The 256,992-nt window shown below is 48.5% G+C and overlaps 1 protein-coding gene and 1 long non-coding RNA gene across 17 annotated transcripts; one reads left to right on the plus strand and one right to left on the minus strand.

Moving 5' to 3' along the window:
* Positions 1-47,361: 47,361 nt before the first annotated feature.
* On the minus strand, positions 47,362-49,026 carry LOC146430023 (uncharacterized). Its single transcript, XR_014855420.1, has 3 exons — positions 48,903-49,026; positions 48,244-48,419; positions 47,362-47,549 (listed from the first exon to the last, which is right to left on the minus strand). It is a non-coding gene; the product is annotated as an uncharacterized LOC146430023 (long non-coding RNA).
* Positions 49,027-81,398: 32,372 nt separating this feature from the next.
* ZNF618 (zinc finger protein 618) lies at positions 81,399-241,829 on the plus strand. 16 transcript variants are annotated; one of them, XM_085076462.1, is made up of 19 exons: positions 81,402-81,840; positions 149,618-149,661; positions 165,791-166,047; positions 170,117-170,212; positions 173,268-173,345; positions 180,082-180,120; positions 190,565-190,648; positions 192,163-192,216; positions 195,585-195,674; positions 197,032-197,067; positions 197,815-197,892; positions 199,324-199,413; positions 206,651-206,866; positions 210,267-210,350; positions 211,459-211,515; positions 226,061-226,138; positions 231,450-231,551; positions 231,686-231,799; positions 232,973-241,829. In XM_085076462.1, the coding sequence occupies exons 1-19, from the start codon at positions 81,793-81,795 to the stop codon at positions 234,484-234,486; spliced, it is 3,159 nt and encodes a 1,052-aa protein (XP_084932588.1). In that variant the 5' UTR covers positions 81,402-81,792; the 3' UTR covers positions 234,487-241,829. The 16 variants fall into 16 exon arrangements, with proteins under 16 accessions (XP_084932594.1, XP_084932600.1, XP_084932598.1 ...); XM_085076463.1 differs by lacking the exon at positions 192,163-192,216 and adding an exon at positions 218,877-218,921; XM_085076466.1 differs by lacking the exon at positions 231,686-231,799 and adding an exon at positions 218,877-218,921 and having other exon boundaries at positions 81,406-81,840.
* The last annotated feature ends 15,163 nt before the right edge of the window (positions 241,830-256,992 follow it).

Genomic DNA, 256,992 nt, shown 5'->3' on the forward strand with positions numbered 1-256,992 from the left:
ACAGGTATTTGTGGAGTTAGAAGTAGGTCAGTTATTTTTGTCACTCATTATTACTTGTGAAAAATGTGTGTAGCAAACGTACCAACATTCTGTAGCAGCTGAATTTGGGACGCTGGCATTGCTTTCCCACGTTTTTAGGGTATAAATGACACGATTTCCTCGTTGCAGTGTAAAAGGCAGTGATTTCCAGAGTTCAGCCCTGCAGAACCCCACTCTTCTGGCATGGAAGTGCCTCTGACAGTCCCTGGGTCAATCTGCTGCTCTGGGGGCTCAGGGGGAGCTGAGGGCAACTTTCTGGAGCTCGGGGAGGTTTGGGTCTCACCTGAGCCACAGGATTGGGGTTTTTGCTGTTATTTGTTTTTCCACACAGAGCACACAGGGCTCAATGGCTCCTGGAAGGGCAGGGAGTGTCCTGGTTGGAGAGATCTCCTTGTGCTTCAGGGGAACTCTGGCTGCCTCTGGAGTCAGCAGAGAGACTTGACAGGATCATGGAATATCCTGAAGGGAAATCCTTGGAAGAGAACCACAGGGATCATTCAGCCCAGCTCCTGGCCCTGCACAGACACCCCAACAATGCCACCCTGGGCATCCCTGGCAGCATTGTCCAAACACTCCTGGAGCTCTGGCAGCCTCAGGCTGTGCCCATTCCCTGGGGAGCCTGGGCAGTGCCCAGCACCCTCTGGGGGAAGAACCTTTCCTGATCTCCAGCCTGAGACATCCTCTCCTGGCCACCCTCTAACCTTTCCCTGGTTCCTGTCCCTGTCACAGAGAGAAAAATTTGGTTCTTGTCCCTCCACTGCCTCTCAGGAGGAGCTGCCACCCCTGGTGAGGTCTCCCCTCAGTCAGCTCCAGCTGAACAATCCCAGTGCCCTCAGCTGCTCCTTGTGTGGTCCCTACAGACCCTTCATCATCTCTGTGTCCCTCCTTTGGATGTTCTCCAACAGTTTAATATCTTTCTAATATTGTGGTGCCCAAACTGCCCCCATGGCTCGAGGTGAGGCTGCCCCAGCCCAGAGCAGAGCAGGACAATCCCTCCCTGGCCTGGCTGGCCATGCTGACCCTGATGTCCCCAGGACAGGGATAGACACCTTCAAAAGGGATGCACCTTGCCTGGAGAGGGGGATGAAGCTGTTCCAGGCAGTGTTTTCCATCTCTGCACTCCAAGTGGACATGGACATTTCCCTGCTCAGGAGAGGAAGGTGGACACACCACCAACACCATCAGGCTGTTCTCACCACCTCAGGGGTGCCCTTGGTGCAGGCAGAGCTTTTCTTACACCAAGGACAAGCTCAAGCAGCAATGTCCAGGAGTAATTCCTGAATGCCCACCCACTGCAGGTTTGGCTGGAAAATTCCTGCCACATTCCTTTAAAGTGGGGCTCAGGAGAGAGTGGGAACAGCTATTGGAAGTGGTGCTGCTCCCTGAACCTCCACAGAGCAGATGGGGACAGAGGTTGGCAGGGCTGTCCCCAAGGTGGCACACGGAATTCCAGGTTGGGTGCTGTGGTGTGAGGAGCCTGCATAGGGTGGAATTAAAACAGCAGCTGGACAGGGTTCAGAATAAAGGAACTCTTTAGGGAAAGTTGCTCTTTGTTCCTACTTTTTTCCAAGTGCTGGGTCATCTTCCAGCATCCCTTTCCTGGAAGGGAAACTACTTCTCTGTGTTCACACAGGAAAAGAGAATTTTTTTCTCAGGAAAGAAAATGTTTCTCAGGAAAGAATATTTTTTTCTCCCTTTTTTACTTTAAAACACAACAGATGCCAACTCTGAGTGTGTCCTGGGTCAGGAATATCCTGACTGAGGTCTCCCTCTTGCTCTGCACGGCATTTGCTTCCAGCACTGGTGGATAAATGGAATATTCCAGCAAGAAGAGAGGTGGTTTTGGGTGCAGAATATGCACAGAACTCTTGGCAATGCCTATGGGAGGCCCAGAGCATCAGTGAGATTTCCCTCAGGCTCTTTGGGGTGTGCAGGGATGAGGAGGGAAGGCTGTCCTGCATCCAAGAACTGCTTTGTCAGCAGCAAAGGATGTTCTGTCACTGTTTCTGTGCTGACAACTTCCACACTGTTCAAAAGAAAATTTTAGCAATTTTTTCAGGTAAATTGAGGAATTTTTCCTCAGTTTCTAATTTTGAAAAATTTCATGGGACTTGGCTTCTTCCTCGGAGAAAAAGACAAAAAGAAAAAAGCCCAAAATAAAAGCGTTTTCTGCATCTTGCACTGCAGCCTGTGAAAATCCTGGCCTCGAGGCTAAATTGTGACGTGAGTCCCTCTGAGTGATCATTTACTGCATTTTCTTCCGGGAGTTTTAAATTTCATGTCATTCAACTTCAGAAAATATTCTTTCACTGTTCCAAATATGAAAATAATGAATCAGAAAATTATTTCTTTCCTCCAGACCGTTCATTATTTCCCATTCCCTTCCCTGGTCCCCACTTCTTTTTCTCTCTCCTTCAAAACTTAATACCCCCCATCTTTGAAGTCTCTTCACAAGAGCCCCTTCTCTCCCTGTAATACCTGTTTTCAGATGGAGTTCTGCTATTCAGAGGTGCCTAAGGCTGATCCTCAAAGAGGTTTAAACATCGAAATTCCTCCGAAATTGAGGCGAATGAGCTTTCTAAATGCTTTTGAAAAGCCGGGGCTTGTGCTGCTCCATTAGGTGCATTTGAAAGCCCAGAACTGAATGCAGCCGCAGGGATGACACGCATTCAATCTGGGCAATGGTTTTAGGATGTCCTTTGGATTTATTTTATTTTTTTCCCCCCACTTTTCCAAAAAAAAAAAATCAGTCAAAAGGCATTTAGAGAAAATCGTGGAGTCCATTTGGACATGCTCTCAAAGTGAATCTGTAATTTCTCTCCAACAACTGCGTGTGAAAAATTCTTTGAAATATTCCCTCACTTAAAAAGCAGAAAAGTTGTCCAAAACCCAAGAAATTGCACTCAAAACGAGAGATTTTTCTCACCAGGCAAATGCAGCGTTTGCTGTTGAGCAAGGGAGAGCTTGTGAGCTCAGTTACTTTATCAACCCAGTTATCCCTCTGAAATCCCCCATTCCTGAATGTTTTCCATCTCCCCAATTTCCCCTTTCCTGTTAAGACCATTCCACTCATCTGATTTGATATTAACATCTGAGAAGGAGAAGTTTAACTTATTTTTATGACTTGGGCTCTGTCAAGGTCAGTGGTTGTGCAAGGCCAGCAAGAACTAAATTTGGCTGATTAAAAAAGGGAAATTTTTATTTATTTCCAAACTCAAGGAGAATCCTGGGTTTCCCAGTCAATGGTACCCAAACCCCAATTAAACACACGCAGTCAGAAAGTGAGCAAAAACAAAAGGAGATTTACAGTGCTGCGGTAAGAAAATATTCCAACAAAGGCAGAGTGCAGGATTGAGGAGGGAACATCACCTGCATGAGAAAGGAAACCTGGAGTTCCTTTATCTGAGCAGGGAAAGCAGCACTCCTCTTAATTATGTAGGAATTGTAGGAATCCTGCGTCCCATGTGACTTGGTCCTAGGAAACCTTTACAAAAGGGGCAACCCTCCAAAGGCTTTGGCAAATCCCTGCTTCCACAGGCTTAAAGCTGGAAATTGCAGCTTGGAAAAAGAACAAAAAAGGAGGGTGAGGAGGTGCAGGGGAATTGGGGAAAACTTTCTGGACTAAAACCTTCTTTTTGGTTTTTTTTTTTTTTTTCCCCTTTTCTTTTAATTTTTGGTTTTTGCTTTGCTGGCAAGTGACAAAATCTCTCCCCAGTACGGGCAGCAGTTCTGGGCATGTGGGATAAGTTGGGGGCTGAGAAGGGAAGAAAATTCATCCCATCTCCCTGCCCAGGCAGGGCTGCTGCTCAGCCCCTTCCCAGGGGAGGAGGAGAGGGACTGGTGGCCCTTTTGTGTGTCACACACCCCGGGGAGGGCATGGGGAGCAAGGGGACAATGCAGGGGAGGATTATTTGTGGACGTTGGTGCCAAGAGAATGAACTCAGCAGCCATGCAGAGAGCTGGGCACACTCGGAATTTGGGGTGGATTATTACCCCGATTTCCTGTCTCCAGCCCTGCATGGGTTGGAACATGTCATGTCCTTCTGCTGGGCTTGCAGGGAGGCAAAACCTGACTGGAATCTGTATTTCTGCTGTGGGTTTTAAAAATAAAACCAGAGCAGGCTAATTCCAGCCATCAGGCCTCATTTTCAGGCTGGGCTTTCCTTTGCTGCAGCTCCACAAACCATTTTTAATAACCGAGCTGAGACATCAGACTGTGACCTATCACATCATATTGCATCAGTCAAATTGTGTTACATCCAATAATAAACTCCTGCCACTGATGTTACCCAACATGACAAGCCAAATATAAACCTAGAGCCGCAGAATTCAAAGAAAAGTGCAGTTTTGATAAGCCAAGATCTTAAAAATATCTGAGCTGCTTTTGATGGGGATTCTTAGATTTACTCTGAAGTCTAAAACCCTTGGAGAAATCGGACTGGCTGTGAGCAGGAATATTTTTCTAGACAGTTTGGAGGATATGTGTCCTATAATTGCTTTTAAAATAATCTTCAGCTACTGTTTCTACAAAAACAGCAATTCCTGGCATGAAGTGCTTTGTGGGAAAACAAGAAAAGCAGGACCTAAAACTCCCTCTTGAGATTTAGGCTGACATAATCTGAATTAATAATCAACTAATAATTAATCCAAATATCTGGTTTCAGGGTGCTCCAGAGTAGCAGCAAATTCTGTCAAAGAAGCATGAGTGAAAATGGATGGAAAAATCAGAGAATTTCTGATTTTTCATTGTCATGTGGTTTGGTGACAAAATCCCTTCAATGGGAGTTTTTTACTAAATGGAAGAAAAATCTCATCAATCAAACCAAACCAGCTCATTTTGGGTGAAACATTTTGGTAGTTTTGCATTTGCAGAACTTCCTTTGGTTAGGACCCAGAAAATGTATTTTAGGTAGAGTCAGCTTTCAAAGGAGTGTAATGGAAATATCAAATCCTTCAACTTGGAGCTGAACGTAAAAACTCAGATATTTGCAAAGTCATGATTCTTTCACAAGGACTGACATAAATTTATTTAGACTCATAGAGTGGTTGGGGTTGGAAGAGACCTGAAAGATCATCTCATTCCATCTCCTGCCATGGGCAGGGACACCTTCCACTGTCCCAGGCTGCTCCAAGCCCTGTCCAGCCTGGCCTTGGACACTTCCAGGGATCCAGGGGCAGCCACAGCTTCTCTGGGCACCCTGTGCCAGGGCCTGCCCACCCTCACAGGGAAGAATTTTTTCCACATATTTAACCTAAATTTCCCCCCTTTCAGTCTGAACCCTAATTCCTTGTCCTGTCACTGTTTTCTCCATCCCCTGTATTTCCCGGGTGTGCACATGAGGATGAGTTTCAGGGTCACAGCTGTGTGTGCTGAGCAGAGTCACTCTCAAAATGGGAATGGCTGGGCTTAAATAGTTACAAAATGTGGTAGAATGCTGTGGATTCAAATAATCCCATATATTGTAGGTATCAGGAATTAAATTTAAAAAATACCTACATTTATAAGCTACCTTGAAAGCTGTTTGTGCATTCAAGTTGCCTATATTTACTCTGAAATCCCTGTTAAAAGCTCCTGTCTAAGAGAATAAATCTCTCTAGCCACACTCTCTGGTCATTCTGACCAGGAGGTCCATTCAGATCACAAATCCATCAATATTTTAAACAGGAAAAAATTCCTGTTACCAGTTATTTTGGGAAGTGCTGTTTGGGGTCGAAACCACAAGGCAGCAGCTGCTTCCCTGGAGATTCAGCCAGAGCTCTCTTCCTGCTGTTCTGAGGTCCATATTCCCCACACCAGGGTGTCAAACAGAACTGCTTTGAGACTGGGGGATGAAGCCACAAGGATTTTATATCACAAGTCCTGAGTCATCCAAAGGAAAAATCATATTTAAGCTTCAAGTGTTTTACTGCAAAAATAAAACAAAAATTGAAAACACCCAAAGTTTGAAATTTTTGTTTGCTGGATGCTTTGGCATCTACTCTAACACACAATATTTCTGTGTTAATGAGGGGGGAAAATCACACATAGTGCATCCATTGTTTCGTACTCCTTTTCCTTTATTTCACATGAAAAAGAGAAAAGAGATTGATTGAGCTGAAATTTGAAGCCAATCTCAGGGGATTAGTTTCATATTCACTTAGTTTCCTGTAAAGCTTCTGCATTTATAGTTATTTTTAAAGAAAAACTAAACTGAAGGTTGAAAGCCATTAGCAATAACTCACTTGGATTTTAACTCATTCTGATGTTTACTTATTTTGATTTTAATGCACTCTGATATTCTTATGCCATTTGCTGGCACATTTCCATGTATTCAAGGAGCTGAATTGTTCTGATTTGCCAGTCTGGGAGCAAGAAGGAAATCAGAGCACCAGACCCACTGAGGAACCAAGTTCCTTAAGATTTAATTGAATTTAATTTCTATTGATAAAAGTTTGGTTTAACCCCTTCAGGAGTATTGCCTTCATCCAGCCAGACACAAATGCCTCCAGATTTATCCAAGAGTGTCTGGATGGCCATAAAATCTCAGAACCACCATGAGCAGGGATATTTTTCAGTCTGGTGCAAGCATGGGGGTGCAGAACAGGTTCCACCCCACAAGTGTGATGCCCTGGATGATGAGGGCTGTGTGACCATCTTGGGTTCTCCTGTGCCCAAGGGTTGCTTTCCAGAGCCTGCACAGCAATTTGGGGAGCGAAGTGGGAGTTGTGAGGTGCTGTCTGGAGCAGGATGCTCAGCACAAGGGAAGAGCCTGTCCTAAATAAGGGTAATTTGGGGATAATTCAGGCTGTGGGAGCTCAGCAGCTCCAGCAGGAGCAGCAGAGGGAGGTTTGTCCAGCACACAACTCCAGGGCACAGGGAGCCAGAGAGATTCCTGGGAATGCAAACCCTGAGCACTGGGAAGCTATGGGGCTGAGGGAACAGCTCTTCCCTGCCTTGCACCAAACACACCAGAACTCCTGGAGGATACTGGGCAGGGCTGACAGACACCCTGGCTCAGCATTCCCTGGCTCCATTTGCAGCCAGCAGGGTCAGTGCTAAGGCAGAAGATCCCCAGCCAAGTCCCCCCTGTGTCCCTGGGAGCTGGGAATGGCTCCTTGGGCTCCAGACACTGCAATCACACTGTGGTTTTGGATCTCCAGGAGGCTGAGGCTTTCCCAGCCTCCTGCTGTGCCCAGGGCTGGTGCCACAGCTCTGCAGAGGAGGGACTGAGGGGCTGCTCCTCAGTGCAGGAGGCTTTAGCAGGAACTGGTAAAACAACAGTTCTCCTCCACTGCAACACCCTGAGTGGTTCTTCTGCAGAGACCCTGCCCTCCCTCACCTTACACCAGTCTTAGGGCCTGGATGGCTCCAAGTTTTATTTCATCTTTGGGGATTTCAGTCAGTGCTATCAGTCCCTGTGATAAAAATGAAATGCAGTCAAGGGAGGGGATTGTCCTGCTCTGCTCTGGGCTGAGGCAGCCTCACCTCGAGTGCTGGGAGAAGTTTTGGATGACACAATATAAGAAAGATCTAAAGCTGTTGGAGAGTGTCCAAAGGAGGGACATGGGGATGGGGAAGGGTCTGGAGAGGCCCATGAGGAGCAGCTGAGGGCACTGAGATTGTTCAGCTGGAGCAGACTGAGGGCAGAGCTGCCCAGGGGCTGCAGCTCCTCCCGAGGGGCAGCTCTGATCTCTGCTCTGGGACAGGGACAGAAGCCAGGGAATGGCTGGGTCAGGGCAGGTCAGGCTGGAGATCAGGAAAGGTTCTTCCCCCAGAGGGTGCTGGGCACTGCCCAGGCTCCCCAGGGAATGGGCACAGCCTGAGGCTGCCAGAGCTCCAGGAGTGTTTGGACAATGCTGCCAGGGATGCCCAGGGTGGGATTGTTAGGGTGTCTGTGCAGGGCCAGGAGCTGGACTGATGATCCTGGTGAGTCCCTTCCAGCTGTGGATATTCTGTGATTCTCCACATCTCCCTGTCCCAGCACTGCCCCTGCTGCCCGGGAGAGGTGAGGGACATGCATTTGGCCCAAGTTTGCTGTGGATGCCACTCCCAGACAACTCTGTGAGACACAGAACAGGGAAATATTTTCCCAGCACACCCATTTGCACAAGCACACTCGTGTGAGCACACACATACACACCCCCAGCACATTCCCACTCACTGATTTATTGCCAGCCCAAAGCCCCTGGTTACCCTGACAGGGAGCAAACTCAAGCCTTACAGGCGGCCAGGCTTCCCTGGGCAGATCCTCATTTTCTCCCTGCAATATCCTTTAATCTTCATGCCTGTGGAAGTTACCCTTTTCCTTCGACCAAAAAAAAAGCTCTCACCAAAAGGTGTGAGTGCACTTCTGGCAGGGAAGACCTTACTCAAGACTGCCTGTCATGGGCTTCCTCTTCTAGGGATGGCATTCCCAGCAGCTTTCACCAGGACAAGAGGCAGGTTTGACCCTCATCACCATTTCTCTCATAATTCATTTGGGGTGTTCTTGTGACATCCCCTCTGTGCACGAGGCTGGGACAGGTTGTGAGCATCTCATGAGTCACAGGTCGTGAGAGGGAGGAGGAGGAGTGTCAGCATCTGAGAGAATCCAGAAAAGAACAGCAAAAATGATGAGAGATTGCAGATCCTGAAATCTGAAGAGATGTTACAGGAATTGGGTTCCTCTAGTCTAAAAAAGCTGTTGTTTCTCATGGCTGCATTGGAGTGTTTGGTAGGAAAAGCCATTGTGGTGTCTTTAGGATATCAGGATGTTTGGGGTTGGACTGGATCATCTAGAGGAGTTGTAGAACCTCTTTTACTGCAATATCAGGGCATGGGGGAGCAGTGCCCAGCACTTCTCAGAGCACAGCAGGGCATCCTCATCAGAACTTCCTGCCTGAGCTGATTGTGCCTTTGCCCTTCTTTTGCTGCTGTTGGTTTGCAGTTTCCTTGGTGTTCTCCCTCCCTCCTCAGCACACAGGTACCACTCCTGTGTCCCACCCTGAGCAGCCTGGGCTGCTGGAAGGTGTCCCTGCCCATGGTAAGGGGTGCAAAAGGATGAGCTTTAAGGTTCCTCCCAACCCAAACCAGTCTTGGATTCTGTGATTTTGTGATTTTTGCCTTGAGCTCCCAGAGGAATCAAATCTGAACAGAGATCTCTGCTCTCTTAGGGCTCTTTGTCCAAGCTACCCTGGACTGCTGATCTTCAAACCTTCTTACACAGTAGAGGCAGCAGAATACTTTCTCCTTGGTGACTGATGTTCTTGTAAATACTTCATTGACTTTATGTGGGAAAAGACTTCAAAAATATTTATTGCAGGCAGCCATTCTCATTTTTAAATGTCCCATCAACAGTAAATGACTACCACAGTAACAAGTATTTTTAAAGTAGCACTGCTGGAAAATGAAGGCGTGTGTGGCTGTCTCCAGGCACTGTGGATGCAATTGGCCTCTTCTTTTTGGGATGTCCAGATTACTAACGAATCCTTTGCAGAGAATGCAAAGATGTACCTTAAATCGATCCCCCAGCCTCCTGCAATGGCAGAACAGAACAATATCACCCCCAAAACCCCTGTGTGGGGTTATTGTCCTCAGCACTGATTGCCGGAGCAGAGGAGACCAGAACTCAACATCCAACACCAATCAGGAATAAACAGCAGGGCTGTTAAAACACAAATCATGCCACTCTAACCTGATGGCTTTTATTTTGCTGTGTGGCTGAATTGTTCCAAATCTGCGGCTTTTTTCTGGGAAAATGAATATTTTTCAAGCTTTTTATAGTCAGAAGGCCAGAACACAAAATGCTCAGGATAAGGCTTCTCTGTACTGGAATAACTTGATAAACTGAGGAAGAGCAAAACACCCCAACTTTGGGGGGGATTTGCTCTTGGAGAAGGATTTGAAAGCACTAATTGCAACGAAATATTTTAATGAATGCAGCAGAGCCATGGTGCAGATTCTGTCCTCAGTGTGTGACTCCAAGCACTAGCAGTGAAATAAGTTGCACAATCAGAGTTTTGTAGCTCTGCATCATCAGCCTCCCACAGACAGGAGAGAATGGGATTGAGAACTGCTCTTCTAAAATATTGGTGAAATGATCTGCTGCAAAATTCTGCGCTCAGGCTTTGGCAGCAGAGCAGGACGTGGATGTGGCATTGGTGACAACACCATGGGACGGGGGGAATTCCCAGCTGGGGAAGTCAGTGTGGGTCTATGGGGTGCAAGATGCACAGGAGACACCAGAAAATTCAGGCAGGAAATGTTCTAAACAGTGAATTTCTGACTCCTTTCTGCCCCTTGCAGAGTCAGGATGTCACAGCTGCTGTCACACCTACTGCTGCTGCTGCTGGTTTTGCAAAGCTGCCTTCAAGTGCTGTGTTGGACTGTGCTGACTGAAAACAAAGCCACAAACCTTCACCTAACCTGCAGATTTCCCAGCCCTGCTCTATTGAATTGGGTCTGTTCCTGTCTGAAAAGGGATTTCAGCTGTCCTTCTCTAGGCAGCAGCAGCTCAGGACAAGTAGGAACCCTCTGGAGTTCCCTGGGTATCTCCCAGTGTTTTGGTCTGAGATCATTTGTGCAATTAGAGGCTCCAGAGGCTCCAGGTGAGACTTGAAATCTTTGCACTTTTGCATGGACATCATCCTCAATTTCACCTTGCTCTGTCCCTTTGGTATGAGGAACAGATGTTCAGATTATTGTCAGAGAGGCTGAAGCTCATTTGAGAGTCTGTACAAATTGCATCAACTGAACTAAAACCATAAAAATGGTGCATTTCGTGGCAGGGTCAAGTCAGGATACACCAAACCCCACTGCTAACAGAGTTAACCTGTGCTGGGCACACATGAGGTGTTTTATATCAGAGATGGGAGCTTCATTCGCCTGGAACAACACCAGGTGTGCTCTGCTGCAGCTTCCTGCTGGGACAGAGGGCAAGCCCTGCTTGGTTCTGTCTCATTCTGCTCCTGTTCTAAACAAAAAATACCTGACATTGCCACTTCACGGGAGAAATCAGAGCAATCTGGAATTGTTGCAATTCAGAACATGAATATCCAATTTCATACCAACTGGGAATTCTGGCCAGCTGGGAGGGGAAGCTCCTGTGGGTTCAGTCTGGCCTGTGAGCAGAACCATGGAGGTGGTGCCAAGGAAAAGACACCATTAGTGAGTGCATTTTCATCTCTTGGGGACACTGAGGGTGTCCCACCTGCCATCAAACAGCCCAGCTGTGGTGGCAGTGTTGGTCTGCAAGGCTGAAATTCCTGCCCTGCCCCATGAACAGCTCTGGGCTTCACTTTTTCATTCAAGGCAGTTCTGTCCTTCAGAGCCTGTGTGGAGACCCTGAACTGCCAGTTCCAAACTTAACAAATCCAAAGAGCTAAATCCAACCTAGTTTCAACCTTCCCTTCCCCATCTGTCCTCTGATCCAGAGCAATGGGAAGGAGCAGTAAGGAATTTACTGCTCCTGGGAGCTCCTGGTGTTCTTTTAAAATACATGGAAAATGTCAGTGATGGATGATTAGGAACTTGTTCAAATGCAGTGTTGGTACCATGGATTTGTGTCAATACCTTAAACAACTGCACCTGTGCATGGCACCTGATGAGCTGTGAGCTTCAGGGGGGTATTTTGGATGTATCTTGGTCTAATCCATTTGTGTTTGGAATTATCCAACCTCACCTTTTCCTTGCTGCCATCCCATTGTTCTGCCTGTGATGGGCACCCAGTCCATAGGATTCCTCTAGGGCTGCTGCAATGAGGAATCATATTTTGCTATTTCTATCTAAAAATTCTCTTGTAGAGATGATCATTACAATTGCAGCAGGGCCAATGCAAAGCAAAATAAAAGGGAGTTGGAAGCACCTCTGGTGCCTCTGAGCTGCATGTGCTCTGTAAAGCAAGGTGACAGTGGCTTTCAGGTGGAGCAGAAGCACCAGAAGGGCTTTTTTGAGCATCTCCAGTCTATGTGAACAATTCCTGTGTTTTGAGCCCAGCACATCTCAGGACTCTGCCCTGGCTGATCTCCTTCAGGAGGAGTTGGACAACCTCGAGATGCTAAATGCTCCACCTTCCCACCAAAATGTTCAGTAGCAGCTCCTGCAGAGCACTGGGCTGGCTCAGGACACAGGGAAGGCTCAGGTTTCTCGGAGCTTTGCTGGGAGCTTTGCCCAGCAGGATCCCTGCTGGCAGAGAGGCAGCGCTAATGCCCTGTCACAGGGTCTAGCTAATCCAGCAGGAATGTGGGCACTGCCCAGCCCTGATCCCGAGCCAGTGGTGAGCTGGGACAGCACAGATGGCACTGCACACACAGCCCAGGGAATGCTGCCCATCTTGAAACTCCGTGAGAGCAAAGCTCTTGTTTTACTGCAAGAGCAACATTAGGGAAAAACCCCAAATATTTCATTAGCCCTCCCGGGCACTGACAGAGAATGACCATAAATTCTCTGCAGCTGCATCCCATGACCTTCAACCCTCCCTCACCCTGGGCCATGCTCCTCACCCAGCACTGGCAGTGGAAGGTTTGGGCACTTCATGGGCACCGTGGCTCACTCTTATCAGTGTCACAACCCCCTCCTTATCACCAATCCTGTGTGAGGAGATCCCTGCCCTGCTCCCTGCACTCCCCTAAGTGCCACACAGACAAATCTGTTCCCAACCCAAAGGATGGTGTGTGCAGAATCAACTGCAAGCTGCAAAGCCAGGCAGAGCAGTTGTAGCTGAAAGGATGGTTGAGTGCTTTGCTTCTCCTGTGAAGTGCTGTCAGCTCAAATCAAGGCTGGAATCTCAAATAAAATGAACTAGTTTTTCCTGTCTGGAAACTTCCCAGGACTTCCAAGTAATCTGGTGTCACGTTGCCAGCAGAATTGGGCAAATTATTTATTCTACAATTTTTGTCTCTTTTTTTTCCCTCTTGCACCATCTGTGAGTAGTTGAGGATATTGCTTGATCAGATTTCTTCAATGAGATGATGGCAGAGCTTTTTTCCCCTTTGTGATTGTTATGCCAGGAAAATCAGACTTTTCCTTACTGGGAGCTGTGGTGCAGTTTCTTGTCACCCTTCCAGGCTGCATGAGGAGCCTCCAGAAATTACCCCAGGCACAGCTGTGCAACCCAAGATGTGCAGAACTCCAGGTGCTCAAAGCAAAAGGGCAAAAGGAGAAGTTGCTTGGCTGAGCCAATTCCGTCCCATTTTTCCTGTAGGATGCATGGATGCTGTGGTGTCTCTAACCCAAAGGAGGAGCCTGCAGCAGGAGGGTCTGTCCCTCTCTCAGGAGCTGAACCCACAGCTCCAGCTGCCCCAAGAGCCAAGCCCAGTGGGAAAAACCAGGCCTGAAATGTCCTTGGGCACCAGACTTGCAGAGTGCTACTGAAATACCTCAGAATCCCAGAAAGATCCATGCCTTGGCTTGGGAGGGACCTTAAAGATCATCCAGATCCTTACAGATCATCCAGGTCACCTTCCAAAAGAAGGTTTGAGGCACTGAGATTGGCTTGATGGCCTTGGCCCAACCACCCATTCCAGACTCCTTGAAGTGACCACAACTCCAGAAAAGCTGATGTATGAAATCAAAAGATCCCTGAGGACTTTCAGTGCACATGAGCATCAAATTCACCTACAAGGAGGGAGAAAACTGGAGCAGCTGGAGTCTTGCTCAGGAAGGCTCAGGCTTTAGAACAAACCAGACAGAAAGAAATATTAAAGGTGTGGTGAAAAACGGGATTCTGTGCAATAAGGAAATTGCCTTACAAATAATTCAATCTGCTCTTTAAATGCTCAGTGTATCAGGCAGCAAGGTGCAGCAGAATGTTTTAGAAATAGATTTCATTGAAGAAAAAATCCTATCGTGCTGATAAGTGGCAGTCAGCTCAAGAAAATTCACTAAACAAAGTCAGGAGAGTGGGCCAGCAATAAATGTGATCCAGGTGAGCAGGCTGGAGGGAGAAAGCAACAATAACTGCAGGCAGCGATGCCTAAATGTGCTGACAGTTCCCATTATGGGACTCAGTTTTCACTTTTTGATAACTTTGCTACTTTAATTCACTTGGGCTGCAGCACTCCCAGCCCAGGTCTGCTCCAGACTGGGTTTGAAAAATTGCTGCTGTGGATCAGTGCTGGGGTAAGATCTCTGTGAATTTATTAGACAAGAATGACTCCACACTCTTTTCCTCCAAAATGCTTTAAAAATCAGGAAATGCATCCAACCATTACAATAAAAGGGAAGTGAGGCTCTGCAGGGAAGCACCAAAGGATGTGGAAGTGGCAGCAGGGAGGTTGCCCTGCTCTGTTGGTGCTTTGGCTGGAGACCCCCAGCATTCCTGCCAGGCAGAGCCCTCCTGTGGTGTCACTGCCAGGAGTGGAGATGTTAGAATACCACATAACACCAGATTTTCTATTTTAGCTTGGGAGACTAAAGATCTGTAAAAATGTGTCTCTCCTATTACAGCTCCATTTGCAATATTTATTGCTGCTTGTGCACAGCCTCAGCACTGGGGACAATCTCCTGTTTCAGGTTTGTTATGGCTGCTTCAGCAAAGGCCAGCAGTTGCAGCCACAAATGGGTTTTGGTGCCTAAATATCTCTTCAGTTGTTTAAATGCCATTCCTGTCATTCCTTAATGCTCTATTTCGAGACATCTTCTCTTGGAGGGACCTAGACCTTCACCTTTATGGGCTGAGCCACCCCAGGTCATGGCACTACAGGCCTCTTGCTCTCTCTGCTCCCAGCCCTGACTGGGGTTTGCTTCTGCCCTCAACCTGAGTTAAACTCTCTGCTCCAGAGGTTCTGAGCTTTTCCAGCTCTGCCAAGAGATGACCAGGAGGTCGTGGGCCCAACAGGAGAGATAAACAGAGTTTTCTGTGCCTGGAAAGTGCTCTGCTGCGGACAGGACAATGTAGACTGGACAAGATACTCATTTGGCAGCAAGAAAAAAGAAAAGAGCCTGAGATGTTTTTGCTACAGCTCCATGGCTTTGGCCTTTGCCAGGGATCAGGGACAGCCCAGGCAGGATGTGGAGTCTCCATTCCTGCTCTGAAAGGACTGGGGTATCTGCAGGCTGCTCCTTTCAGCTTCACAGATTGAGGCACCTCACAGTTCTCTCACTCTTTTTCTCTGCAGACCTCTTGTTCTCTGCCCGCCAGCCAGGAGTGAATGATGAGGTTCTGTATTTTACACAGACTCCATGAATCCTCAACATTTGACTTTCTGTGAAAAGCATGTGCTGGTGTGAGATGATAGGATTCTGTGACAACATGAGCCAAATTTGATTTGGGATGAGTTCTTGGAGCAGAGCTCTGTGATGCTCAGCAAGCTTTAAATGCCAGGCTGACCTTGCTGGGATTTTCATCTTCTCCTTTTCACACACAGTCCCACAGTGCAGGGGGAGTGGGGGAAATAGGGCACACTTTTATTTCCCTCAGTTCATCCTATATTTAGGCATTGTTTGTGGCAGGATGGGACCCTTTCTAACCACATTAAGCTGCCTGTCCGTGCTGTCAGCTGCAGAAAAGCTCCAGCCCTGCTGGTCCATGGATATCACCTTTACCTGCTGTGTGTCCTTAGGTGAAGTTTCAGTGCACATCCCACTTATTCTCAAACATGTTTAATTTGTTTATCTGAAGGCTGCTGACCTCCAAGTGCAGCTGAATGTGCAGCACATTCCCAGGCAGTGATGTCCATTGGAAAAGTACAAACTGGTCCTTGGAGCTCCAGGTGGCTCCAAAGCAGCCCCCCAGTAACACCAGCAGTGCTGAGTTCTCCCTCCAAGGGATGCCTGCTGCTCTCAGCACCACAAACTCAGAAGGAAACTCAGCACTGCTCTGCAAATTCCCCAGGAATTCAGGGATCCATGTGGATGTAAGCACACAGCTTTAGTCTGCTTGCAGAGGGAAATCAGCATCTTAATTCTAGCAGGGCAATTATCCTCCTACAGGCACTACTCCTCACATGAGCACTTGTTTGCAGCACAGTTTCTGTTTTATCTCCCATTGCATTCCTGGAAAAGCAGGGACACTAAAAAGCATCTGTAGGCAGGGATGTGAGTGGGAGCTGTACTGGTAAAATTATAACGGTGGTATAATTATCCTGATCAATTTTCCATATAAAAGAGACTTCAGAAGAACTCATTTGTTTAACTATGTAAGCCTCAGCCTTTACTCCAGTGGCATCTCTGTTCACCAATCAACATAATGAACATAGGCAATTAAGGTGCACCAGAAACCTGGTTACATTTCCTAAAGGCATTTCCCAATGTCCAAATGCTTGATTTGCAAAATTAATGAGCTGCTGAAGTCCCTTGGTATAAATCAGCACATCTCGACTGACTTCAGATGAGATCCCCTCACCCAGCTGAAGGTTGGGTCCTTTGTTAGCCATGGGCTGCTCTGGGAAGCAGAATGATGGTTATTTTCAATATTTGCAGTTTGATCCTGGAAGTTAATTTGGACAGTGGACCCAGTGATTGAATTAAACAGCAGCCTGGGCACAAGCACAAGCACTCACAAAAAGGGGAAAAAAGGCTTTTTCTTGTGGGCTGAGATGTGCCTCGTGAGGTGCCATTCACTGCCCCACCGGGATGGGCAGGCTTGCAGCCCCTCATTTTCATCCAGGCAAATTTCTTCCCAGAAAACTGGGTACAAACTGCAGCACGTGGCCCCCCAGCCCTCGGGGAGCAGCGCTGCCCCTCGGCAGCAGTGGGACAGAAGGGTGGCTGTGGCACATTTGCCATTTGCTGGGTGAATCCCATGGAAATGGAGCGAAGATTCTGCTCCTGGATTGCTCAGCAGCACAAAGCAAAGGGATGTCAAGTCCTTTGCTCACAACTGTGTTGGCTGATGCTGCCCTCAGGGGGTGAGACTCCTTCTAAAACCTCTAAAGTGTTTCTGGCTGATTTGAGTGAAAGTGATTTGGTCTAAAGCCTCCCTGTATGTAGTGGGTTTGGCATTAAAGGATTGGTTCTGCTCCAACAAAGGACCTGATTTCCATTCTCTCACCAGCATTTGGGTCCACAGAAGTGTCAGGAGCAGAAGGAGGGAAGGAGCAGTGTCAGGGACACCCTTAGTCCCCACAGCTCCATCACCCTCCCTCAGGGACCCATCCTTACCCCTGTGCTCAGATCTGGGAGCAGCAGGAATTTGTTGGGAAAGGGAAGAGTTTGGAATCCAAATCTGCTCCACAGCTGCTGGCTGCATCCTTCCCCAGGGCTGTGGCATCCCTCAGACTCATGCTGAGGCCAGGGGAGGTTTATGTTGGCTATTAGGAAATATTGTTTCATTGAAAGGATGGTCAGGCTGCTCAGGGAAGGGTGGAGTCCTCATCCCCGGAGGGATATAAAAGAGGTGGATGTGGCACTTGGGGACATGTGGCACTTGGGGACATGCTCAGCCTTGGCAGTGCTGGGGGAATGGTTGGATCTTAGAGGCCTTTTCCATTCTAAATGATTCCATAACTCTGTGATAACTGGGCTGCCTTCCCTGCTCTTTCCTTGCTCGCTTATCCCTATGGACCAGGCTCCAGGTTCCCCTGTACTGATCAAACATCAAAAGCAGGGCTTGTGCATCCTGAGGCAAACTCCCTGAATTTCTGAGCCAAGATTTTGGCCAATTAAAGCAGCTGTACAGAAATCCTAAAATGTCTAATCTTAAATGGATGAGGAATTGTGTCCCTGCCATGACCCTGACTCTGGGTCACTGCTGAGTTGTTGGTGTTGTGCCTTATCAGAAAGGGGATCCCAGCTCTGCACCTGAGCTGCTGCTGTGGAACAACAGAATGGAATGGAATGGAATGGAATGGAATGGATTAGAATAGAATAGAATAGATAGAATAGAATAGAATAGAATAGAATAGAATAGAACTGAACAGAATTTGGAAGGATCTACAATCCAGGATCACCCAGTCCAAGTGCCTGGCCACCTCAAGGCTGACCCAAAGTTCAAGCCTGGTCTTCAGGGCTTTGTCCAAATGCCTCCTGAGCACTGCCAGGCCAAGAATCCCTCACTCCCCTGGGGAGCCTGTTCCAGGGTTTGCCATGGGGTCCAGGGAGGCAGCTGGGGCATTCCCAAACACTGTTTAGGGATGAACATCCCACGAAAAGCCAGTAGAGCACTGCTGTTTGCCAGCTCTCAAAATAACCTGAAAATTAGGGTGCAGGTGAAGGATGAATTCTCCTGTGCAGCCCAATGCCCCAAAGTACCACTGAGGCCATGGGAATGGCAGGCTTCCCAGGAATTCCCTTCTAAAAGGATTAGAATCTACTCCAAACATTATAAAGACCAGCAGTGAGTCTCAGAGGAGTAAATATTTCTGTTTCTGGGATATTAAATCCCATTTAGGGGCTCATCTCCTTTTACCAAGGTGCCTCCTTTCATCTGACCTCAGGCCTGGTGGAATGTTGGCAAATGAGACTCACCCTGTTCATGCTGGGATTTATTTTCTATCTGAGATACCATTAATTAATGGCCTTATCCAAAAGTGAGGGGTTGGATCAAAATATTGTCCTCAGTTAGGAATTCTGAATGTTTTCCTGAAATAATAGCACAACACAGAGAGAAGCCAGACCATATAAATATAAATATAAATATAAAAGAAACACTCAGTGGCAGAAGTTTGGTTCACTTGTGACAGCAGCTATTCAATAGCTGCTCTGGAGGCTGGGCTGGAGCTGCGAATGACTCCTTAGAGGAGATGGGAGGCTGTGGAGGACAGATGAGAGTGCTAGGGAACAGAAAGAGATTTTCTTTAGTCAGGAGGAAGATCAAGGAAAGGTTTGATCCTCTCTTTGAGCAGAGGAAGAACTATCAAAGAGCTATCAATAGGTGACATGAAGGTGACCAAACATTTAACACCTCTTTGGCATTCACTGAAAACTTCACAAGCAGTCAGACAGAGTCCAAAATTAAACCTGGGGTTAAAAGGAAAGTCCTTAGTCTCGAATATTTGCAAGGACTTGGAAGAGGACACATTTGTGCTCAACAAGAGCAATATCTGTGCTATTTATTTCATGCCATTCTAAAACTGGGAAAGGAGTTCTGTGGACAAACCAGGAATTGTGGATGTGTATTTTAAGGACATGAATGTCAAGGTGTGAGTGAAGCCAGGGCAGGTGGGCACACACCTGACTGCTGAGGCTGCACTGCCAGGGGCTCCCCAGGCTCTGCCCCACAATGATGGAACAGGGATTAAAATAGGTTAAAATGGTGAAAGATGGGGCTAAATTTCAAAATTTCTTGAGAAACAGTCCAGAAAAAAATCCCCAAATCCCACAAACAGAGTAATTCCCAGCAGTGCTTTGGCATCAGTGGTTCTGGGTGGCACAGCTGGCTGGAGAGCAGGATTTAGGAGGAGATGAAGGATAAGCAGGTACACTCTGCTGCTACAAAACCACCAAAGCTGCATGCAGGAGCCTGTTAATTGTGTTTCATCTGATGGATATTGTCCAACAATCCTGAAGTTCTTCTTAGTGCTGGAGAGGCCAGAGCTGGATGCTTGGGCTCTGCGCTTCAGCAAAAGCAGGGGACAGCTGGCACAGAGTGATGGAGGTGAGTCCAAGTCCAGAGACCTGTGGATTGTTTGAGCTACAGTAGGGAAGGAGGTGCTGAGAGCATCTCCAGAGAGGTCTTGTGCAGCCTCTGGGGCAGGCAGGAGGAGAAGTGGGGCTGGATTTGCCTCAGGGATGATTTGGAATGGGTGCTGGGAATGCCTCCCTGAGCATCACCAAGCAGCTTGTGTTTGAGGGTGTTCAGCATGTTTGTCTTACAAAAAGAAAAACATCTGAGACTCACACAGACCTGGTCTGACAAGAGATGGACCAGGCAGGTCCAGTGACCTTCTGGCTGGAACTGGGAAGCTCTTGGTTGTTTGGCACAGCACTTTGACAGGAATTCTGTGTCCCCTCTCTGTGCACAGTCCCAGTCACAGACCCATTTTCATGTCCTGACAAGATGAGAGTAAATGGCCCTGAGTTGTGCCAGGGAGGTTAAGATGGGATTTCAGGAAAAATTTCTTCCTGGAAAGAATTGCAAAGCTTTGGAACAGATTTCCAGGGCAGCGGAGGAGTCACTGCCCCTGCAAGTGACCAAAGGACATGTGGATATGACACTTGGGGACGTGGTTTAGTGACGAACTTAGTGGTGCTGATGGTTAGACTCAATGATCCTGAAGGTCTTTTCCAACCTGAATGATTCTGTGTGGTTAAAGTTCTGCTCTGTGTGGTCTCCCCTAGCAGAAAAGTCTGGGAGATCAGCTCAAAGCTCTGTCCAGCAGCAGAATATTAACTGAAAGCCCAGAAAATGGGCAGCACTTTCCCAGCAGGGACTGTGAAGAAGGGCAGGGATGGTGCAAGGAGTGAGGGCAGAGCTGTTGTCCCATGGTGAAAATGCATCCCAGTGGCTCTGGGAGACACTGAGCCACAACCCAGCAGAAGGACAGAGATTTTTGTAGAATTCTACACATTTCCAGAGAAAGTCGTGTTTCTTGCAGTGCACATCCTTCACAGCACAAGGACACCGGAGCATTTCAGATGCAGAATCTGAAGCATTTTTGATGACCCATTCTTTACTCACATTCATTATTCAGGTGTGTTTCAGAAACCTGACGATTTCTCCTTATTCTTAAAGACAGATGCTGATGCTGAGCTGGAAGTTTTTCATCTGCTCTTTACACTGAGTTGACCTCTGTCTCTCCTCCTAACATGAGCTCTGAAATACAGGAAGACAAATCCAGAGCCCTTGTTCTGTTCTGAGGGCTGCAGAGGCAAAAGGGTTTCCTGTCACTGAGAAATTCAACAAGAAGTCACGTCTTTATCTCACTGGACATCTGAATAAGGCTTATCTTTGTGTCAGCAGTGCCTCTGAGCACAGCCAGTGGAACAGGGAGCTGCTGGAATGACCCATCTCAGGCACTGCATAACCCAAAACCAGAGCTGGTGCTGCTCTGCTGGGAGGGATCACCTCTCATCTCAGGGTTCCAGCTGGTGCTGTCCCTGTGTCCCCATCCTGGGCAGAGCAGGCTGGAAACAGCTCAGAGAGGTTCCTCCCTCTGCCCCCACCCTGCTCTCTCTCTCCAGAGCCAACACCATCCTCTCTCCTCAAACTGCATCATCAAATGTCCCGAGTATGAAATCCCACTGCGCCTGACATCGCACATTCCTCACATTCCTGGCTTCTCCTTGCTTGAATTTCCCTTTGTATCTTTGTAGCTTTGGTGCCCATATAAAACACACTGGAACTGATGCTGGTTCTAATTCACTTTTAAATACTTCCAACCCATCTGATCCATCTGTGTCCCTGAATCCTTGAATCCCTGAATCCCACTTGCACTGTTTGCCCTGGGCTGCCAAAATGCCCTTTTGTAGCTCAAAGGCAGAGAGAAAAGAAGGACATTGGATTTTGGGGCCACTTCCCTGCTAGTTCCAGCAAGTCAGAATAAAACAGAGGAGCAGAGCAGCCACTGAAGACAAAAGCCTTTGATCTGATTTTATCAGAAATACTTGTGCCAATGAGGAGAGAAAGGGGGCAGAAACTTCAAGGTGAGAGTCAGGATCAGCAGGGTCTGAATTTCCTTTGAGGCCTTTCCATTTGCCACATGAAAGCTTCTCCCTCTCCTTGTCTTCCTTCCTGGGCTCCCTGGAACATTTCAGTCTGGCTGCAGGTGATGGTCTCAGAGCAAAGTTTCACTTTCTGGAGAGGCTCTTGTTGAATTCTGCTTCACTCACTCCTCTTCCCACTCTGTGCCTTTCAATTTGGCTTCAAAAGTAATTTCCCTCCCCAGCTTTTTTCTTCATATTTATAAATATCTACCCAAAAGTTAAAAATCGATGTACTGTGACTCAGGAGCTGTGCCTGGCACTGAGGGCTCTCTGGACAAAGACACTGTAATGAGGACCTAATTAAGTGAAAGCTGCCAAAGGAAATCAAGGTGGACAGGAATTTTCTGCTGGATGTCAAACTCCAGCAGCTCAGAGTGAATTGGGCAGGCGGGCAGAACTCGAGGAAGAGGTGGCACTCCAGAAACAAAGGAATTTTTGATCACCCATAAGCAGAAATTCTAAGAAACCTGCAGAGCAGGGGGATGTTGAAGAGGACTCTCCTCCTGGTAGGAGACAAACACAACCAAGAAGTCCTAAAGCTGGAGCCACAGGAACCCTCAGCAAACCTGGCCCAGGCTTGCACAGCTTTGCCCAGACTTGGCTGTTTCTTTGTGTGACACTTTGTGCTTGGACTCCACATCTGCTCCTTCTCTGGGAGTGGGGATCTCTGGAGAGCAGGAGATTGTTGGACTTCACCAAATGAGGTCCCAGAGAGGAGCTGTCTGGCCCAGCCCAGGTTCCTGTGGTGTTGATGTGGATGTGAAGGTGACTCCACTGCAGCTCACACACAGCCCAGGGACATTGTCCTGCCATTCCCACACCTTCCATTTTCCAAAGTCTAAAGGGAATCCAGGAGAGCTGGAGAGAGACTTTGGTGAAGTGCCTAGAGGGACAGGACAAGGGGGAATAGATTCACACAGCCAGAGGGCAGGGATAGATGGGATATTGGGGAGGAATTTCTCCCTGTGAGGGTGGGCAGGCCCTGGCACAGTGTGCCCAGAGAAGCTGTGGCTGCCCCTGGATCCCTGGCAGTGTCCAAGGCCAGGCTGGACAGGGCTTGGAGCAGCCTGGGACAGTGGAAGGTGTCCCTGCCCATGGCAGGGTGTGGGACTGGGTAGGCTTTAAGGTCCTTTCCAGCCCAAACCAGTCTGGGATTCTATAACTGAAAAAGAGCTGAGTGCAATGATTTGTTTATCATTTGAAGACAGTTTAGTGTGCAAAGTCTGTCTTCTATTTTTCACTTTATTTTTGGTGTATTTCTTCAGGAGAAATCATTACATATTTTGTTTTTTCCCTTAGCATTTCAGACTGGAGAGCCTGCAATGGTTTTGTCTGAAACAGCTTCAGCCAAGTTTGACTCAGATTTGAAGCTCAGCCCTCAAGTCCTTCCCCCCAGGGCTGTGGTCACAGGGTCTCAGGTCTGTGGGTTTGTTGGGGGAATCAAACAAAACTAAGAAGTGGGAGCAGAGGCTATGTCTCATTCTGATCTTTACTTCAGTCTCTTTTAAAGACAGTGGTTCCTCAGCAAATCTGTTATCAGGGAGGTTCTGGGGTCCTTGATGTTGTAATTTGTGATTTGTGGAGCACACAGAGGAGCCACCTGGCCATGGGTGCCTCTTACCTGCACAGAGCTCCCCTGTGCTCCCAGCCCAGCACTTTCCCCTCTCCAGCTCAAACTGTCTCCCTTTTCCAGGAATGGATGAATGTTTCTCCACCTTTTAATCTTGAAGGACGATCTAGATTTAGAAAAAAGACAATAAATTATCCATGGAGAATATTCTGCAGCATCTCCATGTGATTTTCGTTTTCAACCAAACCAAACCAAACCAAACCAAACCAAACCAAACCAAACCAAACCAATGTGCAATGTTTAATGTTCACTCCCAGTTTTTATTTTCTTGTAGGATTTTTTCCTCCACTTACCAGCTCTGGAATTCACACAGGTTTTCCCTACACCCCCTTCACAAGGACTTTGCAGAATATTGTCCAAAAATACACAAAGTATTTTCAAAATTTTCAAAAATTTTCAAAGCCTGATAGAAATGGTATTGACCACTTGCAGCCACATAAAAAGAATTATTTAGTGACAGAGAGATGAGCTGGGGGGAAATGAAATGCTGATTTTTTTTCTTTTTACCAAAATAATGTTTCTTGTTCCATGTGAAGATTCAATGCCCAGTTAAGTTTATTTGTACACACAGAGAAAAACATTTCCAGCATTGTTTTCTCTTCGTGAGCACTCCACTTCAATTCCCCAGGCTGTCTCACCTATTGAGCAGTTTCCAAATGCCCCAGAGGATATTTGTGGTTACACAGGGCTTGACTTTTTAATATAAAATTGAAATAGAGGCAGTAGAAGAAGCAAAACTAAAGCACTACAAAAAAAAGAAAATTCACAGATTTATTCCCCTTTGCTGCTTTGAATGGCCAAGGAGGTGTTGTGTGAATGCCACCCTACAGGATATATCCCTATTTCCCATTGGGATTTTCAGGAACACAACCACAGGAATACCCCTGGAGCTAGATTGTGCCTCAGAAACAGGAATATTATTTTTTTAAAATATTTCCTCCTGACTGGGTAACAGCAATTCTGAACATTTTGAATTGAAGCGAGGCAGAGCCTGTCAGCTTCCCAAAAGGAACACGAGTATTTCTAAAGGAGCACAAGAGCTTCTAAAGGAGGTTGCAGGATGTTAATTGCCTATGGATACTGTAAAATGAGAACTAAAATACCAAAGGTTGCCAGGTCCCCTTCAGTCATTTTTTCCCCAGAATTCAGGCTGCAGCTCAGACTTGTTCTAAAGGTAAAAGGCTTTTTCTTCTGTACCTGCAGATGCAGGATGAGACTTGTCCCTGTCTTTCCCTCGCAGACAGGTCAGCAAACACCATCTCCATCTCCAGAATCTGGGCAAGATTGACATTCTCCCGTGCTCATTTCTGACGTGCAACCTTTACAGGCTTTACCAGGGCAAGAAATTAGAATGAACACATTAAAACCTGTAAAATAAGAAGCATAAGCTGAACCAGAGGAAATCTCAGTGTCCCCCTTTATCGTCCTATTCCATCCAGCATTTGAGAGACCAAGTCCTACCCCACTTAAACCATTACAACCCCCTGGAAGCAGAGCTGCAGGGTTCACCCCTGCCTGTTGAGTTTTGCTGCAGGAAATGTGGAGGTTACTGGTGATTATTTGCTTTCAGAGCTGGGATGGTCACAGTAACCATGGCAGAGTGATGTCCCCCCTTTATCCCTCACCAGGAACGGCTTTGGAGACTCCACATCAGCACCCTTTGGTGTTCCCAACTTGTGCAGACACACCCATTCCTGCAGGAGCAAACTGAGCTCTCCCAGCACCTCTGCCCGTTTTGGATTTGGCTCCTCCAGAGCTTTGGTCTGCCCTGAGTTCCTCCAAGAGCCACGTGTGACCCTTGGGGTCTCCCTGAGGAGGAGCACAGCGTTATCCAGAGCTGATCTTGCTTTATGTTGGGTGTTCAGTGGGGTCTAAGGCTCCACAGGACAGCAGCAGAGCAGACTCTGAGGGGTGGACTGAGATGAGCTCAAAGGTCCTTCCCAGTCCACAGCAGTCTGGAGCTCTGGGAACCCCCAAAGCAGGGGCTGTCACCCCATGGCCACCTTCCCTCCGCTGCTGGCACAGCTGAAGTTTCCCAAACCAGCCCAGATTTTGGGATTAATTGTTGCCCCACAGTAATCAGCCATGGTTTGCCTGTCCTGCAAACCCCAAATGCTGCTTGCCCTCCCTTTGCCTCTTTCCCATCTGAGTGTTCAGCAGCTGTTGCTGCTTAATTCTTACCACTTTTAGAAAATAGATTAATACACAAAATAACATCACGAGCAGCAGGGATCTGATAAACTCAATTGGCTCAATGACTGCTGGCAGTGTTTTCCCTAAATCAGAAACCATTCTGTGAGGGACAGGATGAAAAGAAGAGTGAGGCTCAGTGTGTGAGGTCTGTGTGTGTGCAAATGTGTGTGTGTGCATAAGCACTTGCGGGTGTTTTTTTAAATCAGCTCAGCATGCAAATATATATTTCTGCTGAAATGATGTTCAAACAGTCAAAGTAGAAACAGATGTATTGAAAATATAAATACAGGGCTTAATAAATATTTTATCATCAAATATTTCAAAAATGTCATCTTTAAAAACATGAAAATTCAGCCTCAGGAGGACCAAAATATTTAATCACTCTCAAGAAATTCTTAAAAGGAAATCTCTTTCCATCAGATTCCTTCTAAAGAGAAGAATGAATTTCCAGGTGCTGTGAGCTATATTTATTTTAATCAAAATCACTCACTGAGTTAAAGGAGATAAAATAATCAGTGAGGTCATTATTAAGTGAGATAACAACTTCTGAATGAATGCTCTCATTAATCTAATTATAAAATGGAATGGTATCTTGCTAATCAGGCTGTTAACTGAAGCCCTGGAAGTGTGAGGCTGTAATCACAGTTGTGTGAGCCAGGACAGGCTCTTGGCACTGGGGCTGTGGGGATTGAGGGGGAATCACATCCCTGCCCCTGCTGGCACTGGTGAGGCAAGGACCTCAGGAATGTGACCTGCAGGGAATGTGACCTGCAGCTCATCCCCATGGGGCTGAGGACAGTAAAAATTCTCTGAAAGGGTCCCTTTGCTTCCCCTCTGCTGTTCCCCTGGCCTTGGACATGAAGCAAGACTCCCTGAGCATTTCCAGACACCTCCAGTGAGGCTCATTCTGCTCTGCACAGGGGGTTTGGGGCTGGGGGGTGGTGGGAAGAGCACCCTGTTTTGGGGGAAGGATGTTCAGCTGGGCTCAGGGCTGAGCAGGGCTCTGGATACTCTCTTGGGCTGCCTCTTTGCAAAAGCTGCTGTGGGATTGACAGCCAGGGCTCCTGCCAGCCCAGCTGAACCTGGACACACCTTGATGGTCAGAAATACCTGGGCTGACATGAGGAATTCACAGACACTGAGGCCAGAGGAGGCCAGAGGTGCTGTGAAGGCTGAGCCCCCTCTGCTCTGGAGCCAGGCTGGGAGAGCTGGGGGTGTTCATCTGGAGGAGAGAAAATGTCAGGGGGAACTTAGAGCTCTTTCCAGGGCCTAAAGGGGATCCAGGAGAGCTGGAGAGAGACTTGGGACAAGGGACTGGAGGGACAGGACACAGGGAATGGCTTCCCACTGCCTGAGGCCAGGGATGGATGGGATATTGGGAAGGAATTGTTCCCTGTGAGGGTGGGCAGGCCCTGGCACAGGGTGCCCAGAGAAGCCCTGGATCCCTGGCAGTGTCCAAGGCCAGGCTGGACAGGGCTTGGAGCAGCCTGGGATGGTGGAAGGTGTCCCTGCCCGTGGCAGGGGTGGAACTTTAAGGACTCTTCCAATTCAAACCATTCTGGGATTCTGTGATCATCCTGGGCCTGTTCAGATCCTCCAGCACCACCCCAGCACCCCTTGATGTCATTTCATGGTATCTCTCCACTTTCTGTGCATGTTCTGCATCTGATTTATCTCTGTGGGATTTTCCATTATCGGGTGGTCTGTCCCCTTGACCTGCCCTCACCAGGGGCATCCAAACCCAGCCTCCCCTGTCTGAGCAAGACCCTCCCTGCCTGTCACTGTGAGAAGACAGCCTGAGGGCTCTGGCCATGGAGGCTGTGGCAGCTCTGAGCTGTGTCCTGCAGGTCTCACCCCTTTTCCTGCACCATTTCCCCCTCAGCTGGTGGCTCCTGGTGATTTGCCAGTGTCAGAGTTCGTGGCCCATGGAACACCAGGTGACGATGGGTCCTGAACTGTGGTGCCTCTCTCAGATTGCTCTGAGGGAGAGGAGAGAATTCTCCCTCTCTAAGTGATGCCAGGTGAATGAGGAGTGCTTGCCTGGTTGAAAATGTGTACTAACAAATCCATGCATGGCAGCTTGATGAAAAGCTAAAATGACACATCCCTGAGTGAGCTTTCCAAACAGCGTCACGGGATTTTAAATATTTGAGAAGAAAGACAACGTTGTACAAATTGTATAAAATGTGGCTGTACCACTGCACCAGTTCTTCCAGGGGAGCAAAGGTTTATTTCGTGCCCAGGTGTTTTTATAAATCCCACCCTGACCTTCCTGCATTTTTAGTTCCTAAATTCCTCTGCATTCTGACATAATAATTTATTTTCTTGGAAGTGGGGGTGAAAAAAAGAGAGAAAATATTTTTCTGCTACTTATTAACGCCTGGTAAGAATTTTCACAGCTATTAATAAATCCAGAGTACTTTATTTCACTTGAGCAGATCCAGGAACCAAGTGATGTCCTACCAGACATGTTTTGAAATTTCCAGTAAACACACTAAAAATATTTTGCCACAAATAATATGGAAAGTGCCGTTCATTGCAACACTCAATTTCCTGTTGTCTGTGTAAATGTTCTACAGCCAGGAGCATTCAGATTTCGAAACATGGAATAAATTTAAGTCTAAATGAACTAAGAAAGGTTACTGTTGCAGAAAAAGCCTTCCTCCCCCAAAAATTTCAGGTCAGCTCCCCTGGATTATGGAAATAAGGTGAAGTGTACTTTAGCGTTTATTTTAAGGCAAACTTCTCTAAAGGGTGGTTCAATGAAGGATGAATTTGCTAAGTGACTTGAAGAATTTTCCTGAGCAGCTGGGGAGTCCCATAGCTGAGTTAACAGAGCAAGGAGCCACTGTCACCCTCGGTGGGACTGCACTGGTGCACACCCCTCTGTGACATTGGAGTCACTGTCACCCAGGCAGTGTCAGACACATCAAAGCTGCAGTTCAGGAACACTGGCTGTACTTTGGGAACATGGAAATTCAAGATGTGACACTCTGGAATGGGAGCACTGGCCAAAGTATAAACCTGATTGCCCAAATCAGTGTTGATATAGACAGAATGCTAAGTGCAGTTTGTCTCACCAAAATGCACCCCAGACCTTGCTGAATGCTTGAATATTTCCATGAAGGCATCCAAAGGCAGAGTCCAAAATCCAGTCTGATTTCAGCTGGCCTCTTGACGAAATGGACGTGCAGGTGGTGGCAGATTCCTGTTTGGGATATCTGGGTATTGTTTTGCTCTCATTGCAGTCACCTGCTCCTGGGGAACAGGGCCTGTTTGTGGGTTAGTGCAGAACACAATATCCAAGGGTGGAAATGTCCTCTCCTTTAATGACCTGGGACATCTGTCTCAAAGCAACCTGACACAAATCGTCACCAATCATCACACAACCCACCTGATGATGGTGAGGCTGAACAGGTCACACACAAGTCTGGGGTGCCTCAGAAGGGGATGCTCAGGCTTGGTGGGCTCCTCATCACCCTTCAGCCAGGGCTTATGTGACTGCTGGAGTGAACCAAGAGCATCTGCAGTGTCACAGCTTCCTCTCCCTGGCACAAACAGGATGGTTTTAGTATATTTGTCATCACATCCTGTGAGTTCCTTCGCATTGCAGCAGTCATGTTTGAAGGAAACCATGGATTTGGGATAAAGCAGTCTCCTTCACGAGCTAACATGGCCTCCCCAGATGTTTCATTAAGGTCTAAACTGAGGAAGGCAAAATCCGAAGCCTTTTCAGTGGTGAGGGGAGAGCATCCTGTGGAGGAGCACCCTCTGTGGAGGAGCACCCAGCACAAGGCCTCCCTGCACCATTTCAGCTCCTCTCCGTGAGCAGAGGAGCAGCAGGAATGTGAACACCTGTGCACCGAGGTACAAGCTCTGCTCACCTGTGACACCTCAGTAAAGTGCCACTCCCCTGTGCAAGGTGGAGGCAGCAGCTGGTGTCTATGTCACAGACCCTGAGCTAGGTTGCTCCAGGGGCAGCGAGTGTCCCCAGCAGCATCAGCCCCTTCTGGCCGATGGCTCTGGCCCCAGTGCAGAGCTCCATCCTCCACCTGGGCTTATCCCCCTTCACCACATCCCTGTCCTGCCCCAAATCACCTCCTCTGATGGATGCCAACCCTCTCAGTGCTCCCAGACTTCCCTGTCCCCTCACATCCAGTGCAGCCCCCTTGCCCCAGATCCTCATGGACATGTCCCCTTTCTGTCCTGCCCACTCAGACAGCACTTGCAGCAGTCCCTGGGATCTGGATCATCCTCATCCCATCCCAGCTCTGCCTCCTGCACTGTGGAGAGAATTGGGCTGCACTGCAGGGACTGGGGAACAGTGGGATGGGGCTGGGAGCAGGGATGCTCCATCTGCAATGGGCAGGCACTGGAACACCCTCCGTGGAAGGAATTCTGCACTGGAAAGGCCCTGAGGGTAAATCCTGGGGGTGTTTGCTGTCCTCAGCTCGGCTGCCTCGCTGCACTGGGGGTGTGTCTGCGACATGAAGGGGGAAGCACTGAAGATAAAGAAGCAAATCCTCCATTATTAAACATTCCCTTCCACCCTTTACCAAATCACATAATCCTGATACTCCCCCTATTTCGCCTCGGGAAAGGCACGGTGGGTTAAAATTAACAGCAATTCCTTATTCATTGCAAGCTCCTAATTAACCAGGCTGGGCCATGCTGCTCCAGCCAGATAATTCCCCAATATTTAGCCATTAGTTCTCTCCAATTTGGCCTGCTGCTGCTGCTGCTGCTGGCAAGTTGTGTCTCATAAACAATTACGCTGAATGCCAGCTGTCCCCGCAGACCGCCTGCTCTCGCCGCTGCCTCGTCAGCCCTGCTCTGCCCGAGCTGCAGAGACAGTTTGACATTTGACATCCGAGTGTGGATGGAGGGGAGGGTCAGCCACAATCCCGGAGAGGAGTTTTAATTGCAGAGCCTCGTGGGCTGAGCACACACACAGCCCCAGCACGGCTTTGCCCTGACAAGCCAGGCTCACACTACCTGCTCCAGGGAGACCCAACCAGCCTCTCCCTGTCTTCTGCTTCAACTGGAGTTGGATTTACATGGGAGGAGCCTTTGGAGGTTGTGGCTTGGATAGGGACAGGACATAGGATCAGTATAAAGCTGATATTTTAGTCTGTGGAGAAAAAAATCAAATGAAAATGCCGTAAGCAGAGGCCTGGGCGGCCTTTCCAGCGAGAGCCCTTGGGGAGCTGCAGGTGCTTTTCCTGCAGACCCCAGCAGGAGCATCAGGGGGACATCTCATGGTCCTGCTCTGCTCTTCTCTGCTCTGGCACCTCGTGGGCAGCATTTCCACCCCCAGGGTGGGATGGGCCCAGCCCAGCTCCATGTGCAGTGGGGCTGAAAGCACAGCCTTGAGCCCCTGTGTGGGACCCTCGAGTGAGGCAGGACAGCGATGGAGGATCCCTTTGCAATTCCACAGCAGCACCGCAGACAGGAGGATTTTGCTGAGTCTGGGACTCATCCCATGGCCAGCTCAGCCCAGAGTGGGGATGCAAAGAGGTGCTGGGGTGGGTGGGATCCTCCCCTGTACCCTCCCTCCTTTGGGCTGCTCCTGGCATTGGGAATCTCTATCACCTCAGGATGCTGTGCTGCTCCCTGGACCTGCCTTGGTGTGCAGGTTCTGGAGCTGGTGGGCCAAGGAACTACTTTACTGTTTATTTTAAGGCATACTTCACTCAAGGGTTGTGCATTACAAGAAGAAACTTTTGTAGTTGAAAAGGTTTGATTCACATTAATGCGGAAGAAAGCAGTTGCCAGCTGAAATTCCCTGGAAGAGAGTCTCATGGGATTCAGAAAAGAAGCAAAGAAATGTGCATATTAATATAATATTCTTTCAGATTCCCACATAAAGCGTTGCATGTTTTTATGCTCGGTGTGGCAGCTTACTTTTATTTTAAAATAAACAAGTGCAGGTTTAATGGAAGGGCACTTGTTGACAGACATATTAATTTCTCACCAGAGAAACAGAGGAAAAGCACAGGTAAATTCCTGAGACAAGTGGATTTCCAGATAAAAGGCTCTGTATTCCGCAGTTGCTGGCATAAGGATCTAAGAGTTGGGGTGGGACAGTTCCAGGTGGCTCTAGGGTGAGCAGTGAGGTGGCACCAATGGTTTCCAGCTGTGGGGACACACAGGGGGCACATGGGAAAAACAAACTCTGCCGGATGGGGTTTGGCTGGGGCAATTTGCTGTTATTTTTGAGCAAGTTGAGAAACAGAGGACCTTTTCTGCTGAAATTCTCCCCTGTCCCAGGTCATTCTCCCAGCAAACAGAAGTCAGGAATGCTTGCCCCTAATCATGAGCATCTCACAATTTAGGCCCTATTCTCACCCTTTGCTTTTTGCAGGAGAACAGTGACACCCTTGAGATGGCATGAAAGGCACTTGGGATGGGAATTAGGAGCAGCTTTTCCAGGGGACTTTCCTCTACCTCTTAAATCAGAATTCCATTTCTTGCTCCATCCCTGGAAATATCCAAGGCCAGGCTGGGTGGGGCCCTGAGCAGCCTGACCCAGGGAGTGGCAGGGGGTGGAACGAGATGGGCTTTGAGGTTCCTTCCAGCCCAGGCCTCTCTGTGATTCTGTGATCAGGTTCTTCTTGGGAATCACCAAAAGGAAATGACATTTCTTGACACTGGAGTTCCGTACCAAGAGAAGGTTGGGCACCTTCCATCAGTGCTTGGGGGATACTCAGTTCCCAGCAGGCTGCTTCAGGCTGGACCAGCCCAGGTGTTCCTCCCTTGACAGGCAGCACAGCTTCTCCCTGACTCAGAGCAGCAGGGAGTGAGACAGCATCACATCTGGATTGACTGGCTGAGCCAAGCACTAATCAATCACTTTATTTTGCATTATTTTAGTTCAGACAAATGAAGAGGTTGCTTTATTATCTGCAAATCACGCTCTGGGTTTCAAAGGGCAGAGGATCATAAGCCAGATGAACAAAGATGATTTTCCTGAGCAGTTCAGGGACACAAGTGAGGTAGCTGTGGGAATGCATGGAAATCAAATACGCAAAAATATCTGGCTTGGGCTTCCAAATTCCTGGAGGATTGGGCTCCATGTTTAACCCAATTAATAACTCCATCCCAAAGTCCCTTGGGAATAGACAGAGAGGCTGCAAGGACAGTAAGAAAGAGCTGAGCAGCAAATAAAGCTGCATCCTGTATCTCAGAAAGTGTAGGAAAAAAGTGAGAATTGGTAAAAGTCAAGCTGAGCTAAAACTGAATTGAAGCAAATTGTAAAGGACTCATTCGTGTAATGAATAAAAGGAGAAGAAAAGCAGGGATTTGCTGGCCAGGAAGAGGGAAGATTAAAGATCTTCTGGATATAACCCTAAAGCTACACAGGTTTTTTGTGTCAGTCCTTGCTAAGGAAGGAAATGCTGAATGCAGACCCAGCAGAGGGAATGAGGGGATGAAAACACAGCTGATCCATGGAAAAGCAACTTTTGAACAACTCAGTGCTCTGGAGCTGGGGTGGTAGGCAATAATCCCAACCTCAGGCATCTAAAATGAACCAGGACATCACATTGCAGGTCCAGTAATGATGATTTCAAATAAAGCTATGGAGTTGAGGGTGACCCTGGAGGAACAAAGAGCAGGCAGGGGATTCCCAGGGCAAAGGAAAGGAGTGAGCTGGCACATCTCTGCTGCCTGGTTTGATCCCTGTGGAATCAGAGCTGCTGGAGCCAATTTGGGCAGAGAAGAATTAAAGATGTGGGATAAATGAAAAGAGGTTAGAGCTCAACGTGGGTTTATTATGATAGATAGGGAAAGACTAACCTGATAACATTGAATAAAAAAGGGGTTTTCTCAGTTAGGAACTGTCATGGCTCCAACCACCCACACTGGGGGAAAGCTCCTGAGCCTGCATTCATGTAGGAAAAGATGAACTAATCTACAGCATGGGACAGCCAGGACCAGCCTGACCCAGGAGACAGGTTAAGGTAAAACTGCAAGGGCTGGAGGGAAGCCATGGGGGAAAATATTCCCAATTCTAATGAATTTAATATCTTTGTTCATGATCAGGACAAGAACCAGGATGTGATGTGACCATGGAAAAGGCAAATATGAGGCTGGGATGGTTTCAAGAGAAGTCAGGAATTACAGGTGTGACATAACCAGACACCTGCAGGGCTGGGCTGGGACTGTCCCAGAGCCACAGGGGTGACCAGAAGCCTGCAGAGATGACAGAAATGTGGTACCATGAAGAAACCTAATAAAGGGGGGGTTATTTTCTCTAAAGACAATGGCAAAAAGCAATCAAGTAGAAGAGTGAGTTTGGGAGAAGAGGAACAGCAGCATGGGATCAGATGGGTGTCAGTGAGGGAAATCCTTCTCAGCTGGCTGTTGGAAATTGGTTTGTCCTGCAAGAACTGAGATCCAAGCCAGTCCTGGGAGAGTGGGGACTCAGCAGGGTCTGATGGCCATAGCACAGGAGGATGGTCCTTGGTGGTCCCTGCCCTGTCCTTCCAGAACTCTCCCAACATCTCACATTTTCTTATCACAGTTTCATCATGATTTAGCTGGGAACTGCTGGGCTGTCCACATGACTTATTTGTGCTAATTCGACAAATGCCACTCTTTGCAGGTTTTGCCAGAAATTCCTATGGTTTCTTTGTCCTTGCCTGAGTTTTGTGTTCCCCCTGGACTATTTCACATCTGGTCATCTCCAACTTTGCTGCAGAGTCACCTGTGGCTGCCACACACCTCATCCCAAACCCTCACCTTGGATTAACTCAGCTGGTTCATCTTATCAGTTCACTGGAGAATCATTTTCCTCCTGGCACTAAAACTGCTTTTCTGGGCTTTCTCATTTAAAAAAAAAAAAAAAAAAAAGCTTTGGCCATGACCACCAGCACTTCCCCTGCCCTTCCCTGTTCAGCTGAAGGGTCATGGTAGGACCTCTCCAAAAACCTCCAAAGCCTTTCCTCACATGTCCTTCCTGCACAGTTTTCCTCACCCTTGTTTTGAGGCCCCCTTGATAGGTTCATCACAGCAGCTGAGCTTTGTGAGTCTCCTTTTGTGATGCTGATGTTTAGGAAGCCAAAAGCAGCATTTATTAACAGTTCCACCAGGAAAAGTTGATCAAATTATTTATTGTAGGTCTCCATGTGAAAAATCCCATTGGTGCAGAAGTTGCCTCTGTGCTGAGGGGTCACCTGGATGGAAAATAAAACCCCAAACAATTCTATTTCCAAATCTGCCACGTTCAACCTCTGGGTATCAGTGTTACAAATATTCTAAATATCTGCCTGGATATCTGGGCTGGCTGCAGTGCAGCTCCACAACTTTGACAAAACCCAGGGCTTTGGGGTTTTCAAGCTGAGCAGAATCTCCCCAGGGTTCATTGATCCTCACTTGGTGCCACAGCCCTGAGGTCATGGCAGTGCCTGTTGTTGGAATTCCTGAGGAATCAGGAATTCCTCTCCAGTTCACCCAAAATGCTGCTGCTGGAGCATTAATTTCTGCAAAGGAGTGAGTTAATAGAACCCCTGGACAACCTTGTGCCCAACACTTCAACATTTTCACTAGGAGCCCTGAGAGCTCGCAGGTTTTTGAAAAACAATCAGAACACCACCCCCCCCCCCCACCCTCCCCAATGTTGTTTTTTTACCCTGGATTGTTTTCTCCCTAACTTTCTGTCAGTGCTGGCTCTCTGACACCCCTTCCCCAGTTCTCACAGCTGTTTCTTCATGCAGCAGGAGGATCACGGACAGGGAACCTGGAGAAAAGCTCTGGATTCCAGGGCAGCCCCTGGCCACAAGGATCAGCACTGCAGTGGAGAACCAGCCACAGCATCTCTCTGTGCCCCTGTTTGTCTCTGTGAATATTATCTCCTCATTAAAAGAAGGGAAAATAATTAATTAACCAATTAATTAAACTTTCCTTGCTTTTTATTCCAGTTCAGCTTGCAATTTAAAACTGGCCTAGTAGTTAAGATAACAGTAATTAGGAAGGCAGCCAGGTATACGCTGGGATTTCGAGATGAACTTTGTGACTCAGAGAGGGAAAACATTAAACCAGAGACCCTGGTTGGCTGTATCTGAGCCATTTCTGTTTCCTCAGGGCTCAAGCAGCACTGAAGTCCCTGGATCACTGCAGGGGACTGAATAGAGAGGGGACAACATCTGCTGCCTGCAGGGACTCAGCAGAGCAGGAGAACTCACCACAACAATCCTCATGTTCCAGGTGTGTCCCTCAATCCCCAGTGAGGGAATCCCCCAGAAATTTGTGCATCATCTGCACCCTCTTAGCCAGGACTGAGGCTCCCCTTAGTCTCAGCTCTGTGAGGGTGAATTGGACCCTGAAAACTTTTCTTCTACATCTTGGCATGGGTTTGTAGCTGGGAAAATGAAGGATTGCTCTCCACTCTCCCTCCCTGCCCCTGATAGTTCTGTGGTAGGTGAGAGCTCTGGCCGTGTCTGGTGATAATGATCCTGTGTCTGTCACAGCTCCGCTGTGCTCAGAGCCTCCTCACTGATTAATGTCAAAATAACAATTTCTGGGCTTTTTGCATGCTTGGAAACTTTTCAGCATCATGCTACCATCAGGAGATATTTTTTTACCCTTATATTTATGCACCATATTACAGTGACTTTAAAATTTAAATGAAGATGGAGTTTAGGACATCGGACATTGTACAATATATTCACTCATCTGCATCTTGCAATTCAGAAAGCAACAAATGATCATTTATTTTTATTACAGGGGGAGTTGACAGAACTGCTTTACGCTTCAGGCTCCTGACAGCTCCGTTTTAAAACATTGCTCTGAATCACTTAAAACCTTGCCAAGTCTTCAGCATTTTGTCAGAAACTTTCCAAGCCAAGTTCCTGCTTCAGGTGGATGCTTTTATATCCACTTTTTGGGAAACTGACTCTCAAATAGGTCTATAATTTCTTTGGATGCAATTAAGGGAAATATATTGCTAAGCTAATGCTGAAAAGCTCTTAAAGTTGTTTTTGTTGAGTAGCTCTGATACCTTCCCAGCTGGGAGCAGTGTTGGAAAGTTGGGAGGGATGGAAGTGTGTGAGGGATATTGTTCCTGTGGACAGCAGCCAAATTTAAATGTCCTATGGAGCACAGGAAAGACCAATTCTGATTTATTTTGTAAGTTCATGAAGATGCAGCTGAGCTGTGTGAGAGCCCAGCTGTGCTGCAGGTGCTGTCACAGGGCTGGGGTGGGGTCTTGTCCCCGAGATAAACGCTGTCCCCAAGGGCAGGGAATGGTGTGGGGGTGAGCATGGGCAGCGTTCCCCCCATCCCCTGAGAGGGTGGGAGCAGCAGGACCAGGGGCAGCAGGGACACAGCTGGGCTGGGATTTCCCAGGGAGGATGAGTGTGGCCTCTGCTGTGCAGACTCAGTGTTCCCAGGACACCCAGAAGTTTCCACTTCTGCTGCTTCAAAACACCTTTTCCCAAGGATTTTGGAAAAGGCCACCATTCCCCAGTCCCTGGTATTGCCAGGGCTTTGATCCAGGCAGAAGGTAGAGGCTGAAAATGGCACTGCTCACTGCAGGAGAGTTGGACCAGATGCCCTTTAAGGTCCCTTCCAACCCAAACTCTCCCATGATTCCATGATTTCTGCTGGTTCTGCTGCTAAAGCTCCACCCCATTCTCTTCTTGCTCTCATGAAGGCAATACCTGAGTGTTCCCTGGTGGCACTGGAGTTGAGCCAGGCCATCACAGCTCCTCCTCCAGCTTTGGGAATAACGAAGAGAAGCAAACCCAAGCTGGAGGATTCATCTGATGGCTTGTCACCCTTTGCTGTCCTGCTGTCACTTTGCAAGATGGGCTGGACACCCCCAGACCTCCTGACCTCAAAAGGAAAATCTTCCTTAGCAACACCAAGGCGATGGAAGCAGCAAAGTCTACCTCAGAGTGAGGAGACCCAAGAGGGGATGGCTTGGCTGGACAGTGAGGGCTGTGGGAGGTGTGGGAATCACTGGGATCACTGCTAAAAGATGTGGTTTCCTCCTGCCAGGATCTCAGGGTACTCAGGGAGCTGCTGGCCAGGCAGGGATGGGGACAGTGCTGGGATGGTGACAGTGCTGGGCTGGTGACACACAGACTGTGCCTGCACGGCTCTGCTGGGCATGCAAGGCAGCTCTTGGGTGTTTCCTGCAGCCACGTACCTTTTTATTTAAAAATGACAAAACCACTAATTAGAATTTTCCCTCTGCATTTGGCTCTGGAAAAAAAATTAAAAATGTATAAGGCCCTGTGTAGTGCGTATGTATATTTTATTGCTGCATAATTGGGATCTTCATTAGTTCCCTGGGTGGTGGAGTGACAGGCTTTTCATGTGCTGCAGACACTAATGCAGGGTGATGCAGCTCTCTTTCCCTTTTTATTCCGAGCTGCTCCCTCCTGAACCCACTCCAGGCTCCCTCCAAAGGACTCGTGTGCCTTTTTGGGGAACACTCTGGGCTGCAGCGTCACCGAGAGCTGAGGCTCTGATTGCAGCAGGAGTGAGGGGGGGAGGGGACGTTTGGAGATTGAGAAAGTATTAATTATGTTAATCCCAAACCCCAGGGTATAATTGCTGCTGCTCTCAAACAAAATGTTACTTTTATCTAAATGACTAAAGAGGGAAAAGCACAATCCGGTTTAATTTAGCGCCAGAGCAGCTGTGTGGAGCTGGGCAGGGCTGGGCACAGGCTCTGCTCCCCTCGCTCAGGGAACAGGGATTTTCCCCATCCCAGCTCCATCAGAGGGAGAGAGGAGGATGGAGTAAACTTCCATTTGCACTCCTAGCTCTTTTTCCCTTTTCTGCCACAATGATGCCAGTTCCCTGAGGAACCTGCAGGTTTTCCCTGCAAGCTGCTGAAAGCAGCTCTCAGCTGGGCAGGTTTCTTATTGCTCCTGGTCTCTCTTGTCTTTCACAGGTTGGCCACTGATGATTTCCCTGTTCTGAGACAAAGAAAAATTCTATCTTTGTGGCCCAGAAGTGCAGAGGGTGGTGAAAAATTCACATCATCCCCATAGGGATGTTGAATCACAGAATCATAAAATGGTTTGTGTGGGAAGGGATCTTAAAGATTATCTTGTTCCACCTCCTGCCATGGGCAGGGACATCTTCCACTATCCCAGATTCCTCCAGTTTGGTGGGTTCTGTGTCCTAACACATCATATTTTTGAATTCTTTGTGATAAATTCTTTAAAGATACAATGTGCTTATGCAAGAAGAAGTGTTCTCCTGCCCAGCTCTGACTGCTCCAGGGTCAAACAGCCTGGCAGGAGGATCTTCTGATTCAACAAACAGTGTGAGGAATGAAGGGCAAAGCTAAGAGACTGCAGACACTGTCAGGGGCTGCTCCTGTGCTCAGAGCATGTGGCAGTGGTGGTTGATCAGTGACTCATGATCAGCTCATCAGAACATGGAGTTACTGGGAGAAATCCCTTCCACCCCATGGAAGTCGTTCATGTCGCTGCTGAATCAGAGGTGGCACCAGCATGCATTTTAAAATGCTAAAAATTGTTGACAAATACGTGTCCCAGTTTTTTAAAAGGCTGATCATATTTTTAGTTCTCTGAACAGAATAAGGATCAGCTTTTTCCTGTGCTGTCAGAAATCCTAATCCACCACTGTCCACTACTGCAACTGAAGTTTCTGTGAGAACACCCCGCTGAGAATCCCTGCACTGGGAGTCACCAAACTCCCACCAGGATGTGATAAGAATGGAAGAAAGAACCTCCTGAGCCAGCTTCATCCCTCTCATCACCTGTCCCTGCCCATGCTCACCGTGGGATGCCCAGAAGAAACAGGAACACCAAGGAGTGGCTTTTCCCTGGGGAGTCTCCCAGCTTCCAGCAGTCTGGCTCCAGGAGATTGTGCTGAACACTCCTCTACATCACTGTGTTTCACACAACATCCTTCTCTTCCTTGCATTGCTTTCCCTGCTTTTGGGAGTTGTTTGTCCATTTGGACTCCCTGGCCTGCTCAGCCCCTATGTTCTGAAGGGTAATTGTGCATTCTCAGGGATCTTCCCTCTGCTGGCTTTAAACTCCTTGCCTGATGATTTGAGGTGCTGATTGCAGTGGTTTGTGTTTGGGAAAATAGGGAATAACTGCTCTCTACTCACTCCTCCTCTGTCACTCATGATTTTGTAGGTCTTTGCCCACCACAGTCTTTCTCTTCCCTGGGCAACAGTCCAAGCTGAGATGCAAAAGTTATTCCAAAGTTGCTCTAAATCTTCGGTTATGCTTCTTGCCCATTTCTAAAGCTCTTCTAATTTGCAGAAACATTTTTTTGGTGGCAGTTTCAATAGGAATATATGTCAGGAATATGCATAATATCCAAAATGTGTTCACTCCATGGAGTTATAGGTACAGCAAGTTGTCGCCTGTTTGCTGCTATTGTTTCCTTTGTTTCCTACTCTTTCCTTCTGAGCACTTCCAGGGCTTGCACTGATGTTCCCAAGAACTCTCCAGAATGAGGAAATTTTTCTACATCTTCATATTATCCCTTTATGTATCTCTGTATCACACTTGGAGGGCATAATTCCATGTATTGGATGAACTCTTCCCACCCCTCCAGAAAGGCTGGACAAACCCACAGCGACCAGCAGGAACCTCCCTGGGCTGCTCTGGCTGTGGGGAATCCATCACTGTGGTGGGAGCTGGCTGGGAAAAGCCAAACTAGGAAAAGAGCAAGCCAGGATAATGTTGGAATTCCTGACTTCCCCTGCCCAGAGAGGTTCCCTGGCACTGTTCAACTGGCTGTTCAAATTCCCCTGGCTCCAGCATTACTCTCTTCAGACATAAAGGCTTTACTCCCAAAAATGTCCATCTCATGGAAACGACCATTACACCATACAAGGTCCTTTCTTGTTATCTCATGACTGGGGAAACTTCATTTGAAAGCGTTTTTTGAAATCTAAATACTGAAGGCTACATCTGTTCTTCCTTCCAGGATGTAGAATTTCTCTATTGGTCAATTTTGGATCAGATAACAGCTTGTTCTGCCCTAGTCCTGCTGATTTTGTTCTTTACTATGGTGTGTTCCAGCTTCCCTTGTAAAAAACCAGGGCTCCCATTTCACAGCTTTCTATATTTCGCCTTCAACTCTTTTTAATAAATTGGCGAGAATTTCTCAACCTTCTAATTTCTCATGCATAGGTGAAGTGACAGATTTCCCAGTACAGTTAATAGACTGGAATTTCATTTTTTCATTCCTATGCAGCTCTTTGGAAAATACCATCTGGTCTTGATGAATTTTTATTATTCAATTTTTAATTTCAAGCCTAAAATATAAAACAGTTCCTCATACTTATCCCTGGTAATGAAAATTCCCCATGTGGGAACATGACTAAATTCCTCTGTTTATTTAAATTTCCTGCCATGCCCTTTCACAGTTCTCCCACTGAATCCTGATCTTCCATGAGCTGTATTATGGCCCCGAGTTACCTTCTAGTGCTCAAAAAAAAAAAAAAGTTATCATTACTTTTAATGTCTTTAGCAAGTTCTTTCTCAAGCACAATTTTGGCCCTTGTTAATACGGGTTTACATTAACGTGCCAGAGTTATCCTTTGAGTTCCAGTTGCTTCTTTTATGCTGCTTTATAACCATGGCCAGAATGACTTTTGCCCATTTAAACTTTTCTAATAATGTTCCACAGCTTCTAATACAGTTTATTTCAAAAGTATCCCAACCACTTTCAATCATTTTACCCTTCTAGCCATTCCCTTTCAATTCCCTTTTAACTGGTCTCCTCTTTTTTTTTTCTTTTTTTTTTTTTTTTTTAGATTTCCTTTAAACTTTATCAGAGTGGTTTCTGCTTTTTTTCCCCTCTCCTGTCGAGTATTGAACTTCAGTCTATGAGGGTCACTCTTCTGTGGGGATGGTTTTGATGGTTCCCCCTTGAACCAGAGCTCCTGGACTGCTCCAGTCTAAATCAAAGGTTGCTTCTCCTCTTCCCTGCACTCGGAAGCAGCAGCGCTTTTGCTGCCTGGAAATGGAGTCTCAGCCCCTCAGCCCTTTGTAGCACTCACCAATCACCATGGGGGGAATTGCAGTCTACTTTTATTTGTGTGTTTTCAGCCCTGAGGGACCAACTAACACTGCTCAGGCCTTGCTGACTCTGTCACCATCATGCAGTTGTCCCTACTCGTGGAGTAGCACAGCTGCCAGGCCTTTTCTTCCCATATATCCATGAAATTTCCATCCTCAGGAATTGCTGCTTATTGACATAGTGAACTTCTTCACCTCGTTGACCTTTAAGATATCCTGAGTGTCTCACCTCAGCTGTTGGCATTACTCTGCTAGTACTACTTGAATTCCATCCTGGTGTATGCTGAGAGAGCCTCAGGAGGGGACCCAGCTGAGAGGGGACCTCATCCCTGGGTGTCCCTGGGTGTCCCTGGCTGCAGGGAGGGGTCAGGGATGGACCAGGCTCTGCTCCGGGGGCAGCAATGGCAGAAGAGGAACGGCAGGGAATGAGGCCAGGGAGTTCCACCTGAACATGAGGCAGAGCTTCTTCCCTGGCCAGGGTCAGAGCTGGAACAGAAACCTGAGAGGGGCTGAATTCTCCTTCCTGGGGATATTCCAGAGCCCTCTGGACACAATCTGTGCCTTGTGCTCTGGGATGGCCCTGCCTGAGGGGGAAGGTGGCACCAGTGACCCTCTGTGGGCCTCTGCAACCCAAACCATCCTGTGACTCTGTGATTCTGTGTGTCTTGGTTTGAAAGACAGGTGTCTGCTAAGAGAGGTTGAACCCTCCCTTAGAACAGAGAATGTGATCTCCCTTCCTTCCGAATTATTTTAATTTTGAAACCAAAGGCTTTCAGGCGGAGGTATGGGAAAAGGAATAACAGTTCTTTACTAGTATCTATAGCAGAGTAAACAAGCAATAGCAAGAATAACAACAACAAATAGAACCAGAAAACTAGTAGCAGATGTCTTTTTGAGCTGCCGAGCACTTTCCCGTGTGGTGTAATCATGGTCACAAGCAGCAGGGGCGCTGTTGAGCTCCTGGCCAGGCAGGGCAGGTGCGATGACTGCCGAGCGGCTGCAGGTGGCGCTGTGGCGCAGGGTCAGGTCAGCCTCACACAGCTGGTAATGGTGGGCAGGCTGAAGAGCAGCCAGGCGGCTCAGAGCGGCAAAAAGCAGGGCAGCAGGGGTAGGAGCTGGCTCTCCCAGGCTAGCCAGCGAGGTAGCAGGGACTCTGCAGTCATGGCAGACGCTGCGGTCTCATGCGGTGAAAGCGGGGCAGGCGGCAGGGACAGCCGGACTCCCCTGCAGCTGCAGCAAAACACAGCCGGGAAAGGTGTGCGTTCTGAGCGGGGAAAAAGGTTGGATCCCACTTTTTCCCAGCCAAAAGCTCATCCAGCCAGAAGGAGAAGGCAGAGCACAGCTGGATCTCCCGCAGTCACAGCCAGAAGCAAAGAGCAGTCCCTTTCCTCCTGGTGTCCCATGGACGAGTGCCAATCCCAACGGCTGGCTGCCTCATCCCCTTGCCCCACCCAGCACACCCTTTTGTCTCTTACAAAAGAATTGATGGCTCTAATCATGCAGATATATGTTGCTTAGTAACAGGGATGAAGAAAAAATTCCAATGCCCCCAACCTCCGACACTGTAATTCTGTGATTCTGTGACTCTGTGACTCTGTGATTCTGTGATTTTGTGACTCTGTTATTCTGTGACTCTGTGACTCTGTGACTCTGTGACTCTGTGACTCTGATTCTGTGATTCTGTGACTCTGTGACTCTGTGATTTTGTGACTGTGATTCTGTGGCTCTGTGATTCTGTGACTCTATGATTCTGTGACTGTGATTCTGTGGTTCTGTAATCTGTGATTCTGTGACTGTGATTCTGTGACTCTGTGATTCTGTGATTCTGTGATTCTGTGACTCTGACTCTGTGACTCGGTGGTTCTGTGATTCTGTGATTTTGTGATTCTGTGACTCTGTGATTCTCTCTGCATGTCCCACTGATTCCTGTCTCTCTGCCAGCTACCTACAAGACCAATTCAGTCAATACTTTCTGTTAGAGTTGAATCTCCAGTTCAACTCTCCTAATTTTTAAAATTATAAATTCTCATAACTACATGAGGTATTTGGTGTTGGTTCAGCTATTTGTTGGGTTTTTTTCATTATAATCTTAAATGCTAAGGTCTGTTTTGGCCAAGCAAGGACTTCCCTCTCATCAGCATATTTCATCACTTCCAAATATTTGTCCCATTCAGGTCCAGATTCTGATCCCACACACAGTTTTCTCAGATATGTGCCCGGAGACTTCTACCTCATCTACATCATTTTGGAAGTTGTACTGTTGAGATATTACTACATCCCACCCTCATTAGCAAATGAAATTGTGTGTAAAACTATGGGTAGAACTCCTCTCCTGTTCCTCCTTGGGCCCTTGGTGCTCACTCAGACCATCACCACCTCCTGAGTGTGAGAACAGAACAGAAATCCAAATCTTACTGGAAAATCAGAAATTATTCTGTTTGGGTTGGATTCGATAAAAACTCTTAGGAAAGAATGTGATGAATCAGAATTAATTCCCCCAAATAACTGGTGCAGCTTTCTCAAAAGATTGCTTGAAAATTCAGGTGACTTAGAATTTTTCTTTTTTCCCAGCAAAATAAAATTTAGAAATTGAGCCAAACCACCGTAAAACACCGTAAGAAATTCTGCATTGAACTATTTCTAACACTTTTGTGAAGATCAGTACCCTAACCAGCTTCACCAGGGAGAACACTCTTCTAGCACCTCTGCTTTTATATTTTTAATATTAGGAAATGAAGTTTTGTCTTACCTGTATCAAATTCCCAAGGAGTAGAAGAGATTAACGCTGGAGACCAAGTACCAGACATGAGTCTGTTCACAGGTGATCTACTCCTGATACTGGAACCACAGGAGAATCAGATGCAACAGAAAGGGTGGAGAAACAGGATTCCCAGGAAAGAGGAGAATCAGGAAATAATGCCCTGGAAGTGATAAAATACTAGGATTTAAATGGAATATTTTTATCAGTGAAGAGATATACAATTAAAAAAAAATGTTTTAAACTGCCAGAGGGCAGGGTTAGGTGGCATATTGGGGAGAAATTGTTCCCTGTGAGGGTGCTGAGGCCCTGGCACAGTGTACCCAGAGAAGCTTTGGCTGCCCCTGGATCCCTGGAAGTGTCCAAGGCCAGGCTGGACAGGGCTTGGAGCAACCTGGGACAGTGGAAGATGTCCCTGCCCATGGCAGAGGTGGGACTGGATGGGATGGGATGGGATGGGATGGGATGGGATGGGATGGGATGGGATGGGATTTAATGTCCCTTCCAACCCAAACCATTCCATGGTTCTGTGATTCCATGAACATTCCTGCCTGCAGATGCTGTCAGGAATGGAAATGGTCACAGCCTTGAGCAGCTGGGATGTTGCCTCTCAGAAAATCTGTCCTGGCTAAAACAATCTATTAAAATCTGGGTGCTGCCCTGACCCCTGAGCTTCCCCCCATTGCCATTGCCCAGCCTGGAGGTCAAACACCACCACTGTTACAGCCCTGGATTTCTGCAGGAATGGACAGGGTTTTGTCAGTTCCCAAAGCAGCTGGAGTGTCACATGATCAGCCATCTCCTCCATTAGTGCTGGAATTCCTTTTTTCTCCCAGAAATTAACTTTGTTTTGTACAAATGTTCCCTGTCATTACAAACATACTGATCATGGGAGCAGATTTCTATCCACTGATGGCTCCTGAACTACTCACACTGGGATTTTTCTCCCACTACTCATTTATGGGGAATAAGCCACCCCAGAACTCACCTGCTTGCTTTGGCTCCATGGCTGGGTGGCTGACATGGGCATAGATGGCTGTGGGGATAGCAAGGTGTTTCCAAGCTGGCCAAGCAGCCACATGCAGAATCAATTCCATTGCAGCAAAGGGTATCATGGAAATATCACTGCTTGTTGCTAAAGGACTTGGAAATCCACTGAAAATCTCACAGCACAACAACGAAGATGACATCCTGCATACAGTTTGGGCAACAAAAGCTTTTTCTGCTCTTTTTAATAGCAGATGATTTTGACATCAACCAGTGTGGAATTAAAAGGGGTCACCAAGAGAAAACATGAACAGGATTGAAGCTGAGTCTGCAGTTGGTGTGAACAGGCACAGAGCAGTCCATGCTCACATCCCAGGGGCTGCTATTCACACCTAGGACTGGGACTTGGGACATGTTTGTTCATCTTCTTGTGGAGTTCAGGGAGAGATTCCCCATCAGAGAACCACCAAACACTGCTGAGTGGGAGAGCAGGAACCTCCCTCACTCCCTGTGAGCCCTGACAGCAACATCTGCCAGTGCAGGGAGAAGGTCTGAGGTGGAGAAGGGTGAGAAATGAGGTCCTGATGGTGTGGGAGAGCCCTTGTGCTCAGTGAGGCTGAAGTGCATTACTCCAGCTGAGAGCCTGGGCTGGCAGCTCCTCAGCCACTCCAGAAGCCATGAGGGCCCAAATGTGATCATAAAATATCTTTTATTAGAAAAGGTCCTTTGACCCTTGGTACATCCAAATGGGAAAGCAATTCTCCAGGGCAGTTTACATCCAGGAGGACTCATCACTTTGTTGAGACCCACTCCTCACCCCGAGAATTGCTTTAAGCCTGCAAAAAGGCAGATCCTGGATGTTTGGGTAGAGTGTGTCCTCCAAAATAGGAACCTGGCCTGGACAGAAGCTCTCAGGAGACAGAGGACACTCACTTCCCTCAGGACTTAGTGCTATGGTTTAATCACCTCCATTGTTAAAATCTCGGGGGTTATCTCGTCTGAATTTCTCCAGCTTGAGCTCCCAGCCATTAGTTCTTATTATGTCTTATTATGATGTCTTTCTCCATTACATCAAAGAGCCCTTTAGTCCCTGGTATTTTCTCCCTGTGCACGTACTTACAGGCTACTCAAACCACCTCTCACTCTTCCTTTCCACAATCTAAGCAGATTGTGCTTTTCAAAATCATTCACTTTAGGGCAATTTCTCCTGAACTCAGATTATTTTTGCAGCTCTTTTCTGAACCTGCTCCTGTTCCTGTTCCCTTTTACAAGCACAAACATCAAGCTGGCACCTCCTAACCCAGGCTTGATGTGAGCATTTCCCTTCGGAGGGACGAAATCTTCCCCTGCCCATCCCTGTGTTAACAGAGCGTTAACTCTTGGTGCACTGGCAGCCCACATTTGTTCAGTCGTCAACAGTGGTCTTTAATCCCTTTGAGGAGCCACAGTTTTCCAGAAGGCCCTTTTTATCTTTGGATGGATGAGTTTCACTTGGCTTCACATCCATACCTGTGATCCCAGTCTCAATTTGCTGCCTGGCCAGGGGCATTGCAAGCATCTGCTGCTCCCCAAACCCAGTGCCAGTTCCAGCACAAAGGGAAATCACAATTGTTTGACAGCATCTGATTGCTCTGAAACCGCATGGAGCAGCATTTGTTGATTTTCTAGGTGTTCAGGGTGTGGTGGAACTATTACTTTGCACAGGACTGTGCCAGGCTCACTCAGAAATAACTGATGTAGCCCAGCTTGAATATCAACAAGGATTAAAAGTTCACATCAGAGGATAAGAAATCTCCTCAGCCCTTATTTTAGGATGCTGAAATACAATGTTAAAATGTTTGGATCTAATAGATGTTGCTTAGTATTACCCTGCCATACTAAGGGACAGGAAATATCCATCTGCAGGCCTTGACAAGCACAGGCACTGAGGAACTCAGTGCCCACTCATGCTCTCCAAATGCCATTTTGCCATTCAAATGCACATTTGGGTTGGGTGTCTGCAAAGGAGAGAAGTCAACTGGAGACTTTCTGTGTGTATTTTATCAATTCCTTATTTATAAACCATGGCTGACACAGCTGAGTGTGTGACAGAGTGAGGGTCAGACAGGCTCATGTGCAGGTGGTGGAGCTGAAACTATGAAATGTTTTGCTGGTTTTATTCAATGTTGTAGCAAATAGACCAGGTTGGATGGGGCTTGAAGCAACCTGGGCTGGTGGAAGTTGTCCCTGCCATGGCATGGGGAGGGACTGGATGAGCTTTAAGGTCAGTTCTAACCCAAACCAGTCTGGAAATCCTGATTCTCAGCCCCTGGAGCAGAAGGTTTTCATGCAGTGCTGCCAACTCAGAGTCTCTTCAGGCTTCTCTCTCTCTCTCTTAAAAAAAGAAGTGTCGGTATGAAAAGCATTTGTAATTATCATACAGTGCAGAGCATTAGCACAGCTACAGCTACAGTTGTGTCACTTTGTAGTGCTAATGGTGCATTGTTGGGCTTGTGTTTCCCTACAATGACAGCACTAAGGAGCTCTAATACCTGGCAGCCCAGGTGCCAAGATCCAGAATTATTTTACTACAATTATGGGGTAAATGTAACAGATTTATGGCATGTAAAGGTACACTGGTGGATTGGAGCACAACAGTCCTTCCTCCTCATGCCAGGAGTTGGGCTGTGGAAGGAAATGGTGATTCCACATAGGACAGATCCAAATTACTGCAGAATAACACTGCAGAATGAGGGGTGTCTTGACCATGCACCCAGGTTATAAAATAAATGTGAGTTATACAACAACACTGACATGAAACACCCATGGAGGTGGCTGAAGAGAAGAAAGAGGGTCAGGAGGACAGTTGGATTGGAAAAGGAAAATAAACCCAGACTGACAAAATCAGCCCCAGGCGCCAAGCAATCCCACCAGCTCTGAACTCCTCCTAGGTCAGGAGGGTGTGAGGACATTCCAATTCCTCTTTTCCTCTGGCTCTGCCCTCCCTCCACTTCTTCTCTGTCTTTGTGCTCCCACAGTTGCTGTGTTGGGTCATCAGTCAGATGACAGAGAGAACCCCAGTGCTCACCTGGGTACTTCCCCAAGGCTGACCCTGAAACATTCCTCAGAGATCTTCCATGGCAGCCAGTCTGGGATGCCAAGTTCCCATCCCAGTGCTGGAAATCTTCTCTCAAACAGAGTGAGATCTTCCCAGGATGGTGATAGCACCCTCTGCCTTCACTCCTGCTCTCACTGACACAGACTCTGGGTAAAGCTGCAGCAACACAGCCTTTCCAGGTTAGCTGCTGTGCCCAGGGATTTGTCCAGCAGTTAGTGCTGGGATTCCTCTCCCCGTGTGCACCTGGCCCCCTCAGCACTGACAGTCATGGTCTGCAGGAGGACATTCAAAGGTTGCCCCAGCTGCACCCTTGGCCACTGGCAAACTGGAGCTGCTGTGACTGGGCAAGCTGGGGTGACCCAGCAGCTCCAGCTGGTCACAATCCCAGTCTGGGCAAGGTCCAGTGACCCCCTGGAGCAGCTCAGGAGGCAGAAACCCCATGTGAACAGCCTGCATTTTCTGAGACTTCCTTTGCTTCTTTTAGCAACAAGGTAAAATCCTGCCAGTTCTGAGGGAGCTCCTCACACCCAGCTCTATCCAGGCTGTGGCTGCTCTACCCCATCCACCCACCCTGCCAAGAACTGAGAAACACCAACCATGTGTTTTTACTACAGACTGTAGAGACTTACAGAGAGTTCAGCTGGATCTGACACAAATTTTCTACAACTTACAGACCTTCAGGCCTGCATTCAGCTTTTTGCCTCTTTAAGCCCATTTCTCCACTTCCAGCAGTAGGCAGGTCCACCAGGACCTGTGGGATGAACAGGGAGTCACTATTTTCTCCTGACAACTGATGCCACCTGCCCTGTTTTTGTGATATTCTCTGAGGAAACCCACCTGGAAGCAGAGACAGAGCCCAGGAAATATCAATCCTAAAGATTTCCAGCCATGTCCAAGTACAAGGCCAGAAAACATGTGGCTGGGAAGGCAAGGGATTGGGAACCTGATTGCACTTATGGGTGATCCTACTTTCTCTGTACTTTATGGACTCCAGTATCAATATTTTGCTAATTTAGGGTGACAAAAAAAGCCACAATGGGTCTAAAAACAGCAGAGAGAGGAAGAAAGCAGACAGCTGCTCTGGTCTGCTTTGCACTCAGTCCTTGATATCTCTAAGGAAAGCCTCCCAAAAGCACCACTGATGGCTCCTGACTCTCCCCTTGGCACATTTCCCTTCCCTCCATCTCCCCAGCAACTCCATGGGCCATTGGCTGTGGCAAAGGAAGGGAGCACAAGACATTTTAAAATGATTTGGTTTTTTGATATGAGGTGGTTCTTCCCTCTCGTGCCCTCTGAGCCGAGGTCATCTCCCTGCACCTCACCAGCCAGGGCACCCTGAGCTCCTCTGAACTGATGCTTCATGGGAGTTTCCCTTGCTTGAGGAGCACGGGAAGATGTTGGTTGAAGATCCAGGTAGGAAGAGGTGGCCTGGCAGCCTCCCCACTCTGCTGTAAAGGTTGTATTTTTCAGTAGCAAATTAAGGAGACTGATTGATGTAATTCTCGTGGCATTTTCCAGCTGCTTTGTCACACAAGGTCACTTCTTTGGCACCCTCATGCTAAGCATTTCTGAGACACTGCTGCCAGGATATTCATTATTTAATGAGGGGGTTTCAAAGCAAGGGCCAGGGTTCCCTGTGCCATGGCCTGTGGAGGGTTTTCCAGCCAGCTGGTGACATTTTCCTCCTGCAGCTCCTGAGAAGAGCTGCAAAGGGAAGAACACCAGGCAGCTCTGCTGGGGTGGGCTGCCCAAACTGCCACAGCCTGCTCTGGGCTCCCAGATCCAGGGAGGACTGAAGAACTGGAGGAGCCCCACGGCAGCCTTGCAGACACCCATTCTCCTTGGAGCTCTCAGCTGGAGCCTGCTGACCTCTGCATTTGTTGAACACTAAACAAAGAAGGCACAAATGTACCTTCTGAGGGGTCTAGAGAGGCTTGAGCTCACTCCAGGTAGCAGGGCAGGAGGAGGAGCTGTGACACAACAAACACAATGTCCACTGTTGGAGTGGGCACATTGTCACAGCTGAGAGGTGTCCCAGGCCACCAATGTCCCCCCCTATGATGCAGTATTTCAGGGTGCAATGGCCCAGGGTGCACCCATGGACTCATTTATCACAAGGTGACACCAGCACGTCGTGTGTGAGCTACAGGGGTGGCCAAGCTCCCTGGGACACCCTGACCCCAGCCTGGTTGTGTCCCAGCAGGTTTCCCAAGCTTGCTGACCTCCATGCTCCATGACTCCCACATCTTTTCCAGGGCACAAGGCAGCTGTGGCCATCGTCCCCCTCTCCCTTCTCCCTGAGCAGCCATAGCATCACAGCTCTGAGGGGCTGAGAAGGCCTTGTCCCAGTTGAACATCTGGATCACAGGGGCAGCTGTTTGGTGCTGCCAGCCAGGTTTTCCTGGTAGTTTTTCCAGAGAGATGAGGCTGTTGGAGCTGAGCTGTTCCAGGCAGCTTTCCTTGGCCCTGCACTGCTGTCTGGGTGTCACTGGACCAACACAGTGTCTGATTATTGTGTCTTTGTGGGGTGCTCAATGGGGGGCACAGCCTCCTGAGGTCAGACCCTCCCCCCCAAGGTCCCTCATGGAATTTGGGAGACAGAACTCTGAAATTTGTGGAATGCAGACACAGATCTCCTGGGCTTCAGCACAGGACATACTCTTTGCTGCTCTGTTCTCCTCTCCATGGAGTAGGAGGAGAATTCCCCCTTTGGGGTTTCTCTGTGCTTGGGTTTGTGTCCATTGAAGGTGACACAGTGATGTGACTCCCTTCAGCCTGAGAAAGGTGCAGAATATTCTCTTTTTTCCCTGTCAGCCAGGCCTCTTTCAGGTTGCCTGAGATAAGGGGGAAGAAGCCTAAGCCCATTTGAAAAAGGCAACCACACTAAAAACACCTTTGCATTGGTTGAATTAATTCAACAGAACCAGTTCAGCTCCCCGTGGTGTGACACACTGAAATCCTCCTAAGTGAGAATTTCTATTTCTACAAATCCCAGAATCCCAGACTGGTTTGGGTTGGAAGGGACCTCACAGCCCATCTAATTCCACCCCCTCCCATGGGCATGGGCATCTTCCACAATCCCTGGTTGCTCCAAGCCCCATCCAACCTGGCCTTGGACACTTCCATGGGAAGTCCAACGTTCCAGAGCAGAGGAAGATAGGGAAAGGGACACCCTCAGTGACCTTGAGGCAGCTGAGTACCCTGTGAGTGCTCTGCAATCGAAGACACTTTACACTGAGCCACGGAATGATGGTGTCACATGTTGTGCTCTGTAATTACAGTGTTTCTATTGCAGACTCAATTTTTAGGGGTTTATAACTTTTCTTAAGAGAGTGAGCAGCAAGGACCTGTTTCTGCATTCGAAGCAGGTTTTAAGGTCATTATGTGAGTGTTAACTTTCTGCTACAGTGTATTGTAATGGAATGAGTCTTTCAGAGGAAAAGCATTTCACAGGATTGGCAAAAATGAGCATATTCATCTTAATTTTTGCATCTACTTAATTTCAGGAGCTTTTATAATTAAATGTTTGGTTGCACTGGCAAATAGAAGAAGCAAATCCTTGCCATCATGAAAACAATCCCATTCCATCTGTGTACTGCGCTGTGGAGGAATGAAAATAGCTTTGCATGGAAATTCTGCTTAAAATGCCAAAGGATGATTTTTCCATGCTGGAAGAGCAGATGGGTGTTATTTTCCCCATGTTCTTTCTCACAGGCACTGGCTCTCCAGCTGGTCCCCAGGGATCACCTGCTTGGGAACGTGCACTTCCCAAGGGAATTGCACATTTTCCTGCACTGCTGGATTGAGTCCTGCTGCAGCATCAGGAGTGGGAATTGCCCCCCTGGAGTTCCAGCAGAGCTGTGGGAGGTGTGGCTGAGGAGCAGAAAGGTGGCCATGGGGACAAAGCAATGCCCTGCTCTCCCCAGGGACACACAAAATCGCCTGCTTCCCACAGATGACAGACATGAGCCTCCTCATGTGTGACCCTTCCTCAGGCAACAGCACTACCCAGGAGGCCACAAAATGCACTGAGAAGAGTCTGGTTCACAGTCATTGCCTTTTTCCTAGAAGGAGATCATCACATTCTGTAGGATTCCCGCTGGGATCACTGCTCAGTGCTTGGCTGCAGAGCAAACCAGGGCAGTGCTAAACTGAGCTTCTCTCACATGTGGGATTCCACCTTGACTCATAGCCAGAATTCCTTTTCATTTAGGAAACCACCACTCTGGAGTGGGAAAAGTGGATTGTTCCCAAGGTGGGGAAAGTGGATTGTTCACAGAATTACGGATTTTGCAACATGGTCACCTGCCTGCAACTGGTGACCCCACAACTGGAAATCATTTCCTATTGGGAATGGAATTATTTCCTCTATCAAAAAGGAGTTGGACAGGTGGGAGAGAACAAGAATCATTCAAAGGGTGGAAAACAGCATGATAATCCAAAATAGCCACTCAAGCTTTTTTATTAGTCCAAAAGATGTAACTCATAGATTTCAAGTTTTTCCATGAGCAAAGGAGCTGGAATGGTGGATGAGTCTTGGACAGAGCAGGAAAAGGCAGAGTGAGAGCCAACAGCCAGAACCCAAAGGTAAATGTGCACTTTTAAACAGTGAGGTCTTGGAGAGAGAGAGTTCACGGAAACAGCCTCGGGACACAGGGGATTTCTCATCTCTTGGAGCCCTTAAATCAAACCTTGCCATCTTTTCAGAGGCAGTAAATAGAAGTTATGAATGTGAACAGTAAATTAGGGGTGAGAATCTTTGGCCTCTGTTAAGCAGAAGGTCCAGCCAGCAGCTGCAACGGTCCTTTGTGGTCTGAAGTCCATCAGTCCCTGCCTTTCAGCAGCTTTTTCAGTGCAGTGATAAGAATATTCACATCTTTCAAAATGTGCATCTGAGAGAAGCCAAACTTCCTAAACGCTGTCCTGAATTGCTCTGTTCATGATCAAATTTGGAAGCAGCTGAGCTCTACAGACACAGACCCACTCCAGGAGAGCAGGGCAGCGTGGGCTGCTCCAGAAACATCCTGAATGTGCTCCAGCAGCTCCAGGCTCCATCTGCAAACCAGGAAACACCAACACTGCTGCTGCCTGGGCTGCGATGGCACAGGAGCTGCCCCCATCCTCCTGCTGTAGTGGGGCAAATGCTCAGACCAGTGGAGATTGCCTAAAAATCAGGAATAGGGAAGGAGGAACAGCAGAGAAAATGATGGAACAAAGGTCTGGAACAGTGTCAGATCTGGCTGTGGGGCTGCAGTTTGTTGAACGGGGCTGTGAATTCTCCTTGCTCATGTCCTAGAACATGCACTCAGGGAGCCTTTCTCACAGGAATGAGATAAAAACCTGGGTCTGAGGTGGCAATAAAGTTTATTGTTTGTAAATCTACCTGGGGAACATTAGGGAAGGAGAGGAGCTCCTTGAACTATGAGTCCATGGTGGCACAGAACAGACATGGAGGCTGGAACTGAGAAGGATCCAAGCCCCCAGAGAAGTGGGATTTGAGTGGGACAGGCAGGATAACAAACTGGTTTCCAGATGGGAAGGAAAAGTTTCATGAGCAGGAACACCTTCAGGTTGCTCCAATCTGACCATGAATGTTTCCAGGGATGGAGAGTCCATCGCCTCTCTCATATGCAAGATCCTTCCATTTTATGTTCTCCATTCCTAAATGTCCCCAGCAACAGAGAGAAATCCCCCCTGAAGCAAAGGATTTCCTACTTAAATACAGAGCAATGGCAGAACAGTTTCACCAGCAAAAGGGAAGAAAGAGAGACACAGCTCTGACTCCAAAACCCAAGGGGGCCAGACTGGGGGAAAAAGGAAGAAAAAAGAAGCTGCTGAAAGCAGGTATTTCAACACTTCTGCCAAAACAACTCACCAAGTATGCACCAACAAAGCCAGGTCACAGAGGAACCTGTGCTGGCAGGGCTGTCACCAACCCTCCCTCCCAGGACAGCCACCCTGCAGTGGTTGTCCCCTTGTGCTCTGAGCTGGGACCTGGAGCTGCTGCTGCTTTGTTTGATGTCACCTGACAGTTCTCTGTTTCCCACACACACCTACTTGGGCACAGGGGAAACTTTGCAAGGGACGTTGTGACAGGGTTTGGACATTGTGACATCTTCAGAGTAAAGGTGACTTTAATTTTTACCAAGAAAAGTTGAGAAGATTGTGATGTGCCTCCAAGATAGAGCACTTCCTGAGAAAATGAAGAAGTTTATTGACAGAGATCAGCTGGAAGCAGGCAGGGAAATGCTGGTTTTCCAGTGCATAAGGAAAAATTTTCAGGCTGGGATGGAAATCAGTGGACAAATCTTTTCATGTCCAGTCGGTTCTGCAGCCCCTGTGTTTCTGTGCACAGTGCACCGAGGTCACGGTGAGGATTTGCAGGATGAGGGTTAGAGAGTGATGAGAATTAGGATTTTTTCCATGGAAAGTGAGAGAAAAGCTATTTCTGAGTTCTCCAACACCCTGCCTCCCAGGCTTCATCCCTTGAGCATTTCTGCTGATAGCAGTGGTACCTCTGGGTGTTACTGACCCAGGTGAGAAGTGATCTCCCCCTGAGAAAGGGATCTCCTCCTTCTTTGGGCAAACAGGGAGGGGAGCAAAGAACAGACTAAGGTGGCAGCAACTGTCTGAGGTTGTCCTGCCTGGTTTTGTAGAAGCTCCCTGGCTGCAGGGCAGAGCACAGCCTCTCTTCAGACCTTTATCAGAGTTCACACAGTTAACTGAAATATTCCTGCTCCTACAGCTTTAATTCATTCAGAGTCGTTCAGAAGCTTCTGATAATAATACCTAATTTATAATTAGGCTTTATCAGTAATCAGTTAATTTATAGAACCCTAATTCTCACGAAGGTATTTCAGAGGCTTTGCTTATTACATTGTGGAGTTAATGCCCACAGACAAGCAAATCACAGTGATAGGATGGAAACAAATTTCAGGGTAATCCTGCTCTGTAAGTGCTTGAGTTATTTACTTGGGATTTCGTGCAGTGGAACAGGGGGTAGCATTTCAGCCAGCAGCCAGGGACAAGGGGACTTCCTTCCCTCAGCCTTGTCAGGAGTGGTGTATCAGGTACCAGGAACTTCCCTGTGCACTGAGCCAGCTGGAATCTGCCTGGGATTCCCAGAGCTCTGATCAGTGCTGGGAGATGAGTCCCACACCAGATGCTGATAGGGAGGGATGGAGCCACAGCTGGCTGGTGACACATCACCTCCAAGGCTGAATCCACATAGAGAGCCACAGAGAGCTCCTCATCAGCCTCAGGCCTGATGGTTCCAACGCTGCCAGTCTGGACCAGTAAGAGTTCCCAAAAATTCTCAAATAGCGGGATATTTCTGGTGAACTGAGTCCCTAAATGGATGGTCACTGCACTCTTGTGTCTCTTTGGGATGCAATCCCAAATTGTTCCCACTTCTCCTGTAACCATATCACCCTACCAACCCATCTTCACCTTTCCACCCTCTGTCTCCCTGCTTTCAGGCCATTCCACAGCTCTGACTCCAGGTTTCTCACCCAGGCAGCACTTTGCTCTCCCATCATTCCCTCCAAAGCACAGAGGAAAAATCCAGACAACTCCTCTCTCTCTCTCCTTCTCTTCAGATCCCACTGCTGTCCTGCTTGTTTCTCTTCCAAATGAAGCACAATCCACAAACAGCCTTGCCATGCTTGCTTTCAGAGAATTGGTAACTACTTTAAGCCCGAGGCCAGCCCTGGTGAGCCCAGATTGCTGCCTTGCATTGCAGAGCTCTCCTTGGTGGACTGTCATTCCTCCAGTCCTTGGGCCCTCTGAGAGCTTCCAGTCAACCAGTTTCAATTAAATTTCAATTAACAGATCTGAGCAAAGTGTTCTCTGCTTCAGCAGGGCTGGATTAAAGCATGAGGATGAGCAGCTCACCCCGAGGCCTTTCACTTCTGGGACTGGGTGGCCACATGCAAACCTCCCAAAAATGGGTTTGTCCCTGCTGGTGGCTGGGTCTGTGGCTGGGTCCATGTCTGGCTCGAGGGCAGGGCTGTAGGAATGGGAAGGAATCCCCATCCCAGCAGGGACCCCCTGGCCTGCAGGAGTGCTGGGCCAGCTGTCCATGACACTTTCCATAGGGCACAGCTGCCTCATGGCACAGCCCTGCCCCTGCCCTGGGGGATGCAGGGCCCTGGGCCACATATCCCAATCCATCCCTTCGGCTCTTAACTTCTGTCTAGAGGTGGCTTGTGAGGACTTCATTCCCCATTTGTATTTGTTTTACTGAAACTCTGCAAAGGGAGATCTGTTAAGTCCTTCCAGGCCTCACCTGCAGCAGCTGAGAGTCACCACCCATCCCACCTCCCTTCCTCAGGCACCACCAATGTTCTCCCACCCCATCATGCCAGGGGATGTTTCTATTTTCTCCACGTGCAGCAGCAGCTCAGCTTGTGCTGTTCTCCAGCCCCTGCTTTTCCCCTGGAATTCCACCATTCCTCACTCAGATCCCTCCCATTCCCCAGTCCTCTCCTAGGGCAGGTTTTCTTTGATCCCCAAACCTCTGAGCTGCCTCCTCCTGACACCACATCAGCCAATTCTCCTTCCCTGTGATTGCAGAGGAGCTGCAGCCTGTTGTGCTTTAATTAAAGTGTATTAGCAGTGGTATGTTATTGATTTACTGTACATTTGCATTAGCTGAGCACTTCATGCTCTTATCTGATGGGCAGAGCATTGGTACAGTGCACAGAGCCTCCCTGGATGAAACTTGAGCAGGAGGAGGAGCAAGCCCACCTGGGTGGATCTGCAGAGTTCTGGCTGCTTGGCAGTGGCCCCTGGTATTGCCAGATGCAAATCCAGATGATAAGGCATGAAACCTGAAAACCAGTTTTATTCAGACTGGCAGAACTTCCAAATCAAAACCTTTCACATTTCATGTTTCTGTCTGTACTTCCCATCTCACAGCATGGAAAGTACTGTGGCTTCTGCCCCTTCATGCAGGGTGGGAACCACCCGGCCCAGTAAAACACAATGAAAATGGCAATTTCATGCCATCTGAGCTGGCTCATGGTGTGGGAGGTCAGACCTCATGGCTCTGTGACCAGGAATACACCCTCGAGGTGTGCAGGGAAACCTGGCTTTGTCCCCACCAAGACAAAAGGCAGCTCCTGTGCCCCAGTGGGTCCCTCCAGCAGTCCAGTGGAGCCAATCTGGGTGCCACACCATGGAACAGAGCTCACCATTCCCTCCTTCCACCCTGGAGCTTTTGCAGAGCTGGGGAATTCTCAGGCAGTGTCTCTTCTTGCCTGGTGAAGGTTTCCTTCTTGTCCATCATGTGCCATGCTCAGCAGCCAGGTTATGGGGCAAGGGGAGGAAGGGGACAGGGCTGAGGGAGGGAGGGGACAGGGCACAGCTCAGGGAGCTCAGTGAAACACACCCAGCACAGGTGAGATGGGTTTGGCAAGAGAAAGTGAGGAAATAGCTCTTTCTGCTGCACCTTCAGGGCACAGATAGGCAAGGGTGTAGAATCATAGAATCAGAGTCATGGAATCATGGAAGCATGGAGTCATGGAGTCATGGAATCATAGAGTCATAGAGCCATGGAGTCATGGAAGCATGGAGTCATAGAGTCATAGAATTAAGGAATCATAGAGTCATGGAATTGTAAAGTCATAGAATCACGGAATCACTGAATCATGGATTCATGAAATCATAGAATCATGAAATCATAGAATCATAGAGTCATAGAATCACAGTTATTAAGGTTGTAAAAGACCTTCCAGATGGTTGAGCCTGAGCAAACACCTCATGCCCACTAAGCCCATGGGGCACCAGGAGCCTGTGAAGGATCCCAGCTGACCAGAGCCCAGTGCTGCACTTGCCAGCTTTGGCTTGGTGCTGTGGTGTCACATGAAGCCAGGCAGGAAGTCCTGCCCCCATGGGATGTATGTGGGGTGACTGCACAGCTGTGGCAGTGTGTGGTGGCAATGTGGCAGTTTGCCCACCCCTGGGTGTTTGCATTTGCTGGCCCTACAGGGCACTGAGGAACCCTGGCTCCTCCACCCTGTCTGTGGCTCTGCTTTCCAGGGCTGGCTGGGATGGACTTTACTCCACAAAGGTCTGCTCTGGGTTTCCAGTGCCACATGCCCTGCGCAGCTGCAGAAGTGAACCACACTGACCCCACTCTGGAAAGGCACTCCTGCCTCAGCAGGGTCTCCTTGAGAGGCTTTAACACCACGGGATCAGCTCCTGTGGGCCAGATTCTCTGACTGGTACTGCTGCAGCATTTGCACATTGCAGTCTTTGAGTGCTCCATCAGACCTGGTCCATCCCCTGGTGCCTTTGGGCCACCTTGAGGACATATGTGACACCCCCCAGGTGGCCCTGGGGCTCGGGCAGACACAGAGCTGTTGGATATCACTTCACCCCAGCCCTGGGGTGGTGATCCAGCCCAGATTTCAATGCCATTTCACCATGGCAGAGCTGAATAGAATCAGAGCTGGCGATGCCCATTGGAATTTTACCAATGATTTTTTTATTGTTCATCAGAAGGTCAGGGAGAGCATTAGCCCAAAATGCATCCTAGAAAGAGCTGAGCCACCCAAAGGACACAGCCCCACCTCCAGCACGACTTTTTGTCTCACAGGAGGGTTTGTACCTCCCAGCCCAGTGCCAAGGATGAGCTCCAGGAGAAGGACCAGACTTGTGGGCTGCAGTTTTAACATCTCCTGAAGTTCTCCTGGAAGCGGAGCCAAACTCAGCCCATGTCTGCAGGGCTCCACAGCCCAGGACCAGAGCTCAACCCCATGTCAGCTGAATGATGTTCTGTGCTCTGGTCCCAGCTGACCTTGCAAGTGAGGACAATGATCCTCCATGAAGATCCTTGCCCATGGCCATGATCCACGTGCCTCAGCCCAGGGAACTCGAGCTCAGACCCAAGGAGGGCTCCCAAAACCAGCCTGGGAAGAGCCTCAGCTTGTCCAGATTGAAGGCATGGAGGGTTTGTGGCTCTGCAGGGAGAGCCCAGGTAGAGCCCCTTTGTGCACTGCTACAGCCCAAGATTTGGGCCAGCTTGGGCTGAGCTCATCACCCTCCACGGCAGAACTTGAATGTCTGACAGCCTTAAATCTCCAGGGTTTCACATGCACCCTCTGCCCTGGGGGAACAATTTAGCAGCAGAAGTGAACCCCACCCTGCTGGAAAACCCCAACACACGTTGGGAAGTCCCATAAACCACATTTCTGCAACAAACCTGGTGGATCTGCCCATGCAATGGCACTGTGGAGAGGCTGCTCTGCTCTTCAGCCCACAGCTCCTGCCCACACACAGCCAGGGGCACACGGGAGAGGAGCCTTGAGCAGCATGCTGAGCTGCTGACTGCTCCTGGAGACATGGCTGAGGTCCTGGCCAGCTCTGTGTTCCCAGCAGGAAGGAGACGGGAGGTTGTGTCCAGCCAATACTGCTCCACAGGGTGCCTAGAGAAGCTGTGGCTGCCCCTGGATCCCTGGAAGTGTCCAAGGCCAGGTTGGATGGGGCTTGGAGCAGCCTGGGATAGTGGAAGGTGTCCCTGCCCAAGGCACGGGATGGAAAAAGATGAGATTTAAGGTCACTTTAAGGTCCCTTCCAGCCCAAACCATAGCCTCTCCTGCCACACAAACCTTGGGCCTAAATGAGTAGCAATCAGGCACCTTCCTGCCACCCCCAAAGATGCTCTGCTGCCCTCAGGCAGACCTCTGGGACCTGTGATATCTCCTGCTTGCCCAGCCAGAGCTCCCTCACATCCCTCTGACCTCCTCTCAGCTGTCCTGGCTCTCAGTTTTTGGTCTGTCAATCCAATATCCATGTCCAACCTTGTGGAGTTTGCAGACATCACTGAGTGCATTCAAATACTCAGACAGCTGTAAACAAACAGATCTTCAGGGTAATTCAAAAGAAAACTGAAATGAGACAGAGCTGGCCTACATTAATCTCAACCAGTTCTCTGCAAAAACATATGTAAAGAGCACATTTCCATACGGGGGAAGTTTCATCAGCTGACAAAGCTGAGCTCAATAACTCAGTCTGTTCTTCACTATGGACATGGCAGCTCTTTTAAATATTTGGGAGTTCAGAGGTATCTGCTCCTGTACCTTTGTTTAAATTGATTTGCAATGGTTCTTTATTGACCTTGCTGCGGAAAGCTCAAAGAAAATAAAAATCAGACCCTTATTAGAAGATCTGGAACAACATCAGCCAACCCAGGAGCATCATCCAGCCCCGCACCTGGAGAAAACCTGCATCTGCTTCTACCCCAAATGATCACTTTTCCTGTGTTCAGTGTTGTGGGTGTGGAGACATCACACACCACTCCCACGCTGGAGTCCAGACTGCACCACTTGGGCTTGAACAGGAAAAAACACCCAACACACTTGGAACTCTGCTGGGATTCTGGCTCTTCCCCTTCAGCCCACACTCATCTTCTCGCTCGTCACTGTGCTGTGAGATCTCCACCCTGTGCTGCATTATCCAGAGCTGATCTGCCCATGAATCTCCTGCCTCGATTGCCATCCTCCTTCCTCTGGGATTCCATCCATAGATATTCCCTACTCCAATTTTAAACCCTTCCTTTGTGGCCATGTGCCACAAATGTTCCAGCTAAAGTAACTATTTCAGCCTCCACGAGAACACTCTGTCTTCACAAACTTGTACCTTTTCCCAAAATTCTCCTCTTGGAATGAATCTGCTTTATGGAAAGTTGGAGGGAAATCAATCTGGCCACATTTGCATTAGGAGAGAAGAGGAAAATCATAGTATTTTCCTACCTTGGAAAAGCCCCCAAACCCCTACATGAGAGGTTCTTTCCAACCTCAGTGACTCTGGTTCTGTGACTCTGCACCCAATGCAAACAGCTCCTCAATCCTGACACTCTGTATCCCACCCAACCCACTGCAGAGGAGCAGGAAAGGGGCAGGGATGGAGAGGAGGGAGAGCAAATGTGGGTGACAGTGTTGTTGGCCATCAATGTGATTCATCAGGAGAAGAAAAGAAACTGTTGAGCAGAAAAACAAATCTTCACAGGCCCAGGTGGAGCAGGTTCCTTCCAGTTCCATATTCCTGCACTTGTGCCATCAGTGTACACATCCACTTACCCTGGAATATGATTGGTGGTTCTGCCTGGATGCAAGTTAAATATTCTCCCAACAAACCAGATACAAACACAACCCCAAATATCTGAGGGAAGAAGGCAGGGGGGATTCAGAGAAGCTGCCAGTGATGTGCTGTGGTGTGTGGAGGTAGAGAGGCATTCAGAGGAACCCTCAAAGAAACTAAACACCAGCTGTGCTCCCCTCATGGGTGATTTGGGATGGAAACTACCATTGGTGTGCCCACACAGCAGAGCTCATCTCTGAGTCTGTCACTAAAAGGTGCAACTTTGCTTCAGCTAAAACCAGTTTCTAACTGGCTTAAACCAAAGGAAACTTGGTCTCATGTTTAATGAAAGGATCTGTTCACAGACTTTCATCACTCAAAGTGTTTTTGAGCAGCGCAATGGTTTCTGTGACTTGGTTTCATCAGCTCAACACAGTTCAAAACCTTTTGGGTTGGAAAAAAGTGGCTCACAAAAAGTGATGCTCCAGCAGAAGTAAACACAGACTTGCCAAATTACTGTGGCTTAATGAGTTCCCTCTCATCAGCTGAGCTGGCCTTGTGTGTACCCTCTTTGAAGTCAGATGTACTCATGTAAGCACCCTAAGAGGCTTTAGGAAGGGATTCCTGTTTCGGCAAACCTTCACAATGGCTGGTGCTGGCATTGTCAAGAATTAGGTGGTTGCTTTGCTAATATTTTCCTCCTGTCCTTGCCTCCAGTTGAGTCTCTGCTTCATAGCCTGGCTCTAAACAACATCCTCGAGCTTTTATCTGCAGGTGACAAACAGAGGCATACAAACTGGATTGGCAGGAACACAAAGAAAGCTTTCATCTCATCATTGCACGAGGCACTTACAGGAACTTCTCAAGGAAAAAAGAGATTATGCATCAACATTGTGAGCATAAAGACAATTTAAAAGGGATGTTAAGAAACTTCATGTCAGGAAAATATAGAACATCTGCAAACAGACGAGTATTCAGTAATAAGCTACGTCAACGATCTTGGAGAAAAGAAGCTGTTTTCTTGCAGTGACAAGCCCAGAGAACATACCAAAGGGGATTTTAACAAGTTAAAGTGCTCCTTGTGGTCAGAGAACTCAGCTGGCTGTGTGCTGCAGTCGGGGTTGTTGGGCTGGGCTCGTTTCACCTGCTCCAAGCTCTTTGTTCCTGTCTCTGCCACATGTCACACCTGAGGCAGATGTGGAGCTCTGAACCCAGCCTGGGACAAGGAACTGTCCTGGCAGATCTCTGGACTTCACATACACACCCCACCCCCAACACTCAGTTTTGTAGCAGTTTATGGTATTTTGCCACCAGATTTGGCAGGACTGGGGTGGAAGGAGCAGCAGGACAGTTGCAGGCTGTCCTATGGTCCCTTCTGGCTGAGTGACTCTGCAGGAACACACAGAGTGATGGTTATTATTATAATAATCCAAGATGACAGGAAAGACTCACCTAGTGAAGAACAAGCTGGTTTAGCTGGTTATGAGTCTACTAATTACTGGATAACTAATAGTAATTCATGTTTATTCCCAGTTGTCAGCAAACATTGCCTACACTGGTGCAGTTGATGCCTTCGAGGTGCTGCATCCACGTGGGAAGCACTGAGCTGAATCCATGTGCCAGCACAAACACTGCCAGAGCTGCCAGGGCGACAGGGGGCCTGAGTTTTCCTGGCTGTCTTCACCTTTCCAGGGCTCTGTGCTCTTGCCTCTGCCAGCTGGATGCAGCCTGGGAGCCAGCTGGATGCAGCACGGTGCCAGCTGGTGGGGCTGCTGACTTCCCTGGGATGTGGCTCCATCTGAGCTTGCTGCCTTCTGCTGCACGAACAGTTGGCAGAGATTTCTCAGAGGGTCACTGTGGTCAGGGTGTCATCACCTAGGACAGCCTGACAAGAGCCATCCCCACTGCCTGAGGCATTTTGATGATACCTTCACTGAGCAAGTCCAAAGTGACCTCCTTGGGGTACTCAGCTAACTGGCTGCTGCTTTTGCCATATAATTTGTGATGCACTTGTTCAAATACCTCCCTGCTCCTGCCCTGTGCTGGGATGCCAGGCTGGACAGACTCTCCTGACCTTTCCCAGCTGCTTTTTTAACTCAGGGCAGCATCGGTGTCCTGAGAGATGAGAACCTGGGTAGGCTGGTGCATTTGGACCTGTGTTGTATGCAGTGTTTTACTTCTCAAGCTCAGTGCCAGCAAGTTGGCACTGTCCCTGCTCCTCTGGTTTTAAAATGAAAACATGCGAGATTTAGGCCTCAGCACAGTCTGGAGCCTGTCCCACCAAATGTCCATCTACACTCCCAAAGAAGGCAGTGAAGTCCAAGGAATATCCTGCTCTTAGGCAGTCCCATTGGAAGATGCAGCCCGGGGCTCAATCAGGGCACTGCTGCCAGGTGCAGCCCCAGAGCTCTGCAGAGTGGGCATCCACCACAGCACCCCACAATCCACTCTGAAATCCAGGTGGACATTCCAAGCACTGGTTATTGTCACGAGACCTCTTGAGCAGTGCATGCCCTGTTTTTCCAGTGACTCTGAGAGAAGGCCCTGCCACCTCCAGCCACTTGTCGCTCCTTGCTTGTCCCTTCCACCCTGACACAGAGGGAAATGTGTCAGCTCGCTTTCCCTGCAGTGAATTTGGGAATGATCCCAATGTCCCTGCATCCAGCAGGGCTGGCTGATGGGCAGGAACAAGTAGCTGGGGAAGTGGCCACATTTTTTGCCTGTGACCATTTGAAAGTGAGCTCCCACTGTGCAAGGAGCACAGGGAGAGCTGCAGGAGCAGCAGGAGGAGGGCCACACAAACCATCTGAGCAAAGGCTGCTTCCTGCACCACTTGGCTCAGCAGAGTGCAATATTTGACTGAAATGATTTAAACTTCAGTGGGCACGAAGGGTGTGAATGATCTGACTCGCAGCAGATGCCTGGTGCTGTTTTAAGCACCTGGATGTTTGGCAGGGATTCCTCCCAACCACCGCACACAGCAGCAAGGCTCCTGTGAGCAGCTGCATTTGGCACAGCCTGTGCAGGAACATTGGCACAGTGTCTGCCACGGGCTGAAAGTCACCTGCTCAGGTTGTCCCCAGGCCCTGCTGCTTCTCCACCTGCCCCCCTCTATTTGTCAAACCCAGCCATTTTCCCCCAGATCTGTTTTTTAACTCAAGGGATGCCTTCCCATGAGCTCGGGCTGCTCCTGGGCCAGGCTGGTTTGTGCCTTCCCGAGGCTCCCCAGGAAGGTGGGAGCTGTCAGTGTGTCCTGCCAAGGGTGGCTGTGTGGCACCAGCCACCTGTCCCCACCCAGGTGAGGTGGATCTGGGCTGCAGGAAGGAGGGAGGGAGGGAAGGATGCCCAGCACACAGTGATGGCAAAGCTGCACCTCCCTGCTCCTATGGCACAGGTGCTGCTGGCCTGGCTGTGAGCCTTGGGACACATCAGGGCTCTCCTGGGGCCTTGGGGCAGCTGATGGAAGAGAAGGAGCGTGTGCAGAGCACAGTGCACAGGAACCTGTGTTTGCTGGGTCTGTGAAGGGCTTTACTGACTTCTGCTCACCCAGGGAGCACCTTCTACACACAAATGGCTGCTAATATCCCCTTGAAGCAAACTCCTTGTCTGCATGGGAGCCCAGACAGCTGGAAAGGCTTTTGTGGACCTGCTGGGCACTACATCTGGACCACAGGCATCCAGTTTGGAAAAGTCATCTCCCTGCTTGGAGAAATTCCACCCGAGATAGTTATACACACAGAGGCACGGAATGTACACATCTCTTCCTCTTTGGGGCTCTTCCTGTCTAGCCTGAAATTATACAGGTGAATCACAGAGCCATTTAGGTTGGAAGGGACTTTTAAGGTCATAGAATCCAACTGTCAACCCAGCACTGCCATGGTCACCACTAAGCTCTGTCACCAAGTGCCACATCCACTCCTTTCTTGAACACTTCCAGGGATAGTGACTCCACTGCTTCCCTGAGAAGCCTGTTCCAATACCTGACTGCCCATTAGTAAAGATATTTTCCCTGATTTTCAGGGAAAAACCTTCCTGGGTGCAACCTGAGGCCATTTCTCCTTGTCCTGTCACTGGTTACTTGGGAAAAGAACCTGACTTTCCCCTGGTTGCCCCCTCTTGTCAGGGAGTTGTGCAGAGCCAGAAAGTCCCCCCTGAGTCTCTTTTCTCCAGGCTGATCCCCCCCCAGCTCCCTCAGCTGCTTAAGTACTTGGTCCTTCCTGCCATCAACTGCCTTCACCAAGTTTTGACTGAATTTCTCCTTAATGACTCCAGCTTTGTCATTTCGGGGCTGTTCCGGCAATAAGATATGACAAGGTGTGAATTATAGGACAGTAATTCACGCCTGGAGCAGTGTCAGGCACAAGGCTGGGGGCTGAGGGCCATCCATGCAGCTCAGTGTGAATTATTGCACTATAATTCACACTGTGAGGACACACTAAGGGACTAACCAGAGACTATCAACACAAAAAAATGGGTTAAAACAATCCATTTTATTTAGCTTGCTGGATTAGAAGGGAAATTATACTCTCTGCAGCATTTCTTTTGGTCCATCCCCATGTTTTCCTTGCTGGAGTCAAATGAAAGAGGAAAAGCCCAGGTGGATGTGAAAGGGGTGAGGGCCATGGGGGATCCCCTGCAGTGGGGGAGCAGTTGGCACCTACCTGCTCCTTTTCCCCCTTCCCTGCTTTAAATATTCCACACCTGATCCTAAAACACTTCAGGAACTCAGCACAAAGCAGCAGCAGGCATTACTTGCCCTGCAGGGCAACACAGAGAGGGGGATGAGGGTCCAGGCTGGAGGGTGTCACATAAGGTGGCACCTAGAGTTGTCCCAGCAGGACCTGTGGTGAGCTGTGCCTGCTGCTGAACCTGAGCAGAACCTCCCCTTTCCACAGGCAGGAACACCTGAGTGACGGAGCAAAGTGGAAAAGGAGCTTCAGCAGCACAAGGAATGTCCCAACACTGCCCCTGCCTGAGGATGCTGGGCTCCTCCTGCCTTTTCACTGCTTTTAGCGGCCAGTCAGAGACTCTGGAACAAGACTTGCTGAATATTTTAAGGGCTGGGTTTGCAGTTTTCATGCAGGCAGTCCACAGAAAGTCACACTTGTGATTTTTTTTTTTTTTTTTAATCTGAGAAAATAGCCCCCAGGGATATTCATCCCTTCCCAGAAAGCTGCTACAGCTCAAAAAGAAACAGATAATTCTCCAGGGCTCTGTGGGAAGTGATCTGCCTCCAGGAGCCCCCCAAACAACTGTTTTGCAGTAAACATGATCCAACCTGCCCCTGTTTTGGGGTTTCAAAGACAGATGCTCTAAAATCTCTTTCCAGGGTTTCTTCTGTTGAACAAGGAGGCAAATCCTCCCCCTGCAATAAGTGCTTCTCTCCTTGTGTCTCTTGACTTCTTTGTAGGAGTGTCTCCAACCCCCAGTGTGCCATGACAGACCTGGCAGAGCCCTGAGGAAGAGGAAGGTCCCTTCATCCCAGAACTGGCCACCTCAGGGCCCAGGGCTCTTGGTGATTCAGAGGAGGCTGCTGACTGCAGTGGACCCAAGGCAAAAGATAATTTAAGGTTATCCAGGGCAAATTCCAAGTCATTATTTGGGCTTCAGTTGCCCAGTCAGTATAGATCTCATTTTGAAATGTCTCCAGGTTAATTGATTGCTGTTTCAGACAGTTATTGATTTTCAAATAATTATTCTAATTATTTTCCATGCAGCTAGCTTTCTCTCCCTCTCCTCAGGCAGTCTGAAAACATTTCCTTGCAGAGTCCCACCCAAGAGGCTGATTTTTAGTGCCTCCGTTGGAAGGTGGGGACAGCATGAGGGAGGTGAGGCAGCATGAGGCTCGAGGAGACCCTGCCCTGTCCTGTGTCCCTGGGAGGGACAAGGGACACACCATGACATCCAGCCAGAGAGCCTCCCCTGCCCCAGAGCTGCCAGGGCACCCTGCAGATTGTCAGCAGTGCAAGGAGGGGACAGCTCATGACAACTCCATGGACACCCAGGATGCTCTGCAGGTTGGTCTCCACCAGCCTTGGGAGGAACCTTCTGGAATCTGGAGAAGCCCAATGAGCTCAGCTGCCCCTCAGCTCCCAGGTTTCTGTGTCTCACATTGGCACAGAAAGTTCCAGACAATGAATTCCAACCCTCAGGACTGCAGGAGGCACCAGCTCTGTCCCAGCCCTGCTTCTGCCCATACCAAAGGACTCCCTGTGGAACTGAGCGTTACAGATTTATTCACCATTTCACTTGCAATGCCAGTTAAATGTGCCAAAGAGGACCAGGAGTTCTTTCCCAGGATCTGCACAGACCTAAAATGCAATCTTAAAAGACTGAATTCAGTCTATTTTCAGCCTAAAACCAACTAAGAGGAAATAAAATAGGACAGAAATACAATGACAATGTTGATTTAAGAGTCAGTTGTATTCAATAAATCTGACTTTTTAAATCACCAGTTTTCATTACACTCCTCAAAATTTTGAATTACTCTAATTGATCAAAAATATTTCAAAACATATTTATAACTTAACACAAGACATGTGGGGTGGATGGGATTCCCTCCATCATTCCAGTGGGGATACAATATCTACTCACCTGGCATTGCATAGGGAGGGGGATGGATAGGCTGGACAGTCTAATGAAGGGCTAGGGGATCTTCTTTGTGAAAAGAAATTCAGCAGGTCATGAGTGTGTGCAAGCAAGTGACAAAAGAATACACAGAGAAGAAATAGCTGGGATACCTCATCTGGCCGTAAGTGACACATACATGGAGACCAAGAGCACCCTCAGCAGGTTGGCAGATGACCAAGCTGAGGGCGCAGTGACACCCCTGAAGGATGGGATGTCATCCAGAGGGACCTGGACAAGCTCAAGAAGTCACCCATGGGAATGTCATGAGGTCTGCCAAGACCAAGGGCAGGTGCTGCCCCTGGGTCAGGCCAACCCCAGACAGGAGCACAGAGAGGAGAGGAACTTCCTGAGAGCAGCTCTGGGAGAAGGACCTGGGGGTTCCTGAGGGTGAGAGCTGGACATGCCCTGACCACATGTGCTGACACCCAGGGGACCAAACACCTGCTGGGCTGATCCCCCAGATTCTGCCCCTCTGCCCTGCTCAGGTGAGACCCCACCTGCAGAGCTGCCCCAGCCCTGGGGTCATGGAGCTGCTGGAGAAAGTCCAGAGGAGGCCATGGAGATGCTCTGAGGGCTGGAGCCCCTCTGCTCTGGAGCTGAGAGAGCTGGGGATGTTCACTTGGAGAAGGGAAGGCTCCAGGGAGACCTCAGAGCTCCTGCCAGCACCTAAAGGAGGCTCATAGAAAAGAGGGAGAGGGATTTTTTACATGAGCAGACAGTGATAGAAAAAGGGTTGACATTTTTTAACTAAAAGAGGAGAAACTTATCGAAGATGTTAGGAGGAGACTTGTCCCTGGGAGGGTACGGAGACCCTGGCACAGGGTGCCCAGAGAGGCTGTGGCTGTCCCTGGATCCCTGGAAGTGTCCAAGGCCAGGCTGGACAGGGCTTGGAGCAGTCTGGGATGGTGGAAGGTGTCCCTGCCCATGGCAGGAGGTGGAATGAGATGAGCTTTAAGGTCTCTTCCATCCCTGACCATTCCATGAATGGAGGTGAAGTGACAATTCTTGCTACTTACTGCATTTCTTTACTGCAGGGTGGAAGCTGACACAGTGGGGAGAGGCTCTGTGCTACCACCCCCTGTGCTAGGGGCACTACCTGTGGAGTACCCAAAGAAACTCCTTTTCTGCAGGACATTGCTGTGGGAGGTGAATGCTGGAGACCTCCTGCAGGCAGTCATAAAACATCAGTGGCATCTCTAAAAATTATATATGATAATTTTCTAACACAAAAGAGATGGTACCTAACGTGAGGTAATTCTATTTTAGATCTTATTATGATGGATAAAGATGAATTGATCACTGAACTAGAAATCGGTGGTTGCCTGGAGACCGGTGATCATGACCTGATTACATTAATTATGAGATAATAAAAGACAGTCCCGACCAGTAATATATACCTGGTGCTTCTCCCTGGATCTGTGAGGCTGAATAAAGAGGTGAGGGAAACTCGCTGGGAAGAAAAATAAACATGTACATAAATGAGAGAAAAATAAAAAGTTCCCACTAAGAGTTCCCAACCTGGCTAAAAAGTTCCATTTTTGCAGTAATTTTTAAAGAATGGTATTTGATTTTGAGATCTCTCTAGGTGAAAATGAAAGCAGCAATTAGAAAAAGAAGCAGTGTATAAAGAATAGGGGGAAAAAAGGGAAAAAACTAGTAATCAGGATAATTTAACATTTCTGAGTGGTAGGAAATTGATAAGGGAAGCCAAATGCATTAAAGAAAAATCTGGCTGATGAGTTATAGGTACTAAGAGCTGTTATTATCAACAAGAAAAAGAACCTTAATTGTGGTCCCTACTGCTACTTGAAAAAGATGATAAAAATGGTAAAATTAGATGGTAAAATTAATAACAGTGTCACCGAGAGGATCCAAAAATGTCAGAGTGTCATTATCTTGGTCAAGCAGCTCATAAACTCCTCGGGGCATTGGAGGAAGCTTAAATTTAGAGAGTCTACAAGAGACTTTTTCCTCTGAGGGCTTCAGGGCACTGCAGCAAATGGTCCATTGCATGTTGCAAGGACTTGCTGAAATAGAGCATTTCCCCCGCTTCGGGCACGGGGCTGACCCAGGCCACAGATTTCCCTTGTTCCTGAGCCTCTCCTCTGCCACTGTGCTCACAGTGTTTAAAAATAATGTCTTTCAAAATGATGGCCAATTGCCCTGTCTTACTTCGTGTAGATCTTATGTGGGGACAGCTGCTGGCTCAGGGCCTGCTGGTGCAGAACACTGGGGAAAAAGCAGTCAAACCCATGGTTATTTTTAGTCTAAACCTGAGATTATTTGTACAACCACCCTTATGAGCAGAGCTGGATCCCTGGCAGCCTCTGACACATTTCTCCTTGCAAGCAGCAATGGAGGAGAGAATGGGATCAGCTCACATGGGTGGGATGCACTTGGGTTTGTTTCCGAGTAGGACGGTCCTGCTCCCAGTGATGCTACAGCTGTGTCATCACCACCACTGTGACCATGCCCAAGTGTCATCTGAGCTTGGGAGCAGGTTTTCCACCCTGCACTCACCCCCAGGATGCTGCAGCCATGGAAAGTGGCCTTGTCCCTGAGCTCCAACACCCCAGAGAGGACAGGTCAGCACCCAGGTGGGACAGTGACAGGGCACAGAGCCCTTCCAGGTGATGGAATGGTGTTCCTACCCAGACCTGGCATGACAGAACAGCCTCTGGAGCTTGCAAAATGTTGGAATTGTATTGTAAGCCCACAGCTGTGTCACTGTCCCACCACGGTGCTGCAGAATGGGTAAAGGTAGATTCTGCACCCACAGACAGCCACAAAACTCCTTCTGAGTTAAAAATTTACTGCTGTCTTACTTATTTATTTGCATTTCCACAGTATCAGGAGGTCCCGTTAAGAGCAAGATTTCCTTGGCAGCATTGGCACAAACAAATAAGGTGCTCCAGGTGTCAAAGAGCTTCCAGTCTCCCCAGCAAGTGGAAAAGGAGTGGAAAAGGAAAACTGCTTCAAAAATTATTTGAATTTAGTAAAATGTATAGCTGCTGATTTTAGCTGAAGTGAATCCAAGGCATTCCAGAGCAGGTTTCAGTTCCCCATGCTGCAGGTGGAGCTGGAGCAATGCCCTCCCTGGGGCTCTGGGATGGTTCTCCCCTCTGGATGGACATCCCAGCATGGAAGGTTTCCAAACCAGCAGCTTTGGGGTGGTTTTGGTGCCTCCCCAAAGACATCAACAATGGCCCTGACTTTTCAGCAAAGAGCAAGACGTGCTGGTCCCCAAGTGAGCAAACCATGTTTGTACATTGGAGTTGTGCATTTTTTGGAGAATCCCAGGATCATTCAGATGGGAAAAGACCTTCAAGTTTGAGTTCAGCCATAAAACTAACACTGCCAAGTCCACCACTTAGCCACATCCCTAAGTCATTGGGCTTTTAAACCTACATGGTCCTTAAATATCCCTGGCAGGGGTCCCCAGGACCAACAGAGGGGACAGAGATGCTCAGAGCTGCTTGGCCATGGGACAGTGGGATCCCTGCAAACACCCCATGTTCATCCTCTGTGGGGTGAACTATGAACCAGTCATTCATAGAATCATAGAACTGTCAAGGCTGGAAAAGCCCTTTTTGAGCCCAAATGTTCACTGTCAAGGCCACCACTAATCCATGTCCCCAAGTGCCACATCCACAAGGCTTTTAAATCCCTCCAGGGATGGGGACTCCACCACTGCCCTGGGCAGCTGTGCCAATGTCTGACCACCCTTTTGGCAAAGGAATTTTTCCTAATATGCAATTTAACTTCCACCTAGCATAACTTAAAGTCATTCCCTCTCCTTCTGTCCCTGTTCCCTGGGAGCACAGCCTGATCTGCCCTGGCTGCCCCTCCTGTCAGGAGTTGAGCAGAGCCACAAGGTCCCCCTGAGCCTCCTTTCTTCCAGGCTGAGCCTCTTTCCCAACTCCCTCAGCCACTCCTGGCTCTCCAGCCCCTCCCCATCTCCATTCCCTTCCCTGGACACATTCCAGCCCCTCAAGGTCTCTCTTGCCATGAGGGGCCAGAACTGGACACAGGATTGGAGGTCCCTCAGCAGTGCCAGGTCACTGCCCTGGTCCTGCTGCCACTCCATGGTGGTTGCCACTCCATTGGCCACCTTGCCCACCCAGGCACTCCTGGGCTTCTGTTCAGCCACTGTCACCAAAACTGCCAGGGCCTTTTCCTCCAGGCAGATTTCCACCCCCTCTGCCCCAGCCTGGAGCCTTGCACTGGAGCTGCTGTGATCCAAGTGCAGAATCTGGCACTTTGCATTGCTGAACCTCATACAGTTGGTCTCATCCCATCGATCCAGCCTGTCCAGATCCATCACAGTGCTGCAGAGGTGGGAAAGGAAAAATCCCCAACCCTCAGGTGCCCTGGGCCCAGAGCCAAGGGCTGCCAATCTCAGCATCCAGAAGACCAGAGTATCATACAATCATGGGATGGTTTGGCTTGGAAGGGACCTGACAGACATTTTGTTCTACTCTCCTGCCATGGGCAAGGACACCTTCCACTGTTCCAGGTTGCTCCAAGCCCTGTGCAGCCTGGCCTGGGACACTTCCAGGGATCCAGGGGCAGCCACAGCTTCTCTGGGCACCCTGTGCCAGGGCTTCCCTGCTCTCTCAGGGAGGAATTCCTTCCCAATATCTCATCTCTCCCTGCCCTCTGGCAGTGGGAAATCATTCCCCTTGTCCTGTCCCTCCAACCGCTGTCCCCAGTCCCTCTGCAGCTCTCCTGGAGCCCCTTTAGGCACTGGAAGGGGCTCTGAGCTCTCCCCGGAGCCTGCTCTGCCCCAGGCGGAGCAGCCCGAGCAGAAGGAGAGGCTGGAGCCGAGGCGCAGCCCTCGACTGGAGCCGCAGCCCCTAGAGGGATCGGGAGCCGCTGGGCTCCTGCAGGCCCGACCCGCCAGGCCCCGCTAGGGCAGCAGGCCGGGAGCTCCGCGCTGCGCTCCGGGCAGCGTCTGCCTTGCTCTGCAATGTAAAATACAGGTTTGCAGAATGCCAGAAAGGTAATTTAAATGTTAAAACATTTGTGATTGCATAAATTGCATGCATTATTCCAATTGAATTGTAGTGGGATTAATCTGACCTTAATAGAATACTACTAATAATTTATATTATTATCTTTAATAATATTAATTCTACTTAATTTTTTTCCATTTACTTTGTTCATTTAAGGGCAGCTCCATTGAGCTCTGGAGCATTGAGCTCGTGGTGTGCGGCAGTCACTTATCATTTGCACAAGTGGGGATTCCACCAGGCAATTTTCAGAGAAATAAAGATCATCTTTCAGTGAAAGGAACTTAAGAAAAATTACAGTATTAAATGAGTAGATATTAATGTGTCATATTTAGAATATAAAACAACCCATAATCTGTGCCAAAGTCTCTTCCACCTAAACATATACTTTTTTTTTTCCCTTCTAGAGGGATCTTTTATTCTGCTGTTTAACTTATTAGGCACAACCATTCCAACTGGTAAAATAAAATTGTTAAGATCATAATGTCAGGGAAATAAAAACCTTGGCAGTATGATAGTGCCTCGTGAGCAGAGCATCACAGTTTGTTGGGGATGAATTGGAATTGCGCATTTCATTAGAATTTATCTCACAAGCCAAGGGATGAAGCATTATTTCATTAAGTATCTTGAAATTTCACCAACCTAATGAAGCTGTCAAAATTCTATTAATAAAGCACTGGAAATATTTATTTGTTTGTTTGTAAGGATGCATTTGCTATTATTTAATGTTGTATTTGCAATTTGTTAATTTATGAGCAGAGGCTGAGCGCACAGCAGGAGGAGAGCGCCGGGGGCTGGGAGAGGGGCTGGCAGCGAGCGGCTCCTGTGTGGCCAAGGAGCTGCTCTGTCCTGCACCAGCATGGGGCCACCAGATCTGCTCCATGGGGAGGGAATGGGACATTCTTTATAGGAGCTGGTGTTGGGGAACCCAGCACAGTACAGCTACACACCGCCACTTCTCTTTTAAAATGCATTTTTAAATGTGCCCTTTCCTGACTTACTCAATTTTACCTTTTTTTATTCTCAGTTCATCTCTGAGAGGGAGCACAGCTCAGTGAGAGCTGTGCTCTGCTGATGTTGAGTGAGAGCTGTGTTAGCTACTGTTTGTAATTATGACTGCCAAAGAAATCCCCAGTTTTACTGAGTGCCATTCCATGAGGATCCTTGATTTCCTGCCAGTTGCACAACTGGATTGGGCACAGCTCAGATTTACCAGAGGTGGGTCAGCAGCTGTGGCAGGATTACAAACGACAGCATGTTATATTTTGGTCAGGCTCTTTGTCTTGCCTGAGCCCAGGGAAGTTTATGGGGTGTTTTTGGGGTGATTCTGTCTGCGGCAGGGTGGCTCAAAGGACTTCACTGGCATATGCCTGGCAGGGACACATTACTCACACGCAGAGAAGCTGTGAATGCATGGTTTGGAGCACCCACATGGGTGCAAATAAAATTAATCACACTGTTCAGACATGTATTATTTAGTATATTGCATTTGTGATGGTAACAAACAGCCAGGAAATGTTTCTCTTCTTCAACTTCCCACCCCACGGACCACATGGAATGAACTAAAGGGGTTTTAATGAATTTAAGAGACAGTTTATGCTCATTAGTCAACCCATGGCTTATGGTCCAGCACTCCCATGTGTCTTGCTGCTTCCTGTTGCTCCAGAGCAGCCACAACCCTCCTGAGCTCCCTGCTCTGTGAAGCCTCACCCAGAGCAGCATGAGTGCCACAGTAACACAGGACCATGAGAGCTGGAAGGGAGGCAAATCCTTGCGGGAAACTGAAGGAACACCCTGAAAACAGGCCTTGCTTAATAAACTCTCAGCTATGAAGTATAATCTTGTAACAGACCATTGTCAAATAAATTCTGCCAGTGAAATTTATACATAAGATTTCTGGGAGTATTAATTACACAGGAAGGTTGCAGGGTCTGCATTACTTCGCTAATAGGATCTTCAGGAAAAAAAAAGACAGGTCTGACACAATGTATTAGATTTGCTAAAGAACCAATTTTTAATTAGTTTTAACTGATAAGTTAATTAATGAATTTGCAAATACATACCCAGGACATGTATTCCATGCTCCAGACTGGATGCTGGGATTTTGCAGGGAATACTCTTTAACGAAGGGATTGTGTGTCTGCCTGAAGTGCAGAATTCAGCATAGCTGTAACTATGGATCCCTAAATAGTGATTTCCATAATTACACAATTAAAGCAGAAAGACTCAATTTAAGGCATGCAAATATTCTTAATTCTGCTCTGCCATGCCACTGTAAAGAAGAGACAGATGAATCTGATTATGGGTCCAGAAAGCTACAATTCCTTGCTAATACTGAGCCGACAGTTGCCTGTTAAGGCAGAGCCGAGTCAGGATTTCCTCAGCAAACTGCCTGCACTTCTCCTAAGTACAACTTTAACTTCCCATTTCTTCCGTTTATACTGCTTAACATGGGGATAACTGCAAATCACTTTAATCTAATTTACCCCAAAATAGTGATGATACATCTCTCAGTATAAACTACTTCTTAACATAACATCTCTCTAGGAATATCAAAACCACATATGATTTTTCAATTAAAGCAGAAAGTCAACCTTTTCTGTCTGAGGATGCTTTGTTATCTTTTTCTAAGCTTACAGCACCTGATGTGTGGATAAAAATCCGTCTTCTGGGGATTTTCAGTTAAATCTATTATTTAAATCCCATTTATTAAGGTTCTTTGCTTCTGTGTCTGAATTTTCTTGGACACCTTTTTCCTGGCAAACACAATCCCGGGCATGATGCACACCCTGAGCTGTACCCAAGCACACAGCCCTGCCTCATGTGCAGCTGGTGTCCATGTACCAGCCCTGAACATCCCTGTGTGTTCTCATCCATGCTGAGTGTGCACCCAGGGGCTTCTTCCCCATGATGTTCTCCTTCAGTCCAGCATGTATTTCTCAGATACATGAAAGCAGAGCTACCCAAGCTCTGCTGGCAGCTCCAGCATCCAAATATTGCCTCTGGTGTGGCCCCTGGGAGGGCAGAGGGGCTCCAAGCATCCTCCTGCCATAAAGGCAGGTGGCCAAACAATTGCAGCTGCAACCCCACCTGATGGACCCACAAGTGGGGATCTGCTGCCTTGCACCTCCAGGTAGAATCCTAGGATGGTTGGGCTTGGAAGGGACCTGAAAGCTCATCCAGCCCCACTCCTGCCATGGGCAAGGACACCTTCCACTATCATAGGCTGCTCCAAGCCCATTCCCACCTGGCCTCTGACGCTTCCAGGGATCCAGGGGCAGCCACAGCTTCTCTGGGCAACCTGTGCCAGGGCCTGCCCACCCTCACAGTCAAGAATTCCTTCCCAATATCCCATCTAACTCTGCCCTCTGGCAGTGGGAAGCCATTCCCTCTTGTCTCATCATTGAGGTCCTTGTCCCAAGTCCCTCTCCAGCTATCTTGGAGCCCCTTTAGGCATTGGAAGATGCTCTAAGGTAAAGATGGGATAGATTCCAACACTGGGAGGTGGCCACTTCATTATTTGTTGGAGGTAGAAGGAAGCTCTTTGTAGTAGCAATAAACCTCTCCCCGTCAGCAGAAATGTGTTGTGTGGTCATTAAACAGTGGGTAAGAGGTGCCCCATGGTTTGGGATTTTATTGCTTTTCAGTTTGCTCTGGAGAGTGTCATGTTTATACAATGCTAATGCTTTTAAAACCAAAGCTTTCTTGTTTTATATAGGTAAAATACATCCTCATGTGCTTGTAAATGCTCCCACACCCTGGTGTTTGCTCCTGAAATTCAGCTGCATTCTGAGCTGTGCACAGCTCCAGCCTCTTCACAAACCACCCAGAGCAAGAGGAGCAAAGCACTGCCTGCATCCCAGCTCACACCATCGGCTCCACAGTCAGAGGTATTGGTTCTCAATGGAATTTCCCCAGGACATGGGTTTATTGGCATCACCCAAACACAGCCCATCCCAAAGACTCAGCCGCTGCGATTTCTGTCAAGACTTTGATGCAAATGAAGAACTCATTATCCATTGGGCAGGGAAAAGCTTTGTACCTGAATTTGGACCTTTTTTGGAGCTCCTGTTCTCCACAGTTGGTTTTCAGTGCATTCAGTCCATTGCAGAGATCACCAGTCTGTGCTGCACTTCACACCGGTGCAGATCCTTTCGAGGGACCACAGGCACTGCCAGCAAGTGCTCAGGGCACACGTGGTCCCAGCAAAGGAGGGGACAAAAGGGACCACAGCTGGAAAAGGAAGGAGCAGCTCAGTGCTGACAAGAACAAATACAATCCAACACTTCCTTTCTGTATAACCATTGGCAAACATTTCTGATGAGCTTTAATGCCTCAGAGTGAAGCAAACAGACGGCGCCGGGGTCAGGAAGAGTGAAGTGGGGATTTATTTTTTTCTGCTGGTCTCACAAATATCTTTGCAGATAGCAGTGATTATAAATAGTCCTTTGGCCATTTCCTGACTGTGGTTTGCCGACTCTTCCTTATTTCTTGCAGTGATGGGAAGTGTTCAGCATTTTGCCCCAGCACAGGGCTCAACCTCAGCATTTTGGGCACAGATTCCAAACTTCAGAGTGGGCACTGGAACAGTGTGAACGCCGCATCCCACAGGGATAACCTTTGGACCAGATGAGTGAATGCTGTGATGGGATTAAGGGGATCGTGAGCTCTAGATTTACTTAGGCAGACTGCTATCAATAATTTCCTCCTCCAGACTATGGAGCACATATCCCACAAAGAGCCTCTTTGCTGGAAACAGCACAGGTGCCTTACGCAGGATCCTCATCACCTTGCTGAGCTTCACCTCCACTGTGTTGTATCTTCATCCTCTGGTGAACTTCCATGGAATCACAGAGTATGCTTTGCTGGAAGGGATCCACCAGGATCATCCAGTCCAACTCCTAGCCCTGCCCTGGACACCCCAACAATCCCACCCTGTGCATCCCTGGCAGCTTTGTCCAAACACTCCTGGAGCTCTGGCAGCCTCAGGCTGTGCCCATTCCCTGGGGAGCCTGGGCAGTGCTCAGCACCCTCTGGGGGAAGAACCTTTTCCTGATATCCAGCCTAAACCTCCTGACTTGTGTGAAATGGAATGAGCTGTGCCCTTCCAGGGGCTAAGCGACATCTCCCCCTGACTCACTCTCTCAACAGCCTGTCCCTGTTACCAACATCCTGACAGCACAGCTCGAGCAGAAGTCTATGCTGCAGCAAGCAAACTCCCAGGGCACTCCACCACCTCATGATGGATGCTGTGCAGGTTTTGACACTCACACAGAATAGCAACTGTTAGTGCAGCCTGCCTTAAAAACAACCTGTGGGGAATACATGAGAACAGCACAGCAGAAGATTATCAAACCTGCAGAACCAGCCCTTGCGTGTATGTGCATGGATGTCTCCTACCAGGAACCTGCTCCTGGTTCCTACCAGGATGGCATTCCCATTCTGCTATGACTACAGAGTTTCCCTGGCAAGTGAAATCATTGCTGCTGTGGCCTCATTTTAAGGGAAGGAAAGCAGGGAGGATTCAGTGAGTTACCTCTGGCAAGCCCAGTCCCATGTAGGAATTCAGTCCTTTCAGGCTGGGAAAACAAGAGAGGTGTGAGCACCACTGTCTTCTCTGCCCGCAGACACGAGAAACCAGAATACGAAAAGTGATTGGCTTTTATTGGAAAGTCAGTTTTGAAATGTGGTGTGGAGAGCTCCTGGCTGCAATGGGCCTGTCAGTAGTTGTCACCCAAGGAAGGTCTGAGGGCATTTCAAAATAAGAATGTGGGTTTTCAGGCTTTGGTCACTGATCATGAGGAAGTTTTGAGAGACAAAGACAAAACTTGGTACCAAGTTTTGTACCAAGTTTGGTACCAAGGACAGAAGAGGATGTTATCAGAGTGGCAAGGCAGGCATGGCCAAAATGTCCATCCCCAAAAAGCCATCTTGTCATGAGGGACTTCAGCCTGAGTGACCGAAAGGATATCTCACTCCTCCAGAACTAAAATATCCTTGGAATTCCCTAGACCTAATCCATAGAAATTTCCTAATCAAAAGTGTCTTGACTTGTAGAATTTCTGCATTAGAAGAGCAGGAGCTCAGGCAGGACCCCTCAGGCAGGAGGGGTCACCAGTGATGGTGTTGTGTGTTGTTAAACAGCATGAAATCAGCAGCAGAAACACAGGTGAGTTTTGAGGGCTGGTCTCACAAAACCAAGACCAACCAGCAGCCAAATCCCTCAGGAGGGAGGCTTTGAACTCCAAGATCTGACCTAGACCTGGGAACTCTCCCCCGTGGGGCCCCAAGTCCTCCACCCTGAGAGATGTCTGTGTTTGCTGGACAGCCAAAGCAGACTGCAAAGCCATTGCAAAACACGCGTGTCAGAGAAGATCTGGCTGGGGTCTCTGGATGTTTTCCTGGTTGCCGCTCATTTGCTGCATCTGTTCTGTGTCCATGACCAGAAGAAATAGGAGTTTTTGGCTGAGGAAGATTGGATAGCTCAAACACTGTCCTTCCAGAGGGAAGAGAGTCCCCAAAAGAAGGTGAAGGTATGATTTATCCACGAGGCTCACAGACATGGGAGGGCAGGAGGTTTTTCCACATTACAAACAGATTGAATGGAAGCAAAACAGGCTCACACTTGAAGTGAGGAGGTGACGAGTGGTTGGCCAAGTCCCTGTGAGCCATGATGTGTTCTCCAGTGCTGAAGATGCTGCAAAGAACACAGGGATGGCTTGAAATGTGCCCTCAGACATCATGGGACACAGGGCATTGTTTACCTCCAGGCTTTGGCTTTTGGAGGGCAGTGCGCAGGTTTCCCAAAGACAAAGGGATGTTGAGGGTATCTCTATGCTCCTTCTCATGATGCAAATTCCATGCTGAAATGGCATTTTCCCCCAAACCTTCCCCAAACATTATTTGTTAAACGCCATATTTTGCTCTAGTCTGGTCCACGGGGGATTCCTTCTGGCTGCCCTTCATGCCAACACTGGGGCTGAAAGCCTCGTGAGTGGTTTCTGCTTCTTGACTTCCCACATCCTTTCTAAGGTCATTTGGATAACACCTTCCCTTGCCCAAAGTCCCCACCAATTCCCCTGCCCCTTTGTTTTTATTTAGCTCTGTAATTACATTTATCTGACCGTACAGTGATTTGGAATGAAATCTGCATTAAAGATATTAAGAAAAATAAATCTGTGTTTTGCAATATCTTTGAAGTTATCTTTAGGCTGGGCAACAAGAGCAAAATCAGCATTTGGCTCTCCACAAATCCTTGGTTTTGCAGAGCTCTTGGGAAAGAGGGTTTCATGGGCTGAAAAAGGAAAATTCACAAGTTCAGATTATTTTATTAATACTATTAATAATTATTTTTGGCACTGCTTCACAAGGGAGAAAACACCAGGTATGCATGAGATGTAATTATGTTTATAGTTAATGCTCTGTTTTCCAGGGGAAGAAAAGCACTGATTATTCTTTTCCTTTCTTTTTGGAAGAAATTAAAAAAGTTTGCTGAGCAGCAATGAGCATTGACAGCACGTGGTGAGGAAAAGCTCTTTGTGGATGGACTGGGTGTTGGGATGAGTTTTGTGTGAGGATGGAGAAAGGCTTTTCCCTGTTTTATGTTGAGGTGAAACAGCTCTCAAACATGAGGGGACCAAGAGCTGGGAGGTTCAAGGCTAAAAGGGCAGGGGGCAAGTTCAGCCATGGGTGTGCTGTGGGGGTGAAGAAAGTATCTGGAGAGAGCAAGCAGGGGTGATGCTGCCCAAACCATTCAAAGAATCATGGAATTACAGAGTATCCGGAGCTGGAAGGGACCCACCAGGATCATTGAGTCCAGCTCCTGTCCCTGCCCAGACACCCCAACAATCCCACCCTGGGCATCCCTGGCAGCATTGTCCAAACACTCCTGGAGCTCTGGCAGCCTCAGGCTGTGCCCATTCCCTGGGGAGCCTGGGCAGTGCCCAGCACCCTCTGGGGGAAGAACCTCTCCTGATCTCCAGCCTGACCCTCCCTGACACAGCTGCAGCGGTTCCCTCGTGTCCCGCTTCAACCCCCGGCCTTTCCCCTCGTGCTGTATGAGGTGTAGGAGGCCTGGGGAACCGTGCTGGAGCCTGGCTGTCCCCGCAGCTCCCACCCGCCGGGCTCTCGTACCCTGCCCGGCCCGGGGGCCGCCGCGACGCCCTCGGGGGCTGTCCCCGCGCCGTGCCCGTGGCTGCGGGGTCCGGCGGCGGGCCGGGGTCCGTACTCCCCGCAGCCCCACACACCCACCGCGGGACACCCCACGGGGGGCGCCGCGGCGCGGAGCAGCCCCCCGGCGTCGAGCGGCCCCGCGCCCGCCGGGCGGCGGCCGGGCCGGGCCGGGCCGGGCTGGGCTGCGCGGTGCCCAGCGCGGGGGCGGAGGGCAGCGCGGGGCCGGCAGGGCGGGCGGCGGGGCTCCCGCGCCGGGCCAGACTCAGCCCCTTTCTCCCGGCGCCGCCGGCTGCGAGCGCGCTGCGGCTGGAGCTGCCCCCAGAGCGGCTCGTGATGGCGGCGGCGCGGGCTCGGCAGCGGGAGGCGCCCGCCCAGCCCTGCGCGCCGCGCCGCTAGCGGCAGCGCCCGTGCCCGCGGCGGCCGCCCCGGCCCATGCCCCGGGGGGAAGGGGGGCTGCAGCAGCCCGGCGAGCCGCCCACCCGCGCAGCGGGGGCATCGCCCCCACTCGCCGCTCCTGGGAGGGCGGAAAGGAGGCAGCGGCGGCGGCGGCGCCGGCTTTGTGCGCGGCGGGCGGATCGCAGGCCGCGGCGGCGCGGGGCTCGCCTGCTCCCGCCCCAGCCCCATGAACCAGCCGGACGGCTCCGCTCCGGCGGCGGCGGCGGCAGCGCAGGTACGCGGCGGCCGGGCGGCGTGTCCCCGGGGGGAGGCGGAGGGAGCGGGGAGGAAGGGAACGGAAGGGAAGGGAAGGAGGGAGGGCGGCAGCCGCAGCCGCCCCGTCGCGGAGCCCCGGCGGCGCTTTGGCGCAGTGCGCGGGGGGCAGCGCCGGCAGCGGCTCCCCGGACCCCCGCGGCTGCCGGACCCCGCCGGCCGCTCGGACCGGGCGGAAAACAAAGCGGAGCTCAGCAGCCATGTCGGCGGGGACGAGCCGCCCCTCGGCCCGGGCCGCCCCGCTCCCCGGCCCCGCGCCCGCCCGCCCCGGCCCCGCCGCGCCCCGCGCCCCGCGCCCCTGCCCAGGGCTTGGGCTTTTTCTTTCCCTTCTTTTCCCTTTTTTAAAATTTTTTTTTTCTTCCTTTCTCTAATTTTTCCTCCGGAACGTTTTTTTTTTCCCCCCCATTTTTTTTTCCATTAAAACGACGCCACCTAGAGGAGACTATTTCGTAAATTAAAAAAAAAACCAAAAAAACCCCGAAATTAAAATTGAAAAAAAAAAAAAAGGAAATATTCTGGTATTTCTAATTTTTTCCTAGAAAGTTGGGGCCGGATCCCCCCAAGCTGGGGTTCCTCCCGCAGCTCCTGCAGAGCCCCGCAAATTTCGTGTGTGTTCCTTTGGAGCCAAAGCCCAGCTCATGGAAATGAAAATTAAACAGGAATTTCAATGAATTCAGGTTTTTCTCCCTTCCACCCCCATTTTCTGGAGAAAAACGGAGCCTGGGAGCAGCAGAGTGCTGGGAAAGGAAAGTGATTCAAGTTTTTGGTGGGCCCCCCCGGGTGAGCTGCAGGGAGGGATTAGTTTGGGAAAGTGGGAGAATTGCTGTTCCGGAGCAATTAGGAATTGGGCTTCATTGTAATTTTGAACTTGTGCAGCAAGCTTTGCCAAAACTCAGGGGTTATTTCTTTTCCCCCTTTTCGCTGTAGTGCTTAAAGTTATTTTCTTTGAAATGAGGAATTTCGCAGGAAAATGAAGAACCCAGAAAATTTGCTGTGGACACACCCAATTTTTTTTTTTTTTTTGGTGATTTTTGGATTTCATGCAAAACTGCTCTTAAACAATGAGGTTCTAAACATAGTCCAGGAAAACACGAGGACAAGCAAAATTAAGAGTCGAATGTCAGTTTTATTTTAGAATTTCTTGGCTTTTTGGATGGTTTCTCCTGGCATAATTAAAACATAGTTTCCAGCATTTAATTTCCTACTTCTTTTGTAAAGAAAAAAATTTCCATACTATGGTTTTTAGGTTTTTTCCTCTTCTTTTTTTAAACACACTGTAATAACTCCAGGTTCTGTTGCTCACATAAATCTAATATTTACACAGGTTTATTATAAGGTCCGCCATGATATTCTGAATATGCATAATTAACAATATTGTGAAAAAATAATTGCAGATTTTGTGATTTTCATTTTTTTCCAAACTAAATTGCCTTTAAAGGGCTCAGCCATGATATTTTTCGCAATTTCAAAATCCTTTTTCTCCTTGACTGTTAAAGCCTTGCTGGAGTTTGAATTGAAAATATTTTTTTCCATAATTATTTTTGGTGAGGTTTTTTTTTTTTTTGTTTGTTTTTTGGGGTTTTTTGTTTGTTTGTTTTAAATGCTGTTCTGTCTCTATTATTTTGCTGTTACAGAGTGCCTGTGAGTTCTGGACTGTGCACACACTGGTTTATTATTGTAGGGTTGCCCTTGAATACTGGGGTCTTGGTATTGATCTTTTTAAAAATAAATAACAAAAGAGCACTGAAACATGCATTGTTTCAAGAAAAAAAAGCAATCTAGGAGGGCTACATGGCCTTTCCACCCAAAAGTGGGGGAGGGAGAGGAAGGGAAAGATTAGGTCAACATTGAGTTTTACCAACCTTGACACAGTATCCTCTCTAAAATGGGGACAAAATAGCAAGATGGCTGGCTCCACAGCTGCAGCAGTTTGGTTTTTTTCTTTTTTCTTTTTTTCCTTTTTTTTTCTTTTTTTTTTTTTTTTCCTTTTGGAAAAAGCATTTTTAAATTTTAAACTCCAAAAGTGAGTTTCTGGAGCTGCCAGGCACCCACCAGCAAATGCTGAAATCTAGGCGCTGCACAAAATTAAATTAAATTTCAAGCCAGAATGAATTTTTAATTTTGAATCTCAAATCCCTGAAAAGTTTGAGTTTTTTTTAAATTTTTTTTTCTGGTTTTCGTTTTTTTCCCCCGGTTTTGATTTTCCGTTCCCTGTAACAATATTTGCTGGAAATCAGGAAGGAGTGGCTGGTGAATTCAAGGTTTGGGGGCTGTTTTTCACTTTTCTCCCCTTTATTTGTTTCGTGTTTTGAGTTTTTTGGGGGGGGGAGGAAATGGAAAAAATTTGCAAAGCAGGATAACTCTTGGGTGGAGGAACAAATACTCTGAAATGTCAACTCCATATTTTTATTTTTGCATTTATTTGCCCCCCAGCCCCCCCGAAAGGGACCCACCCTCTTCCTGAATCCCTTTTTTAGCAAATAATGGAGCGAGAGGCTGGTGCCAGCCTGGCAGTGGTGCAGTTAGTGCAGGGTGGCACATCTGGGTAAAAATTACACACAATGCTTGAAATTGGATTAAAAAATCCTGGAGAATATTTTATTCATGGTTTCATCCAGGAAGCTGTAGCGTGGTGGCTTTTCTGTATTCTTAACCTCCAAGAATTCCCTTCCTTGAGCTGCACCCCATAACTTTCACCACAATGTGATTATACCCAAAGAAACTGTTTAGCTGTAATTTTATTTTTTTAAGATTTCATACTTTTTTTTTTTTTTTCTTTTTTTGTGTGTGTGTGTGTGAAACAGATCTTTTGATGCTGCTTTTTCTCTGCCCTTCTACACACCCAGAGATCTGGGGAGCAACCCTGTGGCTGTGCTTTGCGATTTGGGGGGAACACATTGATGGGTGCTGCATTTTAATTAGGAATAATGACCAATTCTCAATTCTGGGGTGACAGTGCCAACATTTAGAAATGATACCTTTCAAGTTTATCCTCAAGCAGAGGAACTGAAGGCAGGGTGGCCCTAGTTTGGAGCTGTTTCCAGCTGTCACGGGGATGAGTGGGTTGTGTGTCCTCTGCAGCGCTGGATGCACTGCTGTGTCCTCCCTGCGTTTGGGGGATGCTGTGGTGCTGGACGTGTGGGAACTGCAACCTTGCCCATCTTTAACTCTCTGTGCATCAGCAGCTTTCCAGCACCAACTCCTGCTTGGCTCCTCGGCAGGGAAACGCTGCTGGGGATTGTAATGGGTCTGAATCTCACCTTTCTGCCTGTCCTTCCAGCACAAACCTCCTCCTGCCTGGAAAAGATTTCATAATTTTTCGTTGCAGTCTGCCTTCAGGGGGATTTTTTTTTTCCTTTCTTTTTTTTTTTCTTCTGGAAAGTTGATCAATATTTTATCCTTTTCAAAATTGCTGTTGGCAGCCGGGAAGGGGAAGGGGAGGGAGGGAGCCCAGCTGAGTGATACCAACAGATTTCTTGTGACATAACTGAAATGTATTTTTTAAAAAAGAGAAATTTCCAGGACCTCATTCTCAGTGACATATTTTCATCTCTGAATGAAAACAGACATAATATTATTAAAGTAGTAGATAATATTTATACAAATGCCATATAAAACCTTGGGAGGTTATTGCATGACTCTAGGATAATTTAAATATATATCACTGCCATAATGCAACGCTGGGAATAGTTCAATTCATGGGTGCAGTCACGTGGCCCCGGTGATGCACAGTCAAGTTTGCAATTATGCAAGTGCAGGAGTAAAATTAGAGTGAAATTGGTGTTCTAAAAACTAGATTTTTTTTTTTTTTTTTTTTTTTTTTAAGAGGGTTGAAACCTGCTCCAAGGGTCATGCTGATACAGAATCAGGATTTGTGCCTGTTGTGCCAGGGCAGGTCAGGCTGGAGATCACGAAAGGCTCTTCCCCCAGAGGGTGCTGGGCACTGCCCAGGCTCCCCAGGGAATGGGCACAGCCTGAGGCTGCCAGAGCTCCAGGAGTGTTTGGACAGCACTCTCTGGTATGCACAGGGTGGGATTGTTGGGGTGTCTGTGCTGGTGGGTCCCTTGTAACTCAGGATATTCTATGATCAATAATCCTTGGGATGCTGTGCCTGTTCCAGGATTTTGACCTTCCCACCATGGCATGGCAGGACTCAGTGGTGCTGCATCTGCTCCTGTGGTGCCCATAGCCCAGCTCCCCGTGGCACAGGGCCCTGTAGGGCCATGCTGGCTCCAGCTGGGTGGCACTGTTGGGTCCCTGGCACTGCCCATTGGGCCTCCGGTGGCCTCAGCTTGAGCATCTCGAGCATGGCTCAGGTTTTGGGAATGGCACAGGGGTGCTTCTGTGGGATTGGTGTGTGCAGGAAGTGTGGGACACATCGCAGCGGTTCTCTGCAACCCCCATAACCTGTGGGTGCTATACTGTGTGCTGTGGTTGCTCCAGTTCATGCTTGGATCCATGTAAGTGATTATTCATATGCTGAATGGTGCTGGAAGCTGTAAAACAGACAAGAGTGGTCCTGCAGTTGTGTGGAGCCACCCCAAAATGTGGATTTTGTCAGAGTTTTGCCAGATTAGGCCCTATTTGTATATAATGTACCAAGTGGGGTGAGGGGAAGAGGTGCCTGGGCAGGGCCTGCCAGTGCTGCTGGAGGCTGTGGGTGCTTTTTCATGAGGGACATGAGGAAGTGGCCCCAGGAGATATTTATTCCTTGTAATTTCTACATTTCTGTGTGTACAGCATTGCGCATATTTGGAATTTCACATTTGGATTCCGTTTGGCCATACCAGGTTTTCTGGGGAAGAAGTTTCTAATTTTTAAAGGTCTTTTATGGATTAATTGCTAGTCATCTGCCTCCTTTTTGCTTTTGTTTGGTTCCTTGAATGTCTCTTGATTATTTTGTACTATGTGATGCCAATTTAGTGGTTAACTAGTATGCAAACTACATCTGGACGTGTTGACTTTGCGTTAACAATCATTGATTTGTCTGGAGCAAGGGAATAGAAATGAATGCTGCTGTTTACCATGGATAGTGTATGAAAAATAACCATTTGCAATGTGTCTTTCATCAGTGGCTAAGGGCTCTGGTGCAACTTGTCACAGCGGCTCTGCCTCGTCATGTGAGAACTGAATATTTAAACCATGGCACCAGGAAAAGGGACTCGGGAAGGCAGTGGCACGTGGTGTGTGGGGAAGGGGCAGCTCCCGGTGACCTTGGTTAGCTCTGCTGACAGTGGGAGTGGGGTAAAGTTGTAACACAAAGCAGGTGGAAAAACATTAATATATGCAATGCATAATATATAATAAACATCACATATATAGGGAGAGCTTTTCACTTGGGAGAGCTTTTCACTTGGGAATATTATCAAGAGGATGCAAAATTTAATAATCAAAAATAATAAATAGCAGGTTGAGTGGTGGTGGTTTCAGTGCCAGCTGTTTCTCCCCAAAAGCCATGGCTGCAGTGATGTGGGGTGCTCTGGATGGAGCAGGGTTTTGTGCCTGCTGTCCCTGCCTGGTCTTGGGGAAGCTGGGATGTGCATGTTCAGGTGAGCTGTGGGATGTGGGAGGCATTGCTGCACACTTGTGTCTCCTTTGGAGGAAAGGAAAGGCTGAAACGCCCTTTCTGCAGAGAAGGTCTCTTCCCATGACATCAGCATGCTGGAGACATCAAAGCTGCCAGGCACCCACTCCTTAGTGTTTATAATTACAGTCAGAGTTGTCCCTTGGTTGACATTCAATATTCAGACCTTGAATCCATTGCCCCATTGGATCCACTCACTCCTGGACCTTTTCTGCTGTTTCCTGCTGAGGGCTCTCGTTGCTGTTGGTGGGGCTGTGCTGGGGTGTGATGCTGAGATAAGTGTTGGTTGTCCTTTGGGCTGGGGTCAGCAGGCTGGGCTCTTCCCACACTGCTGACTCTGGAACGTGGGTGTGCTGGTCAGACCCCAAATGATGCACAGGGGTGATCACCTGTAATGTGGGGTTTGTGCACCAACACTACTGAGTGTGTAAATGCACATGGAGATGCTGGGCAAGCTGTATGGTGGCTTTCTGAGTTACTTGGGTTTCACTTGTTGGAGTCTCCCAAAGAGAGCAGTTGCAGAAAAAAGGAGACTAAGTAAAGAAAATTCTCCCCTGTGCTCAAAGGGCAACTGCAAAGCAGCTTTGTATTCTGAGCAATGCATTTGGGGAAGGACACAGCATGGAGGGCATGAGCAGTGTGGAAGTGACACAGGTAGATTAGAATCCATACTCTTAATTAAACTTCCTCTGTACTTACAGAGAAGAGTTCTTGTGATGTGTGTTTTTCAGTTTTTTGGCAGTTGACTGGCAGTTAGCTCTGGTTCACTGACCAGGCTGTGGGAGCTTTTGCCAACACACTGGGAGCTCTTGCTCCAGCTGGGATACTGCACTGGGCAGCCCTGGGAGCAGAGGCAGTGTGGGGGGCACACAGCATGTTGTGCCTTCCCTTGGGGGGTCAAAGCAGCTGGCCCCCCTGCTTGTGCTTCCATGGGTGTAGGAATGCCCAGGTGACTCTTGGCCAAGGTCAGGGCAGAGCTTCAGGTGATGCGATTTATGGCTGATGAGGTTGTGCTGCCTCTGGAGAAGGTGGAGGCCACATGGCCCTTTTGGGCTGAAATCGCAGAGCTCTGGGTCAGCCTGGCATGGGGCTGTCCCAATGGGGAGGGCTGAGGGTGGCCATGCATTGTGCTTTTTGGTGCTGAGACCAGTGTCACCACAGCAATTGCCCTGCTAGAACAGCTTTCTTTGGGGAGAGTCTCTCCTCTCCCTTTATTTGCCTCACATGTATTACCAAGGCACTCTGCTGTGTGGTTAGAAAGGTTTTGCTGCCGTACTGTACCTGCAAAGATTTAATTATATAGGCAAGTCTTTCCTTGCTTGTGATTTCCAACACTCTGCTTGTTTCACATCTATATATGGCTGGTGTAATGTGGAAAATAAGGTTGGAAGTGGAGAAGTAGAGAGTGGAGAATTTGCCTGCACTGATAAGGGGCTGACAAAGGGAAACATGAATGTGTAAGTGTGGAGCAGAGATGAGCTGCTGAAGCCGTCGAGGAGTTGCCATATGTATTTGAGGGATCAATACCTGTGCCTACGTGTCTGTGCATATGGATGTGCCTGAGAGTCTCCTGGATGCATAGTGAGCTTCTCCAGTGGGTCTGGGATGCTGAGGGCTGCAGGGTCCATACTGGCAAGGGGCTGTGCTGGGGCAGGTAACACAGGAGCTCTGTGGTGTTTTCTGCCCTGGTTTAGAAATCAGGGGTTTATCACACAAGGTTTGATATCTCAGCAACTGATAGAAGTGAGACTGGCTGTGTTTGTCAGACCTTTCCACTGGCAGTGAGTTGAGCCAGGCTGGATGGGCCAGCTGTGGTCCCATCCTGGTGCTGGTGTCCCCATGGCACCACTGTGTCTCCAGGCTCTTCAGGATTTAATATTTGTTGTGATTTCATTTTACTAGATACATACAGGCAGCGGAAATTTTATGGAAGGTAATTTTTTACCCTGCGTGGGTGTAGGTATCCTTTCCTGCCTGAAAATAGCAGCAGAAGTCAGTTTTCAGAAGTTGGGTGTGCTTGCGTGGAAGGGCCGTCATTTACTGCTTCCAGTGTGTTGAGAACAATTTTAGTGCAAGTATTTAATTGCTTTAGACCTATTTTTAGAAGTATTAAACCTCAGTTTTCAAAACTGCAACCAAAGTCAGCAGCTTGCTGGTGTGGAGAGCCAGAGGGGATCCTGGAAGAAAACCTGGAGCGACGTGGGTTGGCCCTGCTGGGAGGAGAGCATGGTCAGGGGCCTTGGCAGGGCTTGGGTGCTGCAGAGCCTTTGGGGTGCCTGGTTCAAATCGAGTTGTCTGTATTTTGGTGAGATTTTGGTTTTTTACTACTACTCTATTTACTTGGCTGCACGAGGAGAGAATGAATGAAACCCAATTTGAGCAGATTTGTACAATTTCTTACGTTAAGTCTGCAGGCTGGTGGATGTAGTTTGGAGGCTGAGCTGGGAGCATCCCAGAGCAGTGTGCAGGCAGCCCCAGCAGGGCTCTGGCTCGAAACCCAAGAATAGCTCCTGATTTTCTGGGTGTAAATCTGTCACTTGAGGTCTGACGTGCTGCAGTCTGTGGGAAGCAAATCCTGAGCTTTCAGTGGTGTTTGGGAGATATTTGTAATTTTGAGGGTGTGAAGAGAGAGTTGTAAGAACGCAGGGTAATTATTGGCTGGGAATAAAATACCTTTTTAAATTTGTGCATTCATTTTGGAAACCTCTGTAGGGAGGGACAGCTGGATTTGGATCAGGTTGGTGGCAGAGGGGACCTGAAAATCCCCTTGGGAGTCAGCTGGATTTCTCTTTTCAGTCAGAGGATGCTATTGAAGATGTTGAGGTGCATCCTTGGGACAATGGCAGTGGCAGTGACACTGGGGGACAGTCTGGGGTCAGGAAGTTGGTGGCTTTGGGGTTGCTGGTGGGACTGGTAGGGGCTGGCAGGGCTGGAGATGGACTTCACCAGTGAAGGAATTAATAATTGACCACCAGGAAAGTTGCCCTGGGGTGTGTTTTGACTTGGCTTCAGGGCATCTGTCTGATTCAGGTTAATACCACTGGGGTTACTGCATATTAACTCCAAGGGAGGGATATTTTTACCTCTTATGTGTCTATTTTAGAGGCCTTTAAATTTGGCTGGTTGGTGATAGCAGCAGTTAGAATTGGTATTTCTGCTTCGTGGGGTTTGTTAGGACATGCCAGAGACACAGGCTGGGAGGGGACCTGCTGTGCCAAGAGCTGGGGAGGGCACTGGGTGAGGAATAAAAAATGTAAATGTATCCAAAGAGAGTGTTTAGGTGGAGATACAATGTGGATCTGGCTCCGGATGTATCCCATGTGGTCTGGGAGCTGTGCTCCAATGCCTGCTCTTGGGAGTGCTGGCAGATGTCAGAGGGATGCAGGCAGAGTCCATTGGAGCATTTATTGGATATTGGAAAAAGGTTCTTCCCCCAGAGGGTGCTGGGCACTGCCCAGGCTCCCGAGGGAATGGGCACAGCCTGAGGCTGCCAGAGCTCCAGGAGTGTTTGGACAATGCTGCCAGGGATGCTCAGGGTGGGATTGTTGGGTGTCTGTGCAGGGCTGGGGTTGGACTGGGTGATCCTGGTGAGTCACTTCCAGCTGTGGATATTCTGTGACTCCGTGATCCTCAGTAGGAATAGTGGTGTCCTTCGTAAATGAGAAAAACCCTCAAAATCGAGGTCCCTTTTCCTGAAACCTTGCATGTATTTTTTTTTTCCTATGTAATCTGATTTGGTTTAGTTGCCAAAAAGTAGATTTGCAGAGAATGCAGCGTTGGCTTTTAGTTCCTGATAAGGTGGAGGAGATAAGTCCCACGTTGTGGCTGTTTGTTTGTGTGAGTGGTAAATGTTTGTGCTTCCCTCCTTTGACAGGGAGCTCCTTGGCTGTCCTCCTGTAGCATAAACACTGCTTGTCATTGGAGTTCATTATGTGAGATTTAAAATGTATAAAATGAAATGTTCCTGTCTGCTTTAAGCAGACATATGTCTACGGTTTGCAAATTAACCTAATTAAATATATATGTAGAAATTTATGATATTCAGCTCCTAGCACAAGGTATGCAATTAGCATCCTTGCCAGGAAGGAATTTTCCATTTCTGTCTTGACTTTTCCTCATAGGAGATGTGGTTTGGGTTTTTTTAAATTTTTTTTATTTTTAATCTTCAATCTTTAATTTTTGTTCTGCTTTGGAATTCACTTAGGGACGAGTCCTGTGGGGATTTAGGCTTGTGGTTAAATTTCCCCACAAGTATCTTTGACTGAAGTCAGTGAAATGTTCCCTAATTCCTGGGCTCCAGCCTGTCCCTTTGCCTCTGCAGGACAGGAGAAGTTCGTTTTGTTAGGAGAATATCATGAGCAAAATATAATTCTGGAGGAAAAATTGCATTTGAATATTTACATTTTTCAAGCCTCTTCCTTCCTTCCACCCAAAAATAGCAAAAAAAATTATCTGTCTCCTCTGGATTTATGTCATTTTGAAGTGTTTGGCCAACATTGTTTCCAAAACACCCCATCCCTCTACCTGAGCTGTCTCTATGGCAGAAGAGCCCTCACACAAGAAGTACAAATCCATTAATACAACCTTTCATTTAGCAATATTCTGGCACCAAAAATACTACTTTTAGTTCCTTTTCTACCAAAGTGTTGGGTTATTTGTTTTTTTAAAATATGTAAAGTTTGATGATGTTAGAATAGTTTGTTATATAAATAATCATTTAGTCTATTTTGCATATCAATAGATGACTCCATTTTCTTTACAAAAAGCCTTTTTTCCCCCATAAACATCCCCACTGTTCCAGCCCAGAAGGTACTCTTTATTAGCCAAACCAACCAAGTCAATGACGTTCCCAGCTCAGCTATTTTAATGATCCCACAAACCCAAAAAAGCAGTAGGAAATTTTTCAGAAGCAAACTGCAGAAACTTTTTTTTTTCTCTTTTGGGACAGCATAAGTTTTCAACTTTTTGTCCAATTATTTTTGTTACATTTTTCCAAGCTTCAGGCTGTAAACTCGAAGGATTTGGGACTGTTCTTTCTTCCTGGAGATTATTTAGGGGTGTCAAAGGTGACCCAACACAGGGTGGAAGAGCTGAGGACCTGGCAAACATGCTGGCTCTCTTCCTAATTTCTGTGCAAGAACTACTAATGATTTTGCCCGGGCAAGGTGAGATGTTGGATCATAAACTTTTTTCCCCCTTGGATACCTCTACAAATCTCTCCTCCTGTATTTGACTTGCTGCACTGCTGTGTTTCCCTGTCTCCGTATTTCAAGCAGAAGAAGTTTTCCTTTCAGCCCTATCCCTTTGCATGAACTCTGTGCTCTCCCAGGTTGAGGTCCTTGGTGTCTCCTGCCCTCCCTGGATGTTTCTGTGCCCTCTCCTTTACAGGGGATGCATTTTCCTAGGCCATCAGCACCTCTGATTCCCAGTTCTCCATCACCAGGTGTTGAGTGGTGACCAACTCCATAAATTAGAAGAAAATGATGGTGCAGACTGGTTTTGGGGTTTCCTTGTGAGCCTGCAGCCTTGCCAGCTGTCTCATACCTGGGTCCTGTGTAGCTCCAGCTATGGGACAGGTGATTTACTGTGCTGGTTGTGTTTTCCATTGGTTCAGGTGTTTCTGTCTCTCTCAGTGCTGTGCCCACCCTTTGGAGGCTCCTCGGGTCTTGTCCGAGGAGGTGCTGCAGCCCCTTGGGATGTGGATTTTCCGTAGCCTGGCATTACCCACCGCCAAGGCAATCATTTGGATAATTGCGGCGTCTGCAATTTATTTAGGCAAATAGGGGACTGAAAAATATTTGCTTTTGCTTCCTTGTGGGGTTTATTTTTAGGGTTTAGCTTTGTGCTTGGGGAAGCAAAGCCCAGGCATTCTGCATGTCCCTTTTCCCTAAGGTGCTGCTCTTTGGACTGTTCTGGACACCCTGTCCATGCTGTAGGAGTTTGCCTGGCTGGATCACTCTTCTCGCCCTTTTCTGCTTCCCTGTTTTACTCCTGCAGTCTCTTTCCAGGTGGATCACCAGGGGCTCTGGATGCAGCTTTATGCACAGGCACATTTCTGTCTCTACGCCCGTAATGAGTCGCTGGTTCCATCAGAGGCTCTCCCGCTGCTGGAGAGGTGCCCCGGTGCCTCCTGGCTCGTTTGGTGAATGCTAATGGCTCATTTAGGCACCTTGATGTGGTGCATGGGGCTGCTTTCCCTCCGCTCTGCTCCTCTCCCCAAACCCCACCCGGCGCTCGGAGCAGATGTCTGCGGGACCCCACTGTGATAACGAACTATTCCTGCCCTTTATTTTCCGTCTCTTAATCAGTGGTTAATCAATGAGGTGACTTCTTACTTCATCCTGTGCATATGAAAGTGCTGTGAGTGCGCTTGCCACGAGAGCCTTCTCAGAGCAAACTCCTGTTAGGTTTCTGGAAGTGCAGGTGCACCACACCCTGTTCTACCTGCAACCGGCACTGCTGAGAACTTGGGGACTTATTGCTGCAGAAACCAGGGTGACTTCTGGTGTTCCTTTTTTATCTGTGGGAACACTGACTTTTAATTGTTTTGGTTTTTTAATTGTTGTTTGTACTAATTTTTCTACAAAAATGAAGTTCTGCAGTTCCTTGGAGCTCTTTTAAAACTGGGGTCACATTCAGTGCTTGCTGATTCATAGGTGGATAGCAGTGATTTTGGTGATGCTGGGTGATTTTAATAGCTTGATGTCTTTCACACTTTTGGATGGATGCTGTTGACCCTGTAGATTTTTATTTTCATGCTGTTAATTTTGCTAGGCAGGTCTACAGCTTTTCCTGGTAACCCCACAGTTTAACACAGATGCTCAGCTCCCTCTTCATGAAGAAAGAGTTCAGGAAGGGAATTGCTGAGCCCTGTCACCAGTGAGCACTGGTGCAAAGAAGCTGAATTTTTATCCTGTGGTTTTATCTTTCTTCAGTGCTTTATTTATACCAGAATCTGACAGACTTCTGGTGTTTGTGTGTTTGATTACTTTTTTTAACTTCAGCGACCTCTTTCTCAAAATCTTTTTCTGGATTGGCTTTTTTATGGCATTAAGTGTAGCTTCCTTGAGCTTACATTCACATAATTTGGATTTCTTTCTGAGGGTATCTTTTTTAATTTCTAGTGGCCTTTTTCACTCTGCTGTTGAACTGTGCTTTTTTGTTTAACAAGCCCCCTTTGGTAGGTGGTAATCATCTTCAAATTTTCCACCTCACCTGCAAGGCCTTTTAGCTGCTCCATTAGCACTCTTAACAAATGTTCCCATTTATAGAATTGTAGGATGGTTCCTCCTGTGAGGGAAAGCTAAGAGAATTGGGATTGTTCAGCCTGGAAAGAGAAGGCTTTGGGGTGACCTAATTGTGGCCTTCCAGGGAGCCTGCAAGTAACATGGAGAGACACTATTTGCAAGGGCCTGGAGTGACAGGACACAGGGAATGGCTTCCCACTGCCAGAGGGCAGCATTAGATGGGATATTGGGAAGGAATTGCTCCCTGTGAGGGTGGGCAGGCCCTGGCACAGGGTGCCCAGAGAAGCTGTGGCTGCCCCTGGATCCCTGGAAGTGTCCAAGGCCAGGCTGGACAGGGCTTGGAGCAGCCTGGGATAGTGGAAGGTGTCCCTGCCCATGGCAGGGAGGGGGACAGGATGGTCTTTAAGGTCCCTTCCAACCCAAAGCAGTCTGGGATTCCCTGATGTGTCATGTCTGAGGACATGGTGTGGGGACAGAAGTCCTACATGGGACCGTGACCTTCATTTCTGCATTGAATTGGCTTTCACATTTGCAAGTCTCTGTGAGATTATCTGAATTCTCCTGTGACTGAAACTGTGCTTCTTGACTTGGCAGAGACCTGCAGCCTCTCTGGTATTCCTTGGCATTTTGAGCATCCCTCTGAGCTCCCGGTGCTGTAGCTGTGCTCTGCCTTTCTGGGATGGCCTTCCAGTCCATAAAGCTTGTCTGCTACCTCCTGGCATAATAATCATGTGTCATTTCTTGGGCTGCAGTTTGCTTCTCTGTCAACATAGCTCCATCATTCCTACATAATTTGGATATGGATTGTAATGCCTTGAGTCTTTTGTTTCCCACCTGAAATTTTATGAAGTTTTTCAGGATACAGTACATTTTATGACCTCATCAATAGAAAATGCTTCACTTACACTGGATGTTCCTGTAACTTTGTTTGATTTTCTCAGGCTTTAGTTTAAATAGGTTTTTATATGCTGGCATCTGTTTTCACTTTGGTTTTGATTGGTGTCTGGCATTCTTGTTGGGGCTTCATCCCCTTTGGCTCAAGCCCTCCTCAGCTCCCACCCTGCAGCCTGGTTACAGTTGGGAACTGGTGGGATTTCACAAAAAGGCACCACATGGGTCCTGAGTTTTAGTTTTTTGGACTCTGTTGTCCTCTGTGTCGTTTGTGGGCAATTTTTAGCAAAGTGTGGTCTCTGCCATGAAGTGAGAGCCATAGTCTGGGCTGAAAATTGGTCTCCAAGTAGGATGCAGCTTGTGTAGGGCAGGACCCTGAGCCCCCCTCCTGCCTCTCCTCCCTCCTGAGCAGGCTGAGCTCCTGTGAGCAGGGCAGCACTGTGCTGGTGAGAATTAAATCAGACTAAAAAGGGAAAAAAGGAATATTAAAAGGTAGAGATGACAGTTATCCTTGAGTTAGAAGTTATCAAGTGCAGAAAATTGATAAAGGAAGTTAAAAACACAAGGGGAAAAAAAAATCTGTGACTGTCAGTGCAAGGAACAGTAAGAAAGTATTTGTATTAGGAACAAAAGAAATTCTAATAATGGTTTGTGTAGACTTATCACGGCTGAGGAGAGGTAAAATGCATAATAAAGCAGAAAAACTAGACATGTTTAATAAATATTGCTGTTCCCTATTTGTAAGGAGGAGGAATGATCCACTTTCAGCCTATGTGCATGAGAGCTGCCAGGGCCAGCCTTACCCAAGGGCTGAGCAAGGCAGAGGTTTCCAGCTGGTCCATGTGGATGATGTTCCCTGGGATGATGTCTTTCTTTCCTCCTGTAAGATTTGGATAAAATGAGAATATTCCAGAGGATTTGGTGGATGTTGCTGTTGTAGTCTTAGCTTGACCAGTGTGGGGATGAGAGTGTAGGGGAGGAGTTGATGGGAATGTCAGACTGCATTTGTTCTTCAGCAGAGGTGATGGAGGAGATGTCATCCTGAGCTGGCAAAACGTCTGATTTGGTGTCAAGGCCCAAAATGCCCTGTGGTAGCATAAGCTGGTGTGAAACAGGCTTGCAAACAGGGTCTTGCATGACCTCATGCATTGACAGTGGTGGTGGTGAGGGAGGAAGGGACTGCAGTTGCCCACAAGGATTTGGATTATGGGAAGATCTCCATCGGGTGAACTTTGATACCAATCATGGGATTTGTGCATCTGGAGGGATGGGGCTGCATCTGCTTTTGGCATGGGGATACCAGAGAGGAGCAGAAATGCCAACCCACCAAAATGCTTTGGTGAGGGAAAGGGACGAATGCTGCAGGGTAAGCAGTGGCACTGAGACTGTGGGAGTGGGGAGATGCAAACCATGGTTGTGCAGAGCATGAGAACTGTGTGAGAACACCTCTTCTGTCTTCTCTTGCTTATGCGTTAATACATTATCACCATTTCCAGCTCCTTCATTTCCTTAAGAAATGTTGAAAAGTTGGAGAAGACACAAACCATGTGTGAGTGGAGTGAAGCAATTGGAGGAGTCAAAGGAAATACTCATTAATGTTTGTTCTTAAACATTTGGGGACGTGCATCGTAATTCGGGAAACCCTCTGCCAAAAAAAATCTCACTTGTTGATTTTTATCTTCACTGAGCCAGTTCTCCATGGGTTTTAAAAAAAGAAAATGAAAAAAGCAGGTAGCAGAGCCCTTGGTTTTAGCAAAGTGCGTAGCAAGAAACAATACCTGGAAGCTGAATCCAAACATTCAGATGACAAAATGAAGACGCAAAAATATTTTTAAGAGTAGGAGGTGGAAATTTTGAGCAGCAGGGCAGATTGGCTGTTAGAACAAACTACCAAGGGGAGCTGTGGAGGCAGCATGCTGGATGCTGTTGCTTATTCTCTGTGTGTATGCAATAAGTGTTTCAGGGTTTTCGAGCAGTTAGCCAGGGCAGAGTTGTGTTATGGTGTAAAGAATGGCCACTCTGTGGCTTCACAAAAGATCTCACTTTCTGTCTCTGTTTTGGTGTCCTGTTTGCCAGTGTCTGAGAGCAGATGGTTGGGGAAGGATTATAAGGAACAGAGGAAATATTGAGTCAGCTTCCCTTTAATTTACTCTCTAGCTCCCACCAAATGGACCCTAAGTTATTCTCACTTCCAAACCGTACAGGATGCTCCAAACCCTCCAGACCATCACACACACCCTGGTGTAAGCCCTTGCATGAGACCAAAGTACTTCCAGGTGGCTTTTTCCTCCCTAGTAGAGATATAACTAAAGAAATTCATAGGTAATCTCCTGTAACATTGAGCACAAAAGGATATTTATTTACTTTTTGAGGCAGGAAATGATAATGAATAAGGTAGTTAGGGAGCACGTGGGACTCCATCATTAAATAATCTGCTTTATATTCCTAGCGCAAAAGGAATAGGCAGAGCAGCAGAGAGAAGAGTGCTTAGAGTGATACAGAAGAATATGGGTTTTTATGGAAGTGCTTGTGGTCTAGAGGAGACTCTGTTCCCTCTCCCAAGGGGAAACCTGTTGTGGAAAAAGGAACCTATTGTAGAAAGCTTCTTATAGACAAAATGGGAGGTATTTACAAACTGCTCCGGAGATCAGAGAGGAAATTTCCCCTGGTTGACTCTGAAATTAGGAAAAAAAAGCAGCAACTGAGCTGAGGTGGCTGAGTGAAGATGTAAACAGTATTAGGAGCAGTAAGCAGTAGGCTTTTAAAAAGTATAAACAGTCTGGTAAGGAGGAGGATAGGAAGATCTATTAAAATAAGCAGAAGGCAGTTAAAAGGATAATTAGGAAGGCAAAAAGAAATAGAGAAGATCTAATTGCTAAGAATATTTTGACTTCAAAGAGTTCTTTAGATATATTCAGAGCAGACAGAATCTAGCAGAGGAAACTTGTCCACTGAAGATGATGCCAGGGATTGGAGCAGGAGATCTGGGAAGAGCATATTTGTAAATGAGCTATTAGATGTCTTTGGCTGGGTTTTTGCCTCCAGGAGGTGCTTGGCACAGCTGTGTCCAGGACCCAGCTTGTGTCCCGTGCTGGGAACTCTGTGATCAGCAAAGGGAGTTGCAGAACACCTGGGCAGGTTCATCTTGTGGGGATGCTGTTTTTAAACTAAGGTTTGTGCAGCTTGCCTTGAAGTCTTTGTGTTGCGTGACAAAAATGCCTCATTGCTGCACTCACCTGCAAAGTGTGGGGATGATTCTGTACCACAGCCAGGCCTGAAGCTTTTTCTGATGACCTTCATGACTGTCAGGTTAAAGACCTCTCAGATGAAGTCCAATCTTTGTCAATCAGACCAGAGCATCAAGTGCCACATCCAGTCATTTCTTGAACACCTCCAGCGTGGTGACTCTACACCTCCCAGGGTTGCCCATTCCTATGCTTGACAACTCTTTCCATGGAAAAATTCCTCCTGATATCCAGCCTGAGCCTCCCCTTGCACAGCTTGAGGCTGTTTGTCCTGTCCCTGTTGCTTGGGAGCACAGCCTGACCCCTCTGGCTGTTCCCTCCCATCAGGAGCTGTGCAGAGCCAGAAGGTCCCTCTGAGCCTCCTTTTCTCCAGGCTGAGTGCCCCCAGCTCCCTCAGCCACTCCTGGTGCTCTGCCCCTTCCCCAGCTCTGTTCCCTTCCCTGGACATTCTCCACCCCCTCCATGTCTTTCCTGATGTGAGGGGCCCAGAACTGGACACAGGACTCGAGGTGTGGCTCATCAGTGCTGAACACAGAGGGACAAATCACTCCCTAAGTTCAGCCGGCACTAAATGAGAAGGAAAGATAGCCCCACAATTAAAATACGTTGTGGCTGGAAGTTCATGAGTCTTGTGCATAAAAACCTGGGGACAATTTATGCAGTTTCTCTCTAAGCTCACCCGATTTAGATTTTCCTGCTTTGATCAGAGTTGCTTTTCTCAGCAAGCTGCCCTTGCAGAGAGCTGGAGTGTTACGGCCTCCTTTGTATATGTAATTAAAAGCAGTCTTGTATCTTGATATCCCACTGTGGTTAACGTTTCCTTTAGAAAAATGGGTTGACTTTAACAGGCTGGGAAAACTGGGGATTCTTCTGGAGGCTGATGCAGGGGCAGATGGGCTCCTCTTTGCCTGCTTACCCTGGTTTGGAGAGTAGGGTCAGCAATACCAAGATCTTGTTTTGTTCTGGTTTTTGTGTTTGTAAGGATGGATTCCATGTGTTCCCACGCTAGATAAGTTGTCACAGCCTGGGGCAGGGAGGTTTTTCCAGCAGTGGACACTTCCTCTTGGTTCCACCAACGTGTCTCATAGCTGTCTGGTCACAGATATTTCTGGAGTTTGAATTCCTACTCTTCACCCAGCCGCCCCCATAGTGTGGATTTCAACAAGTTTGGGAGGAAATTAGCAGTGATCACAGCGGCTGCAGCGTGTGGCTCTGCAGGGCTGCTCCTGGGGAGCTGTGGTTGCACGGGCAGTGCCTTGCCAATGGACCGGGTTTCCATGTCAGCGAGCGCCACATGCCTGGTGTCACATCCTCACTGAGGGCTGCAATTGCCTGGTCGGGAATGTGCCCAGCTCCATTGTTCCTAGATTAGGCCTTGTCCCTTCAAGCATCACGCCGGCCGCACAGAGCGTTTCAGACTCGCAGCCCTGCCTGTGTGTTTAGCTGGGGCTGCCAACTCCGCCGGCTTGACTGAGGTGTCCAGCTGTGCCCAGCGCTGGTGCCACTCTCTGCACAGCCCACACTCTGTGTCCTTATCCCAGAGAGGCCCATGGGCCTCCTGGTCATTGTTGCCTTGTACAACCCTTCCTTTCTTTGCAGACAGCGAAGTAGCAAGACGCTTCCCTGGCATAAATGAGCTTGTAGGGTGGGAGAGCAGCAGCCCCTGGATTCACACCTAGGGCTCAGGTGGAACCAGCACACCTGGTTAGTCTGTTCCATGGTGGCAGCAGGATGGTCTTCTTTAAGCTGTTCCATTTCTGATGGAGTGGAGAAATGCACTGATTATTCAATACTTAAGTTTTCAAATGGGGTTTGAGAGGTTTCATATTGAATGTTTCTAGCCCAGATAAAGAGTTACAGTCTTCGGAGTGAAAAAGCTCCTCGTATAGAGAAAAAGCTTGGGAGTGATATTAGGCAAGTTTCAACAGATCCAGGTGGATGTTTCCCCTGTGCCCATGCTGTTTTAATATTAAACCCCTTTATTTTCACCTGCATTAAGTGCTAATGAGAGCAGGGTGTCTGTGGGGCTGAATGGGAAATAAAGCATGATGAGCACACCACGTCTGTTGTTGTGCTCTGCTTTTCTCTGTCCTCAGAGTTGATATCCTCCAACTTTATATTTCATCCAACCAAATTGTGATCATAGGAGAATGGTAATTTGATTCAAAGGGAGAAAAGTTAAATTAAAGTTCAAAACCAATATGTGGGAGATACTTGTGCAAAAGTAACGTAGATCTTGAGGAGAAACTTTTGTCCATAAGCGGATGTAATTGGCAGCAAAGGAAGTTGCATCTTGTACTGGAAAAGAACAGGAGGGCTATGGAGTCCTGGGGCCACCAGCCCAGAAAAAGAGGAGATGGAAACAAGATCCTGGTGGAGGGAAGGGTTTGCTAATGAGATGTTACTGCACCCAGCCACACTTGTGCTGGAGCTGCTCTCAAATCCCAGCTTGCTCTGTGGAGGACAGTGAACTCACTGCCTGTGAGTGTCTGCAGCACAAGACCTGATCTCCTTCCAGCTTCCCCGCTGTGTCTGTGTGGTGCCAACTCAGATTTGGTACCTGCTTGAATGGAGGAAAGGGAGACCTTGTGATGAGTGCTCAGATAGAGGAGGATGTGGGAGTACCCACCTCAACTCTCAATTTCTTGTATAGCTTCTCAGACCTAGGATGCATTGTAGAAGAATCAGAAATATGTCTTGTGGGTAATGAAAACTTGAAATTTTTTCAGACCTGATGTCAAATTGTTTGCTAGCTGGGATCCTCAGGTTAGCTGGCCATGCTGCCTCCACCCCAAGGGTGGCTACCGGAACTTTCAGACTGCCAGTCATCAGATGGGTTCCTCTGAGAGCAGAGTGACCAGGAGGTGATGGTTTCCTCCTGACACAGGGACTTAGATTGGAACCAGAGCAAACCAGAAGATGTGATGTGGTTCTAGAGGTTCTAGAAGTCACACCCTGGGGAAGAAGTGGCAGCGCTTGCTGTGTAGCTTGGCCTGGATGTGCAGCACTGCTGGACTCTCACATCAACCCTGAAAAATATGAACAAATCCTAGAGAAAATTCAGATGTTGTGACCTGCCTTTGTTCCTCCTCATGGAAGATAATTGAGGTAGCAAGCTTCAAAATGAGATGAAGTCTGTTGTCTAGACTGTGGGAGAGATTCTTTCCCTGATTTAGCCTTCTGGGAAGGGCATCCTTGGTTTTTGCTGTGGGATTATGAAGCCAGGAATGTGCTGGGAAGGGACATCTTGTGTCCACCATCAGCTGGATGCAGAAGGGTCTCCTCCAGCACACCAAGATCCATTTCTCTGTCCAGAAGAGAACTTAAGAACTAGATGCACTGAGGCTGGGAAGTTTTATCCCTGTTCATGGATGGAGTGTAAGAAGTGCCCAAGGAACTCTGTGTATTTCAGTGAGACATGAAGACCCTGAGTCCCTGAGCAGCCCAAACCTGTCTATGTGGTGTCAGGGCCATGTGCAGTGTCAGTGCAGGCTGAGCTGCTGCCTTGAGGGTCAGGGTGTGCAGGGCATGTTGGCAGGATCAACGGAGGATGAGTATCCCTTTCCATGTGCACATTTGCCATAAGCACCTTTCTCAGACCAGGCAGATACTCAAATCTGGAGTCACTTTGTTAAGATCAGATCACCCCCAAAGCTCCAGCCTTTTGCTCTTTGGGTTGAACATCCCACCAGCATGTCTGGATGGAGGGTGGATTTCTAAGAACTTGAAGGATCTTTCTTCTGTGTAAAATGTTTGCAGTTGATGCCAGTGACATTACAAGGTGGGCTGAGACTCACTTTAGAGTCTGAGTGGTTATTTCAGTATTGGAAGTTGTGCCAGTGGCATGAAGCAAAGGAAGAAGTGGGAGATAACAGCGTATGTATTCTCTAAAGGGCTGAAGGGACAGCAGTGCTCGAGGACTCTGTTGGGAAACACGGTGCCAGGATGTGAGGGATTTAAGGGAGGACACAAGTAGGAGAAGGGAGATGTTCAAGGTGGAGGTGCAAGAAAGTGCAAGGTGAAAACTGAGGGTGAGATGGATATACAATACTGCTAAGAACTTGGTGATGTAATTAATATTTTTTGGGTCATCGTTGTCAATGGAACTCACCAATTTACTTGATGTTCAAAAACAATGTAAAAATGAAATTTCTGTAGTGCTGGTGCCTCTTCTCCCCACACACTGTGGTTGGATGGCATCAACTCAAATGTCAATGAAGGGGGAAGGAAGGAGATGGCTCAGAGGAGTCTCTCAATATGCCTTTGGGATCATGGCAGGTGGGAGTGGGATGCAGGACACTGTTGGGGCTCATGACACTCAGGAGCCCTTGCTCTGGGAAGATGTGTCCCTGGAGCTCAGGTCCTGGCAGAGAGGTAGTTGTGTAGACCTGCTATCTGTATGAGTAGCTATGGTGGATGAGACCAAGATGTTCCCTAAGGTGCCCTCTATGAATTGTTCTGTCACTCCTCTGTTTTGTTGGAGAGAGATTTTCCAAGTCCTGTCCTTCAGATTTAGTTTGTGGTGTTGCTGGTTTTGATCTGTCTCAGTTGCGGGATTTGCAGTGAAACGTTATTCCTAAAAATAAATTCTGTCCTTTCAACTTCGAGAAGTTAATCCTTTTTCTTCACTAGTTCTTCCTTGAAAGGATTGTTGGGAGCCTTTAAAGGCTGAGTAACGCAATTTTCAGTAAAATTCTCACTCCAGTGAGCTTTCAGTTGACCTGGTTGCATCAACTCTGACGAAAGCAAGCGCAAGACCAACATCCGCACTCAGGTGTGGTGCTGGACTTGACGTGTGCGGGGTTGTAACAGCTGCCAGTGCTGTGCTGTGCCTGGCAGGGAGTCCTGACCACCACCAGCAGCTGCTGCATCCCCTGAGATCCTCCTGCCATGCTCCTGGCCATGCTCTTGTGTCTTTTGGCACCCAGTGGCAGCACCGTGGCTTTGGCTGGCGCTGCAGCCTCATTCCCCGCTTGGCTGCGGCCACTGGAGCGCTGCAGATGTGGTGTCAAACTACCAGATCCAGCCCAGGGACTCCTTGGCTTGGCGTACCTCTGTGGCTGCCTGCTGCCTTCACGTTCAGAAGCATCCAGGATTTCCTTTAAAAATAGCTGTGTGCTTTTTATGAGGAGGATTTTCCAAGCGCAGTCTGGAGGCAGAGCAGCACGTTACCGTCTCGAGTTTGGCGGCAGCGTTAGTGAATAACTGGAGGTGTGAACTCCCTCAGCCCTCGTTTGGTGGATGTTAACGACACTGCGAGTCATCCTGGGGAAGGGAGGAGTGGGTGGCAAGCAGAGCCTGAAAGATGGGAAAAGGAGCCTGGCCAACAGTGTCCTGTTGCCAAAAGATGGAGGTGCTGGTCCTCTGCCTTCTGTCTGTGGTCATCTGCTGCCGATCTCATGGGCTAGTGTTTGCTGGAGCCTTCTGGGGGTTGATTTATGTCCCTAACCTTGGAAAAGCACATTAAAAAAACCAAAAAAAGCAGGGCTTGCTGCCAGGTTGGTGAGTAATTTGGCTTGTGGAGGGGCGCAGTGAGTGGGGAGCAGGAAACAGAAGAGGAGGTGGATGGGTGTGAGGAAGAAGGCAGCACACAGTGCCATCAGACCACTGCAGCCATGCAGGGGCTCACCTCTCGTAAGGGGATGGGGATTGTGGCATTCAAACCACAGGACTGAAGTTGAGAAATGGTGTGGATGAGAAAGGAGAAGTTTCCTTCAGCAGCTCTCCCTGCAGTGTGGTCAGAACCATGCGTGGACGTGGCTGAATGTGCAGTAAGGCAGCCTGTGGGGTTGCTGTGACCTGGGTGGGGATATTGCCACAGAGTCAGCTCCGTTCAGGGCTCTGCTCTGTTTCCCCACATGCTTTAAGGCATGGCGTGATTCAAATTCAGCACCAAATCTGGAGTTGTTATCCCTCTGTGGCCACACTGGGCTCTGACCCTGCTTCCTGGCACGGCTTGATAGCAGTGGCTTTTTGGCTTTTTGGCTTGCATCAGCTCCTCAGCATTGCTGGCTGAGGTCAGGTCTGGTGGAGCTGAGCACTGTCACAGTTTCTAGCCTGGTTAAAAATAGTTGAAGAATAAACCATTCCCAAGGTTGCCAGAGCCGTGGACATGAGCAGGAGCTGGGTTTTGAGCCCTGGAGAAGTGCCATGTCCCCCCTGCCGTGCCCTACCTCCACTGGGCCAGGAGCAGACCCCACGCAGGCTCACGTCATGGCTCTGAGCCCTGGGACACAAACACCCCCGAGCAGTGCACTCACCCTGCCAGCTGCTGCTAGGCCTCCAAGGAGTTGTTATCTCAGTAACTGTATTTTATACCTGCGGATTTGGGGAGCTTTGCCTTGCAGCAGGAGCCATGCAGTGGCCAGTGGGGTCCTTGCTTTCCCAGAAGCAGGTGGACCTTCCTCCTAGGATGAAGCCAAATGGAGAATTCTGTTTTAGGACGTGCTATATAAAAATATTTGTGTCCCATCCCCTCCTGCAGTGTGTGCAGGGCTCTTGTGCCAGGTGTTGCTTTGAGCTCCAAGGCAGTCCTAGAAGGGTCCTGAGGAGACACATGGAAACTCTCAGGCTCACTTCCATCACCCTCTCCAGCCCTCTGCCCTCTCCAGGAATCTTGCAGCTCTACTGCACCATTTGGGTGCTGGTTTTGAGTGACTGTGGTTGCTCACAGATGTGTCTCCCGAGCAGCTCCCTCATTGCCTGGCCAGTTTGGCTCACACAGAGCTGTGGGGTCAGGGCAGGGGCTCATGTTGGGCAGCCTGTCCCCAAAGGCAGGAGCCCAGCACCCCTGTCCCCTTGGAGTGCCACCCAGTAATCCAGAGCCTGTGGGATGAGGGAGATATTGATGTCCTGTGGTCTGACCTGCCCTGTCCCAAGGGACTGGAACAAGGTGTGCTCTGGGTGGCTCCAGCTCTTTTTCTCCATCTTTTCCAAAATGTGCAGAGGTTCCCCAAGGTGTGGCTCAACAGGGGTACCAAGGGTTGGTAACAGGAAATGAGATGAAGCAGCTTTCTGTTCCCAACAGGGAGGAGGCTGCTGTGCTGGAACCTGCTTTTGGTCAGCACCATGCCTCGGGAAAAAGGGTAAAATCCCAGAATTTGACAAATGGGCAGATTCCCTGCAATGCAGTTCCTCTTGATGTGGAACTTCTTTATCAGCAGAGTGACAATGGAGGGCAGCACCTAATTTCCAGGGACCACAGTCATTTCTGAGCGAACTCGGCCCTGTTTGCCGTGATACCATGGGGGGATGGAGGTGAATGAACCAGCTGGGTTTTCCTGTTACAGTGAGAATTTATTGCAGTGTGTTCTTAGCCTGACAGAGTCTGGGTCTGCCTTGCCTTTTCCCTGGTCTGTGGGGACAGGGACTGCTCGCCCTGAGCACTGGAGGTAGACGTAAAGGACCTTTTGCCTCCTTGAATTTTGAAATAAGACACTCTATTTACATATTTCAAATTTTTTTTTTTCTCCTAAAATGTTGGTGCCCAGAGCTACATGTGACTGCTCCAAGTGATCACTTACTGTTGTGTCTGCTGGTTTATCGAGACACATTGGGACATTTAAATTTATATGAGGATTTTACTGGGATTCTTTGGAGCTCAGCTGAAAAATGGGAAAGTAGTTATTAATTGATATTAAAGTGCTACTGTGTAAAAAATTGACTTTCCAAAAAGTTAAATAAAAATAAATGTTAAATAATAATAATAGTAATGGTAAAATAAATAATAAAATAATAAGTTGTTAAATAATTAAAAAGTTAAATAAACAATATGAATATTTAAGAAAGCACATTTTGTGCCTCTGCACCCCACTTCCCAAGTAAAAACTGCTAAAAACTTCTGCCTGAAATGCCATTGCCATGTGCTCCCCTGCCTCTTGACCAGTCCTGGCACAAATCTTGGCACCCTGTCTGGTTGTGCTGGAATGAAGAACTAGTGAAGTGAAACTTGATGGGTTTCCATTCCCAAGGTCAAACAACACATAATTCATCCCCTGCTTCCTTTCCCTCTACCTCAAAGGCTGTTCCCCAGTGAGCCCTATTGGGACCAGGGGGTACAAATGCTGTGCTGCCCTCAGGCTCTGGGCTGGTGCTGCTGTAAGTTCTGCTCTTCCCTCCTCATCATGAGGCTGCTATGTGCCTGCAGGCTCACATCTTTGCCACCTGAGAATTATGGACTCATTAATGTTGGAGAAGATCATCAAGTCCAGCCTGTTGGACTTCAATCTTGGTGGTGCCCAGGATGGAGGTGAGAGTGCTGTGAGTCCCAGCCCTCCCATGCTTACACCTGCAGCACTGGAGGATGCATTTCAGCCTCTTTCACCCATTTCAGGGGTCCTGTCTCCTTCCCCAGTTGCCTTCTCTCTACTGAAAGGTGTTTGTTTGGTTTAGCTCTGCTGCTGATTGTCTTGTTCATCGCCTTCCTTGCTACTCCCAGAGTAGTTTTGGGACAGGATGGCCAAACCTGCAGGCTGTGGGAAGGATGGGTTTGTGGCACAATTGTGGTTTCTGTTTATTTTGCCTTTTTAAACAATTCCCTAGCTTCCCTTTCTTTTATTACTGGTAACTTGCACTGAGCTGATGTTTTCCCTGCATGTAAAGGCCAACCAGGTTCGACCCCTTCCTAATACAAAGCATGGATCTGTTGGATCTTTTTTGTAATTCTGCTCTGATTTGAGTGGTTTGCCTGATTTTAGTGGTTTTTGACTGTTCTCCCACTGGTGGTCCTCAGTGCCACACATCTCCACCTGCAGAGCTGTGAGGGGTTTCACCTCCCAGCCCCTTGTCAGAGCGTGGTCAGCACAGAGGATCCTCACCCATTTCATCTTGGCATTCTCTGGAACGTTTTGTTCAGTCCCAGCTGGTGCTGGTAGTTTTTTACTGCTCAGTTTATCCAATTCACTCTGAAAGTTGGCTGTGTTGCAAAGATCTTTGATAGCATGATAGTTTTCATGGGCAGATGTGTTTGATGTGTTTGGGTGTGAAGGGGCAGAGGAGGGATGAGCCCCAAAGAGCCCCAGACTATCCCTTCACGGGGTGCTTTGGAGCCTGCTTTAGTTCTGCCAAGGACAAGTTTGGCTCCCAGCCCCTGAGGATGGCCAAGTGTGTGTGGGAAGGAGGCATTTCACACCTTTTAGTGCAGTAATTAGAAATGCATTTGGCGGGCTGATGGTCTCCATTCACAGTGTCAGTGGCACAGGAGCTGCTGGGTACCCCCTGAGTGCCCCATGTCACTGCCAGCTGGGAGAGCACCAACTTTGTCCGTGCCCAGGGTGGTGCTGGAGCTCCTGCTGCTCCTGCAGCTGTGTCTGGGCTCAGGGAAGGTCGGGTGAGGAGTTGGAGCTCATCCCATCGCAGCTCTTGGTGCCTTCTGGGCTGGCCATGAGCAGATCTCCATCAGGCAGCACACAGGGCTGCACATGCTGGCACAGGTACTTCATCACCTAAAGCATTTTGTGGGGAGACAGTATAGGTCCTCATGCAGTCCCAAGAGTCTGGAGAAAGCCCCTGCCTGTATCTTTGCTCCTGCTCAGCCCTGCATACACCAACAAACTTGAGTTGGCCTTCACAGCTGGTCACTCTGCTTGAAGATGAGCATCCTGTGTGATCACATCAGGCCTGGGGGGACCTGGTGAGATTTTCTGTGGACAAAAAGACCATCAGCTTGTTGTAAACAATTTGGGTCATGGAGTTCTTATTTGGAATTTTACCTAAGTGTTTCTCTTTGGGCAGGCAAGTGGCAGTGTTGGTGTCCTGCTGCCTGAGTACCTGTTCCATCGCTGCAGCTCCACAGGTGTTCCCTGTTTGGCTTTTCCCATCTTTGGCACCACTCGAGGGGGTTTTGGGGCAGCATTTCACCTAGAGTAGGGGAATACAAGCTGCCTTTGACTGCACTGCTGTCTGGAGCTATGGAGAATGTAGATGGACATCCCATTTTGAGGTGTTGCTGGCACTGATGGTGGAGGAACTTCCTTCATTGAATTTGTCCCCCAGGTCAGCATTCATGTTTGATTGCTACTCTGAACAATTGCTCTTGGTTTCCCTGAAGCAGTTGTGTGTGCTGCTGTGGCTGTGCTTGGGGTTCAGTGTGACAGTCCTCCCTCTGCTGTGTGTGCCTCGGGGACCTTTGGAAGGCACTGCTGGAAGGGGACATGCTGCACATGTCACATAGGGCCGAGCTGGCAGGATCAGTGCTGGTGCAGTGGGAGCAGGAGCTGCTGGATTCTCCTGTGTGAAAGGGGGGGAATATCCAAAGGAGAGAGCTCCCACCAGGCCATCAAACTGCTTCCCCCAGAAACCTGTACTCCTCTTCCCCGGGCTTGGTGCTGTGGGAGGAGGCAGCAAGGCAGCCCCAGTGCATCCGTGTGCCAGGATGGTCCCACCACATCCAGGGCTGCTGGCAGCTTCCAGCCGTGCTAGTCGAGGGGGTGGCTGTGACCCTGCCTTCCTTCCCATTAAGCATTAACAGAGGCAGCCTTGCCCCCAGCTGTGTGGCTGAGGCTGTTCCCGTTTTCCTGGAGGAACAGATGGATGCCTGTGCCTGCTTCCTGCACTGCCCTGCTCCTGCTGCTGCTTGTGGTCTCCTGTTTGCCAGGGCTGTTTGGAGCTAATCTGCCTCTGGTTGTGCTCTTCTGCTCTCCCACAGCGGAGAAAGAGGCTCTTTTGATCTCAGTCAGCCCCAGGAAAGGGAATGGTGCTCTTTCGTTGGCCAGCACTGGATGTCTTACTCCAGCTGAGAGCACAGCTCACTGTGTGGAGCCACACACAACCCTAGTTGGAGATCCTGGAGTCTCAGCTCTGGTCCTGCAGTGCCTGTGGGGATGGTGGTGGCACTTTCCTGGTGGGAATCAGGCTTCTATCCTCAGTTAGGGCATGCACTTAGTAGTGCATCCTTTAGCCGTGAACATGCAGAGGGATTTTTCCCATCTCCTCCTTGTGATGAGGGGTGATAAATGAGAAGTTGGAAAATGAAGTTGGTCTGATTGACAAGCTGGAGTTCAATCAAAGGTTGGACTTGATCTTGGAGCCGTTTTCCAACCTAAATGATTCTGTGATTCTGTGCAGGGTGTGGTGGCTGTCCATGGCCAGCCTGGATAGCAGCTGAACAGTGCCCAGTGGGGCAGGGAATGCAGCAGGGACAGGAGGATCCAGCTCTGAGCAGCTGCTGTTTATTTGGGAAGGGAAATGCTCCAGCTCAGGTCGTGCTCTTTAGGAGTGTGTCCCTGTACGGCTGAAGGAAACTGATGGAGAGGCTGGGCTTTTGTGGACTGTGCAGCGAGTGGTTTGAAGCTGTGCTTGAAGTTTTATTTGACTGGAAAGCATTTAGGAAGTGATTTTGAATCCATTTGGTTGATTCACTGCTATTCCTGCAGTAGGATGCAGAGCAGTGATTCTGTAATTAATTTAATTACATGCTTATTCAATCTTTCCTAAACTAGTAAAATTTCAGAATGCTTTTGAATTCAATGAAATGTGATTTTTCAGGGACAGGAGGGAGGGAAGGCGGGGAAATTTTAAGTTATGTTTTCTCCCTTGGTTGGTGTTCCAGTGCTCCCTCCCCGGCACTGCTGCGTTGGCGTTGGGCACCCCCAGCTATATTTTGGTTATTTACCAAATTCCTGCCTCTGCTCCGTGCCTCCCTGCTGAAATGGAACCTTTCAAAGAACCTTCACGAATAAAATCATAAAAAGCCTTTTCTTGTTCTTTCCCCCACCTCCTCCATCTTTGCTGGTACCTAACGTTCATTTCTCTTGCTGCTTTTATTGCCTTTGAATTTGGCCAAAACAATCTATTATGTAATTGGGCTAATGAGTTCCAACCCACTCTCCATCTTTCCCTCACAGCACAGCAAGCAGCTAATCTCTTCCCAGTTTACCTTTCTACCCTTTTCGGTTGTTAATTTAGAAGTGTCATTTCCAAATCTGCCACTCCTCCTCACTAAGGCTCATTTTTATTTATTTTTAAACTCTGTGGAAGGCCTTGAATGAGTAACCAAATATCTCCTGGGCTCTGGAATTTAACAGTCTTTGCCCTTTGTTCAGCTGGGTCAATGCATGAATTCACAAGTTACTAAATTAAAAAGGAGAAAAAAAAAGGCAAATGTCTGATTGTGTATTGAATTTAGATTTTTTTTCCCTGAAGAAATGAAATACAAAGGGGAACTAGTATTTGCAAATAGTTTAGAAAGTAGCAATTTATTTTAGAATTTTGTACCAAGGCCAATTTTTAAGACAGAACTAAACATTGAACTGCTTTTTTCTGAAGAGAAAGCAGTCAAATCCAACTTTCTATGTTTAAGAAGCTTGAAACTGCAAATCTCCTTACAGCATAAACACGGGTAGAATGGGCAAAGGTTTGATGAGCAGAGGTTATTGTAGCTGGAGCACAAAATTACCACAATGTCAAGATGGTTTCCTTAATTTTTCGTGCCTGAAGAAGATCCTGTCAGGCTGCTGCATAAAAAGTCAGTGTGAAGCACAGAGCCTGAGTGCAGACAGGTCCTGTTTGTGACAGCCAGAGCACCCTCCTGCCTGAGCAGACCTCCTTTGCATTTTTTATGAGTGTGTCTTTATAAAAAATTGTAAGAAAGAGTGAAGTTTCCATTAAAACGAGAGTTGAGGGCAGCAGTGCTGGCTGGTGGGAAAGGGGCTGGTGTAGAGCAGCTGAGGGTTTGGCCTTGGCTGGAGCTTTATCCCTGCTGTGGGAAGGGGGCTGGGCTGGGGCTGAGGACAGGAAAGCACTTGTTGGGATTGCTGTGTCTCGTTGCTGCTCCTCACAAACATGAGGATGCTTTTCCATGCCTTGGGATGCAGAGCCGCTGAGCAGAACTTCCCTGGGAGGCACGGAAGGAGCTTCAAGCCTTCTGCAGTTTCCTGCCATTGCACAAGGTGGGGTCTGTTGTGCTGTAAATCTCCCCAGTGATTTATTTACAACAACAGGACTCCTCAAGCTCTTCAAGAGGCTCACAGGGTTGGGGATTTTTGGGAGGGGTCTCTTGAGCTTTGCTTCACTTCTGGTTCTGCTGTGGCAGGGCTGGGTCGGGGCTGTCACAAGGGTTGGGGAGCACCAGCAGGGCCTTTCCAGGCTGGATCTGCTTTGCAGCTTGGCAATATTTTCCATATTCGTGGGAGACACCTCCTGCCCATGACCTTTGAGTCAGTTCTGAAACATCGCTTCCTCTGCTCCAGCCGCTCGAGGAGATGACTTCCATGCTGCTGCCTCCTCCTCCTCCTCCTCCTCCTCCTCCTCCTCCTCCTCCTCCTCCTCCTCCTCCTCCTTCTCCTCCTTCTCCTCCTTCTCCTCATCATCCTCCTTCTCCTCATCATCCTCTTCCTCCTCCTTCTCATCTTCATCTCTTGGTGTTTTAAGCTCTAAATGGAGAATTTCCAGGATGTGAGCTGGCTGGTGATGTGGCAAAAGGAGTTGGTGGCCTTAGTGGCTGGTGATGGTGTGAGCCCAGATGAGTTTGGTGGGACTTCATGACCGATGGATTTGCCATGAGAGATGGTTCCGCCCCAAATTTTACTTGGTTTCTGTCTCATGAAGCAAGGGCAGTTGGTGCCTGGCAATATGTGGCAAGAAGAGACTTGAATCTGGGTTCTTTTTAAACTGAAATGCATTTTAGCATGTTAAAATTGGCAGCTGTTCCCAATTTGGGTGACTTTGGCTGTTGTGTCCCTCAGCATTGCCTTTGCCGTTGATAACTTTTTGCATTCTAAATGATAAATGCGACTGGAGACCTTAAATGACCTTAATTTCTCCAAATTGGATGCTTCGTGCCCAATGTGACAGACTTAGAGTTAAAATTAATATAAATTTTGTAAATCAGTAGACTGACCTTTTGGTGAACTGGAAAGAAATGTCAAATTTGTGTTTCCTCCCCCCACCCCGTAATCAGCAGTCTGTAATGAATGAATTATTCCTAATTTCAAGATTGTAGCTCAAAAGGGCACTCAAATGGCTGAAATCCCGTAAGAAAGACTGACCTTTTGGTTGTCTCTGATGAAAATTCAAGATTTTCCCTGAATTTAGCAGTCTGTAATGGACTGCATGAGATGTTACTGCAGCTCAGCAGGAGCAGCTCCTCATTTATTTTCTTAATATATTTATATTAACACTGCATGATCCCCCAGAGCACCTTCAGTGCCTTGTAGGAGCATTCAAGGTGTAGTTAAGATGTGGTGCCAAGGCTTCTCTTCAGGTATAAAGTAACTGTGAAATAAATGATTCCCCTCCTGCTCCAGGAAGAATTGATTATTTGTCATCCTCTGCATTTCCCTGGCTGCTCTGAGTCCCTGCTGCAGTTATGGTGATGCTGAGACGTGCAGAAAGGTCCACAGGACTTTGAGTGTACAAGGAGCAATAAATCTGTGTTCCCCACAAGATATTGCCAATGACTGTGGATCTGATTTTGCTTAGAAACTGCTGGAGAGAGTTCTGGGTTTGGAAAAGGTGTTTATCCTATGTGTGTTAGCACAGCTGCCAACACATGAGAGTTTTAATGCTGCTTGCTATGGGGATTTTTTCAGATAATCATGGAATGACTCTGCCTCCAGCTCTGGGGTCTTCAGCACAGGGCATGGACCTGTTGGGGAGAGTCTGGAGGAGGCCATGGAGATGCTCTGAGGGCTGGAGCTCCTCTGCTCTGGAGCCAGGCTGGGAGAGCTGGGGGTGTTCACCTGGAGAAGAGAAGGATCCAGGGAGACCTCAGAGCTCCTGCCAGTGCCTAAAGGGGGTTTGTGAAAAGGAGGGAGAGGGGCTTTTCATATGAGTAGATAGTGACAGAACACAGGGGAATATTTTTAAACTGCCACAGGGCAGGGAGAGATGGGATATTGGGAAGGAATTCTTCCCTGGGAGGGTGGGCAGGCCCTGGCACAGTGTGCCCAGAGAAACTGTGGCTGCCCCTGGATCCCTGGAAGTGTCCAAGGCCAGGCTGGACAGGGCTTGGAGCAGCCTGGGACAGTGGAAGGTGTCCCTGCCCATGGCAGAGGGTGGCACTGGATGAGCTTTAAGGTTCCTCCCAACCTAAAACAGTGTGTGATTCCATGGTGAATAGACAAGGAATCACACGTCTTTGACCTCCATAACTTTTTCCTCTGTCTCTGCCCCTAAAGGGGCTTCCCTTTAGATACAAAAGCGTATTTTGTAATAGATAATGAGTGGACATAAATTCTGGAGAGAAGTTTCATAAAACTCCCTGGTATTGTGAAAGGCTCAGCCCTGCTGGCACTAGGCCCTGCATTTCAACACCCCATGGCCACCAAACCCCACTGGGGCTGAGCCTGGGCTAGCTCTTGTTGCCTCGGTGCTGCTGGATTTCGGGCCCTTCCTGGGCACTCAGAGCTCTCTGTGGGCTGCAGGGAGCAGCTGGAAATGTGGGGCACAGGGCAGTTGTGGTTGGGCATCACTGACCCTTTAAAAGAAGGGAGGCAGATTTATTTGGGGAAAAGCCAACACTAAAGTGCTCTGGACTCCTTCCTTACCTTGCTGGCAGAGACAGAGACATTTTGTGGTTCTCCTCCACACGGCAGCACAGCAAAATTTTGGAGGCAGCAATGTAAAAGCAATACTTAAACTTATACCCAGTTTGCCTTTTAATTTTATTAAATAATGAAAATATTTCTAGGAGAAATAGATTTTGAAATAGATTTTGCAAATTGCACTGCCAGCTACTTTAAAATAATAAATATCCAGTGTTAAATTCTTTGGCGCTGTATCTGAAGTGCCCAAATGCTGGATAGTGGGTAAAACCCTGCTGTCCTGTTGTTCAGGTCTTCTCTCAATCAGGCCATGAGCTGTTCAGCAAAAGTTTTGCTCAGTGCAGTGCTATCACATTGGGCCTTAAAAAATAATAGTAAATAAATAAAGGGCAGAAAGTTTCATGTCATTAAGTTTGTGTCGTTAATTTAAAACTTAAAAAAAAAAAAAAAGAAATCCTAATTTTTGGTTTTTGGAGCCTACTGCAAGTTGTGGTACTTAATAGCACACTCCAGGGCTGAGGCTGCTCCACGCCTTGGCTTGTGCTGGTGGCTCCCAGCCAGCTGGGAATAGTGTCTGGAAGCTGAACATTTGGTTCAGAAACGTTCTCGAGCCCACCTTCCCACACGTCCTGAGGATTTGGGAACAGTCAAGGGCGCCACAAAGTTTTTGGTTTGTTTTTCAAAATACGTGTTCCTCTCATGGGGCAAACCCCAACAGTGAGAAATCCCCCTAGCTATGCAGAGAGGTGGCAGAGTTGTGTGTGGCTTGGGAGCAGTGGAAAAGGCAGGGAAAAGATGTGGCTGCAGCCTGGTTCTGGGGTGAGGGAGAATTTGCCAGGCATGGGCTGCACATCATCCCTGCAGCAGCACTGCCTGGTGTGGCTTCTCACCCTGCAGCCACTCAAGGGGCCTCCTAATCGTGCTGCTGCTGAAAAATCAGTTAATGCTCCTAATTATGCCCCCAGCCAGGGGCCTGGGGTTTGGGTGTTGGGCAGGATGTGTCAGTTGTGTGCTCAGAAGTGCATTTTGCTGGCTCTGCTCTGCGATCCACTTTGTGATAGGGTTTAGTGGGAATGGTGCAGTTTGGTTGAAGGTTGGACTTGATGATCTTAGAGGTCTTTCCCAGCCTTAATGATTATATATTCTATGAGTCTGGTTCTATGCTCTCTCCAAGTTGCCTCCCAGTAGCCTCTCTTTGTTTTTGTGTGTGATGTGTGACATGTTGGAGTGGGTTTGGTGGGAATGCTTCAGGCATCTTCCATCCTGGCTGGCTTTGAGAGCCTGGTCTTATGTTTTATGTTTATAGAATAGTTAAAAAGCAGCAACTGGATAAATTCATGGGAGAAATTCCCGCTAACAGCAACCAAGCACAAGGACAACACCTCTCTCCTGTGAAGCCCCTCGGTGGCTCAGTGGAGGATGGGAGATTATTCTGCAGATGTTGTGCTTAGGCTTTTCCTGGCTTTTTGCACTTTTCTTACCCTTCTATGGACCCATGTCCTGAGCCTGCTCAGCTTTCCTCACACAGCCACTCTCAAACGGGAGTGGACCAGCTGCTTTTCATTTTGGCTTGATCCTGCACGAAGCCTAGTGATAAACAGAGGATGCAGAAGCCAGAGCATTTCACACTCAGTGTGTGAGGACTGATGGGTCTGGAGCCAGGCCAGGACTGCTGCAAGACACCCTGAACCAGGCTTCTACCTGTGCCATGGAACAATGATGGTGCTCTCCCTTCTGAGAAGGGCTCTTTCCTTCCGAGAACTGCTGGAACAGCCAGAGAGGTGTTTTCCATTCTGGTGTGCTGGGCTGTGCAGCTCCTCATGCCTTCCCTTGCTCTGCTCACAGCCCTTGGAGAGAATTGCTGGGACAAGGTGAAAAGCCCAAACCTCACTCTGAATCCAGGAGGGTGTAAGAGTGGGGCTGATGTTGTGTTCACAGCTGGAGCCAGCAGCTTGCATTCGGTACAGGATCTCTCCAGTCACCTCAGTCATGAGCATAAGGTTGGTTATGGATTCAGTCCTAGATGGGTTTGGGTTGGAAGGGACCTTAAAGCTCATTTCATTCCATTCCTCTGCCATGGGCAGGGACACCTTCCATTATCCCAGGTTGCTCCAAGCCCCATCCAGCCTGACTTTGGACACTTCTATACAGGGGGAGACCACAACCTCTCTGGGCAGCCTGTGCCAGGGCCTCACCACCCTTCCTAAATTCATTCATTCAGTCCACATACAAAGCTCTGTGGTGTTGGCCAGCTGGAAGATTGTATCTTTTTGGAAGTGTGGATGTGGTGTAGGGGTTGAGCTGTGCTCAGAGAGCTGAGGAGGTGGAGGTGTGCAGGCAGGATAGAGCTCTGAGCAGAGCTGTGGCCGCTATGCACATTTGGGATGCAGCCTGGCATCTTCCCCAAGATCCTGCTTGCTACAGAGGCAGGAGTTCTGAAAATTATCTTAAGTTGCATTTACCTTTTTGTTCAGGATTAGATGTCACATTTATTCATAGATTCAAGATGTGCGTTTCCTTTCTCCTGTGCCTCCTTGGGCTGGGAAGCACATCAGGAAGCTGCTGTTACTGGCAGCTTTCAAACCCTGTTACCAACCCTGCTTCTCAAAGCTTGGGCATGGCTTTGTGTGGAGATGTCACCCTGAGCCGTGACCCACCCTGATGTTCCCAGGTTCCACTGGGCACTGAGGGTATCGTGAGTGTAACTGCAGGAAGAACTCGGGGCTCTGGTACCCATCCTCAAGGGCTGAAGTAAGGGCTAAAAGTCCTAAGAGGGTTTAATCCTAACTGGTTTTAATGGGTAACTGGTGCCATGGTATGGATGGACCTTTGGCTGTGTCTCAGTTTGCAGCTCACACCCCTGCTATGAACAGTCCTGCTTGTGCTCTGAGCCTACCTGAGGAGGTGCAGGGGCAGCACTGACTGTCATGAGGACAGGCTGTACACACCCTAGGGCTGCACATGGTCAGGAGAAGGTTCCTGAGAAAGCCTGCAGGAGTGCACATCTCCAAAAGGTTTGAGAAAACCTAAAAAACAAACACTGAGACCTGGCTGGGTGGGGCAAAGCTTTGTGCACTGAGCTGGGCAGCCCGAGGTGGGCTGGGAGGAGCAGTCGGGGTTCAGCAAGTCCTCTCCTGCCACCCAGCAGCTTTCTGGGCCTGGGACACTTCAGCTGGGGCAGTTCTGTCCTGTGCATCGAACACTCCCAGTTGGGTCCAGTTGAGCCCCTTCTTACACTGCAGTCTCTGCAGAATGGGAGCTGTTAAAAGCTCCCGCCTGCCTGGTACCTCCCCTAAGGTGCAAGATGCAACTGAAGTAACTTGTGGGAGTATCTTGAACTTGTCAGGTGTGCCTGGGAGTGGTGGGGAGCACCTTCCAGGGGTTTCTGGAGACCTGGCACTGAGCCTGGCCATGGGATCACACGTGTAGGTGTTTCCTGAGGGTGCTAGGCAGTGTGGGCTGGGGCTCTGCAGATGCTTTGGTGTCTTCTTCAGACAGTGTGGAGCTTTGCTTGGAGGTTTTCCTGCTCTGGAAAGGAGGGAGTGTGTCCCAGGAAGTGCATGTCCATGTGGGAGGTTTTTCCTTGAAGCACTGTGAAGGGTGGAGGTGTTCTCACATCACATTTGTATGGTCTGTTCCATAAATGAAAGAAAAAATTATAAAATTTCATTATTTGCAGCTTCCAAATGTATTGCTTCATATGATAAAGAGCTTTTGCTGTCCAACTCTTGCTCCTAGCTGCTCTAACACAGGCAACCTCCAGTTTTCCAGAAGGGCAAGAGCTTTGGCCAGATGAGAGCTCTTTCCATTGCCTCTGCAGCTCATCTGCCCTGGCAAGGGATGTCTGAGTAGCCACAGGGTCACTGCCAGGAGAACAAGGACCACTGTTTTCCAGCAGTCCAGATTCCTGGTGATGGATGCAGGGTCATGGTTTGAATGTCCAAGAGACAATAAATGCAAAAGACCTTTGAACCAGAGTGTAATTCTGAAAATACCTTCTGATTGCAGAGCCTGTGTTGCTTTTGTAGGCAGCTTCATGTAGAAGCTGCTGGTTTCTGTCTGTCTTAACCTGCCTGGGGTGGGTAATGTCTCACTATGTGGCTGATGTGCCACTGGATGTAGGATTTTCTCATCTGGTGTTCAGAAGCTTTAAAGAGAGGAGCTGCGTGGTGCTGGAAGTTTGACTTGGTGATCCTACAGGTCTTTTCCAACCTTAATCATTGTGTTCTAAATTCTAAGTTAAGTACATGAAAATGCAGCACAGATTAAGTGTTTGACTCTGAAAATAAGTACTGGGTAAGATGTTGAAGAGTGAAGGTCTTGGGGTACATTTAGTTTCCCTTTCAATCAGTTTATTATGTTTGGTGTGTTCTACACTTCATTAAAACCAAGCTAATGCTCATTCAGACTGACATTAACAAGTGACTCCCAGAGCTGTAGCCCCTCAAAATTGTGGGTAGTCATGGAGAGTGGGAACTGTTACAGTCTGCAGCAGTGTCCATTTAGCTCAAAGCTGTGGAAGATGGTTGGAGAAAAATCAATCTTGTATCCACCAAGCACAAGGGGGTTGAGATTTATGCTCTGTCCAGATTTTCTGTTTCCCACACACTGCTGGAGGAGGGCAGTAGTTGCAGTGGCTCTACAAGGACATAGATTTAAGCTTTCAGACCAGAAGAAGATCTGGCAGTTCAGAGACCAAGCCATGTGTGGTGGCCAGCACTGGTGACTGGCATGTGCTGGGCTGCCTAGCCACCTCTGCAAGTGCCACTGCCTGCTGTTGTGTCAGGAGATTGTCACTGCTGGCCACAGGAGCTCTGAGCTGCTTTCCATGGCTGGGCAGGAGCTGAGGAATCCTCCAATTGCCTGCACAGCAAATCCACTTGATTGATTGATTGATTGATTGCTTGATTGATTGCTAAATGGGGTGGGAAGTGTCACTTCTGTGCCAAGAGGCTGCTGTGTCAGGGCTGTGGAGCCATGTGGGGTCTGCTCTGGGGCTGTTTGCAGACCAGACCTCGGTGGAGAGCACGGCAGCTGGGTTGGGAGGTGGAGTGAGGTCTGGGAGGTAGAGTGACTCTTGATGGCCAACAAAGAGAGGCCAGAAGAGGCTGTTGGGTCTCAGGAGTTCCTGTATTTTTGCCAAATGCCCTTTGGTAGGAGCAGGAAGCTGTGGCAGCTTTCTGGTGGAGAGTTGGTTGTTGACTTTGTGTTTAAGCTCACACTGCTCCATGTCCCACTGTGTCTCCTGCCCCATGGGAACAACTGTGGGGTTTTCTGGGATGAAGCTCTCGATGGACCCCGAAGAGCAGTACCTGGTCATATGTTGGAGTCACAGGTGTTCCACTCTGTACAAATACTCTCTGCATAGTGGGAGCTTGGCACCTGGATCCCTCCATCCTGGAATAATGTTCTTAGCCTTGAAAAGCAATCAAATGACCTTTCCTTTAATCATAATTGCAGTGGCAGTAAGTAGTTTGGAGTGCCCTTAACATTGTTCCTTTCACTGGCCAGGTTGTATCTGTCTGCTTTTTGATGTTTTGACTATCCAGAAGAGTCTAGGGATGACCCTTGGCACTTAGATATCCTCTCCAAAACAAAGGAATGATTTTGTGAATAAAGAAGACTGAAATTCAAGAGATAAGTGTCTGGTTCTCACAAAATCTTCTCCTGTGGCTCTGGGCACGTTATACAATCCGTCTTAGATTTTCCAGCACAAGAAATGAATAGAAATTACTTCATCAGCTCACATCAAAGTTGTCAATATTAGCTGGTGTTTGGGAGACAGCAGGGTGTTTTAGACATTTTGGTTGGTGTTTCTCATGGCTTTGAGTGGTTACAGTGACTGAGGGAGGTTTACTTGAGCCTCTGGAGCCCTCTTGCCATAGAAGCTCTCATCCTTTGCCTTGTCCTTGTCCTTTTTAGAGACAGAAAAACATCACCATGTCAGCTTCAGGATGGCTTTGTCCTGGTAGACCTGAGTGGGTTTTTGTGTGCTGGAGATAAGCAGTGCAGCATCAGCCAGTGACCTTAGCAGAGTGACAGGGGTTTTGGTGTACCAGGAGATCAATGGCTGTGTCATTATAAAGGTGGCTATTTCCAGGTCAGAGGTGAGGTACCCTATAATAAGCTCTCAACACCTGGAGTATTTTATCCTCAGTCTGTGGATTAACTCCTCCTTTAGTTCTGCCAGGCTGCCATCTTTCACAGATGGTGAATTTTCTTCCAAACTAGCAATAAATAATACTAACAACAATAATAAAAACTTGCTTCTATTTTATGTTTCTGAGCACTGACAATAGCCTTTGGAAAAGTCCAGTGTTCCTTGCCGAGGAGGTCGCCATGGCTACTGTCCATGCTGGGTTTAACAGCCGTGCTGGCTAATGCAGCACAAACAGATTTGGCTTTTCCTTCTGGCTGTAATGAATAGCAAACTGCTGTGTATTCATTAAGGGAAGCAACTTGCAGAGGTTAAGTGTTTGATTTCTGGAGCTGCCGTCGAGGGCAGTCATCATAAATAAATTGGGCAGCCAAGGAGGAAAAGGGGTTTATAAGGCATAAAGTGGGAAGAAAATAATTGCTACCTCATTCCCTGTTTCTTTCCTTGGGTTTTGCAGCTGTAAGTCAGATCTCTGTGTCCAAGCTATGCAGATTTTTGTTAGATGTGATCAGATTTGCTGGAGAATGAGCTTTGTTTTTGACAGGAACCCATCTGACTGATTCAGCAAAGCTAAACAGGCTCTCGGGCTGCACTCATGCAGGCCAGGCAGGATGGAGGAGAGCTGGGCTGCCTGCAGTGTCTGAGCAGCACCAGTGAGTCCAGACAATGCTCTGCCCACCTTTCCTGGCTGGAAAGCCTCCTCACCATCCAGGCCCTGTCACAGCCTATGAGGAGGGATGAGCACATTCCAGATTCCTGCTGTAGGATGGGAGGAATTGGATGGGGTTTTCCTTTCCCATCTTGGCTGAGTTTGTTCCATAAAATGGAAGCAGCACAAAATAAAGATGTCACTGGTGGTGTCAGCGCAGTGAACAACCTCATCATCTTCAGGGAACACCCCTGGCCTCCGCCATGGCCTCTCAGGGGCAGCAGGACTCCCTTTGGTCTCCTAAAAAGTGGCCTCCAGCCTTTCTTCCAGGATAATGTCCTTCTGCTGCATGTTGGTTTGGCGTTCGGTAATCTCCTTGTTGCACAGTTTGGCTGCTTAAAAATGCATCTTGTTTAAATGAATCCAGCACACCCATCGATCCAGATGGCATTGTATTAGTGACCTGTCCTCTTTAATTATGTGCAACTAATTTTTAATTTTATGTTCTCTACAAACATGACTGGGAATGATTTTCTGGCTGCTTGTAAATCAGTGATAGATATTGAATCCTTTCAGGGACTGCTTTCTCTTGGAAGAAATGAGGATTCTCTCATTACAGTTGGTTTTCAAAATTTATCAGATAGCTGCTTTTTAATCCACTTAGTATGTGTTTACATTGATTTCTGTTTTAGGGCGGGGGGTTTTTTATTTGTTTTTTTGATTCAACATCTTGTGCAATAGTAAGCTGCGCAAAAATCTAAGTCTCTTATGCTAAAGTAGTTATCTTTCTCATCCAAACCCATAAATCTTATCAGGAAGTAACTCAAAGTCTGTTTGACAAGGCTGGTTTTCTTTCTTCTTTCCCATGTAAAGACATCCAGGCTGAATTTCTTGCTGCACCATTTTTATCCAGGTTTGCATAGGTGTTCACACCTGCAGAAAAATTAATTTGAGTCCTTTCCCCACATTTGTCTGTGTGATGGTTGTATCTGCCACGGGTATGGGAGTTTCTTTTGTTTGTCTGGCAGTGTCACACAGTCACTGCCACTTCTTCATAATTGTATTTTTTGTTATGGATATTTTGTTAGGGAGGACAATGTTCATGGTACTGACAGAGAGAGACTGAGCCGTGAGGTGCTGGGAAGCTCCATCTTCCTGTTTCCTTGTGACTGACCTGCTGACATTTGGTGGGGCAGAACACCGTAGGGATGTCTATCCAACAGCCAGCCCTTGTTGGGGAATCTCGCAGGAACCTGAGGAGGAGGAGCTGGACCTAGCAGTAGTTCAAGGGCAGTGGAGGGCTGGGGTCCTCCACCTGCTCAGTGTCATGGCTGTGTTTGCACAGATGGATCAGCCTCTGCTGCTTCATGCCCATGAAATGCCTGGGCTTGTGGATGGTGTGGGGATGGCATGGCTGGGTGGGATGGTGTCACCGGGGTGTCCTTGGGTGGGCTTTGGGTGCTCAGGAATGAGGTGTGCTGGCAGCACCCAGCGGTTGGATGCTGTGAAAGTCATGGAATCTCCCTCCTCGATGAACTTGGCCCTCCAGTGCTGGCATTCAGGAGTCAGTTGCTTCTCTTGGTAGCCCTTGCTGGAGAGTGGAAGGACCATATCTCATCAGGCTTTTCATTTAACCTGTATAGTGTTTCTCTGAGCGTATTTTGGGCGTGTCCTGTCTGTGTTGCTGCCCTTGGCAAATACTGAGCTGTGGAGGGGCTGGAGGGCTGGGTCTGCTGGGTGTTGGTAAAGTGAGATGTGAGAGTTCACGTACTGGGGTCCTGCAGGGGTGTGTGTGTGTCTTTGTAGGTCCATGGTGAGCAGCTGCCCCTAAGCCAGGCTGTAAACGTGCCAGGACTCAGTCCAGGGCCCGATTTCTAGATTTAAGTCAGACCTTAAGGCACCAAAGAGCTTGGCACTGGGGGGCCACGCTGAAGCACAAGCCAGTGTGTGTGAGGGTCTGTGAATAAGCATTTGTTTTTCATGCATTGGGCTGAAATCTTTTGTTGCCTTTATGGGTAAAATGAAACTTGGTGGTGAATCAGTCCCTTTAAAATCCCACACAGTGCTGTAGATCTGGAGCCTGCTGCTAGAGATCAGTGATGGTAAGAGCATCAGAAATTTGAAACATCTTTATTTGGATGCTGAAAGCCTCCGTGGTTAATAGAGCTCGGGTATAAGGTTTTTATTAGAGAGAAACCCCTGTAGTTTAGGGGAAAAGCCAGGCCCCAGCTGATCAAATTAAGCAGAAGCATCCTCACGCATGGGCTGGGCTGTAATCGCTCACTTCAGAATTTCTCTGCCTCTCTCTGCCTTTCAGCTGAGAATAGCAATGCCACAGTCAGGGCATCACCTCTGCTGCTGCCAGTTGTCCCCATTGTCCCTCTGTGCTTGGGGGACAAAGTCTTAGGAGTGGATTCTGGTGATGCTGTAAAGGAGAAGATCATTGACTCATGGGCTGGAGAGACAGAACCATGGGGGCTTTGGGGCTGCAGAGGAAAAGCAGTACTTGGTTTGACAAAGGGCACTTCAGGCACCTAGAGTGAGCAAACACAAAATCCTCATGGGGCAAAAGTTGGGTGAGGTTCTCCAGGAGCAGCAGATCAGAGCTCAGGTCTGTGTTGAGCAGCACAGTCTGTGTGGGAGTTACTGCTGGGCTCCTTGGGACATTGCCAGGGAGATGGGATAGATGATGAGGAGCTTGGAGAAGGCTTTAAAACCAGGCTTTGAGTGTTTTTTTGATGAATCAGAGGGAGAAATGCAAAAGAATCCAGGAAAAGGAGAGTTGCAACATCAGCGTGGTGTGGTGTGATGCAGGAGGGGGATGGGTACCTCTCATGGGAGGTGCTCAGGAAGGTGCTGGTGCTCAGGGATTCCCTAACTTGTGGCTGACACCAGAAGGAAGGAGCCCAGCAGGGGTCTGAGCTGGTCCATGCCCTCCAGTCGTGATGGAGATGGGTGCAGATGCTGGGACTGGTGCTCTTACCTGAGTCGTGAACAATACTATGCCCTATTCAATTTTTACTTTACTAAAATGAATATCATGGACTTCTTAATAGTCATAGGAGCATAAAAATCTCACTGTATCACAATTCATCATCCTTTAAAAATTGAATTTCTGTTGAATTATGCCTTGCTGCTGTAGTGCTGGGGAAAAGCTCTTATTATTCATAACTATAAATACAGCGATGTCGAGATTTAACTGGTGCCTGAAGGCTTTATGCAGCACTTTCATATTGACAAAGCAAACACTCTTATGGATCGCTTTGCGTTTATGGGGCTGGGGGCAGCTGAGCCCTTCCCCGCTGCTGGGAGCAGAATCCAGCAGTCCCTCTCTCCAGTCCCCATCTCTGAGTAGGCAGGAGGGGTTGGAGTCATTTTGGCCCTTCAGGATTGAGGTAAATGACCACCAAAAAAAGGAAATTAAAAAAAGACATGAAATCCCGGTTGGGTGGGTGAGGAAAACTCTTGGTCAGGCTGCTGGAGGACATGTTTCAGGAGAAGCACCAGCTTGGAGGGAGTGCTTGGGTTTGGAGAGCAGCTTCCATGGAGTCGAAGACAAGGGGGAAGAGGTGGGAATGCGATGAATCCTCCAGAAACTGCCTGAGTCACCTGGGCCTTCATCAGTGCAGAGGAGCACTTGAAACTAAGTTAAAGAGACTTACTTGCTTTCTGTAGGAAGGTTCTCACATCCTCTCCTTGGTGGGCATCAATGAACACCTCAGTGTTCCTCCTTGGCCCTGCTAAACGTTCAAACAGACATTGGCTCCGTCGTGCAGTGGCTGGTGAGGACAGCCCTGGCTGGGTGGGAGTTTGCTCAAGTTTATGTTTTGCTTTTTGAGCATCTATTTTGGGCCTGAAAAGTCACATAATTTGGTGCTCAGCTGAGGCTGAATTTGAGGCCTTCACATGGATTTTACTGTGACACAAACAGAAGGGAGTTAATCTTTTACAGAAAATAATTAACATATGGAAACAATTCTTAAAAACACGATTGGGTAAATTTGGTCTCTAGGGACAAGGTGGGAAAGATTCTGATTGGATTTGGAAAGAATTTTTTTGTGTGTGGTTATAATTAGAAATTTACACATAGCAAAAGAAGTCTTGCTGTTGGATGTTGGCTATCATGGCCCAAAGGTTGTTTGGAGTTTTGTTTGGTTTATGAACTCTTTTCTTAATATAGCACTTGGGCCTTGCAGAAGTTTGGCAGTGGCATGTTTAACTTCTGACTTAGTTTGGATGTTCTATATTTTCATTACAAAATATCTCTGATGCATTTTTATTTTTAATAACAAAAATTAATAATCTCTTGGGAACTGAAATTCTGTATTTGAGAAATTGCAAAGCCTCCATTTTGGGCTTTGTTCCACTGAAAGCAAGACAACAAAATTGGTGATTTCGTGGTACTGACAGCCCTAGTTGTATTTTCTACTGCATTTCAAAACTGGTTTCTGTGTAGGCATGTGGAGTGATGATGAAAAGTTCTAAAAATGAGATACCTGAATCCAGGGCTGGAGCCCCTCTGCTCTGGAGCCAGGCTGGGAGTGTTCACCTGGACAAGAGAAGGCTCCAGGGAAACCTCAGAGCTCTTTCCAGTACATAAAGGGGATCCAGGAGAGCTGGAGAGGGACTTGGGACAGGGGATGGAGGGACAGGACAAGGGGGAATGGCTTCACACTAACAGGTGTCAGTTGGGATATTGAGCAGGAACTGCTCAAGGGTGAGGGTGGGCAGGTCCTGGCACAGGGTGCCCAGAGAAGCTGTGGCTGCCCCTGGATCCCTGGCAGTGTCCAAAGCCAGGCCGGACAGGGCTTGGAGCAACCTGGGACAGTGGAAGGTGTCCCTGCCCATGGCAGGGGTGGAACAAGATGGGCTTTAAGGTCCCTCCCAGTCCAACCCAGTCTGGGATTCTGTGACTCTGTGAATGCTTTGCCCTGGTGAAACAAGAGCTGGTTGCTCAGTGCTGGTTGACATCTGAGCCTCTACAAGGGAAGTGGCTCAACACCGTTTGTTTTCCTTGGATTTATTTGTGGTTCTTTCTGTATGTGCTGGAGGGTCGCTGTATGTGTGGGACAGGTCATGGGGCTCCTCTCTCTATCCCAGTCTCATGTCTTGGGCTTGCTCTGTCAGCTCAGTGTTGTTGGGATGTGTTTGGAGGGAATGAGGATGGTGCCGGTGCCTGGGCAGGAATTCCTCCCTTTTTTTGTTTTTTTTTTTTGAAAGATTGGATTTTTGCATGGAAATGACCTGTACCTGAACAGAAATCATCACTCTGGAGTTCCTTTGCTAGTGAAGGCCTTGAACCTGCTGGGTTCAAAGTTCCTTCTGAAGCAGGGATCAGAGGGGTCTGTGCCACTGTAATTCTTAATTTAATGAGATGCTGCTCCAGCGGGAGGAGATTTGTGCACATGGAGACCTGGTGTGACTGAGCACAGTTTGCTGGGCTGGACAGGACCTCCTCCTCCTCCTCCAGTAGCACTGCCAGGGAACAGCATTCCCCCCTTGCCCAGCTGGACCCTGGGGGCTGCAGGCACCAATTTGGGGGTCCCACGGGCATGTCCCTGAGCCATCAGGACTCTGGGGCTCCTGGCATTGGCATGGGGACTTGAGGGTGGCAGTGGCAGATGCCAGCAGCCACTTGGGTGTGTTGGCTACATGGAGAGGGATGTGCTGGCACAGGCATTGGAATTTGGCATCCAGTGCTCCCAAAGGGCAATTCCTGCAGTGTTTCCCAGACAGATCCTCGGGAGATGCTCCACCACCCTGCATCATGGTCAGGGCATTTTGCAAACACCCAGCCTGGCTTTGCCTTTGGTGGTGACCATTAATTGGAAGGCAAATAGGAAAAACTGGTTGGATTCACTTAAAAAACTTGAAAATTAGAGGATGAATGTACCTATGCCTTGAGGCACAGGGTCCCCACGCTGGCCCAGGGGGCTGGACCTCCCCCAAGCCCTGTTCACATCCAGAGAAATTCAGGCAGTGTTTGCACAGGCTGGGCTTCACCCCGGGCACATTTGTAACACTGAGATCAGCCAAATGGGTACATGGTGTGGAAAGAGGGGCTGTGGCTGTTCCCAAAATCTCATTCCAGCTCTTTAAAAGATTTTTTTTACACAGGCAGATAGGATAAGGGGAGATGTTTTAAACTAAAAGAGGAGAGCTTTAGATTAGATATTAGGAAGAAATGAGAGGCTGGTGAGGCCCTGGCACAGGGTGCCCAGAGAAGCTGTGGCTGCCCCTGGATCCCTGGAAGTGTCCAAGGCCAGGCTGGACAGGGCTTGGAGCAATCTGGGATAGTGGAAGGTGTCCCTGCCCGTGGCAGGGGTGGGACTGGATGATGCCTTTCAAACCAAACCAGTCTGGGATTCCATAGTATTTTTTTTTTAGTACAAGACAAGGGGTTTCTGACCTTCCAGTTGTGGAGGATCCTGGAGCTGTGGGGTGCAAATGCCACTGCAGAGGAAAGATGAATTGATCAGTGAATCCCTTATAAAGGGGGAGATGCAGCTTGGTGCCCTGTGAGCTGGGCTGGTGCCCAGGAAACCATGGATGGGGAATGCTCTGGTCCATGTGGACGAGCCACAGTACAGGGACAGTCACCAGAGCAGGGCTACTGGCTGTGGCAGTGCTCACCACTTGCCTCCAGCACATCTTTTAAATTCAGGAGCAGGCAATGGGTTTGTGCTTGGGTTTTTCCATGGAATGGGCTCTTTATCACTACATCAGGGCCTCTCTGGGCTGGTGAGCGGTGCAGGTTCCTTAAGGCTGTTCTTTCACCTGATTTTGGCAAGGCAAAAATCACTGGTTTCCTGGTTAATGATTGCCTGGAACTGCTCCTACCTGGACTCAGTAAATGTCTGGCATGAGCACGGAGCTGAACCTGAGCGAGGGAGCACATCCTGGAGCTCTTCCTGGCACAGGGAGCAATGCTCAGCAACACCAGTGCCTTGGGGTCTGACCCACCTTCCTCCTCAAACCAGCAGAGTGCTCCTCTGTGCAGATTCACAGTCTGAACGTGGCAGGAATTGGAGAAACTGGGGAGCTGAGCCTCAGGTGGTGGAACCTAGGATGGCACAGCAGCAGGTGGATGGAGGGGAGTGCCTTAACCTGTAGTATTTCATTTAAAGCCAGGCTTTGCTCCTTGCACCTCTGCCTCTTGCAAGGGAAACTCCAGCTCAGAGGCCCAGGCTTCCGAGCGGATGTGTTTTATGTATTAAATAAATTGGTTGTTGCTAAAAGATGCTTATAATTATTTATTTTTTGCATATCTCCATCCTGTTGATGCTCTGGGAGGATGCAGACATGAACTGGGGACCCAGGGCAGCTCAGCAGGTCCCATGCAGGACCTGTCACATCGCTGGGCTGCACCCAAGCCTGTGGGGCACCCACCCAGCAGTGCCTTCAAATGACACCCCCAAAGGCCCTTTTATTTTTATCGATTTGCCAACATCCCAGTTATTCCAGCAATGCCTGGCTGCTGCTCCTGGCCATTCCTGGCTGACCAGCCAGCTCCGTGTCACGGGGTTTAATGATTGCAGACTTTAGTGCTGGTTAAATAGTGCTCAACAAGGAAACGGGGGAAAAACCACACTGGGATAATCTAAGAAAAACAAGGATTATAAAAATGGCTCGGAGGCGCTGGCGGCTGGAAGCGAAACCTATTTTGTGGGTTTGTTGCTGCACCTTTGCTTGGAAAAAAATTGGAGCAGTTGTTGCACTTGTTTTCTCAGCAGATGGGCTGCTCCATCGGTGGCACGCTCACCCGTCTGGAAAGCAATTATGTTGCTTGGCCCAGTCTTGATTTGCACTTCTATTAGCACAGGCTTAACTATTGCTTCCTTGGGAGGGAGGCTCCACAGATTAGTTCCCCTTGAAACCAAAAAAACCCAAAACAAAATCAAGCCCATGATGTGCCATGGAAACGTTTCTTCAAAAAAGAAAAAAGGGGGAAAAATTGATGCCATTTCAGTGCCATTTTGGTTCAAAATGTTTCAAAAACTGCTGGAAGGTCACCTTAAAATTCAGGTTATTGGTGCCAATGCAAAAGGAAATTTAAAATAATATAATGATGTGTGGTGCTGGCTGCACAGCCTTTTTTACAGCATTGCCTGCCATGGGAAGTTCTCCTTGTGTAGGTCAAGAAATTCACTGTTAATGTTTTGTGTTTAATTCTCTTGTTACAAGGAAGGACACAATTCATCACATTGGCATTCCTGTGGTGCTGGCAAGAGCTGTTGGAAAAAGATTTACTCTTGGCATTCTCAGGGGTCCCCAAAGCTGCCCTGGACTGGGATAGGGACAGAGTCAGGGCCATGGGCAGGGACAGGCCCTCTTCTCTCCCACCAGGCAGAGCAGGATTTCTCCCTTAGTCAGCCATGCACTTCTATCTCGGGTGTCAGACAGAGAACCCAGGTATGGGGGGCTCAATATGTGGATATTCCACAGGGCCAAAGCTCCCGGTCACTTATTTTAGTGTATTTGCTAAAACTTTAATAGGTGCTAACAAAAAAGCCCTGGTTCCTAAGTGTTTCCTTTAACCTTTTTTTTGGAGTGCAAGTCTTTTTAAGCTTGAGGTATTAAAGGCTTTCCCAAAATTCAAATGTGCTGGCCTGTGGGATGGGATTTGGGCAGCACCTGTGTGGTGGCTGCCTGGGAGTGGAGCCTGCTGGGGCGTGGGTTTGTTTGACTGGGGCTGGTTGTTAAAATTCTTCCTGACTCCCTCATTGCCCCAAAGCCTTTGCTTTCTGTTCTGCTGACAGCAGTGTAGGGGAGGACATGGCTTAGTGATGCTTTATATTTATTTCCTGGTTCTGTTTGAAAAGTAAATGAGTGGGAGTTGCTGGTGACTCCACAAGGCCACCAGGCACGTGATATGGCCATGATTCATTTATGTTATTTCTTCTTCATCAAAAGAGGATAAAAATTTCTATGAACAGCAGGGAAAAGGCCCATTTGGAGTTGGTTTGTGCCATCCATGCCACCGGCACCAGCTGTGCCTTCCTCACCACCTCAGCTGGGATTAACCTCTCTCCTGTGCAGCCCCAGTTTGGCTTTGGCTGCAGGCACAGGAGGAGGCAGGAGATGGGTGTGTGGGGCTATCCCAGTGCTGGGTGCTGATCCACTGCTCAGGGGTGTTCCAGCACTGGGTGCCCTTTCCACCACCAGGTTCCTGCTCCAGTGCCGAGGCTTTTCCAGCCCTGAGTTCCTGTTCCTGGACTGGGTTCCTGCTCCAGTGCCAGTGCTGTTCCTGCTCCAGTGCTCAGGGATGTTCCAGCACTGGATTCCTACTTTGTTCCAGGTGTTGCTCCAGCCCTGGGTCTCTGTTCAGCCCTGGGTTCTGTTCAGCCCTGGGTCTGTGTTCAGCCCTGGGTTCTGTTCAGCCCTGGGTCTCTGTTCAGCACTGGTTCCTGTTCAGCCCTGGGTCTCTGTTCAGCCCTGGGTCTCTGTTCAGCCCTGGTTCCTGTTCAGCCCTGGTTCCTGTTCAGCCCTGGGTCTCTGTTCAGCCCTGGGTCTCTGTTCAGCCCTGGGTCTCTGTTCAGCCCTGGTTCCTGTTCAGCACTGGGTTCCTGTTCTGCTCCGTGTGGCTGCAGAGAGCCCCGTGCTGGAGGCCTGTGGTGGGAGGGCCTGGTCTATTTTTGTGTTTAATAAAACTCCTGTTCCCGCCCCGGGAGCAGGGCAGGGGCTGACAGCCATTTTGCTTGTCATTAATAGCGCTACTTAATCTCCCAACAAGACTTTTCCTGTGATATTGCTGTAAAACAAAGCAAAACAAAACAACCTTTCTTCCTTCAATATCTCCATTGCACCACCCCCTCCCAAACAAACACAAAAAATCTCGATTCCTCCTCTCCTCTGATGAACAATGACTCATTCAGCTTTTTTTCCCCTTTTTTCCCCCTGTTTTTTAAATTAATTTCCATTTTGGCCTGTGCCTCTTTGGGGCGGAGCTGGCAGTGGCACTGCTGGTGAGGATTGCCCAACTCCAACCAGCCCCTGCCTCCAACTCTTTCTAACCCTGCCAAAACTTTTTTAAATATTTGGACTGAAATTTTCCAAGCCAGGTGTCTGCCTCAGGGGGAAATTTGTTTGGAGAAGCTGCAGCAAATACTCCCACTGCCCTGGCTGAAGGATGGGCTCAGAGGAAGGAGGGTTTGCCCACAGAGAGCCCAAAAATTGTTGGGGCTGGGGAGGAATCTGGCTTTTTTGAGTCCTTAGAGGGATCTTTTACCTTTTCCTGATCTTTAGAAATTTTTGTGAGTTTGAAACCTCCCCTCCTAAATGTGGTTAAATGACCCATGTGTTTGGGGCTAACACCATCATTGAGCTCTTTGCTCCAGGGAAGGAGGAAAATCACTACTGGGTGTCAAGTGGGAAACTGGGAGAATGTTCTATATTTCAGGGATGTGGCACTGTGGAAAAATGCCCTGATCCAGCTGAGTTATTCTCCTTGGTGATACCTGAGGTGTGAATGCTCAGCTGAGCCTCGGGAGGTGTTGGGCTGAAGGGCTGAGCAGAGCATCCTTGCCCAAACCCAGGGAAGAAGGAAAGTACAAATATGGCAGGGGAAAAAAAAAACCAACCAGGAAAAAAAAAGAAAAGAAAATAATAATAATTTCTAGAAAATATTCTAAAAATTCTGATTCTAAATTAAAAATATTTAGGGACCCGATGGAGCCGAGCCAAGTCAGTCTGGCTGCTGCAAATTTTAGTTCTTTTCCCCTTTATTTTAATTTTTATCTAAATCAGGGAATGCTGGATGTGTTGAGAGTCCAATGGAAGGACTGATGTGTTTTCATCACCTCAGGGGTGTGTCAGAGCACGGGACAGGCTGGTGGCACCTCAGGGCTGATGGCATGTCACATAGGGTACATTCCACCCAATTCTTGGCAGTTTCTGACTTTCTGATTTTGCAATGGGGTTATTTTTTCCATGTGGTTTTAATGTAAGCCCTGCATAAGGATCTGTTTCTAGGATGGGCTTTTAATCCTGGAATTATCTGATGGTGCTGACCATGGTCCGTCACACTCCCCAGAATTTATGAGCTCTTGGTTGATGCCTCCCCTTGTTTACTTTCTCTCACTTTATCTGCTAATTTCCAGATTCTTTCACGTTTTTCCTTTCAACCTAATGCCTTAATTCTGGTGCTTTATTAATCTATCTAATTATGTTGAGTTCAAGTTGTTTGAAATCCACTTATGTTGGTATAGGAAGTACTTACTGTATTAATCAAATGATCCAAGGTGGCTTCTCCTCTGAAGTCCTTAATTTGTGCTATACATATTCCTGCTAATATCCAACTTTGTAACAATGCACATTTCCTCTATGTTTCCAAGGAGAAATACATTAATTCTCTGATTTTTTTCAAGTACACCAGTAATTTTTCCAGGATTGTGAGATGTTCCCTTGTGTGGACTCATCAAACACCAGCAGCTTCCAAAATCCCAGCAATGGTCTCTGTGCAGGGTTGGCAGAGGGCTGGAGAGAAACAGCTGCTTATCACAGGAAATAATTTTCTTAAATATTTCAAATACTTGTATTATATATATGTATATTTTAAAAAAATATATATTTATAGATATATATTTATATATTATACATGTTATACATTAAATAATATCATATATAATATATTTGAAATAGCACACCAAATATTTAATATTTGTAGACTGTAATAAATACATCAAAAGTTTTTTTTAAAGATTTCAAAATTCCATTTTGATAACTTTTAGGAGGCAGGGGAAGGGAGAAGACCCTGGGAGGGCTCTTGTTTTGGGTGGGAAGCATCTCTTTTGTGATCACCATCTTGTTTCTCTTTCTGGAGAAACAGGGCACTGGTGGGGCTGGGTTTTACTCCATGAAGCTTTGCTCCATCTCTGCAGGAGGAGAATGGTGTTTCCCACCTGTATTTGTTGGATTTTCATGAGTGTTTTCCCTTGCTGGGTCATAGAGGCAGTGAAACCTTGTAAAGGGGTGATAGTGGGGGTTTCCCTCAAATTTTGTGTCCCCAGCATGCCCCAGCTCCATGGTGAACACTGGACAGGGGGAAGTTCATCAAAAACCTGCAGAAACCAAGTTAGTGAGTCAAACTGGAGGTTCCAAGTGCAGGATTTAGCCCTGGTTGGAGCTGCACAAGATAGAATGCAGTGGAAGCAGGGAAAGGAAGGTGGCAGGGCTGGGTTTAACTCTAGGTCTCTGCTGCTGCAGAAGTGCAGTCCCTAGGGCTGAACTGGAGGAGACCAAAGGTGCTCCAGAAGCAGCATCTCAGTTGCCAAGACATCAGAGACAACACCAGCCACGGTGGCTCTGTGGTAAAGGGGAGTGGGAATTGAAGGCATTTAGTGCACTGAACAGAATTTTGCTGATGCCTTCAGTCTCTCCACATCCAGAGCCATGCAGTGCTGCTGGGAGCACCAGGGAAGTGGTGAGACCAGTGACAGCATGGGGCTGCTGCTCCAGCCTCTGAAAGTGCTCTGCTCTGCTTTGCTCTGCAGCTTTGCCCTGTGCTTGTGTTCTGGCATAAAAGTTGTTGTTTCTGAACAAATCCAAAAGCAGGGCTGTGCAGGAACTGTGGCACAGGACAGGTTGGCTTGTAGGAACGATGAGCATCATTCTGCCTTGGCTTATGGACACCAATGGCTTTTTCAGACAGCAGTTACCAGACTAAGGGCTGGGTACCAATTGTTTTCTCCCATCCTGTGCTCCTCTGCCTGTGGAAGTGGTTGTTTGTCTGCTGGGTGATTTGGGAGCAAGAGTTCTCCCAGCTGGACTGGTCCTTCAGAATCGGAGACATCAGATGCCAGCCCCTATCCTGGGCTTAAGTGTGTCACTCCAATAATAGCATTCAGGTTTCAAACTGAAGGAGGGATTCTTTTTTGGTGTGTGGTGGTATATGATTAATTAGGTCAAATTCTCCAAAATTAGAATGCTGGAGAAGGAATGGGCCAACAGTTTGCATTTTGACAAAACCTTGTGACAGAAGCTGATGGGGGCTGATTCCACCTCCTCCCCCCTCACACTCTGTCCCATGCCCCAAACTCACTTTGCCCCAGAAGAGGTTCATTTTAAAAATTGTATCCATTAATATCCCAATTTCCTTTCCCCCCCCCTTTTCAAATCTTGCATTAAACCCCTGTAGATTCTGCTTTAAGTAGGCAATTAAGCTAACAACATAATTATATCCCTTAATGCTCATTTTAACCGGTTTAGAGAAGAAACAAAAGGGGAAAGCAGCTTCAAATATATGGAAATAAAAGCTCTGTTGTAAAGATATTTTTGATACTCGTGATAATTTGTGCAGGGTGCAGAGTTGGCCCATTAGAGGCTGCAGGGAAGCCTGGAGGTCACATTTAAGAGCCTCATGGGCACTGTGGGGTTTTACCTTTTGAATGTCCTTTTTCTGAACTGTACAAATTTCAGGGCATCCCAGGAGACTCCAGAGTGTGTCCACTTCATATTGCAACACAGTGGCTGCGTAGCTGTAGCCTGATAGGGTTTTCTTTCTTTTATTACCTCTGCAATTACTCACCAGAGACCAATAGTGAGGCTGCGAGATGCTGCTCACTGCGTGGGCAAGCGGAAAAGTGAGCACTGGGAAGGAGTATTGATGGAGAATTATTGCAGTGAGGCTGTGCCAAGGCTGGGAGGCTCCTGTGCTGCCCAAGGGTGGCTGTGCCCTCGTGGCAGTGAGCAGGAAAAGTGCTGTGGAGCTGGAAAACTGCTTTGGAGCTGGAAAACTGCTGTGGTTTTGTCCAGAGCACACAACATCCACAAAAATCTGTCTGCTAGGCACAAAGTTTTGTGAAGCCCCTCGGAGCCTGGAGCCAAGGAGCTGCTTTGGCATCTTGCTGGGGAAGTCAAGCACTTGGCTGGAACTTGACTTTCTGAGGTTAACTGGTGAAAGGCTGAGAGTGAAGCACAGGCACTGTGGACACTGCTGTTCTTTGTAGAATAGAATAGAATAGAATAGAATAGAACAGAATCAGGATAACAGAGTTCTGGGAAGGGACCTTTAAAACCTATCTCGTTCCAAGCCTCCTGCAGTGAGCAGGGACACCTTCCACTACCCCAGGGTTCTCCAAGCCCTGTCCAGTCAGACCTTGGACAATTCCACAGATCCAGGGGCAGCCACAGCTTCTCTGAGCAACCTGTGCCAGGGCCTCATCACCCTCATTGTAAAAAACATCTTCCTTATATCTAATCTAAATCTCCACTCTTTTAGTTTAAAACCATCTCCCCTTGTCCTATCACTACAGGCCCTACTAAAAACTCTGTTCCCATCTTTCTTATAAATCCCCATTAAGTACTGAAAAGTCATAATTCACTGGCTATTTGCCTTCTATTTGTAAAATAAATTTCTAGATAAGGAAGTGAAGGAATTGGATGGAAAGAAGGATGTTGCTCTTGTTGGAGCAGCATCTATTGCATGTCTTGGTAATCACTATAGAATCATGGAATCATTTTGGTTGGAACAGTCCCCTAAGATCTTTGAGTCCAACTCTGAACCCAGCACTGCCCCACAGTGGGACAGCAGGGACTGTTTCCAGTGTAATACCCTGAGTTACCCCCAGTCTCAGGTGAGTCAGGGTCCTGGAAGGTGTTCAGTGTGTCTTAGCAGGGTAAAGCTTGTCTGTGGGACACTGCTGGGCCCTTGGGCCTGTGCCCAGATGGGCTGGAGCAATCTGAGGTGTCCAATCCTCTAGGCCTGTTTATGGGTTACCTGCTTCTTCCCTCTCCACCAAAGCTCTGTACTGTGGTGCTTTACCAGGAGCTCAGAGCAGCTGTAGTGTCACCAAATGCTGTCCTGGCGCCAGCCTGGGGTGTCTGCTCACCCCACAGGGATGTGGCACAGTGGGTGAGGTGATGTGTGGCATTTGTGAAGAACTGGAGGTGGCCCAATTCAGTTGTCATTTCTACAAAAACAGATGCTTTGGAGTGTTGGCAATGGTGCAGCTCTGACAGGCTCCTGTGCTCCCTGGGCCAGGGACTCTGCTCCAGGCTCCCTCCAGAGATTTTCCCCTAAACTCAGGAACATCCTGGGTCCTCCTTTGTGTTTAGGACCCTGTGGAGGCAAAGTGCATCAAAGCAGAGATCACTCACCAAGAATGGAATTTGGGGATTGGAGAACAGTCCCCAGTATTCCCGTTTTATACAGATGCTCTGAACTGTCTCAGCTTCCCACACTTGGGATGTTATGTGCAGAAAACAATTCTTGGGTGATTTTCTCAGATGTTTACTAAGTAGAGTAATTCATTGAGGATGCTGTGCTTTCGGCCAGTCACAGAACTGGTGATATACCATGTTCCTTGGGGTCAAAACAATAATCTGGAAAATATCCATGGCTGCTGAGGTTATCCATGAGCTGGGTGGAAAATAAAGCACCCAAGGTGTCTGCAATGAAGTGTAGGTGAGCATCAGTTTTTCTTTTCCAGTGGAAAAGCCTGTGGAATGTGGCACACATTTACCTTCTCCCAGCCCAGCATCTCCTGCAGTTGGTGCTCCCAGGGCACAGGAGTAGAGTGGTGTCCAGAGGCTCTCTGGGTGCATCTGGAGGAGGAAACAGCCCTTGGCCTGGGATTTGTTCATCCAGAGGATCACAGATCTGTGGGTTCATTGCTCCTTTCTCAACTTGGAAATCCAACCAGCCTCGGCCAGCCTGTGCTGCTATAACCCCAGATTCCATTTGGGAATTGGGAATTAATGGTGGGCTTGGGGATTTCTCTCATCCTTCGACATGATCCTGCATGACTCTGGCTGCAGGATTCTCCCCAAAATTTTGGGAGAAATTGTGCTGTCTGGCTTTTCTTTTGCAGAGTTTGCAGCAGCTTCTGGCCTGAACATGGGCAGAGGGCTCATGGTGCTGCCTGCAAAATTCAACCCCAAAAGGGATCCTGTAAGAACATTTGTATGTTTTTTGCACCACATTGGAGGTTTTCCAAGACAAATCTGTCCACTCTGCAGGGCTGTGCAAATAATTGATATTCTTGGTTTTCTTGAAGCTCTGAAAAATTGAAAAATTCCTTTTCAGGTTCAGCCAGAAGAAAAATAGATTGATTTGAAGTTTTGTTGTTGCCCAAGAAATAAGGAATATCTTTTTGGGTTTCATAGGCTCCAGTCAAACAGAATCTGGAGCTTATAAGTGCTTCGTTTAGATTTTGAGTGCATCTTACAGTTCTTGCTTTAAAAAATAAATAGAATGTATTTTGCCTGTATGAATCAGAAAATTTAAATGTCAGGGACTGTGTCTCTCCCACTTTTTGAAAATGAGTGTCATACTCTGCTGTGTGAATGGTGCAGAAGTGACACCAATCCATGCCATAGTTGGTCTTGCTGTAACTCCACTTTGGGCTTGAAATAATTTCCTTACAGCTCTGTGCCCTCATTTGTTTCAGCTCCAGGAATAATGAAGAGTTGAAGGTTACCTGGTTGGTCCCACTGATGTTTGTCCCCCACAAAGTGCTTGAAAAAAGTGTCTTTAGCCCAGACAATTGCTCCAAGATGGAGATTTGGGAGTGAGAAAGTGCAGGTCGATGCTCCCTAGTGACATGCTGCTCTTCCCAGTGCCATGCCTGCTTGGAGGGGCTCTGGGGAGGGCTGAGGGTCTCATCCCTCTGCCCTTGGGCAGTGTTTGAGTTGTCTGGGCAGGAGGAGATGATGCTGCAGCTTTCACAGCTCCAGTGGACCAGGAAATGTTTTCCCTCTGACTTTCCAAATCCACCATTGTTCTTGGGAAGCCAGCGAAGCCACCCACCCTTGGGGACACCAGCTTGGACTTACTGGGGTTTTGGGTCTTTTTTTCAGTTAGACTTCTTTATTTTCTTTACTTTTTTTTTTTTAATCTTGGGGGTTTGTTGGTTTATTTGTTGATTTAGATCTGCTCAGGAAGTCGATCTGGTGATATTTATAGGATTTGTGGCTGGTTGATGGGAGTTATTTTGCAAGCAGAATTTCTAAGAATTCTACTTCCAGCCTGCTTTTTCTCCAACTTCATTTCCTCCCCTTCCTTCTCTTTTTTCTCTTTTTACTATTTTTTCCTTGTTTTTTCTTATTTTTTGTTTTTTGAGGGAGCCAGGCAGACTAAACTCTCTGAATTTCCCCCTATAATTACTGCTCTTTTTTAAGTTTGAAGAAATTACCCAGCTTTGTGTGCCTTCTCTCCTTTTTACTTTTAGACCAATGTGGTTGGACTTTTTTTTTTCCCTTTCCAAAGTAAAATTACCACCATTTCATGCTATTTAAACAAGCCAATCATACCAAACTGGGAGAGAAGGTGAAGTCCCACAGTTACCCTCCCAATGGAGAATGTTTTAGTTTCAATCTCACAGCCTGCCTATAAATGCTGCATGGAATTTTTTAAAATACAGATGAAATGTCTATTTTACAAGGATAAAATTTATATTTTGCAAATGTGCAGCCTTTCCCACGAGGAGGTGTTGTGTGCCAGCCTTGGAGGGGATCCTTGGCTGATGCTGGACCTCCTCATGGTGCTGTTCCTCATGCCATCTCACTGCAATATTTATCAAATTATGCAATTTTTTTCTATTCTAGATCTAATTTGCTGCCTTGGATTGTATTTTTCAAGTGTTTAAATTTTCATTGCTTGTCTCAGATTGAAGCTGAACATTTGCAGTACTTTGCAATCTCTGCAGTGCTGTTTGTTATGGAGGGACTCAAAGCATTCTTCACAATTTACCAAAATAAGAGGTAAAACCATCTCCAAAATTCACCATTCTTCCAGGGATCACAGGACTCCCACTGACACCCAAATTACTTAACCATGAGCTGGAGCAGCTGCCCTGGGACTCTCCGCAGCCTCCGGGGTCTGAAGGGCAAAGTCTCAGCCTTATCAAAGCTTCTTCCAAGAGGTGCTTCACCACCAATTCCTTGTGGCTCTGAGATCCACCATGCTGGGGCCAGGGAATGTCCCACCAGTGCCCTGTCCTCTGAGCATGAGCTTGGCACCAGCTGGGTTTGGGTTTCAGTTTTCCTTGTGTGTTGGGTCTCTGTTCCGAGGTATCTGTGTGTCCTGATGGAAGCACCAGTGGTGGGCAGGGGGGAGGTTCCTCAGTTCCTCTGTGTACAGGCTGGGCTGGATCTTTCTCAGGATCCTGTGTGAGGCTCAGGGAGTGGGATTTGAGCTCTGCAGGAGCTCATGGTCCAGGTGGGCCTGGCTCTGGTGGGCCATGCTGCTGTCAGGAACTTGTGCTCCCTTGTGGGTCAGGGGAGCAGCTGCTGAGGGCATGGATGCTCGGGGATGTCTCCTCCCTGCAGTGACACCTGCACTTGTGCTGGCTTTGGACATCCCACTGGGACAGCTCCAGGGCTCTCCTGGCTGGGCATTCCTTGGGCCAAACCACGCTGAGCTCCATGGCTGCCATTCCCTGGCAGGCCTGCCTGGGGGGCTTTGTCTCTGCCTGTCCTGCCCTGCTCATGCTGGGATTGCACACTCAGTCTGGGTAGATTGAACTGTACTGTGCAAGATCAGGGGGTTCTTCAGGTTGGCTGCTAACAGCTGAGCTGTGGTGAGAGAGTAATTGAATCCCAGACTGGTTTGGATTGGGATGGACCTGAAGGATCATCTCCTTCCAACCTCCTGTAGGGACACCTTCCACTATCCCAAGGTGCTCCAAGCCCTGTCCAGCCTGGCCTTGGACACTCCCAGGGTTGGAGCAGCCACAGCTTCTCTGGGCACCCCTGTGCCAGGGCCTCCCCACCCTCACAGGGAGGAATTCCTTTCCAATATCTAACCCTGCCCTCTGGTAGTGGGAAGCCATTCCCCCTTGTCCTGTCCCTCCATCTTTTGTCCCAAGTCCCCCACCAGCTCTCCTGGATCCCCTTTAGGCACTGGAAGGAGCTCTGAGGTTTCCCTGAAGCCTTCTCTTCTCCAATTAAACACCCCAGCTCTCCCAGCCTGGCTCCAGAGCAGAGGGGCTCCAGCCCTCAGAGCATCTCCATGGCCTCCTTTGGACTCTCTCCAGCAGCTCCAGGTCCTTCCTGTGCTGTGGCCCCAGAGCTGGGGGTGCTTCAGGTGGGGTCTCAGGAGGGTAGAATGAAAGAGGAAAATCCTCCCCTTGCCCACATTGCTGGGATGAGCCCAGGAGAGCAGAGCCTGTGCCCCCAGCCCACTCTGCTTGGGAGCTGACTGCTCCAAAACCCAACTGCCAGCTCTTTCCCACCCATCCCATCAACCTGGAGCTGGGAAAGGCTGGAGCTGCTCAGGGCAAGGTTCCTGGCAGTCCCTGCATGCAGAGGAGCCATCACTGCCTCATCAGAGGCAAAGTTCCAAGGCAAAGGCAGGAGGTGCTGAACTCCTGAACTAAACGTGTTGAACATGACTGGGATTCCCTGGATAAATAAGTCCTATTTTAATTTTTTTTCCCTCTATGCACTCGTAGCTTGTTAGATATGTTTGTTTTATCAACTTGGAAAAGTGCCTGTAATAGGATTTTTTAAAAAATTGATTTCCTGAGAGTTTCCTGTGAAATTGGAAACCTGGAAAAACGGGTGGATTTCTGAAATGCTATCGCATGGCTCCTTCACCCCCTTTTTTTCCCCCAAGTAAAAAAAAAACCAATACCTTCCTCCCCCCCAAGGTTTCATTCCATATACATTTATTCTTTAAAAATATTTCCAGCTGTTTCTTTTGCTGGGAAACTCATACCATCTGTAAACAACTGCTCGATGCACATAATTCTGTTGTTTTGCCCGGTCACTCTTATTTTCCAGCTTTTATAATATGAGAGTTCGGAATAATCAGTAATGCCTTTTCTCCTCTTCACCCTCAATTTGATTATTTTTCTCATAAAGAACAGAGTAAGGAGAGCACTGAGCAACAGGAGATGGAAAAAATATTTTGATTACTTTTCAGTTGCTTATAATCAAGGAGTAACTCTTTAAATCCAGACCAATTTGCTGCATTGATTTATTCATAATTTTAATTTCATGACTGTTTCAGGGAAAAACAAAAGTACACGAGGTTGAAGCTTTTTAATACTGGTTTGAACATTTGTAGTTTTAGGTTAAAATTTATTTAATGTTCCCTTTCTTTGGTTACTTCTGCTGGCGTGTGCTGCTCGAGTCTCCCTAGGCTGCCAGGGGAGAAAAATTGAAATTCAAAGCACAAATTCTGCCAGTACTTTCAGCAAGTTCATAAAATTACTTATATGAATATTCCCTTGACTCAGAGGCAACTGCTCACAGCCTTTAAACCTGTCTGGGACTAGCTGGAGGGTGGGAGCTGGGAATGGGTGACAGGGACACCTGGGTCCTTCGGGGCAGGATTGTGACATTTCCGAAGGTCAGAGCACTGCTGGGGCTCAGCACCTGCCCAGGCTGGGGGCATTGTGCTGGGATTCTTCCCTGCCTCACTGATTTTGGTGTTTTCCCCCAAGTTTCAGCCCCATGTGTGCCTTTTCCAGCAGATTCTGTTTAAAACTTCTCAGAAGAACTTTCTGGGGTTACAGAGATGGCTCAAAAATGAGGTGGATGCAGGCAGCACATCCAAGGTGGTAAATGAAGGTTATAAAATGGGAAGATAATAAAGAGTAGACAATAAGTAAATCCAATGAAACTGAATGAGAATATTTTCTAGACTTTAATTTTGATTTTTTTATTAGTATTGTTTACCTACCTATAGTTTTAACCTCCATGGTGCAACTTTCTCTGTCCCAGACCAGAATCTGGGGAGAAGCCTGAGGGAGCCCAGTTTGCAAGACGAAGCAAAAAAAACCCCACAAGAAGAAAAAGTTAAAAGAAAAAGAAGTCTCTTGTCAACACAAAGAGAATTGAAATCAGTGCAGCGAGGGCCCCTGGGCTGAGTCCAGAGTGTCACTGCCAGAGCAGAGGGGATCATTCCAATCTTGGCTTCTTCAGTGCGACCCTGGGCTCACAGCTGGCCTTTGTGTTGGGCTGATCAACCTCCTCGCTGGGTTTGTCATTAGTGTTTGTTATTAATTAGTAATTGGGGGGCACCTTGTGGCTTCCCAGGGCCTGGGAACTGCAGGAAGAGGAGTGGAGAGAACCATTGGGAGCTGTTAATTATCCCCAGCAATAATTAACACGGGGATGGCACTGGAACAGGAGTCACTCCACACCTCTGGGTGGGACTGGGGGACAGCCCTGCCTTCACCTGGGATGGCTGGACAGAGACTGGAGTGTCTCCTCCAAGGCTCCAGGTGAAGGTCCTGGGTGGCTGAGCCCCAGCACTGATCCTACACTGCCATCACTCCATGGTGTTCCCTGGCTGCAGGTCCTCCTGGACATGTGTCCTCTTCGGGGTGGTGGCCACCTGCAGGAAGGAGAGGTGGCCAGGGCCCTAGCCAAGCTGGGGTGATGCTGTGGTCCCATCCAGAAACTGCTCTGATTTCTTTTTAGGTTGCACAACCATCTCCAGCAGCCGTTTATTTGCCTGTGGTGGAGGTGCTCACGTGGGTGAGGTGGATGCTCAATAACCTCATGGATTTTGATGGATTTTGGTCTGCTCAGACGAACCCCAGACACGAAATGTCAGAGGCACCACGTGGGGAATGATGGACTCCCTCTGTCCCCAGGCATGCAGCACTGGGATCCTCTGTCTGTGCAGCACAGGGGTGCTGGGGACAGGTCATGTCCCTGTAGGTCACACTCACCTCAGCCTTCCCAAGGTGAGCCTGACTGGGAAAACTCAGCACTAAAGTACCTCTTGCTAAAGCTTGGCCTAAGTGATGCATTCCTGAAGCTTGGCCAGGAGTAATGAGCACCTTCCTCTCACACTGGAGATCTTCCTGGAGCTGTGCTGGTGCCCAGCTGTGGTCACTGCTCACACAGGGACAGTCCCTGGCTGTTTGGTACCATCCTGTCTCAGATGTCCCCTGGCTCTGGCAGTGGAGCCTCTATGCCCATGATGGGAGTCTCTGCCTTTGTCTTCTGCTGTCCTCAAGCAGCAAACCCTCCCTGGGCTCATCTCAGAGGAGTCAAAACCCTCAGATATTGCTGTTTACCACCAGGCTTTCTCTGTTGGAGCAGGGAACAAGTGCTGGCGTTTCCCAGGGCAAGGCTGCAGCCTACAAGGTTGAGATTCCCCTGGATGTTCCCAAGGAATTCTGACACTAAAGCTGCCACCAGCATCCCACCGTGGGTGTTACCCATGGCCAGGATGGGGGTTGTTTGCAGACCTCATGATGGATTTTGGGGGTTGGGGAACCCTTGCTCCTGGGGCTTGGCTCAGCTGTGGGACCAGGCAGATGCCTCTGGGATAGCTCCCATTTCCTCTTTGCAGATAATTTTTTAATTATTATTATTATTTTGATTGTTTCTTGAGGGGAAGCTGCAGCTGAGGAAATAGGCAGTGCATTCCTCCAGCCCCAGGAACTGACTTGTTCCCAAGTGGAAAATTCATCCCTTTTGGCTGCTCTGATGGATTGGCAAAGGATGAGGAGGGGAAGAGCCACAGCAGCCTAAAGCATTGTGAGATCATTGTCCTTCATGCAGGAGATGCCCTGGCTCTGGGAACCAGAGGAAACAGCCTCAAGCTGTGCCAGGGAAGGTGTAGGTTGGATACTAGAAAAAATTTCTGCATTAAATGGGAGGTCAGGCATTGGCACAGGCTATCCAGGGCAGTGGTGGAATCACCACCCCTAGAAATAAATGTTCCAGGGTGGATGTGGCACTTGGGGACATGAGTTGGTGGTGGCCTTGGCAGTGCTGGGGGAATGGTTGGCCTCGATGAACTCAGAGGGCTTTTCCAGCCTGAGTGATTCCATGATTCTGTGATTCTGAGCACAGCTCTGCCCGGGTCACTCACTGGCTCAACGTTTCTTCCTTCTCTTTATAAACTTCTGGGGATGTTGCTGCGCTTGGAGAAGTGACAAGGACAACATGGGAGTGGCATAGGGGACTGCGGTGCCCCGCAAAATCCGGGGCTTGGGGTTCCTCAGCATCCGCTGTGTTGGCAGGAGGAAGCAAAAATCCAGATTACAAAGGGGCACAAGCACATTTATGGATCCTTGTGCTCTGCAGATGTTTTGGTGTGATGTGGAGCTGCTCTGCTTTTTTTCCCCTCCTATTTAATAAAAATTAAATAGGAAACTGCCAGTGTCTTGCCCTTTGTTTAAAGAAAAGAAAAGAAAAAAGGAAAAAAAAAAAAAGAAAAGAAAAAAGCACTTCCTGCATTTTCTGTGGCTCTGAAGTTAATAACCCCAGACAGCGCAGGTAGCAGGCCTGCAGTTATTTTTATGGCGCATTCCTGTGTCAGACCTGTTTTCAGTTGCTTCTCCCTTTGCCAAATTTTAATTATTTGGGGTGAAATTTTCCATGCTGGGTGCTGCTGGCTCCTTCCAAAATTGAACGTGTGGTTTGTGTTTGGACAAAAATTACTCAGCTGTCTCTGGGAAGGCGTTTGGGGGAAACAGGGTGGGAGTTTGGGTGTTTTTTTCCCTTTTTTTTCCTCAGGTAAACAAACAAGGCAGCCCTTTTACCTCTGAGAGGGAAGGTGCTGTGGGAGAGGAGTGGGGCAAGGAGGTTCTGCTCCTCCTGTGACCCCCAGGCAGAATTAGGGACATTTTCCCTCAGGATGGAGTTCGGAGGCAAATCATAGAAGGTGGCTGTGTATGAATAAATAAATAAATAAATAGATTTAACCCCTTTGCTCCCTGAGGAAGGCTGTGACAGTGCTTTGGGGGTCCCAGCAGCCCCATCCCATCCATGGGAATTGCTCCAAGCGTGGTGTCCATGGATGCAAATCCAAGCGATTTGAATAATTGCTTCTAATCATAATTTAAGTGATCAGGCAGCAAGCCTGTGCTTAAATCATCTGAAATCTCATTTCACATTTTTATTGCTTTTAGTTATTTTTTTGTTTTGCTGTAACTGTTAAAATGTTGGGGTTTTTTCCCAATATAGTCTAGCCCTGTCAATAAACATGGATTTCTCAGGTCAGTTATACATCTGCTTGGACTCCTATTTTTTGACACATTCCCCTGTTAGGAGATGTTGACTGATACATTTCTTATTTATCACATGATTTACTTTTTGCTTACAACTCCAGTCGAGGAGCATATGGCCTGAAACCACATTCTGCTTGCGTGCATTTTCATTTAAAGGATATTTATTGGCATTAGTTAAACAAAACTACCCTAAATGCACCCAATATGTAGAAAAGCAACTTTAGGGAATCATATTTTGAATTGTAAATGATTTTGTGGGGCAGATTGTGTGACATTTTCCAGGCTGTTCCAGCACCCCACATCCGGTCTCCCCACTCATCAGCAGATGTAAATTCTGCTTTTCTCCTTTTTCAGGTGGAAATTAGGAAATCACCAAAATAAATTACTTGGGTAAATGGGAGTGCAGGAGATTCCAAATGGGAGCACAGGAATTTCTGTTCCCCCTCCTCAAAGATGTTCCTTTGTTGGAAGCTGCTCTGACCCATTCTGGTTAAATGGTGATTTCCAGCCTTTCATCCCTTTGACTTCCTCAGGGTATTTTAGTCCTCAAATGCCACTTTCTAGAATTTAAATGCAATGTTTTATTTTAAATGAATAGTATTTTTGGATGAACAGGCTGAGATGGAGAAGGCTCCAGGGAAACCTCAGAGCCGCTTCCAGTGCCTAGAGGGGCTCCAGGAGAGCTGGAGAGGGACTTGGGTCAAGGGATGGAGGGACAGGACAAGGGGGAATGGCTTCACACTGCCAGAGGGCAGGGATGGATGGGATATTGGGAAAGAATTCCTCCCTGTGAGGGTGGGCAGGCCCTGGCACAGGGTGCCCAGAGAAGCTGTGGCTGCCCCTGGATCCCTGGAAGTGCCAAAGGCCAGGCTGGACAGGGCTTGGAGAAGCCTGGGACAGTGGAAGGTGTCCCTGTCCATGGCAGGGAGTGACACTGGATGAGCTTTAAGGTCAATTCCAACCCAACCCAGTCTGGGATGCTCTGATTAATACATCGCCTGCAAAGGCAGTGCTGGGCAGTGCACAAATGTTGAACTGAGCTGTTCCTACAAAATTTGGCAGTTAATTGCAGTTTTGGGAACTTGAACAGTGTGTTCTGGTAGCACCTTTGGTGAGGATGTCTTTTCTTATATCCATGGAGAACTTATGTCTTGAGTACAAAGTCAAATTTTCGAATAGAAAACTCCATGCCCGTCTGCTAATGGATCATTGACACTTTCCTCTGGTTTGTTTTTACATCTTAAATAGGTCACACCAAATCTTGACAACAGCTCTGTCTGAGGCAGCAAAGGGGTTGGTAAGAGAAGGGGAGAAGGGAGTTTTTGCAGAATCCACTCCTGGTCCTGGATTTGGGACTGATCCATTTGAACAGCAGACCATCACAATGGGCAGATGTAGGTTTGATGCTGGTCTGGCTAAAATCAAAGACTGTGTTGGGATAACATTATGCAGAGGTCAGAATTTATTGGAGGCTGGGATTCCTCAAAGCCATGAAGGTCAACCACAGCCAGCCTGCATGGGCTTGGAGCAGCCTGGGATAGTGGGAGGTGTCCCTGCCCACGGCAGGGGGTGGCACTGGATGAGCTGCAAGGTTCCTTCCAACCCAAACCAGTCTGGGATTCTGTGGCTATTTCAGCATCCAGAAACCTTTAAGGCAGCAGCATCTGATCTCATTCAGCTTGGCTTGGTGGTTACATCTGATGGATTATCTCCAAGAGCACCTTGGCTGTGCGAAACCATCGAGATGAGAACTCTTACCTGTGATGGTTCCTTTTTTCCCTTCATTTTTTCTTTCAAAATAAGGGATCTCCCCAGCACTGGTGGGGTCACACCATTGCACCTCCCTTGCTGTGCCCTTCATGGAGGTCATGTCCTTTGCATGGTTCTGTGTCCTGAGGAGGAAGAGCCCATGAACTGCTCAGAAAAGAGGTCAAAACAAAAAAAAAATGGTATTAAAAATAGTAGCAGTAGTAGTAGTAGCAGCAGTAGTAGTAGTAGCAGTAGTAGTAGTAGTAGTAGTAGTGATGATGGTGATAATAATAATAATAATAATAGTAATAACAGAAAGGGGAAATCAGGCAGGGCAGACAGGGGCAGATAAGCAGAAATAAAAGTAAATAATACAATTGTGAGTTGGTCCCAAAGGGGTCATGCAGTGGCTGGGGGATGTTGGGGCTCATGGGGGCTGCAGTCCCCACATCACTTCTTTCCAGTAATTCATTTGCTCAATCCCAGCTGTGAAAGGAGATCTGAAAAGGAACATGGGATGAATGAGAGGATGGGTGGGGTGGTAAATCCCACCTGTGGCACCAGGTACCACTGGGGTGTGACCAGGAATAACCAATGGCATCAGGACATGGTGGTGCTGCTCATCGGGGCTGACTCAGGGTGAACAAAGTCTTGCTGCCAAGGAGGAGGAATTACTTTGCAATCTCAGTTTTCCAAAGTTGGAGTTGGCACCAGGCCTCCCAAACAGGGATATTTTCATTTTTGGGAATATTTAGGTAACCCTTGGAGTGGGCTGGGCCTTGGATTTTGTGCCTTTCCTGTGGATTCCCCAGAGGGTGCTGGGCACTGCTCAGGCTCCCCAGGGAATGGGCACAGCCTGAGGCTGCCAGAGCTCCAGGAGTGTTTGGGCAATGCTGCCAGGGATGCACAGGGTGGCATTGTTGGGGTGTCCTGTGGATTCCATGATCCTTGTGGGTCAGAATATCCTTCCAGCTCAGGATATTCCATGTTCCATGATTCAGCAGGCAGTTTTCCTGTGGAATCCTCATGGCAGAAGCCTGCAGAAGGTTCCTGTGATCAAAGATGTGGCCCATGGGTTGTGTGAGGTTGGGTTGGGCACAAAACTCTTTGAACAGACAGGAATTGCAAGGTTCCCATCTCTGGGGGGTTTCAGGCCTCACCAACCTCCAGCACCCCTCAAGGTTTCTGCCCTGGCTCTATATTAAGTCTCCTTTTTCCTGTTTTGTTCCCCCCTTTTTTTTGTACACACAGATCTAATCTTCTAGAAAATGCCCCGAAGGTTTGAGCAATCTACCAGTTGCAGGAACCCATAAAGCCTTTTTTCCCCTTTTTTTCCCATTGTGTAAGCATGACAAATCATTAATTTTTGATTGATTGCTTTGAATTATGGGTGCTCTGACATCCTTTCTGTAGCTGAACAGCTGTATAACAAATGAACATATCAGTGCTCACAAAAGATTGGAGATCTAACAGAAGCAATTACGTTGTCAGCTCCTCCCTTCTGGCTTTTCCCAGGCAATGGAGAGAAGAAATTTTTTAACAGAAATTCCTCAAGTGGCTCACAATAATAATAATCATCATCATAATAATAAAAAAATACCTTTTTGTAATTGAATTAGATTTTTATCTCTTCATTTCCAGTGGATTTCGTATCCCTTCAGAAGCCAGGTTGTGTTTCTGCTTTGTGTAACTTGGAGAATCCCTTTGAAGAAAATTTTACATGAAGAATTAAAAAAAATAAAATCAAATTGCGAATTTTTTTTTTGGTTGCTATTCCTTTAAGATTTCAGAATTGCACCAGTGCACTAAATGTGACCTCCATAACTTTTAAATTAAGAATTTATGCTGGCTTGAAATTTATGAAATATTTCAGCATGAAAGAAAGCCTTTTTCCCTCAGGAAAATTGAGCAATAAATCACAGCACTCTCGATTTACTGCCCTACAGCCAGCCAAAGATAGGATTTTTTTCCTTCCCCCCTTCGTTCTGAAAAAAAAAAAAAAATATAAAAAAAATGTAATCATATAAGACAGCTTAGCTGCTATCCTCCCACTCTCTAGAATTTTTAATTTCAGCTGTTTCTGCTTGGATTTATTTCCAATATTCCTGCTCGGCTTTTCAATTTCCTCAGTTATTAAATTTTAATTCAGTGCATTAGCATTTAAATTAAAAAAGGGTTTATTTTATCGAAATCGTTGGCTGGCCCCCATCCTGCTGCACATGAATTGCCTGTTTCTGCCATTTGCACAAAATGTGAAATGCAGCTAATATCTTTTAACTTGTATTTGCACAAATTCAGAAATAAAATTTCTGGAATTGGAATAATATTGTCTTTCCAAGGAAGACTCTCATCAGCGAGCTGGGGAAAGAGGCGAGAGGACACCCTGGGCCCTCCCTGCTCAGCCCTCTGTGGCCTGCAGGGGCTAATTAGGGCTAATTGGCGCTAACGAAGGGAGGTGCTGGGCCTGCCCCAGAGCAGGGCATTCCCACTTGGACACAGCCTGGAATTTGGTATTCCTTCCTTATTTCCCACTCGCCAGTCCCATGGTTTTGCATCCGAGGGATCATTGCTGGAGACTTTGGTTGCATGAGAGTGACCAGAGAGAATCAACTCAGGAAGAACCTCCATGGTGGCTCTGAGGCTCCAGTCCTGACATCCTGGGGTTCGTTGCCTGCCAGGCACCCCAGAGCTGAGCACAGGGTGTGTGTGGAGCCCATGGAAAATCTCCAGGTGTTTGGGTGCAGCTGGGAGCAGGAAGGGGCTGGAGAGCAGCCTTGTCTTTCTTAACCTTATCAGACTTTTCTTTTTGTGTCTCAGGCTGACGAGAGCAACAGCAGTGGGAGGAGGAGCTCTTCCAGCAGGTAGGGTTGGATTGCTGGTGGGATTGGTGGGTGGATGCAGCTCTGCTCAGATGGGGGTGGCAGGGGTGGCTGCACAGGAGGGATGTGTGGGAGCTGTCAGAGCCCAGTGTCCATGCAGCCATTTTTGGATTGAGCTGGATGGGTGGAGGTAGGAGGGCTCACCCTGGCCTTGGGGGTTGAAGGCAGAGGTGGTTTGTGGGTGGGGTGGGGTGGGGTGTGCCAGCCGAGTCCCCCCAGCATGAGGCTGTTGAATGGAGACCTTGGGCCAGCTGACCCTTCTGCTCCCACACAGGAGGAGAGGACAGAGGTGTCCCACCAGCCCAGCCCTCTCTGATCCCACTGAGGGGTGTCTCTGCTGCTCCCTCTGGGGAAGGACATGCTGAGATGGCTCTGCTCTGGGCTGTGGCCTCTCCTGCTGGTGCTGTGGGATGTCTCACCTTGGTGGCATGCACTAAGATTGCGCTTCTTGGTCCCTTTCCATCTCTTATCTAGTGGAGTCAGTCCAGAGCTGTGAAAGTGTGGAAGAAGGGGCACCTTTCCTTCCTTGGCCATGCACAAATTCCATCTGGTTGGGTTTCTACTGGGGTGGTGGCAGGAGCAAAGTGTGCTTTGGTGACAGTGGGATTTACCTGGTCCCATGTGTGCCCAAAGCCAGTTCCTGGTTGTTTGCCATCCACAAGCCAAGGGGCAAACTGAGCTCCCAAGTTTAAAAGGTTTTGTGGTAGAAATAGGTGGAAATATAGACTGGGGATGACAGACTGGAAACAGGAGCAACACTGCCTCTTGGCAGTGGGAAGCCATTCCCCCTTGTCCTGTCCCTCAGTCTCTCATCCCAAGTTGCTCTCCACTGCCTGCACATGGGTGTGACCTGCATGGGGTGACACCCTCTGGGCACTCAGAGCAGGTTTGCCTGTCACTGGCCGAGGCAGGTCACCTGTGCCATGGAGCTGAGCCTGGTGGGTCACAGGGCTTTCCCCTGGGCACTCCCTGCCCTCAGCAGTGCAGCAGGAACACCAGTGAGCACCAGTGAGCACCTGCATCCCCTCGGCACTGCTGGCCTCCTTCTGCCTTGTGTGTCCTCCCGGTGACACCATCTGCCCACTAACCAAATGCTGGACCATCTTTCCATCCCCTCCAGGGCCTTGAAAGCACTGTGGAAGTTTTATTGCTTAGATAAAACCCATCCTTCCACATTAAACCCCATTCTGTTGGGATCTCCAAACTGCTGTGGTGATGATGCTCTCCCTGCCTCCCACTGCTGACCTTGCACAGTCCCTGTCTGCTTTGATGCTCCCACTGTGGTGGCTGATCCCTGCCTGGCACCCCAGCTCTGCCAGTGGCATTTCAGGATGAAATGCTCTCATTTCTGGCAGCTTTTTGTCCATCTGGCACTGCCTGGCATTGAACACCTCTGGGGTGCCCCTGAGCTGGGCAAAGGGGAGCACTGGGTGTCTGTCACAGCGGAAAACTCTGTCTCACTTTGGGGGTGGCTCTTCTGTAGTCCAGCAGCACTGGCTCACAGGACACTGGGAATTAGCCTGAAGGAAGTCTTGGAAAGAAGGCACAGGCTGAGGAGCAAGGGGAGAGGAGCTAAGCATCATTGCCTTCCTTGTACTATTTATTCCAACTTTAACTCGGTTTCTCAGCTCTCACGGGAGGGTTTCCCAGAGCAGGTGGGTGAGTGCATGCTCCATGTGGGAGATGACCTTTGGGGTGTCCATCTCACCTGCCCACGGTTGTCCTGGGGCCAAGCACCTGAACATCCTCCTAGGAGTGAGCTATTGTCCTCCCCAGGGCAGGGATGGAGCTCTCGGGCAGGAGGGAGAACTTCCCTCCATTATCCCTGTTCCTTTGAATGTACAGAGGAGCGTGAGGCTCCAAATCACTTTATTCCTTGTAGAAAAGTAGAAACAAAACCCACTTTATCATCTACCTGACTGAACAAAAGGTGGTCAAAGAAAGGAGAACGACCAAGCCCATTTAAAAATAATAAAACAGAATCAAAATGTAATATTTCAAGGAAGCTCTGTCAGCGACTGAAGATGGAAATGTGCCTTGGACTGAATCTGTGAGGTCATCAGTGGATGGAGACTCAAGATGGATGTTTCTCAAAGTCATTGCTGCTTGAAATCCTCACTAATTGCAAACTATCAAGGAAGCTTTTAACAATTAATTTACATCAGTAAAAATATAAGCCAAAATAATATAGCATAATATAATATAGTATAATATAATTAATATAATATAATCAAAGTAAAGTTGCCTGGATTTTATCTTCCTGCAACTTTTTTTATTTCACAATAGCAGGCTTGGTTTTAAGTGGTGACCATAGGGTTGATCCTATTTTTATTTTTTTACTGCAGTGAATTGATTTTATTCTGTTTCAAGCAAACACTGAAAGCTCTGAAGGCCCAAGGGTTTGTGATCCCAGCAGCCCCAGCTCCATGGGTCTCGTGCTGCCTTTGGAACAACAGTGTGTGTAGCTGGGGGCAGAGTGCACTCACTCTTCTCCTCCCTGATTAACTCCCGTGTGGTTCCTGCACCTCAGTGAGTGCTCAGTAATGGGAGATTTTAAAAGGTGAAGAGAATTCTTAGGAGCACAGAAAAACCCCCTTCCTTTAAGGCAGCCAGAAGAGAGATGGCTGCTTGCCTTGGGGAAGATGACAACTAAGAGACAACCTGACAAAGCTGTGCGTGTTTTTGAACACTCCAGAAAAGGTAGATCAGAGGCTTCTTTCTTCCTTTTGCAAGGAAAAAAGAGACAGTCAACAAAATTAAAAAGCAGCAAATTAAAAGCCAGTAAAAGGCAGGATGTTTTCCTGCATGATGGGCAGTGATGTGATGGGAACATGATGCCAAGAGGTGGGTGCTCAGCAGGGCTGGGAGGAGGCTCAGCTGCAGCGTGGTGACAGTGGTGCCTGAGGCTCTGAGACTCACAGAGTCACACACTGGCTGGGCTTAGATGCAACCTCAGGGTCCATCTCATTCCACCCCCTGCCATGGGCAGGGACACCTTCCACTATCCCAGGTTGCTCCAAGCCCTGTCCAGCCTGACCTTGGACACTCGCAGGGATCCAGGGGCAGCCACAGCTTCTCTGGGCACCCTGTGCCAGGGCCTGCCCACCCTCACAGGGTGGAATTCCTTCCCAAAATCCCATCTATCCCTGCCCTCTGGCAGTGGGAAGTCATTTCCCCTTGTCTTGTCCCTCCATCCCTTGTCCCAAGTCCCTCTCCAGCTCTCCTGGAGCCCCTTTAGGCACTGGAAGTGACTCTGAGGTCTCCCTGGAGCTTCTCTTCTCCAGGTGAACATCCCCAGCTCTCCCAGCCTGGCTCCAGAGCAGAAGGGCTCCAGCCCTCAGAGCATCTGTGTGGCCTCCTCTGGACTCATTCCAACAGGTCCATGTCTTGTGTTGGGGGCCCCAGCGCTGGACATGGTCTGACCCTATCCCGTGGGCGACCACAAGGCAGGAGATCAGTTCGTTGCTGATGTCCTGATGTGCACTGCAGACTTTCTTGAAGCTTCTTCTGAAGCCCCTTCTGCACATGGTGACCAGTTTGGGTGTCCCTGTCTGGTGTGAGTGTGTGACAGTCCCAGGGCATTGGTGGGACAGGAGGGCAGTGTGGGAGCTGCACTGGGAGCTGTGGGCCTTGGGGTGAGCACTGGGAGTCTCCATAAGACTGTTGTAGCACTAACTACTTCCCAGTAATTAATGTCAGCATTCAGATGGTGGGTTCTGGATCCTGACAAGAAATAATTGAAAAACCAAATGTGCAATTATGTCTGACAAGCAGCGTGTGCTTTTCTTGGTCACCAGAGCCTTGTGTAGTCATGTGTTAGACACGGTTTTATATAATTATTATTGTTTATATGGCGGGTGTCAGAGGAAGGAGGAATTTTAGTTTCAAGTCCTCTGTTGGCTATTTATTTTAAAGTCATTAGATTTGTTTTCAGACTTAACTACACTTAATGTGCGAGACTCCTGCTGAATAAATCAGCCCCTGATATAGGAGCTGCATCTGTTTGCGGAGGGAATGGAGCCAGCTGGAAGCTCAGCCCCGTCTGCAGCAGGGCTGTCACCAGCCGGGGAACCCAACTCGCTCGCGGCACAGATGTAGCTGTGCAAGAGCTCTGCTCCCGCAACTGGGGGAAATCCAGGCCTGCTGGGGCTGGGAGCTGCTGGTGAGGGCAGGGGTGGCTCTTGGTTATTGCAGCATTAACAGCACTGGGGTGCAGGTCCTGAGCAGGGCAGGAGGGCTGGTGGAGGTGCAGGTCCAGCAGGAAGGCTCTGGGTGGGAGCAGAGCAGGATTGTTCCCAGGAGGTGCCAGAAGTCTCCCAGCTCTGACATGGTGCAGTTTTCCCAGATGCTCCAGACCAAGCTGTGGTGCTTCAGGGGTCTGAGTGTTTCAGTCTGTGTCAGATGTGACTTCCATGGAATCACAGAATCCCCTGAGTGGGGAGGGAGCCACAGGGATCATCCAGTCCAACTCCTGTCCCTGCACAGACCCCCAACAATCCCACCCTGTCCATCCCTGGCAGCATTGTCCAAACACTCCTGGAGCTCTGGCAGCCTCAGGCTGTGCCCATTCCCTGGGGAGCCCCATGAGGAGAAGGTGTTGAGAACTGGTTGCACTCATTTTGCTCCTTCTAGACTGACCTTTCTCCAGCCTCTCTGGTGACACCTTCCCCTCTCCTCCCTGTGTTCCTTGCTCTGTCCTTTGTGGACAGCTCCTGTCACCCAAGGGAGGGTCTGCCCTGGGATGACACCAGCTCTTCTTCAGGCTCCTCTTCCAGCTCACCAGGTCCCCAGCACTGGGGGAGGACAATTTCTGAGGCTGTGGTCCTCTGAACCTCAGGAGAAGGCTCTACACCCTGTGGAGGGACAGGCCTAGGGCTGAGTGTTTCCAGGAAGCAAAATTACTTGAATTGTCTCCTCTTTCTTTAAGAGGCAACCCATGGGATTTTCAGTTCCAGTGTGCGAAGAAGCTTCCAAGCCATCCTGCATCAGAAAAAGAGAAAACTCTTACTAATTAGGCAAGGAATTTAATAAGCCTTGGTGCTCGCTGAAGGGCTCTCACCAGCCATCTTCAAAAAGAAACCAGCCAACCAACCAACCAGCACAAAGCCCCCAGAAGTGCCCTCTGGCCAGTTTAAGAGCAGTGGATAGTTCAGCTCTGTACCGCAGCCAGCACAGAAGCTGTGGGGAGCCTGTGCAGGTTTCCTTGAAACCCAAAAGAAGGTCAAATGTCCATGTCCAAGGAGATGACAGTGCTCAGACACATCCCACCTTCCAGGGACTGGAATATTTTCTGTGTAAACCACACGAATTTGCCAAATGCCAGAGTCCTAGAGAGCTCTGGATGGTGTGAGGTGGAGAAATGTCCCTTTCTGGAGCCATAAAGTACCAAGATGTGGCAGCTCTAAAGCCTTCAGGAAAGCTGAGCTACCAGGAACTCGTTCTCCTTGGGTCACCCCCTCACTCCTCGTGCTGTGCTGGGGACCTGTGGCCATTTCAGTTCTCACCCCCTCAGTCATTTCTTAGTCAAGCAACACAGAGCTCTTTCACTGATATAAATAAACCCTTAATCTATTCTCTTTGTTTTCCCCTGAATTTCTTTGTCTCTGTTGACATTTCCACGCTTGAAAATTTAAAGACGCTGGCAGCTATTCCATTATCATCTTAAATTCAGTTTTTAACCTGCATCATTTGTGTGGCGCATTTTTTATCTGACTGCATTCTTTTGCTTTTGGCAAAGAGTGTGCGGTTGTTTTTTGTTGGATAAGCCAAATTTTTTTTATATTTGGTTAAACTTTCCTCTTCAAACCATCCTCAAGATATTCCTAATAAGGACTGAAGGGAATTTGTTTTGCTAATACCTTAGGAATTCTTTGTGGCTCTTGACTATTGTTCTGGTTTGTATTTTAATGTTTAATTTCCAGAGGAGAGGCAGCCTGATTTGGTCCTGGAGTTTACCTTCTCAGAAGGATTCGGAGCTGCCGAGTGTCCCTTGAGGAATGAACGCATGATTAAATTCCTCTTGGACTTCCTGAAGCAGAGTTTGCTGTCAGGAAAGGTTGTGTGTTTTACTAGACCCAGATAGCTGGAAAAATTAAGTATTCTGCTTTGTTTATTTGTTTTCCCTAGATTTTAGCACTGACACCACACACACCACTGAGTGCTGCATTATGTGTTTTGGGCTTTTTGAAAGCTGTTACCTCTGTTTTCAGAGCTGGCTGCCCTCAGAGCCTCAGGGTGAACTTCCCTTAGGCATCTCTCTTCTACAAAACCTTCACGTCCTTTAAATTTATGAACTCCTTAATAATATTTGTATTTATTGAGCAAATTTCTTCCAGGAAAACCTGAATGGCAGCTACTGTCACACTTCTGCCTGCAGAAGGATGTGGCCTCATGTTCTGATTTCAGTTTATTTTGGAGGGAGAAAGCAGAGAATGTAAATGTGTCCCAGATAGAGGCAGGGTTTGGGCTGCTTCTCCTGCCTCAGGGATTTTCTTTGAGTGCCTAGTTAGCTTGATAACCCCAGGTCCAACTGACTTGGAGCAATGGCCTCAGAGCCTCCAGGAGCTGATGGCACAGAGGGGGGCACCAGCCTCATGAAAAATCCAGCCAAAACCCCAAGGATTCAGCTCCTGGGCCATGGACAGAACCAGCACAGACTGCAGTAGCACTTGGAACCTCACAGGGACCTTGAAGTCCTTGAATCCTGAGATTCACTAGAGTGTGTTGCCTGTGGGAGATGCCCAGAAGCTCTGACCAGCTTTTGCTTTTTTTCTGTTCTTCAGCAAGTCTTCATTCCTGCTGATGGAGGAGAGAGTTCCCATTTCCCAAAATAATATCAGGACATGAGTGAACAGGTTTTTCCTACAACTTTTGCTTTCAGAGGCTAAATGCACACTTTGGGAATTCACAGTGGCATCATGGAAAATTGTGAAGAGAACTGAAACCTCCTGGTGGACAAATGACCATGGACTTGTACCTCTCTGTGACCAAGTGAAAATTTGGGTTTCAGGTACATGCACCAGCATGTGCTGCTGTCATGTGTGTCACCAAGAGTGCTGGTGGCACAGTTGGGTATCCTGCTTGGGTATCCATGCTCCAGAACATGGACAGGCTCTCAAATGTGCATGGAAAGAGTCAAGGATTAGAAGGAATTTTAGTGTGCACAAAGTGTACATTAAAGAAGTGTTTGCTTTGCTTCATTCGAGCAGAGAGGGTTTTTCTTCTATGGAGGGAAGATTCCCAGTAAGAAAACCTCTTTTCCAGCAAATGCCCAATGACCAGAGGCAGCAATCCACACTGGAAGTAAAGGGCCTGTTCTGGAAAATAATCTCTCACAGGAGGGACCCAGAAATGGGGTGGTTATTCAGCACTTTACATATCAGCACCAGGACATCTCCTCTGAAAGATGCTGGCTCAGGCTGCAGAGGGGGTTTGGCAGAGGCTCCGTGAGCAGTGACAGGGAGAGGAGGTTGTGTCCCTTTGGAGAGGAGCAGCTCTGGACACTGTGACACTGGAGCTTGGGGTGGTGTCTTGTCTTTTCAAGCTGTGAGGGAACATCTGAAGCTGGAGCCTGGAGCCAAGGAGCAAAGATTTAATCGTAACACTGGGAAAACAGCTATGCTTTTCTCTCTTTCAGCCCTGCACTTGAAAATCTTCTTGCCTGGTGATGTCTGCAAAAGAGGTGTCCCCAGTGAAGGACACCAGGCAGTTCCTCTGCTTCCTGATCTCCTCCCTCTCCTGGTGTAAGGCATGGGGCTCACCCCCCTGGGCTGCCCCAGGAAGCAGATCTGATGGGGAGGGGTGAGAAAGCCACCACAGCTAATTTATCAGACAAGAAGATTTTCAACTTACATCCTTCTTTTTCTTGTCTCTGCTTTCATCATCTCCATGTAAAATGAGAGTTCATTTACATCTGTTCTGTCTATTCTACTTCCCATAGCTCCAGTCAATGACAGGAACCTTCTGGTTCTTGTAAAACCACGGCAGACATCTGTAAATTGAGCCCAGTTTCAGCCTCCCCTATATTTTGCTTCCTTTGCTTTCTGGCAGCTGAGGCCTTTTGATTTGGCCTGGGATGAGCTAACTGCACATTGGTTTCCAGAGGACAAGCAGGAGCATCCCACTGATGCTGGTGTCCTGCTGGGTTCTGCAGAGGTGCCCATTGCATGGTCCTCATGAGTGTTGGTGAGTCTTTCCTGAACCTTTTTGGTGCTGCAGACTAGCAGAGCCTCCCAAGGACTGCCCAAAGTGTATTTCCATTTTACTCTTAACTGGGCACACTCAGGGGGTTGTTCATTCAAGCAGAGGGGGTTTTCCTCCTATGGAGGGGAGATTTCCAGTAAGAAAACCTCTTTTCCAGCAAATGCCCAATGAGCAGAGGCAGCAATCCACACTGGAAGTACAGTGGGAGATACCCTTGTACCCCTCTGCCAAGGGGTATCACCATGGAATCACAGAATGGGATGGGTTGGGTTAGGGGGACTTTGAAGACCAACCTTGTTCCACCTCCTGCCGTGAGCAGGGACACCTTCCAGGGACCAGGCTGTGCAGAGCCCTGTGCAACTTGGCCATCACTGATATCATCAAGGCACTAATGATCTCTGGGTTTTCCGGCTTGAGTATTGTTTGGAAAAACCAAAAGATGCTCCACATTTGCTGCTAGGGCAGGAGAGTTGTTTGTAGGTGTTGGTTCAGAGTGGTACATCCTCCTCCACATGTGTTTCCTTTTCTTCTCCTTTTGAGGAGCTGATGTTGAAGACTGATACTTCACTGATCTCGCTCTGCCCCTCCCCAAAATCTCAGCAGGATGTGTGCTGTAAAAATAGCCTCATTAGAAGGCATCTGAGTACATATGCAATCACAGATGACTCAAAGGGAGCACGGAGCATGCATGTTTCTGTTGCTGTCTTCAGAGAATTACATGACAAATTATTCCTAGCTGGAAGAAATGTCCTTTTATAATTGGGTTTTTTTTTCTCATTCTTTCAGAAGGGAGGAGTGTGTGTTTTTTAAGTAGCTTTTAGTCACTTTCATTATTTATGAGGATGCTACTCCAGATCAGAAACAGCAAACTGCAAGCGCGAGTTTCTTGTGGCTGCAGCAGCTGACAGGCCCCGTTTGCTTTCACTCATTGCTGTTCTGCTCATCACAGCCAGGGAGAAACTGCAGAGACCAGAAGAGCACCACACTGCAGCCCTGCAGCCTTCACCCCCTTCTCCTCCCCTCCTGCCACAGGAGATCAGCTGGAAGGGGCTGCTGGATCTGTGGGTGGTGTTACCCTGCAGAGGGGACTGCTGTGAGCACCCAGCCTTTCCTTTCTGTCCTTCCCTTGGGAAGAGCTCCTGGCATTGCCCTCATGTTGCTCCTTGCACTGATGCTGGTGAGGCTTCCCCCAGGCTGCTCAGCTTCATACCCAGAACTGTTCTGTTCTTCTGGCACATTTTGTTGTGCTGTATCATCAAGCTCTGCTAAAGCCTGAGGCCTTCACGAACTGCCATAGGTGTAGGGTCAAGGAAGCTGCACCTAAATGGGTCCAGGAACCCACTTTTACCCTTGCCTTTCCAGTTCCCCATGCTGAGCCTTCATTAAGGCCTTCTGAAATCTCTTCTGCTTTTACACACTTGTGTCTGACATGAAAGTGGCCGTAACGTCATCAGAAGATGAAAGTCTGATGATCAAAGCAGGCAGCAATGTTGAAATGAGCATTGTGAGATGGCAGAGCTGGTATTACAGTAATTGGCTGTGTGGCCTACTTAGTGAGAGCAGTGATACATGCAAGTGCAATGTTTGTTTGCCTCTTTCATGTTGGAAATCACAGAGTCTGTTCTGGAAAGTGAAACAGGACCTCACCTGTAGGAGAAGCCAGGCACCGAGTGAGCACTGTGATTCCCGAGGCTTCTGCCTCCTCTCCTAGGCAAGGAAGAGCCTCTTGGATTGCCAGGGCCCACAGTTCAGTAAAGACCAGCCATGAAACAGTGAAGGAGGCTGGTATTTCCCAGGAAGGGTCAAAGCCATGGAGAAGAAGTTCGATCTGCCCTGTGGAAGGAGGTAGGGTTTAACCCAGCTGTGCCTGGGCACTCTGCTCCTCTCTGGTCTGATGTCTCTGAGCAGTTTTTGTCCTGTGCAAGCAGTGCTGTGTTTGGAGAATATCCTCTTCCCAAGGGAACATCAGCCCATGGACGTTAAAATGCAGGTTGGAGCTGCAGAGGGAGGTGCAGCTGATACATGCAAGGCCACACTGGAACACTGAACCTGCACTGTTTCACCAGAAAGGTGGTGGCATGGGGCTGGGGACCAAGCTCAGAGCCACCAGGAGAGGGTGGCTGGGAGACCCAGCCACGGGAGGTGACTCTGGCAGGTTGTCCCTTGGCTCCTGTGCGCTGCTGTCTCCACCAAGTGGAGGCTCTGACCATTACTGGTCCCAGTGTGTCCCCAGCAGAGCCCCAGCAGTGCCTGCAGGGATCTGAAGCTGGGGCAGGTCTGTGTGAGCACCTGGGGAGGTGGTCACTGCCTGGGCCATGCTGGGGACTTCTGCTCCCAGCCCCCAGGGCTGGTATTGAACTTACCTGACATCCCAAAAGCTTTGAGTCCTTTCTCTGCCCTCACCTAAACCCAGTTAGACCTGCTTCCAGCCTTGGGAACTGCAGAACTGAAAATTCACTCCTTTCCTTAACTCCTCTTCTTTCTGAGCCTTTCCAGCAGTTTTGCCTCAGCTCCAGAAGGGCTGCAATGGAACAGGAGTGGCAGAACCAGGCCTGGACACAGCAGTGCTGAGGCCTCATTTCTTCCGTCCCCCAGGCAGGATGTTCCCTGTCCCTGTGTCTCTCGGGGAATTTCTGGAGAACAAGTATATTCTGGATCTCGTGCTGCTTTATCCTCATCTCCAAGTGGAGACTGTTTGTGCTGCTCAGTAGCAGGGGAGGTAAAATTTGGCACAAGACTGAGCGAGTGCACCATCATGGGCTTGCAAGGGATGATCCAAGGACCAAAGGATTGGGAAAGAAATGATGCTTTGCTGGGTCACATCCCCTGGGTCAGTGCATGTGTGGATTGATGCTGTGCATGGTGGAGTCTGTGGTGACTTCTGTCTTCCAAGGAAAACTGATTCTGCTGGGCCTGTGCATGCACCCCTTTCCATCCTGCCCGAAGTTTTTCCAGTGTCAGTAATTTCCTTCCTGTTTTGCTCTGGCTGTTGGTACTCCTTCCCCAGCCAAACCAGGAGGCTTCAAACTCTGCTGTCCCATGAGGATCATTCCCTCAGCCCAGCTCTCCCCTACACCCTGGGGAACATTTATATCCCAGTCAGCAGCTGAGCTTCAGAAAAGCCTGCACTGATGCTGGTACTGCTCTAGCCATAGGAACATGACCTGGATTTCACAGGGAACCACAAGAAAGTGGTGCTCTTTCCTGCTGGGAGAGCTGGATTCCACCACTGCTGCCTCCTCCCTCTCTCCAGAGCTGTGCAGCCACAGCAGAAGCACTAAGTGGCTTTTGGAGAGCTCAGCCCTGCTCCCAGCTTCTTCCAGCTGCTCTCTGCCAGGCCTGTGTCCCCTGCCCTGGACAGGGATCCACCTTCATGCCTGGGGAGCTTTTTGATGTCAGTGTCTGAGAAGTATGAGAGATGGATCATTCATCTGATCTGGATGATCACAGTGCTGTGGGGACAACTGTCTCTGTCACTGCTGCCAAGAGCCCTGTGACAGTCCACCAGCCCATCGCCTGCCAGGGTCTTGTTTCACAGTATCCAGACAAATTCTCCTCCATGCTCTGTCCATCAGTTGTGATGTAAGATCGAGGTGAGGGAGATGTTCTCCATGTGCAGGGAAGGTAGGAGGGTCCATCACCTTCACCTGCCATTGCCAGCAGCTGGTGATGCTCCTCTTGTGCATCACTTGAAGTAATCAGAGCCTTCTGGCTTTTCTGTCCCTTGTGGCACATCCAGAGGAGGAAGGAGGGCTTGGGACTGTGCTGCTGCTATTTGATTATGTTTATTTTAAGGAGTTCTACAAAGCAGTGATGTCCCTCTGGACACTGAGCTGGAGAAAGGCTGCAGCTGAAGTTTGGCTAAAGCTTGACATCAGCCAGTGGCTGGAAAACCTCTGTGAAATATGAAATAATGAGAGCAGTGTGAGAACACAGCTCTGCCTTGGGGAGCAATACAGCAGTGGCCATGGAAGGGGAACACAGAGTGCCCCACTGGAGTGGGACCAGGGCCAGCCTGGTGCAGAGCTTGCACTCAAGGGGCCTGCATTTTGGCTCACTGGGGCCTGGGGGCTGTGGAACATGATCTGGCTCATGCAATAAGCCCCCAGCACCTCGGGGTGTTGGCAGAGGATGCTCATCCTGGGGCTGCCTGGGAGAAGGGGGTGACTGTGACAAGGGATGGGGACACAACTATCAGGCCTTCTTAGAGTGCACAAACACCCAGTGACACATGTATTACTAGAGATGCACAGACTTGGGAAAACAACTTTAGTGCTTAGAACTGATTCCCTTTTGGCCCCATTAGAGCTCTTTCCCTGGGATCTGAGTGGATGTGGCTCAGTGCAGGTCTCGGCTGGTTTCCCTCGCAGTGCCCCAGGGTGGGGATGTGGGTTCACCTCACAGACACACCTGGTCTGTAACCTGGGTACATCTGCTGGCTGCTGCCCGAGCCCTTATAGAAAGTGTCCAAAGACACAGAACATGTCTGTTTGTTGTAAAATTGCTGTAAAAAGTCAGTGATGCTCTGTTTTTATGGTTTCACTTGTTTCTGAGGGAAACAGCAGCCTCTTTTCAGGGCTTGTGAGCCATGAAATCATGTGGAAGAAAGTTGCTGAAGTATTTGGGGCTGTGTCCTTCTGCACATCGGGTACGTGCTCAGGGTTAGAACATATGGGGCAATGAATTGCTTTCAGTTAATATTTGCAGGGTTAGGTCCCACCCAGGAGCAGACACTCCAGCTGGGAAGTCACTTTCTTGGCAGGGATGGATCCGATCCACAAAGTCAGCGTGCATGAAGGGCATGAGGGTCCATTGGCCTGGATTAACAATTTATATATTCCTGCAGCTCCAGGCCACCACGTGTGGCCAGTGCACATCTGTACTGAGCCCAGGGACCTGGGACCAGCCAGAGACACAACTCTGGATTTGAAAACTTGGGCTGATCTGTTCTCCCTGAGCACATCCTTTGGAAAATGGCTGTTCCAGTGGACCACCATCTGTGCTAATGTTTTATGCCTCATTTCAACTGCTTCCAGCTTCCAGCAATGAACTCCTGCTCTACCCTTTCCTGCCAAGTTAAGGCAAGACAGCACTTTCTCCCCATGAAGATGATAATATGCTGCAATCAAATCATCTTCCAGTCTTCCTTTTGGCGTGAGAAACAGATTGGAGCAGTTTGGTCTCACAAAGTCATAAAGTGTCTTTTCCCAGTCTTGAACCATTTCAGTGCTGCTTTTTGGAGCTGTCTTTAGCTTTTCTGATCACCTCTGAAAACTGAAGCTTCTCACTCTGTCTGCAGCACATGGGGAGTGGCTTCACCATGGCTTCAGACAGGGAGGAAATTCCTTGTTCGACCTCAGGACCTGCATCTGGAAATTTGGTCAGTCCTTCAGCTCAGAGTGTGGCCCTGTGTGGCTGCAGCACCATGTGGGTGCATCTACAGTCCTGGACTTGTCTGACTGTGCTACAACTACTGGTCTCGGTGAAGAGAGGGATCCACTGCTGCTGTGTCCCATTCACAGTCTTTGCTCTCCACCCCTCCATGATTGCACCCATAATTTTTAGCAACAGTGGTGTTAAGTTTAATTCCAGAGCAGGAATAAATCTGTCCCACATCAACCATTCCAGGAGTCCTGTGGAAATGCCTTTGTCTATTCAGGACAATGCACATGGAGAACAGCTTTGCCTCGCAGCACAGGGCCTATTGCAGATTTGGTTTGTGTTTGAATGTGACCAATGCAAAGCTGGGCATCATCAGAAAGTCTTTATATTCTTGCCCCATTTATCATCTCCTCAGAAGGCTATAGCCTCAGTCTCACTGCCACTTGTATCAGCTTCTCATCCCAAATCACTGGGCTCATGCCTGGATTTCCTGTTGCTTTGCTCAGGACTGGCAGGCCCAGGTTGCTGTGCCATCAATAACTGAGGTCTCTCACTGCTCCCACCTTTCACCTCCCAGTGGGAATTGCACTGGCTGACTTTGATCTTTTTCCGCAGTCCTTGCCAAGGAAGGGAAGATTTTCCTGTCTACCCTATTGCTGCCTTTATCAGTTTTTTGCATTTCACACCTTCTGGGTTTGATTGATTTGCAATCAATCCTACTCTCTTCTGATCCATGAGTGTTCTGTACTCGCTGCCTTCCCCTTGGAAAGGTGCTGAGCCACGCTGTGGTGGCTAAGATTGATGGGCCTCTGGCACTCCCAATAATATTACCATAAAGACTGTCCAGTTTTCGACCACATTTTCTGTCTTTATCTTTCTCACTTGTAAGAGCCCTGTATGATTTTGGGAGCACGGCAGGGGGGAGTATATGTGAGGAGGCAGGAAATGAGTGGGAAGGCAGGTCAAGGCTAATTCTCTCTGTTTAGAGGCTATTAATTGTACATTTCATTCCATAATGAGAATGAAGGGATGAATAATAAAATCTCTGGCAATCGGATGTGCCTGACCCAGTCTGAAATAGCAGCTCCATGTCCATGGAGGCAGTTGGGCAGTAATGACTGGAGGATTGTTCTCTTTGTTCCTCTGCTTCCCTCATCCCTGTCCTCCCCAGAGCTCCACAATTTCACCTCCAGTTGCACCATCCTGGTTTCTCTGTGAGCTCCATAACCTGTGTCAGAACCCACTGCAGGTGTTGGTTCTCTAACTCTGTAATTAAAACTTCGTTCTGACTTTATGGTGTTCCAAGCAATGGGGTTTTTTTCTCTGTCACTGTTGTATGATCTAATGATTATCCAGAAGTTCAGCCTATTTTTCGCTTTATTTTGTTACTTCTGCCTAAAACCACCTTTGGCTATTCCCAGTGTTTACATGACTCTAAATATGTCACAGTGGTTTCTGTTTCTGGGTAGTGTGAGCCATTATATATTTAGTTCTGATTTCTACACAAACTAAACCAGCAATTATTTTATCTTTGCATTGCATGTTGGAGTGTATTAGTAACCAGTATTAAAAACTGGGAGTCAATAAAGAGTGCTGCTAAAGGAGCTCCACTGGCTTATTCCCACATCATCGTCTGTTGGGCTCAAAGCCCTTTTGCCTTTTGCCACCACAGCACCTGTTGATGCTGTTTTACAGCTTTGAGGTGTCCAGTTTCCTTTTCTTAACGAGTTTGGAATATTTGTTTATATTGTTTTCTCACACAAATTCCCAGCTTTCTCTTTCCAAGATGAAAACACGTACTATTTCCTAACCTGTTTCTGAACACAGTGGACCTCCTCTGCCTTTGCCCCTCCATTAGGCCTTCCCTGTAATCTCCAATAATTATATCTGTCCATAATGCGATAGTCTCCCTAAATATCCTCATCCTACAGATGATCCCCTTTGATCAGCATTGTGTATGTTCAGTAAAGACTCTGAATACCATGGGATGTCAGGTGGCTTGAAGGGATAAAAGAGAGGATGCGATGGAGGGTGGAGATTGCTCCAAATTAAAAAGTCAGGGAATCATAGAATCATTTAGGTTGGAAAAGACCTTTAAGATCATCAAGTCAAACTTAGTTCAGCAGTGCTAAGTCCACCAGTGACCCATGTCCCCAAGTGCCACAGGAGAATATGGCTTTGTATGTATGGACTAGTGTTGGCATAATACCTGCAGTTAGGACTGCTGGAACTGTGCCCATGGTCTGCCAGGGCAAGCTCTGTGCTCTTCTTTAGGGGTGCAGTGTGTTTATGACCACCACTGTTGTTTGTGATGATTAAGGTTATTTTTATTACTAGCAAATCATTTTCTTGCCTTTGTCCAGTTAAATTTTAATTACTTATCATGTATGACAGATACACATACTTATTAATATGCTTATTTTAAATAACCTGCATAAACCAAAGTACCTTGAATTAGGTCCTCTTGATGAGAAAACAAGCACTTGGCACTGAGGATTCATGTTCTCTCCTCTTCTCCCCCCTTCAGGGAGTGTGTGAAGAGGAGCCCACGGAGCCCAAAAGCCGAGGGCTCCGACTCAGCTACATCTCAGTCCTCCCGCAGTGAAGAGGCTGGAATGATGACTGAGGTGAAAGTGAAAACAGAGGTACCAGATGACTACATCGAAGAGGTGATCTGGCAGGACGACACCAAAGATTCCAAGAAGAACATCAAGGACGGGCCGGGTGATGTGCCTGCAGAGATCTGTGTGGTCATTGGCGGCGTCCGCAACCAGCAGACACTCGGTAAGACACAGGAGACACCAAGCCCTAAGGGTGTGTGGGGACAGCATGAGGCTCTGGAGAGCTGTGCCTGGACACTCAGCTCCGCTGGAGGGCCCAGAGCCAGGGTGAACATCAGTCCCAGGGTCCTGGCTCAGGATTATTGACCCTCTGTGTCTGTTTGCATCTGGTCTCCCCTAAGATCTGCAAAGATCAGGAAAAAATCTTTTCTTTTGGCATGTTCAGGGACTTGCCCATCAGTCACCTGCAGTTCCTGGAGCCCAGGGCTGGGGGTGTGTTTGACATAGGTGAGGAACTTGGAAAGGAATGCCTGAGTTAAACAGCTGAGATGTTTTGAGGAAAGTTGCTCTGAGGAATGTAGGTGCTTTTTGTGAATGAGACTAAGCTCAAGAGCAGGTTATACAGGTTGTTTGTTTGTTTTTTTGATCACTCGTCATGTTGTGGGAATATTTTTGACTCTCTGGTGTCCCTGTTCCAAGCAGTGCTTCCTGTTCCCACCCCACCTCCAGCTGTGATGAGAAGCTTTTTCTTTTTTTCTATGAACATCAAACTGTCCTCTCCTCCTGCTCCAGAGAAAGGGGCTTCCTGCAGGAACCTGGCAAGGAACCACTCTTGCACCACCTCTGTTGTCCCTGACCTGAACCAGGTCCCTGCAGTGCCTCTGAGATCTCAGGGCAGTTGCTAATAAGAAGAAGGAAGAGCAGTTGGCCCAGGTTTCCTTTAAGGGACTCAGAAGGAAGCTAATTTGAGCTGCCCAGCATTGCAGTTGGGGTTGGTTTGTCCTGCAGGGAGAGAGAAAAGAGGATGTTGGATTTTCTCCTGGGCTTTGCTGATCATTGTCCACACTGCCAGAAGGAAACCTGGGAGATGTCCTTAGCTGCTGATTGTCTCAGAAGCATCATTGTTCTTGCTGTCCTCTTTCCACCACAGGCCAGCCACTAAGGACAGCAGAGTGGGAGGTCAGTGGTCTGTATGCAGGTCTAAGGAAAGCCTAAGAAGTCCGTAACTATTTCTGGCATAAAGATTTTACAATTTGGAAGAAATAGTCGCCATATTTTCAGAGTTTTTGTGCCTCTACAGCTCTTGAGGGGTTCATCATTACAGGGGCAAACCTGACAAACATCCCTGGTGCCCTGGGAGGGAGACGTGGAGCAATGACTGATGGGTAGCAATGGGAGCTTCTCCTCCAGCCACGGTCACTGGCCCTTGGTGAATGCAACTGCAGGTTGGGTGTTCACCCTGTAGGACCCTCTTCTCCCCACAGCCCCTGGCTGGGCTAGCAGCAGCTGCTCTGCAGTCAGTGTCCCCTGGGAATGGTGGCTTCCAGCTAAGCATGGCTGCATTGCTGGGCAGTGGAGAGGGGGCTTTTGCTCTTGGCTCACTTGGGTGGGCTGGAGGGGAAGCCAGTGAGGAGCAGCTGAGGGCACTGGGTTTGTTCAGCTGGAGTAGGCTGAGCTCAGACCTCACTGGGGGCTGCAGTTCCTCCCGAGGGGCAGCTCTGATCTCTGCTCTCTGTGACAGGGACAGCACCCAGGGAATGGCTGGAGCTGGGCCAGGGCAGGGTCAGGGCTGGAGATCAGGAAAGGTTCTTCCCCAGAGGGTGCTGGGCACTGCCCAGGCTCTCCAGGGAATGGGCACAGCCTGAGGCTGCCAGAGCTCCAGGAGTGTTTGGACAATGCTGCCAGGGATGCACAGGGTGGGATTGTTGGGGTGTCTGTGCAGGGCCAGGAGCTGGACTCAGTGATCCCTGTGGGTCCATTTCAGTTTAGGCTATTCCATGGTTCTGTGATTATATGTTGTCCCTATGGAGAGCACTGAGGACAGACTGGTGTGAGGGGGACACAGTTCAATGTATGAGCACTGTGGGAGAGGGACAGCTTTATTCGCCAATTAACAAGTGGTGGTTGAAAGCTGTATAAACTGGAGAGCTTCTGTCTGGAGAGGTCTTTTCCAATAAAACACACATTGGATTGGTCACTTTTTAGCGTTGTGCTGGGCTGCTTTAAAGGCAGCTTGGGCCAGAGGTGATGGGAGCTGGTGCTGATTCCTTTGTGAACAGAGCCTTGGCAGTGCCCTGTTTGTCTGCCATTCACACAACTCTCTCTGGGGAGATGGCTCTGAATAACTCCTGTTTGGTCACCAAGTCCTGTGTGCACAGCCTGTAGTGCCCAGAGAGCAACTTCCTGTGTGTGCTCCACTGGCCATTCTGGCTGTTCCACTGGCCACTTTGGCTGCCCCACTGGCCACTTCAGCTGTCCCACTGCTCATTTCATCTGCTCCACCAGCCATTCCAGCTGTTTCACTGGCCATTCCAGCTGCTGCACTGGAGCAGCTCCAAAGTGTGACCTGCTGATGCTGCTGGTGTCTCCTGACTCTGGAGCAAAGGCTTTGTGACTGTACTGCTGCTCCCCAGCACTTCCAGGAGTTTTCATTGCCCTGGGATCTGGGAGACCTGTATCTGAATCCTCCATGCAGACAGGCGAGGCTTTGGTAGGATTTTATTCACCTGCACTGGGGAAGCTGAGACTGGAGGTGTGGAAAATGGTTATTTTTGTAGCTATTCCTGATGAAATGGTGAATCAGTAGTGAATGAATCCCTCTCCTCTGTGGGAAATTGCCAACCCCCAGCCTGTCTCCTCTCATGGGGTGCTGGGGACAGTTGCTAAAGGGGGGATGTGTTGTCTGAGCCAGTACCACAGTGCTGAAGGCTCAGGGCACACGTGGCTCCAAGTGACAGCTTTCCTGCAGGGCTCAGCCTCAGGACTTGGCTGAAATGCACATTACAAGATTTATGTCTCTTTTCTGAGTCACACATCTGCTGTATTTATATTTTTAGTTGTTACTTGGAGCAATTTATAACAGGGATTCCCAGCTCAGTTGCTGCTATTCCCTTGCAGCATTTTCATCAAATCAGGCCTTGTGTCTTTTGCCTCCTGTTTGCTTGCACAAGCTCCTGTCTCTCCTGGCACTTTGGGCTACTCCAGACTCTGCCTCCATCCATGTGGAGCATCCCAGACCCCTCAGTGGCTGGAAGGGGCTGCACCAGGCAGGATGGTTGGGGACAGTGGCCACAGTCCCCCAGCTGCAGGGCAGGTCCTGTTTGTGGGTTTGGACCATTTTCCTTTTAGCTGCTTTTCCACAAAAGTCTTGCAGCCCCATGGGATCCCCCTCTGGCATTCCAAGCAGAGGAAGCCAGTGGAGAGGTTGGCTCTAACCTGGGTCCTGTCAGCTGCAGATGCTGTGGATCCCCCACTCCCCCTTTCACCCACCTGGACCTCCAAGGTACCCCTGGGTGTCCTGGCCCCAGGGGGTTCCTGCCCTGCACTGTTCAGAGATTCCACATTTCCCGTTCTTCTGTTCTTTCTTCTTGCAAGATTCATGTGCTGACCTCAGGCCAGGGTTACTTGAAGAGCCCCAACACATGGACACTTCTCAGGGCAGGGAAGTCAGGGCAGAGAGGCACAGAAGTGCCACCATGGAGCTGTCTGGAGAGGGGAGAAAAAGCAAAAGGCACTTGTGTTGTAATTCAGGAGAAAGAGGGGGAGACTGTCAGATGTGGATCATTTTCTCCTATGGGAATAGCATCAGGTCAGTATTTGTGTTTTGGAGGACTGAGCTATCTGCAAACTGATCAGGAGAAGTTTGATACAAGACTCCTTAAGCTCTCAATCTGCTCTACCAATCTGGTGCTTTACGAGAAACATTTTGGAGAGGACTTTTCAAGTAATGCATTAAATCAGAAATGTTTCTGAGACAGAGTGAAGAGAGAGTCCTTCTGCTCTGAGCCTCTCTGTCCATCTCCCATGCACAGGCTGGGTTCATGCCAGGGTGCTGATGTCTCCATTGCTGAGCTGCTCAGCATATGAAACTGAAGAGCACTTTGGATTCTCCGTAGAGAAGTAGAATAGTACTGCAGAAGCCTTAAGAAACTCTGTGTGACCTCTGACATGTTGTCAAGAGGCCACAGGGACAAATGGGTCTTGGAAATTTTTAATAGGCTTCAGCCATCATTATTCCTTGGAAATGCACCCACTTTAAGGGCTTTTTTCTGATTTCTTTTTGCACAATTTAGATGGAAAAGCAGTGGAACGTGGCTCTCCCGTTGGATATACACGAAATCGCTATTCAGGGACCTGGATTTTTGACCATGCATTGAGATACACGTCCGGTATGTGATGGAAGGGTGTGAAAGTCTAACCAGGGCTCATACAAAGCAAAGAAAGCTCTGGAAGCAATGGGTGCATTGCCCAGCTTCCAGCTGCGAGGCTCAGGAAAAGCCTGGCCAAACTGAGTGCACCAACTAACCCCAAACCTTCCCCATCTCCCCTCCTGCTACCACCAGCTGTAACCTGCATGACACACCCTGAGTGGACAAAGCCTGAGGCAGATGATGACCTCACTGGTGGTGTCCAAGGCCATATGGACATGTTCTCTGTGAGGCCTTAACACATAGTGATGTCTTTCTTCCTCCACTTCACCTTTCCTCCAACCTAACAGCACATTTTTTGTGGTAAGTCACCCCTCCTTTCTCTAATTTGAAGACCTGTGATGAACTGAGCACACAGTTGTGGCTGCTGAGTTGTGTCTCTGCCTCAGGTCTGTAACACACCTCCCTCACACCCTCCCCAACCTCCCTGTGCTCCTGGGGCACTGCATTGAGGTGCCCCCACAGAGATGACTCAAACCTTCCCCAGGTTCCACTTGAGACCTGGGAGCTTCAGGGCACCTGCACAAAAGCCCTGGCCTGAGACACGTGGTCCCTCTCCTGCCTCAGCCCCTGCCCTTGGTGTCCAGCACAGCCCCTGCATGAGGGCTGCAGCCCCTGCTTGGGTTCACAGTGCAGAAGTGTAACCTGCACAGTTACCTGGACAGGTGACCCTCTTGGAGAACTTCTCCACGGCCAGTGCATTTATGTGCCACAGACTATCTCAAGAGGGAGTAGGAAATATAACAAAAATGGGGGGAAAAAATCAGCCTAGAGCCCCTTGCTGTGTTTGACCTGTTTTCACCAACTCAGAGAGTCACAGAATGCTTTGGGTTGGAAGGGTCCTGCCATGGGCAGGAACACCTTCCACTGTCCCAGGTTGCCCCAAGCCCTGTCCAACCTGCCCTTGGACACTTCCAGGGATCCAGGGGCAGCCACAGCTTCTCTGTGCCAGGGCTTCCCCACCCTTACAAGAAAGAATTCCTGCCTCCAATATCTAACCCTGCTCTCTGGCAGTGGGAAGCCATTCCCCTTGTCCTGTCCCTCCATCCCTTGTCCCAAGTCCCTCTCCACCTCTCCTGGAGCTCCTTTAGGCACTGGAAGGGGCTCTCAGGTCTCCCTGGAGCCTTCTCTTTTCTAGGTGAACACCCTCAGCTCTCCCAGACTGGCTCCAGAGCAGAGGGGCTCCAGCCCTGTGATCTACTCAGTGGCCTCCTCTGGACTCATTCCAACTCTTCCCAGTTCCCCGTGTGCAGCCAGCACTGTTGGGATGTGGGTGGGCATCAGTCACACTGTGCTGTTGGTTCAGCTGAACCTCAGCTGTGCTCAGGGCTCCTGTTTGGAGGACTGAGATGATGGTCAGTGTACTTGTCTGCTGCTTTGGGGCTCCAGCTGGAAGAGTTTTCAGAAAAGAATTTTGGAGGTTAGTGATGAAAATAATCAGTCCTTGAGCACTGAGGGCTGGCAAATGCTGCTGACTTGCTGATATCCAGGATTTCACTTGGGCAGCCTTTGTGGAGTGACCACAGGTGGTGACTGTCCCATAGCTGTGTTTTTATATAAAATATAGTGAGCTGTGATAATAAAAATGCTCTGGAGCAGATCAGACACAGCCAAGTGCTTGTACTATATGTGAGTATTTTTACAGATGGGTGCTCTGGTGTATCAGACTGTGGCGAATGGCCTTTTTGAGCATCAGTGACAAAGGTGCCTCTCAAGCTCAGAAGACAGTCCCAAGTGGTGCTATCAGTGATGGACAGGGAATTCAGGGCTCTTACACACTGAAAGGGAGGGTGGTTTTTTCCCAAGCTACAAGAACAGGATATGGGAAGGAGAAGAAGGACCGTGGGCATAGTATGTTCAAACAGCTCACTGGGTTTGGCCCTGGCAAGAGCTCACTTTGAGTAGCTCCAGGTAAGTATTGTTGTGAAATGCTGTTTGGGAATGTTTATTTGGATGTGTGAGAATGTTTTTGTTCTCATTTGTGACTCCTCCTTGAGTTTTGCTGTTTGGCATGGTCAGGAAAAGATTGTTTCAAGGTTGTGTGAGGCAGGGTCCATGGAAATGAAATTCTGCATTCATAACCAAATTAATTCAGCCCTTATTTCTCCCACGTCCTCTTCAGTCAAGTGCTGTTCTCAGCCTCCCAAAGAGCATCAAGTGGATCCCAGTTCCACAGCTCTGGTGGACAGCTAAGAAATGCAGTGCATTCTGCAAATAAGAGTCTGGAAAGTGAATTTATAGTCTATGCAACAAAGTAAAGTGGGAAAAAAGAGATTGAATCAACTCAAATAACAAATCTAAGGAAATTTCTGTCTGCCTGTGCAATAACAGAAGAGTCTAAATTCATGGCATAACTTCATCATTACAAATGGTTCTCCCAGCTCTTTTCCTCTGGTTTCACTTCAAATGACTGCAGATGTGTGTTTTCTGGAATTATAGACACAAATTGAGAAGAGAGACTACTGTGGTCATGTGCTTTTCCTTAAAAAGGGCAAAAGTTCTATTTGTATCTATTTGGTTTCTCTGGGTGGATATTTACCAAATCTCTGTGGGTTTCTTGGGAAATTTGTACATTGTGCATTTCTTGAGAAATTTTGAAAACTCCTGGCCTCAAGATAACATATTGCCTTCTTTTTTCAGTTGAAAAGGATTTTTTCCCAGCTACTAGGAACTTACTGAAAAGTAATTCAAGGTTATTTCTGTCCATAGGAAGCATTAGTCATTATTATAAAATTATAAGTCAGGCTATTTTGAGAGTGGCCCTTTCACGTTAGCAAAGTTAAAAAGATACACTGAAAATGTAAGTTCAGAGTAATATGCCAAGGAATCTTAAATAAGGCTGAAAGAAAGAGTAGTGTCTGGGATAGTGATTTCCTGCATTTATCTCCATGAACCTTCCAAAAATTACTCTGCTGCAAAGTGCATTCTTTAGCCCGCAGTTTATGGATCAGTGTGCAGGGAGGCTGTTTTTCCTGATCTAATATGGTGATGTGTGCTTCTCTCTCTTGTTTTCCAGGGTCTTATGAGTGTGGAATATGTGGAAAGAAATACAAGTATTACAACTGTTTCCAGACCCATGTGCGAGCACACAGAGGTATCTCACTCCTGCTGAAATCTTGGGAATCCTGGGATAACACAGGTTCAGGGCAGGCTCAGGCTGGAGAGCAGGAAAGGTTCTTCCCCCAGAGGGTGCTGGGCACTGCCCAGGCTCCCCAGGGAATGGGCACAGCCTGAGGCTGCCAGAGCTCCAGGAGTGTTTGGACAATGCTGCCAGGGATGGACAGGGTGGCATTGTTGGGGTGTCTGTGCAGGGACAGGAGCTGGACTCCTGGATGATCATCAGCTCAGGAGATTCTGTCATTTTATGTCTATTTTCAGGAAGGTCTTGAAGTTTGCTCTGCTTCTTTCCTGATCACCAATAATTCTTCTTTGGGGTGGCCCCCTCTGGTAAACTTTGGGGCTGTCTCAGCTTTGGGGCTCTTTACTTCAGAGACATTTCTCTCCAGGCCAGGAGCAGCTCCTGTGTTCAGGGCAGCATTTACTGCCCAGGGCTCTCAGGGGTATCGCTGTGTGCAGGAGGAGCTGCAAATCACAGAGTTTCTCCTGGCAGGTCCCACAGTGTGGTGGCATCTCCCCGAGGTGCTCTGTGCTCCTGCCCAGCTAGGGTTCCATCCCTCCCCGAGAAGTCAGCATGGGTGAATATAAATCAGATCTGGGCATTGTGACTGCTGTATTTTTATAATGTCAAGTCAAAATGCTCCTTGAACTCCCCCTGTACCCCTGCTGTCAGCTGAGGTCACTTCCCAAATGCACTGTGTGGTGAAATGTCTTGTGCTTAGTCAGGAGTGGTTTGATCTGAGTTTTCTGTAAGAATGAACAATCCAATGTTGCTTAATTGCAGAAATGTGAAAGTTTGAGGTGGTTTGTTCAATCAAAGTGTAGTTTGCAGGATTTGGAGCTCTGAAATACCAGAACAGCAGGGACTGGAAACCAGCTCCTGAGCCTTTGTCTGGGTTTGTTTTCTGTCACCTGAGGTGAGCACTGGAGTCAGTGTGCCAGGCTGGCAGGAGCATGTGCTTTAGCTCCTCAGGTGTAGCTAGTGGTTGAAAATCCAGGAATTATGAAAGCTAGTATTAAGTTTTAACTGTTCAAATTTTCAAAAGTCAGCACATGCACAGCTGAGAAGTGAACACACTTCCTTAACTGCTCAGAGTTTGTCAGTCTCATAACATATCCCTTAATTGCATGGCTGCATATTCCTTGTGTGCTGTTTAGTATCAGAGCTGCTTCTGAACCCCTGGATACACAGAGAATTGTTTTTCCATGCTGGTATTTCTTTCTAAATACCAACAAAATTCCTTAAAGTCCTTTAAATGGAGCTTCAAGTAGCTTTGCTCTGCAGCTTAAAGAAAAGAATCCCTAAAATAATAGGGATATGCTTTACCACTACATCACAGCATTGCAGTAATTTTGCAATTATAATTGCAGTATTTAAACCTGGGACAAGAATTCCTTTTATTTTACTTCTCTTCCCCAGTCATTACAGGATCCTTAATTCAGCTGGAATTTTAGGAGCTCTATTAGTATGAGGTCACCTCCTAGTGTGGGATCTGATTGATCTGTATTTATTTCTATTTTTATAATGAAATTAAGCTGTATATTAAATTATATATGTGCATCAATATAGACCTGTAAAATTGATATCCATAGTTTTGACATGAACTCAGTGGAGACATGACTTTGCATTTTGCTTCCAAGGTCTTTGTCAGGTGTAGTTGTAGAAGATGAAAATTTTCAAAATTCTAAATGTGGAGATTTATCAGTAATTTTCCCATCAGTGGTGGAGAAGCAGAATTTATATCTGTGATACTCAGAAAATGTTGGTTTATGTTACTGTAAATGGATGTATGTCATAGTAACATCTAAAGTGCATTTAAGTTGCCTTAAGACAATAAAAATATGAATGAGATATTTATTCACCTACACTCTTCAGCAAGAAATAAAACTGCAAATGTGATGCAGCTCTGGCAGTGGGATTCTGCCAAGGAGTGGAAGTGCTGGGCAGTGTGTGCCTGTCTGCAGAGGAAGAACCTGACAGTGAAAGGTTAAAGATGGGTAGGAAAAAAGAAGGAAGGATTCTTTGGAGGAAAGCCCTGTGGGATATTATCCAGTGTGAATTGTGCATGGACTGGGCCAGGAACAATGCTGGAATGACAGAAGACTGCAGGAGTGAAGGGAATTTTGTGAAAGATGCTTTTATTGCTCCAAAGCTTTATGGAGGGAAAGTGGCTGGTGCTGCCCCATGTTGACAAATGTGTGATAACGTGGTAGGATCACTGCACCCAGGGTGTCACTCTGCACATGCCGTGTTCTCCCTGTGATCTCCAGTCCATGTCTCAGATGAAGTGCCAAGGCACTGGGATCCAGGTCTCCCAGGGCTGCTTTCCTCAAAGCACTGGAATGTGAGCTCCCTTGGCCCATTCCATGCAGTTTTCAGCTGCCAGAAACTCCAGTCCTGAATCCTTCAGTTGTTTCTTTCTGGCTGAGCAAGGGAAGAGCTGGGCTGCAATGGCAGGACTTAGCATTCCCTCGTTGCAGGATGGATTTTCTGGGTGTCAGCCATGGCTTGCCCAAGGTCTGAGCCACCCTTCAGCCACGTAACATCTGCCTTTCCTAAAGTTGGACTGATCGTGGGAGACTCACCAGCTCAGTATCAGAGGAGCTAGAGCAAACTGAGGCCTTCCTCTCTTTAGGTGCTTCCTTCCAGGGCTTTTTGGCCATTGCAGCAGGAATAGCTGCTGTTTGTGATTTGCTGAAGGATACACCCCTTCCCCTGGAACAGGCCTCTGCTTTCTGCTTGTTTGTGTAGTTTCTGTGTCACTAACAGGCCAAGCCCTGCGATGATCCTGCAGATGGACAGAGCAGGGGATACAAAAGGTTCGATCCATGGGAGAGCAGGGAAACTGGTGGTCATCTGCTTTGGATCTTTGGGGCAGAACAAAACATCTGTGTCACCAGCCCTTCTGTCACCACTCAGTGACACAACATGGGAAGTTTGGAGGTGTCTAGTTGTCTTTGCTTTGACCTGGGTTATTTCTGAGTTGGCTTTCGTGCCCAGTGCTCACTTTGGAGCTGTGGCAGGGGAGCTTGGGCCTTTTAGCAGGGGAGCGTCTGTCACCCGCTCTGCTCATGTAGTGATCCATCCTTATCCACTGCTTGTTTTGCCTTGTGCAGAACTTAATGTCTTCTCATCCTTTGAACTGTTCAGTTCCACATGAAGAGTTTCACCTTGGCAGCATCACATTTTTCTTTGCAATGAGCATTTTTTTGAGAAATTTTCAGGATTTTTTTTTATAGCTGCACCTGCCTCCACTCCAGCTCTCTTTGGCAGACAAGCTGCGTTGGAGGTGACCTGTGTTCTTGAGGCTGATTTCTTTTCTTGTCTGCCTTCAGGAGCAGAGGAGTTTATATTATAAAATAGGGCATTTTCTTAGTTTATTGAGCCTTCCCTGTGGTGCTGAGCATTGGCTGGGGAATTTCAGGGAGCAACTGCTGTGGCAGTCTGCAGAAGAGCTTGGGCAGCTCTGCTTCAGGCCGTGCTGCCTTGCAGGGACAAGTTCCCATTCTGCTTTCCCCTGAAAGCTGAGCTGCAGGCATGGAAATCCCCGTGTAAGGGCTTTGCAGACCAGAAACGTAGGTAAGAAATTTCCTCGCTACGAATTATCAGGGAAGAAAGGATACGGTTGTGTTTCTTCCCCTTTGCTTCCCTAAAACTCACAAATAAAATAAAAAAGAAACCCAACAAAAAAGTTATGTTGTGGAGCTGAAAGGCTCCTTTGTGAGCTGCTGCGCAGCCCTGCAGGATCACGGCTCTGTCATCCTGCTGGAGTTCAGCTGGAGCAGAGGGGCTGCACATTCCTGGTGCCGATGGGAGGCTCTGTCCCAATCATTACTGCTTCGCCTACACGCAGCCCAGGGCTTAAAAATGTTTTGCTTACGGAGCTTTTATTTTAGCTGCGTGGGGTTTTTCAGGTCATTAAAAGGTTTGGATTGCCTTCAGGAGTTAGTCAGCTAGAAAGTTCTGCTTTGAACGATTGGGTCGTGTTTAAACAACATGAGCAGCAAAACATCTGCATGTTTTGAGTCAGGAAAATTATTTCACTTTTAGATAATTAAAAAAAAAAAAGGCTGAAATTGCTTTATTAGACTTTCAAACAGTAAATTTATAAACCTCTGGGCTGAGGCCAGGGCAAGGGAGATTTGTACCCAAAGGAGAATTCTTCCAAAAGAAAAGAAAGAAAACAGCAAGGCTCGAGTTTAACCCTCGCAGGGTATATCGCCTCTAGCCCAAGAATTGGTGGAAGTTCTCTGTTTCCAGATAAGCTTTTCTGGGCTGAATGATGATTTTGCTCAAGTTGTTTTTCATTATTATTTATTTACATTATAAGTTGTTGCATTGCCTCCCTCCAAGCCCATTAGCTCCCCGTGTCCTCCCCATGGGACTGTGCCAGCCAAGGGCTGAGCTGCCCTCACCAGAACAGATGCTGGATGCTCTGAGTGGGACTGCTTTCTTCAGGCCAAGTTTCAAGTTTCACCAATTGTTAAAAAACTCCTCAAAGCTTTTAAAGTTTCAGATTAATGTTTTCCAAGAATGGGTTCTGCTCAATTCAAAAAATATGAAAAGGAAGATGACTCATTCAATGGTGAATATGGAAAAATGCTTTTTTCCAAAGTGCACATTTTTTGGAGTCTGAGTAGAGCAGTTTTGTCACTGAAAGGATTTTGAGGTGAGGAGTAGAAAACTAATTGAGAAATAACACCATCCCTGAGGAGAGATGGTGTGCCTGAGCTGTAGAAAGCTGGGGTTCATTTGTTTGATTATTTGTTACTGAAAAAATCAGACGATTTTGGGGAGGTCCTTTGCTCTCTGCTCTGCATCCAAAGATCCATTTTTCCTGTGCACATTTCCCAGTCTGCAGCAGATACTCATATGAGATGCAGAACGTTTCTTGGGACATAGGAGTTAACTGGCTGATTTTCCAGCTTCCCTGCCCACCTCCCTATTCTTACTGACTTTTGCAACTTTCTCAGAAATTCGTCTTTTGTTTCACAGTTGTAATTACTTGGTCTGAGCTCAAAGGTGATGTAGAGTGGGCTGTTAGGGGATTTTTAGTTGGTCATTTTTTAATTCATGAATGCTTTAGTCTGTCTTATGACTAAGTAACAACATTTCTTGATGCACTTCAGAAATGGCTTACAGAAACCTTTGTGTGTTGCCTGATTATTTTTAAATTTGACTGAAGTACTTTTTAAAGCTATTTAAATAGTACATATATTTTATGGTTTATTTATGCCATTGCTTGTGAACACCAGGACACCATTTTGCATAAATCCGTTGTGCCATAGCTGCTTTTCTTTGAATCATGTGTGGGAATTCAAACAAGTAGCAGCTGTGGAAAAATGCAGGGCTTTGCTGTCGAGGTTCTGCATCTGATACTGAGGGTCTCTGATTTGGCCCCTGAGTTTATGAAGTTGTGCCAAATTAATACTGTTGCCTAGAAAAATGATCTAATCAGGCAGGTTAATCAAGTAGAAATGTACAAATTCACAAATCCTTAATCATTTGTTTTTATTATTTTAAGAAATAAGGAAATTAAAAGCAAACAGTGCTCATTACTTAAGGTTGCAAATTTTAAATTCAAAAATGCTGTGCCACTCTGCAGCTGTGGTTTCCAGCGCAGTGCAAGCATCATTCCAACAGACATATGGAATATTTTGCAACGCAGTTATATTATTAGATAATGTGATATACAGTATATGCAATTTAGGATGAATATGAAACACTTCAAACTGGCTTGGAAATCCTAATAGTTTATGATCCTTGACTTGTAACTTTAGGGTTTGTTTTCAAGCTTAGCCTGTTGCATTCATTTAGGGCTTGAACTTGATTTTTGCTCTGTGCTTCTTGCAGTCCCACACATGACAGTGGAGGGAGCTTTTTCTCCCTTCTTTTCACATTTGCCTTCAGTAAGACTAGGATAGATCCACCCTGGGGGAATTTATGTGGCCCATTTTTTGTGGCTTTGCCATCACAGCCTGGTGAGGGAGGGGAAACACAGTGGTGGAGCTGGCTGTGCCAAATCCCGTGGGAGCTGAGTAGGGTGCACTGCTCGCTTTCCTGGGTTCACAGCACTTGCCATGGAACTGCCAGTTGGAATGAGTCCAGAGGAGGCCACACAGATGCTCTGAGGGCTGGAGCCCTTCTGCTCTGGAGCCAGGCTGGGAGAGCTGGGGGTGTTCACCTGGAGAAGGGAAGGCTCCAGGGAGACCTTAGATGCCCTTCCAGTGCCTAAAGAATGTCCCCTGGAAGAACAGGACAAGGGGGAACGGCTTCCCACTGTGAGGGAGCAGGGATAGATGGGATATTGGGAAGAAATTCTCCCCTGTGAGGGTGGGCAGGCCCTGGCACAGTGTGCCCAGAGAAGCTGTGGCTGCCCCTGGATCCCTGGAAGTGTCCAAGGCCAGGCTGGACAGGGCTTGGAGCAACCTGGGACAGTGGAAGGTGTCCCTGCCCATGGCAGGTGGAACGAGATGGTCTCTCAGGTCCCTTCCAGCCCAGACCATTCTATGATTCGATGGCCGCGGGCAGCTGCAGTTTAACAAGAAGCCCTTGTTGGCCGTGTCCGGCCCCGCAGCCCCGGTGAGCCCCTCACCGCCCGCTCCGTCCCGTGAGGGCAGAGCCGCGGCCTGAGGAGAGCGAGGGAGCGGGGCGGCGCTGGGGCCGGGGCAGCGCGGCCGGCGGATCTAAGCGCAACTTTTTCTCTTTACAGACACCGAAGCTGCCTCAGGGGAAGGAGCATCACAAGGCAGTAAGTACAGCGGGGCGGTCGGGGCCGGGTCCGGCGAGGCCGGGGAGGGCAGGGCGGGGGTCCCGCTCCCCGAGCGCCCCGCGGGGCCGGGGCTGTGGCGGGGCCGTGGCGGAGCTGTGGCGGGGCTGTGGCGGGGCCGTCCCGCAGGCTGCCGGCAGAGGGCGGCCCCGCCGCGGAGATGGCGGCGGCGGGAGGCGGGGGGGGCAGAGCGGGGGGGCGCGGCGGGGCGGCGGACACGGCTGTCCCTCACAGCCTGGCGGCTCAGGCTGTTCCCCTGCCGGGAGCGGAGCGCTTGGGGAGCGCCATGAGGGGATCGTGGGCAGAGCTCCCGCTGCTTCCTTCCCCCGGCAGGGGCAGGGCACTGCCAGGCTCCCTAGTGGTGTCAGGTCTCGTAGGACTTCTAAACCCTAAACCTGCAGTTCGGGCTGTGTGCCCCAGCTCCGGGGAGGGAGAGCCAGAGCTGGCCCAGGGCTGAGGGCAACAGAAGGGTGTCACCAGAGGGAGCTGGGGACAGACTCATGGCCCCTGTGAGGGGGTGATTGGGAAGTTGGAGCCAGACAATTCCTGGTGACGGAACTGAGAGTAATGGGCATAAAGTGTAGAGAAGAGAGGTTGAGGCTGTGTGGAAGGAAGAGCGCTTCTCACTGTGGAGCAGGCTGTCCAGAGAGGTGTGTCCTGCATCCTTGGGGGTTTATGAGATCAGCCTGGATAAAGTCCCAAGTAACCAGGACCAAGGTCGGAGCAGACCCAACTTTGAACATGAGGTCAGACCAGAGATCTCCTGAGGTCTCTGCCCTCCTGGGTTTTGCTATGTGTTAGGTGAGAGCCATGAATGCCACGGGAAAGGTAAGTTCCCAGCACTTGTGGTTGCAGAGGGCAGCGTGGAAGCACCAAACTTACCCTGGGTGGGTATAGAAATGTTAGATAAATACTAAAGAAAAGTAATAATTAAAAAGTACAAACAGGCCACCTTTTCTGAACTCTTTCTTCAGCCCATTCTGTGATAAGTGAACAATTGGCATTAGCATAGGGAGATCTTGGCTTTCTGTCTGCAAAAGGAAGCAGGACTGACTTCACTGCAGGTGAGGAATGGAGATCCTCAGCCCTGAGCCAAAGCATCTCAGTAGCAACCAGCCATCACACATCAGTGTGTACATACTGTACTTGCTCACAGGGGGATCTGGGCTCTGCAGCTGAGCCCTTCTCTTTCCCTTGACAGAGTCCAACTCTGTGCAGGGGATGGAGGCTCCTTCCCAGGCTCCTGTCACCTCCTTTGGTGTCTCTCTTCAATCAGTGCTCTGCTGCCCATTGGTGTTTTGTACTTATCCTGAGGCTTTCTGGGCTCATCTCCCAGCTCCCTTGCTCTGAATTTTGCTGGCAGGCACTGCCATGTTCTGGGCTAGGCTGTGTGCGTCCTGAGCTTGCTGTTTGGGTATTGGGTACTCTTGCCAGAGCTTGGGAACCACCATGTGCAAAGAGGGTTTTTTTTTCTGTAGGTCAGCTTCTCCCCTTCCCACCTGTTGTGGGAACTTTTTCGGCTGGAAAAGATAGGGCAGAGTGAGGTGTGAAGAGGGAAAAAGACATGAGGGCTCACACCTTTGCTGTGTGGGCAGACTCGATGTTGTTGGAGCTATAGAAGGATTTCTGTGGATGTAAATGCCTCTTCTGTGGTGTCTGGGTCATGGAAAAAGCAGGAGAACAGAATATCATGGGCAGATGTCTTGGAGAGAACAGTGAGAAGCAGCTGCTCCCTACACCAGACTTCCAAGGAGTTGCTGTGGTGGAACTGGAGATGGAGCAGGGAGCAGTTAGAGGGACAGGAACTGTGTCCATCTTCAGGTGGGATCAGGCTCCATCCCCAGTGCAGGAATTACTGACCTCCTTTTTACCTGCCACACTCATATCCCAAAATAGTCTCACTTATCTGAAAGAGATAGAGGTGAAACCAAGCCAATCAAACAGGGAGATGCTGAGTGATGGGGTAGGGAACAGGGAAGAAGGATCCACAATGGCTATGTCCTGCTGGAGGGACAGCCTGGACACTTCACCTGTCCTACAGAGTGGGTGTGAGACTGCTCGACCAGTGCTGCTGTGCCTAAGTGCACATGGTTGTAATTTACTGACAAAGTCATCTTCCTCTTCCCTCCTTGTGCTGCAGTGCAACAATTTAGCTCTCTTCTTTCTTTCTGTGCCTTCCCCTCTGAGGCTGGATTAAATCCCTGGCCTACCCTAGTTGCTTCTGCATGTCTCTTCTCCTTTTTCCACTCAATGGCTCTCTTGTTTCCTTGTCAGTCTGTTTGCTCCTCATGTATTTTAGGAATTTTTTATTTATCTTTCATTTCCTGCTATTTTTGCTTTGCCCGCTGCTGCACTGCTATTCCTCTGTGACCCAATCTGGCTGTTTACACCCTCTCTCTTACAGATGTCTGTATTGTTCCAGTCGTCCTCTGCTATTTCTGTCTCATTGGGAACCTCTACATTCATGGTCTATGCAGTCATGGTTTGCTGCCCTTTCTCAAAATTTCTCAGTATTTAAGGCATACAGGAAGGTGTTTTCTCTCCTATGCTTCTCTATGGGGCATGGATTTCATCCATCCTTAACCTGTGGGCGAGGAGTCCCCTGAGCAGCAGTGGGGCCCTGGATTGGTTCACATAACTCCATTATATTACATCAGTTCACATCACGAACTGCATAGTTTGAAAAGCTGTTCAGGTTTTCTCCATGGTCATTTGTTGGAACCAGCTGTTACTCACAGCCACGAGTGGTTACCTAAAAAGTGTTGGTGAAAGCAGCCTTGTGCATGAGGTGACATCTCAGCTGCTGCCTCTGAGAGGACCTGGGCCCACCCAAGCTTTGGTGGCAGCTCTTGTGCTGTGCTCCCTGGGCTGCCCTAGAGCAACGAGCTCTGTTTGGCTTTGGGAGACAATGCCTGGGCTGCGGGGAGGACAAGGGACGGACCTGCTGGGTGAGGCTGTGCTGGAATGTCCCCTTGCCTTCATGTCTGAGTTATGGTAAGAAGAGGCTGTTGAAGGAAGGCCCATCCTGGGCTTTTTTCTTCCTGGGAAGAAGGGAGCCATGGGCCATGGGACTCAGCTAAAATCTGTTGTTTCTTCACTGCCTGCTTAAAGAGGAGACAGTGGTGTTTAGACTTTCCAGCTGGGAAAGCACTTTGAAGGCTCCCTTGAGGAAAAATGGTTGTATTTAATTGGTTATTTTCAGCCTTTGGGATTTATAGTCTATAGATTGTGTCTCTGGGACTCCCTTTCTTTTTTTGGACCCATTCTTGAAGAGACACAGCTCTGTGGTGCTGAGGAGGAGATGTGCTCATGGGGACATGGCTACATGGCTTTGGGAGCTCCTTTTCTAGCCTTGGCTCAGGATCCAAGACCAGAATTCCCACATGAGAGGGAAGAAAACAATGCAACCCACAGTGCTAATGTGTTAAAGAGACTTGTCTGACTGCTACCAACTTACGCTGGCAGGAAGGAGGAAGAGAAGAGGGTGATTATGAGAAAACTATCTATTTGATATCTTTTCCTACACAGACGTGGCCAGTTTTACATCTGGGTCACTGACTGTTCCCACAGAAGAGTCTGGAGGTCTCTTCTGAGATGCTCAAATGCCTGTGTGGTTTGCTCCAGACTTTGGGGAGTCGTCAAGGAAGGTGTTTGGGCTAGGTCTGTGCTCTCATTCTCCATGGAAATTCCAGTCATGTTTAGGGGAGTTACAAACTTTGCACAAGCAGTCTCCCTCCTGCTGCTCACATTCCACAGGACATTCTTGGCAACCAGACAGGTTGCTGAATAAACGCGGGGGCAAGTAGGGGTCCAGGGCCCTGCAGGGGCTGAGGCAGCAGCTCCTCTCACCTGGGCAGGTGTTTGCACTGTGCTGGGGCAGGGGATGGGGCTTGTCCAGTGGGTCATGTCCAGTGCACATGTCCCGGGCTGGGGATCCAGGTACAGAATCACAGAGGGCAGGGTTAGATGGGTTGTTGGGAAGGAATTCTTCACTGCGAGGGTGGTAAGGCTCTGGCACAGGGTGCCCAGAGAAGCTGCGGCTGCCCCTGGATCCCTGGAAGTGCCCAAGGCTGGGTTTGACAGAGCTTGGAGCACCTGAGATAGTGGAAGGTGTCCCTGCCCATGGCAGAGGGTGGAACGAGGTGATCTGTAAGGTCCCTTCGAACCCTAACCAGTCTGGGATTCTGGTTCTATGGTTGTAATATTCAGCCTGTTGGAGTTTGATACCATTCTTTTCTGTAGGAAAGAGGAGCTTATGCACAAGAACATCTCCAGAGTAACCACAACTGGCTTGCAGAGCTTAAAGGTGAACTGAATTTTATGGTTGCCCATGAAATTCACCTAGGAGTGTGTAGCAGCTGAGCTTTGCTCTGCCTGCTCACTGCTGCTCTTTCTTACAGTGCCCTGCCTCTTCAGACCAGCCCAGGGCAGAATTCAGGCTGCTCTGGCAAATGTGAATATGACACTTGCCTCATTTCACCTTAGCAATGGCCTTTCAATACCAAAATACCAGATGTTAACAGATAGAGCAGGTAGTGCTCCCAGTCCATAGTAGTTCTAAGCCCTTTGCCTGACTGAGCCTCAGATCACTTCCCTGAGGAATCTGGAATTCTGCAGGCTGGCAGGAAGCAGCAGGATGGAAAGAAAGTGACTTGCCAGAGGCAACCAATGGGTGAGTGGCAATGGAATAAAGTGCAGGTCCCTGGGCTTGCAGCCCAGTTTCTGAGTGCTGGGCACAACCATTGGATTGCAGTTCTGTGCCCTCGGAAAGAAACCAGAAACAGATGGACTGGGAAATGGGCAGGGGAGGATTGCTAAAAGCTGAAGGTATCTCAAAGTATAGCTGATGCATTAACTTCAGGTATGTCTGGTTAGTGATCTGGGACTTTGTGAGTCCTCTTCCCAGGGAAAAGTCCTGAGTGTGGGGGGACAATGCTGATTGATATTGTAGGGAAGAGTCCAACCAATCCTGGGTTCTTTAAATAAAGTGCTGTTAAAAGTGGGAAGAATCAGGACGAGATGATTTCGGGAGCCTTGATCTCCAGTGTGTCAGTAAGGCTGGCTGTCAGGGCAGCTTGCTGACAGTGGGGTTTGCTCTGTGATTTTTCCCTGGTGACGCCTTTTTTGAGTACTGTCACAAGCAAGTTGCTGTTTAAAGCAGGCTGTGCTCCCAGGCAGTACTGTGACACCAGCCAGGGGGATGGGCAGGTAAACAACATGGTAAAACAGCTCCACTACAACAGTCCAGTTCTACTGCTCCTCTTGCTTCCATTCCTGGGGTGTTGCAGTTTGTTACTATGGCAATTCAGTGACATTTGCTGGGGGCTGGAAGACCACTAATAGTTGTTTGCTGGTAGATCCCATCCTTTCTCTCTCCATTTCCTGCTCCTGTGTACATGCAGTGCTGTTCAAGAGGCACAGCTGGATTTTGTGCTGGTCCTCAAAAGCACATCCCAGTGCTCAGTCTGCCAGCAGGTTAATCCTGCACAGCTCTCCAGAGACCTGCACATTTTGGGAGATGCTTGAGAGCCCAGTGTACAAATCCTGTCTGTAAGCCCAGACCCTCTCTGACAGGCTTCTCCTCTCGTGCCTTAAATCCTTGCATAAACAGGAACAGCTGTCAGAGAATGTTCATGCTTGCTGTGACCAGCTCCACAGACTGGAAACTCCTGGGCCACATCCCACAAAATGCCAGCTGATCCCAAGTAACACAACCTGTTTTTTCTTTCTGTCTCTTGGCCTTTCTGTTGTGTTGAGCCCCTTCTCCTTGCTTCCAAAAAAGTAGTTTTTGAGAATCACAAATACCATCCCACGTGTTCAGGTGTTTCAGACAGCCCTAAGGCTGCAGGAGAAGCAAAATGTGGTCATTGGGATTTGTCAGATAATGTCACCTACACACAGCCTGGTGAGCAGCTCAGGAGCAAATCCCAAGGAAGACAGGGATGCACAGCACCTGCTGCAGTGTCACTGGGTTAAAAATAACTGCTTTTAAGAATAAATACAATGCAGGAGGTGCCAAAATGATCTTCAGAGGAGGGACTTCTGAAACTTTATTATAAATATGTACCTGAAATATAAATACATCTTGAGTTTACTTTCTTCTTTCCCATTTGTAGTTGCTCATACTTGCTTTCTGTGTGTACCTGGGTTCTGGGCTAAGGCAGGACATTTGGTGGGAGGGGGGTCACTAATGTTTACTGGGTCTGAGGATGTTGTAGGCAGCAAACAGAACATTTTCCTTTCCAGTTTCTCATCCAGATGCACTCAAACCCATCACCTGGGCACAGGTGTGCATCCATGTGTGTCTCCGCTGCAGTTGCAGTGAGGAAAAAAGAAAATGGCATTATTTTTTTTTCCAAAATGGAATACACAGTAAATATTTCAGAATCCCATAAATAAAAATGATTGATCTGATCTTTTAAAAACATATTTCCCTTTGGGCTCTGACTAAGCATGAGAAAGTTCAGCCTGAGAAGGAATTTATTTGGAAAAGCAGTGAAAGGTTAGAAGCAGGGATGTGGGCTGGAATATGCCTTGCAAATGTTAACTGTGGAGGCACAGTGCTAATGCCTTGCATGTGCAGAAACATTTGGAGGGTTGTGAATTCAAACCATGAAATTAATATAGTCAAAATTAAGGTTTTCTTGCCCACACCTTACTCATACAGGATATGGTGTTTGTAATGTTCTGACAGGGATGGGAAGATGTGGAGGTGGTTTGCTGGTGTTAATTTATGGTTAAGGAAGAGCCTTTAGCATCCCTTTTTCTTGATTAATTTAAATGTTCAGATTTGCAACCTTAATGTTTCTTTAAAGTAAACTTAACTTTTGATTTCTTTTACTTTTCTGGGGTGCCCCAGAGCAAAACCCAGGAAGCTGCATTGTTGTGCTCACTGACACCTTACCCAGTGAAAAGTGTGATGTGAATGCTGTATATTTGCACACCCACGAGCAGCCATCATGGTGAACCATGAATCACTTACAACTGGCTGATTCATTTTCCCAATGCTCTTATTTAATAATTCTCCTGCTCCTTAGGGAGAGCTGTAAAAATGGATTTTATTTTCCTAATGTGTTTGCATTTTAAGTAGGTAAAGTCTCTTTAGATTCCCGTTTGCCATACAAGGAGGTGAATATGTTCATCTTCACATGTAAATGACCAGTGGACTGAGACCAAGAATGATAAATTTCAGTGCAGGAGGAGGAATTAGGAAAAGAATAAAAAACTTGGTTTAGAGATCTGCAGTGTGAAGAAATTTTGAGCTTAAAGCCCAAGATATTGGAGATATTTACCCCAAGATATGGGGATGGTCAGGCTGGAGATCAGGAGAGGTTCTTCCCCCAGGGGGTGCTGGGCACTGCCCAGGCTCCCCAGGGAATGGGCACAGCCTGAGGCTGCCAGAGCTCCAGGAGTGTTTGGACAATGCTGCCAGGGATGCACAGGGTGGCATTGTTGGGGTGTCTGTGCAGGGACAGGAGCTGGACTCATGGTTCCTTGTGGATCCCTTGTAACCCAGAATGTTCTGTATTCAGAACATTAATTCTGTGGTCTGTCCTCTGTCTGAGGGGTGTGAAATTGGGAACATTTCCTGGATATCCAGTGTGTTGCCAAGAAAGTCCGGAAGATGTGCTCAGGAGCAGGACACACACTGCAGGGTTTGATGTTCCTGCAAGTCCTGCAGTTCCATAGCTCTGGAGAGTACCAGTGTCTCTCTGGGTAGTTTTAATCAGATATTTTAGAAGAGAAGGCTTTCAAGTTGTCTATAATTCTGTGATCTTCAGATGATCTTATATGGTAATATGTAATTCTTTCTCAGATGCTGCTCAAATAGACCATGTTTACGGAAATCTGGATGTTAATACATGGAAACATATCTCTTACAGAGCTCCTAGGCAGGAAAATGATAGAGAAATATATTTATTTCAATTTAAAGAGGATAAGAATATTAGCAATCCAAACTGTTCTGGTCATCCCTCAGTTTGTCCTGAAGATGCCAGGAGTTTTAGTGAAGGCAGAAATCCCTGGTGTATCCAGTGAGGGATTCACTTTCCATCTTCCAGCATGGGTTGGAATTTAGCAACAGAAAAGGTGTACAACAGCAATGCCAGTGATTATTCCAAATTCTTCTTTCAGCCTGACCTTTTTCTGTTCAACTGCTTGTTGGCATCTCAGCAATGTTGAACTAGAATAGCAAACAAACCCAAACACCTTAAGTATTTTAGGTATTTAAATTCTCAGTAGTTTCACTCCTAAGGATCTTCATAACCAGGAAAGGCAGAGGAATACGAGGATTAGCTTCCTGACACCGTTTCAGCCTAAACAGAAGGGTTGGCATTCTTGATTACCTTGGGTGATTGTGGAGAGGAGGGTCCTGCTTCTCCCTGGCTTAATTTAATTTCATTTTGTTTGTTAAGAGGTTTTATGGAGTCAAGATCTCTTCTTTGATGCTGCTCAGTCATTTAACTAGCACTTTTTCTTTCCGCTTTGGAAACCAGGCAGTGATAATCCATGTGTAGTAAGAACAGAATTTCTAGTCATGGACAAATGAGTAGGAAAAAGTCAAGATAAGGTTTGCATTTCTTTTATGAAACTCTCACTGCTGCATCATTTAATCCAACCAGTTGTGAGATAGATGAGTGGTGTCTTCCCAGCCAAACCCTTTTGATTCCAGAAGGGGGTTTAAAATAAAATGGCCTTTATTGTGTGTTATGCAGAACTCCACAGTATGGGCTGAATGGAGTTTTTCACTTGAGATGGAGCTTCAAATCTTTATTGATATAAAAGATAAATCTTCCCTCATTTACAGGTTATGTAGTTACAAGTACACCTATTTTTTTAATTGTGCAAGGTGGTGTAGTTCATTGTCAAATTGCTGGGAGTAGCGCCTTCAGACACTCATTAGATCATTCTTTATCTTACTCTTATTTACACTTTGAATTTACAAAACAAAAATCCAATCCTGCCCTGAAGTGACACCAGAATGAGGCAGGATAGGACAGGATCTGCCCATGTTGTTATATTGTCTAGTGCTTCTGAATTTTGTCATGGAGCCTCAATATCCTGGTTCATGATGGTGATTTGAGGCACAATTGTAAAACATTAATATTTTTGCTTTAAATTGCTGATATTTTCTGTCTGTTTGGATTCAACTTGAGCATACTTTTAATTGAGGGAGAAGGAAATTCATTGATATGTAACATCCTGAGAATGCCTGGGAAGTCTTTTGTCTCTCAACATCCAGTGAGTAGTGTCCAAAACACCTTTTCCCCAAAACGTTTTTAATAAAAATGATAGAGTTTGTGACCATCAGACTATTCTGAACAAGGGTTCTTTCTCTCAGAAATTAAATCAGGATATTCCCCTTTGCAGGGAATTCTTGGTAGTCTGGCATCAAGTTTCCAAACCTGGTGGGATTACATCCAGCCTGGAGGGTGTGCATTCAAATCTCCATTGTGATACATTCAGCTGACACATGGTTTCAATAAAGTATCACAGAATTTATAGATTCCTTTGGCCAACAGCTTGAAAGCTTAAAAATTGTTGTGAGGTGAAATCAGCCCTCTAGCTCCTGACTGCACCTGCAGCAGCTCTTCTCAGGAGCTGGAAAGGCTCTGGAATACTTCATGGAGAAGCCAAGCACAAGTCTGTGGCTCCATGCCCTCTCAGCTGTCATTTAGCCCCTTGCCAGCTGGAAGGAAAGCCAGCACTTTGCACCAATCTTTGTGTCATTTCAGGGGATTTCACCCCTCTGTGTGAAGGTTTGGGATTATTCCTGGCTTGGCAGTTTGCATCCCAAGGGACCCCTCTGTGTGAAGCATGGGAAACACTGTGTTAAGCCAGTGTGTTCCTCAATGTCTCCTGTGTTCCTGACAGAGGCATTTGTGGGAAGGAAGTAAATTATTGAGAAATGAGTGACCTTGGAATAGTTTGCCCACAGGGAAAATTCTTTCCTTACCCCCATTTAGGATCTGGCTTGTGCCTTTGTGTGCGAGGGTTTCTGTCCTTTCCAGAATTCTGGGGTTTATTATTATTTAATCCTTTCTAATGTAACTCTGGGTACTTTAATCCTCTTAAGGGTTTGCTGCTGACTTTGGGCTCAGTCCTGCTCCCTTTTCAAGGAATTTTGCCATTAGACACCTTTAAGTTGAGTTCTGATGTAAATTGAAGCTGATTTTACTGGCAGCGCTGCCCCTGGCTCTAAAATGCAGTTGTAAAGATGAAACCTGTGTGCAAGGCACAGTTCCAGTGGGGAGGAGAGGGAGGTCTGTGGTCCTGTCTGCAGCCCTGATTCTGCCTCTCCTCACTGCCAGTCTGGAAGGAATCCTCAAAAGATGCCAAAGGCTCAGGTCAAAGGAATTGTCCGTGAGCCTGCGCGGGGAATGTCCTGCGAGCTTAGGAAGCCATAAATGTGTTCCTTTCCATCTAGGTGCCCCTCTGGCTGCGGAAAGGGAGAAGAAGCCTCTCTCCAGAGCTGTCTTTGTGCTGCCCTGGGTGGAATCCACAGAAACAAGTGAGGGTCCCAGATATTTTGTTTTTTTCCCTGATGTGTTGTAAGGAAGCAGTAGCTGCACTCTGGGTCTTCTGGGGAGGCTACTCAGATAGTGAGACACAGCTTGGAAAGGTGTTTCCCAGTGGGAAGCATGCAGCATGTTCTTTAGAAATGCCATCCCCTCCTGTTTCTTTGCATCAGGTGCATTAGTCATGGTGACTGGCTCTTCCTGAAGAATGTTGGTGTTGCTTTCAGTGAGGCAGATATCCCAGGAAAGGTGATGCTTTTTCCAGGTACTGCCACACAGCCATTCCCCAGCTCCAGCCGTCTGGATTTGTCACCAGCTCAGAAAGATTCGAGCATCTGCCAGCAGATTTTCAGGAATGTGAAACTGGGGATCAGAGCCTGTCATGAACTGTCCTGTGATCTACTGGCCGAGGCTGGAGGCTGATCCTTTGTGGTCACTTAAGCCTCACTCAGAAAGCCTTTTTGGGGGCAGAAACAGCCTCAGATAGAGAGTTGACATAAATGTATTGCAGCTGTAAGAAATTCAGTTCCTGCCCTTTCAGAGCTGCTGCTGGACTTTATGTTTGGGAAACCTTGTTTGTCAAGGTGAACGAGGAATGTGGAGTTATCATAGAATGTATGATTCAGAATGTATGATATTTGTTGCTTCCTTTACCATTCCCAAACCTCCTGGTGCAAAGGTGCCACCCTGACCGTGGAGCAGGACAAGCAGTGCTGTCCAGACTGCCCTCTTCTAATTTGCCTGCTTTTGTCTTGACAGGAACCTGTAGCACTTCTGGATGTTAGGAATAACTCAGCAGGCTGTTGTATTCTGTTTACATTCAGCACTTCTGCCCTTCCACATGTAGAGGTTGTCCCTGCTAGACATCTGTTCCTGCAGTGCTCTGCAAGAGTAGGATCAATAGGATTCAAGGATATCTGCAGAGTGCCAGTTGCTGTGAGAGCTCCTCTATCAAGTACCTTTTGTGACTTTTACCATTTGAAAGCTCAGTGTGAATTCTGGGCCAGGTGAAAATTGTTCTTCACCTTGGATAAGTCCTTGAGGAGCTCCTGCAGCTGCTGTAGGGAGAGTCCATCATTTGGGACTCTTCATGGGCTGTGCTGTCAGCATTGCAGGGATGGCAGCTGGATGGGACTGTTTCCAGAGTGGGTTTCTGGGATGCTGTGCAGAGCTCTTGGAGCCTACTGGAAACCAGTTTGTACACAGCTTTTGTGGTATTCCTGCAATAGGAGGGTGGGTTAAGTGATCTGTATTTTTAGCTGTATTTTTAGTGATACAGAGCTCCTGACCTTTCAACACATTTCTGATTGCTCTTTTTCCCTTTCTGGATTTCTAAAGCAAAATCCACTGAGGCCAAGTGCCCTACGGAAAGAAGTGTCTTGTTCTGCCTGTTACTGTTGGGCATGTGTTCTCTGCCCTCTCTTCCCTGCCAAAATGAAATATGTGCTTCCTTCTCTGTGGAATATTTGAATCAAACCAACAAAAATTCTCCAAATCTTGAATGCAGGATCTGGGAAGAGAGCTGCGCTCAGCCCCAGGGCAGGGGGTTCAGCAGGTGCAAGTGAGTACTGGACACACCACAGGAGCCAGCTGGCAGCAGCCCCTGGATATGGGCGGAGAAGAGCAGCACATTCTCTCTCTTATTGGGGTCCACTTGCAAGCAGAGGGGTCAAGACTGCTTTCAGGCTCCACGGAGTTATTTCTTGGGGTACTTGAAAAACCTGCCCATTTGCCATCTCAGCATGTGGGTGCTTTATAGCTGAGGAGCTGCCTTGTAACGAGGCTATGCCTTGCCTCTTCTACTGGTAAGATGAGATGCTCTATTTTGGCCTGTGCATTAAGGATTAATTGTGAGCTGACCACATAAGTATAGCTGGTACTCATTAGACCTCTCTCTAGAATCCCTGCTCTCATTGGAAAGGCTCCTGAGCATAAGGGAGAGTGATACCTGCTGGAGTTTGGGATTTGACCAGATGTCTTTGGAGGATTTTGAAGGTCTGTGTTTGCAGCAGGGCAATTGCTCTGCTTGGAGCAAGGATGTCAATAGCAGTAAGGAGCAGCACTGAATCCATGTGCTGGTGGGCTAAGCAGTGTCTTTCCCTGCCCTAAGAGTGCCAGTTGGTGTGGTTGTGCTTTGGGGGGAGCCCTAATGTCTCCCTGAGGACAGCAGAGTTTGGATCTGAGCAAACTTGCTTAGTTTGTCTTAGTTTGGCTCTGTCTGGATCCATCTCTCCAGAGATTTAGGGATGGGTTTCAGTGTGGGTTTGCAGCCACACCTGAGCATTTGGAGTCCCTTGCAGGTCTTCCCATGGCAAGCTGTGTTGTTGCATGTATTGGATGTGGTGCACCAGCTGGACACCTTGGGGTAGGAGTGCAAAACTGTACTGGAACAGGTTCCCCGTGGTCACAGCCTGACAGAGCTCAGGAAGCGTTTGTACAATTCTCTGAGACTGTTGTGGTGTCTGATCATTGTGGGTCCCTTCCAACCCGGGAGATTCTGTGCTTCTAAGTAGTACTGCAGGGCTAGTTCTGCCCAGGGAGTTTCTGGCTAAGAAAGCAGTTGGTGCTGGGGTGAGGCTGGAAGTATTCAAGGGCTGTCAGCAGTGATGGCTTTATTGGGTAAGGAGGAGGAGGTCTGGCACTTGGGAGCAGCCTGAAGAGGGCTGTTATTCAGAGAGGTAAAGCTTGGCTGCACATGGACAGTTCTTGGAACTTAGTGAATTCTCTGTAAAAGTCCTGTCTCTGGGGCTGGGCACTATTTGCTGGGTGTTCTCTCCAAGAGTCCAGGAGGAAATCAGTGCCAAGCTGCACCAGCTGGAACAAATTCTTTTCTGTAATCTCTAGAGATCCTTCTGCCTGCAGGAAGACAGTCCCCTAACAAACATAAGCACACCCCTGTTCTTTTGGGGTGTGCTGGTACACTTGTTACCATGTTCCCTTTTCCCTGCACTGCCCAGCGAAGAAGTGCTCACGCCCAGCATGGGCTCTGCTGGGGATATGTGGCCTGGGTGGCAGGGGCCACAACTAGCCATGCCTGTGAAATGGTGTGTTAGTTTTCTTCTGTTCTAACAAGCCTCCTTATCTACTGAGCTCTTTCCTTCTAAACTAAGGCTGTAATAGTTTTTGCCCTCCAAATGTGAAAGTGCCTGGTCTTTGGGACTCTTTTGAAGAGTTAATCTTCAGTTGGTTCTGCATGGCTCATTGCACTTCAAAGAGGAGGTTGGTTCCTTGGTTTGGGGACACCCAGTGAGGTTGGACTGATTACTGATGCCATGTTACGAGTTTTCTCGCTACTTGGCTTGCTAATTGACTGTGCTAATTGACTGAGGGTGTTTTGTAACAGCTACACAGATACTCAGCAGCAATCATTAGATCATTTTCATTGTGGGAAAGGGTCCAGGGTGGAGGGAGACCCTCAGCACTATTGTGTGACCACAGAAGGAGCCTGCACATGATCACATAATGAAACAAACACAGTTAAGTGTGACTCACCAATGCTTTTCCCACTGGAATGTTCTCACAGGTGTGTGAGAACACTGCTGCTCCTCCTCCTCTTCCTTGAGCCATGCACTGTCTGTTCATTGAGTCCCTTTCACCTCTCTGGTCGAGCCTAGACTTCTAAAAACTCCTTAACTGTAGTTTAGCATTGCTGTGCTCTGTTAAAGATACAAATATTTTTTACTCACTGAGGTAAAGTTCCAGTGCCCAGAATTTGGCATTAGATTTGACATTTTCCTCCGCTAAATCACCGTAGCTTCTACAGTCACTCTGCTAAACATAATAAAGAGCCACAGTGATTCTTTATTTAGTGCTGAGCCCTGTGTGCTGCTGGGCTGAGTGATGAACCCAAGTGAGTGATTAGACTGTACCGATATATCCTAGCTTAAAATATGGAGTAACTTTAAGAGTAAAGTGATGGAGAAGTAATCATAATCCCTGATGGTAGGGATACATGGATACAGCTCCACTGCTGCAGGGGAGCTTGCTCCATGGCAGGTCCTCTGTGTAGCCATGGTAGGTGCTGCCTGCACTCCTCGCTCCTGCAGGGAAGGAAACCACATTGATTTCAAGATCCTTTGTGGCTGTACAAACTGATATGTTTCACTTGGTTGGTGACTGCTCAGGGAGATCAGTCTGTACCCCAAGGGGTGCATCAGGCAGTGGAGGGGGGAAACACCCCACCAAGCTGACCAGGGAAATCCTCCTCTTACACTGATGCAGTAGCTGAGGTAAAGACACTGATCCCCATTCAGAACAAACCAGATTCATAAACATCTGGAGCTATTTTCCATCTGTCTGTCTGCCCCACATAGCTGTGGTGAGGGCTTGGTTGTTGCTGGGGTAAAGTGTTGGGGTGTAGGGAACAAACATATTTGAGGCCAAGCTTTATCAGTCCTCCATTCATTGAGCACCTTACTATCCTGCATGCCTTAGGTGCTTGGTTTTCTTGGTTTTGTTGGTTCTAAGAGGATTCTGGGTGCTGTTAGCAATCAGTAAACTGCAGCAGTGAGCTGCATCCAGTCTATGCTAGAGTTGGCATATTAAGGCTTTGGTTTCTAACAGCTCATACATTTAGCTCTGTGTTTAGTTCTGCCGCTTTGTCCCCATCCTGACCAGTAGCTGCTTACTGAGCCCTAAACTTCCAAAAGAGATGCCTGCTGCCCTGCATTCTCATTGCTGTGAGGTCTGTGGAGTCTGCCCTGGAGAGCAGAGCTGTCTGAAGAGGAAATAAATCAGAATATGCCCCAAGCCATATAGTGTGGGGCACAGGGGGGACAGTGTGAGGCAGTGGTTGTCTGTGGGCCTTAGAGATCTGACAGAGCATGTGGGATGTGTCTGTGCATGGGGGTGTCTGATTGAGCAGTGTGGCTGCAGTGCTTGCATTTTATATCAGAGTTTCTAAAGTGTCCTCTTTTCTTCTTCCTACAGACAATTTTAGGTACACGTGTGACATTTGTGGGAAAAAATATAAATACTATAGCTGCTTCCAAGAGCACAGAGACCTACATGCTGTGGATGGTGAGTAATGTTTTGACATTCAGAGATCTGAACTAGGCTGAGAAGTCTTTGGGGAAGCAAAATGTGGTTCTGCAGGAGCGTGTGGCCTGTGGTGTGCAGGACATGGCACAGTGTGGCTTGCCTGTCTTTGCCATGGAGGCACAGTCTACAGGCGCTGCAGGAAGGAGTTTGCTGTGCTTGATTCTCTCTGTGTCATCAAAACAACACCCTGTGCTGGGATCTGGGGACCTTGCAGTCCTGTCTGCAGTGAGGTTCATGGTTAGGATGGAGATCCTGGGACTGAGTGCCTCAAGGTAAATGGTCAGTCTGATTATTTGCTGGGAAGGAGTTGGTTGCTTTTTGGTTTCTGAATTTACAGGTTTGTTCCCAACATACTTCTCTATGAAGTATTTCATAGTTGGGAAATGTTGTTTCATTCTTGTTAATCACTGTGGTTGTGAACTAATGAAGTTGTCAGTGGCCCTCACAGGCTAATTTTTCCTCTGTGACTGTAGCTGTGGCCTGGGCTGGTGACACTTGGACAGAAGCAGATATCCACTGCTAGAAGCAGTGTTCCTTTTTTCTGCATTGGGGGAAATGAAGTATCAACATACTGGCTTACCCCCTGCTTACTAAACATCTAAAGCTCTTCAACTCAGAGCCCACAGATACTCCAGACCCTGCCTGTGTGTGCTGCCTGTCAGTACTGCTCCTCGCCTGGCCAAGGAGAGTTCTAGAAAGAGGCTGCCTGGAGAGCAGCAGGTTTTGAATGGCTGGGCCATCTCAGAAAAGGAAGTGTTTTTTCACAAAACATGGTTGTCAAAAAAAATGGCTGTGTTTACCTGGAATGTGTGGACATCTGGATGTGCTCTAAGGACAGCCCGTGTTCTCCTGCAGGGCACCACTGCCAGCTCGTTCCTCCTGTGGGGAGCCAGAAGGAAATTAGAGGCACTGACAGTCACTGTGAGGGGAACGTGGCTGCTTCAGTCAGCAATGTCTCAGGAAGCTCTGGTGAGGGCCACGAGAGAGCTTGGATATGGCTCCTTGTATGTGCAAGGACTATCCCAGGTCTTCCCTGGAGCTGGTGTGTTCCAGCACACACAGGGGTGAGGCAGCTGTGCACCTGAACTTCACCTGGGGCTGTGTCAGGGTCAGAACAAAGGCCTTGAGCATCTGTGTGTATTAGGGCTGGGCATGCTCAACTAGGTCCTGTGAGGATGCTGCTGGGAAGAGGAGGGACTGGGGCACAAAGCCTGGTTTATTCAGTGGGGCTGAAATATGCTGAAGCAGTGTGTGAAATGCAGGAGGAAAACAAGACCATTTAAGAGGATTTAATTTCTGTTTTGTTTCTTCCCCTCCTTCTTCTATTCTGTGTTAGTTTTTAGTGTGGAAGGGGCCCCAGAAAACCGGGCAGGTAAGCCGAGCTCCTTTGTGTGCTTTATTTCACAAACCTTTTCAAGCATTCAGTAGCTCAGACGTGGCAGGTCAATTCTGAACTTGTAAGAGTCAGAGGACTTTTGTCAGGGGTTGCAGTGGGACAGGGAGCATCCTCTTTCCCTCCCCAGTCTCTACAGCCAGTAGGTTGATGCCCAGCCCTAGCAGATACCAGGCTTTTGTTGCACATACAGTTGGTCAGGCTTCAGAAAATCAAAGAAGCAGGTGTTTTGTGTCTTTGTTGATTTAATAAGTTGTTCAAGGCATTAAATGAATTCTTCTATAAAGTGGGTTGGGTTATGATTTGTTGCTAGCTGTGCTGTTAGCTGGTAGAAGTCCCAGGTCAGTATTCGTTTGGTGACTTGCCTGCAGACTGCATTGCACGGTCAGCCAGTACAGCAGCATTAGAAGGGAGATTCCCTGGAAGAAAACCAGGTGCTATGGGTCAGACTTTGCAATGTGTTCATTCAGTTTTTATCTGTATTTTTTAAACATTAATACTTTCAAAGCCTTTTAGTGGGCTGGGAGCAGGGATAATCCTGGGGCACCTGAGGAGGAGAAGGAGGGACAAGTCAGACAGAGGGGTCATTTGGTTTATAATTCCTGTCTTCCAATCCTGTTACAGATGGAAATGTGATTACAGGTGCAGGAGCATTCAGTGCCCATGCAGCTGTAGAAGGCAAAGCTGAGGTGTTAGTCAGCTGTCTCTGGTTCTGTTCTCTTGCAGACCCCTATGACCAGGCCGTCATCACTGCCGATGAGGTGAAGGAGGAGGAGCCTGAGCCCTTCCAGAAGATTGGGCCAAGTAAGAGTGATCATGGTTTCAAATAAAAGAGAAAGTGCAGGGGTGTCACACCTGCCTTTAGCTGGAGTACCTCTAGAAAAAGCAGGAAGCACTGCATTACACAGAGGGATTGGGACTTGGGTGCTCACAGATATGTTCAGGTTCAAAGGAGCATCAAACACCAGCAGCCCTGGCCCTAAAAACTGCAGCTTTGTGATGTGTTCTGCTCAAGAGCTCTGCAAAGAGAAGAGGAAGGGAGTTCAGGGGAAAAGCAATCTGGCAGGGATGAGAGAGGGCTTGAAGGTGCACTGAGAGCTGGCAGGTGATTCATTCACACTGCCTTTGTGGTGAGTCCTCAAACAGAGCAGAGGGAAACAGAAAGAACACCAGGTTTTGCCAAAGCATTGCTCTGAATTGTCCATTTTGGAAACAATTGATTATCCATGGATTTTCCTTTGGTTTGCACCTGCTGTCAGTTCTGTACTCCCAGCACTGGCAAGAGAAGGAGGTGTCCATGTGTGGTTACACTCCACAATTTCCAGTATCCCCAAAGCAGGAATGAGCACAGTTACTCCAGAAAAGCCCCTTCTCCTGCAAGAGAACTCCACAATCCCAATATAAATACTTGAACTTGGCTGCTTCTTTCCTACTTTGGTTGTTCCTGTTGTCCACACATCACACACTTTCTGTAATGAGAGAACAGAACTGTGTTATCTGTAATACACACTTTAGAACTTGCATCTCTCCCTCGTTTCACACATTTATTTACTGTAACTTTGGAGTAATCTTCTGCAGCGTGTTCAGTTCTACTGGACTTTTTATGCATGGTCCATCACTCTGTGTTGAACTGTTTCCTTTCTTGGGAAAAGGATGTGTGGATTACAGGGCAGGTGAGTTCCACGTGTGTGAGGAATGTTTGTGTCACCTGGCCAGTTTCTCTGTAAAAAGACAAGAAACCAGGGTGATGCCTTAGGATTTTTAGCTTTATATTTTTTGTGTATCTGTAGTTTTAGTATGTAGCTCTGGAAAGTGCTAAAACTTCTGTTCCCAGCATTTGTTAGACAAAATAATTCTTCTAGAACTCAAGATCCAAGGACGCTTCACTGCCTCAGAGCCCCAAAATACGTAAACAACAGTGAATTGGGGGGAGCAAACTTGGGGTAATTGACATCATCATCTGAAGGTGTAATTGGAGGATTAAGGCCCAAAATGCTAACGGTCAGAACTTACAAAGTATGAAAAAACTCATGATTCATCATCCATTTTGGTTGTAGCCTCTCAAGTAGGCTTTCTCTGCCCTAAATGTACCTTGGAGGCCTTCAATAAATCTAACTGCTTTTTATTCTCTTAACTTTGTCTAACCTCTGTTTTAGGTAAGCCCTGTTCAGGCATCAGGGGTTGTGTGAGAGGGCTGCCCTCCTTCCTGACCTTTGTCTTTGTTTCGTTTCACAGAAACTGGCAATTATACCTGTGAGTTCTGTGGCAAGCAGTACAAGTACTACACTCCCTACCAAGAGCATGTGGCTCTGCATGCACCCATAAGTGAGTATCTGCTGCAGGGCTGGCCCAGTGCAGACTGGGACCTGCTGGGGCTGTGGGGAACACCAGGGTGGCAGGACAGAGTTCATTCTCGGGGATCCTTCCACCGGAGCTGTGGGATTGCAACAGGCAGGACATGGATCATGTGCTGAATGGGGCACTGTAAAGCTGCACTAGGATCCCCTCTCACAGGGACACTGCTAGGTCTGGAATGTCACTGAGCTTCTGCCTCAATCCATGGAATTCTATATCCATGATTCTTGTGGGTTTGATGGTTTAGGCTCTTGTTTAACTGAAGTGATGCACAAAATTTTTACACTCCTGTAATAATAATAATAACTGAACATACATGTTAGGGAAGAAGCATCTTTCCTAAGAACTTCTGGGGATTATTTCAAATAGTGAGGTAAAACTGGGTTTCAGAATCATGTAAATGACCTCAGCAGCTTGCTACTAAATCACATTCGATAAAGGATTGATTTCAGGGAGCTCAGGACAAGGCAGTTCTCGTCAAACTGCATAGCACTGTGGTCTGTGCTCCCCAGACAGAGGGGAGGTTTTAATGACCAATTCTGTGTAATTCAGTGCAAAATTTGATTACGCTAGTTGAGAGAAATTTTTGGTATGTGCTGGATTTGAACACTTTAAAAATCTGCAGCGAAGTTCTTTACATTTGAGCTCCCTGCTCCTTTCACAGCATTGCCCTGAGCTTTGCTGTGGGCCAGCGTGGCTCCTTGCCGGGCTGTGTGCTCCAATTTGGGATGATGGACAGGAGGGATGAGCTGAGCTCATCCGCCTTCAGCTGCAGCCGGCAGGGGGCGCGCGTGCGCCTTCAGCCCCAAAATCACCTGCCCTCTATAACGAGGTGCCTCTGATTTTATGGGAACGTGGTCCACCAGACTGTCACTTTTAAGGTTTGGTGGCTCTTGACAGCTGCTGTGCAGGTTTTCTGAAGCTTGGATATGGACCAGGATTATGGCAGAAGGTGCAGGGCATAAAATACTAGTCCAACTCCATCATCACAAAGTTAATCTTGTTATCTGCCATCTGCTGAAGGACCTGCCCCAGTGCACATGATTGCACACATAACAGTAATTCCTAGGGTTTCCGGCCCCTGAAAGCTCCACTTCTTCACTGAGGTGCTTTCAGCCCTCAGCAAAGCCATTGGTGACCAGCACTTGGTCAATCTCCTGCTACAGACAGGTCCTTGGACACCAGGGCTCTGAGGTCTCTGCTCCCCGGTGCAGAGAGCTCAGGTGTTGTGAGCACCGGGGCTTTGCTCAGCTGCAGCTAATTCTTGCCTTCCTATTTCAAGGGGATTTATTGCCACTGATATCTTTCCACTTTCCCAACCATTTGTAGTTAATAGCTGAGCTGCTGGTTCCAGTCCAGGCTTTCCAGCAGAAAAGAAACCACAGCTGTTCTCTGGGAGGGGTGTGCCTGAAGTGGGCCCTGCAGATACGATTGGCCCCCAGAGGCGCTGCCCCTCTCCTTGCATGGGGCAGCTCAGGCTCCTGCCTGATGCTGTGTGGCTCCTGGGAGCCAGTTTTGGAGGAGTAGGCATGTTCTGAATGCTGGGGCTGAAGCCATTCTTGCACTATGGTTTCTGCAGCAAAAGAAAAGAAGCTGCCCCTGCTGCAGACTAGATCAGCAGTCCCGGAGCTGTGCAAATGGGTTTCCAGTCTTTTCAAATACCTTGAAATATGAGGACACTTAAGATCAGATCAAGATAGTATTTTCATAAGGTTTAACCCCCTCCCCATAAACTTTTCTTTTTCCTTTTTTTTTTTTAACCCTTTTTTTCCTCTCCTAGTTCCCATGACCAGTAAGATTTATGATTTACAATGACAAGACACTAACCCTGATGAGGATACAGGAGAGGGCATGATGAGCTGTCAAGGCAGGCTGGCCAGTACATCCTCCCACCTTTCTACTGCTCAGACTCTGCTTTTCCTAAAATCCAAGGTCTTGTGAGGCAGCTGTTAACACATTATATTTGAAAAGCACAACTGGCTTTTCTTGGGTCCTTGCCGTCGGAAGTACAGCTGAGACTGTGTCTTTACCGTGGTCTCATTCATCCTTCTGGTTACAAGGCAAATGCTGAAAATTTAGCCATAATGGGAATGGATGAGGAAACCCCTTCACCATCACCAGTTCAGCTTTCTGGGTTTCTGCTTTAGTGCAAGCTTCCCTTCCAGAGCCTGTGTTTCTGGTGTTCTGTCATAATGAATAAAAAGTCATTGAAAATGATCTAAAACAAGGAATGATGTCCTGCAGCTTCAATAGGATCTTGCAGGATAATTTTTGGTCAGTGCTGCTGGATAGCTGCTGTCTGGTAAAGAGCTCTGCTGTGGTGTTCCCTGGAATGGTTAATGCCAAATGTCTCCTTTGAAAGTTCCCTTTTTTGAGTGAGGAATAGGGGCTTTTTCATAAGATTAGAATTGAGCTATGACTCTTTTAAAATCCATATTCTGTTTCTGTCAATGTATTCACTCTTTCGAAGAAGGCTGTCAGAGGCTGTTTCCAAAAAAAAGTGGATTGTAGGCACATTCATTGTCCAGTTTTGGAAACATTTCTGAATGGAGGTTCAGGGGGGAGGGTTCAAAGATGTTTCTGTCCTCCTTCAGGCTCTGGCTGTTCTGTAAGATGGAACTGATTGAGTCATGTTTGCTGGTGGCTGGGCTGTTGAGATTGCTTAGAAGGATGGAGAGAGACTATTTACAAGGGCATGAAGCGACAGAACAGGGGGAGTGGCTTCATATGGACAGAGGGCAGGGATGGGATATTGTGAAGTCATTTCTAATATCCAATTAGGAATTGGGTGGGGAGGCCCTGGCACAGGGTGCCCAGACAAGCTGTGGCTACCCCTGGATCCCTGGGAGTGTCCAAGGCCAGGCTGGACAGGGCTTGGAGCAGCCTGAGATGGTGGAAGGTGTGCCTGCCCATGGCAGGGGGGTTAACAAGATCTTCAAGGTCCCTTCACACCCAAACCAATGTGGGATTCTATGACTGTGTGATGAGTTTGCAGCACAGAGAAAACTTGGTGCACTGGGGATGTGAACTGGCTATAAATCCATCAAGAGTGGGATTTAGCTTGGTGAGTCAGGCTCAGGAGTGTGCACTCACCTCATCTGGGTACCTGCAGACTCCCAGGACATGGAAGTATGGGGAGAGAGCAATAAAGCCAGCACAGTTCTCCATGTCTCTGGTTCCAGGATGGAAATCTAAAGTGATGTCACAGCCCTGAGAGTACTCAGAGCTCTTGAAGGCCCTGAGTGTGGGCTGTGCCCACAGCCACACCCCTACTGCAGCCCAGCTCTGAGCCACAGACCCTGCCTGAGATGCTCTGTAGGATGTTGGTCTCAGCTCAGCTGTGGACATGCCCATGCCTGGCTGTGGATCCCATGGGTCTGTACCCCAACCCACAACTGCCTTCCCAGCTTGATGTCAGCCCTGTCTGGGTTCTCTGGACCTCCCTGAGGTCCTGAGTAACTTTAGCAGAGCTGATCCTGCTGCTGACCTGCAGATTAACTTCCCAATCTGACCACACACTTGTCTCATTGCCATGAACTTCTGATGATCTGGACACATAATTGAAGCTGGCTGTCATGTCTCTCAGGGTCTGTGGGATGGGCCCTGGCTATTGAAGACCCTTTTCTGCCATCCCTGGGATCATTCTTGGCTCTACAGGAGTGGCAGACCTCCACCCACCCTGACACCTGATGTGCTCAAGGAAGTTCATCAAGGCTTGCTGCTCAATTCCTTTCTTTATTGGAGGGACATTGGATACAATTTGTTCATCCAAAGTGCTTAAGTGCACTGTTTCATAAAGGCAGCTGCCATTTTAGTAGTACAACTGGTTCCCACACAGATCCTGCCTAACCAAGACAAACAGCTCCAAATTCCACTTGGACAGTGGTCTTTACTTCTTCCAGCTCAGCAAGGGAAATCTGTGAGTTCAAGTGCTTTTCCCACTCTGATCCCACAGTGCTTTAGCAATAGGCTCCACCTGTTTGTGTGTATAAAGACACATAAAACTTTGATGGGTTTGAGCAGAGGAAAGACCTGTTTGACACGGTGTCAAACCTGGAAAGACCTGTTTGCCACAGTGTCTGCTCAAAGGGTTGAATTTCAGGCCATTGCTAAGGAATCACTTTCCAACACATAAGACAGTTTTTTCTCCATAGGTGATGGCATAATTCCATCTGAACCATCAAAATGGTTCCTTACCCATCTTGACAAGATCTTTCTAAACAAATGCCATACACAAATTATTCACCAGAATTTTTACCTGAAAAAGTGGCGTTGCTGAGACAATCTGGTCCCTATTGTGGTGGTGCATCATGGTAGTGTGTGGATTTGTGTGCCAGATTTTCCCCTTGCTGCCATAGCTTGCCATTCACAGGACTTGAAGGTCTTCCCAAACACAGGAAAACCAGGATCTCTGTACTGCCTGGAGAAACAGATTCTGTAGGATAGCCTTGATTGAATTGCACACAGATATGCTTTAAAGAGATATCTAATCTTGCTTTTGAGTGACAGAAAATACAGCACTCTGATAAGGTAATTATTTTGATGAATTATTGCCTCCACTAAATTAAGACTAAAAATAGCTAGCTGTAGCTTTCAGACCCTGGGTCCTATTTATAGCCTTGTCTGCTCAGTGAAGGAGGACTAAGTTACCAAGTTTCTGCACTTTCTAGCCCTGCCATAGCCTGCTCTCTAGCCCCTGGTTAAATCAAAGAAGTGACTTGTGTTTCCATTGTAAGCTCTGCTGTTCTTGGCCCTTGGTTATCCTCTTGACTCCTCCTCTGGGTGTTCTCCAGTCTGTTCTCCACCCTCAGGCAGGGCAGGCACCAGCACTGGGCCAGGAAGGAACGGTGAGCTGGCACTGCCTTCCCGATCCCCTTGGAAATGTCTCATTCCTACCCAAGGACTACCTCAGTCTTTCCAACCACAGCATCACCCTGGGCACTCCTCTGCAGCCATGCTGACCAAGCACAGCAGTGACCAAGCTTTTTCCTGCTGCCAGGCTGGAGTCCCCATGTCAGCATCATTTGCATCCCCTGTGTCCTTCAGCACACCCTGGACCATTCTGCAGGGCTGCAGCACAAAGTCCTGAGTTGACTGACTGGAGATCACACAGTTGAGAATTACCCTCTGCATCACTCCAGCCTCCACTGGGACATGTCTCAGCTGCTTTCTGAGAAGGTTAAAAGCTCCCTAGTAGCAGTTATGAGGTCATCTGCCCACAGTGCTGTCTCCAGTCTTGCTGCAGATTTTGAGGCAGGAGGTTTTTGTGACCATTCAGCAGCTCAGGAATTTCATTTTTAGAAACGTCTTGGCCTTCACATCAGCCTCAGACCATGAGTTCCACAGTGAAGGTGACTTTTCCAGAGTTGAGCAGAGGAGCTGTGTGATGATCTTTACCTGTGTTGCTCACTCTTGAGAGGGAATTCGGCATCTGATGAACTGCAAACTGAACTTTTTTTTTCCCAATGAACTATTAGCTTCCTCCAGACTGCCAGAACTGATATTCCTTTGTCTGTCTTGCACTGCTGGCTCAAATTCTCTCTCTGCCTAGTGTCAGATGGAGCAGCCTTCTCTGTGGGGTCTCAATTTGAAGACATACTATTTGTTTAATTTGGTAGGAAGAAGAAGAAATTTTGGAGGTCATCATAGCATTGAGACTTTTGTCTTCAGGTCCCAGAGCAGTATCTGGGCTGCAGAGGATGTGCAGTGATGCTCTTTGTGTCTGGCACTGAAGACTTGGCTGATGGCTGTTTCTCATGGTGTTAATGGGGAATAAAGCAGCAATTGGTGGGAATGGCCCTCATGGGAAGCAGATGATCCATAAGCAGGAAATTTTCATATCTGGCTACATTTTTGCTTGCAGTTTGGCAGCAGCTGGAGGATGATTATCCATGGATATTGAAAGGAAGTATAGAGAGCAAAACAGGCCTCCTGCCTATTTATCTGGCCAGAGCCCAACCAGAGGAGAAATATCCTGACCTAAACTGTGAGAAACCCAGTGCATAATCTCCTGCAGAACTGCGCTGACATGTAAGGAAATGTCAGCTTGGGGCTGTGGGTCAGAGCAAGTGAAACAAAAACCCTGGAATTACAAGCCCCTCTGAATGTACACTCCCACTCCCCAGTGCTGCTGATGAAGATGAGAGCCAGTCACAGTCAAGGTCTGAGGGATTTTTGAAATGAGTATCCAGTCCCAGCCTGGGGGACTTCTCTCCTCCCTGTTTCAGAGTCAGGCTGTGGTGCTGCCATGGCATTCCACTGGGAGCTGCTCAGTGTGGATGAGTATTTCTCAGTTACACTGTGTAGGATGGGCAGGTGCTGCTGTTGTCCATCCACCTTTAGGCATCCCACAGTGTCACTGTAGAAATTACTGGTGGGGAGGTGGGGCTGTGGGTTATGTGAACCTTCTTTGTTAGTGATTCTTCATGACAGGTGGTCGGAGTGGGACTGGGGCTTCAGGACCCATATGCAAATTTCCTTAGAAGAGGTCCCTTAGGAATGAAGGGGGTTCTTAGACAGTTCCTCCATTTTTGTGGTGAATTTATTTAATCCAATTAAAGGGCTGTCCTCCTGAAGGTGTTTCAGATGACTTTTGGCATTGAAAATTCCTGGTGATCCTCACTGTGTGTTGCAGAGACCAAAATGATGCATTCAAGGAGCATATCCCAGTAATACTCAGAATTTCTCCACATGTCACCAATCTGGAGATGGGAACCAAAGGCCTTTACTCACTCTGCCTCCTAATTCCATTCCATTCCATTCCAACAGCACCCCTTCCTTTGTATTTTGTTGAAGAGACAAAGAATGTAGCTGGAGATCCCTAGGATTTATTCAAGGCTCGAGGAACAAAGATGTAAACTTCTCCCTACTCAGAGCACTAAGTAGCTTAGAAACCTGCTCCCAAAATTCAGCCCATAGGAATGGAGGCCAGAGCTGCAGGTGCACCCAGCCAGGCCGTGGCAATCACACAGTGCTCCTGGATGGATGGGGTGATTCCTGCTGAGGAGGAATGGGTTGGTCACGTGGCAGTTAAAGGTGTGGAAGGGAGCTAACCAGCTTCAGCAATGTCCCCTCGGGTGAGGGGGGAGCCCAGTTGTGTCCATTGGGATCGGTGGATCTGCAGCGGCTCCGCGCAGGGATTGGTGAGTGTGGCTGTCAGACAGCAGCTCCAGCAGGCCCACACTCTGGGATCTCCCTGGCTGTGCAGGCACTAGCTCTGAGTGTTCATATCCAGAGTTCTCTCGATCTCCACTCTTCGTGGCAGTGAAGACACAGACGACCCAGTCCAGCAAAAAATCTCCGGTGTCCATAAACCGCTGTTCCACCCTCCTGCACCGCACCCCCTCCGGGGTCCCACCCGCCTCCCAGTCCCAGATGTTCCGCACTCCAAACTCTGGATCCACAGGAAGCAAGGCCATCACAGGTACCAACTGCCTTTCTACCATCAACTTTCTGAACTGCTTAGTGTCCAGTCCTGCCCTGGGTAAGCTTTTAATCTTTCCTGGGCTCAGTCTGCTCCATCCATGACTGTCCCAGAAAAGCTGCTCCCAGAAGCAATTGAGGGAGCTGGCACATTATAAATAAAAATGTACCTCACCAGTAGGTCTTTATAATCTCTTCCCAGTGACGAGTTGTTTTTATTAAGCATCATGGTAACCACAAGGTACAAAAGACTCTGTTTCAAATCCTGGTGTCACAAACTGAGGAGAGTTTCCTGACAAGGATTGGTGTAATGGCTTGTCAGGAATGGGGATTTTTGCTTGGTTTTCAGCACTGTTTGGCATTTAGTGTATGTTTCACTCCAGGTGATGTTTTCAGTGCTAGGCCTGTGCCTTTGGAAGTGAAATGGAGTACAGGTGTTTTCACAGTGCTCCATTCCCCACAGGAAGCTCCGAGAGATAAACAACAAAATAAGTGCTACAGAACCATTACTGAGGTGTTAGAAAATGTAAGTTAGGATTGATCCTCCCAGTGTCGCAGTTTCCTCCTTCCGAGCAAGATCAAACCTGAAAAAAAAACCCCAAAAAAACTCTAAAACAAAAAAGGAAGCAAAGAGTACTGAAAAATACCAGTTAATAAATAGGGTGTGAGGCATAGTGTGCCATGTGCAGTCAGCTGGGAAGCACTCTTACATCTGTAGGATTGATGGACAGATATTCCATCTGGGTGCAGAAGAAGGGCTGGCAAATCAGTTGGTGTTTAAATACCCCTAAAATGTCTGGCATGGACAGATGTTGAATACAAGAGGTGGCTGTGGTGAGAGAGGCCATGGGATGCTGAACAAGGTTGGGTTTTGTTGGATAACACACATCCACAGCTGCCAGGGCTTGCAGTGAATAGCCTGTCTTCCTGCACTTGGGAATCCTGGGATTCCATGTTGATATTGCACCTCTTAAACATTTATATGATGTTTTTACTAATTTGAGGTCCACCCAGTTCCAGCAAGTCAGGAGTTAAAACTGAGAAAGCTTTTTCATTATTTACTTAAACTTGCAACAACTTCTTCCAGTTTCATGTCTTTCACAAAACTGCAAAAACTGGGAGCCTTCCTGGGCCAGAGTCATCTAAGTGGAAACTGGGAGATGGTTTTTGTACAGGCAGTTTTACTCCCTGACTTCTCTAATGAAAAAATGTATCAGAGCATTGGGTAAAATCTCAGCACTGTTGCCTTCCTGTACACAGGAGGGAATTGCTGATGCTTCAGCCTGGTAGGTTGAGCTTCAAGAAATTAATCCTAGTCTGGGGTCCCACCTATCTGTCCAGTGCTGTCATTTCTGGGGGTCTTTGGCAGCTGTGTCTCCTACAAAAGCAATCTGAGGGCTTCTGGAATTCCTGGGCCAAATGCATTGACCAAAACACCTGTCAGGAAGACACTCTCCAGAAGGGATGCCTTCCAAGTGCTGGGGTTAGAGACATTCATATGAGCCTGGATAGCTGCAGATATGCTAGGATACCAGTCCCCTGACAGGGTTTGCCCAGACCCTTGGTAGAGTGGCACTGACTTGGTCCATACAGATAGTTTTACTTCACATTCAAAAGGTTCCAATACAAGGAGAGAGAGATCAGGTGTGAGCTGCCCTCTCTGTGGGAAGGGCACAGTAAGACCAAGCAGATGCATTAAACCACATTTTTCCTATTGCCAGACTTGGGGAAGGGGTGGAGAGGGAAGCCAAGGGATGAAGGCAAAACCACCATGTAAATTTTTTGTAAATGTCTTTGGGGACCTCCAACTCACCTCCACTTGTGACGTAAGCCAGGATTTGAACCTGAGTCTCTTGGGAGGAGTGGGCTGACCCAAACCATTTTGTCATGGTCTCTTTTCCCACTGTACCATCTGATTTTCCTGTTACTTAAGGCCTCTCATTCCTATTATTTATCTGTCAAGTGGCATGGATAGATAATGTCTCCAGTTCCTTTTCAGCCCTGTTTTATGTGTTTCTGTTTCAGTTGATTTGGTTACCAAGTTTGCTTGCTCTCCTGAATTTTAGCAAGAGTCAGGAGTGTAGTTGATTGAAAGTTTGAGAAGCCTGCTCAGGATTTGAAAGGATCAACTGAGGACTGGCTTGACCAAAATCCATGGGCTGAGCTCTTCATGCAGTTCAGGTCTCTGGTAGCCCCAAAGCCCATGTGTCTGAGCCACACTGCAGCCCTGGGAGCCCACAGGGACCCAGGGCCTCTGCCAAGTCCTGACAGCACTTGTGACCACTCCAGTGGCGTGCAGGGGTCTGGAATGAAATCATGATCTGGCACCAGTTTTCAAGAGTCCCCATCACTCCTGAGTGAAAGACCCTGCAGAGTCTGCAGGCTGAGCCTAGCAGAGCCAGACCAGGCCATGTCCATGTGAACCCCTCGGGTGACCATGGCCTCCATAATGAGAGTGCAGGGCAAGGGTCTGTCCAGCACAGGCCACACACATTGCTTTGGCCAGTTCATGTTTTTTTTAATCTCGTTTATCCTTTGAGTCACTACAATAAATCCATTTGCCCAGATTTTACAAACCTGGTGAAGTGAGACAAGACCTCATTGCACTGTTGAGCTTGTGCTGAGGGACACCAGCTTGAGCAGTATGGGAGACCCTGAGCTGTGCTGTGCAGTGATGGTTCAGGACACTGTGGCCCCTGCCAGGGCCAGGAGCCACCTGTGCCCCCTGAAGGAGCCCTCCCAGTACAGATCCTGGAAAGCTGCCCTGTGCTGTGGCTGAAGTGGCAGAGCATTGCCCTACCCAGAAGCAGGGCATGCCTTCCTGGCCCTGAAGAGGCTCTAGGAACAAGGGCACTGTTGGGAAGCACAGAGCAGAGGATCTTCCACAACTTTTCCAGACATGGTGGGCAGGCTCTGAGACAGCCCTTTGGGCCTCTGCTTCAATGAGGGTGTGTAGGAAGGGCATGCAGGTGCCTGGGAAGCACAGTGCTTCTGTAGGTGACACTTTGGTGTGGTGATGAGGACCTGAGTTCAGTCTCAGACTGGTCACCTATGCTCACAGGCTGTAAGGGCTACTTGTTGCCTTAAGGAAGAGTAAGAGTAAGGGTTGGGTTTTTTTGCAGGGGAGGAAGCCATGACCTTTCTGGTTCAGTCAGGACTGGTGTTCATGGGCTCCCTAAGAGCCAATCCAGGCCACCTCAGCCAGAAGGCATTCAAGAAAAATACCCTCCTGTTATCCCTTCACTGAATCTGGCCCATTTGCCTCCAAAATGAGGTATTTGACCTTTCTGCTGTATTCAGGGTCTGTGATTATGTGGCACAGGAGCATGTCTTGCTTCCTGTCTGCCTGGTTCTGCATCCAGTGTTGACCAGTCACCATCCCTGCTTTGTTCTCCACCCAGCAGAAAGTGCTTTCAGCAGAAGAGTGGAAGGCAAAGCGCAAAACAACTTTGAAGAAACAAACAGCAATTCTCAGAACTCCAGTGGTAAGTGTGGTCACCCCTTCCTGCTGATGCATCCATGTTCCTCTCCAAGCAGGATTCAGCTGTGCTCAGTGGGTGTTGGTGTACTTGGGGTACCTTGTTTAAGCTCACAGGCCTCCTGGGTAGTGCCTTGTTCTTCCTCCTCCCCAGGTTCCTTGCACTCCAGACCTGTAAAACAGGTGATGTGGGAATCCTGCTGCCAAGGATCAGATGCTTGAGCATAGATTTTTCAGGGGGGAGCAAAGCTGTAGGGAAAGGATGAAGGGAGATCCAGCTGTGTCTGTATATCAGTGCAGTCCTGGTGAAGCAAAGCCTTTTGCAACAAGCAGAAGTTTGAGGACTGCAGATAGAACAGCAGTTTGCAGGTTACAGTGATGCTGAGTGTGACAACTTATTTAAATGTCATTGTAACCAATGTCCAGCTGTATGTGGATTCACTGTGTGGAGGTCACAGTGAACCAGATGTGTGTATGTGGGACATACATATACATATACAAAATATGTGTGCTAGAAGAAATGAAAATCCCCTCCACTTGTGCAGTTTCCTTGCAGTGTTAAGTCCAAGTGGTGGTAACTGAACATAACCACTGGCCTGGACAACTTTGTTCAGGTATACCATCTATATTTTTTGTGCATCTATATTTTTATATAATTCCTGCGTATTGCCCTGCCTTCCAGTGGGCCACTGCCATTCTCTTATGCTCCCTGATTGGAGCAAAAGTAATAGACTAGATGAAGTATAATTTTGGCATCTTGCTGCAGAGATAAATATCATGCCAGCAGAAAAGCCTGGCCTCCCTCCATTCCCCATCCAAGGGAACCAGAATATGTGGTGTTGGTAATGCCTCTGGCTGGAATGGACAGGTAAGGGGTGGGATATCTCCCTGGAGCAGGTTACACAGTGTATGTTGTTGGGTTATATCTGCCTCAGAAGCAAGTAAGGGGCTTTCTGAAACCATGTTGAAAAGCAGTGATGTGGTTTTGGAAAACCCATGTATGGTAGCAGAGTGGGTGATGGGGAATTGGAAAAAAAGTTGTTTGTTGCTAAAATGCTGCATGTTGTGTTTTGGGGAACAATCATGTACTAATCCATCATTCACCACAATTGCAGCTGGTCATTCGGGGACAGAAAAACCTAAAGAAAAGAGGTGTAAGCAGAACCCATCAGGTGAGCTTGACTCTGTGTTTCAGGCCTTTGTACTCATTAGTCCTGTTCCTCCTGGGCAGTCAGGAGACCTTGGGGCTGCCAATGCCCTGGTCAGTGAGCCCAGACTGGCTGTCAGACATGGCTCAGGGCAGTGTAGTCACTGACTGCCTGAGTTCCCAGCCTGGGACACAGACCTGAATGTGGCCCTTGCCTCTCAGCAGCTCAGTTCCTGTCTTCTGTGGATACTGTGAGTGTTTTGAAGGGTTTCAAAGCCTTGAAGTGCACATCTGTAAATGCCAATGCACCACCTGGGGCCCTGACTCCTCTGGAGCCCTTGGAAAGCAGCAGCCTGGGATTGTACCTTTTTTATTCCTGTCAAACCCTGTACAGCCAACAAAGGAAGGGCAGAAATATCTTCCTTCCTATCAGACAGCTCATTCCTGAAACTAAGAAAGCTGTATGGTAAAACCTGCTGGCTGCAAACCTCCTCTTGTCAAGTTTTGCAGGAGGGGAGATGAACCTGTAGCATGGGAGGGAGTCCAGGAAGCGCTGACAAAAAACACACATGAAGAGTGGCTGTACTGAATAGTCCAAGAAGTCAGTTCTTTCTGAGCTATTAAATACTGACCCACTGTTGCTGTAACACATCTCCCAGGTTCTCCCTGCCATCTCGTGTAGCTCACGTCACACTCATCTTCCTCAATCTGTTTCTATCTGGACTGTAACATTTAAAGCACGAGTGAAAGTTCACAGTAAAAACCAAAACAAAGCCAGAAATCTGTACAAGCTGAGTAGCAAGTTTCATGTGATTTGCTCATCTTATTTCCCTGTAAGAAGGAGTGTTTCTGTCTGCACCGTGTGTAGTGTCAGTTTATTTTAGTGCCTCAGTCAAGGGTCTGGCAGGCTGCAGGGAGTTGCAAGGTACTCACCTAAACCTTTGTTTGAGCCAGGAAACCTGAGGAACTCAAGTGAGCTGCCCAGGACTGGTTTGAGGGAGTTGGGCTCTGGTTCAAAGTGGTTCCTTTCTGCATTAAGCAGCTGACATACTCCTCAAATCCAGGCTGGTGCTTGGAGTTGGATGAACTTCTTCCCTTTTTCCCTTCTCTATCCTGCATCCTCTTTTCTTCCCCAGCCCTGTTTTCCCCCTTTGGCTCCATTTTTGTGCTGCTTCCTACATGTCCCATTCAGTGCTCTTTTCCAGCCCTTGCAGCAAGCCATTTCTCCTTTTATTTCTTCCAATTATCAGAAGTCAGTCCCAATGACCTCACTGACAGCAGCCTGGGTGAGTATCACCAGTCACTGTGAGTGTCACTGTGATCAGAGAGGTCGTGGAAAGCTCTGTGTGCTCAAGTGTCCAGGCAGAGCTCTCTGTAGCTGCCTTTTGGAAGAGCTGAAGTGTCCTTGCCTCCCCATTTTCCTTCTCTCCATGCCTGTGTCTCAGTGGGTGGGACAAACACCATGTGGCTCAGTGTCACATGTGGGATGAGAACTCTTGGGCGATTCTGGCACTCTTAGCTTGTCCTCTCTTGTGCTCCAGCCAGCAGATTTCTCCCAGGCAGAGAAGCAGGTGGTGATAATGTGGTGGGGAACGGCAGAAGGACAGACACTTCCGTCCTCCCACTCCCATCTGCTGTTTGCTTGTCACCAAACTGCTGCTGTAAGGAACAGTCACCATGTTTGGGAGGTAAATGTAGGTCCCAGCTGAGCAGCCAAGAGTTGTGTGGCTTGGGCCTTGTTAAATGCTTGATGGCTCTTGCTCTCAATCTCAATGCTTGATGTGAGTTTTGTGTCACAGGCATGGATACAGAGATATCAAAGGGAACAACAGGAGTTTTTAGGCCACCCAGCTGGGGACATTCTGATTTTTCCCTATGTCACTGTCTTGACTGCAGCAGCACAGACCCCTTCATGTCTGGGGTGAGGGGCAGGACAGGCAGAGCAGGAAGGTCAGCAGCTAAAGCCACCTAAAATACACTGGGGTGCAATGCTGAAGGGAGTCCTGAGTGGGAATAAGGATGGAACTAGAATGGAAAATATTGGATCTCAGATGTCTCTTCCCTATGCAAAACCCCAGTCCTTGTCATAGTGAATGCAGGTACCTGGCATCCTTATCTGTGTCACCTGGCATCTAGCTGCCCATAAAACAGCAGCTCTGTGCTGTATGGTAAGCACTGCTTTGGGGCTGATTTGAGTCCCAGGTTTGTCTCCTCCCAGTGGAGTGGGATGGAGACAGGGAGTGGGTGAAGGACTCGAGTTGTCATCCACATTATGATTGGAGAGTATCCTTTGTAGTGAGTGTCATGGAGAAGGATCTCTACAGCCACTTGAACTTGCTTTTTGATGAAACTTGGAAATTTCACAGTGCTTAAAAACAGCATCCTGCTAAAATGTTCCAGTTGCTCCCTTGTGCTGCCTTGGGAGCACAGGCAACAGAGGTCCCAAGTCATGCGAAGCTTCTGTTCATCCACTGCTGAGCTGAGGGAGGTCCAGAAAGCAATGTCATGACCTGATCCTGAAACGTGGAATTGGCTCATTAGGATGAACAGCAGAAGCTGTTATTCCTTAAGGTGCCATAAAGCTGCTTTCAAGGAAACCCTCCCTGGTGGGGGTTGTTCTGCTGAGTCTTGACACATCCTGGGGTTTTCTGGTTTAAATTCTCAAGAGGCCAAACAATATTTCAAGGTCAGTTTGTGCAATGTAAAAGGCAGTTCTGATCAGCCTGAGCATGGGTAGGGAAATCCACCCCCAGAGGGGCTGAGCTGAGTGTTGTTCTCCATAGTGAGGGTCGCTGCCTTCCTTTCCATCGGTGTGTGGCTGGAGCCAGAGAGCAGCCTTTGGCTGGGACTGCTGTGCCAGTGCCCTCTGGAACCACTGGGCTCCCAGGCTTTGGGATCTCCCTGGGGCCTCCCTTCTTCTGACTTCAGACAAGGACAGTGACCTTCCTCAGGGACAATAACCATCTCTAACTCAAGTGTTTACAGCCTAAGGCAGCTTGTTTTGGACATTATGGATGACTCCTTTGTAAAATGAAGGCTGAGAGTGACTAAGGAAATTGTGAGAATCCAAGAAGAAAAATAAAAGCAAGAAAAGAGAAAAAAAGCTCTTTAGTTCCGACACCTTCAAATACAGTCATCAAAGGGGAAATCTAATTGAAATTGTCAGTGTTTGTTGAAGTCTGAACTTGCTCAATGTTACACATGTGAAAGAGAACGGTTGAAATTATGTAGGGAATTGGGAAATATTTTGAACTTTCAAGGTTGATTTAAGCTGTATAAATATGTCTCAATTTCATCTGCTGCTTTAGGGAACTATTACTGTCAGAACTTCCAGTGCAACCAATTTTAGCATTTCCAGTTTTTAAAATGTCAACACTTTTCATTCCTATATACACAGCAAAGCTTTGCTTTCCAGCACTGTTTGTTTCAGACTGGGGAGAGGGTCAATGGAAATGTCTTCTTATTTTGAGTCAGTTTGTGCCAAGCTGAGATGAGATTGAGACCAAAAAAAAAAAAATTATTTTCTACATTTGATTTGGAGTAAAAATCCTTGGAAAAGCCTGAGAATCTCCAGTTGTCAGGATTTAAACAACACAGGACTGGATTTTAAACATGTATTTAGTTGGATTTTCAGAAATTGCAAGCTTGTTGGTCTGTCATTGCCTGATCTTGTGTGCTAGATTTCTTCTTGGTGAATCACTTCTAAGTGCAAAACATTTTTTCAGTGCTGCATTTTATTTTTCTCTGTATGCAGTACACTTAAGGTCACAGAATCATAGAATCCCAGACAGGTTTGTGTAGAAGGGACCTTAAAGCTCATCCAGTCCCACCCCCACCCCCTGCCTTGGGCAGGGACACCTTCCACTGTCCCAGGCTGCTCCAAGCCCTGTCCAGCCTGGTCTTGGACACTCCCAGGGATCCAGGGACAGCCACAGCTTCTCTGGGCACTCTGTTCCAGGGCCTCAGCATCCTCACAGGGAACAATTTCTTCCCAATATCACACCTAACCCTGCCCTCCTTCAGCTTAAGGCCATTCCCCCTTGTCTTGTCCCTCCAGGCCCGTGTCCCAAATCCTTCTCCAAGGCAGCTATGCTTAGCAAGTGCAAATGCACATAAGCCACCCTACAACATACTATGGTTCCTAATTCTCATCCAGCTGTAGCATTGAACTAGGTAAAGTGGGAGGATGATTGGAAATGTCTCGTTCACCACTTGCCATGTAAACCCAGGGTGTTTAGCTTGTGTTAAGCAGGATGGTCACTTCACTAAGCAACTCTTTCTTGCTTAGCTGCTGAGCAGAACCAACCTTTAGTTTTGTGGGAAGCAGCAAAAGGCAGAGTGCAAAGCAGTGTTAAACTTGTGACTAAATCTCTCCTGAAGCTCCGTTTGGGGGTGCTGGGGACAGACGTGATGACTGCTTCCCACTGTGCATCCAGGTGATCCTCCCACTGTGCATCCAGGTGAAAGGCCACACTCAGCAGTGGCTACTGCCAGCAGTGGCTACTGCCAACTTTCTCTCCAAAAAAGCTCTTCTGTCCTGGAAGTGCAGGTGCACAAACAGATGTTCGCTTAGATGTGTTATAAACACTGGGATTTTCCTTCCCTGTTGTGACCATACATCCCCTTCTGCTCATCCCCTGTAGTCCAGCCATCATACAGCTGATCTGGGGGGATTTTTGCTGGAAAGACAGGACTTTCAGGATAGGGTTTTTGGTGGATGAGTGCAGCTTTAGTGTTTGGGGCATAATACTTCTTGATTACTGATTGCAGTGTGACGTTAGCACAGCCAGCCCCTGTGCCTCTGCCTCCTGAGGTGCACCCAGCTGCCTGTCAGGCTCTGTCAGCACAAATACAACTTTCATTACATCTCTTTCTCATCTGTAGTTGATTTGTGACTGCTACAGTTCTCTGTGGAGCTGGGAGAGCCAATGGCCAAGTATGAGGAGTGAGGAAAAAGGGAAGGGGGAGTTGTTCTGTGAGCTCCCACTTCGTGCACCGCACAGGGAGTGCAGACTGGGGCAACACCGCACAGACTGGGGCAACACAATTGCACAAATAGACAGAGCTGCATGTTCAAAGCAGCCTGAAGTGCTGTGCCCAGAAGGGTCACCAGCTGAGTGCAGTTCTCACCAGGAGAATGAGAGTCACACAGGGAGAGGTTTGGTTTAGCAAGTGTCACTTTGCTTGGTTGCATAAATAAGTCATTGCATCCACTGCGTCCATTGGGACCAGAAAGGGCATTTGTGTGGAATTGAGGTTTCTAGGAATGAACTGTTTATTTCTGGTGCCACATTCATTTAAGCTGTTCCAGACTTCTCATGTTGAACAGGCAACTTGCAGACAGGAAGAAATATATCTCAGTTAAAATAACCACTCAGCAGCCAGTCTCTGTGGGTGAGATCCTGCCAATTGCTCTAGAGCCTTTGGACACCAGGGGAGAATTGAGGCAATCCATGTGAAAGCATTGAGGCAATGAGCACTCAGCAGAACTGGGACACACAGCCAGGGATAAGACTGAGGATTGCAGTCTGCAGGCACAGATATTGGGCTGGGGTTGGGCAGGGCATGGTCAAAAGAGTCCCTGAGAGAACAAAGTGTGGGCGGAAAAAAATGAACTCTCATTTTTCCTGGAGAATCTATGGAGGGAAAGATTACATATCCCCAGTGCAAGGTGATTTATCATTAATCATTCAAACTGGGACATTTCTGTGTATGTTGCCTGGATAGGTGGCTTTAGTGGAAGTGACTGTGCTGTAACAGGGACATGACAGTGCATGGATAAAAAATTGTCCCATTATAAATATGAAGACCAGAAAAATCCTAAGAGTCTTCCTTCACATAAAACAGTGTTGTATTGAGTACCTCAGCTGCTGTTACAGACTGACAGTGGTTTCCATATGTGTAGGAAGCCAAGCATAACGAGGACACTGTGGCAGCACTTCTGTCTGGAGGGCAGCCAGAGGTGGTGCTGAGAATTCCTTGGCTGTTTTAAATGCTCTGTGCCACTGCTGGGCTCTATCCCTGCTCCAGATCAGGTTCTCTTCTGGGGGAACAGGGAAGTGGTGGAGTTTGCCCCTCAAAAGCTCACGTACAGCTGGGCTGCTGCAAGAGCCCTGGAATGCCTGGAGCTGTGGATGGTGCCAAGAGTATCCATGTGCTCACTGAGTGAGCATGGCACTTTCCAGAGCAGGGACCAAGGACAAGAGAATGGTGCCTAGAGGAGCCTGCCCTATTCAGCTGCTCAGCAGGGTCAGGTTAGGGACTTGTTTCAGTGAAGGTCTTGCCCCAGGTACAGAGCTCAGCAGCTGCAGTAGCACCTGGAGCACTGCTGGGTGATCACAATGCGTTAAATGATCAACAGCATTCCATATTCAGCTGGTGCCTCCCATGCATCCCCTTTCCACAGCACTGTCCAGTCATGTCTTTGCCAAGCATCACCCATGTCTTCATCTTCATTCCTTACTGGCTGGCCCTGCCATCTGGAGCCCTCTTCAGCAGCTCAGGTCCACAGCACATTGAGCTATTTAGCAGGAAGTCTACCTGTGCTTGACCCATGCAGTTCATGAGGGCAGTTTTCCTTCCAAGGAAACCAGGCCAAGTCTGTCAGAGAGTCCTGAGAGCCTCAGTCGTGGATGTGCCAGCTGACAGCCTTGCACCTGGGACCATTCTGGAAATGCTCTGAATCCATGACTGAATATTTAACACTAATGATTTCTTCCCCTCTGCAGGGGTCTGACACTAAAGAACCTCACGTGGGAACTGTAGGAAACCACACATGGTCTCAGGTGCTGGAGATCACTGGTTCTGTTCCAGGGCACTGGGGCTGGATGCAGACAACTCCTGGTTGCACAAGGGGCAGCCAGCATCCAGGTTTCTATTCCTTAACAGAGAGGCAGGGCAAGGTATGCTGCATAGCAAATGTGCATTCTCAGCCGGAAGTAACTGCACTGCTTAGGAACTCTCCTTTGGCATCCAGGGAGGATGAAACATCCTGTTTTTTCTTCCCAGCTTCAGTTTAAAGAAGCTGCATGGTGAAACTGGGAATTTGCATCTGGAGCCCCAAAGAAAGCCTCTGTAAAGGGTTTCTTGCTCCTTTGGCTTTTCTTTGCTGGCCTTCCCACTTGTTTCCATTGCAGTAGCATAGAGTGTGTATTAAAGTCTCTGGACATTTCAAATTGGACAGGAAAGGTGCAGAGTCCTGGCCATGAGAAATAGAGCAAGAGAGAGAAAATTCACAGTTGGACGTGTTGGATTTTGTGGTAAATGGAGCCCCCTTCCATAATTCTGGAATTGTGGAGTAGGGATCGGGAGCAGATGGGCAGAGCTGTGTAGAATGCAGCGAGGTCTCTGCCAGTCTCAATATTTAAATCTCTTTCTTTTTTGCAGAAACCGCAAGTCCCCTGATTTCAAATCCTTTCCCGCTTTTACAAAGTAAGTGTGATGGATGTCTGTGGTGCAAAAGGCAGGGACTCTCCTCCTGCAGCCCTGCTGCCCTGCCTTCTGAGCAATTTTCATCAATAAATGGGTTTTTTATTTTGAATCCAGGTGTCAAAGAATAAAATGCCTCACTTGTGTGGCTCTGGTGTCAGATTTAAATGCAACAGAAATCCCCTAGGGTGTTTCTGTACAGTCTGGGGCTGCCAAATCATTCCATATTTAGTCTTCAGGGGGCTTTTTGTGAACGTGTTTTGTGACCAAGATTTGAAAATGAACCCATACTATGTTACGTTTGCACACAGAAAAACTTGTCATCGTGGCTTAGCTCAGTAAACACCTGCGCAGAGCCAATTCCCTGTGGCCTGGGAGCACAGATGAGAAATTGGGAGCGAGCAGGAGGGGAAGGAGAGCAGGTCTGGGGTGGGTGGACACAGGTGGTCTCTGCTGGAGATTCTGCCCTGTGGCCTTGATGCTCTCAGCAGGTGGAGTTTCTTTGTTTGCCTTCCAGTGTGTTTGGTTCCTGCTTGGCCTGTGTTGGGATTTTAGGGTGATACCGTCTGTGCCAGCCTGGTGATCTGGGCCAGCCCTGAGTGCTGCACCCTGAGCATGGCCACAGGGAGGGAGGACAGGTTTTCTTCCTCCTCTAACAAACCTGAGAGAGAAGCAAGGGCTTTATTCAGAACACGAATTCATATGGGTAGAGAAACCAGGGTGGTGCATTCAGGACTCTTCTTTTCCAAACATGCTCGAGAGCACCTCTTATTGTCTGAGCTGGCTGGCAGTGACAGAAGTTCTGCTTTCAAGAAACTGCCACTGATTTTGGGGTGTGCTGGTGTTTTTGTAGGAGCCTGCTGCTGGTTCTCCTGCCTTGTTTCATGGGTTTGTGTGTAAGGGTCAGAAAGGTGCAGTGACACTTTAGTGAAGCTAAAGACGGTGGAAACATTGGGCAGAAACGCTGAGTTTTTCTCACAGTTGTTCTGCATTTGTTTTTCACCAAGATGTGGACAGAAGTGTTGAAATGTGGGTCTTCTCTGTTGAGGAAAGAGCTGCCTTGGGGGGTTGTCCCTGCTGAGCCATGGTGACGCCCTGCTGAGTGTCACTCTGCACAGGCACCTCAGGGCGCTTGCTGTTGAAACTTTGTTAAAGCTCTCAACTGCTGTTCACTCCTGGCTTCAGACCAGGCTCTGCTGTTTTCCCTGGCTTAGATGTGGCAATGAGAGTTAACATGGGAATTAGAATGATTTATTTAACCTAAGCACAAGTACTGGCTTTCCTCTGCCTTGGCTCACACAGCTGCTGCCTTGCTCTGAGGCCTTGCTCACTGGGTAAAGCACTAATAAAAGTGTCTAATTATAGCCTTGGGGAAAGATGTTTTAAATTGTGCAACCAGATGTGAGCATTAGTTCTGTGTGGCTAAGTTTTGTGCTCAACAGCAAACACCCAGCACACCACAGACAAATGATACTTTTGGGGAGGAATACCCTCTGGTGCTTGATAGGAGACCAAAATGCCATTGCTTGGGGCTGCTGCAATGCTAGGGTTCCAGGCAGCTTCCCAGAGGCTGTTCCAAATGCCCTGGGAAGGGGGTTGCAGTTCCAAAGGTACTGTTAGCTCTCAGCTCATTTTCTTTGCTCTCCACTGTCAGCCTGTCTGTGTTATGGGAAAAGCTGGGAATGAGAGTCAGACTCCTTTGAGAGCACTTGGCTGTAGAATGGTCTTTTCTGTTTGGCACGCAGGACATTTGAATGATTTCCTTCTCCTTCCACATGTTCCACTGCTTTGCCTCAGAAGAGCTGTTCAGAGTCAGGACCCTGGCTCAGCACAGAGTGATCCTCCAGTTACTGGAGAGAGGAGCAGTGCTTCAGAGACAGCCAGGCAGGGAAGGAGCCATGAGCAGAGTGACAGGGAGCAGTGACAGGGAGCACAGTGACAGCACAGCTTGAGAAAAACCTGCTGGGTCTGTGCCATAGGCTCTGAGTGCTGGGGATAGGCAGCTGAGAAAGGAGGGATGGGAGGAGGAAGAAGGGACCAGAAGAGGAAAGATGGGAGAAGATGGTGGGTGGAGATAGTGGGGGAGCAGCACAGGTGCTGTGGCCAGTCACCTGCCACACAGTGCTGTACCCTGTCCCCTTCAGTGCCATGTGGACAGGTCTGGTCCACACAACATTTGCCATTTTCTGCTCAGACTTTGCTGCCGCACTGAAGCCGCAGGATTTGCAGAAGGCTTCTGTATGTGCAGCAACAACACAGAGCCAGAGGGACAGCAGGGCCAGTACAGCAGCCTCAGCCTCTGAGGGTTCAGATGTTTGTGATTTCTTAGCCGTTTGTGAAGACTTGGAGGGTGTTGTGCCCCTTGTGCAGCAGCTCAGCCGTGAGGCAGAGCACAGAGCACAAAGCACAGGAGAGGCCCAGAGCAGCACGTCAGGGCCAGGCAGAGCCATTGCCCTGGAGCTGCACTGGACCTCCAGCTTTTCCTGCTACTGCAGGGAAGTGCATCCCAGCTGTGGCTGAACATGAGCCCTGGGAGAGCTGCAGATGTGTCCCAGGGCCTGCAGAAGAGGAAGCAGCCCTGACTGCTGCCCTGGTGCCAGGGCTCTGGCTGGGCTGGGTTACACATAAGCTTTGTGGTGGTGGGCAGAGGAGCAATGGCAGCCTGGCACCTCATCTTCTCAGACATTTCCCAAAGTGTGAAAATACTGGGCTGGAGCATTACAGGAGTCTGATGCCTTATTTGTTCCTGTGAAGGTTTTGTAAGATACACTGGTGGCAGTCAGCAGTGAGGGCTGTGCAGTCTGTACATGCAGCCTGCAGGGCCCTGTGCTTTGGTCACAGCCTGGCCAGCAAAGCCAGAGAAACCACAGCTCAGGATTTCACACTGAGAGGGGGGAATGCTCTGGAGGCAGTTTAGGGAGCTCTCTGCCTGTCACCTGTAACCTGTCACATTTCCTGGCTGTATAAGGTGAGCTTTGGGCTGTTTTCACATCCTTCCTTCCCATCGCCCAGCAGTGCTTACTTGGCATGAGCTGAGGAAATGAGGAGAGAAAGGGAAAGCTTCTCCTGCAGCCTGATGTGTTTATCCTCCAGTCCCTTGAGATCCAAGTGTGAAGGAAGGTTCTATGAGTGCATTCCCACTGGGAATGGTGTGGTTTTGGGATGATGTAATCCATGTTTTGCACCAGCCCAGGAGGGCTCAGGGAACTGTGGTTACAGGTGGGAACTGGAGTCCCAGTCCACCGCCTGAGCCAGCCAAGTACAGAGCCAGAGCCCAGCTGGCACCAGCATCTGTCCAGGGGAACCCACACAGGGAAGTGTGGAGAAAGCAGAGCTCCTCAGCCCATGGGGACAGAGCTGCAAAGGTCACAGCACCTGGCACAGCTCAGAGGCTCCTGGGCCCAAGGGAGAGCCTGGCTGAGCACAGAGGTAAAGGGCTGGGTTTCTCATTGAGAGGATGTTCTGCTACTCCTGCCACAGCTCCCACCCCTCAGATGTGGAGCAGCAAGAGGAATTGGTTCTTGAGAAGCCTGGGAGGACCTGGGGAGGTGAGGTAGGTTTCCAGCAGTGTGAGACAGGCTGGCTGGGCATCCTGCTGCAGGCTGGACACCTCTGGGCCATGGCTCCACTCCTCCTGCTTTGCTCGTCTGTGGCCTGTCTTGGCCACCCAGAGCAGCTGGGGCTGTGGGGCAGCACAAGGGGCTCATGAGCAGCACAGATGGACCCCAGCTTCCCTTGTTCTACCACCAGCTGGGAGGAAAAGGAGAGGTTTGCTGGGTGAAGCACTCAAAGGAAGACCTGGGGGCCCTTGCTGAGCTCAGCCCACCTGAAGGAGAACAGATCCCTGTGGATGTGTTAACCTAGGCCTGAGCAAGGCAGAGCTGAAATTCCCCTGGGGAAGGACGAGCAGAGGTCCTGCAGTGGTGTGGAGGGGCTGTGCTCCCAGGAAGGAAAATAGGGCACAAGTGTGGCTCAGATGGGTGTACAGAGCAGTTTTAAAAACTTTTCCAGTTTAGGTTGCAGGAGAAATCAAAGGGAGGAGGATTTAGTCTGTTACCAGCCCAGATAAGCAGTTCTTTTCCAGCAGTGGCTTTTCCCTGGTTTGGGATACAAATTGCCTCTTTTACCTTTCCACCTTCCTGATCCCTCTTCTTCTTCTAGCCCTGGTACATCCCACCCTCCTTCCAGCCAGCCTGACTGTTCCCAGCTCTGCACTGTGGAGCATGAGGGGCTCAGGAACTGATAGCTCAGAAATATGAGAGCTGAGAGAGCTCTGGGAAGTGAGTTCATTGATTCCCACAGGGATTCTGCACATCCTCCCCAGCACTCCTTCCCTTGGTCCTGGGAAAGACTTTGGAATTGTTGGGTGAATTTAAATTTTGTGCTTAGTTTTAACATGGCTCGTTTTCATTTGTGGTAAACTTAGACTTCTGTGTGTCTTTGTCTCAGAATTATTTAGAAAATGCTTTGGCATTTTCAGAACATGAAATTAGCTTTTCAAAGTAGGTGGTGATTTTGTTTCCAAAGTTGGACATTTCTGGAGTAGAACAGAAGGGGCAGCTTTTGTAATTGAGATGAAAATCAACACAGTTTTTTGAGAAGAATCACAAATGAGAGACTTTAACAATTCACTGAGTGCACTGGGCATACAGAGATTTGTGGTGTCAGCTTGAGATGAAGAGCTGTGCAGACCTTGGTGGTCACAACCTGCTGGATGCAGATGGGAGAGCCCAGGAGAGACTGGGCAGGGGTGAAAAGGAGCCAAGCAAGGGGAGAGCTAGAAAAATAGCACAGGTTTATGCTGATAAAATAGCAGGGGAATACAGCAGGAGGAAGGTAAAGCAGCTCAGGGAGACAAAGTGAGCTGAGAAGAAAATGTGTGTGGAACAGGAAAGCAAAATGAGTGTGGGAAATGTGCTGCTTGGAGAGGGTTGGCTGATGAGAGGGGTTAACTCCTCCTGAATAGGAGCTGTGGAAATGAGCTTGGGGAAGAGCTGTGCTGGTGGCTGCTGGAAATCTGCTCCCAGGGCAGCTGGGGAGGCTGTGTGGGAGCAGAGAAGGACCGTGGGACTGGCGTGGGGAGGGAGGGGTTCCCCCACTGCCATTTCCTCTGCTCAAGGGCACTGCAGCCACAGGTGGCAGAAGGGAATGCTGAGGTTTAAATGTGGAGGGCTGCCAGTGTCCAGGGGACTGCGGGGTGACATCTCCAGCCTTTGCTGAAGCACTGAGAGGTACAGCAGCTCTTCTCTCTGGTGGAGGGGCAGGAGCTCCAGCAGAGCAGATGGGCAGAGAGAGGGAGGAGTCACACAGCTCTTCTGATCTGCCAGGGGTCTGTCAGTAACAGTCAGCAGGCTCTTAGGAGTGTGACTGCTTTCATTAGATTAATTAAACCTTAATTTTGAAACTTGGAGGGGCAGTCAGGCCCCCTTGGTCTGAGACATTTCCATCTGAGCAGTCTGGGCTCCATGAGCAGCCGAGGCAGAGGTGTGTCTGTAACACAGGTCACTGACATTGAAGTACATAACCCAAGAGATTTGCACCCACAGAGAGTCTTTTCTCTGACAATTAAAAATTTGTCTAAGCAATTAGATTACATTGTACCTCTTGTGGCAATCACTGCTGATGATTTCAGCAGAGACAGCCAGTTCCTGTTAATTCCCAAGGCCTGAAATCCCTAAGTGTGCGACTCAGCTGTCCAAGTCTTCTCTTTTTTCACAAGCACAGTTACTTGAATACCACATTTCCAAACTTCCATGCTACAGAAAAGCCCAGGAGCAGCATCACAAACAAACACAGTGAGTTAAAGCATTGAGCACAACTCCTCCAGACAGAGCTGGCTCCATCATTTCAGAGGCTGTAGGTTCTGTGGGAAAGGTTTAACCTCACAGCATAAAAGTACAGTTTATACAGACTGCTCATGGTCTCTTTTATGTTTTTCCTCCCAGGTTCCTGTAGCCATGAGGTGCATTCTGGGGTTTGCTACTTGAGATAGACTTCTCACAGGATATAGGCAGGCTTTTGCTTCCCTGGGTTTTGGTTCTTCCATCCTGGATGCTGGTGCTTCTGCTTATTCTTTAATACGAAATATGTTTTTCCCTTTGAACTTGGATTTAGGCTTCTGAAGTAATGTAGCAATAGACCTTGCTCCGTGTGTGTGCCAGGCATTCTTATCCAGAATTGTTAATATGCTCAGTGTGTCTGTCCGTTCTGGTGCTCCAGAACAAAATGCCTCAGTGTGAGAGGTGGCAGTGCTGGTGTAGCTGCAGGGACAGAGGCAAACTGCAATGGTCCCATATTTCAGCACTGTAGTTTGAGATCACATCTGTCAACTAATGCACTCTACTAATGCTGTTTAAACACCCAACTGCAAACATTTGCTATTAGGTTAATTCAGTGGAAAAAATGCACTTTCAACATAGAATAGAGCTAAATGTATCTTTCAGCTCACTAGGGAGCTCTGCACCCAGCTCCTTCCTCACTCCAGCTCATCCATATTGCTCTGGCACATGGCTCTCCTGCTCTGCTCTCAGCCTTCAGGCACAGCCCCGGTTCCTGTGCTTCCTGCCCTCCACCTCTGCTTCCCTGGCATCCTGCTGCCACCCAGCCCTGTGACACTCACCAGTCCCTGGTCTCACTGCACTTGGTGACAGCCACAAAGCCCCAGCTGAGTTCCCTCATGGCACAGCTCCACCCCCAGCTTCTGACTATAGCATTTTTCACAGCCCAGTGCTCCTTGTCTCGCTCAGGAAAGGCAGCAGAGACTGGAATTTGACAGAACTGGATGTAAAATAAATTCACCAGACTTTGCTCACAGGCTCAAAACTGACAGGGATATGCTCAAGGCAGGCTGCAGCAGGCCTGGGCAAGCAGATCCCAGCCAGTTGGCAGCTTCCCAAAGAAATCCTTGTGCAAATCCGTGAGATCCCCACATGCCAGCAGGTGCTTCCCCTTAGTCCTTGTGCCATCCTAGGCCTCCTCCTGGCAGTAAAGTGCAGCACGAGGAGGCTGCCCAGCCCCAGCCCAGGAGGCAGAGCAGTGCCCAGGCCCTGCGGAGCCCCACAGCTGTACACACTGAAGTATGCACCTGTGCTGCTTCCCTGCAGACTCTGTGTAATTCTTCTGAACTGATTTCTCCCAAACAGAGCCTTACACCTGTGGAGCTTGTGGAATCCAGTTCCAGTTTTATAACAATCTCCTGGAGCACATGCAGTCCCATGCAGGTAAGCTGGGCACTTCGACTCGCTGCAAGCAGAGAATTAAATTCTGTGCTGCTGCCTGGTGCTGACCCCAATGTGTGTCCATAGGGCTCTCAGTGCCCCCCATTCCCACAGCCCCAGTCATTTCACCTGCAGCAAAGAAAGTCACTCCTCAAAGGCTGGAGCACGTAGGCTCAGGGTATATTATAAATATTGCTCCTTTCCACAGGGAGAGAGGGAATGTGCCATGCTAGCTCAGAGCCCATCACACTACTCATTGCCTTTATCCAGAGGTATCCAGAGAATCCTCATTGCATAAACTCCTTCAGCAGGTTAAATCCCCCCTCCTGCCAAAGGGGAGGTTCTCATGGAAGCAAACAAACCCAAAACACTCGCAGGGCAGCAGAGCCTTTGCCCACAACAAGTCCTTTCCTGTGCTTGTGTCTCCTGGAATTCTGCAAAGGACTGAAATGTGTTCTCGGAAGAAGAATTTGCCATTTCAGCAGCTGTGTTCAGTTCCCTCTCAGCTACCTACAAATGAGAATTCTGAGGAGTCATTCCATTGCTTTGTTTCTAAGTTACTGATTTTGTTTCCTGTCTTGATACATAAGAGATGATTTTAAAATTTCAAAGCCAAAGCTGTTTCAAAGACAGCATTCAACATATTCAAAAATGTAGAAACAGAATTAATTTTACATTGGCAGATTTTTTTTCTTTTTTTTATCTTGAATAAAAATTCAAGTGAACTAACACATTTTTAAGAACAGTTAAATCCCCTTTGACAGACCTGTGTTCTCCAACAGACTGCTCTGTTGACATGCAGATGCAGTGCAGGATCTGAGGAGAGTGGCACAGGAGGACAAGAGGCTTGAGGAAAGGCATATTTTCCATTCTGTACCAATAATTTTAATCAAAGCTCTTATCTTGCTCTTTACTTTAGTTTTAGTCCTAATTTTAATAGTATCACTTGAGTTCTTCATCCATGAGGTTCTTCTATTCCATTTTGGTTCCTGTTGGCAAACCTTAGTGCAGGCTTTGTGTGTTGTTCAGCAGCTACTTTATTTATCATCTGTGTAATGATAAAGAGTCTTTAGAGCACTTTGTCAGCAGAAGGTGTTTCTGTTTGTGTTTCTGTTAGGGCATGGTGGAGGTTCCTGTGGAGCAATGGGGCTCTGTCTTACCCCGAGGAGCAAGGGAGCTCTGCTCTGGGCAGGGCTGCCTTCACTCCCTGGTCTTGGCTTTGTCCTTGCTGGTTGTCCATGGCAGTTTCTGCTGCCTCTACTGTGTGTCCTGACCATCGTGTTCCTTACTCCAAGCTCTGGTACTGAAATGCAGCATTTTGAGTTACAGCTCTGGGTAACACCGAGTACAGGAGTTGAGGTGTCCAAGGGGACAAGAGCAGCTCACTGGCAGGGTTGAGCTGTTCCAAGTTGGAAGCCTGTGCTGCCTGCAGCTTCCTCCTTCTCTCTTCTTCACCAGTGACCCATGGGGGTGGTGCTGAGAGCTCCACCCTGTGAGAGTGGATCTGCCCTGGTATGAGGTGCCCAGACAAGCTGTGGCTGCCCCTGGATCCCTGGAAGTATCCAAGGCCAGGCTGCACAGGGCTTGGAGCAACCTGGGATAGTGGAAGGTGTCCCTGCCCATGGCAGGGGGTGGGACTGGATGAGCTTTAAGGTCCCTTACCTACCCAAAGCAGTCTGTGGTTCTGTGGTTGTACATCTGAGTTCCCTTGGTCACGGAACAGGGCTGGAGGGAGCAGGTATCTGTGATCTGGCTCCTGTCATGTCAGCAAAACTCTGTCAGTGGCTAAATCCCCTCTGCCCATTTCAGGATTAATCTTGTTAAACTCTTCTTTTATTATTTCTCCCTGCTCTGTTTAAAAGTCCCTGCCCTCTGCTTGGCTGCCTCCTCCTGAGATCTCACTGGTGCTGTGACAGTGAGTGTGTCCATGTCTTCTTTAGCTGCTTTCTGCAAGCACCACCAAGGCTGTGCTCTGTGGAAGCCACTGTTCCTTCCTGTGGCATCTCTGAGTGTGTTGCTTGACAGCCCTGTGCTCACATCTCTTCCCTTCTTCCCCATGTGCAGCTGGGGCAAGTGGGTGGCATCGGCTGCTGTGGGATGAGGGCAAAACAAAAGGAGAGGCAGGAAGACTATAGACAGCGTTGGTGGGTGTCGAGCTCTGGGTGCAGAGAGCAGTGAAGGCACACAGGGCTTGCCGTTGTCCTGGCAGCATTTTGTTGCCTTCAGTGTGACAGGAGGTTGTAGTGAGGTGAGGGTCAATCTCTTCTCCCAGGGAACAACCGGCAAGGACAATATGGAACGGCCTCAAGTTGTGCCAGGGGAGTTTCCATTAGAAGGGTTGTAAAAGACCCCAAGCTCAGGGTAGGAGTGGAGTCACCATCCTTGGAAGTGCTCAAAGAACATGAACATGTGGATGTGGCACTTGGGGACATGGCTTAGTGGTGAATGTGGTGATGCTGCTGGGCTGCTGGTTGGACTGGGTGATCTTAGAGGTCTTTTCCAACCTAAACAACGCCATGATTCTGTGATTTCCTTATCCAAGAAACAGCGTTGCCCCAATATCTGTGGTGTCTGGTAGTGCAGTGACCTTGCACTGGTCAGCAGAACTGGTGGCACAGGATGCACAGACTGGGGACACAGGCATGGTAGTGGTTTATTCCTGGCTCAGGGAGCGTTTCATTATGGGGATGCAGAGAGCCAAGACACCCAAATGGGTCAAATGCTCCCTCAGTCCATGTGTTTGGTTTGTCCTGTCTAATGCAAAGGGCTGATCTCTTCCAATGGCTGTGCTGCCTCCCCTGGACCTCTCTCACAAGGGACAGAAGCCAGGGAATGGTGCTGCTGTCCTCGAGGTGCAAAATCAGGGACATATTGGCTCTTTAGTCATTCAGAGGTCTGAGCCTGGAGGCTGGAAGGTAATAAGGAGAGATTATAGCTTCATAAAGCATCTACACAGTGAGAAGAAGCAATTAGAATGTAAATTGGGTGCTGAAAGGCAGAAATAGAACAGCAGAATACTAGGCAGAGGAATTTGTTCTGTAATTACACTGAACAATATACAGCTTTGACTCCCTTTAGAGTACTTTGTTCAGGTCGAGTGCTGCCATATAATGCCCTTCCTGCAATCTAGGCCTAAAAAACAAAAGGAAGACTAGGCTGAACCTGGATTATAGGATTGGAGGCATGAAGAAAAATTAAAGAACCATGATCTGTGTAGTTCACAGACTGCCTGATAAGGAAGATGAGGCTGAAATGTACAAATCTCATTAATGCCACACTGAATGCCAGCAGATATTTGTATATAATAAATCCCCTATTATTAGGAAATAGATAAAAGAGTTATGGTGAGGAAATACAGAGGATTTCTCCCCCTACCTATCCCTCACCAAGACAAGGAAGATCTGAACCATGAACAAAGTCAGTAGGCAACATCCAGCACTTTCCTTTGCCCACCCACAGATGTTTGGAGTTGAGCACACTGGTGACATTAGCTCAAGAGCAATTAGTCGGGCAGATGCTGGGGGAAAGGTGATGTGTCACACCCAGTCACTGGAGCACCTCATGCTCTTCACATCTCTGCACACCTGCAAAGACCAGCCTGGGGCTGCAGCCTGAGCATGGCAGCACTCTCTGGGTACCCAGCACGGCCCGAGAGCTCCCTGGGCACACATGGGCCTCAGGCTGTCCCAAAGGCTGCCCTGGCTCTGTCATGTCCTGGGTTGCTCTTAGGTATTGATCTGCACTGTGCCAGTGCAGTGCCCACAGGTGACTGAGCAGCCTCTGGCTGTTGATGGGCAGGCCTAGAGTGCCCTGGCAGTGAAGGGCAGAGCTGCTTGTATTGGAGAGGACTTGCCTGTAAGGAGGAGAGCACTGGAGCTCCATCACATCCCTGCTGGTCTCCCTGCCTTCCCATGGGGAGGAGAGCAGCTCTGCCCTCTCTGCTGGCCCCCCAGAGCAGTCTGGCAGAGCCATGTGTGCCTCAACTCATGCTTCTCTGCCCAGAGCACAGGGCAGTGTCACTGCACTCTATGTTGGTGTCCCTAGGCTGCAGGTGCTGCCATCTGAGCTGGCCAGCCTGCACTCCCTCTAAAATCAGTGGAGAAGTCAGTGACTCTGGGTTAGTTTAGACCACAGTGGTTCTTAGTCTACCAGAGGATCCAGTTCTGCCTGGGTGAATGACTGGCACTCATAAGCCTGTTTTGCACCACTGAGTGTAAAAGAAGCCCTAAGGGGCCACTTCAAAGAGAGGTGTGTCTGACAGATGTCCAAAATTAGGTGACATGAGTCCAGCTGTGATGAGCAAATGACCTGTTCTGTTTTCTTTGGTTTTAATTCCATCCTTCTGCTCAGCCTGGTCATCAGTCTCTCCATCTTTCTGCTTCCTCTTCCACCTCATTCCACTGTGCACTGTAATGTTCCTTCACAATCTGTTTCACAGCACCATTTCATACTGAAGCATACTAAGAACTAGAAAATTTCCTCTGGAGGGTGGGGAGAAGTTCTTGAGGCACAGGAAAGAAAAGAACGTGGGTACAATACAGTATTTACTGATCTTACCTGCATTTCCTTGGAAGATCCCTTCAGATTGGCAGCCAAAGTGTTTGACCCAGTTACATACACAGAAATAGGAGCACAAACACAAAGGCTTCGGGGGCAGTTGGTGTCTGCAGCCATAGGATGGGATGGTCTTTGCTCACACTCGAGAAACTTTGGTGTTTGGCTTCATGTTTGTAGTGAAGCAGCAGTGAAAGCCCCAGTGGAGATGGGCTGTCACTCCTCATGGGGAAGCTAGGTATGAAGATTGCAATGAGACCCTTAGATCCAGAGGAGCTGAGCATGGCTTGAAAACCAAAGTGCTTCCCAGAGAGAGCAGGGCAGCCACCTGCAGTGCAGGAAGAGGCAATGAAGGAGCAGAAGGATCAGTGTCTGTTCCACCTCATTTCAGAAGCAAATGAATGGTCCAAATCAGGCTGAACTTCCATTCCTCCTGGTGTGCAGCTTCAGCTCCTCAGGAGACATTCCTTAGAGTGTGCTGATGGCATCAGGGTCCCTGGGGCACAGAAGGACATGTGGCACATTTCAGGCACATTTTGGGAGGTGATGGGTTGTGAGTCAAAAGACAGTTTCAAGGTCCCTGAGGGTGTTTGTGCCAGCTCACTGAAAGCTGCCTAAAAGCCACAGAGGCTGTGGTAGGTTGTTGTCCCCTTAGTTAAAGGAACCCTGTGTAAATGGTGAGCAGTTGGGTAGTTTCCCCTTCTTTGTGCTTTAAGCATTATTTTGTGCTTTTAACTCTTCCATGTCTCTTGGCCCACAGCTGACAATGAGAACAACATTGCCTCCAGCCAGCCCAGGTCACCTCTCCCCGTGGTTGAAGAAAAGTGGAAACCACAGCTCCAAAGAAATAATGCCAACAACAGTATGTAGCAGCTTCTCACTTTGTCCCTGTCCAACAGGTGCCTTAGGGGTGCAGCAGTGATGGGCACTGCACAAGGCCCTTGTCCTCACCAAACTGTGTTTGATTTCATCCTTAATTCATGTCCTACCTGGCAGAGCAGAGCACCCCTTCCCACTGCAGGAGTGCAACAAAGAACCCGAGGGTCCTGGAAAGGTTTGCGAGGAAGATGCATTTGGTAACTCCTGGGAGAAGAAAACTTCTGATCCGAGGTCAGACTTCCTCGCCTGGAGTTAAAAACACTAATCCAGTCATCATGGTGTGACATAGGCATAACCTGTCACTCCCTGGGCTGGCAGGCAGCTGCTGTCTAGCTTTGTCCCCAGTTCTTCCCATGAGCTTTTGCTTCACCATGAGAAAAAGGAAAATACAGCCCAGGGGAACTCAGTGCCAAAGCACTTTGAGCTGAGTGAGCTGAGCTCTCCACCAAAGCATGGAGAGGGGTGAAAAAGCATGGTGGTTTTGTGTTCTGGTATGGTCAAAAATGACATTCACATTGCCCAAAATGAGCCACAAAAAGTGGGGTTGGTGGAGGTCAGAGGAAGAAATGGGAACTTGGGCTACAGCACTGTTTGAGCTGGTGGAAGTTGCTTCATAATTCACTGGAGCAACTCCTTTAAAATAACTATCTCAAAGAAAAGAACTAAATCACAGCAATGGAAAGATGTTCTCATATGGAGTCAGGCTGAGAGAGCTGGGGGTGTGGAGAGGGGAAAGGAGGGGAGAGGAGACCTTAGAGCCTCTTCCAGTGCCTAAAAAGGGCTTACAAGAAAGCTGGAGAGGGACTTTGCACAAGGGCCTGGAGGGACAAGATAAGGGGAAATGACTGCAAGCTGAAGGAAGGCAGGGTTAGATAGGATATTGGGAAGGAATTTGTCCCTGTGAAGGTGGTGATGCCCTGGCACAGGGTGCCCAGAGTAACTGTAGCTGCCCCTGGATCCCTGGAAGTGTCCAAGGCCAGGCTGGACAGGGCTTGGAGCAGCCTGAGATAGTGGAAGGTGTCCCTGCCCATAGCAGGGGGTGGGACTGGATGGGCTTTAATGTTCCTTCCAACACAAACTAGTCTAGGATTCTGGGATTTGGTGTCCATCTTTCCATCTGGGCTGAGCTGTGACCATTCCCACTCCAGGGACAGGTTGCTGATCTGCTCCCTGCTGCTCTGAGTAAGAGCAAGGCCTCTGAGTAAGAGCAAGGCCTCTCGGGAGGTTCCTCTGTCCAGAAACCTTGTGGGACCAAATCCACAGTTGGAGTTGTCTATTCCATCATCTGGGCATGTTCCACCTCTTTGGGGATCTCTGAGAATTGCTTTGTGACTTCTCCCTGCTGTCTCCTGTTGCAGTGATGCTGATCTGGTCCTTTCTCTGCCTGCTTGTGTTTCCCTGCAGCGTCAGCGAGCGGCTCGGTGGGGAACAGCGCGATCCCGGAGAAGGAGCGGCAGAACATCGCCGAGAGGCTGCTGAGGGTGATGTGCACCGACCTGGGCGCCCTCAGCGTGCTCAGCGGCAAGGAGTTCATCAAGCTGGCGCAGACGCTGGTGGATAGTGGGGCTCGCTATGGTGCCTTTTCTGTCACCGAGATCCTGGGCAATTTCAACACCCTGGCTCTGAAGCACCTGCCTCGCATGTACAACCAGGTGAAGGTGAAAGTCACCTGCGCCCTGGGCAGCAACGCCTGCCTCGGCATTGGGGTCACGTGCCACTCGCAGAGCGTCGGCCCTGACTCCTGCTACATCCTCACCGCTTACCAGGTGGAAGGCAACCACATCAAGAGCTACGTCCTGGGCATTAAGGGTGTAGACATGCGAGACAATGGTGATTTTATCCACCACTGGGTGCAGAACGTGCTGTCAGAGTTTGTGATGTCGGAGATCAGGACGGTGTACGTGACGGACTGCAAGGTCAACTCCTCGGCGTTCTCCAAGGCGGGCATGTGCCTGCGCTGCTCGGCCTGTGCCTTGAACTCGGTGGTGCAGAGCGTGCTCAACAAGAGAACGCTACAGGCTCGCAACATGCACGAGGTGATCGAGCTCCTGAATGTGTGCGAAGACCTGGCGGGATCCACGGGCCTCTCAAAGGAGACCTTTGGCTCCCTGGAAGAGACCTCTCCGCCACCCTGCTGGAACTCGGTCACCGACTCCCTGCTGCTCGTCCACGAGCGCTACGAGCAGATCTGCGAGTTCTACAGCAGGGCCAAGAAGATGAACCTCATCCAAAACCTGAACAAACACCTGCTCAGCAACCTGGCAGCCATCCTGGCGCCAGTGAAACAGGCCGTGATTGAGCTGAGCAACGAGAGCCGGCCCACGCTGCAGCTGGTGCTGCCCACCTACGTCAAACTGGAGAAGCTGTTCACTTCCAAAGCCAACGATGCGGGCGTGGTCAGCAAACTCTGTCACCTCTTCTTGGAGGCGCTGAAGGAGAACTTCAAAGTTCACTCGGCACACAAGGTAGCTATGATCTTGGACCCTCAGCAGAAGCTGCGGCCTGTCCCACCCTACCAGCACGAAGAGATCATTGGCAAGGTCTGTGAGCTGATCAATGAGGTGAAAGAGTCCTGGGCAGAAGAAACAGAATTTGAACCTTCAACCAAGAAGCCTCGTGCAGCAGGGGAAGCCACAGCAGCTCAGGAAGAAGATTGGTTCGGGAAAAGTGAAGTCTATGATTATTTGCAAGAACCTCTCTTCCAGGCCACCCCTGACCTTTTTCAGTACTGGTCGTGTGTTACCCAAAAGCATACAAAACTAGCCAAGCTGGCCTTTTGGCTCTTAGCAGTGCCTGCTGTGGGTGCGAGGAGCGAATGTGTAAATATGTGTGAGCAGGCGCTCTTGATCAAAAGGAGGCGGCTACTCAGTCCAGAAGACATGAACAAACTCATGTTTTTGAAGTCCAACATGCTTTAAGACTGTCTTTTAATTAAAACAAAACTTTAAAACACTGTTCCAAACAAAGAAAAAGAATTTTAAGTTCTAAACACTGTGGACCTCATTATGAATGCCCCTGGAAACCAAGTGCTTTTTTATATATATATAAAAATATAAATATATATAAAATTAAGTTTGAAAGGAAAGCTGAGCACGGGAGAGAGACAGCCCTCTGCCAGGAAGGTGCTCCTTTCCATAGATAGTGTGTGGACTTGACAGACTTTCTAATGTTTTCAAGTGGGCAGACGAATGGGAGGCTGATGTTCTAAAGTCTTCAGGCAGCTGAGATCTAAAGTGACTTGAAGTTTCTTTTGTTTCTCCTCCACCCCACCTTTCCTCTTGTCCCCCTGGGCCATCTTGCCATGGATAATCAGACTCCATTGACCAGACCAGTTCTGCACTGGACTTTGCTCCTTTGAATAACTGTACACCTTGAGGGCACTTGGCTGCAGCCTTCTTGGCACAGTGCATGAATCAGGGCAGCTGTGTTCCATCAACACTGGTATCTTTAGAAATCAGGAAGGGAGGCTTTAAGGTTTTTGATTTTTAACTTTATTTTTAACCTTTCCATATCTTTTTCTTCCAAAAGCCAAAAGTTACTCCTGTATCTCTCAAAACTAGTTTTGAGTTTAACATGGTAGCCAGTGATTATAAGTCTGATTTCAAACAGAGAGGAATGGTTCATGGCAGAAATGTTGGTAGTTGTTACATTTCTTGGCTTTATATTTTTTTACAGCAGAACTTTTCTGAACTCCCAGTGTTAATTAGCTTTTCTGTGAATTTTGTACGTCAGGTGTTCTCAAACTTGTTCTAGAGTAGCCCATTTGCAATTAAATAATATTCTTATGGGAACCACAGCAGTCGTTTATGTGGCAAAGCCTGGAAACCAGGAAAAGCAAATGGTGACAGCACTGGTGGCTGTGGGCCACCAGTGAGCTTGCCAGGTCTGCCAGAGAACCCTTGTACCTAAAGTTTTTTGTTAGAAAGTGTTTCAGTGACACACAAACCACCCTTCCCAAGGCCAAGGACAAACCAAGGTGTATGATTTTTCAGGGGAACAAAGCTCACCAGTTTTGTCAAACTGGCGTTGGAAGGAAGCTTGGAGAAGTGCATGGGCTCAAAGATCCTTCTGAATGTAAGTGCTCCTGATTGAGTGCAAAGAATATCTTCCCTTTTTTTTTTGGAATGGTTTCCTCTAGTGGCACGAATGTCTTCTTGATACCTACAGTGCATTACACTACTTGTTCTGTTGCTGACCTGTTCTGGCCAGGGAGGCCACGGGCCCTGAAACATTCACACGTAACTGGCTTACCCCAAATGCAATTAGAGATCCCCATAGCCCCAAACCATCTCAGTCACTCTGCTGTCCCCAAGGCCAGAGCTCCTGCAGGCACAGCTCCCGGGCTGCTGGACAGGGTCTGTCAGCTTTGGTGCCTCTTGGACAATTCCCAACCTCTGGTGCCAAACTGCATTTTTCACCACTGGGACTTGTATCCCAGAGGAAAATTGAAGCAAATTCTTGTTTTTTCAGCAATCTCTCCTGTTTCCAGGAGCTCAGGAGCTGTGGTCCTGGTGGCGTGGGAGGGTTGGAGGAGGGACTGGCACTGCTCAGAGCAGGCTGGAGCCCTTCAGCAGCACGGGGGTTTTGCTGCTGGCTGACACTGCAGGGGGAGACTGGGAACCCTCTTTGAAGTGCTGCTGTTGTCCAGATATTAAACCAGGATCCCACCTGCCCAGCTCTGCTGTAAGAGAAGTTGCAAGATTCAATACATGAGAAATAGTAAACCCAATCTCTCAGGCTTTGTGTGCAGATGCTTTGAACCTCACGGGCACTCCCTGACACCTGCACTGCCACAGGACTCAGGGGCACAGTTTGCACGCTGGACCCTTCCCCACGCCTGGGTCATGAGGACAGACCTCGGCACCAGCTGTCTTGTCCTCTCCAGCCCCTTCAGCCTTCAGTTGCCTTGAGGCTGGTATTGGGGTTGACCTCTCAGCACTGTTACTGCCATCAGGCCAAAACCATTGTCTCCTAAAATGTAAAGTTTTTGCCTAAAGCACACAGCCTGCCACATGAACAGGAGCTGCCAAGGCAGAGGCTCTTGGGCACCTGATTTCCTTGGCAGTGGCAGTGGAGGGGTTGGTTGTAGGGCCAGCTTTCCTTCTTGCTGGTTTTGTTTCCTCTTGTTCAAACCCTGCTGGCCCATCCACCAGCTGGACCTGTGGTAGCACAGCTGTTTGCAGGGCAGGAGAAACCTGTGACAGGCAAAAATGAGGTCTTGAACAGAAACCTGAGTGAGTGAGATGTATGCTGGGCCCACTGGTACTCAAGAGCAGGAAATCTTGGCTGGTGAATGTCTCCCAAGCAGGATTAGCTTTGGGCACAGAGTGTACCACAGCTCAGCTGATGTCACAGGGATGAGGATTGGCAGTTTCTTCTCTTAATGGCACATTACACCTTTTTGTGTGGTTCACCTGAGACCTGAGAGCTCTTTGATGCTCAGGGGAACATGCAAAGCCCTTGCATTCCTTTGGAAAGACAGCTCCAAGCCCCAACACTGCTTTGCTAAGGGATGACTTTTGTAGCATTTGCCAATTTGTTGTGTTGTCAGTGTGTGAAGCATTGAGGGTGGGGAGTGGGCAAGGCAGAGTTAGCACAGCTGTAAATCCCTGGAATTGACAGTGGGGTAAACGGCAGGAATTTGTGCCCAGCAGTAAGCAGGACTGTGGTGCAGACAGAGGGCATGCAGGCAGGAAAGCCACAGCCACCCCTACCTCCCGTCCCAGCTCCCCTTTCTCTTCTCACACTGTGGGTTTGGCACCATACCTGGGTTTTCTTGTGGTGCTGACCAAAGAGAGGGATGGGCTGACCCTCTCCCCATCCCAAAAACTGCCCTCCAAGGCAGCTTTGGTTGTAGTTGCACTAATAATGGATGTCAGACAGTGATGTTGGGTAGATGAGATTCTCCCAAAGACTCAACAGGTAGAAAGCAAGAGATAACATAAAGGCCTAAAATGGAGCATTCTCAGAAGTGGGTGAGAAGAGGAGCTGCTTGGGCAGCCCCTTCTCCAGAGACTCAGTGGAAGAAGGTGCAGCTTTTGCTGACTCTTGAACATAGTTGCAGGGTGTTCAGCTCAGAGGAGCTACTCATACTGGGTCTGCTCCAGGCTCTCTCTGGGTCACTTAGGCTTCAGTAAAAGCAGAGAAGCACATCCGTAGCACATGTATGTACCTTAAATGCCAAGCTTTTGCTCCTTTTCCCCCTTCCCTCTTCAAGGCTTGAATTCACATTCTAAAATACTTTACCAAGGTCTGAATTTTGGAAGCTCTTATTTGCCAGATTGCCCCAAGCCAATGTGCTCTGTTCCTGCTCTGTGGTACTTGGGAGGTGTGGAGCAGCAGGGGTGTTGTAGGGACCACTGCTGGTCCTGGGCTGGGAGGCTGCACAGGAGAGGCTCTGAGTTTGGCCAGGGCTGTCATGAGGTTCTGCTCCATTCGAGCTGGGAGGAGAAGTCCTCAGAATTGGGATCATCCTCTGGTAGGTCATGTTGGGAATTCCCCTTCTCCTGGTTAGTTTCCTTTAATCTCCCTTGTGAAATGTGTCAGGATATAGAAATGGTGTGTGGCCTCCAGGCATTCCCCTGTTCCTGCTGCTGACAGTACCTGACCTTGCAGACTTCTCTTTCTGACTTCACAGTTTGCTTTTGGGAGTGTTCTGACCTTCAGCTGGGGAACAAATATCAGCAGATGAACCATGAGAGGGAAGGGCCTGTCTGAATATCCTCATTACTGGAAAACTGAGTGGGATAGAGGCAGAGCTCTTCAGGAGGCTGCTGCTGTGTGGGTGCCTTCATCAGGAAGGATTTGTGTCCTGTGTCTCTCCTCCCCACACCTCTGGCAGTAGGCAGTGGTTGTATTCTGCCTTGCAGGATGGACTTGGTATCTTGCACCCAGGTTGAGTTGACATGGAGGTGAACTTCCCTTTCTGTCTGAGCTCTCTTGCCTGTGCTAAGGAAACTGCTTTGGGTGGATTTGAACTGGTGCAATCTGCAAAACTTTCTGTGAAAGCTGGCTGTGGGCTCAGGTCTTGTCTAACTCAGTTGTTCAATCGTTGCTGGTTAAAGCAGTTTAACTTTGAGCTGAACTGGTTTTATCATCCACACAAACCACCTGCACTGGTTTATCTGTGCTTGCTGGGCAGAGAATGTGTCCAGCAGCAGCTCAGGGAGTCATGACCCTTTTGTGAATTTTGCAAATGAATTTGCAGCAGATGCTCTCAAAGCTTGGGAATGACTGAAAATAGAGGGGACACACTTCTTGAAATGGCTTGAGCTCTAAATGGTGGCGTTGGAGTGTTCAGTGAGATGGCTCAGGTGGGTTGGGTGGCTTTTCTCCAACTGTCTGCAATAACCCAGAAGGTTTAGCATGCGAAGGAATTACCAAAAATATTTGTGTTGGTGGCTGAGTCTGCTCAGAGGGATGAGTTCCACTCTGGACATGGTGAGCACAGGACAGGGGACTGGAACCTCCTGCTGCTCCCACAGTGACCTGGGCATTTCTAGACAGCACCATGTTCCTGATAAATCGAAAGACATTAAAAGAGCAGCCAGGAAGGTGTTCCAAGGCTGGGAGTGCTGTGTTGTGCTGAGGAAGGGCTTGGATCTCTGTTTGCACCTCTTGGCTGAGGGAGAGGCAGGAGGTCCTGTGTGTGTTCACACAGGAAGGGACAAGTTGTTCCCTATGGAATAATTAGGAGTAATGGGATGAAAATAAAAAATATATTAAAGGCAGATTCTGGGAAACCTATTCAGGGAGGAGAACTCTGTTCCTCTGGGAGGAATCTGTGAATGTGTTCTGAACCCTGTTATTGAAGACAAGGCTGCAGAGAGGAACTCTCTCCATGAGACACGAGGCTGGACCTTGCCAAGAGAAAAGGAACTGGGTGTAGGGGTGGGAAGTGTCAGATTCCTGCCCAGAACCCTCCAGGAGGGTTTCCAGAGCCTTTTCCTCCCCATCCTCCCACTCTCCCCCAGCACCAAGCCCTTCCCAGCTCTCAGTAAATCCATCAGCCAGCTTCCATCAAGGAGGGAGGTGACAGAGAGGAAACCACCAGTCGAGGAGCAAATGTCCTGTCAGGCCTTACACTGCTGAGGTGGGGAACTGGAGTGGGGGAGAGGATTCAGTGTTTTGCTGCTTCTGCTGAGCTTTTTCTGCGCTACACCGTGATCTTGGGATCCCTTGGGAATGCCCAGACCCATGGCTGAGCTCTGTGTCAGATCTGAAGCTGTTGCTCTGTAGCAATAAGAACTCCCTTTTCCCATTTGTGGGACCTGTCCTTGTGCCCCAGCTCCATCACCTCCCTGGGGCTTCTGGAATTTCCCCTGAGCAAAGCCAGCAGAGCTCCATGTGGGACAGGCCTGGGGACAGTCTGCTTAGCTAGGCCAGAAATGGTGAACCAATGACAGTGGGTTGCCCTGAAATTTAATTTCATCTATTGAATGTTTGTGGGATTTCTGTTTAATATTGGGTTTAGTTTGGCTGCTTAGTTGAGTTTTTATTCCTGCTAGAGTCCTTTGTTTGTAACTTTGTGAGAGTTTTGCTCACACAGACGACAGTGTATCCACTGACCCTGAGGGCTTCCTCATCAGTAGGCAGCCGAGCTGGAATTTTTAGCTCCTGAAACAAGGAACGATGACTGGCAGGATTTTCTGTAGCATCCCTGACAGTGGGACCTGGGTGAGCAGCTCAGCCTTAATGATGGGAATATTGTAGGGTAGAGTTGATGAGCACAGATACGTCCAAACCTTGCTTTTTACAACCAAAGTTCCTTAAAAAGACACTTCCAGCCTCGTTGGCCTTGAATCCTTGTTCTCACCTCTGGGGGTTCTTGCGGTGGTCTCTGCAGTGATCGTGGATAGGCTGGGAATGTTTTTTCCAGTGGGCTGGGGGGTGGGAGGAGCGATTACTTTTCCCATTGCTATGGAGAAGGACCTTTCCACTCAAGGAAGGAGACGTGTGTTCTGGAAGGAGCCACAGGAGCTGTTTTCCATGGTCCCTTGAAACAATTGGTACTTTAATACTCCTTTTTTTTAATTCTCTAAAGGAAAGCTGGTAGTGGATGAGCTGCACAGTGGTGACAGGTGACAGCCCAGGCTGTCAGTCGGGGGGAACACTCTGCCCAGGCCGTGAGGATTGTGGTCCACGCTGTAGCCAGACAGTGTCATGGTGACATCCAAACATCAGGAGATCCTTGTTTGCAGCCAGGCTGAAAAGAGAAGCTGTTCCTCACTCATACGTTCCATTTCCCAAACCTCCTCCTGGGAGCTGAATCTTGTTTCACCAAGCAAAGGATTTAATGTTCTCCTGTCCCTCCTGGCCCTCCCTGCCCTCAGTAACTCGTGTGCATTTCCTTCCTTTCTGTAGATGCAGATGTTCTAGGCAATACCACAGAGCACCCGCGCTGCGAGTGCAACCATGTCATCTAAAAAAATACAAAAAAAATATACAAAAAATATACAAAAAATATCTTTTTTAGGCCAGAGTTTTCTACAGGTATTAATGAATATTTTTCTTAATCCTTATAAGTTTTATGTGTTTAATATTTCTTAATACCGGTAGCATTAATTTATACTTTTGTAGCAACACAATATTTTTATAAACCGCCACCGCTGGCTTTGTCTTCATAACGGGAAACGTGCGGGCAGCTGGCCCCGCGCTGTACCATGTACTGTATTTAAAAGGTTATCTAATGTCACACTTGCTGTGTTAATAAACAAAACAAAACCTGTTTGAAGTCTCATGTATTGTTGGTGTGGATCAAATGACTCACTAGAGAGCAATATTGCACGGGATTGAGTTGCTGATTTTCATTGTGATATGCGAACGCTTGAGGCCAACTCAAGTTTTGAGGTTTTTTTTCCTTTTTAGGATTTTGTTTCATTTTTGTTTTGGTTTTTCTTTTCAGCTAAATAAATTCAGTGCTGTTTGAAACTTAGACTGACGTCAAATGAAAAGGATTATTAAAGAAAAAAAATCAAGGTGTTTAAATGTTGCTGTTTTTACAAGTCTGTTGCTGTCTGAATGGAAATATTCCACAAGAGAGGAGGAATAGTTCCACTTAGCTTCCAAAGGGGCCGAGCGCTTCAGGCCAGAGCTCGGTTATTTGGAAATACCTTAGAGACATGTTTCTGCAACATTCTTTTCAGAATTGATGCCAAGGCAGAAGACAAACTGTAACTGTAAGAAAGCATCCGTTGCTTGAGGATTTTCATGTCAGTGTTGTATTTATGGTTTTACAATAAAACAACCTTTAGGAAAAAAAGTGTCTGGGGTTTTCTGTATTTTGAGCTTGTGGCAGGTACATCCCCAGTGCTGATGTGCTGTTGTGAGGAGGGAAGTCCATGGAAGCGACCTTGGTCCCAACAGTGGTGTCTGACTAATCCTACAGAACTGTGGAATGGTTAGGGTAGGAAGGGACCTTAAAGCTCATCCAGTGCCACTCTCTGCCGTGGGCAGGAACACCTTCCATTATCCCAGGCTGCTCCAAGCCCTGTCCTGTAGCAGTGTGTCTGATTGGCACTGCATATCTGCCTTCTCTTATCCCATATTTAGTTAATAGCTAGAAAGTTCTTTACCCGGAGTGTTATTATTGGTTTTAAAAGTTCTGTATCTTCCCTCCTTGCATCCCCATTCCCTGAAGCTCTTGTCAATCTGTATCCCCTGCGTCCCGGTTGGCTATCCTCTCAAAACCCCTCCCATCTTTCCATCCCTCTTAACCCGATGTTCGCTTCCGCTCGGTGCTCTCGGCTCCTTGGAACCCACCGCCTCCTGTCTCCTCGTTCCGTCCCGGTCACATCTGCCTTCTCCTCCCCGTCATCCCTGCCAATAAACCCTGGATTCCAAAGGCTGAGAGACTGCATTTCCTTTATTTGCCGAGGCTCCTATTGTCCTGTCTTCGAGAAGCCAGCCCAGGCTCGGGTCCCACAGGTCCCGGCTCCACCCTGCCCACGGCAGCGTGGTAAGCACACGGGGGGAATCTCTTTTGTGGGGTTTCGGGGTTCCCCTGCGTCCCCAGAACGAGAAAACCTCACTGTCCAGCCTGGCCTTGGACACTACCAGGGATCCAGGGGCAGCCACAGCTTCTCTGGGCACTCTGTGCTGGGGCCTGCCCACCCTCACAGGGATGATTCCTTCCCAATATCCCATCTAACCTGCCCTCTGGCAGTTCACAGCCAATGAACTCAGCAGCAGAACTCCACATCCCATATCCCTTGGGCACCCAGAGCTCCCCAAAGCATTTCCCAGAGCACCCTGTGTCCCACACTCTGTTGCCGGTGCCATGAACTACTCCTGTGTCTGGGAGATGTTTGTGTGCAGCCAAAAGGACTCGAGCCCCTGGCTTAAGGCTGCTGTCCCTTGGTGTTGTGTTCAGCCCACCAGGCAGGTTCAGCTCAGCTGGGTGTTTGTGCTGGGCAGCCTGAACTCCAGTGCCAGCTTCTGCTCAGAAAGTTCCACCTGTGTCAGCAGATCCCTCTGGGATTGATTTCACTGCAGGGGAACAGAGGCTTTGGGGTGCTGGGTGGGCACTGAGCTCCTCCTCAGGTCAAGGCCCTTGGCAGGTGTTCATGGTGAGAGCCCAAAAGGGCACAGAAATCCGGGCACAGAGGCCTGACCTGCACCAGGGCACACAGGGATGTGCTAAGGAGGGGACACTGACAGTTCTGTGTGCAGGGCCTTGCTGATGCACTCTGGAGCTCCAGGATCCACCTCCAGACAAACAGAGACCACCAGGAATTGTTCCAGGGGAAGCAAGTACAGCGACCAGGGTTCTGAGGGGGAGGCCGGGCCTTAAGGTGGAAATTCCAAGGCACATTGTCCATCACATCCCTTCATGTATCCTTTTCTTGGACCTGTTTTGTTGTCCTTTGGGGTTTTCTAACCTTGCACCACTCCCTCCAAAAACACAAGGAAAAAAAAAAGCTTTGTTAGAGAATTAGGAAATTTGTAGTGTGACTTGGGGAAAAAGCAAAACGCAAAGACATGGAATGACAATGGGTCTGGCCATTGGATAAACTCTTGGCTAGTGGTCAAGTATGAAGATAAACCAAAATAATAAACATAGCCATCAGTATTTAATGGTGAGAATGGCTGTGAGGGAGTTTGCAGGAGGTTTGCTGTAAAAGAGATTTCAGTAAAAAGTCAGATCAGGTGCCCTCAGATCCTACCCGATAAGATTTGTGATTTGTTTGAAAATCTAAATGTGTAAAGTGGGTAATGTAAAGCCAAGAGGCCCAGAAGAGTGGAGCAGGGCATGCCAGCAGCTCCAGGCACTCAATTGTCCCTTTTGCTGGAGCCATTAAAAGGGTAAATAAGATTGCTAATGGGAATGGAAGAGGCTTAAGCTAATCCTGCTGTGTTTCCTGATTCTCTGATTTCTGCCCTAACACGGCAAAACTCCTTCAGCTCTAGTTAAAAAGGAATTGGTAGCTCTGACTCAGGCTCTGCTTGAGGTATTCCAGTGTTTCATCTCAGAGGGACTGATTTTTGTTCATCCAGAGACCCTGTATGTGGGACCAGAGTGAGAAGCACAGGGCAGCAGCCCAGGTGTGTGGCAAGACCTCTGTGTGTGTTTGTGGCTGTGGGCTGTTGGGGTGGCCCTGTACCTCTTGAATTTGGGTGAACAGTGCCCTGTGACCCACCTGTGGTCAGGGAACATCTGTGTCCTGGTAAGAGCCTCTTGCTGTTTCTCCATCACCCATCCCTGCCAGGGCAGCTGTTCCCTGAGGAATGTGGTGCTGGGAGCTGAGGGGAGTGGGATGGGCAGGGCAGGCCCAGGGCTCAGCCAGGACTCATCACTGGGCAACTTAATGGAGATGGGGCAGGGCTGAGCTCCAGGTGGGAATCAATCTGCAGCTCAGAGCTCGGATTTGGAGAGGCTATCCAAGGACAGACACAGCCCAGCAATAGCTGGACAGCTCCATGGGCATGGGGCAGCATGAGGTTCAGCTGGGCAGTTAGGCTGTGCTCAGAGCCCAGAGCATCGCTCAGGGCAGGGGCTGAGCTGAGCTGAAATGGGGCTCATGGGGTGGGGGAGAGCCCCAGGTGAGGCTGCTCAGGGCCATTAACACAGAACTCTCAGGTCCCTGAGAGGATCAGGCTGGTGAGCTGGGCAATGCTCCTGCTCCAAGCTTCTGCTCCCTCATGGAGCTCCTCACTGGAGATTCCCCATGGCTCCTGAGGCAGGAGAGCGTGGACCAGTTCTAGGATCCCTTCTCCTGGCAAGAATACCCCACAAACCAGTGAAGAAGAACAAACAGTGAATGAGATCAGTTTGAAAAGACATTTAATAGTAAAATATTGACAGTGTGATAGTCAAATGTGTGCAGTGCCAAGTACCTGCTGGAGTGAGCTCTGGGCTCTGCACACACAGAGGGGCTGCACTGGCAGGGATCTGCTCCAGCTCCTGCTCTGGGGTACTGGGGAAGGAGGAAGGAGAAGCCTCAGCAAAATGCAGAATTCCCAAGGCATAGGGAAATGCACAAGGCATGGGATTGGGAGCCACCAGCCTGGAAAAGGTCCTGGATTTGAGCACTTGCTCCTGCTGTCCCTCAGCAGTGGAGGAGCTGTCAGTGCCCTGCTGGTGACCCACGGCTGCTCTGTCTGTGGGGGTTTCAGGTTTCCCCAGGGAAAGCAGGCAGGGACAGCATGTGCAGGCAGCAAGCACAGCAGGATCTAGAGCAGTTCCCATCGGGTTTGCAGCTCTGTTCCCATGTGGGAGATCCATTGCTGTCACAGACAGTTGGTGATATCCTGGGCTGCCAATGAGACAAATTATCACAGCCAGGTGTGTCCCCAGGGCACTGCTTGGGCCTCATGTACCTCAGCTCAGGTCTCCCAGCACTGCTGGTCCATGGAGAAAAGCCAGGGGAGCCATGTCAGCCACATTCCCGGGGATTTCCTGGCATTGGGAACAATTTGCTGTTGGCAGGAGCAGACTCGGGTGGGAGCTGTCTGTCCCTATAGCAGTCCTGCAGCAGCACCAATGTGACCCCAGGGCAGCTGGGGCATCCCAGGCCCAGCAGGGCTCAGGCACCCAAGGGCCTCAGGATGGTCTGCACTGGGACCAGTTCACAGCCAGCACATAGCAATAATTTAAACATGAAGCTCAGGAAACTCATTTTAAGCTGACAGAAGTCTGTGTTGCTCACTTGTGCAGCTGCAGAAGAGGAGACTCCAAATGAGTCTTGGCTTTGACTCTGTGATAACTGTAAGGAATAAAGAATTTTTTTTATTTTTGCTCCTGGTTTTAACATATTTTTAAACCTTTAACCCCAGCAGCCTGCTCAAATATGTCACTTTTTGAGACGTTTTAGTTGCTTTTCAACTCAAATACAGCAGCTTCCCACCAACTCAGCAGGCAGCCCCAGTATGGACCAGTGTGCAGTGATTTGCACTGGAAAACCAACAGGAAATTAATATTACTATCCCATCGATCCCCCAGATTTTCACAGCTCCTCTGCACACTCCCAAAACTGCATCTCCTGTGCCTTTATGTCCTCTAATTATTTCATTCCTTTCTCTCCCACTCTCCTCTGTCAGGATGCAGTCAGCAGCCAGGTACTGCCTCTGGGTTTGGATTAAGGGTCATTTTTGTCCCTGAATGTTGCAACAAGAAATGTTTGCTCAGCGCCAAGCACAGACAAATCTCCCAAGGACCTCCAGGGATCATCCAGTTTCAAACCTGCTGCTGCCTCCCACCTCTCTCCAGGAGGAGCCCCTGCCTGTGGCTGCCCCTGCTCCCCCCAGCGCCACAGTCAAAGTCCCTCCTGTCCCCTTGCCCAGACTTATTTCCAGAGAGCTGATGGAGGCAGCAGCTGTTGGTTGTCCATGGCACATTTGTCAGCCTATGACAGTGCTTATGAAGATTAACAGCAAAATAACTGTGCGTTTCCTCTTGGGTGATCGATGAGCTGAGACGCCTCTTGACACTGAGTGCTGCAGTTCTTGGGGAATCTTTTTTTAAATTACATCGGTTGTAAGTCACAGCAAATTAGCAGATTCTTTTTAAGTACCCAGAACATCTGTTCTCCACTCGAGGAGCTCACGCTCTGTGTTTGGGGAGCATATGCCGTGTTCTCGGTGTGCAGCATGGGGTGTTTCTAGGTCAGAGCTGTGCCAGCAGCAGTGAGGACACTGCCCCGGGCCTGGGTAATTGGGGGAAGATGTCCCAGAATGAGTTCAATGGGGGGAAACGGTCCTGAATGAGCTAAATGGGAGGAGATGCCCCTGAACTGGGCTATAGGAGGTGCCAATGTGCCCCAGTGGGGAGGGAGCTCCTTACCTGTGTCAGCCGAGTGCTCTGGCTGCCCAGGGAACACCCTGGGGACGTGGCACTGCTCAGGCACTGCCCACGGGGACTGACCCCTGGCAGTGGCACCACAGCAGAGCAGTCCATTCAGCCCTGGACACCTGGCACTGCTGAGGGCAGAAAGGAAGCAGTTAAAAGAGGCAGCTCCGAGGCTGACGCTGGCACAGAGTCACCCTGTCCTGAAGGGTCACCTTGTCCCAAACCGGCTTTGTGGGAGAGATTCCTGTGGCACAGGCTCATGGTGGCACTTTTCCAGCTTTCAGAGTGCTGAACAAGGACAACAGCTGCAAAGGGCACAGCAGAGAGTTTGCTTCAATCAGTTTTATTTCAATCAGGTGTTCTGCATAAGTTTTAAAGGAACAAACCTGGCTGCTCTGCTGCCTCTGAACCTTCAAACAACTGAGTGGCTGCTGCATCAATGGATCCTCCTCCGGGTTCAATGAGCAAAAAGGAGCTGCTTTTCGTTCTAGATGAGAGAGTAAGAGCCATCACTGCCTCTCAAGTTCAAGTCATTTTCTGTTATAACATTGTAGGATCATGTGTTGCTCATTCTTTCCAGAGAAATTAATTTTGGCATTTAAATTTACCCAGTGTCAGAAAATGCAGCTTCTACTGGATTGGAAGGCTGTTGGCTTCATTACTTTTTTTTCCTTAATGTGGAAATGAGCACCAAGGAGAGCAATTCCTCATCCTTACACTGACATATGGGAGGTGGAATAATGGAAGAAGTGAAGTTTCTCCTTCACTCAGTGAATATCAGAGGGGGCAGGAGGAGCTTCTCACTGCAATTCCTGATTGACAGGATCTGGGGCTTCGGGTGGGATGAATCTCACTGAATCTTTAAGAGGGATTCACCTGCCCCCACACAGAGACGGAATGACAGAATCACTCAGGGTGGAACAGACCTTTAAAGTCATCAAGTCCAACCAGCACCACCAGGGCACCACTAACCCACGTCCCCAAGTGCCACATCCACATACCTTTAAATCCCTCCAGGGATGGGGAGTCGACCACTGCCCTGGGCAGCCTGTGCCAGGCCCTGATCACCCTTTCAGTGGAGAAATTTTCCAATATCCAACCCAAACCTCCCCTGGCACAATTTAAAGCTGTTCCCTCTCCTCCTGTCCCTGTTCCCTGAGAGCACAGCCTGACCCCCCCCCGGCTGTCCCCTCCTGTCAGGAGTTGTGCAGAGCCACAAGGTCCCCCTGAGCCTCCTTTGCTCCAGGCTGAGCTCCCCCAGCTCCCTCAGCCCCTCCTGCTGCTCCAGCCCCTTCCCCAGCTCCCTCCAGCCCCACACTGGCCTCTGGGGTTCTGCCTGGCTCTAGGTCTCTCCAATCCCAGTGCTGGAGGTGCTGCTCATCCCAGCTCCCTAAAAGACCCCCTCTAACAAAGTGACCTTGGTGGCACAGAGCGCTTTTAAATCACCCTGACCCCTTTGGGTGGATGGGAGCAGAGCAGATGGCTTCAGTTTTGTTCTTTTAATACCTCTGGAGAGCAAGGACTCAGAATTCAGACATTTCAGATGAAATCACACTTCTTGACAACTGTTTGCATATGTCCAGAATATTCTCTCTCATTTTCTGGTGAAACACATCATTGCTCAGTACTTGGAACCAAATTTTCATTTCAATGCAGCTCCTGACTGAGCATGGGGGAAAAATACAGTATTAATGTTTTTTTCTGAAAACAACACACATAGAGAAAAAGAAATTGCTGTTTGGTGAGATCTATAATTTGTTTTTCTTACACATAGAGCTGGAATGTTTCTTTCACTTTGGGAGAAATAGTTAGTTTGGTACAAAGACTGACTTGTTGCCAATCAATGTTTCATTGCTGTCCCAGTCGATCCAAATCCACTGAAGTTGAACTTCTTTAGGACAATAACTAAGAAACATAAGCCAAAGCAAAACTCAAGGTAAATGAGTTAGTGATTTAAGCTAATTAGTGCAGCCAGATCAAGTAATTGCTCCATGTGAACTTTAAGATATTCCTCCACAGTCAATGCAAACCATCTCTAAACAGTGGGGGTGTGAAGAGCTTTTCTGAATCCCAGCCAAAAGTTCTGTTCAAGCCTTAAAAGGTGAATAAAATTCCCATTGAAAAACTATTCCATTAATGAGACACAATTTTAGCACTGATATGGTGTCAGCTGTCACTGCAGAGCACAGAATAATTTCTGGAACCCAACAGCTCCTCAGGGTCCATCCCTGAGGATGCAATGATGGCTCAGAGTTAAAAATCTGCTTTTTCACCCTGCCTGCAGAGTGCAGGAGGTGTGGGACTGTCAGAATTGAGAAAGGGGCATTAACACAACAGAGCAATTTCTCGGTGGGAATTTTTTTTCTCCTTTTAAGGCTTGAAGGGAACTTTCATTTGGTATTCAGGAAAGCTCTTTGCACACACCCACTATTTAGATAACTAAAGTCCCAGTTACCATCTAACACAGCAAAGGGCCCTGGAATCCTGTGCTCCAGTTCCTGTGGAACACTGGGACCAGGACAACCCACGAGGAAAATCAGGGTGCTGCATGAAACAGGGGAGTGGGTGGAGCAGGAATTATTATAGACACAACTTTCCCTTAATGAAGTCGTTTTCAATGAGGACACACAAGGCCCTACCCTTTCTGTGGATGCTCTCTGTGGATTTGGAGGCTGTTAATCTTTTCCAGCATGTGGAATGCTGCAGCATTTTTCATCTTCTCCTCGAAACTGCTCTGGAAGGTGAGGTTGGCCCGAGGTGAGGGCAGGAGGGTCCAGCCTGGGCATCCTGGCAGCAGAACACGGTGAGATGCCTTTCCCATGGGAACAGGAGATGGTGGAAGTGTAAAAATAGCATCCCCAGGGCAGGAGGGTCAGGAAAGGCGCTCATGACTCGGCACCTTCTGAACGGAGAGCGCCGACCTTACCCACTGCCACAGCCTGGGAAAGACACGGGAAACACCCCCTAGAAATGAATACCAGCGGGTTTCTTTCCTTTCTAGGGGAAGATCGGAAGCAGGACTGGAACAGGGATGCTCCAGAGTTGTGATTTAACCACGAGATGGCACCAGGCAGCTGCCAGAGCCGGGCAGAGACAGCGGGCAGGCTGTGGGCAAGAGGTGTTCGCTGACTGCAGAAAGGGCCACACAAAACTGGGCTGGCACAGCTGAAGGAGGTGCCCGGGCTGTGATGGCCACTGAATCACTGCCCCGGCTTTAGGAAACATCCCAGAGCAGAGCCAGCCCTCACATACTGTGTGTCGCTGTGGCTAGTACAGTTTTTCCCATGAAAAGTTTTCTTGTGTTTTGTAAATAAAGATAAAGTTTGGATGTTTTTGGAACAGTGTCCCAGAACTTGGGCAGTGCAGGCCTGGCCAATCAGGCCTGGGGGAAGGCTTCTGACTGACCAATCTGGGTGACTTTTGAGAACTCTATAAATGTGATGAAATCAAAACAATAAAGGTCATTCCTTCTTGCCACTGAGAACCGATGCATTCATTACTCTGCTAGCTGCTCAACAGCGACATGTCACCACGTAGAGCTCAGAAGTGTCCCACAGAGGCTGCTGTAGCACAGAAAATCGCTGATGAGAGGCATTACTTTGTTTCAGGCAGGGGGAGAATAATTTCTCATGGTCATCTCCAAACCATTATGGTTTTGACCCTCAGCCCCAGTTTTTGAGCTCCTGGATCCTGTTTTGGCTTCAGCATAACAGGCACCTTCATAAAGACGTTTAAAGATTTCGGGTGCTTCCCCTGCTTAAGGAGAGAGACACAGAGAAGAGCAATCAGAGCATTTAGCAGATCTCCATTCCTTCCCTGTGCCCGGAGGTGCAGAGGAGAGCCATAGGCTCATACAGCCCAGGAATCTCTGCTAAGGGAACCTGGAAGGAGAAGCCCTTTATCCCGTTGCTCTTGAACCCCAAGAGTCATCCACACTGTAGCTCAGCAGCAAATCTCTTCCTTTGGCAGAGCCAGCTGGGGGATGTGAGGCATAGCAGTGACACTCCTTGACAAAAAAGGGATTTTCTGGTGAGGTGAAGGGAAGCCTCAGCTCCAGACTGGATTGTTTTCTCCATTGCTGGGCCTGCTGTGCTCCCTGGAGCAGCGTGAGATTTGATCCGCCAGGATCTGTCCCTGGGATTGCCCTCTTCCTCCCTGGCCCCGGGGTAACACCACTTTAGCTGGGCACTGACCTGATGAAACAGGGACAGGCAGCACCTGGGCTACGGGGATGGACTGTTCATGGCTCTGCTTCAGCCAGCTGTGCTCCCACCACATCTGCGGGATGGCTGCCACCAAAACACCACCAAACACCACCAAAACGCTGTGGGTGGCTGCCACATTGTTCTCGCAATCAATGCTCCTCCTGAGGGACTGGATCAGTGCCAGGTGCACAGAAGCTCCTGGGGGTTATTCACACAGATGTGGCCACTGTGTGGTGGAAAGACCAGGTCTTCCCTTTCACGCTGCAGGTGATGCACGGTTTTTTTCCGAGTTCATTACCTTGTGAACTCTGATTGTTTGAGTAGCTGCTGTCACTTGGTACTCGGCTAGTGAGAAATCAGTGGCACTAAACTTTGGGAGCTGAGCTCAGCGCAGATTTTCCAGGCAGCCACCCAGATCACAAGTGACACAGTGTGAGCTATCTCTCCCAAAACCACTTTCCTTGATTGAAGTGGTCTGGCAAATAAAAGGAACCCCTGGAAACTTTCCCAGCCTTCAAGCCTAGGAAGGATTTCTCATGTCTGGCAGAAATGAGATGTTGTACCCCAGTGCCTGGAAATCTCTCCCTTCCCAGAACACTTGCACTGCTGTCCTTCAGCCCTTCTGGAAGGCTCTCCCACATGTGCTGGCAGCAGGCAGAGGGCAGTGAAGGCACCAGGGATCACCTTCCCCAGAGCCAAGTAACAGGGATTCATTCCGAAGCATCAGCATTTCCTTCTCTCTGACCCACCTCTGTGCCTGAGCTGAGTTTCAGGGCAAAAGGGCCGAGGCAGAGAAAGTGTTTCTTCCTCTTGGAGATGTTGTGGGCTCAGCAGGAGCAGCAGTGTGGAAACACAGAGGGGCAGCCTTGAGTAGATCAGAGCAGAGCCCCTGGAGCCCCGAGGTGTCCCAGGAGCAGCCCTGTGGGTTTAGTTGGTTTTACTCCAAGAAGGTCCCACATCTTTAGCTTCCCTTCCCAAAGGCAGCCTGGAGCTACTCTGCCTCGAGGACCTGAAGCAGTGCCCGTGGCCAGACCCTTTCTAGGCTGCCCAAAACTCAGCCAGGACTCCTGAGTGCTTCTTTTGCCTCCAGTCTGCACCCTGGAGCCAGCAGCGCCAGGCAAGAGGCTGGTCTTTCCTCTGGTTTGTTCATCAAATCTGATGTCTGTCCGCTTGAGAGGGCAGTGTTCTGCCCTAAGACATACTGAAAAATGTTGCAGGTAAGTATCAGAGCACTAACAGCTGCAGACATTTCCCCATTTTAATTTTTAATTATAATTTTCTGATTTAATTAGTTTATTTCTTTTATGGAAAACAAATAGCAATGGTATCAAGAATAGCACAGGGGACTTAAAGAGCCCCAGGGCTGCAGGGCAGTTCTGGGCACTTGCTGGGGGCACAGAGTCTGGGACAGAGCAGCTCAGAGCAGCTCTCACCACACTTCCTCAGCCTCAGGAGACAATGAGTCTTTCCGAAGAGCTCAGTGCCAGGTTTTGGAAAGTCTTATCCCAAAAGATGAGCCTTGCAAAGATTGAGTCAAGTGATTCTACTTCTTTCATCTCTGACTCTGTCTTACGCTTCTGAAGTGGAGCAGATTTCCAGACTTTACCCACGGATGGGGCAGCCACAGTCTCTGCCTTGAAAGGGAGGTGGGCAGGGTTGTGCCAGTGCCACAGAGAGCCCCCGGGCAGGGATGGCCCGGCAGGATGCCCTGCACACTGGCAAGGTGTGTGGGAAAGGACACTGCAGTGCCCCACCCTGGGTGCTGGCTGGGGTGCCCAGTGCCCAGAGGATATCCATGTGCAAATGTCTCAGTGCCTCAGTGGGGACACCTGGACAGGGATGTCTCTGTGGCCCAGCAGGATGTCTGGGCAGGGATCCCCCAGTACGCGTCCCGATGCCCCAGCAGGGATGTCCTGGTGCCCTGGTGGCGGTGTCCGAGCAGACATGTACTCGGTGCTCTGGCAGAAGTGGCCGAGAAGGGATGGCCCCGTGCTCCGGCAGTGTCCAGGAGGGGCGATCGGGCCGGGGATGACCCGCACAGCAGCCAGAACCCCGAACTGCCCGCGGCGGAGGCCGGGGGAGCGAGCAGGCGGAACCGGCCGGCGGGGGCTCAGCCGGGGGTCGGCAGGTAACTCAACCTGCCCGCGGCCGGGAGCAGAGCAACAGCAGCAGGACGAGGAAGAGGAGCAGGAGAAGGAGGAGGAGGAAGAAGAGCAGCACCGCCCCATGGCGCTCCCGGCCCCACCGCTGCCGCCCTTCAGCGCGGACACCCCGTGCCGGGGATCCCCAGCCATCCCGGGGGGAGCGAGGGGCATCCCCTGCCCGGCCCCACCCGGGAGCAGCAGAGAGCTCCGGGGTGACGGGAGCTGAGAGACAGGGGTGGTCAGGGTGGGACGGGAGCTGGGGGTGGTTAGAGTGGGGAAAGGGGGGCAAACTGGAGGGATCCAGCTGCAGCCTGCAGCCGGCTGGGAGTTAGGGAGCAGAGGGAACCCAACACATAGCAAAGAGCCAGGAGCACAGGTGGCAGCAAAAGGGGCTCCCCCTGCACACAGGCAAACGTCACGCTCCCCTGAAAGAGTGACCTTAAAATCCAGAAGATTATTAGATCAATGAATAGCCTGGCATTCTCCTGCACTGCTGCCAGGGGCATGGCAAGGGAGAAGCTGCAGTTGGGGCTGGCAGTGCCGTTGGGCACTTGACTTGTGCCTTGACACATCTCAGCATTCGAGAGCACCTCAGAAAGGTGCCAGTGTGGTAAATGGGTTAATGAGGAACTTTGATCCTCTCCATGCAGAGAGGACAGTTTATGTCACTAGGACATCTTCCCAGATTTCTGTAAGGCCTTTGACATGGTCCCACACAACATCCTTATCTCCAAATTGGAGAAATATGGATTTGGAGGATTTGTTGGATAAGGAATTGGCTGGATGATGTAGACAGAGAATTGAGGTCAATGGCTCAATATCCAGAGGGACACCAGGATGAGTAGTGTCCCTTGGGGCTCTGTAATGCTTGATTTATTTAGAAGAATTGCACAAATTCAAGAGGAAACTGCAGAAAACCCGGCTGTCATGGAGATAAGAGTGGGAGATTTCCAGGAGAAGCAGCAATCTGAAATACCCCCCACAGTACTGAGGAATTGAAGAGGTACAAGTAATAGAGCAACAGAAATGGAGCATCTGGCTGGATGAAAAGGAGCAGCTCAGAGGGTGAGTTCAGACAGAGGGAGTTGCCTGAGGACCTCACATGAAAGGTTCAGGTAAATAAAAATGACCTGTTGGAAACCTGTTCTAGGAGAACAGTGCCAGTGGAGCTGTGCAGGAGACTGAACACCACAGAGAGAGGGTAAACAGACATCCCTCTGAGAGGGATGGGCTATGAGTCCTGTCTGAGGAGAGACAGCAGCAACTCTGGCAAGGGCAGGATCAGGTCAAAGAGGGATTTCCAAGAGCAATTTACTAAGGGCATAAAAGTACATAAGGAACTCATCGATTGCACAAAACCAGAGACTGGATGGGTGATTCAGGGACTGACAGAACAATGAGTCTCAGTTCTGAGCTCGGCAAATCCATTCGAGATTGACAGAGTGGTCCTGTGCCACAAACAGACCTGAGGAGTCAGCAAACAGGTGAACAACTACATGCTTTGTTCACTTGGCTGCTCAAGACACTTCCTCTAATGTATGTTGCAAAACATCCTTATGTAATCCTGAAATCAGGAACCTTTCTGCTTTTTTAATAGGAGAGAAAATAGGAACCAAGGAGAAGGAATAGATGCTTTTCTTTCCATAGAATTTGGGGAATGGGATAAACAGATGTCTAAATCATCTGATTAAGATGATTCTAAATTATTCATTATGGTAAAATGCGAAGTTGACTGTGAAGCCCTGCAAAAGAAGCCTTGCAAATCTCTCAGTGCCTGTCGGGCCCACAGCAGTGTCTGCACATGGCACAGCCCCACAGAAGAGCATTAGCTGTTAATTGGTGCTTGGAAAGAGATCTGAGCCTCCCTCCACTTGCTCTGTGGCTGCATCTGCTCACTGGTCCACCAGACAAATGCATGTTAGGAATAATTAGCCTTAATTCTTTTGTAGGCATGATCTAAGTGGATAAAAAGAAACAAGGCCCGTAGAGAACAATAAGAGTTTCTATTAGATGAGCTGATACAGCTGGAAAAAAGTGGATGAGCTTTCAGGTATAAGAGCCCTCCTTCAAGAATAATTAGGAATGTAATTGGGAACAGTAAAAAAATCATAGAATCATAAAATAGTTGGCGTTGGAAAGGAGTTTTAAAGCTGGTCTAGTCCAACCCTCCTGCCAGGAGCAGGAACATCTTCAGCTGGATCAGGTTGCTCAGACCCACATCCAATCAGGCCTTCACATCTGCACATCTGGCCCACTGTGAGGTGGGGGTGATGGTGACCCCCTGACCCTTCAGGGAGCAAACCGAGAGGGAACACAAAGGATGAGGTTGATCAGAACTCGGGAGTGGCACAAACAGAGTCGACTTGGAGTGTTTGCATTCAGAGAGTGACTTTACCTATCCATTGCTGGTAACTAAACCTGACCAGGCTGTGTCTTGGTCTAACACTTTCCTTTGAAGTTCATATTTGAGCTCTTTTCCAAGTTTGAAGGAATTTATGAGTGGGCAGAGCTCAGTCAAGCAGGAGGGAAGACACAAGGACTAATGGGAGACAATGGGAGCCCTGAGGTGTTGCTGCATAAACCTGGCAACAACAGCTGCTTGCATGGCATGGAGTCAAGAATTGGTTGCCAGAGTCTTTACAAGCACTCACCCTCTTTGTTCTGCTCTTTCCCCCAAGATACCTTAAACACCTTTCTTCTAGGATGTTTAAAATATCTTGCACACATCTTGTACATTTACAGGTGCCAGTGGGAGGGCCAGGGCACCCATAGCCTCCCTGAAGGGACCCACAGGGGTGCATCTCCTGGTGAAGCACCCACCAGCACTGAGGAAGCATCAGGGCATGACTGGTGGGGGTCTGTGGAGACCTCTGTTTCCCCAGAGATGGGCTGGGGAAGAGACCAGGATTGGAACAGCCCTTGGTATATGAACACTGCCCAGAAGTCCTGGGTGTCTCAGATAGAAGCAGTGACAGGTGGATGTAATGTGCCCAGGACAGGGTGCTGAGGGTTCCTGAGGGTGGTGGTGACAGGAGCATCTGGGACCTTGTCGAGTAAGGCAGGACCTCCCCAGAGTGTGGCTCTGCCCTGTGTGCCCCTGCTTTCCTGGGTGCCTGGCTCAAGGGTGATAGGGGATGGGCAGTGCTGGGATGAAGCTCATCGCATGCAAGTAGGGAAAATCAAGTCCCATGCAGACATTTCCTTCCTCTTCCAAACTTCCCAGGAGTGCAGGGAACTGTCCCAAGGCAGCTGGGGAACCGAAAAGGAGGAAGCTGGGACGTTTGAGTCCAAGGAACATAAATGTTTCTGTAAATTATGTAAACTGAGCCTAGCGAGGTGTTGGTGAGGAAACTGTGGCTCCTACAGGTCATTCAGTCTGTATCTATTTTAAAATATACTGAGAGTCTTTAGAGCAGTACAGAGCAACATCAGCAAAACAAAAGCATCTGTCTGGAGTTCTAAATAGTGTCTTTGGTGACAGATGCTGAACAACTTTCACCATGTACAAACCCCAATTGCAAAACACTCCTAAGTTAGCTGAAATGAGCATCTGAGGCTGAAATGTTACCCCTCAAAGTCTAACACACACAAAGAGGAGTAGCCATGGCAGAGAGGATTCACCCTGGTTTCAAAATGTTGAAAACATTTTGACTCTATAGAAAAACAAGCGAAGGAGAAATATGCTTAATTATTATCAGAAATCATTAGAAGGTCTGGGACTTTCCAGCATATGTCTGCATTAGGTCCAGGATGGGAGAGGGGCTGGGGGTGGAAATGGGAAGTGAAGAG

Source organism: Lichenostomus cassidix, chromosome 17 (genome assembly GCF_008360975.1).
Source record: "Lichenostomus cassidix isolate B80296 chromosome 17, HeHo_3.0, whole genome shotgun sequence".
In the NCBI taxonomy this organism is placed as follows: domain Eukaryota; kingdom Metazoa; phylum Chordata; class Aves; order Passeriformes; family Meliphagidae; genus Lichenostomus; species Lichenostomus cassidix.

Excerpts from the sequence above, each read along its gene's own strand:
- ZNF618 (XM_085076462.1), top strand. The coding sequence starts at position 81,793 with ATGAACCAGCCGGACGGCTCCGCTCCGGCGGCGGCGGCGGCAGCGCAG. Across the intron at positions 81,841-149,617 it reads CGGCGGCGGCGGCAGCGCAG|GCTGACGAGAGCAACAGCAG; the intron begins GTACGCGGCGGC and ends TTTGTGTCTCAG. Across the intron at positions 210,351-211,458 it reads CAATTCTCAGAACTCCAGTG|CTGGTCATTCGGGGACAGAA; the intron begins GTAAGTGTGGTC and ends CCACAATTGCAG.